This window comes from Cupressus sempervirens, chromosome 11 (assembly GCF_028749045.1).
Source record: "Cupressus sempervirens isolate cs-2001-9-10 chromosome 11, ASM2874904v1, whole genome shotgun sequence".
Taxonomy (NCBI): Eukaryota; Viridiplantae; Streptophyta; class Pinopsida; order Cupressales; family Cupressaceae; genus Cupressus; species Cupressus sempervirens.
This window is the reverse complement of record NC_143128.1, coordinates 74,119,854-74,408,211: the sequence shown is the minus strand read 5'-3', so window position 1 is coordinate 74,408,211 and position 288,358 is coordinate 74,119,854. Positions and strand designations below refer to the sequence as shown.

The following is a 288,358-nucleotide window of genomic DNA, read 5'->3' as shown; positions in this document are numbered from 1 at the left end:
TAATGATTATGATATTTATGTAACATCAAATACAACACACAATTAATCAGTTGTATCCAAAAATCTCCCTCTTTGGCATTGATGGCAACACAACATGTCATAGCACAATGAAATTTTGGATTTAGACTTGAGAACTCCCTCTATCAATATGAGCTCTTCCTTTCACTAGATTTTGTCTTCTACCACAACTACTGTCAAGTTGATTTAGAACATTCTTCCTCTTTCAGCAAACTTCATCTTTGGAAAACTACTCCCTCTGGTTCCTTACTTTATTTTGGTTCCAAAAATTTCTGAGAGATATGATAGTAAACTTCTCCTTCTTTGACAACACAAGCCAAAGACAATAATTCTATAAATACAATGTACCTTAAGTACTGATTCATTTGCAATATGCCCTTTCCTAATTTTGCATCAACTGATTGATCTTAAATAGGTTCTAGTTGATGCATTCACTAAATCTTCATTTAGTTAATTTTAGATAGGGGAATGACCCCTAGCTTACCTCTCAGATACATAAATGTATCCTTAGATAAGGGCTTGGTGAATATGTCTGCAATCTATTCCTTTGTATTCACATATTCCAATCTGACCTTTTTATCCTACGCTAATTCTATTAAGAAGTGATATTTTATTGCAATGTGCTTTGTTTTGGAATGCATTACTGGATTATTTGATATGTTGATTGCATTGGTGTTATCACAGTATTTGACTACTAAATCTTTGATCTCTACCTTCATTCCTTCCAAAAATTGTTTGAACCAAACCTTGTTAGAACAATTGACTGTTGCTGCTACATATTATGCCTCTATTGTGGATTGAGATGTACAACTTTGCTTCTTGCTTGTCTAAGACACTAGTCTTTTACCAAGAAAGAATGCTTCACCACTAGTGCTATTTCTATCAGCAACACTTCCTACCCAATCAGCATCAATAAATACTTTCAAGTATGAATTGCCTCCAAGTTTATACCATAAACCATAGTCTTTAGTACCTTTCAAATATCGCATGATTATCTTGATTGCCATCATGTGATTTTCCTTAGGATTTGTTGAGAATCTTGCCACTATTTGAATTGCTAGAGCAATATCACGCCTTGTGTGTACTACATACTATAATTTTCTAATCATTGATCTGTATGTGGTCTTATCTACTTCTTTGGAATCATAATTTTTGGAGAGCTTATGTCTAGTAGACATAGGGGTTCCAACTAGTCTTGAATCTTCCATTCCAAATTTCTTTAGTATCTCCTTGATATACTTAGATTGAGTGATGTAGATACCATTTTTGTTCTATTGTATCTGTAATCCAACAAAAAAAAATTATCTCACCAAACATGGACATCTCAAATTCTTTACTCATTTCTTCTAAAAATGCTTTGCACAAGTCATAATTTCCTATAAATAAGGTATCATCAAAAAATATTTTTGCCAACACAATATTCTTCTCTGGTCTTTACTTGATATACAGACTATTGTCATCATTTTTCCTTTGAAAGCTAATATGTATCAAGTATTTATGAAGTCTTTCATACGAAGCTTTGGGAGCTTGCTTGAGACCATATAATGCCTTGTGTAGTTTGCAAACCATATCCCTGTTGCTAGGATCTATAAAACCTTATGGTTGTTCAATGTAGACTTCTTCATCCAGAATTCCATTCAAGAATATAGATTTGACATTCATTTGATATACTTTAAATCCTCTATGTGTGGCATATGCTAGTAAGGTTCTAACACCTTCTAGTCTTGCCACAGGAGCAAAAGTCTCACCATAGTCAATACCTTCTTCTTGAGAATAAAAATTGCATACCAATCTTGCTTTGTTTCTTGAAACTTATCCATCTTCATTTAGCTTATTTCTAAATACCCACTTTGTACCAATTACATTTGTATCCTTGGGTCTAGGAACAAGAGTCCAAGTTTTGTTCTTTTCTATTTGTTCTATTTTTTCATTCATTACTTCAATCCAATTTTCATTTTCTAGAGCATCCTTAACACTTCTAGGTTCAAATTCAGCAATTAAACATGTACCTTTTAGTTTGCCTCTTATTATTGTTCCATCTGATTTGTCTCTAATGATCTAATCAGGTGCATGATGCTTTTTGACATATCTTTCTAACACAGGATCTTAGGTCTTTGAATGAGTTCCACCATCTTCATCTTGAATTTTAGTTCTAATCTTGGGTCCTTCTATCTATTACTCAGTTCCATTAGGCTCAATTTGAACTAGCTCGATAGCCTTTGATTGTGACTCGAGTCCTTCAGATTGTAGCTCGGGTTGCACTATCTGCAACTCAATAACTATTAGGGTTATAGTGGACTCAGGAGATGAAGCTTCTTTTCTCTTAGATATATTTGGTAGGGTATTAGGTTCATAGTAAACAAATCTTATGTAATCTTATGGCTCTTTGTTTCTTTCTTCTTCACTCTTGTCTACAAACTCATCAATTCTGACATGTGCACTTTCTATGATTTTGTGAGTAGACAAATTCAAGCATTTGTATGCTTTACTTTTGCAAGAGTATCCTAGAAATATGCCTTCATCACCTTTTACATCAAATTTTCCTTTTCTATATTCTTTCAATATATAACATTTGCTGCCAAATACTTTCAAGTAACTTACATTAGGTTTGTAGTCATACCATAGTTGATAAGGTGTTTTGCTTGAATCTTTCTTTAACTGTACTTGGTTCAAGGTATGAACTACAATGCTGATAGCTTCCTTCCAGTATTTGAGAGCAACCTTATTTTCAATCATCAGGGTTCTTGCACAATCCATGATCAGTATGTTTCTTCTTTCAGCTATACCATTCTGCTGTAGTGTACCAGGGGCTAATACTTGTCTTTTGATTTCACTTCCAATGCAAAAATAATTGAATTCATGGGAGATGAATTAACCACCTCTATCTAATCTTAAGCATTTCTACCTCTCTCTAATTTCCTTTTCTACTCTTTTTGGAATATTCAAATATGGAAAGAGTACTTATGAGAGGGGGGGGGTGAATCATAAGTACCAAACTTTAGCCAATAAAATTTTTAACTGAAAGTAAGTTGCATGCATGTAAATACATCAAATAAATATATAACAAAACTCACACACATAACACCAGAATTTGGTAACCCAAAAACCCTCCAGGAATAAGAAGGTAAAACTGGGGTGGGGATGATACCCACAAAAATTTACTGCAGCAATATTGTTCAACCACTTCTGATGGTTTGCCATGTTAAAGGCTTTACACTGTATTAATAGTGACCTGGTTAGAGGATTTTCAAACACTTAACATGAAGTGTCACCTGGTTAAAGGATTTTAATCACCTAATCAAAAGGTTCTTACAAAATAGCTATTATGCTAACCTATCACCATAGGATTTTCATTCTAACACAATTGCTAGAGAGTATTAGATACAATAAACCTGATAGATTACAATCCTTGATTGCTAAATACAGGCTCCTTTTTCGCCTTCTCCTGATCTTGATCCTTTGTGATCTGATAACTCTTGCTTTTGAAAATAGATTTGCTTATGCACCCTTGTATATCCTTCAATATATCTCATCACTCTCTTTTTTTGCAGTGAAATTTTGTCTTCCTTAAAAAGACTTTAAAGACTTAGGGTTTGTTTTGGATCTACGATCCATATTGAATCTCACTTTCCCGCTTAATACTAATCTTTTGTTGATTGGTTGCATGCCTTTAGCATTTTTCCTTATTGGCTGCATGCGAATTGCATAGGAAAAATAAAAGATTCGATCTTATCATTAAATCCTTCGAGATTTACCTTTTGTCGGTTGCAAAAACTGTTTATATCATAGTTTGTGCAATTCCAAACTTTTATGCTGTTCTACTGAGTTACTCAGCTCCTGAAGTATTTCTGATACTCGGCACATGGTGTTTCCTAGATAGCTTGGCACTTGAACAAAACTGTATCACTCGGCACATGTTGCACTCGGCACTTGTTATCACTCGGCACTTGTTGCACTCGGCACTTGTTATCACTCAGCACCTTATCTTACTCGGCACTTACTCTTGATCTTGGCTAAGTGTATTGACACTTAGTTGTCAAATTTATTCTTTAGGCTAACAACTCTTGCCAGATACCATTTGAATTTTTGAAAGGTTTCTGATTTTTCTTTTAGATACATTATTGTCATCATTCTAGAGTAGTCATCAACAAAAAGAATGAAATTTTTTTCTCTACTATAGCTTTCTATTCCAATAGGTCCACATAAATCTATATGAACAATTTCCAAGACTTCTTCTAACTAATATTTTTTGCTTTTGAAGCTAGTCTTTCCCATCTTACCAATTTGGCAATTCTTGCATAGACCCATGTTAAGCTTCTTCAAACTAGGAATACCTCTTACTCTTCTGTGTTTTCTTATCTTAACCAGATTATCAAAGTTCACATGACATAGCCTTTTGTTCCATAACCATATTTCTTCTACTTGAGCAATAAAACATGAACAATCATTGAGATCAAGATAAAATAGATTACCTTTAGTTTGCTTGCCAGATCCAACCAAGTTTCCTTTTCCATCCACTACTTTGGCCTGTCCATTCATGAATTCTACCTTGAATCCAATATTATTCAATTGTGGAACACTTAGTAGATTATTCTTTAGTCCTTCAACCCAATAAGCATTGTCACATATAAGTTCTTTAATCAATGAAATACATCATTTTCCTTTTATGTTACAAGGTTCATTGTTTCCAAATCTCACACTACCTCTATCATAATACACCATGTGCTCAAATTTTATTTTATCACCAGTCATATGATGTGAGTAGGCACTGTCAATAATCCATATATCATTTTTGCTAACATGAGAAATAAGTGTCATCTTATCTCCTTCATCATCAAATTCATCTTTCACAGCTATATATACCATTTCATCTTCACTATTATCAGAGTCTTTAGCTATAAAACAAGATTTCATACCTTTGTCCTTGAAATTCTTGGAGTCCTTCTTGCCTTTATACTTATTTTTTTCTTCTCATCCTTGATTTCCTTATTTGGACACCTAGTAGCAATGTGACCAACTTCTTCACAAGAAAAGTAGATCAGAGGAACTTTACCTTTGCACTTTCCTCTTGCTTTAGAATATTTTCTTGTAAGTAGGGCTTCAACAACTTCAAGATCACTGTCTAAACTTTCTTCTGATGTTCCATCTTCTTCACTTCTTGATTGATTGGACTTTGATTTCTTATCCTTCTCCTTGAGCGAGAGTTTAGCTTTAAATGTAGATTTAATATTCTTTGAAGTAGGAACATAGCTATCATAGTTATCTAATTCAAAAGTTGTTAATCTCCCAACTAGAGCATCCAAGCCTAATTTTTTATTTGGATCACATCTCATTTCTTGAATAGTAGACACTCTAATTACATAAATGGGAAGAAGATTTGTGAGTACTTTACTTACAATAGTTTCCTCCTTAATGTCTCCTCCAGATACTTTAATTTCTCTTACACTAGCCGTAATTCTTTCCACATATTTTGTAATGTTTTCATCTTCTCCCATTCTCATTTGGTCAAATTGTCCTCTAAGGCTTTCTACTTTGGCTCTTCTTACATTTTCATCTCCTCCATAGATATTTTTTATTTTATCCCACATTTTATGAGCAGTTTTGCAATCTTTTACCTCATCAAATTTATCATAATTGAGAGTAGATGCAATATCAATCATCATGATAGTATGATTCTTCTTTTGAACAATATCTTCAACTAATAATGTTTCAATAGGAGTTTTGTATTCAACATCAAGATATTTGTAACTTAAATCACTAATGGTAGCCAGATGTAATCTCATAAGTCCTTGCCATGCTGCAAAGTTGTCTCTGTTCATCTTAAGAATCTCTCTTTTGCAAGACATCCTGATCTTTAGCTTAGGTCCTTGAAACCTTCTCTGCAAGCACCAAAAGCTTTGATACCAATTGTTGGAAATATAAGAGGAGTAGCTGAGAAGGGAGGGGTGAATTAATTACTACTAAAATAAATATCAAATCCCTTATATGTTAGTACAAAAATACAAACTAAAAAACTGAATACTGGTGAAACTCGGTAAACACACATAGAATGTTGTAACTAGGTAATAATTGAATTAGCTCGGTAAATACTTAACATATAAAATTTTAGATGATTTATGTGATTACGATTACTATAACTAAGTTGAAAATATATAAAATAAAATAACATGAACACATATGATGCCAAGATTTAATGTGGAAACCCAATTTGGAATAAACCACCAATTGTAACTAGTTATTGTTTTCACTCTTTTGAAGTGACCCTTGTTAGGAGCCAACCCTGTTAAGGGTTACAAAACACACTATTAGGTGTGACCCTATTAGATAATTTAATCACCTTGTTAGGAGTGGCCTTGTTAGAGGTCTTGAGACAATTCAATAGAACTACCACCTTGTTAGAGGATTTGCAAATAGTTGTTAAGCCAACTCTGTTAAGAGATTTAGATCACTGCCACAATGGTTAAAGAGTAACAATGAGATGACCTGATTTGAATACAACTAAATTGCTAATTATAGATCTCTATTCTAGCTTGTACTCAATCCTTCATAATTGAATATAGCTTTGTTGTTCCACAAGGATATTATGCTTATCCTTCAAATTTACTTCCTCTTCTCATCACTAAATCTTCAATAACATCTTCTCAAATTACACACTTTGAAATCACAAATTGACCTTATACTTATATCTTTCACTTTTTCAAGTTAGCTCAAATACAACTTAGAATAATTAATATTCGTCACCTTATTTGGTTGGAATCAATAGATAAATCAATTAAGCTTAATAAGCCAAAATAAGAAAATCCTTCATTAGCTGACCCAGCTGAGTAGAAACTAACTCAGAAATGAGTTCCTTTGTTAACCAACAGAAGCTCGGTTAACATTGCAAACTTGTGAAAATCCTTTGGCAACCAAGTGAGCTCAGTTAGTATTGGTTCCATCCAACTTTCCTTTATTAACTAAGTGAGCTCAGTTAACACTCACTTACTGCAACTTTTCCTTGACGCCCGAGTGAACTCGGTAGACACTGCCTTCTAAACTAGGGAAACATAAGAATGCTCGATAGACATTGAAAGTTGTCTTCATTTCTTGAGTGAGCTCAGCATATACTGACTAATAATGATTATGACATTTTTGTAATATCAAAGACAACACATAATTTAATCAATTGTATCCAACACATATATCTAAACTAAGAGATGAGATAAGAGTTGAAATAACAACTCCTACCTCTAACAAGAACATGACAAAGAATCACCCAATAGAGTAGATAATTAGAATTCAAGAAAAAGGTGTGATGACAAGAAATAGAATTAGTGAGAAATTATATATGATTTCTCAAGTTGAACCTAAGAGTATAGATGAAGCTATTGGAAACAATTGATTAATTGTGTATTATCCTTGATGTTACACAAAATGTCATATCATTGCCAATGAGTGTATATTGATCTCACTCAGGAATTAAAGATAGTTTCCTATGTCTTTTGAGTATTCTAAAGTTTGCACAATGTCTACCCAGTTCACTTGGTCGTCTAAGGAAAGTTTGCAAAAATTGGGTGTTAACCGAGCTCACTCAGTTAATGAAGGAAATTTTGGATGGAACTAGTGTTAAACAAGTTCACTTAGTTATGATTGAAAGTTTGTGAATATGAAATGTCAACTATGTTCACTTGGTTAACATAGGAAAATTGTTTTTGTGTTAGTGTCTACCAATCAAGATTAGCTAATGAAGGATTTTCTTGTTTTGGCACATTGAGTTCATGTGATTGAGTTGTTGGTTCAAGCCAATTAAGGAGATGAATACTAATTATTCTAACTTGTATTCAAGCCAAATTGATAATGTGTAAGATATAAATATAAGGTCAAGTTGAGGATTGGATGTGTGGAACATAATAGAAGATTTAATGATGCTTAGAGGAAGCAAATTGGAAGGATAAGTAGAATATCCTTGTTGAGCTGCAAAGATACATTCAATCATAAAGGATCAAGTATACAAGCCAAAATTGATATCTATAATCAAAAATTTAGTTGCACCAGAAATCAGGTCATCTCATTGTTATTTTCCAACCATTGTATTAGTTATCTAAATCTCTTAACTGAGTTGGCTTAATAGCTATTTGTAAATCCTCTAACAAGGTGGCATTTCTATTTGAAGTGTATAAAGACCTCTAATAAGGCCACTCCTAACAGGGTGATTAAATCCTCTAATAGGATCGCACCTAACAATGTGTTCTGTAACCTTGAACAAGGTTGGCTCCTAACAAGACTTACTTCAGAATAGTGAATATCAGTAACTAGTTGCAACTAGTGGTTTTTCCCAAATTAGGTTTCCACATTAAATCTTGGTGTCAATTGTGTTCATGCTATTTCATTTACATGTATGCAACTAAGTTAAGTAAGATTAATCATAAATAATATCTTAAATATTTTCATGTTAAGTAGTTATCAAATTATTTCAATGTTTACTGAGTTACAACATTTGCTAGTATAAACTAAGTGCATGTGTGTTTGCCAAGTTATAGCATAATATAGTTTAATCAGAGTTTTGATTTGTATTGACATCTAAGAGATGTGGGATTTATTTTATTGGTAACTAATTCACCCCTCCCCTCTTAGTTACTCCTCTTATATTTCCATCAATTAGTATCAAAGCATCTTGGTACTGGTAAAAAAGGTTTCAAGAACTTAAGCTAAAGATCAAGATGTCTTACAAAAGGGAGATCCCAAAGCTGAATAGAGACAACTTTGTAGCATGGTGGGAAATTATGAAGTTACATTTAGCAACCATCAGTAATTTAGGTTTGAGATACTTAAACACTACTTATAAGGCTTCTACTAGTACAATGTCTGTAGAAGAAATTGTTCAAAAGAAAAATCATAATATCATGATGATTGACATAGTATTAGCTATTAACTATGATGAATTTGATGAAGTCAAAGGATATGCTATTGCTCATTAAATGTGGACCAAACTAAAGGATATCTATGGAGGTGATGATAATATAAAAAGAGCCAAGGTAGAAAGCTTGAGAGGCTAGTTTGATTAGATGAAAATGAAAGAGGATGAAAATCGTACAAAATATGTTAATAGAATCAAAGCTAGTGTCAATGCTATCAAAGCATCTCGAGGAATAATTGATGATGTAATAGTGGTCAGAAATACTCAAAACCCTTCTTCCTATCAATACAATCAAAGTGACTTATATTCAAGAAATGAGATGTGGTCCAAATAACAAGATAACTTTGGATGCTCTAGTTGGAAGGTTGATAACATTTCAACTAGATAATTATGATAATTATATTCCTAGTTCTAGCAATCTTGAGTTTACATTTGAAGACAATGTATCACACAAGAAGAAAGCCAAAAATTCTACAAGAAAATAATCTAAAAGTGAAGAGGAAGATAGTTCTAACATTGATCTTGAATTCATTGAATCATTACTTCCAAGAAAGTATCCCAAAGGCAAAGGAAAGTATAAAGGTAAAAAAAAATTAATTTATTTCTCTTGTCAAGAAGTTGGACATATTGTTGTTAGGTACCAAAATAGAGAAGACAAAGATGAAAAGAAACACAACAAGTTCAAAGGCAAGAAGGATTTTAAAAACTAAAAAGACTACAAGGACAAAGGTAAGAAATCTTGTTTCATAGCTAAAGATTCAAATAGTAGTGAAGATGGTGAAATGGTTTATATTGTTGTAAAAGATGAATCTGATGATGAAGGAGATAAAATGGCACTTACCTCTCATGTTAGAAAAAATGATACATGGATCATTGATAGTGATTGTTCATATCATATGAATAGTGATAAATCAAAATTTGAACACATGGAACATTATGATGGTGGTAGTGTGAGATTTCGAAACAATGAACCTTGTTGCATAAAGGGAAAAGTTTGTATATCCCTAACCAATGAACTTAGATGTGACAATGTTTACTGGGTTAAAGGACTAAAGCATAATCTATTGAGTGTAGCATAGCTAAATAATATTGGATTCAAGGTGGAATTCATGAATGGGAAAGCTGAACTACTGGATGGAAAAGGAAATTTGGTTGGGTTTGGCAAATAAATAAAAGGTAATCTATTCTACCTAGATCTTAGTGAAAGTTCATGTTTTATTGTTCAAGTAGAAGAAAGTAGGTTGTGGTATAAAAGGTTATGTTAACTTTGATAATATGGAAAAGATAAGGAAAAATAGAAGAGTAAGAGGTATTCCTAGTCTAAGGAAACCTGATATCGGTCTATGCAAAATTTGTCAAATTAGAAAGATGGGAAAGACTAGTTTCAAAAGCAAGAACTATCATTTAGAAGAAGTCTTGAAGTTGGTTCATAAAGACCTATGTGGACCTATTGGAATATAGAGTTATAGTGGAGATAAGTATTTTATTCTATTTGTTGATGATTATTCTAGAATGATGATTGTAATGTATCTAAAAGAAAAATCTAAAGCTTTCCAAAAGTTTAAGTGGTATTTGGTAAGAGTATAGAAAAAACTAAAATGTTGAGATCAAATAGAGGTGGTGAATTCATTTCCAATGAGTTCAATGAATTTTGCATTGAAAAAGGAATTGAGAGACAAGTATTAGTATAGCTGAAAGAAGGAACAAATCCATCATGGATTGTGCAAGAACCTTAATGATAGAAAAGAGTGTTGTAATTAAATACTAGAAAGAAGAAATTAGTACTGCAATGCATAACTTGAATAGAGTATAGTTGAAGAAAGACTCAAATCAAATTTCTTATGAAATATGGTATGGATACAAACCCAATGTTAGTTACTTGAAAGTATTGGGTAGCAAATGTTATATCTTGAAAGAATCTAGGAAAGGAAAATTTGATATCAAAGGTGGTGAAAGAATATTCTTAGGATACTCCTATAAAGTAAAGCATACAAGTGTTTGAATCTAACTACTCATAAGATCATAGAAAGTGTGCATGTGAGAATTGATGAATTTGTAGAAAACAGTAAAGAAGAAAGCAACAAAGAACTTGAGGATTATAGAAGATTTGGTTACTATGAACCTAATACATAGCCAAATCTATTTGGAAGTCAAGAGGCATCATCTCTTGAGTCCCAAAAATCTCCAAAAGCTATCGATTTGTAACCAGTGCAACTTGAGTCATAGTCTAAAGGACCTAAATCATAGTTAGAAGCTACCGAGCTAGTGGTAGAGAAAATCAAGTCTGATGGACCCTAGTCACAAATAGTGGGACCCAAGCATGATATAGAAGATCATGAAGAAGTTAGTGGAATGAATTATAAATCCAAAGTAACTGTGTTAGCAAGCTATGTCAAAAGGCACCATGCACTCGATTAGATCATTAGAGACAAGTCAAATGGAACAATAACAAGAAACAAATTGAAAGGTACATATTTGCTTTTTGAATTTGAACCTAGAAATGTTAAAGATGCTTTGGGTAATGAAAGTTGGATTGAAGCTATGAATGAATAAATAGATTAGATAAAGAAGAATAAGAATTGGACTCTTGTTCCAAGACCCAAGGATAAAAATGTAATTGGCAAAAAGTGGGTATTCAAAAATAAGCTAAATGAAGATGGAAAAGTTTCAAGAAACAAAGAAAGGTTAGTATGTAAAGGTTATTCTCAAGAAGAAGGTACTAATTATGGTGAAGCTTTTGCTCCTATTGCAATATTAGAAGGTGATAGAAATTTAATAGCATATGCAGCACATGGAAGATGTAAAGTATATCAAATGGATGTAAAATATGCATTCTTGAATGGAATTCTTGATGAGGAAGCCTACATAGAACAACCTAAAGGTTTTTTAGATCCTAGCAAAAGAGATATGGTCTGCAAATTACACAAAGCATTATATGGCCTCAAGAAAGTTTCGAGAGCATGGTATGAAAGATTCAATAACTACTTGATAAAGATTGGTTTTTAAAGAACGGATGATAATAGCAGTTTGTATATCAAAGAAGGACCAGACAAGAAGATTGTGTTGCCAAAAATATTTGTGGATGACACTTTATTTATAGGAAATGATGACTTATGTAAGGCATTTTTAGTAAAGATGGGTAACAAATTTGAGATGTCTATGTTTGGAGAGATAAAATTCTTTGTTGCATTATAGATCCAGTAGAAGAAAGATGGTATCTACATTACTCAATCCAAATATATCAAGGAGATACTAAAGAAGTTTGGAATGGAAGATTCAAAATCTATTGGAAAACCTATGTCTACTAGACATAAGCTTTCCAAAAATGAGGATTCCAAAGAAGTATATCAAACCACATACAAATCAATGATTGGAAAATTGCAATATGTAGTGCATACAAGGCCTAATATTGCATTAGCAGTTGGTATAGAGATAGTTCATTAGTCTAGTGGTATAGACCACTATTATTAGACTGGACTAAATGTTGATGCTTCCCATATGCAAGAGTATAATTGATGATGTTAGTCATTGAGGACTCTTGGTATTTGGTATTGAATAGTGTCTTTGAACACTAGAGCTAGTTGTAAATTGAAGCAGTAAATTGACATATTGAGGCCTTTTTCATTGATGTCAATGGGGGAGAAAATGCATGAAAAGTATGAACAGAGGAGATATGTACATGAATGGGTGAGAGATGGTTATTAGGGAGATTTAGAAATATTCATGTAAGAAATAAGGAGAAATATCTCTATGGGGGAGATATGCAACATGAAGATTTTGATGTATGGGGAGAAGCTAAGATTTTTTTAATGAGAAAAAATGTTTCCAATCCTAAAGAACATGCAGAGCAAAGAATTGTTCCAAAGGCTTTTTAGATTTGATTAATGAAGAGGATCTCAAAAAATGAGATCAGCAATAGCAACAACAATAGAGTACTATTTGGTATTCTTGGAACTTAGATCTTTTTCATCTATGTTGTGATCAATGCCAAAGGGGGATATTGTTAGCTTGAATTCTAATGATATTCCTTTGGGGTAGTATCCTAAGCATTAAAAAATATTGACATGTTGCATTCATGACTATGTTTTTTATTGATGTCAACATAGTAGTAAGTTTGTTGAAGACTAACAGTGTAGCAAACAAAGATCACAGTTGTACAAACAATGTTTTGATTGTCTAGTGCAGCACAAAAGAGGACATGTCCTATACTGTATCTTGATGTTATGTTTCAATGTGCAATAAGTCAAAGATGTACAAAAGTTATGCCTGATTTATAGAAAGCAAAGCAAAGAAAGAGAATCTGAGAAGTAGTTTTTGATGTTTGTATTATATCTTCTAATAGAGATATAATCTAGTGATGTGTGGCCATTCAGTGATAGAGGACAATCTATTGGTGACAGTAGTGAGTGTGCAAGCCCTAGTGTTGCACGTGTGATAATTTGTATAGACTATGAGCTAACAATGTTATTGTAATTTCAAATTAATTAATTATCTTATTATAATTAATTGGGAAAGCCTCAAGGCCAACTCAAAGAATTATTTTGAAGTTATGGTATTAAGGAAAGATGTTTTCCTTGATTGTAAAGTGTATGCATCAAAATATTAAGTGTATGTTCTATGAAAAGTGTGAAAAGGAGTAAAGTGTTTGGTGAATGTAAGTAAGCAATCCAAGGGATTTTTGGATGCAAGATTTGTGATCTCATTACAAGATTAGAAGGAGTAGAAGTTTGGTTGAAAGGATAGAGAAAGAGGAAGGAGTGTTACTATTTATTTTTATTATTTTGCAAGGAATAATATAGAGATCATTTGGACAATGGGTTCATCGGTGTTACCCCTGAAGTTGTTTGGATAGTGGTCCATCTTTCTTCTACAACTCCTAATAGGGTTGGCACAACTCCTAATAGGGTTGGAATCTCCTAACAAGGATTCAAAGTGTCCTAATAGGGACTGGTATGTACTAAATGTTGTTATAGACTCCTGACTGTGTCCATCCTCTAACAAGGAATATTTATATTAGTAAATCATCCTTTGGGTACCATCCTCACCAAGGTTTTCCCTCTAATTAAGGATTTCCCTAGTTAACATATCTGGTGTTATTGTGCATGAATATCTTGTGTTGGTTTCTAATTATATTTCTCATATGGTTAAAATCTATTAAGGTTGATAATTTTGATATTAGTTGGATAACTGATTCACCCCCAACCCCTACTTAGTTATACTATCAGATTATATATTCTAACACCTTTATCCTCTTCTACTACTCTTTTTAATCTATTAAATAACCTATTGTACAAGTATTGAGGAATGTTCTTTTGAATATTCTCAAATCTTTTATTTTCCAAAATCATGTATATAATAATTGTATCCTCTAATAGCATTTTATCCATGTTATTATACAAGTGATAATACATTTTCAACTGAACAAAGCTCTTATTATCAATAATCTGAACATTTAGATTATCTACCTTTGGTTTCCAAGGTTTCTTACCCAAGGTTGTCTTAGCTTCAGTCACAACCTTCTCAATAGGTTTATCCTTTGATTCTTTTGAATCTTCATCATCTGACTTAATCATTTACAAATTTTTCCTTTGCTTGCCTAGTCTGCTAGATAGTTTATTTTTCTTCTTCTTGGAAGAAGACTCTACCTCTTGTTTTACCTTGGTGAGTCTTTCTAATTTCCTTGTGCTTGGAGGAATGATTTATTGTTCACCAATTATCTTTACCTCCTCTTTGTCCTTCTTCTTTTGAATTGGTTATACAATAGTAGGATATAAATGTGTTATTGCAGCATAGAATACACTTGGTATTTGTGAGGAAGGTCTTTCTACAATAACTCCTTTTGTTGTTCTTGCTACTACTAGAGGTGTAGCTACCAAGACCTATGTTTTTCTTCTTTCTCTCATTTCCATAGAAATTCCCATTGCCTCTTTATTTACACTCTAGTCATACCAATCTCCTTAAGAATAATTTCAATATTCTTCTCAACTTTATTCTTGATATCTTTGCTATAGAGTTCATTATGAACTACCTTGAATTTTTCATCATATATCCCCCATCTAGGAAATTCCTTGTCTCTTTTTGACTCTAATATGGTCTTCACATTGTTGACCCTATGGCACAACATATTGTCAACTAGTGAAAAAACACTTAAGTCATCCAGGAAGGTCAGCTAATACTACAATCGAGCTTTCAATCATTCAATATGTTCCAGTGTAACCCAAGTAGATTAAGGATATCCAGTGTAAACCAAGCTCATAATATAAACCAAGTTATCAATGTTACCAGTGTGAACCAAGTTCATAGTATGTGTCAGTGTCACCTAAGTGTTTGACTGTTACCCAAGCATCGAGTGTTACCCAAGCTCACTATATTGGTCGAGTATCATTAAAGTACACAGTCTTTCTTAAGCATCACCAAAGTAGCTAGTGTGGCTCGAGCATCATCATTTGGCCAGTTTGAAGCTACAATTTGGTTATTGTAAAGACATCTCTTGTTTGAGTTGAATGGGAATGAATATATTGTTTGATGCATTTATAAGAAAGGAAATTTATTTTTCTAAGCATGTATGAAGTGAGTATGGAATACAAAAGGGATATAAACTAGATTGAGTAAGTAGGATGCAAAGTAGTATAAAGGGTAGAGCAGAGACTTATCTATTATAGTCAGGTGATCATATTATTCAAAGGATCTATTTTAGTAAACCAAGTTGCAATGCAAAGATCAACCAATTAATTCATCCTAATAGATGCATTAGTCAAATTTCTAATAAGGTGGACCTAACATTCCTTTGTAAAACTATTAATAGAGTACACACTTCAATTTATTCTGAAATCCTTTCACAAGGTGGACCTAATAGTCTTTCATAATCCTAACAATGTAGATCACACTAGAAGTGATCAATTGTAAGCCCTAATAGGCCAACTTTATTACTACAGAAGTGAAGCATTGTGGTTATCATCCCCACCTCATTTTTACCTTCTCTTTAGAGGGTTTCTAGGTCACCAAATATTGTGACAAAGCATTACAGTGTTGATTTATTTATTGCTTTATGTTCATGCATGATAGTAGATTAGATAATCTAATGAAGTAATGAAAAAGCATTCTGAATGAAAAATTTTAAGTGGATCCCAATTCCACCCCCACCCCCCCCCCCCCCCCAATTAGTCACTTGTTTCTCATTAAATTTCAAACACATTTCAAATATTTGGTATTAGAGCAAGGTTTTGTTGACATGAGATTGTTGGAGTGAAGAATATTGATGAAACTATCCTGGAACAATCACTATTTTGTCATTGATGTCAAACGTACTACTTGTTGGTGAGACAATTTCTTACTTTGGTTCGAATGTTATCATTTATTTCAGTGATGAAGAGGATTTGAAAAGAAAGGATAACAAGAGAATCTAAAGAAAGGTTGAGTTATTTGGTGTATAAAAGGAGTATTAAGACCAAGCAAGACATTGATGATATAGAGTATTTTTTATCTAATTAAGTCTATAATGAAAGTATACCTAAGAAAAGACTAGGAGGCTAAGTAAAGAAAAGTGTCTACCAAGTCTAACTAAGCAAATATTGGAAGCCAAGCAAAGTTAGTGTAGGCCAAGTAGAAAACAATTAAAATCAAGCAACAAAATTTATTATGTGTCAAGTGAAGAAAGTTAGTATGAGCTGAGCAATAGAAATCTAGTTGGTGTTGAGTGAATAAAATTAGTTTGAGTTGAGCAAGAGAAATTTAGTTGGTGTCGCGTGAAGAAAATTAGTATGTGTTGAGCACCAGTAAAAGACCCATTAGATGCCAAGCAACCCAGTGTTGGCCAAGCATCAAAATATAGTGTTTGCCAAGAAAATAAAGTGTTATTGCTGAGTGATAGTAAAATGTGTTAGATCAAAGATTTGATGAATTTGAGCCAACAAAGTTGATTTCTTGAATTATTTGAAGCATGTGGAAGATTTCTATGATGAGTTAGTGGCAAAGAATTCAAGATGAACCATTTTTAGGTGAATTCAAAGAATATTGTAGAAGAAGTTTCCAGAGGGGGCTAAAATGGAAAAGTGGGTAGATTCATTTAATCTTACCTAACCCTAGAATGGATGATTGTGATTAAGTGGAAAAGGACCTAAGCTTTCTATTTATAGAGATAGTGGGCTAGAAGAAACAATTGTCATGTGTAAACTTAAGGAAGACAAGAAGTCTAGGGTGTTGCTTCATATGGTGGCCGAATAGAAAAGTCTACAATTGGCATGCAAGGAAAGAAGATTTAAGAGGTTGAAGAATTGAAGGGTGAACAAGTAATCAGAGATGAAGGGTATGAATGCCAAGCATAATGGAGTATTGAACCAAAGATCTATAATATACAAGTGAGTTGTGTTTTATTATCAAACCAAGTCCTACTACAACTTTCTAATCATTGTATAAGTCTGAATAAATCCATTGGATTAAGGTTGACCTAACAATCATTTGTAATTCCTTTAATAGGATGACATTCTAATGAAATGTTCTAAAGTCCTTCAACAAGGCACACTCCTAATAAGGTGATTGAAATCCTTTAACCAGGCCACATTTAATAGTGTGCATTGTAACCTTTAATGAGGTTGGTTCCTCATAGAGCTCACTTCAAAAGAGTGAAAATTGGTAGCATGATACTAGTGGTTTTTCCCAAATTATGTTTTCACATAAAATCCTTGTGTAAAAATGTGTGATTGATTTTGAAATTTGTCATGTTTACATTTCTACAAAGTTATTTTGACATAGGACAACAATATGCATATGTTTAATATAGTGAATGGTCAATGCATGCCTAAGGATAAGTTGCAGTACTCAAAAGTTTTATTTGTAAATTTGGACCTTGGATAACTAATTCATCCCCCCCTCCCCCCTCAATTATTCTAAAGTATTCCAAAAATTGGTATCAAAGCACCAAGTGCTTGTGAAGAGAAAGTTTAAAGGTACTTAAAGCTAAAAATCAAGATGTACAAAAAGGAGGTGCCCAAATTAAACAAGGAAAACTTTCTTGCATGGAAAAGCTTGATGAAGCTATATTTAGGAGGTCTTCGAGATTATGCATAGTCAAATATCACCAGTAAGAATGTTGATCCAACTAGAGCCCCAACTATTGATCAATTGAAATAGAAGAAAAAACACAATCAAACAATGTTAGAGATTGCATATGCCCTACGCTACTCAGAGTTTGATGAAATCAAAAGATGTGATACTACTAAGATGTGGAATGCCCTATATGTGACCTATAGAGGAGACAAAAATGTGCTACGAGTCAAAGTTGAAAGCCTTAGAGGAAAATTTGATGAAATGAGAATGCAACAAGGTAAGACTATAGTCTAGTATTGTACAAGGATCAAAGATATTGTTAATGCTATTTGAGGCTCTATTGGAAAGATTGAAGATGAGACTATGATCAACAAAGTATTGAGAACCTTGTTGTCTATCTATGCTATTAAAGTCTCTTCTATACAAGAACTGAGGTGTACCCCAAGTAGCAATTTAAACCTTGAATGACTGTAGACTTACTACTTTTGAACTTTCAAATTTTGAAAATTTCAAATCTAAAAATGTTGAATCTTCTTTTAAAGCTAAGCTAAGACTAAAAAAGGCCAAACCTATTACTAGTGACAGTGATACAGATGATGAAGAGCTAGAAAAATTGGAAGCATTGTTGGCTAGGAAGTTTCACTGAGGGAAAGGAAAATACAAAGGTAAGTTACCTATCATAGGCTTTAATTGTCATGAGGTTGTCATATTACAGCAAGATGTCCTAATAGGTCAAATAGCAAGAATTAAGAAAAATTTAGAGCTAGAAAAGATGATAGTAACAAAGGCCACAAGGACAAGGGAAAGAAGACTTGTTACATTATTGAAGAAGAATTCAATGATGAATCTAAACATCATGATGATGAAGTTGTCTATGTTGCTATGAAGGATGATTCTAATGAAGATGAGGCAACTGTATTGATATCTTATGTGAAAAAAAGTGATAGATGGATCATTAATAGTGGATGCACATCACATGATTGGAGACAAATATAAGTTCATTACCCTTGAGTATTACAATGGAAATATTGTTAGATTTGGTAATGATGCACCCTATCTAATTAGAGGAAAAAGATTAATCAGATTGATAGATAAGATAATGTGTGGCAATGCTTACTATGTGCAAGGACTTAACTATAATCTATTAAGTGTGTCACAACTGAATAGTTCAAGTTGTAAAGTTGAATTTGATAATATAAAAGCTAAGATCTATGAAACTAAAGGAAAACTAATTGGAAGTGGAGATCAGACTAGAGGTAATCTATTTTATCTTCATATGAATGATGCTACTTGTCTTGTTGTATAATTGTCATGTAAATTTTGATAATTTGGTTAGTATCAGTAAGATGAAAAGAGTGAGAAGTTTGCCAAAACTAAAGAAACTTGATAATGTAATTTGCAAACAATGTCAATTAGGCAAGATGACAAATTCTAGTTTTAAAGTTAAGAGTCATACTTCAAAAGAAATTCTTGAATTAGTTCATATTGATTTATGTGGACCAATTGATGTGCAAAGCTATAAAGGTGACAAGTACATTATCCTATTTGTTGATGATTAATCAAGAATGATGATAGTAATGTTCTTAAAAGAAAGATTTGATGCCTTTTTTAAATGTTTAAGTGGTATCTAGCAAGATTTGAAAAGGAAACTAGAAATAACTTGATAAGTTTGAGATCTAACAGAGGTGGAGAGTTTACATCAAATGAGTTTGAAAACTTCTATAATGACAGAGGAATCAAGAGACAAACTTCTACACCTAGGACCCCTCCACAAAATAGGATTTATGAAAGGAGGAACATTTTTGTAATGAATTGTCCCAGAACACTAATGATGGAGAAGAATGTTGCTTTAAAATACTAGAGAGAAGTTGTTAATACACCTGTCTATACCTTGAACTAAGTACAAGTCAAGAAAGGTACAAATTCCACACCTTTTCAATTATGGCATGGATACTCACTCAGTTTCAAATATTTTAAGGTATTTGGAAGAAAGTTTTACATTCGTAAGGACAACAAAAATGGTAAACTAGATGCTAAAAGTGAAGAAGGTATATTCCTAGGCTATTCCACAAGAAGTAAAGCTTATAAGTGTTTAAATACTAATACTAACAAAGTTGTGGAAAGTGAAAAATGTTAAGGTTGATGAATATATAGAAGTGCATGAAGATGAACCAAAGAAGGAACATGAAAACTACTAAACCTTCATGTACTACTATGAAGACATGTATGTTAATGATGATAATTCTACAAACCATGTTGCTAATCAACAAGAATCAATCAATGTTGAGTCACATAAAATGGATGCCAAGTTGCATTTAGGAGATTAGTTGCACTCAAAAGCTAAGGTACATTCAAATACTAGGATCAGTTTACATGAAAGGAATGTTGAGTTACCTAATAGAGAAGTACACAGTGATTCTAAAATTAACAAACCCATTGTAAAAGAAGAGTAGAACCAAGATTTTCAAAATATGTCAAAAGACATCACCTTGTTGGAAAAATTATTAGAGATAAAGAAGACATACCAATGACAAGAAATATGTTGAGAAGTGATACATGTTTGTTAAGGATGCATTAGCCAAAGTTAGTGAAGAGTGCATAAGAGAATGAGACTAGAGTAAAACCATGATAGAATATATTGATTAGATTGAGAAGAACAAAACATAGAGTCTAGTACCCATACTAGATAAAAAGAATATGATTGGAACCAAGTGGGTGTGCATAAATAAACTAGATGAGAATGGCAAGATTAGTTTGCAAGGGATATGCATAAGAAGAAGGAATTGACTATGGAGAGACATTTTCCCCAGTTGCAAGATTGGAAGGAGTAAAAACTCTACTTTCTTACTCTACATATAAAGGTTCTAAAGTTTATCAAATAGATGTAAAGTTAGCATTTTTGAATGGTATACTAGAAGAGGAGGCTTACATAGAAAAACTAGAAGGATTTGTTGATCCAAACAACAAGAACATGGTATGTTGATTACACAAAGCTTTATATGGTTTGAAGCAAGTTCCAAGAGCATGGTATGAGAGGCTTCACAACTATCTTGTGAAGATTGGTTTTGAGAAGACTGATGATAATAACAATCTATACTTGAAGATAGAACAAGATAAAGGGATTTTACTAGCTAAAATATTTGTTGATGATATCATATTTGGAGGACAAAATGCATTGTGTAAGACATTTGCAAATGAAATGCAGAAAGAGCTTGAGATGTCTATGTTTGGAGAGATAAAGTTCTTAGTTGGATTGCAAGTATGTTAGATAAAATATGGTATTTACATCAATCAGTCCAAGTATGTAAAAGAAATATTGAAAATGTTTGGTATGGAGGATTCAAAACTTGTTTAGTACTCCTATGGTGATAGGACACAAAGTATCCAAAATTGATGATTTTGCTAAAGTGAATCAAATATTGTAAAGGTCTATGAATGGAAAATTGCAATATGTACTTCATAGCTAACCTAACATTGATTATATTTTGGGATTGTTACAAGGTTTTCTAAAAATCCTAAGGAAAATCATTTAATGGTTGTTAAAAGGATCGTGAGATACTTGAAAGGAGTAGAAGACTCTAGTCTATACTACAAGAAAAAATAACAGTTTTGAATTAAGAGCCTATACTTATGTTGATTGAGTTAGAAATATTGATGATAGAAAGTACAAGTAGAGGAGCATTTTTCTTAGGAAAGAGATTGGTCACCTGGATGTGTAAGAAATAAAATTGTATATCACAATCTATTGTTGAAGCTGAATATGTGGTTGTTGCAGTGAATTGCACAAATGTGGTATGGATCAAATAGATACTCAAAGGAATTAAGGAGGAAATTATTGAACCTATGGTACTTTATTGTGATAATAAAAGTGTTATAAATATATCAAAGAACCATGTGATGCATGCAAATATAAAGCACATTGTAATCAAGTATCATTACTTGAGAGAGTTGGTTCAAGACAAAGAAGTGAGAATGGAATATGTGAATACAAAAGAATAGATAGTTGATATATTCATAAAAGATTTACCTAAAGATGCACATGAATATCTTAGAGGTAAACTAGTGGTGGTACCCCAATCTAAAGCTACTTAAGAAGCAAGAGTAGTATCTTGAATCAACTAAGTTGAATGGCATATTTTACAACTTCATGCAGTGGATCTTACTTTAGGACCTTCCTAAAGTAAGGAAGGAGCTAAAAAAGAAGATTTATAGTCACATGCAAGGTGACAGAGGGAGACCCTAAATTGATTATATATGCATGTATAGATGGAAAGTCTTTGGCATTGTTGTGAAAGAGGGAGATATAAGATATAAAGCTAAGGGAGATATAAGAGAAAGAGGGAGAGCTTAATGAGAATATAATGAGGGAGAAATTAGAGGAAGAGATCAGAGATCATATAAAGGCACAAATATTGATAAAGGGAGAGATTTCAATATAAGGTATAAAGTTTATTTTTGGTATTGTTGTTGGTATTTGTTTTCCATAAATGCTAAAGAGGGAGATTGTTGAACTAGGATTGTTTTTTATTAGGTAAAACAGGTTTTATAGGGATCCTAAAACCCAAAGTTTTATAGCAAAAAGAGTGAGATGAAACAGACTAAACAAACAAAAAACTGCCACTAAAGGTCAGAGACAAAAGAAGGCCCGAAACCAAAGAACAAAGGCTAGAGACAAAAAAGAAAAGCCAAGCGAACAGGCTAGTGGTCATCCATGTCCATGGCCTGCAGGGTTTCTGCAGCATCATTGTCCTTCTGAATGGCCACGCCCTCCTGAATCTTGGTAGGAGTGTTCATCTGGTTCCCTTGATTCACCTAGTCACTGGCCTCTTTCTGAAATTCATCTCGGTTGAATCCTTGCTCTATGTTCTGCTCTGCATCCCTTTCAAGGCCAGTTGTAGTCAGATAGTCCCCCCGATTGACAATATTCTCATTTAAGGTGTGAAGGGTGTCCACTGTCTATTTGGTAATTATCTGATGGACAAAATCTAGCCTTTGGACCTTCTACTCAAGCTGGGCAAGTCTGTCATCCTGATGGTCTCTGGAGACCTGACCTCTGTCTTTCTCCTAGCTACCCAGCTGGTCATTGCTTCCTCTGGCTTCCTGGTCCTTGTAAGTATCTTGGTTGTTGGGCTGGTTGCTCCTTTCCTTCAGAGCCTCAATTTCCTGAAAGAGCCACTTGATGGAACAAAAGTTGTCAATCAGACTGTTCTTTGCATTGTTCAGGAAGTTGAAGCCAATTTCTCGCACATTGTTAAAGATAACCAAAAGAGCCAGGTCAATGAGCTCGTCATAGTGGGTACTTCTGTCAAGGTCCTCCAGCACCTGGATTTTAGCAATTTTTCTAAAAATACCCAAACTGACCTTGTCCCCATAGAAGTTCCTCCAGGCCCTCCTCTTGTTCTTTCTGATTACCTCCCCCCCTTTTTCAACCATGATTTCAATCATCTCCTCCAGGGGTGAAATGGGAACCTCCTAAGGTGAATTGGGTGGGGTGGGGTTGGGGGGCACATCAACATGGTTGCTGGGATGTTCCTAGGGTAGGGCCTAGTTCACTTTTCTTTTCTTGGGGTTAACCTTGGGGTCCATAGGGGTCACCACCTCCTCGTCATTTTCTCTCCCCTTATCTTCTTCCATCTCACTTTCCTTCCCTGTCTCTAAGTCCTCCTCCTCAGACTCCATATCAGACTCCACATCATCATCATTGACCTCTTTCACCTCCTTAGGATGAGGAGAGGGGGGGATAGGGGGGAGACATCTAGGGCTCTTCCTACTAGGGATGTGGGGATCATGGGTAACAACGATAGCTTTGCTTGGGGTGTCAATTTTCTTTGATTTCACTACAAGCTCATCCCCAGAATCAGAACTGGTAGTGTCCTCCAAGGCACTACCCGAATCCCCAATGGTTTTACCTCTAGTATGGGTTTTCAAGAACTCATCAATCAGAAGCAGGAGACCCTCATGGAGGGCAGGATTTTTGACAGAGCATTTCCTGAACCCCTCTATATTCTTGGCCATGGAAGTGAAAATGTAAAAAGAAAAAGAAACTTTCACTTTGTGTCTAAAATGATTTAACAGAACAAAATGATGAGTCCTGATTCTATCAAACCTGGGGTCAAGAGTGACATATTCATTGATAATCCTGAGAACATACCTCCAGAACTTTTTGATGGAATCAATGTTGTAGTAGGTGTCAATCTTGACCAATTTTCTTTTCTCCTTATCATCCTTGACAAAGTCGTTGACAGCATTGGCAGACATCTTCTTGTCCTTGTAGAAGTTCAAGCCATCCTGAGAAAAGCCAGTCAGCTCTGCAATAAGACCCTCAGTGATTTGGTGGGAAACACCATCAATTTTGACCCTGCCATTTTGCCAGGAATCAACCATAGCTTTAGTAACCCCTGCATCAAATCCATGAAGCTTCTCTATGAATTTTGTTATACCACCCTTCTGGAGCTTTCTCCAGACCTTCCTCTTCTCTTTTCATCTCTCCGCTTCGCCCCATGGCTCTCTTCTGATTCTTTCTCCCACCATTGCAGTTTTCGGGTCAACTAACCCTAAACCACTAGTAGTATTGCCGAGTTAAGAGTAGCAAAAGGTGCTAAGAGTGAAAATAATATTGTGCATGTTTATGGGTTTATTTCTGGCTTCCTTTAGCTTGTGTCTTTCATACACGTGATTATCGAGTAGAGGGGGTTCTGCATAACTCCAAATAATTCTTTTTTTGAAGTACGATTTTGCAAATCCTATCATCATTAAAAAGATGTTATGTTGGTGTCGTGGATTTGCTCCTTTCGGATTAGCTCAATTGTCGTCGCTGAAAAATCATTGTTGCTTCCCCACGTCATCACCGAGTTGTTAGCAACCGCTTCGTTGGCAAACTAGTCAGCGATCGTGTTTGCTTCACGATAAACGTGGCTAATGTAGTATTTTTTTTAATTTCCTTAAGTCTGATTTTAGGTCCTCAATAATGCTTTCGATGGTCTAGGAGGGTTTAGTGACTCCTAAAATGCAGTTTATTATATTTAAGGAGTCACCTTCAAGCCACAACTGCTCAATCCTTTAGGCCAGGGCCAACTTAATAGTGAAACTAGTAGCACTGGCTTCAGCTAGATGATTGGTTTGGTGGCCAATAGGGGAAGAGATAGCAACAATGCCACCTCCTGAACTATTTCTTATGATACCTCCACATCCAGCTTGACTTGGATTCCCCTTGGCCACCCCATCGAAATTGGCTTCATGCCAATTCTTAGGGGGAAAAGACCAAATAACCTCATGTCTTTTTTTGATCCTGTCTTCTTTCTTGGCTTTACTGTTCCCTCCAACCTTTATGTCTCCTTCTCTGGTTATGGCATAGTTCTCTATCATAAGGCTTTCAATTTTCTCAGCTATTATAACCTTAGGGGATTCTCTATTTTTGAATATCCTATTGTTACGCTCCTTCGAGATTCCTCAGCAGAAGTGTGGGAGGATCTAGGAGCTCAATAATTGAGATTTCAATCCTTGGCGATGGCTTCTCCACTGACTAAAGAAATCCTAGATGCAAGCTAGATGGCACCAGTTGAAGTCCAGGTTAGTAGTCAGATGGCTCCACATCCTGGAGGAGAAGGGGCAATGGATGAACATATGATTAACTATTTCCAGATCTTGTTTACAGAGGTAGCATCTATTAGGTAAGATTTGGCCTATCTTGGCTAAATTATCCTGGGTGAGGATTTTATCTTGTAAGAGGAGCCAGAAGAAAATGTTTATCTTAGGCATAAGCCCAGGGATCCAGGCTTTGGCCCAGATAGGTTTCTCCTCTTTACTCACAAGGGATAGATAGCTAGTGGCCACAGAGTAAAGGCCTCCTAAAGAATCTCCCCAAACTAAAGAGTCACCATTCTGGTTGATGAAGATGGCATTCAGAGAGGACATTAAAGGCTTGAGGTCCTGTGAAAGTTCAGCCAGATTGTGCCATTCATTACCATTTCTGTAGTTCCTTACCATCAAACCGTATCTGCCAATACACTGATCAGCCCACCTACCAAATATGGGGTGATTAATGAGGGGTTCCTGACACAGCCAGCTATCCTGCCAAAAAAGGATTTTGTCTCCCATTCCAACTTTTCATTTAGCCCTGGATTTAGCAAGGGGGGGGGGCCTTCAAGATCCCATTCCAAATATGGGATCTCATCGGCAGCTTAGCCCCTTGAAATATGGAGTTAAGAGATAGACTACCCAAATATTTCTCAACCAGAATATCCCTCCAAACACCTGTGCTTTGGAAGATGCACCAAGGATGTTGAGCTAAAAGGGATTGATTGAGGTGAGAAAATTTTCTAATACCAAGACCTCCCTAGCTTTTGGGCTAGCAGACTAGGTCCCAAGCAACTAGGTGGTATCTCTTGTGGTCATTAGTCCCTGTCTAGAGAAAATCCCTCTGAATCCTCTCCATTAAAGATTGAGGGCATAGGTAGGGAGATTCTGGAGAATAGAGTTAACCAGAGAGCATTTGCCAGCTTGACTGAGGGTGGCCCCTTTCCAACCTGCAAGTTTACTATTGAAATTGTCTATAATGCTGATCCAAAAGGAATCTGGAGGTTTCGTTCCAAGAGGTAGCCCAAGATAAGTTACTGGCAGGGACCTGATGCCACATCTCAAGAAGCGAGCAATTTTCCTCTGCCTCTCCAAAGGGGTATTGAGGAAGAAAATTGAACTCTTATCCAAATTGATAGCCTGTCCTTAGCCCCTAGTGTAGGAGTTCAGAATGCTTTTGAAAGTCCTGGCCTCCTGGACAAAGGCTTCACCCCTCAAGATAGTGTCATCCACAAATTGTTGGTGGGTGAAAGTAGAGGGTCCCGAAGAAGGCCTTAGACCTTTCAAGCTCCTGTCCTGGATCTTCTTCTAGATGATTCTGCCCAGGCATTCCACCAAGATGACAAAAAGGACAGGAGATATGGGGCCACCCTACCTTAAACCCCTTGAGGGGGAGAAGAAAAGAGTGGGGAGACCATTAACCAGAACAAACAAAGAGGGAGAAGACACGAGCTGAGAGATGAGCTTGCAAACCTAAGCATCGAGACCAAAGGCTTGTAGGACAGCAAAGAGGAAATTATAGTTGACCCTATCATAAGCTTTAGATAAGTCTAGTTTGAGAAGGAAACCTTCCTTATTGCCTGCCTCAAGAGAGTGGATGACTTCGTGAACCGATATGATGGAATCAAGGATCTGCCTGCCAGGGACAAAGCCAGTTTGCTGGGGTGAGATGATCAGGGGAAGAATGCTGAGGAGTCTGGAAGTGAGAACCTTGGAAATGATCTTGTAGAATGAACTGCAGAGGCTAATGGGTCTAAATTTTTCCAAAGATTCAGCTCCCAGAATCTTGGGGATGAGGACTAGAAAAGTAGTATTAAGTTCTTTGAGCAGATTCCTAGCCCTGAAGAATTCTTGAACCACCTTTACCACATCCTTCTTAACCACATTCCAATAATTCTGAAAGAAGAATGTAGGGAAACTATTTGGGCCGGGAGCTTTATCCGCTGAGAGGGAAAAGAGGACCTGGTGAATTTCCTCCAGGGTGGGGATAGCTTTCAGCAAGGAATTATGATGATCTTGCAGTAGAGGGGGGGGGGGATGGCTGCCAAGATATCCTCTTGATCAAATGTAGAGAGAGAGGGATCAGCTATGAGGAGAGAGGAGAAGTAGCAAACAACTTCCTTCGCTATCTCTTCTTCCTTAGAAACCAGAACTTGGCCCTTTTTTATATTAGATATCCTATTGTTAGCCTGATGCTTAAGGATGGTTAGGTGAAAAAATCTGGTGTTATGATCTCCTTCTTTCAACCAGCTGACTCTAGATCTTTGTTTCCAATAAAGCTCTTCCTTAGATATGATGTTATGCAAATATGAGAGGATAGCCTTTTCCTCCTGAAGAAGATTGATGAAACTATCTTGGAACAATCATTATTTTCTCACTGATGTCAAACCTACTACTTGTTGGTGAGACAATTTCTTACTTTGGTCTGAATGCTATCATTTGTTTGATTGATGAAGAGGATTTGAAAAGAAAGGATAACAAGAGAACCTAAAAAAAACTTGATTTATTTGGTGTATAAAAGGAGTACTAAAACCAAGCAAGACATTGAAGATATAGTGTATTGTTTATCTACTTAAGTCTATAATGAAAGTATATCTGATCAAAGACTAGAACGAGGCTAAGAAAAGAAAAGTGTATGTCAAGCCTGACTGAGCAAACAATGCAAGCCATGAAAAGTTAGTCTAGCCCAAGCAAAAAATAGTTGAAGCCAAGAAACAAAGGTCAATATGTATCGAGAGAAGAAAGTTTGTCTAAATCAAGCAAGAGAAATCTAGTTGGTGTCGAGTGAAGAAAGTTAGTTTGAGCTAAATAAGAGAAATCTAGTTGGTGTCAAGTGAAGATAGTTAGTATGTGTCAAGCACCAATGAAAGATCCAATGGATGTTGAGCAACCTAGTTTGTCAAGCATCAAAACAACAATGTTTGCCAAGAAAACATAGTGTTATTATCGAGTGACAGTAAAATGTGTTAGATCAAAGAATTGACAAATCTGAGTCAATAAAGTTTACTTCTTGAATTATGTAAAGTGTGTGGAAGATTTCTATGATGAGCTAGTGGCACAAAATTCAAGATAAATCATTTTGAGGCGAATTCAAAGAGGATTGTAGAACTTTCTAGAAGGGACTAAAATGGAAAAATGGGTAGATTTAGTAAATCTTACCTAACCCTAGAATGGATGGTTGTGGTTAAGTAGAAAAAGACCTAAATTCTCTACTTATAGAGATAGTAGCCCACAAGCAATAGTTGTCATGTGCAAAAACCTAAGGAAGACAAGAAGTCTAAGGTCTTGCTTCATATGCTAGTTGAATAGAAAAGTTTGCAATTGGCATGCAAAGCAAGAAGGCTTAAGAGGTTGAAGGCTTGAAGGATAAACAACTAATCAAAGATAAAGGATGTGAATGTCAAGAAAAATAGAGGACTAAACTAGAGATCTCAAATCTACAAGTGAGTTGTGTTTTATTATCAGAACAATTCCTACTACTACTTTATAATCTTGTATTAGTCTGGATAAATTCTTTGGATTAAGGTTGACCTAACCTTCATTTGTAAATCCTTTAATAGGGTGACATTGTAATGGAATGGCTCACTCATAATAGGGTGATTGAAATCCTTTAACTAGGTCACATTTAACAATGTGCATTATAACCTTTGATAGGATTGGCCCCTCACAGAGCTCACTTCAAAAGAATGAAAATTGGTAGCATGTTACTAGTGGTTTTACCCAAATTGGGTTTCCACATAAAATCCTTGTGTCAAAATGTGTGATTAATTTTGTGGTTTTGCATGTTTACATTTATGCAAAGCTATTTTGACATAAGACAACAATATGCATATTTTTAATATATTGAATGGTCAATGCACGCATAAGGATAAGTTGCATTCCTAAAAAGTTTTATTTGTACATTTGGACCTTGGATAATTGATTCACCCCACACCCCACCCCACCCCCCCCCCCCCCCCCCCCCAGAGTTATTCTAAAGTATTCCAATAGGTTCTCTTATTAGAGGCTTAATATCTTTAGAAAAAAAGATCTAATGAAATGAAACTATATAAGTTAGAGAAATCTATTGAGAAAGACAAACTTGATCTACATATGGCTATGGAAAAAGTCAAGAAAATCAAGGAGAAACACACTCACTCTTTGAAAAGAAGAAAAGAATTGGATACATAGATGAATGGAAACCTATACATAGAAGAAAGAATATAAGAACACTATAGAGAAATAAGTTCAAAAGAAGTGGATGCAACCATAGAAGATCTACTAGTAAGGAATGCTCTCTGCAAGAAGAAGTAAGAAAATTGAAAAGAGAATAGGAAAGTCACTCAGTTAGGATATTTGAAGTCATGGAACAAAAGAACAAAGAATTAAATGAAAAATAAATGGAAGATGAAGAAAAAAGATCACTTGCAACAAGATTAGAATAAAAGACCAACGAAGTCCACTAGCTATCTCAACATCAAGAAGACATATAAAATCAGCTAGATGATGCAAATCATGGAATCACCAATCTAAGAACAATGAATAACACACTCCAAAATGAACTAAGATTTGAAAGTGTGAATAAATTGTATGAAAAAACTATGAATAAACCCAAAGGAATTATTGAATTAGGATATACCAATCAAGGAGAATCGTCACAGCAAGTAGCATCGAAGAACAAAAGGCCTACATGTAATAATTACAAAAAAGTAGGTCATACATCAAACATTTGATGGAGTAATACTATGCAACCCAAGTTCAAAGGTCATTGTTATAATTGTATCAAGTATGGTCATAAGGCTAAAGAATGTATATTCAAATCAAAGTTTGAAGGCAAATGTTTCACATGTCACAAGCATGGTCACAAATCTTCAGAAAGTAGATCAAATCAATGGAATCCAAATAATCAGCACAATGGAACTAGATAAAGATCATTTATTGATCGGGACTACAACACATGGGGAAGATGTTATATATGTAGAGAATATGGCCACATTGGAATATATTGTGTAAGGACTCACTTCAAGAAAAGACATATTAATGTGAGATGTTATGTATATAAAAAGATAGGGCATTTGGCAAGAAATTGTATGAAAAGAGACACAATAAATTCAAGTAAAGAAAATAATGAGAAATCAAATATTGAAGAGTTCAAAATTCAGATGACTCTGAAATGGGTAAGGAAATTAGAAGAAAACTCAAAGAAAGATGATTAAGTTATTGTCATCCAAACCAATGAGTTGGGTGAAGCATCCACATCCAACTAAGTAGTCAAGGAGATGGTTGAAACTGAGAATTCAAGGAAGATACCACATTAGTACCAGATATGCTAGAATGAACAGTCCAAACCTACATATTCAAATGTACAAGATCAAGCAAGGGAACTATATTTTAACCAAGTTATAGCCCAATTGTAACTAAGCTTTCAATCATCTTCGAGTGAAGTCAAATTGGAAAATAGTTCAAACCAAGCTTTTTGATGAATAGTTCATGTCAAGCTTAAATCATGTCTACCATTGTACAATGCATTTATGAGGCCCTCATTGAAATTTCTCATAAAAGGTGAAATTAAGGGTTTATTTTTTCACCTGACATTCAAAATTCATATTGTGTAGAGTAACTTCAAGCCCTTGAGTGATCAAGAGTGAATTGTCATTAGAATCAAAGTTGCATGAAAGGTTTTCTATTATTGAGGATTCTCCACTTATTGAGGAAAATGGCATTGAGCTCTAGTGTGAAGGAAAAGAAGGGTTATGAGATGTTGTTGAAGAATAAAGTATGCAAAGCACCAACATTCAAGCTTTTTTCTATGATTATTGAGTAGAAAGACCCAATGGGATCCTAGTTAGCTATTCCTCCAAAGGTACTGTTGATAAATGATATTAGATAATTTTATCATTGCATGGAACTAGGTTTTTTTAAGCTAAATGAAGCTTACAATGAATTATGTCAAAATGAAGTGTTAAAGCTAGAGCACAAATGTTTAGAAGTCAAGGTTTTGACTCATGCATTGTACATGACACAGAATTTCCAAGTGAAATGGATCATATATGTTCTAAGTAGGGTTCATGATATGTTCTTCTAGCTTGAGCAACTTGTGAAGATCACTAAGAAGATGATTCACCAAGTTACGGGTTACCCAATGCTGGATAGACCTAAAACAACTAAAACACTAGCTCTTGGAAAGCTTGCAAAGAAAACCCTAGTAGAGTAGGATGGCAAGGGCATGAAAATGAACAACATAATAGGCATGGAGATCAATTTTAGGATTCATGTGATAGCCCACAAGACATACAACTCTAGCAAGACAAAAAGTGTACGTTGTGAGATAATTGACTTGGCATTTAAAGTAGTGAAGAAAAAATTATCCTTTGACCTTATCAAGTTGCAGCTAAGCCAACTAAACAAGAACATGGAAAGTATCTAGGCATCAAAGAAGAATGTGTGTAAGTTTGGCTCTATTCCTGTATGTTTGTTTTTCTATGTACAAAAGTTCTTTCCATCTAAGGAAAATGTAGTATGGAGTAAGGATAGACTAATTATATACCAAATTAATGATTTCATCAATGAGTTAGGAGAAATTTTTATGGTATTATTGATGTATGCTCTAAAAAGTTTAAAGAAAAGATGCAGAACAGGTTCAAAATTCCTCTACAACTGGTTGAGCAGTATGCACAAGACATTTGCTTCCTATTTGACTATGATAACACTCATATTCAAGCAGTCATACCTAGGATATCATGGGTAAAACCCTGGGGGTATGATGTAAACATTGATGACAGTAAGTATGATCCAGTTGAACCCAAGACTACATATTTTGGTACTTATGAGGAGGCTAAGACAAGGATATCTCTAGAAATAGAGAATCTTCAAGTTTAGAAGAGAGGAAAGAAGATAATGGAAAAAAGAAAGAAGAAATTAGACAAGAAAGATGACCCTCTTATACTTATAGAGGAAAAGTGATAGGATGAAGGAGAAGAGGGGGAAGAATAGGAAGAAGAAGAGGAATCTCCAAAGAAGAAGGGGAAGTAATCAAGTCTACACATAAGAAAGCTACATCTAAAAGGGTAGCTACCCCTATGATCACCCTATAAGGAAGTTAGGGAGAAAATTAAAACTCCAGGGTGATGATGATGAGGAAGAAGAAAACATTCCTAACATCCAATTGAAGAAGCCCACACTAACCTTCAAGTAATAGTTGAAGAGATTAAAAGAAGGATGCGGCATGGTTGGATTCAAATATATCAAATATGAATCTAGAATCAAGGAGGAGAAGCAACAGATAGAGGATGCGTTGGTTGAGAAGATGGCTAGATGGAAGTATGATCCAAATGAGCTGAAAAACCAAGCTCCAAAAGTCCTACTTAAGGCAATGACCAATGTTGTGAAAATAGAGAGGGACATCAAAGAACAAACACTTAAGAGTGTCATGCCACACTCCACCAAAGAATAAATCAAGGAGGTCATGACAAAGCATAGAAATAGGCAAAGTCCTAGATTTAAAGAATTTCAAATTTTGTCCAATAATATACAAGAGGTTGTTTAGTCCACAACAAAGTTGTGGAAAACCATTTTTGAGGAAGAGAATAAGGTAGATAAAGATGAAGATCCAAATATTCAAACTATAGAAGAATCTAATACAAAAATGATGGCAGCTACAATGATTTCCTCTCTACTCACTACTCCGAGCCAAGCCATTGCTTCATCAAGTGTAGAAAAGATAGAGAATGAAGAGAAGGGGAAATAAATCCTACATCAACCCAATTAGCAATTGAGAGGCAGACTCTCACTACCTCTAAGCTAGACTTAACTGAGGAAAATCAAAAAAGGATGAGGACATAGTTAACAAAGGAAGAAAAGAAGAAACTAAGAGTCTACCGAGTGGAGAAGAGAAGAAGGATGAAGATAAAGGAAAAGGAATCAGAATTTCATTAAATGCCAAGGAAAAGGAAAGGGAAAATATTTTTGAAGAGATTGACCTTGATATAAAGATTTTGATTCCAAATTTAGATCAATCCAATCTCTCTATTGAATAGATGGAAATATTGAGTGAGTTATGGAGAAAAAGGGCTCAATAGAGGAAACTAGAGGAAGAAAGGGACATAGGAAAGATTCTTGAAGCCATCAAGGACATATTTTTGGAAATAATGCAAGTTGAGGTAAATGATAAGGCCCCTATCATTGAGAAATTAATTAATATTGTACATAAATTCAATAAAGATTTGAATGGTCAAGAAAACTTCTGCAAAGGGTTGAAAGAAAATTTAAAAATAAAGTTTTGGAGAATATAGCCAAGAAGATTAACATTGATCAAGTGGAATTGTTGACTCTCATTGGTACATAAGAGGTAGTTGTAAATAATGTTGTATCTTTATTTACAAAATCGTGTGATGCCACAATTTTCACCAAGGAAATAAAGGACAAACTAACTAAGATTGATTAAAACTTAAAGAATAGTGCTAATCAGTTAGAGCTTGACCCGAATTCCAACTCCAATAATTTTGTGAAGGTTAGATTTTTTATAGGTTTACAGGCTTGAGGGAGGAAGCCATAATTAGGGATACAATATCATATATTCAAAGTATGATACTTCCTCACATGGATGTGATGTAAAAACATCTTCGACATGCAAAGGCACTAGTCCATGACACAAATTTCTCAGTTGTAGATCTCATGATAGAGTTATTAGCTAAACTTCAGATTGAACTGCACATTTTGAACGTACTTAAAGAAAATTGGGATAAACTATGTCTTTAGTTTTGATGGTGCACCATGATTTCCTCACTCATTTTGGTATAACCCTATAAAATATGGCATTTGCAACAAAAACAAGGGGGCTATATGTATAAAGGAGAGAATTGTATAGATTAGAGGAAAATGTATAAGAGAATTTGTATTAAGAAAATAAACTAAAATAATTTTGAAAAAACCCAAAAATTCATTTAGCTATGACCAAGCCACAATTTTCAATTTAAAATAAGGTGTACATCCAAACATGTGGAAAGGGGGAGTTTTGACAAGAAAATTTTGCTTAAGACATTTTGGATTGCTGATAGAACTACACATCGTAAGTGTCTTTGTCGCTAATACCAAAGGGGGAGATTGTTGACCCTATAGCAAGACATATTGTCATTTAGTGACAAAACACTTAAGCCATTCAAGAAGTTGGGTTAATACTTAAGCTGAGCTTTCCTTCATCCAGCATGTTTCTGTGTAGCCTGAGTAGATTGAGGATATCCAGTGTAAACCGACATTAGATTATAAATCAATTTATCAGTGTTACTAGCATGAACTGAATTTATAGTATTCATTAAGTTCTTACTATGAATGGAGCATCCAGTTCAAGTCAAATATGTGTCAGTGTCACTTGAGTGCCAGAGTGTTACCTGAGAATCCAATGTTACCCAATATCAATTTATTTCCTAAAAATCATCAAAAGTGCACAATGTTTCCTAAGAATTAGTAAAGTGGATGGTGTGGACCAAGCATTAACATTTGACCAACTTGAAGGTATAATTTGGTTATTGTAATGACATCTCTTGTTTGAGCCAACTAGGAATGAAGATATCATTTGATGGATATATAATGAAAGAAAAATATTTTTCTAAGCATGTATAAAGAAAATATGGAATACAAAAGGGAGATAGAGCAGATTAAGTAGAAGGCTACAAAGCAGTATAAAGTGCAGAGCAAAGACTTGTCTATCACAATCATGTGATCATACTATTCAAAGGATCTATTTCAACAAATAGAGTTACAAAGAAAAGATCCACCAATTGATTCATTCTAACAGGTGCATCAGTGAAATTCTCTAACAAGGTGGACCTGACAGTCCTTTGTAAAACTCTTAACAAAGTGCATACTTCATTGTATTATAAAATCCTTTTGCAAGGTGGACCTAAGACTCTTTCATACTCCTAACAAAGTAGATCACTAGAAGTGATCAATTGTAAGCCTTAATAGGCCAACTTTATCACTATAGTAGTGAAGCATTGTGGGTGTCATCCCCACCCCAATTTTACCTTCTCCTTAGAGGGTTTCTGAGTTACCAAATATTGTGTCAAAGTGTTATGGTTTTGATTTCTTTATTTCTTTATGTTCATGCATGACAATAGATTAGATAATCTAATCAAATAAAGAAAAAGTATTCTAAGTGAAAAGTTTTAACTATTTCCTAATTCACCCCCCCCCTCAATCACTCATTTGTCATTAGATTTCCAACATGCATAGCCTTCTATTATGTCTTCACTCATCTCATAGCCCATGGGGTATATGAACTTCACTCTAAGCTCTATTGCCTCCATATTTTTCATATCTATTTGAACCATGAAACATATGTCATTCTTATATTTCTCCATTAAGGTAGGTGGAATCTTGAATCTCTCCTTCATTAAAGATTGGAAAATTTTCATTATCTTTAATTAATATGAAGTTATTCTCTCTTCTAACTACTTCATATAATACTAAGTTACTAACCTCATGTTGAGATCTAATTGAAAAGATCATAATTGAAGAGAGATTATTGAAAGAAGGAGATTGTTGAAGAAGACTATGTGTTTCAATCATTGTTTTGTCACTGATGTCAAACTTGCTATTTTTTGGTAAGATAACTATTTATAAGATTCAAGTACTATCACTTAGTTGATTCATGAAGAGGATTTGATCAATAATATGTAACAAAAGCACCTAGAGGAAAGGTTGAGTTATGATTATGTAATGAAGTACAAGGATCAGTTAAGATAGTGATGACATGATGTATTGATAATCTACTTAAGGTTACAAATGTTGGCTACACTAAGAAAGTTTGGAAGAATAAGTTACACAAAGTTTGTCTGCCAAGCTTGATCGACTGGATAGTTGCTGCCGAGCAAAGATAGTGCAAGCCAAGTAGAAAGTCAGTTGGAGCCGAGTGAAAGAAAATTCTAGTAGATGCCAAGCAAGAAAGTTGATGTCGAGCAAATTTTAGTTGATGCGAAACATTAGTAAACTTTAGTTGATGCCAAGTGATTTTATAGAAGATGTTGAGAAATGCAGTATATGTCGAGCATTAGAAGGTTGATAATGCTAAGCTACTACATTATTCTAAAGATCAAAGATTTTTTGAATCTGAGTCGACAAGTTTATTTTCTTGAATTTTGTGAATCAAGTGGAAGATAAGATTGATGAGTTCATGGCACAGAATTCAAATGGATTCTAGGAGAAATTTTTAGAAGAAATATGAGATATGGGATAGATACATTGTATCCTACCTAATCCATCCAAACCCTAAATTTTGATGATGGAAAATGCGTGGGAAAAATATCACAATTTCCTATCTATAGGAATCTTTGGTCATGAAGCAAAGGTTGTCATGTGCGAGAACCTAAGGAAGAGAAGGAGTTAAGGGTTTTGCTTCATCAAATGACCTAAGAGAAGAATCCACAATGGCATGTTAACCAAGAAGGTTTAAGGAGATGAATGCTTGAAGGGTGAAAAAGCTATCAAAGCTACAAAGTATGAAGGCCAATTAGAATTGAGGATTGAATAGAGATCTATAGTATATAAGAGAAGTTGTAAGTTGCATCAAAACATAGCTCTACTATTACTCTCTAACAATTGTATCAGTCTATGGTAAATCCTTTAGAGTAAGGTTGACCTAAAATTCATTTGTAAATCCTTTAACCAAGTGGCATTCCAAGTGAATGGCCTAAAGTCCTCTAACAAGGTTCACTTCTAACAAGGTGATTGAAATCTTTTAACTGGGTCACATTTAACAGTGTGTATTGTAACCTTTAATAGGGTTGGCCTTTCACAGGGCATCACTTCAAAAGAGTGAAAAGGAGTAGCACATTACTGGTGGTTTTTCCCAAATTGGGTTTCCACATAAATCACTATGTCAAGTGTGTTGATGAATTTGTTATGTTTCATGCTTTACATTTCTGCAAGTTGATTTGATAGTAACCTACAAGTTTTAGTGATCGCATAATCTTATGGATGCATGCATGGATATGAATGTTTTATGGGTTCACTAAGCTGTGAAATTTTTTATTTATACATATGGACCTTGAATAACTGAGTCACCCACCCCCCCGTAGTTATTCTAAAGTATTCCAACAATTGGTATCAGAGTCATTTGCTTAAGAGGACTAGTTTGAAGGCACTAGAAGCACAAAGATTGAGATGTCTAAAAGAGAAGTACCCAAGCTCAATAGAGATAACTTTCCTACATCACAAAGTTTGATGAAGCTAGACCTTGGAGGACTTGGAGATCATGCACAATCTACCATTTCTATGGAACATGTTGATCCAGTTGGAGTTTTAACTACTGAAGATATGAAGAAGAAGAAAGAACACAATCAGGCAATGTTGGAGATTGCCCCTACCCTAAGCTATGCCAAATTTGACGATATCAAAGGTTTTGATAGTGCAAAGAAAATGTGGGATGCCCTAGCCACCATCTAGGGAGGAGATAAAAATGTTTAAAGAGCCAAATCTGAGAATTTCAGAGGTAAGTTTGATGATATGAGAATGGAAGAAGGTGAAAATATTGCTCAATATATTGCTAGAATAAAAGAAGTTGTTAGTGCAATAAAAGGAGCTACTGGTCAGATAGATGATGATATTGTGCTAAGAAAAGTCTTGAGAACATTACTGCATGTTTATGCTATTATAGTTTCTACAATTCAAGAATTGAGATGTATTCGAGGAAATAATCTAACTCTTGAAGGTCTGGTAGGTAGACTCACTACTTTCAAGCTATCTAACTTTGATAATTACAAACCTAAGAGTCTTGAATCTACTTTCAAAGCTAAATTTTTATTGAAAGATTTTAATGAAGTGAAGCAAAAGAAGAAGAGAAAGATAAAATATGTATATAGTGACAATGATACAAATGAGGAAGATGTTAAACAACTGGAAGCACTACTACCAAAAAGATTCCATAGAGGTAAAGGCAAGTTCAAAGGTAAGTTACCCATCATTTGTTTCAAATGCAATGAGTTTGGTCATATTACTACAAGATGTACACAGAAGGAGAACTACAGAGGTGGTGACAAGTACAAGATCAAAAGAGAAGATGATAGCAAAGATTACAAAGATAAAGGCAAAAAGTAATGCTAAATTGCTAAAGAGGAAACAAGGGATGATTATGATGAACATGACGATGAAGTGGTGTATGTTGCAATGAAGGACAAATCTGATGAAGATAAGGCTACTACACTTGTGACTTGTGTGAACAAAAATGACATATGGATCATTGAAAGTGGATGCTCACATCATATGACTGGAGACAAAAGTAAGTTCATTATCTTAAATTGTTAAGATGGAAATAGTGTAAGATTTGGTAATGATGCACCATGTTTGATAAAAAGAAAAGGTTCTATCAAACTCATAGATAAGATTTCATGTGACAATGCTTACTATGTTGAAGGACTAAACTGTTTACCGTACAGGTAAAGTAAAGTAAACGAACGCATACAGAAAGTAGCAGAACAGTCGCATAATATTCGCAATAGTAAGTGAATGATGATTTACAATGATCCCAGACGGGATATAAATACTATTGCCGAACCTTCCCAAAGGAGTCGTCGGCCACAATTATTTTATCCGTTACAAACTATTTATCGCCGGACCGTCGGCTACAGAAATACCGCCGGACCGTCGGCTAGAAACACCGCCGGAACCATCTAGTCGGCTAACACCATCCCCCCTAAAAAGAAAAGTCGTCTCCTGACGACTGACAAAACTAGGAGACAACTTACATACTACAGAAAGAACTAGAGAGAGGGAGGCGTCCCAGAAGTGTGTTGCTGGCGACGTAACTTATACACCTGCTCTGTCCTGATATGGAGATCTGTCTGAATCTGAGAGTTCACTTCGACGGCCTCCTTTAGAAGAAGTGCCGCATCCATGGCCTATGTTCTGGCTAACTGCATCTCATACTCAGCCGCATCCTTATCACGAACCGCTGCCTCCATACTTTGCTTAGCCAAGTCTTTCTCCTGCACCACGGCTGCCAAATCTGCCAAAAGTGAGTGTGTCACAATTGAACAATTTGGGATGCAAGGTTGAATTTGAAAACAAGATTTCTAAGATATATGACACAAATGGGAAACTGATTGGAATTGGTGATCAAACTAGAAGTAATCTATTTTACCTTGACATAGAGGATGCTACTTGTCTTGTTGCAAAATTTGATGATGTATGGCTTTGGCACAAAATGTTATGTCATTTAATTTTTGATAACTTGATTAGTATGAGTAACATGAAGAAAGTTAGAGGTTTGCCTAAGTTGAAGAAGCATGATAATGTAGTATTCAAACAATGTCAGCTAGGAAAAATGACAAAGTCAAGTTTTAAGAGTAAAACATATACCTCTAAAGGAACTAGAGATTGTTTATATTGACTTGTGTGGACCAATTGAAGTACAAACATACAAGGGAGGTAAGTACATAATGCTATTTGTTAATGATTATTCTAGGATGATGATAGTTATGTTTTTGAAATAGAAATTTGATGCTTTTCAAATGTTTAAGTGGTACTTGGCAAGAGTTAAAAAGGAAACAGGTAAAAGTCTGAAATGTTTGAGATCTGATATAAGAGGAGAATTACATCAAATAAATTTGAGATGTTCTATAATGACAAAGGAATCAAAAGATAGACATCTACCCCTAGATATTCCACAAGAAGTAAAGCTTATAAGTGTTTGAATACTAACACTGACAAAATTGTGGAAAGTGCAAATGTGAATTTTGATGAATATAAAGAAGTAGATGAGGATGAACCTATAAAAAATTGAGAAGAGTACAAATCATTTATATACTTTTATGGTGGTATGCCTACTAAAGAAGATGCTACAAATCAAGTTACACATCAACAGCAAGTTCCTATGAATGCCAAGTTGCATTCAAGAACTGAGTTGCATTTAGATGTTGAGTTATAGAATGAAGTAGATGCACATTCTGATTCTGAGATTAGTACACATGAAAGTGATGTTGAGATACTTGATAGAGATATACATAGTGATTTTGAAGTTGAAAGACAAAATGAAGAAACAAGAGCTAAGCTAAGATTGTCCAAATATGTCAAAAGACATCATCCTGTTACTCAAATCATTGGAGATAAAGATGCTAGACCAATGAAAAGAAACAAATTGAGAAGTGAATCATGTTTTTTGAGCATGAAGGAGCCCAAATTAGTAAGAGATGCACTAGAAGATGTTGACTGGTACAAAGCCATGGAAGAGGAGATTGAACAAATAGAAAAAAACAAAACATGGAGTCTAGTTCCTAGACCAGAAGACAAGAATGTGATTGGTACCAAGTGGGTATTCAGAAACAAGCTAGATGAGAATGGTGAAGTCACAAGAAAAAAAAAAGATTAGTTTGCAAGGGATATGCACAAGGAGGAATTGACTATGGGGAGACATTTGCCCCTATTGCTAGAATGGAAGGAGTTAGAACTTTACTTGCTTATGCTACATACAAAATTTTCAAAGTTGATCAGATGAATGTTAAATCTACATTTCTAAATGGCATATTAGAAGAAGAAGTTTACATAGAATAGCCATAAGATTTTTTTGATAATAATAAGAAGAACATGGTATGTAGGTTGCACAAAGCTCTATATGGTTTGAAACAAGCACCTAGAGCATGGTATGAGAGACTTCATAATTATTGTATAAAGATTGGATTTGAAAGGACTGATGATAACATCAATCTATTCATAAACACTAAGAAAGGAAAAGGTATTTTGATATCTAAAATATTTGTTGATGATATCATATTTGGAGGACAAGATGCTTTATGTAAGGATTTTGCAAATCAGATAAAGCAAGAATTTAAAATGTCTATGTCTGGAGAAATCAAATTTTTTGTGGGTTTGCAAGTATATCAAATGAAGTATGGTATATACATCACTCAGTCAAAGTATGTCAAGGAGATATTGAAAACTTTTGGATTAGAGGATTCCAAACTAGTAAGTATACCTATAGTGACAAGACATAAGTTGTCAAAGACTGATAATTTTGCTGAGGTGAACCAAACCATGTCTAGGTCTATGATTCACAAATTGTAATATGTAATACATAGCAGACCTGATATTACATTATCTGCAGGGATAGTTGCAAGATTCTCTGCTAATCCCAAGGAAAATCATTTAATGGCTGTGAAGAGAATAATGAAATATCTGAAAGGAATAGAAGAATTTGGTCTATACTACAAGAAGAATGAAAAGTTTGAATTGAGAGCCTACACTAATCCAGATTGAGCTAGAAACATTGATGAAAAAAAGAGCACCAATGGAGGAGCATTTTTCTTATGCAAGAGACTAGTTACATGGACTAGCAAGAAATAGAATTGTACTTCACAATCTACTGTTGAAGTTGAATATGTTGTTGTTGCTGCAAATTGCACAAAAATTGTATGGATCAAACAACTACTTAAAGGAATGAAGGAAGAAATCACATAACTAGTGATACTTTATTGTGATAATACAAGTGCTATCAATATATCAAAGAATCCAGTGATGGACACAAAGACACAATATTACTTGAGAGAGTTAGTTCAAGATAAAGAGGTGAAGATGGAATATGTTAACACAAAGGAACAAATTGTTGATATCTTCACAAAACCATTACCTATGGATGCTCATCAGTATCTAAGAGGTAAATCAGGGTGATACTCCTATCAAAGGCTATCTAAGTAACAAGATGTTAGTATCCAATATGGATGCAATTTGAAATTTGAAATTTATGTTTTTGAACCACTTTGAACTAAAGTTCAAAGCAGTTCGAGGTAGATCAAGGTGGTTCAGAACAGTTCAACAGTTTGACTTGGTTCAACTTGTTGGAATAGGTTCGAATGATTCTACAAGCTCATTGTTTCAATGTGGCATAATAGATGTGTTCAAAGAATAGTTATCAAAAGTGCAAGGTTATGGTTGAAATATTCAATGCAAAATTTTCAAGAAATTTAAATAGTTTGAAGACGTTCAATGGTTCATACGGGCATCTTGTAGGTTCAGTTCAAGCAAAGTTCAGAATTTATTGTTTGAAATGTAGATTCATTGATTCGATGAAATTCATAATCCATGTTTGATTCAACATCAATATTTGGTTTTGACTCAATATATGTCAAATCTCACATCATCATAAGCATGGCTAGATGAAGAGGCATTTTTTTGGAGACAAAATAGCATGTTCAATAATTACATGTAATGTGGCTTACAAACTAAGTGATATCATTTCTGCCATATGTCAGGTGGAAACATTGAGGTCACCAAGAAAGGTGTAAACACTCTAGATGCAAAAACTCACATAGAATCTAAGATATTGGTCAAGAAGCATTAGATATAGACATGATGGCAAGGGAGAGGTCGTGTCCGGTTAATATCATAAACATCATCATCGTTAAGTAACAATAGATGGAAATATAATTGCATAGTGCATCAGGGTCATCAAGTATTTGACATTCCTCAAAAGTTTTAGATTATAATCTTTGAAGTGTCATTACTCAATAATGAAATATTTAATATATACAAAGGGTGCTTGCAAGTGTGGTGACTCTGTGGAGATCTTAAACTTAAAGACCAAAGCTCAAGTCTGTATGGTATTTCCATCAAACACCAATCAATGAGTAATATGAGTAGTCATGTCTTAAAAGACACTTGGGATAAATGCATTGAATCTCAAATATGATTCCACAATGGTGCCATCAATGGAAAAGAAGCCTATGACAACTTGAGGAGAATATATGTAGCACAATGGTGGTGATTTTGCATCAGACAGGGAAGTGCATGCAGGAACCTTGGGGCTTAACATGATTCATTTCAGTTCAAAGGCATAGTGAACAAATTCAAAGCTCAAAAATGTTATGTTTTCCTATTTGATATTCTTTTTATAAGAATGGTTAAGTGCCTTAATTACCAAGTGCAAAAGATGTGAAAGATTGGTGATAACATTAAATAAGCTTGGCTATTCTAGTAGTTTTATATACCTCCACTCAGTCCTCAATAACTTTTGACTCAGACATAATTTTCTCGATCGCTCTAATCAAGTTGTGCAAAATTAGGATCTCTCCAACATATCCAAAAATAAAGGAAATCCAACGGTGCAATAATTAGGTATGGCCCCCGCACCGAGACCCAATTTGATTGTCAGAAAAAAAATCCACCCAGCAACAAATTATTATTATTATTATGGACTAATTTATTCATTTCCCACTTGTCCAAATATGCTAAAATGACATTTAATTTAGTGAAAAAACCTTTAAAATCTGAATGTCATAAAATTCAAAGAAAAGCTATCAAAAAAAGAGGAAAGGAAAGAGTCAAATAGTTAAGTTTCAAGAATCAATTTTTTTAAAAGTTGAAAAAGATCACCAATAGTAGAGGAGGTAAATAGGCTACATAAACATTGGAAAAAGGTTCCATTTTTGTTTTTCTTTGTTGTAGACTAGGTGCTACAACATAGCTTTGGATTCAAATTGTAATGCAGGAAGAGAAGGGGAATATTTTTCTAGATAGTGATTTTTATGTCTATCAATCAGCAAGTCTATGTTGTTTTGTTGTGTTTAGGGGAGGAGAATTTAGTGTATCAATACTTTGTGTTTGCATGTCGGTTTTCTAATCAATGTTAATCTTTGAGTTATCTTGATTATCTCTGAATACAGATTTGATACATGTAAATTGTTGCTACAATTACCTATAGACTTTGGGCTTAGTTATTCGTACATCTAGAAAGAACCATTCATCTTTATTTATTCTTTTCTTCTATAACATAATGATTGGGAAAATGAACTTGGTGTCATTTGCTATTTATTTCCATTCAATTAGTGAATTTATTTGCATCTATATCATGCTTACATAGAGATGTTTGTAAACCTTTCGTGCTTTCTGGTTAAAAGCGTCCATATTTAATTCATTGTATATCATATATGGGGAGTTGTACCTAATAGAATTCAGACGAAGGTTATTAATTCAATAATAATCTATCCAACTATTAGTGTTGATTAGTCTTTTTACTTGGGCATTTAGAGTTAATTTGCATGTATTTTCTTAGAGGACAATTTGTTCACTAACACAAGAGAAGTGCCTTGCATCAAACAAGCTGATATTCATACAATACAAATTGATGTAGAGGATCTTACTTTAGGACCTTCCTAAAGTAATCATAGAACTGAAACTTCAAAATAGTCACAAACAAGGTCATAGAGGGAGAAATTGACAAAATTGCAAAAGCTTATATATGCATGTTTAAGATGAAAAGATGATACGTCTTTGGCATTATTGTTAAGAGGGAGATACTCTACTGATCAAGAGTTAGATTATTGATCAAGAGCTAGAAAAGATAGATTTACTAATCAAAAGGGAGATAGACCAAAGCCAAAATGTCCTTACAAACACTAAGGGAGATATTCCTGATTAACCATGTCAATAGATTGTTGTCAAAAAGATGAAGAGTGTTACTAATCAGCAATATCAGAAGAAAACACATGTATGATGATAAAGATAGAAAACAATTTAAGAAAGAGGGAGAAATCCTAGTCACCCAGTAAGAGGGAGATACAAGAAGTAACTTAGAGGAAAATAATTTCAATACAAGGAATTATTTTCCTTTTGGTGTTGTCTTACTATTCTAACCTAGTTAGTTTGATTGAGAAAAGTTGTTCATGATTTTATTGACTTAGTTGATCAGTTGGTTTGCCATCAATGCCAAAGAGGGAGATTGTTGAGATCTAATTGAAAAGATCATTATTGAAGAGTGATTATTGAAAGAAGGAGATTGTTGAAGAAGACTATGTGTTTCAATCATTGTTTTTTCACTCGTGTCAAACCTACTATTTGTTGGTAAGACAACTACTTATGAGATTCAAGTACTATCACTTAGTTGATTGATGAAGAGGATTTGATCAATAAGATGTAACAAAAGTGCCTAGAGGAAAGGTTGAGTTATAATTATGTAATGAAGTACAAGGATCAGTTAAGACAGTGATGACATGATGTATTGATAATCTACTTAAGGTTACAAATGTTGGCCACATTGCGAGAGTTTAGAAGAACAAATTGCACAAAGTTTGTCTTCCAAGCTTGACCAAGTGGATAGTAGGTACTGAGCAAAGATAGTGCAAGCCGAGTAGAAAGTCAATTTGGAACCGAGTGGAAGAAAATTCTAGTGGATGCCGAGCAAGATAGTTGATGCTGAGAAAATTTTAGTTGATGGCGATGCTGAGAAAATTTTAGTTGATGTCAAGCATCAGCAAACTTTAGTTAATGCAAAGTGATTTTATAGAAGATTTTGAGCAACACAGTATGTGTCGAGCATCAGAAGGCTGATAATGCTAAGTTGCTGCATTATTTTAAAGATAAAAGATTTGCTAAATCTAAGCTGAAAAGTTTATTTTCTTGAATTTTGTGAATCAGGTGGAAGATAAGGTTGATGAGCTCGTGGCATAGAATTTAAGGTAAACCATTTTTAGGAAAATTCAAATGGATTCTAGGAGAAATTTTTAGAAGAAATATGAGATATGGAGTAGATACATTGTATCCTGCCTAATCCATCCAAACCCTAAATTTTGACAATGTAAAATGAGCAAGAAAAATATCCTAATTTCCTATTTATAGGAATGTTTGGTATGAAGCAAAAGTTTCTATGTGTGAGAACCTAAGGAAGAGAAGGAGTTAAGGGTTTTGCTTCATCAAATGACCTAAGAGAAGAATCTGCAATGGCATGTTAAGCAAGAAGGCTTAAGAAGATGAATGGTTGAAGGGTGAACAAGCTATCAAAGCTACAAAGTATGAAGGCCAAGTAAAATCAAGGGCTGAATAGAGATATGTAATCTACAAGAGAATTTGTAAGTTGTATCAAATCAAAGCTCTATTGTTACTCTTTAACAATTGTATCAATCTAGGGTAAATCCTTTGGAGTAAGGTTGACCTAACAATCATTGTATTCCAAGTGAATGGCCTAAAGTCCTCTAAAAAGGCTCACTTCTAACAGGGTGATTGAAATCCCTTAACTGAGTCACATTAACAGTGTGTATTGTAACCTTTAGCAGGGTTGGCCTTTCACAAGGCATCACTTTAGAAGAGTGAAACTAAGTAGCATGTTACTGGTGGTTTTTTCCAAATTGGTTTTCCATGTAAATCATTATGTCAAATACATTAATGAATCTGTTATGTTTCATGCTTTACATTTCTACAAGTTGATTTGACAGTAACCTACAAGTTTTTAGTGATTGCATAATCTTATGGATGCATGCATGGATATGAATGTTTTATGGGTTCACTAAGCTGTAAAAAGTTTTATTTATACATCTGGACCTTGAATAATTGATTCACACCTCCCCCCCCTCCCCACTCTTAGTTATTCTAAAGTATTCCAACACCTCATAGTATACTAATCACCATCCCATTCCCAATCTGGCATACTAGGGAACTATCTGATCACTTGGAAGAATATGTGTGCTAGGAGGGATTTAAACCTAAACACCATATTCTTTATTCTTTTTCAGCTTATCAATGTTATCCAATAGTTTTTGCTTCACAATTTTACACATATTCACCTTTTCCTTCTTTATTGTCATCAAATAAGTTGCATGGATGAATCTAGTTAGTACTGAATTCACTCTATAGAGGTGGTTCATCTTATATCTAATAATCTTGTTGATAACCCTAACATCTACTCATGTTATCAGATGAATCCAATGTTCCTTCCATCTAATTTTATCTTAAGGTATTTTTCAACCAGTTTCTTCACATTTTTCTCATTAACTAGTTTGTTGCCTTCATTGATCAAACTAGTGAGCTTATGGATCATATTTGTGTCAATCATCATAGGGATGTCTCCTACCCAAAAAATTGCTTCATGAACTCTTCTTAAGATGATTCTTCTCCACTCATGATTGTCAAAGTTTGTAAAGAAAATATGCTTGACAATTTTCAAATCCTTCAGGTGTGCAAACTCTTGATTTAGTGATAAATCACCATTACATACTAGTTCTAAGTCTTTATGGATGTCATTATTCCCAATACTATAAAATTTGCAATGTATGTATGTCCCGACGTCTTCTACATGTAGTACATTGTGTGGAACTTGTGAAAATGCTCCTAAGGGATCATCTTCTATTGGCACATAAGGATGTTTCTTGAACTTATACTTTGGCCTTTCACTTACATCACATACAATAGGGCTCTCCATTTTACTAATTCAAAAAGCTTTGTAACACAATTGTAAATTTAGAAAATACCTCAATTTTGTATAACTGGGGTTGCTTTTAATTTGCACACAAAATCACTTCAATTGTCCTTCAATTCACTATCAAATCACTCTTGATTTCTCCTTAACTCTTCACATGGTTGAATGATACACACATATCTCTTGCATGGCTTAAATATCATTAAAACAAACTTCACACTAGTTGTGCAACTACTCAATCCATAAAAAGTTGTTTCTAATAACTAGCAAACTTGTTTTCCTTCATATACCTTTATGTGATCTCCAAATGACATGCACTCTTAACTAGAGCATGTACTCATCATCTTCTACCTCATATTAACTTCACAACTCTTAACTTGATCTCTTTCCTTAGTTTTCCTCTTTCTGATACTCAATCTTCAATAAAAATGTGCTTGATTCAAATAGGATGAATCACATAAAATAGTTGACCTTAATCTTTCATCTGGTGCATCAAAATATTACTCTTCTAATACTAATGTGAACTTGATGGATCTTTTCCTTTGACAAATACCTCTTTGAATTCTTCCACATGTTCTTTTAGTTGATCCTTATGACTGTTGTTGTTGCTATAATTCCTTCTATCATTTTTGTTATTGTTTCTTCTAAAATTTGGATTCCTATTGATGTTCATCATGTCCATTCTGCAAAATATTGCTATGTGACCAAAATTGTTGCATAATTGATATGTTCGTGTACTTCTCTAATTAATTAGTGCTTGACAATTTATGTCAATATATCCAAGGTTGTTACACTTGCAACGCACAATATTACTTCTTGTTGCATTAGATTTTTATCCTTAATTAGATCTTCTAGAGGGTCTTCTTCTTTCATTACCTATAGGGTTAGTATCTCTAAACTTTCTACTATTCCTATTATTACTATCAAATCTAGGTTTCTTACAATCAACTACTTTATGACCAACACCATGACAACTATTAAAAAAAATAGTAATAGGATTAAAATACTTACCTATACAAACTCTCTTCATATGACCAACTTCATTACATAGAAAGCATCTAGCTTTGGATTCATACCTTACCTCTTTAGGGGATTCAACTTTCTTTGTCTACTTAGGTTCATCATTCTTCTCAGGTTAACTTGCTTGTTCAACTTCTTTGAGTACATCTTTAGTTTGACTTGGTTCAATCTCATTGTAATCATTCTTCTTAGATCCATGGGTTTCAATAAATGGATCTAGTTCCTTTCTTGCTTATGATTTCTTTTCAGATTTTTCTCCAATGAAATATCCAAGACTAGTCTTATCATAGGAAGGTCTCTAATAATATAGTTGCTCATCAATTTTCTCACTACTAGAATATAACTGTTCTAATTGTTTCTTAGTATGGTTAACTCTCCTTTAATAATAGTATTGTACTTCTCAATTTTTTCATGCTCTATCTTGATGGAATCAAGTTCATATATCACTTTTGTAAGATGGGATCTTAGATCTACATTTTTAGATTTTAGATCTGACTCAACCTTGCTATCATCTTTCTTTAGACTTCCCTTTAGTTCAACAATCTTCAACTTATGTTTCAGAATCTCATTTTCCTTCTTTAATGTGGATACCTTATCACTATCTTTTATTTTCTCTCTAGGTTCCTTTCTATATTTGAGATGATCAATCTTATCTTTCAATTTCCCAATTTAGTCTTATGCATCTTTGTATCTTTCTTCAGTAAGAAGATCAATCTACTCAATAGCTTCTTCAAGATTCCTCTATAACTCTTCCATATTCATAGGGGTCTTACTCAAGTTGTTAAGTCTCTTTAGAGTAATCTTCTCTGATACCAATTGTTAGAAATAGGGACTATTAAGAGGGGAGTGAATGAGTATTTTAAAAACTTTAGCCCAAAATTGAATATTGTTAATTACCTTATAACTTGCATACAAAAGTAAACTAACAATGTTGAATAGTAAACTACACATAAAGAACTCATAATGTACCATATCTTGTTAACTAGGAAAACCTTGACCAAGGGAAAACCTCGGTGGTACCTACAAAATGATCCATTAAACAAAAGTATCATGTTAAGGATGTTGACCATATTAGGAGTCTATTAAGTACATATAGTGTCTCAGTCATTGTTAGAGGACTAGGTCCTGTCAAAAGCCTCAACCTTGTTAGGAGTTGCTTCAACCCTGTTAGGAGTTGGTATATACAATTACATAATGTATGAAAGATGAGCCCACTACCCAAACATGAAATTATATAATATAGTTCCTTGATACAAAAGAGATAGATACAAAAACCTCTTTACTACTGCTATCTTCAATATCTAATATTTCCTTTATTTCTTTTCACATGCCTCTAATCATACATCAGAATTCACATCAATATAGTTTGCATACCACATATAACTTGAACTTTACTTTGCATAATACAATCTTTCATTTATACATGTACATTTTACAAAATCTGCCTAGTCGGCCTTTAACCTTTCATACACTTGGAAAAATATGAAATTAGTTCTTGCTAACTTAGGATTAACATCTAGGATTTTTTCCCTAATTAGTTAAATAATTATTTCATAAATAAAATAATTCTTTAACCCATAATTATCCAATTACTGGTATGTTATGCTCTTCTCTATACACTTCCTTTACTAGTGTTTATTGCATAACTCCTTTTGTACCATCTATACAAACTTGCACACTTACATATGTCATCCTAACATACTGTACTAAATGCTCTTAATTGTACACATGCCAATAATATCTCTATCATCCGTACACATCAAAATTAACTCTACTCTACTAGATAACTATCTGACACTTAGACAATTTTCCATGTCTAACTATGGAATCTTCAACTCTACATAGTGCCTTCTTCACACAAGGTATATGTTGCCATAAATGACAACTCCAACAATCTACAAACTTACCTTAACCATATTGCCAACAGGAAGCTCCTAATAGGGATTCAAACTCTCCAAATAGGGACTAATATGTATTGAGTGTATTTCATTGGCTCCTAACAGAGTCTATCATCTTACAAGGAATTTTTATATTAGTACATCATTTTGTGACTACCATCCTCGCTGGGGTTTTCCCTAGTTATCATATCTAGTGTTATTGTGTATGTGTATCTTCTTATGCTCATTGGTTATACTGTTCACATGGAGAAGGATTAATAAGGTTGATAATATTTTAATACTTGGATAACTGATTCACACCCTCCCCCCATGCCTGTGGTACTAAACCTTTCCTACCTGTAATTAATATTTTTTGTAGTTGGATTCTCTAATTAGATTTGATTTATTTTAATTAGGAAAAAATTAAAATTAATTGTTTAATTATTTAAAAACTTATTTTGAAAGTCACTTTTGGAGAAGTACTTATAATGCCCAAAAGTAAGTTTTATTCTCACTTCTACATTTAATATTTTGAGAGTTTCAAGATTTTCCTCCATCCCCTCTTGGGGAAAATCCTTCATTTCCTCATCGTGTTTTATCTAGTTGTCAAATACTTGTGAGGAGTGGCTCGTTGGACTCGTGCTAAAATTTTACCTCTTTACTAAAGGTTTTATTCAAATGCGATATTTATTTATTTCATTCATTTTTCTATTTTGACCATTCATGTTAGGTAGAGCTTTCTTGTTTTTACTACTTTACACCATTTAATTTATTTCTTTTTATTTCTCTATGCTTGGGGGTTGAGAACTAGTGTTCCCCTCCTTTTATGCAATTCCATGACCTAGTTGGACAAGCATGGTTATTATGTGATTTCATATTTTGAAAATGAAAGTTTTTACCTATTAATGGTACAAAATTTTGCATGTGTGTTTAAAATGTAAATTTTATTAGATTTTTGGGAGTTTGAATGGATTTTAGAAGTGGGTTTTCAATTTTGTCAAATTGTATAATGTTTGAATTTTGGGTATTTTTGGTATTGCCTCATTTTATGTGCCACTCAATATTTGTTTCACCTTGTTTGGCTTGAATTGAATTATGTATTAGTACCTTCTACTACATAGAGAAGGATCATGGAGAAGAAATGACTAGATTATATTTTGAGTGATTTTATACCTTGATCTGGAAGTGCTTTATCAACTTTAAAATGCGAATTTTGGCTCCTTATCAAATTTTGCCAGATTTTAAGTTTTGGTTTCTTTTGGGTATTGTATGTCATCCTCATATGTCAATGAGAATAATTAAGGATTCAATGGGAATATGTGCTCTTGGTGATATGGTCAATTGAGCTATGTGTTATAGTGCTTCCTTAAGGTTTCCACTCGGTTGCTTTCCCGAGTGTGTTTATGCTTTTATCTTCTTGTTGAATTTCCTAAATATAGCCCCTTACATATTGTTATATCATTGATTTACATGGTGTTGGTTGTTCCCACCCACGTGCACATGAGTGCACCTATGGGAGATCTTGTGAGACTCAAACTCCTGGATATAGGCCAGTTAAGCATTTATCTGTTTGGAGTTTGGGTTGGGAACTTGTATTTCCTTACGACACTAATTGTAGGGTGAAAAGGGTATGTAGGGTATGTCACTTATTATTGCTTCCTGATAATAGTAATTTAATTGCATTTCACATGTCACTGATGTTTTCAAGATTTTTTAAAAATGTTTTTCCACTATTTTTTCCTGACCACAACTTTGTGAGCACTTAATGAAATCCAAAATTTAAGTTAATAAAAGATTCTTTACGACAACTAATTTTATTAAGTTAAATAAAAGCTAGAGTTACATGAAAAAGAAATTGATGGAGGGTCTAGACCTACGAGGCAACCCAGTGAGGGACGAGGCCTGCGAGCTACCAACCAGTGAAGGCCACCACTTGAAGATTTAGGAACACAATACGGGCCCACACATGCCTAAAACCTCTTCAACTTAGATCAAAATCACCCCAAGCACGATCCCGACCTCATCTCTTATGGCATTAGAGCCTTGGACTTAGCAAGACTTGATCCTTGGTGGGCTCCTTGTGAGCCATTCAACTTCACTAGTAGACCAAGGGCAAATTGACATTAAATGAATTTATGAATTATAATAGTAATGATAATATTTTGTAATAAATTTTTCTAAATAAAATATTTTAATTTATTCAAACATATAACAAATATATTCAAATTAAAATTATTCAAGATTAATATAATATTTTTATTTATTTTTGCAATATCGCATAAGATTTTTAAGTCGAAAGATTTTGAATAAATTTATTATGAATAAAAATATATTAAATTATTCGTAAAAATAAATATCCTCCCACATAAAATAAGTTAGTTAAAGAAGAGATATTAAATAAATATTAAACTTAAATGCACTCATCTTTATATTCTGTTTTCTCTTTTATATTATATTTTTGTTATAAAGTAATTTATCTTACTCATAACTTTTGTTTTCTTTATATTATTTGATGTGATTTTCTATTTTTCTTTGGAGAATTTTCAAACAAATATATTACTAGTCGTATATATGCATACAAAAATTATATGTATTTATCTACATACATACCTATGTATGATTAAGTAAAAATTGTATTATCTTTTCTACCAATCAAAAAGTGATTATTATGCTTTGCATTTTTGTTTATCTACATTAGAATTAATTTTAAAAATTGTGTTATTATTATATATATTTCCTCACCTCTCATTTTAAACTGAACTTAACAACATTACATTTCTTATTTATTATTTATATTTATAGGATAAGAAAAATTATGAATTTTTTTTTAAATAGTCAAAAATGAATTGAAAATATAATAATATTAATGAGACTTACTTTATAATCATCTTATTGACATCTTCATCAATAAAACATTTTTTTCTCAATAAACCTTCAAACAAAAAAGATAGATTTCACATTATAGCTTGTTCCAATCTCACAAATTAATTGAGTCAAAAGAGCTTAACCAATACATTACACATTTAAAGAGTGGACAACCTAACCAACTAAATTGACCAATTATGCCATTTACTACATTAAAGTTTGTCATCACAATCATACTACACATATGTTGGCTTTTGGCATTTTGAGCACCTACCATGCCTTTTCGTATGAACATTTTGTCTTTTTATCTAAAGGGCAAAGGGAAAGACTAAAAAGAGGTTTTTGGTCTATATTAAGATGGACAACCATTTCACCTTTATGGGACCAAATGTTTTTTGGGAGGTTGGAGCACTATAATTTTAGGAGAAAAAAGGAGAAAGTATCAAAAATATTATTAGAGAATCTTATGCTAAAAAAATTAGAGACCCAATAAAATTATATATCATGTGTAAAGAACACCATAAGGACAAAAGCTTCACATGAGTCTCCTCCAGCCTCTTGTCTTTTCCATGACTTGTATGATTTCTTCACATTTACTATACACCCGTGCTTTTTATCCCTTTCTTGTTCGACTGGTTACACTCTCTTGTCCTGCAACGTGTATCCTTGTCTTTTTATAATTATTATTTTAAAGTAAATTCTTGACTTTTATATCTAGAATTAGTTCTTGTTTGAGATGGGCCATACTCATTATTGGATCCACAAAGGTGTAACGTGTTTTTGTTGTTGTTGAGGTGGTTAAACATTTAGTAGAATAAGAAGTCAACAAAAATAATAATAAATTTAGTTTTACTTTATTTATAGTATTAGTTAGAAATGTAAAATAATAAATTTAGTTTTACTTTATAGTATTAGTTAGAAATGTAAAGTAAGATTGTTTGCTTGAGAGTTGTATTCCAACAAAGTTCTTGTTTAATGTTTAAATTTTTATTTTTTTTGGATTTGTATATAACTTGAGAGCAATATTGGCTCAATCGAACTAGTGTCATAAATAAAATTGTTAATTATTTTTTAAATTTCTATTTATTTTGTTAGTAATGATTTTGTAAATTGTTATCATGACACCAATGTCCAGGGAACGCTTCAATAGATTATCAAACAAGAAGGCGTGCATTTACTAAAATTTAAAGTATTGAGAAATTAAAACAGAATTTAACTTGTAAAACAATTTAAAATAATAACTATTTTTGACATAAATATTTAAAACAAAATTCTTGATATGTTGCCCTGGTTTGAAATTCAAATTCATGCAACTTGTGGTGGAAGATGATGATGAGGCCCACATCCCCTGGTTTGGGGAACCTCCACTACAAGTGTTATGCCAATGGGGTACACAGAGAAGACATAAGAACATGTGACCCCCTTTTGGAGCATTTTGGATGTATGGGCAATCTAACATCACCCAAAAAAATATTTCTTATTTGTCTTTCAATAAGGATTATCTTAGTGTAAAGTTACTATTTCCAGAGGCTTATTGTTTTTAGCAAGTTGGTCATTTGAGCTTAGAATATTTTAATTTCATCCTTGAAGGTTAATTGTAGATATACCAGTCTATTTGTAAAGTTTGATTGCAATATCAAGTGTATTTGTGAAGTTATCAATTTTTTTTAGTATTGGGAATAGGGTACAAAAACTTTGAACTCAGTTTTGAAAGCTTTGAAGTCTCCAAAGGGGGGTCAAAACTTGACTAAATCGAGTTTACACAAGTGAGGTGTAGTAGATCAAGTTGTGTCATTTTGAAAACTGGTGATATTAGTCAAATAGTGTGATTAATGATGAGTTGTGGTCTTCAGAAGTTGTGCTAACTAAAATCAAAGAAAATGAAATTCCTTTGAAATTTCTTTTGAGTTCTAAAAGTTATTGGGGCCTACTCTAATCTAATAAACTATGAATAATAATAATTTAGGTTGGTCAACGTTAAGGTCTAGGATTAAATTTCTAGAACCTTCTTCGATGATGGAAAATTCCTTATATAAAGAAGGCTCATAGAGTTGTCTAGGATAGTTCTAGGACATTGCTGGTGGTATACATACTATTAAAATAGTGTACAAATAACATTAAGACTAAGCTAACATTCACACATCTAAATGAAATAAAAAGAACTTAGGATGAGACAAAGGAAACACCATTGAGGAAAGCAAAACAAGAATGGTGAGCTCCCCAAGAGTAACCTTGATGTTTTCAATGTGTCTGAGTAAGGATGGATCTGTGCTCAAATGTACTTCAAGCCTTCAATGGATATGAGTTTTCAAATGGATGAAACATGGTGTAATGGGGTGAGTGAGGATTCTTGCATGGCAAGGGTTATGATTCAACAATTTGTTCTCTAGAGGGGCATTATAAATTTGCATGAAAGTTGGATGATTTGTGAGAGGAGAGGGGTCCAATTTATAGGCCAAAGGGTAGTGAGATGGAGGGTCAAGATGCAAAGATGAAGGTTTGATGAGGAAGGGCAAGGATGCAAGGAAGGGAAATCACATGGATTGTGCTTCTTCAAAGTCATAGCCTTCTGACAAGTGTCACAAGGGGATTAGATAGGGGAAGAGGGTCAAGATCAAGGGTCAAAGGGAGTTATGAGGGAGGACTGTGGAAGAGGAATGTAAGAGGCATTTAAGAGCTATTAATGTCTTGTAAGATCAATTAATGCTCTTAGATAGGAATGTAAGAGGACGGAGGGAGACTTTTGACTTTGGTTTAAGTTAGAATGTCTTAACCCATGCTTAAAGTTGTGCACATGTTTAGGAGGGGGATTAGGCTTAGCTTAGGAGGGGATTAGGATGCAAGTGACTTAGCATTAGTGGGATGGGTTAATTAGCTAGCTAAGTGAGGTTAGTATGGGTGAATGAGTTGGTTTTGGGTAATGATAGGGTTTTAGGTTTAGTTAGGAACATGGGATTGATTTATTAAATATTTTATTTAATAAATGGGGATACGGGATTAAATTAAATAGATTTATGTATTTATTTAATTTATTAGAGAAATAGAGATTTAATTGATAATTTGACTATAGGTTGTCATTTGATTTTATCAATTAGATTATAGTTAATTAAATGAATTAATTAACTAGGGGATGATGATTAATTAATTAAATATAAAATATTTAATCAATAATATCCTATAATATGACTAAATAAGATTACTTGATGATGTAATAAGATTAGGTGATTAGGTGACTCTATCTTATAAATTATTGTAAGGAAAATGCCCATGTAGATTTACATGTTTTATTTTTGAAATTTGTAATTCCATACTTTTGGAGATAATAAGAAGCCAACTTCTTGTTCTTGCAACTAGTTGTTTTTTCTCTATTTCTATTATGAGATTGTTTATTAAGGAAAGTACCCTTCATTAAGTGGTATCAAAGCATGAGTTCCATAGAGTGTAGACAAATTATCAAATATGAGGTAATTTGCACTAGGATCGTGGTTGTGGGTATGATTGATATGTGCAAAATGCCTCCACAAAGGAATTGTAGCAGAAGAGTTGGAGGAGTGACATATGAGGGTTTTAGAGCCCTCTAAAGACAAGTACAAGAATTGTAAGAGGAGATTCATAGAAGAAAAATAGTGGTAAGAGATGAAAGCGAGGATGAATTCAAAGAAGAAGGGCATGCATAACAAGAAGGAGAAGAAGCAACTAGAGATTTTGAGGAGGATAGGTTTTTTAGAGAGATTTCTAGGATTGGAAGAAGACCCAAGATTAAAGTGCCCACATTTTTGGGAAATCTTAACTTGGAGGTTTTGATCGATTGGATAAATGATCTAGAAGGATATATTGAGTATAAAGAAATCAAAGATCCTAAGAGGGTCAAGTTTGCAAAGGCCAAACTAAAAGGGCATGCAAATATTTGGTGACAGGAGATTTAGTTATAACAAAATAAAAGAGGAAAGGAGAAAATCAAAAGGTGGGATTGAGCAGTGGAGAAATTGAAGAGACAATTCATTCTTATCACTTATTAGCTCAATCTACTAAAGAAAATGCAAGGGTTGAAGCAAGAAGGGAGATCAATTCATGAGTATACAAAAGAGTTCTATCAAGTTCATATCAAGACAAGTCATGCCAAAGTTGACAAGGATAAAATTGCATGTTACCTTAAAGGACAAGTATTCATGATGAGTTGAGTCTAGTTAGAATGACTAGTATTGAATAGTTATACCAATTTTCCTTAAGGGTGATAGAAAAGTTGAACAAGAAGTTTGAAAACAAGCAAGGTGGAAGAGGTCATGAGGGAAGATCTTATGGAGGTTGAAATGCAGATTGGAAAAAGAATGACGAGGCAAGCATTAATCGCAATGAAAGGGAAAATAATTTCAATAATTTTTGTGAGTAGAACATTAGGGACCAGAAAGGAAGAGGAAGAGGGCAACAACCAAGAAGAGGGGGTTTTATGGAATTTGTTTCTATTGTGGCAAAGAAGGGCATCATGCCTATGAATGTCCCTAACACAAAGGAAATATAATAATACAAAGTGCAAAAGGGTAGTTGGAATCAAGGAACTACCCATTATATTTCAAGGTTGGAAGTTGGAAATAGTCACAAGGATAATCTTACACAACCTATGTCTACAACCCTTTCAATATTCCATCAATGAGACTAATTAAAATTTGTGCAATTGTGTGAAAATTCTCATTTGTCCACACATACTAACTCTTCAAACATGGAAAATTGACTAATTTGGTTGTTTAGGACATAGGAGTGGATCAAAACATCATCAAAGAGCCCAATAGAACAAGACTCAACCATTGAACCAAACCTCACAAACTAGTTGATAAGCTATCACAATTTGGTCTAGTTAAGGAGACTTGAAACAATTAGGTCAACCTATTCAGTATTTTGGGCTTAACTTGAAAAACCCTAGATTGACCCTTAGAACAATTTACATAGTCAAATATCCATTTGGAATCTTTATAGGATTACAAAGTTTTAGGATCCAATTTGGTCTTTGAATAGACAAACCCTAAATTAACCTTATTTGAGCAATTATGCCTAATACATATTTATATATAATACATATACTATCAAATATCAACACAAAAGTCTATAGTACAATGGTAAATTGTGAGCCTCTTATCTGGAAACTTCAAGTCTATTTGAACTTAATAAATGATAATAATAATAATATAATTACAATACAATTTTTTAAATATATCCACTACAGTAAATAGTATTTAGTAAAGTCCCTCGACTGAAATTCAATTAAAAGAGAAGCAACTTCAACTAGAGAAACAAGTGCCACGTAGTGGCTAGTACTTGCCTTGTTATGGTAGGTATAGTAATCATTTTTAATAATTTATTTTATTAGTGTTGACGTGATGAAAATAAAAGGTAGAATTAAATTTTAAGAACATCATTTTAATCTACAATGACAAAAACCTCACAAACAAGAAGTGAAGGAACTTAATTATCAATTAAGTAGTTTAGGAAAGGGTTAAAATATTTGTAATGGAAGAGAATTTATATTACTAATATAAATTTTAGATTAATATTAAGAATTAAATTTTAAAATAAAATAGTTCACATAGAATATTGAAGTGATTTAAAAATATCTATATTAATTAGAAAAGGTAATTAGATTTTTATAATTTTTTTAATGATAATAAAACAAATTCTTGATATTAATTTATTTTATATATACTTTGAAGAAAAATAAACAAATATTTGTAAGAACAAATTTATATAATTTTTATATAGATTTATATTATTTTACTAGACAAAACTATGTTCATGGATAGATAAACATTTTATTAATAGTGGAAAGGCAGATTTATAGTAGTATAGAGTAGAGGGCCTTATGCTACTTTATCAATTGAAAGTTTTTCCACATTTAAGAATTTAGGTATGAAAAGAAAATTGTGAAATTAATTTAAGCAATCAAAATAATTAAATTATATAATTTCATTATTATATGTCTTACTTTGCATAAATGTTGGAAAATATGTCCTTAAAAGTTGGCTAAAATTTTGAAGAGAAATAGTGGTTGCGAAAAATCTGTGTATAAGACCCCAATTGTTTTAGCCAATTAGATAACTCAAAATTAGCTTTCTTAATTTATAAATGTAAGAAATGGGCATCTTTGTTAGGATTAACCATGGATAAAAATAATAGTTACATGCAAATATAACCAGTATCAGAAAGTAATAGATTGCACAAAAAAGAACACAAGACACAAAAAATTAACATGGTTAATCCAATCCTTGGGCTACATCCACCAACAACAAGACCAATATTATAAATATCCAGTGATTACAATCCATAATCCCTTATAAAGTTATAATATCATCAGTACATATGAAATCCCTAATTCTAAGTCTTTTTATACAAGCTTTTTATCACTTATAAAATTAGGGCTAGAATAAGTCATCCAATAGAAAAATAGCAGTTGATGCCTTTTACAATATAAAGTCATTTTTGGCTTTGGGGGTGCTGCCCTCGAACACCCCTGTAGGAGTGTTGCCCATCAACTCCACCCTATACTGTGACAGAGAGCGCAACAGAAGTGTTGCACCCAAACCCCCGTAGATTATTTCTGGAGGAAAGTGCACTGAATAAACTTTTGTGTCTAATTAGACTCCTCATCACAACAATCTTAGAAAATATTAATCATATAATAATATTTGAGACTACTTAATTTTGATTCGTAGTTATAGGATTACAATAGTACTAATAATAAAAATCCATCTATATAGGTATTTATACAACATTTGTCAAATAATCCAAAATAAATTGTCTCTGACATTTCTGAAAGCAAATAATACGTAATTTTACGACCTTAACTGCTTCTAGGACCTGAGCAACTGAAAGAAATGGATCAGTCGATGATGGCATGGATGAACATGCAAAACCAGCAACAGAGCACATTACAAAATCATCCTCAGAACCAGCAGAATAGTCAGCCATGGACATCTCAATTCCACTTTTTTAAGGCAAGTTTCTTCATCTTTACCATTTCTGTTGTAGAACATCTCAGTGATATATGATTGAAAAATTTCCTTTTATAGTCAAAGATGTACAAGAATGTAGGACACAATGTTGGGTATTTGCGTGTTTGGATATTTATAAACACAATTGTACCAGCGAAAAAGGATTGCTTATATTGTTGGCATTGTCGAAAGTCCACAGTAATGTAAGAGACCATTTTCGGGTTTTATGAAAGGTAGCTCTCGTGGAGGAACATCCATATTTACGGGTATTGTAAAATTTTACAAGAACAGGAGCAAGTATATTTGGGGTATTGGATAAATTTCACAAGAACGCGCATGTTCTCGGTATTGTAGAAAATCTACCGCAATAGGGATTTTATCTGTAGTGCAGGAACTGTTTCTTATTGAGCTCTCTCTCGCGTGCATATTTTAGGATTTGTAGAAAATCTACTGCGATAGGGATAGTTGGTGTATTGCAAAAATTCTACTGGAACAAGTATATTTGGGGCACAAACATGTTCCTGATTGAGTGATACAATTATGTTTCTATATAGAGGTAGAGTTCTATGTTACAGCATATACTTACGGGGGATCGGACAAAAATTATGAAATGGAAAAATATTTGTTTTTATGCCTGCAAGCAGTTTCATTATTCAAACTTCAACCTTCCTAACTTTGCATAGTTGTTTGGCCTGTTGGCCTTAAAGGCTTTTGTGTTTACGGTGTTTGTTTTGTTGTAATGCTTGTGTTTACGTTGTTTCTTGATTCTATTAATATTCAGGTCTAGGTCCTTGTTACAGAAGGCCCATGTTTTGACCATCCATATCTATAATATAACTAAAGCATGCACTTTTTATTTATTGGTAATCATCGTGACAATTCAGAGTCTTTATATTATTAAATATTACATTGTTAATATAGTGATGCAAGAGCACGAAATAAAAGGGGGTGTGGAGAAAAAAAAATTGGAGAGAGAAAGTGACAAAAATTAGAGAAAAAATAATAAAAAAAATAATAAAAAAGAAAAAAGAGGGGAAAGAGGAATTTCTATTTTCAAGGTGCATAAGTGGCGAAATAGAAAAATAGTTGTCATTCCATTTATCGAGGTGTGTAGGTGGAATTCTATAAATTAGTGGAAAGTTCCTTAAATCATGCATTTAATATTTGTTGGGCCACATGGTGATGCTTTGTTGTACTTGGCCAGGAATTTAATATTTGTTATAAGGTAGTTACATTTACCTTTTATCCTACATTGGTTGTGTTTGTAACATCTTGGGTGGTAAGTGCCTATTTAAGCAAGGCATATGAGCATTTGTAATCAAACTCTCAAGGTGTGATCTTTTCTTTGTAGAAGCATTGAAGATGGAGTAGTTGAGTGAGTGAAGTTTTCTTAAGTGTCTGGACAGAGCGCTGAATGTGAGGTAGTTTACACGTGGATCTTGGGTAAAGTTTGAGAAGAGCTAGTAGCTGCAGCTTGGGAAACAAGGAGATTGCTTGGCAGGTTTGCGAGCACAAGTTTAGATCTTCCTTGTAGGTTTATACCAGAGTGTGGATTTGAACTAGCTAAGGTTTGGGTTGGATCTTGAGGAATCTTGCAGAACTATTACTTGCTTTGTATTTGGCCGTAACCGGGAAGGCCTTACAGCCCAACACATTCCATGTAATCAGTTATTTTATGAATAAAGAGTTGTGATTTGGTATTAGATCTTGCTTTGTTGTTGTGTTTCCATTGTGTGGTTATTTGCTGGGGGCTAGGACATCTCCATTGGGGATTGTCTTGCCTTGCACTTCATCAGATGGTATTAAAGAACAGTCGTTCTTGAGCGTGTAGACAAATCATTGAAGCTAAGGCAATTTGCATTAGGACCTTGGGTCGAGAGGAGTTGATCTGAAAAGATTTTGATTTGGTTAATATGGTGGTGGATTGTTCTTTCTGGAGTCCTAGATAACTTAGTTGTGAGGTGATAGATCGTGGTTCTGAGTTACAATTGCAGAGGACTTACAGATGTTTTGATGGTTGCAAAGATGGAAGGTTGATCTTGTTGAAGCATGATCATAGAGAGTTTGTGTGATGTGTATTACAGATCTATGTTCTTGGACTTGTGATTTGTTCCTGGTTGTTTGTGCGAGGTGGCAGGTTGCGATCTGACTTGTAGAACTGTTTGGGTTTTTCACAAGGAGTGTGGGAAGGATTTGTTGCAGAGGGTTTGCGAAGATCTTGGAAGATGGCTTTGAGATGATTGGACCTTGGGATGATTGCAAATCTCCGTGATGTGGTGGAGAAGGGGCTTTCAAAGATGTCATCTTGGTTGGAAGCTAGATTAATTGATCGAGTTAAGGAAGGAATGGTTGAGTTTTGTAGATGTTTATGGAGCTGGAGTCTACCAATCCGAAAGAGAGTTGTCTGGCTGGTTAGAAGACTTGTTCAAGAGAGAAGAGGGCATGGCAAGGTCAAGGTGAAGGTTGGTTTTGTTGATCAGTTTGTGGAGTCTGATGTGAAACCTGCAGAGCAACTTGAGGCTATTGCTGAGGATATTCCTAACCTTGTTGATGCTGGGATGGAGATTGGTTTTCATGATCAGTTGGTTGAGTCTGACATGGAAATTGTAGAGCACTTGGTCGTGGATGATCTAGTTGTTGTTGGTGATGAGTTATGCGTTGTAGAGCATCTTGTTGCGAGTAATGAGATTGCTGGTATTGAGAGTTTGGCATATGTTTCTAAGGAGTTACCTATTGTTGGTAATATGGTTGATATGGATGTTGCTACTGATGTGGATTTGGATGTTGCTAATGTGTTTGAGGATCTATATGATACTATGGATCTCTGTGCTCCTGATTTGCCTGAGTTACATGGATTGTTGGCGAAGTATTATCTTTAGTTTGTTCTTGGGAGTGAGCATGTTGATTGGGTTGCTGAAATTCATTTGATTTAGATGTTCGCACGGATGAAGCCGAGATGGTTGGTGTACAAATTTGTTCTTTTGTCTGGGATGGATTGGAAGCCTTTGGTGAAGATGAAGGTGGTTGCGGATCTTTCTTTTGACATCGAAGTATGGGACATACTTTTCTATCTACCTGGGGAGTCTGATGTAGGAGCATCTTGCATCACGAAATAAAAGAGGGTGTGAAAAAAAAAAGTGGAGGAGAGAGAGAGTAACGAAAATTAGAGGAAAAATAATACAAAATTAAAAAAAAGAAAAAGAGGGGAAAAAGGAATTTCTATTTTCAAGGTGCATAAGTGGCATGAATAGAAAAATAGTTGTCATTCCATTTATTAAGGTGTGTAGGTGGAATTCTAGAAGTTTGTGGAAAGTTCCTTAAATCATGCATTTAATATTTGTTGGGCCACATGGTGGTGCTTAGTTGTACTTGGATGGGAATTTAATATTTGTTATAAGGTAGTTACTTTTACCTTTTATCCTACATTTGTCGTGTTTGTAACATCTTGGGTGTTAAGTGCCTATTTAAGCAAGGCATATGAGCATGTAATCAAGCTCTCAAGGTGTGATCTCTTCTTAGTAGAAGCATGGAAGATGGAGTAGCTGAGTGAGCAAAGTTTTCCTAAGTGTGTGGATAGAGCACTGAATGTGAGGCAACTTACATGTGGATCTTTGGTAAAGTTTGAGAAGGGCTAATAGCTACGGTTTGGGAAACAAGGAGATTGCTTGGTGGGCTTGCGAGCACAAGTTTAGATCTTACTTGGAGGTTTCTACTAGAGTGTGGATTTGGACTAGCTAGAGTTTGGGTTGGATCTTGAGGGATCTTGCAGAACTATTACTTGCTTTGTATTTGGTTGTAATTGGGAAGGCCTTACAGCCCGACACATTGCATTTAGTTAGTTATTTAATGAATAAAGAGTTTTGATTTGGTATTAGATCTTGCATTCTTGTTGTGTTTCTGCTATGTGGTTATTTGCGGGGGGCTAGGACATCTCCTTTGGGGATTCTCCTACCTTGCACTGCGTCATATAGATAGTTTTGTTAGATAAAATATAATTGCTGGTTAAAGCAGCCACTTCAAAAGTTTTAGAAGTTGTTGCCTTTGGGAAGAGTGTGCTAACTTGGCAAGCTTTGACTTTGAAAGTGTGTTTTGTTTAGGTCTGTGGATTTCTATGAAGTGTGCATGGGCTTTTTTGGGGGGGCTGGAATTGGCGTTTGTGCAAGAATGGTCATGAGGTCAAGTCTTATAAATCACTCTTGGCATGTAATGGAGCTTCCATTTAGGTACAAGTATGAAGGATTCTGGTTCTCTAGGAGAATGTATTTTTCTAATTACTTTGGCAAAAATGTAGTCAGGGTCCTAATGATTTCATTTTCTTTTTCGTTAGTTGGATCTAGACTAAATCAAATTTGTTCACTTGGCAAATCTAGTAGAAGGCATATAGAGGCAAATTTAGATAACTCTATACAAAGTGGGTAGTTTGATTTATATGCATTGATTAAAAACTTCTGTCAAAAGGAAAGGTTGTGCCTTCTTGTGGATTTATTTACTTATGGAGACATTTTTTAGCATCTCAACTTTGAATTTAGGCACCTTAGTAAGCATGGGTTAGCGTTTGAGTCCTAAACCCCATTGACTCAAAATAAAAAGTGATAGATATTGGTACTAGAGTGATTACAAAATCTTTTAATTTTTTTATTTTCTTAAATGAAGTAGGGCAGAAGGGTGGGAGGAGAAAAGGGTCTTCATATTGAATGAATGAATGAAAGATTTTAATAATGTCTGTGAGGCCGAAGTAGCCTATGAGTAGCACACTCCCAAAATAGGGTGTCAAAACCTTAAACATTTTGTGACATCCTCTTTAAATCAGCTCTTCTGCAATGAATTTTGATCACTAGGTTTATTGTTCTGTCTAGTTATGTTTCTTCAAATAGAGTACTTAAGTCATGCTCGACATTGATTTTTGTGTACTGTTGATGTGAGTTTTATTTCACTACAATATGCATAATCAAATATCCAACGTTTCGAGGAGAAACATCAAACACTCAATCCTCTCTTGAATAAGGTCACTTTTTATTCTAAGCTTGCAAAGTAAGATCATGAAATGACTTCAAGGTTCCATTAATTGTGGATACTCACTCGGTGAGATAATGTGATTTGTTGGGAATCACCTAGAGGACTTGTGCTATTTATTCAATGGATATCAATCATTTGCACTTTTGAAGACTATCTTTGCAATGTGCAAAGAAAATATAATATTGATATTTCAACTTCCACTTCAACTAATGCTTAAACTTGCTAACTTCAACTACTTCTACTCCTAACTGTGAATGCAAAGAATCATGGATGTGTTAGAAATAGGGAACGATGAGAGGAGGGGTTGAATCAGTGTTCCACAAACTTTTGCCCAACTATGGATATTATTAATAATCTTTAAACTTGCATAGATGATCAAACTAAAAAGTAAACATAAGCATAATACAATGAAACTCATAACACCATAATTTGTTAACTAGGGAAACCTAGGCCAAGGGAAAACTCTGGTGGGAATGGTACCCACAAAATGATCCACTAATCAAAACTATCTTGTGAAAGATACTGACCCTGTTAGGAGTCTATTACATTTGTGGAGGCCTTGTTAGAAGTCTCAACCCTGTTAGGAGTTGGTACAATACAAAAAAGTGCAAGAAGAGCCCATTGCTCAAACATGCATATGTAATTGTACAATGTTTATCTATGAGACAGAGACAAAAACCTTTTTCTGTGCTGATATCTTCAATATCTGATCAGTCTTTGTAGTTCCTGTTCAAAATTGTACATACAATTGCTCTTCTTTGTTCTGATATATAATTCACATCTATTACAATCATATAGAGTGTTAAATCTTGAGCTTAGAAAATAAAGACGATAAATAGCGATAAGGAAAAACCGAAATAGAAAACACCAACTCCAGGAATACCTTGGGAAAACCCTTTTGGAATGAAGGGAAAAACCCAACCACAACAAAATATCATTTAATTGATCATAAAATTTAACTATACAATGTCTATCGCTTAATGCAATATATATAACTTAAAGAGAGACTCTTCACATTTCAACTAAAGGTCTCTTCAATTTCCTAAAACGTAGCTCTTTATTACAATTCTTTGTATTTCCATGCCTTAACGCATGTTGAATTGACTCATGTCATTATGTTTAATATTACAATTTAAGCATAAGTGTCCTTTTCAGCTGAAGGTGACTATAACAGTAATAATGTCCATATTTCCAGAGATAAAGATCTCTATTGCAACAACAATCTCCAACATCCCCTCTTAGCGAGTGAGAGATCTTTAGCTGATTAATCACACAAGGTTGCAATCAAAATGTCCATGGTAAAATCTAATCTTATGGATCTTGTAAAATTCATGGAATCACTCAATATGATAGACCTTTAACAATTACGCATAATCATGGAATCACTCAACATGATAGACCTAAACTAATTACTCATAATCATGGAATTACACAACATGATAGATTTGTAAGAATCCCAGTTAAGCCTTTAATCATGGATTCTCTCTGCGTGAATTGTCATGGAATTACTCAACATGACATAAAATTCCCATCACAAATTCTCTCCACGTGATGTCATCATGGATTCTCTCCACATGATGATCACTTCTAGAGTGAAAGAGTTATCATAGCTGATTCTTACAATCTTATTTATTCACTCGAGAATATAAATAAGCATAAAGCAATAAGACTTAGCTCCATTTAAGTCTCAAATTTTGCAAATACCACAAATATTAAAAGCATAAATGAGAATGATGGTGATTCCATAAGCACTCCTTAATTATTAAGCCTTTTTTTGAAGCTAAAACATCTCCCTTTTAATCATTGCTTTTCTTGTTGCATCTTACAATGAAGAGAGATTAGTAAACCGATCTATCATATAAGGAGATGAATACTGAAAGAAAAACACTATTGCTAGCTATATAAAATATAGAGTTCATCTCTATTCTGGTGCCGGTCCATCCTCTTGCAACTTCATAAAATTTATCTTCTTTTAATACTAGTTAAACACAAAGTATTTAAAGAATTCTGGTTTCACCTTGAAACACGCAAAAATTATTTCCAGTTACTGGTCCAATGAGCTAAGATATTTTAGCTTCTCATGATTTACCAACCCTTAGTGTTGCTTGAATGATCAATTGATCAAGCATTAATCACTTGGTGAGGCAGATTACAAACACCAACTCTTGACCTTGTCTCAACAACTACGACAAAAAATCTGACAGAGAATGATTGCAATCTTCTACAAATTGTCGAACAAATGGAAATGAGATTTTTGAACCAAGCACGATATAGAATAGCTGATGGCTAGAAGAGTGATTCTCAAATTGACAAACACCCAGACGATCAATATGCCACCAACAAAAGATTGTTGTGGTTTTGAAAGCGCATATTTACCACACCCTTCCTCACACAAACTGATGCCAAGAGTATATCTTCGACACACATCAAGGGTATCTTCTATGATGCTCATGTGGCATCCGACCTGGTATAACTGGCATAATTTCCTTCATGACCAAATTCCACAAACTCTTGTGCTATACAGTCCTCCTCAAAACACATAATTTTGACAAAGTTGGAGCATGATAACATTATCCAAACGCTTGAACAGGAGGCATTTTGCCAGTATGACCGCACCTGTGATGAAAAGAAGCTTTCACGTACCTATTGAACTCCCACGAGTTACACAAACGATTCACACTCTCTTGACTCTCTATTCTTGTGCATGAAACAACAACTTGCGAAGGAAGCGTAAACAAAGGCGATAAAATAAATGAAGCTTCAAACACAACTTGATTCATCACTTGACCCATACAATCCATGCTTGATGGAAACAAGGAACAACCTACACATAAGACTTTAGATGGAAAATAATGAACCATATTTCTCTGCATAACAACAAAGAACACACCCAACGACATGGAATATTAAAGGATAGAACCAACGCAAACCTAGACTGCCAACACACACATCAAGAATTGTAAAAGAAAGAATCCCATGACACAGAGGCAGAGGTGAGCAAATAAAACTTAATCACATGTTGAAAAGAAATTGCATAAAGCGATTAAAATCTAAAACTGATAGCACAAGAAAACAACTACACATAGATGGGTGCCAAATAAAAAACTTGCAATAACAAATAATACGATACTATCTAACAATACGACACCACAAAAAGGCAATACTACACTACAAAAAGGAGGAAATCACCCCAAAAAGACGAACTCAAACACACAGATAAAGATCCAAGGAAGAGTATCAAATTGTGACTTCATATGATCAAAAGAAGATATCTGATCAAATTATCATTTCTGTGGCACTTTAGATCTACGATTAGCTCATGATTAAAAAATATGCTCGATGAATGAAGAAAATAGTGCACAAATGCTTAAAGTGAATAGACAATTACAAAAGTCTTGAACTATCTCTACAATCACAAGCACTAAACTGCATCGAGGGTCATAGAGAATGATGAAGACACATCTCATATCCTCTCTTGCAGTTCTGAACTTTTTTTTTCCTTAGAGACTTGATATACACTAATAATCAAAGTAAACCTCTTTTTCTATTATCCAACCTAGTTTTGATACCATGTTAAATCTTGAGCCCAGAAAATAAAGATAATAAATAGCAATAAGGAAAAATCAAAACAAAAAACATCAACACTAGATATACCATGGGAAAATCCCTCTAGAATGAAGGGAAAAACCCACCCACACAATGAAATATCATTTCATTGATCATAAAATTCAAGTGTACAATGCCTATCGCTTGATGCGATATATATAACTTAAAGAGAGACTCTTCACATTCCAACCGAAGGTCTCTTCAATTTCCTAAAATGTAACTCTTTATTACAACTCTTCGTATTTTCATGCCTTAACGCATGTTGAATGACACAAAAGTGTCCTTTTCAGCGGAAGGTGACTATAACGGTAATATCGTCCATATTTCCAGAGATAAATATATCTGTCGTAGCTACAATCTCCAACATCATATCTATAATTCACTCTGTTCTATATATATTTTGCATCTATTACAGTCATAGAGAGTGCCAAAATAAGCAGCATATCATTACAATACAATGCCATACTTCGCATAACAAAATTCCTTTCCTTTAAACCAAAAAGTTTGTCCTTTCAGCCTTGTGCTGCTTGATACTTTGCTAAATCTTTAAATTATATTCTTTCATGTCTGGGTTAACATCTAGGATGTCCTCTGAACCTCATTAAGTTATTATTTTGGCAAACCAAAATAATCCCTTAATCAAAATGCCATTATACTACTGTTTGCATTGTTCTGTCCAGGCAACCCGAAACTGATAAATCTGCCATAACTCTTGCAAAACCTAATATTATCCTTAGTGCTCTTACACGTGCTGTATACTGACAGTACTACCCTCCCTTAAGTGTGCAAGTCTCCAAGAGCTTCCAATGAAGTGCGCCAAACCAAAACTAATTGACTGTCACTATTTACCTTTTTCACACTTAGACAATTTTATACTTTATCTTTCACAAAAAGTTCTGCCATCTCAAAATAAACTATATGTTGCCATAAATGACAACCTTGGCACTTTACATTAGCCAAATTGCTAACAATTTCCCCCTTTGGCATTGATGGAAACATATGTGAAAAATTGGCTAAGTAACAAAATTTTAAAATTGCAAAACTGTGGCCTTGTCAAAATTTCAAAAGAATGTGGATCATTTGTATTGGCAATACCATACCATCTTCTACATACTATACTCCCCCTTAGATTATGCTCTAACTTATATCTCCTTTATACAATCTTTACAATGCATAATACCTAAATTTTTAAATTTTTTTAACCATTACTCTCTCCCTTTGACAATGACAAAGGCGTGCGAAAATTTTCTATACAAGTCAAAACTTTGTTATCTTCACCTAAAGTTCTTCAATGTCATGTCCCCTTTCTAGCGACATGACTTCTACCATAGATTTGCCTATCATTGACTCTCGTAGGCAAATAATTTTGGAGAGAGAGTCATTCTGTTGCCGGAATATTACATTTTTGCTCTCGGAGAATTATAATTCAGTAAGTGGGGCCTATTTGTTCTAATATCAAATTGAGATTGCACTTTTAATTTTATAAAGTTATTTATTTAATTTTATAAAGTTAATTAATAATAAAGTGCATTATAATAAGAAATGTTCTAGAAGCTTCTAGTGACTTCTTAAAAAAGTAAATAAATAGAGAGCAGGGGGCACCCATTGGAGGCAAGCGGTTTTGTGGATTCGACTTCTATTTCAATTGGAGCAATTTGTAGTCATTTGGTCTGCAAATTCTCTCAAATTATCCTTGGAAACGAAAAACTTCCATGGGTAAGCAATTTTGAGGATGTGGAATATCATCCGAATTATTGCAATCTGGAAGTGATATTGCAGTCACTTCAACAAGGCGGAAATCTGTGGCCTAAGGCCAAGTGGGAGATTCTTGCATTATCGATTGATTGAGGAGAATGAATTGACATCCATCAAATTATTGCAGAATTATAAGAATTCGAAAGGAAGCCAGGGAGAGGGATTAATTGGTATCAGACAAAAATTCGATTCAGGTCACAGGTTTGAGGGTTTAATTTGGAGGTGATTACAAGCAACGATTTATTTCCTAATAAGCAAAATCTGCGTCTCCCGAGCCAGGCAATATTTTTGCTGGAAGCCTAGTAAATATCACAGGGTCGAAGATCGGCGGGTGTTTGTATTGTTTCCTTGCGAAGGATTATTGGCGAGTTTCAGGCCAGACAGGAAATAATCTGCCACGCGATTTGAGTAAAGACTCAAGCGATTATAATGTTCAAGACGGCAACCATGCCAAACGCTCGTTCTGACCACAGTCTGGGTCATTATCGACGGGTAATCGAGGGCATTTCTTGCGAGTCTGGACAGTCCCAACGACGAGCTTACGCATTATGAAATGCGTTTGTTAATTTCCGCGGTAGAAACTGGGCGTTGTTTGATCCGATATCTACTGTCAACTCCAGCAAGTTTGGCGTCTCATGATTATCCAGGTTTTAATATGTCTCTTTCAAATTAAAAGAGGAAAAGGACTATAGTTTGGTATATTGAGAGTTGAAGAAACTATTACACTGCTTGTTGTTTGAACATTGCAAAAAAATTGCTATTTCCATTAGAGTTGTACAAGTCAATCTCTGAATGCTGATAATAATCAATTTTTCCAAAATATTGTTAGTATTTACTGCACTAGTTTAATTCATTTATTTGGTGGATTGTTTCAAACAACATATTTCCCACATTTTTGGTTGCATGCTAAGTGATTAACGAATTGTCCAAAAAATTCAATTTGGATAACCCTTAGAGTAAGGATCATCACATTCAAGCTGATTGATTCTCCAATAGACTCATGTAATTTGAAAAGTTCTTCGTGAGATTGGCAAAATCAGTCTCCCAAGAACTCCGTACTGCATGTGCTATGCTGGTGACTCCACATAAGGCATAAGATACTACCTCTGCTGCATTTAGATCTGAATAGGCAAATTTGTCATATGGCTCCTTTGCTTCTAATAAAGTGTCCAATTGTTTCTTGCCTTATCATCCTGAAGTAGAACAACTCATCGCTAATTGTGTGCTCAAATGTAATGATCTTTTCATCTGATTTCTTTAACTCTTCACTCATCTTTTCCAATTCATTATCATTCTCTGATGGCCTTTGAAATATTTTGAGTATGTTTATGTGCTTAGCCACATTTTGCATAAAAGTCTTTTCCCTAAGAATTACATGTTGTTAACTATTTTATGCAAACATCTAGAACTGTTTTGTCATTCCTTATGTTCTCATAGTTCTCATAGACACTGCTGAATAATTTGGCTTCATGTTCTGTCTGCACTTTGGTATTTCTACTTCTACTAGAGTAGAGAAATGATTATCAAATTCTTCAATTATTTTCTTTGCCCTATTTTCAATGTTCTGCTCAGCAATTCTAGAGGAAAAGATAATGTGCTTTTTAGTTTTTCAATGGTTACCTCAAGCAATCTCTATGCATTTTTACTCATCTTTCCCGATTCCTCTGCAATCTTCCCAATAGAAAATGCAGATAGCTGAATGTATTTCTGAATTCCCATGTTCCCAGAAAACATGTTTGTGACATCTTCTGGCAAGTCTAAAAGTAATGCTTCAAAGGGTGACTTTTAAGTACTGGCTGGAGTTGTATCAGTTGCCTTTGTAGGTGTCTGCAATACTGTGATATGTGATTCCTTCCTGATTCCATTTCCTTTCTGAATTTGAGCCTCAGATGTGGTTTGCTGCACATTCATTATCTCTTTCTTTTCTTGCTCCTTTTCTTTCTGCCTTTACTCTTTCTTGTCCTCCTTTTCTTTTTCTCCTTCTTTCTTCTCCTCTTGAGATCCTTGTATTAGAGAATTGGTGTCTGCTCTCTCAATTGTGGGTGCTGATACTGTCAAGCTTTGATAGCGTCAAGTCAAAAGTAATCCCTTAAAAGTTTCCTCTCTACGTTGAACACTTAGGTTCTGATGACCTATAATTTCTTTTACTTCAGTATGATCTTTCCCATCATCTTTTTCTTCACTGCTAGAGTAATCTACAACATTGTCACTGACCAAATTGCCAACTGAAAACTCCGAGTAATCTATAAAGGTGTAACGCCTTGCTATGGAACCCAAAATAAATTAACCTAAAGTTTCACTAAGTTTGCCAAACTTTTTTTTTGAAAGATAATAACTTAACAACAACAAATATAATATAGTGGAAGCAATAACATACACATAAACACATACCATAAAACAAATTACAATTCTTAAGAGTCCCATGATGTTGAATCACATTTAAGTTTAATAAATGCTAAAACCTATATATAACACATCCATATTAAAGAATAACTACAATTACTAATCCATTTAAATAATATACAATTATCTCGAATTCCACTTGGCAATAATCAGAATGCACAATCATCCACTATACAAGTCACAGGGTATGAAAGGCTCAAAGAATATACATCATAAAATAGATTAAACCATCTCTTAAGATCCATGAATTAAAATACAATACAACAGGTATAACCATCCATCATAGTACACAAGAATAGAATGAAAGGAAATACGGAACAAGGAACTCCAACCACGACATCAAACTATCGAATCTCAATGGTAAAAGTAAAAAACATTACCACCCGACCTTGTGGTAACCGAAAAAGGGTCCGCTTCCACCGCGCTGAGGAGATAGTCTCAAGTCCCAAACATGATAACAATCCCAAAAATCAAAAGTAACATCCAGGTCAAGGAAAACTTGAAAGTAATCTAACTCAAGGTACCAAGACACAGATGACATCTAAACCCAAAGGCAACAATGACACATAAAAAATCTACCATATAAGTGGGCAAGTGTCATCCCATGAGCCAACTCTAAGGTTACCCTGGTAGCCTGATTGGACTCTGGTCCCCCTAGTGACTATGCGGCACTAGTATCTTTTTGTATTGACAAGGCATACTAACGAAGCAAGGTCGCAGCCAAGCATCCTCTCTACCCCCATCCTAGCCTGTACTAGCACTAGAGGCATGGGCGAGGAAAACAATGACTCTTATTAATTCATTTTACTCTCTTTTAATGAAATGTTATCACTTATTAAAATAGCCTACAATGGGTTACCCATGCAGCCTCTTTAGGGCTTCAACGTCCATTGCAAGCCACTTCCCGACATCACATACAGATAACCTACCCTAAGCTCAGTAAAAGAAAAAAGTCTCATACGACCATAAACCACACATCAATTCTTAAACAAGCAACTGGAAATTATTGAAATATCACTGATGAAAATTATAGCTTTCATCAATACAATTGTCTTAACAGAATTGATCCAAAATCAAGTACACATATACAAAATCATAACATCACATGACATCACCAAAACAAATCGCATAATCACCTTAGTCATATACAAGCAATTGGGAAGCAATCCAAAAATAACTGATTGAAGACTCAAATATTATAACAGAAAAGTCATATCATTCACTTCAATTCTACACAAGAGAAACTGGAAAGCAATAACCACCAACAACTCAAACTCATCATAGAACACACATGACACATCGCCATGGTTGGGTATAAAAGATCATAACCAAAATAAGCCATATCATCATCACAAAAGAAAACTCCCAAGCCTCTGGTAAACATCCTGATTTGGTCAAACACTAAGTCAAACCCAAAACCCACAACAGTAAACCACACGTCACATAAAGCATATGCAAAAGTAACTTTCAAAATTCATTCGGTTTTGGAAACACACAAGTTCATTTTATTACTATAGGTTTCCAAGTTCTCATTTTCATTTTCAAACACAAAGATTCAATAACAATCAAGGTTTCAATTTCACTTATTCAAGTATTAGAATCACTAGGGTTTTCAAGACCAAAACAACCTCAAACACTCAACAAATTCTAACCTGAAACATTTCTCTAAAAATATAATTTTGAAAAAAAAATATTAATCCAATTTAAAAAATTAAAAAAATACTTTTACAACAACCTCACAATTAAATATTATTATTAAAATTTTATTAACTATTATTAAATTATTAATACTAATAATTATTTAATTAATAATATAATAATATATTATTTATTAATAATAATAATTATTAAATTAACTAATATAATAATATTAATAAAAATAATAAAAATATTATTATTAATTTATAATTACTATTTACTATATATATATAAACTTTTAAAAAATAAAACAAATCGCAATTTATGAAATGCGATAAGAATCGCATAGTCCCACATATAGAAAGCTGCTTGCATCTTGGTTGCCAATGATAGTTGCTGCTACGACATCTGGTAAAGGGGAAGGAAGAAAGATGGGGGTGTTGGTAGGAATGTCATTGCCTTGTTTCCCTTTATATATATATATATATGTATGTATGTATTCTTAAAATAAAACAATACCAGTGAAAACAACGACCCCCGTTATCGCAGTATACAATCGTAGAGTTCAAAAATTGTTTAATATTAAAACAAAAAAAAAAATCCTTTCACAATAAAGTTTACAATTTCAATTACAAATATATATATTTTAAATCAAATTACATAATATATATGATAGGAAGATATGAACCACCAACGAATTTACATAGTAAATTCTGATTTCTTTACTAAACCATTCCTGTATTGAAATTTATCAAATTGCGAAACTATAAAATCTACCAAACAAGGGTTTTCAATCCTTCCATTTAATTATAGATGCTTTTGAGCATGAAGAGCGATAAAACACAAACGAGGGTTTCTAATTTTCAATTCGTATACAGATGTTTCTGAAAACGATGAACAACCAAATTCACACGCAATGTTTTCAAATCATCAAATTGCTTATATAGGTTTCTGAAAACAAAGAAAAATAAATATGCAAAAAAGGGTTTCAATCTAGAGGAATTCTGAAAATAGAAACACAATAGACATGGAGAAGATAGGAATTCAAAGAATGGAAAATCACTGTACAAATAAACCCACAAGATTGTACCTGAATCTAATGCTAATATGACAAATGCACAGAGCATGCAAACAATTCCCTTTTTCTGAAACCGTTCTCCGAAATCGCTCCTCCAAAACCCCTCTTTTTTGAGAAATGAACTCGAAATTGCTAATAAAGATTTTTTCCCCAAATTTAGAACTTTGATTGTGCAATCACGCGAAAAACCCTTTACTTTTATTATTTAATTATACTTAAATTTTCATGCACAACCTTTTGCCATTTAAAAATATCTTTATTAAATAATTTTCTCTCTCTTTAATTAATTCTCGAGACATTTTTGATAAAAATATTTATTAACTTTTTTTATTTTTTACAAAAAGAGGGGTAAACATTTATTCAATCAAAATCAAGTTACAAAGCAAAAGCCCAAAGCCCAAGACAACACTACATACTCCTGTCTTCCACTAACAATTGCTCAAAGTTCTCAAAATACTTAGAAGGTAACTCATCCCTACCTCTAATATCCCATCTACCGACATTTTCTGAAGCCCACTTTGCCAAACAATCTGCCACTGTGTTCCATTTGCTAAAAAGTCCAAGGAGCTACAAAGACTAAGAATTTGTCTGGCCAAAGAGGCAAGTTGCCAACTAACATCCTCCAAGTTCTGCTTATTCAACATATCCACAACAATCTGGGAGTCAGACTCACAGATGATCTTCTTCCACCCTAAAGAGCATCCATGCTCAACAACGATCTTAATAGCAAGGGCCTCCATCAGATTATTAGAATGTTGACCCTTGTAAATACAGAAGAGAAAAACAACATCACCATCATTACCTCTACCTATTGCCCCAATACTAGCATGACAAGGGTTCCCCCGAGAAGAGCCATCCGTATTTATCTTGAAGATCCTAGCTGGAGGGGGTGTCCACCTCCTAACCTGACAAACTCGTTGCTTAACAGGGCGAGATCTTTTTCCAAGAGTGCATCCTTGACTGTTATCCCCCAAATTCAGATTCCTCACAATAACTTGATCACTAGGATCTATGGTTATAGACATATCACACTTTGCAAAAATAGTCTCCTGAAGCCTATTAAGAATCACCTTCCAGAGTTGAAAGCTTCCTGATTTGGAATCACAAAAAATTCTATGATTCCGTTCTAGCCAAAGATTCCAGAGAATGAAAATTGGCCCAACCATCCAGGCAACCTGCAAGAAAGGAGTCTTCATTGGAGGTCTACCCAAACTGTCCCAAAAATCAATTAGAGAAGTAGCATGAATACAACCCTGACACTAAGCTTCCCACCATCTATGCCATATCTCCCTCGAAAAGGGGTAGAGAAAAAACAAGTGGGAGGCAATTTCCTCGTTGTGCGAACAAAGAAAGCAAACAGAGGGACCCTGAAAACCTCGTTTGCGAAGGTTCTCCCAAGTGAGACTTTTCTTCTGAGCGAACAACCATAAGAAAAAATTACATTTGGGCCAAGAAAAGTTTCTCCAAACCTTCTTCCACCACTGCACTTCATCTGGACCATGTAAGTTCCTATCAAGTGTAGCATATCCTTGAGCCACAATAAATTTACCTTTTGGGCTAGGACTCCAAGCCAGAATGTCTCTCTCATTGAGGGAACTACAAAACCTACTCTCCAAAGCTTTAGAAAGGAGGGCCCGATCCTCATCAGAGCCACCAACAGGCCACTCTTGAGAATCCTTCCAACAAGTCACCTCCACCTGACCCAAATGCTTGACAGTCTTAAAATGTTCGACCTTAAACCATCCAGCATTAGTAAAAGTATGACAAAGAGGCCGAAGATGGGGATAGCTAGAGAGAATGGGAGGATGGCCGTCCCAAGAGTCCTGCCAAAATAGAGCCTCCGAACCTCTGTTGCAAATCTAGAAGAGACCCGCCTTAACTAGTTGGGCTCCTTTCTTAAGAGTGTCCCAAATACAAGAGCCTTTACCCACCAAAGGAAGCCGTAGCACATCAGAGCAATCAGCTCCAAGGAAGTACTTATGGGTAAGAATCTTGGCCTAGTCTTGATCCTGATTGTTGCACCATCTCCAGTATAGCTTTGCAGCCAAAGTTGTGGCAACAAGAGCCATCGATTTGAGACCAAGGCCACCCGCATGCTTTGGCCTATATACAGACTCCCACTTGACCAGACACCGCTTCGAGGATAGAAGGCTACTATACCAAAGGAATTGCCGAGATAAAGCATCAAAGTCCCTCACAAAGTTAGAGGGGGGGACCTGAACACAACACCTGTAAATGGGGATGAGATGTTCCTTACTCGAAAGGCCACTAAAAGAACCAATATTGTATTGTGATAACTTGTCAAAACTTGGTATGCAACTGACAATTGGGTGAGGATGTGATGTCTTAACAATTTCACTGAATTAAGTAGCTATTCAAAAAAAGTAATAACAGTAGCTTCAACCATATTCGGAAAAGGAAATCTCTTTGCAATTCTTATTAGAAATTGAACAAATAATAATAGTGTCTGATTCAATTCTGAACTTAGTTTTTCAAACAATGAGAACAATGACATTAAGAACCTGGAATTTCCTTGCTTCCATGGATTTTGCCTGACTGTAATGCTGCTGTTGAGATTTACTATCGATCCGGTTTGTATCAATCTGTCCTTCGCAACCTGGTGAATAATGCCGTTGCTGTTAGATTAATCCCAAGCTGCCGCACTGTTTTTTATTTGCTCCAATTATTATGTCGAACTGTCCTGGGCATGAGTTACCACTGCGTTCTGCAATTAGAACCCACGATTAGGGTTGTAACATCGTCCTTGGCCTGATTTCTGTTTCGCTGTATTTTGTGCGATTTTTATTAATATTCTCACCCTTCCAAATGGCGCCCAAACTGATGAGAACTGAGTTCACCTGGTGTCAAGATAGTTAGTGCTCTAGATCGCATGCAATTTAGAACCGTTATGTTAGACTAAAATTTACTGTCCGCCCTCTTCAATGTGGATTCCGGAATTACGACTGAGCCCGCGATTTTTTCTTGGGTCAAGTAAATAATCTAAGACACTTTCAATCACTAATTTCACTAATTCCTCCGACCAGACTCCATTGATGTTGCGTCTCAATCTTCAGAGTAAATCGACGCTCATGAATGCTCCATCAACAAAAAACAAAAGGTGCCTCTGCTGTTACGGGTTGGTATGAGGGATTTCCTCTGTAAGCCTTGGTTTCCTTTCTTAAATTCAACTGTTGCCTCCAATCAAATCCTTCACTGCTAACAGACTTCAATGTAACGGACCTCAAAATTGGCCTTAGGCCACAGATTTCTGCCCTGGTGAAGTGACTGTAATATCACCTCCAATTTGCAATAATTCAGGTGATATTCCACACCCTCAAAATTGCTTACCAATGGGAGTTTTCATTCCCAAAGATAATTTGAGAATTTGCAGACCAATGACTACAAATTGCTCCAACTGGAATAGAAGTCAAATCCACAAAACCGCTTGTGCCAATGGGTGCCTCATGTCCTCTATTTATTCACTTTTTGAGAAGTAACTGGAAACTTCCAGAATTGTCTTTTATTATTAATTAACTTTATAAAATTAAATGAATAACTTTATAAAGTTAAAAGTACAATCTCAATTTGACATTAGAACAAGTAGGCCCCACTTACTGAATCCGAGAGCAAGAATGTAATCATCTAGAAATAGAATGACTCTCTCTCCAAAATCATTTGCCTATGAGAGTCAATAATAGGCAAATCTCCGATAGAAGTTATGTCGCTAGAAAGGGGACATGACAGTCCGCCCTTGCTGAAATTGCTTGTCCTCAAGCAATCTCAAAGCTGGATGCTGCAAAATTGTTTCATTTTCCCAAGTGGCATCTTCAACTGGTTGATCTTTCCATTTAACCAAATATTCTCTGATTACCCTTCTGCGGAGCTATTTTTCCCTGCTTTCCAAAATGAATTCCGGCACTGAGATCAATTTCCCTTCATTATCCAAGGGAGGTAATACTGCAGAAGGTATCACATTCTGTCCCAACGCCTTTTTGAGGCGCGATACATGGAACACATTATACACTTTGCTATTTGCTGGAAGCTCAAGCTCAGAAGCCAATTCCCCTATTCGCCTGGTGATTCTGAAAGGCCCATAATACCTAGGCTTAAGCTTCTCTGTCCCACTCTTTTTGAGAGTTGATTGTCGAAATGGCTGAAGCATGAGGTAAACCATGTCACCCACCTCAAAGCTTCTCTCAGTTCTCTTCTGATCTGCATATTGCTTATATTGATTCTGTGCCTGAGCGATATTATCCCGAAGAGTGCTAATAATGTCTTTACTCTCTTGAATAAAATTCCCGGCACGTGGAACCCGAACATCCCCCATCAACAAGTCAATGAAGCTCGGTGCATCATACCCATATAATGCTTGAAAAGGTGTCATCTGGATTGACATGTGGAAAGTGGTATTGTAACAATATTCACACAAATAAATCCATCTTACCCATGCCTTCTGCTGATCAGCCACGTAATTCCTCAAGTAGCCTTCCACCCACTTGTTTACTATCTCCGTTTGTCCATCAGTCTGCGGGTGATAACTAGTACTGGGTGTGAGCTCAGTGCCACATAATCGAAACACTTCCTTCCAGAAATGACTCAAGAATCTACTATCCCTGTCACCGACAATACTATGGGGTATCCCATGTAACCTGAAAACCTCTCTGAAGAAAACTTCAGCTACTTGTACTGCTGTATAAGTAGTGGTGATGGGAAAGAAGTGAGCATATTTCGTTAGTCTTTCCACCACCACATAAAGGCAATCACGTCCCTGAGCCTTGGGCAACCCTGTGATGAAATCCATGGATATGCATTCCCACTTTTGATTTGGGATGGGAAGTGGCTGTAGGAGTCCTGCTGGGAAGGTGTGTTCTTGTTTATTCTGCTGGCAAACAGGACACACGAACATACTGCAATATATCCGTCTTGAGTCCTTTCCATGTAAACCGTTCTCGCACCTGTCTATATGTTTTAAAGTACCCAGGATGACCAGCTATGGGTGAATCATGAAGAGCCCGCATAATAGACCGTTTCACCTTCGATCCTAGGACTAAAAAGATCCTGCTCTTATAAATGATCAAGTCATCCACAAGTGAATACCTGGTATCAACAATTGTTCCATCAACTATTCCAGATGCCCAAGAGTCTCTAGCATACTCTGCAACAATCAAATGCTTCCAATCCTCAGAGATCTCAACCATCGCATTAAGATGCGGCCTGCGTGACAAGGCGTCTGCTACCACATTCTGAGTTCCCCTAACATATGATATATCGAAGTCGTATGCCTGCAGCTTACTCACCCATTTCTGCTGTCTATCATTGAGATCTCTCTGCCCAAGGAAATGTCTCAGACTGTTGTGGTCAGTTTTTATACAAAACTTACCACCTACTAAATACTGCCTGAACTTAGCTAATGCATGCATGATAGCTAACATCTCCTTGTCGTAAATGCTGAATGATTTCTCTGGTCCACGGAGTTTCCTGCTCTCATATGCAATAGGGTGTTTGTTCTGCATCAAAACAGCCCCAATACCATCTCCTGAGGCATCACACTGAAGTTCAAATGGCTTCGAGAAATCGGGCAATGCTAGTATCGGGCATGAAGTGATCTCCTTAAATCTGTCAAAACAAGCCCGTGCTTTTGTTGTCCAAACAAAAGCTCCCATGTTTAGCAAATCTGTCATAGGAGCTGCATGTCGTGAATATCCGCAAACAAATCTGCGATAGAAGCCACATAAACCAAGGAATCCTCTCAGCTGGGTCAGGTTCTCAGGAATAGGCCACTCCACAATAGCACGAATCTTATCAGGATCCATCCGTACTCCTTCTCTATTGATAATATGACCTAAGTATAATAACTCAGTCATGCCCAAACCACATTTGGACTCTTTAGCATACAAGGACTCTGCTTGCAAGGTACTCAGTACTGTCTCTAAATGCTCCATATGCTCATGCCATGTTCGACTATAGACCAAGATATCATCAAAGAAAACTAACACAAACTTCCTTAGCTGATGATGGAAGACCTTATTCATGGTGGACTGGAAGGTAGCTGGTGCATTGGTCAACCTGAATGGCATCACTACAAATTCAAAGTGCCCACAATGACATCTGAAAGTAGTTTTCTCTATGTCCTGTTCTCTGACTCTAATCTGGTGGTAACCGGATCTCAAATCAATCTTACTAAAGTAGCATGCCCCATGTAGTTCATCTATTAGCTCATCAATCCGTGGAATAGGATATCTATTCTTAATGGTTTTCTTATTCAGCATCCTGTAATCTATGCACATCCGTAATGAACCATCTTTCTTCTTTACCAAAACTACTGAAGAAGCAAAAGGAGACTTACTAGGTCGGATGTGTCCCATCGCGAGAAGCTCCTTGATGGTTTTCTCTATTTCATCTTTGAGCCTCTTGGGATGCCTGTATGGAGTGATCATAACTGGTTTAGCCCCCTCTTCTAATTCGATGATGTGCTCAATCCCTCTATCAGGTGGTGTACCAGGTGGAATATCGTTGAATACCTTACTATACTTTTCCCTCAAAATCTGGATATCTGGATGATATTCTGTCTTCTGTTGTTCCTCTTTTGTTGGCATGAGAGCACACATGGCTGCCCATTCAATGTCATTATGTCTCACCAATCTTTCCAATCGTCTGAGAGAGATAGTTCGGATGTCACTATTCCGGATAGCTCTCAACACATGCTGCTTCCCATCTACCTCAAATTTGATCTCCATGTCCTTGAGTCAGAAAGTGACCTCACCCAATAAACGTAACCATGTCATACCCAAAACGATATCCAAGTCGCCCATACTGACTACATGGTAATCTGCTTTAAACTCATAATTATTCAGGCGTAAAGGCATGTCTGTAACCATCCTGTTACACTTAAGAGTGTAACCATCAGCAACCTGTACTCGGAGACCCTCAAACTCTTTTGTCTTGATACCACGGCGCTTAACCAGACGGGCATCAATGAAATTGTGCGTAGCACCTGTATCGACCAATGTAATCACCTTCTGTCCTGCTAGAACACCTCGTAACCTAAAAGATCCCTCCTGTTGGATACTTGACAGACACCCTTGCTGTAAATGTAACTCAGTTTCCTCCTTTTGCTCTGAATTTCTTGTTTCTCCTTCAGGTTCTGAACTACTGTGATCATCCTCATTTTCCGTACTGTCAGAATCTAATCCTTCGTAATATGCCCACATAACTCTGTTGGCTTTTCCTTTAGATCTCAAAGGACAATCATGATCTTTGTCATATGGACCTTTGCAATAGAAGCATAGTTTCTTTCTGCGCAAATCGTTTAATGCTTCTGCATCCAGGGGTGTAGTAGATTTTCCTTTGGTATCAATACTCTTCCTTTTATTCTTATCAAACTTCTTATTGTCTTTGAAAGAAGTAGTATTTCTGGAAGTGAACCTACTAGCTGGTGCTGTAAGCTCCATACTTCATGCCTTCCTCATAGCCTCCTGGAGTGTTGGTGGATCAAATGCCTTAATCCACCCCTTGAGGGGTTCAGACAATCCTTCTGTGAATAGAATAACCAGCCGTCTCTCAGACACATCCTGTACCATAACTGACAACCTCTGAAATTCACTAATATAGACCTCCAAGTTGCCAGACTGTCTCAACTGTGCAAGGTCGCGAAAATAAATCTCTGGATCCTTCTTATCAAAACGCTCAACCAATCTATCCACAAAGTCCTGGTAGGATGTCACCTGATTGTGCTGCAAAGTAACCATCCCTTGTGACCACCAGTCATGAGCTGTGCCTTCCAAATGCAAGGTGGCGTACCTGATGGCATCGATCTCAGACATAGGCCTTAATGCTAGGAAGGTATCCAACTTATGAACCCAAGTTTGCGCTGTCATCTGACCACTACCATCGAAAGATGGTAAAGTGAGTTTGCTAACAGCTCGCTGCAACTCACTATCATGACTTCCTCTAGACCTCCTATTCTGACGGCTGCTCCTCATATGCTCTCTCCTTTGGTTCAGATAGCGGTCAAAGTTCAATAGTTCTCGTGCATGCAGGGTAATGCTTGCCATTCAGCAGTAGCAGCTCTGAGATCATCCTGAAAATCATCCGGCAATTCGTCCTCTCCTATCTCCTGAGCTTCCTCCCTTAGGAAAGTGGGACGAGTAGGCCTGTTTGCTGTCCATGATCTGCGCCTAGGAGCACCCTGTGAGCCTGCCACACTTCTATTATCATGATCAGGTGTACCTCTTCCTTGTTCCTGAAACCTGGGCTGAACAACTCTCTCCATTATGGTGGTCAAAGCTTGTAGTGACTGAGCTATTTCTTGCTGTCCGGTAGTCATGATTCTGTAAAACTCTCTGGTTTCATCGTCATCAACTCTGTGAAATCTAGGTGGACTCTGTGACTATCTCTCACCCATATTTCTGCGCTTAAATATTGTTCTCCTGCGAATATAATATCTGGAATAGGGTTGCATAAAATATTCTACCCAACAGGATGGCAGGAATACTGCTCTGATACCAGTGAGATGTTCCTTACTCGAAAGGCCACTAAAAGAACCAATATTGTATTGTGATAACTTGTCAAAACTTGGTATGCAACTGACAATTGGGTGAGGATGTGATGTCTTAACAATTTCACTGAATTAAGTAGCTATTCAAAAAAAGTAATAACAGTAGCTTCAACCATATTCGGAAAAGGAAATCTCTTTGCAATTCTTATTAGAAATTGAACAAATAATAACAGTGTCTGATTCAATTCTGAACTTAGTTTTTCAAACAATGAGAACAATGACATTAAGAACCTGGAATTTCCTTGCTTCCATGGATTTTGCGTGACTGTAATGCTGCTGTTGAGATTTACTATCGATCCGGTTTGTATCAATCTGTCCTTCGCAACTTGGTGAATAATGCCGTTGCCGTTAGATTAATCCCAAGCTGCCGCACTGTTTTTTATTTGCTCCAATTATTATGTCGAACTGTCCTGGGCATGAGTTACCACTGCGTTCTGCAATTAGAACCCATGATTAGGGTTGTAACATCGTCCTTGGCCTGATTTCTGTTTCGCTGTATTTTGTGCGATTTTTATTAATATTCTCACCCTTCCAAATGACGCCCAAATTGATGAGAACTGAGTTCACCCAGCGTGAAGATAGTGCTCTAGATCGCATGCAATTTAGAACCGTTATGTGAGCCTAAAATTTACTGTCCGCCCTCTTCAATGTGGATTCCGGAATTACGACTGAGCCCGCTTTTTTTTCTTGGGTCAAGTAAATAATCTAAGACACTTTCAATCACTGATTTCACTAATTCCTCCGGCTAGACTCCATTGATGTTGCGTCTCAATCTTCAGAGTAAATCGACGCTTATGAATGCTCCATCAACAAAAAACAAAAGGTGCCTCTGCTGTTACGGGTTGGTATGAGGGATTTCCTCTGTAAGCCTTGGTTTCCTTTCTTAAATTCAACTGTTGCCTCCAATCAAATCCTTCACTGCTAACAGACTTCAATGTAACAGACCTCAAAATTGGCCTTAGGCCACAGATTTCTGCCCTGGTGAAGTGACTGTAATATCACCTCCAATTTGCAATAATTTAGGTGATATTCCACACCCTCAAAATTGCTTACCAATGGGAGTTTTCGTTCCCAAAGATAATTTGAGAATTTGCAGACCAGTGACTACAAATTGCTCCAACTGGAATAGAAGTCGAATCCACAAAACCGCTTGTGCCAATGGGTGCCTCATGTCCTCTATTTATTCACTTTTTGAGAAGTCACTGGAAACTTCCAGAATTGTCTTTTATTATTAATTAACTTTATAAAATTAAATGAATAACTTTATAAAGTTAAAAGTACAATCTCAATTCGACATTAGAACAGGTAGGCCCCACTTACTGAATCCGAGAGCAAGAATGTAATCATCTGGAAATAGAATGACTCTCTCTCCAAAATCATTTGCCTACGAGAGTCAATAATAGGCAAATCTCCGATAGAAGTTGTCGCTAGAAAGGGGACACGACACTGATACCACTGAGGTGACCCTAACTAACAAAGACACTTAAAGAACCAATGCTCAGCCTGTCTTGTAATCTAAAACAGCCTTATGAATAGATAGTATACTATAAAGTTTATCAGACTGGGCATACAACTGTTAAATAATTAAGAGAATGATGTCGAAATCAATTCACCAAATGGACAATAGCAGTATCAACAGTTTCAGTAAAATTTATTTGAGTACAGATCTGCGGCAACTGAGAGTAAAAACAAGTCCCTACGAATTAAGTAACAGTGACTAAATTTCCTTGGTTTTTTTCTAACAATTAAAAACAACATTAGGAACCTGAGATGCCGCTGATGAATCCGGTCTGCCCTTTACTTCCGCATGGGCTTTTGTCAAGATGAACTCGTATTACCTGAACGGAATTGCCACGAATCAGGGTTATATTCTTGATCTTGTCCTGGCTACCGCTGTATCATATGCGATTTGTTAAATATATTTCGACTCCTTTCAAGAGGCCCCCGAAATTACCTCATTCGAAATTCACAATGTGTGTACTCGCTGAGAAATATGTTATTACTGATGTGCGTGGCCGTGACTGCGAAGATGTATAACCCGTGTGCAATGCCAGTAGAGATAACTTCAGAATTCGTGAGTCTTAACTCCTCTGCCGTCTACACCTTGAATATCCGCCACGGGTTGATCCTCAGTCAGAGTTGGAAAGGGTCCCTGCCAGCTCGACCAAACAAATCGCCCGACTTTTTGATGAAATCGTGTGACAGTCCATCCTAGACCTGGCCCGAATTTTCACATGCTAAATCTCTGAACCAGATAACTCGAATTTGCTTGCTTGTGAAAAAGTCGTTGCTTGGAGTCACCCTTCCAATGGCAAAAATTTAAACTGACTGTTTTGAGGTTTGAATCCAATTCGTGACTGATACTGAACGATTTCCCTCTTGATGTAAGAAACTCCAACTTGGCCTTAGGCCACAGATTTCTGCCCTGGTGAAGTGACTGTAATATCACCTCCAATTTGCAATAATTCAGGTGATATTCCACACCCTCAAAATTGCTTACCAATGGGAGTTTTCGTTCCCAAAGATAATTTGAGAATTTGCAGACCAATGACTACAAATTGCTCCAATTGGAATAGAAGTCGAATCCACAAAACCGCTTGTGCCAATGGGTGCCTCATGTCCTCTATTTATTCACTTTTTGAGAAGTCACTGAAAACTTCCAGAATTGTCTTTTATTATTAATTAACTTTATAAAATTAAATGAATAACTTTATAAAGTTAAAAGTACAATCTCAATTCGACATTAGAACAAGTAGGCCCCACTTATTGAATCCGAGAGCAAGAATGTAATCATCTGGAAATAGAATGACTCTCTCTCCAAAATCATTTGCCTACAAGAGTCAATAATAGGCAAATCTCCGATAGAAGTTATGTCGCTAGAAAGGGGACATGACAGGGGAGAGATTGCACCACAGTCTTTAACAGAACCACTCTCCTAGCAGAAGATAGCCACCTGTAAGTCCAGTGAGTAACCTTACTTTGGAATTTATCCAAAATCCCCTTCTAGAAGCCCTCCGCTGATCACCCAAGGACAAAGGGACCCCAAGGTACATCAAAGGAAGGGATCCGATTTGGAATCTAAGAATTCTAGCAATCTTGCTCTGTATAAGCCAAGGGGTATTAAAGAAATAAATAGAAGATTTATCATCATTAATCCTTTGACCTGAAGCTTTCAAATAGGTGTCCAAAGCTTTCTTGATATTCACTGCCTCACTGATTCTAGCCATGCCCATCAACCTGGTGTCATCCACAAACTGAAGATGAGAGTAGGAAGGACTATCATTATTCTAACTCCAACCTTGGATAAGACCCTGCCGCACCTGAGATCTCAGAAATCTGCCAAGACCCTCCGCCATGATGATGAACAAGTAGGGAGATAGAGGGTCTCCTTGCCGAAGACCTCGAGAAGCACCAAACAGATTTGAAGGTTCCCCATTAATAAGAACAGAGGAGGATGAAGTCACACAACTAAGAACCCAATCCACACACTCATCAAACCCAAAAGTCAAAAGAATTTTTTGTAAGAATTCCCAACTCACCCGATCATAGGCTTTAGACATGTCCAGTTTAATGAACATAGCTTTCTCTTTAGAAGTAGCCATAGAGTGGACCGCCTCCATTGCTATCACAACCCCATCCAGACTTTGTCTACCTTAAACAAAGCCACCCTGTTCAGCAGATATCAATGAACTGAGTAATGGCTTGAGTCTCTCAGCAATCAATTTGGTGATGATCTTATAGACAACGTTGCATAATGCTATAGGCCTGAATTGGTCCAACCAATTAGCCCCTTCTTTCTTGGGTATGACAGCCAAGAAGGTAGAATTCAAAGACTTCAGCATCTGTTTGTTCCTATGTGATTCTTGGACCATATTCAGGAGATCATACTTCACTATCTCCCAGAATACTTGAAAAAACTCAATCGAAAATCCATCTAGGCTAGGGGCCTTACCTTTCTTCATATTAAACACAACTTTCTCCAATTCAGGTAACAAGATAGGTCTTAAGAGGGCCTCATTCATCTTAGCAGAGACAAGGTGGGGAATACAATCCAGGATGGCCCGCTCCTCAGCCCCAGTAGAAAGGTCCTCCCTAGTGAATAGATTAGAAAAGTAATTGACAGCTTCCCTAGAAATTTCTTCACAAGAAAAGATCTGAGTGCCATCAGATGTGACAAGAGAGGAGAGAGAGTTTCCCTATCTCCAGGCCTTGACTGAGTTATGAAAGAAAGCAATGTTCCTATCCCCCTCCTGAAGCCAATCAATACGAGATTTCTGCTTCCAAAAAATCTCCTCCTGAAGCTCCCATTCTTCCAGTCCCATAAGAGCCGAGGACTCAACTTTACTTAGATCGGAGGTCAACCCCTGGTCACGAATCTGACGGGTAATATTATTCAGCTTGGTCTGAGCAGCAAGCTTCTGAGCATGTAAATTCCCAAAATGCTGTTTATTCCATCTCTTAAGCCTGTATTTCACATGTTGGAGCCTCTTACTGAAAGTAAACATAGCCATTCCATGGGCATGCTTTCCTTCATACCACCAATCCAACATATAGTCTGGAAGGGACAAGTCTCTTAACCACATCAATTGAAATTTGAAAGAGGGATTTTTGGAGGCACTGTAAGAGGTGGTGGAGAGTTTAATAGGCTAGTGGTCAGAGCCCCTCCAGTCAAGAATTTCAGAACTGGTGGCCCACTTGTTCAGCCAATAGAAGGAAACTAAAAATTTGTCAAGCCTTTCTGAGATAGCCTCGCCACCGCATCTCTAATTATTCCATGTAAAGACACCATTAGTTGGCTTCACATCGATGAGATTCAAGAAGCCAATCATATCCTTGAGCAAATTTGAAGACGTATCCAACCTAGCTAATCCACCTCGTTTTTCATCCAGACTAGTAACAACATTAAAATCTCCAGCCACAATCCATGGAAGAAGCAGGTCTAGGGACCAGATGAATCTAATATGAGACCATAAATGAGACTTACCTGAAAAATCAGTAGGAGCATAAATATTGGATAAAAGACACCTTTCTCCAGTCTCAAAACTAGAGGCAACCAAAGAAATGGAGGACCGGCTGAAAATCCACCATAAGGGGGAAACTTCCCTCGGGTTCCAAAAGTAGGCCACCCCCCTGAACTGTTCAAAGCACCCACCTCCTACCAAGAGCCCTGGGGCTAGATCCGCGGGGCATAGATAGTGAAACCATCCATTGTAAGCTTAGTTTCCTGAATAAAGACCACGTTCGGAGACTGAGACTCAATTAAATTGTGAACAACCTTTTGTCTGGGGATGGTGTTCAACCCCCTTACATTCCATGACAAAACACTCATTTATGGAGTTGAGAGAAATGAGAATCAATGGGTTTTATAGACCCAGACTCAACTAAATTTTCACCCATTATCTTCACCTTCTCTCGATTAGTCTTTCTACCACTTTTTGATGGTTTGTCTAAAGGCCCCTTTTTGAAGGGTTTCTATTGTATGCCTAAGACAGGAGGAGCCTTATTGCACTTGACAGAATCTGAGTGTAGTGTTCCGACCTAGGAGTGTGATAGTCGTACAATCCGCCTGGAGCAATTTCTCTGTTCGTAATCACAAAATTGGATCCGTATGGTTGGTAGAGGGAGTCTCAAGTGGCCGTATGGTGGGAGTTACATGCAGAAGAGGTACGGAAGGGTCCATATGGAGTTGTGAGGGCCGTACAGTGGACAATTGGAGTCCGTACAGTGAATATAGAAGAGTCACAAGGGCCGTACACTTGCAATTTGGAGGGGTGAGCTATATGGAGGTGAAGGGAAGTGAGGCGGCCGTACGGTGAAGACACCTGGAGGGCCGTACAATGTCTTTAGTGTGACCGTACGGGGTTGGGAAGGATGTACGATGACAGGACTGAGTTCGTACCGTGAAGTGGAGTGGGAAAAATTGCAGTGGTTGTACGGTGGAGACAGTGGGAACAACCATGGGGGTGGTTGGCTGTATAGTTAGGTATGTAGCCGTACGGTATTTGATGCAACTGTACGATGATAATTGGAAGTCAATGTGCCGGTACAGGAATGTGTGTGGAGGTAGGGCGATGCAAGAGATTCGACAATACCACTAAGAATGCAAAATATTCAATATTAAACACAAATAGTTTGCAGAAACTAGAAAATCAAGATACACATTTGTTACCAAATAGTATTCCCATATACAAATAATGCCTCGATTTGCTAGATCCAAGCCAAGCAGTACCAAGACGGAATAGGGTGAGGGATGAATCCCCACTGAAACTGCACGAGCCAAATAGGGAAGATCTTTCACTTCTGAAATGACAAATTACAAAGAACTCTAACAGGAATTCGCAACATAGAAAAATATAATCCAAAAAGCATGCCTACAGACTACCTACAAGCCGTGCTTAAATACCCGTTAGGAAACTTTCCGAGGGTGTGCAAAGAGAGCCGACAGCGACACACACTATGGAAACAAAATAAAAAATGGGTCCGAGATACATGAAGTCAATCGACCCGTTACAAAAGTTCGATTTATTATTTATTTTATAACGGGAACATTACGTTGAGGTCCCCTTAGGTGTAATGGGATCAGGAGTCACCAAGACTGAGCCCTTCGAACCCTATGACTCTCGGAGGTCTCCAATATCCTAAATAAGAGGCGGCAAATCAATATCCACTTGTCCAGCCTGTTGGTCCTCTGCAGATAGAATCGGGTCCTCCTTTTGCATATCTTCAACTAGAATTTCATGTTGACCTATAACCCCAGGAGAGAGTTCAATTGGATTACCTTCCTCTTGGACCATATCCCCAAGAACATCAAAATTGTTAAAGGTGTTATTAGTCCGTCTGTCCATCCACGTTCTCTTCTTACCCTTGCCTTTGTTACAAGACTTGACCTGAATAAATCCCTCACTATCAACAGGTCCATTAGATAAAGGGGCCTTCCCCACGTCCTCCTTAGGGGGACCGGGGGCAGCCAAGGAGGGGGACTTATTCTTGGGACATCTGTGATCTGAATGACCATATTCATGGCAAATTTTGCATATGAATGGAAGGGTCTTGTAGTCCAGCTGTTGGATCCAGGAAGATGATCCCATGCAAATCTCCATAGAATCTGGCAATGGATTATTTAAATCAACTTCAACACAAATGCGGGAAAAATAAATTACCTTATGATCTTGCGTCTAAGTAGCCAAACCCACAGGTTTTCCAAGTAGCAAAGAGATTGAGTGAAGAATGTCTTCCCTCTAGAATTCCAAAGGAAGCCTCGACAAGCGAACCCACACCGGAACTCACGTGGGGATCTCCTCAGCAAAGTTGAATCCCATGTGCTAAGGTTTGATGAAGAGCCCCACTTGGTTAAAGAAATAGGCCCCCCCTTCAAAAGTCTTATTCCTATCCGTCATGCTTGAAAAGATAACCATAAAATAGTTATTGGTTGCTAACAAAATCTCCAAATCTCCTTCCGGTTCCACACCCGATGAGCCCAGGATTCCAACATAGGCAAAGAAAGGCGAAGGCCCAAAAATTTACAAATAAGGTCATGATTACTCCAGTATTCGACATCCTCTGAGACTTGTTTTGGTTGAATAACCAAAATAGGCCGGTCCTCAGATCTCTGCAAGCAACTGTTAACTTTCTTTAATCATATCATCCCTTTTGGAGAGGAATCACCTTCCCCCGCTTGGGGTTTACCATTCAGAGTCTTATTATTGGCACGCAACAAAGAAGATGGCTCACCCATCTCCATATCTCCAACAAAAATCTGCGAAGAGGCTATCCCTTGGTCCCTCATTCACCAAAGAATCGGGACGCAGCAAGCATGAAAGGAAGACGGGGCAAAAGCCCCACACTCGCCGAATGCCGCAGGTCTCCTCCAAAAACACACACTGGGCATTGCACACTTCAAAAAAATGGCCCCCACGGGCTCAATGCCGGCTAGGCTAGTCCCAAACCAGTGACCACCTGCGGTTGAAGATCCCTAGCCCCTGAAACAGAAGGAATCTTGCTCAAACACTCGATTTCCAGTCACAGGTTGGCTAGGGCACATAGGCCCTAACGCAGACTTGAAATTTGTTTATCATCCGCTAGATCTAAAGAGACAAAATATTTATTAAGTAATAATAATATTTAGCATTTATTTAAAAATGAACTCCTAAATATATTATTATTAAATTAAATAAATATTATTACACCCAAAATTAGTCTTTAACTAAATCTTTAAATTTAATGCTTTTATTTAATTAGTTTCTCAATTAATTAAATATATGTAAATATTGAATTTCCTTCTTAAAATTTCCATTTAATTAAATCATTAATCATTCTTTTAATTTGATTTAATTATAACATAAAATAATCATAGACCCATAAGACTGAAATGAAAATCCATAATAAAGTACAAAAAACTAGAGCAAACTCAAGGGTTATAATCACGAATTTACGTCACTTGATGAATTTGAAAGATAAACAACTTAGGTACTTGGCCTACTTTCTAGGACAATTGGCTTAAGGATAGGATTCAGACTCAAGAGTTATCTCCGCTCTTTTATCATTGAGATATTGTGATAGGGTACGCTCATCCTGACAATTCAGAGAAGTCGATACCCGGTACCTGTAATTTGCATAAAATCCACACATGTACATACACATTCTAAACTGAACAGGCAATGTCAAGAAGTGGTGCATCGTGTAGATCCCGACTAGCAGGTGACTATGACTCCCTCCCTCAACCATATCAGAAACATCATACATAAAGTAAACACATAGATACACCATACACATGCAAGTATCAGGTAAGTATCTATAGAAAACACATACAAATAATATATCTAACTATCATTATGAAATAACTGGAATCACTGTATACAATCATCATCAAAGCATAATCATGCATAAAAAATGAAATAACTAGTTCCAAAGTATCTAATCATATAATCAACTGAGAATGAAATAATATCCAACAATTTGGAAAATAATGTCACTAATCATCAAGCATAAACATAAAGCTGGCCTAAAAGAGTTCAGCAATAATAACTGAAAAACAAACTAGGGGTAGGCACTACAAAAGGGGTCCACTATTGTGGCAACATTATTTGTACTCCATCTATATACAGTGAAGTGTTGTCTAGCTGATCTGTAGAAATTGTATTGTCCTTTGTGTCCATGACACTAATGTTTTGGTGTGGTTCTTCTTCTGCTGCTGTTGCTGGTTGCAAAATACTAGGCTCACTTAGTACTTGATAAACCGCTTTCTCTATTTCTTCCCTTACTACTTCATACATTCCACCCATTAGTCTGATTGCTCTCATTTTGTCTCTCAAAAGTGGATTCAACTTTTGCTTAATTCTTTCTAGCCGCTCATCATTCTTGATAACACAACATTTATGGATAGAAAGTTCTCTTAATTTGTTATCTTCTTCTACTGCCCTAAGCCTTGACCTATTCAATCTCTCATAAATTTCTTCAGGCAATGTTCCATGTAGGTCGATAAGGGATGTTCTGAATTTGATCATATACTTAAGAACTGGTATATCTAAGTGTTACATCCCAATTTTTGGCCTAATTTGAAATATAGTTGTTGAGGTTCACATGAAGTTAGTTGGCAATTTGATTTGTTATAATTTGGCGAAATGGTAAGATATTTAGTCGTTATGATTTCAAGTGAAGATAACATGCTAGTGGATTGTTAATCATGAATTCATGGAATTGAGATGAAGGTTAACCGTTATGATTATTTATGATTAAATAAGTTATAATTTAATTATGGAGAAATTCCTTAAAGGAAGCATGTCGAAGGGGTGGAAGCATTGTCAGAAAAGAATTAGGCAGGTGCATCACGGTCACTAGGCAGATGGATAGAGGACTTAGCGACTTGGAACAGGATACATCTGTGGACCGCATGAGTTATTTAAATAAATTAATAAAATAGTTGGGTTAAAATATAAAACTTATCTCAAAGGATTTTAATTATCTTTCATCATATTATTAAATTCGTGCATTTAAATATAAAAATGATTTGGCATCATTATAATGTAATAATTTAAATAAGTGATTATAATAATGTTCAAAATATAATAATATTTGAATTATAATATTCGAACTATAATTTCTTACTTTTAACCGATTAACACTTGGCATGGAAATCGATTTGATTTTTGACAATTTGAATTGTATAATTTTTCAACTTTATTTTCTTTTAAAAGTTCGATTTGATTGGCATTTGAATGGCTTCTTGTAACTGATGGTAGCCGAAGAGCCAAGCTGCTTCTTTTATTGCAAAGTCTCATGATCGTATCGGACAATCCATTTTCTTCCTTCTTTATCATCTGTGGCTCACCATTCTCTACGTTTTATTCAGAGTAGAGAAACTAGAAATAATTTCGACCTCATTCATTGTTCCTCCATTTTTCCCCATATCACTATCACGTCTCTATAATCCAAGGGTTCTTAGCAAGGAGCAGAGTCTATTCTTCCTATCGTGGGGTTTAGAAGCAGACAAAGGAGTCACGGAAGATAACCCATGACCATGTTTCATTTCTTTATTTTCCTCTCATATTGCTATGTCTGACGTGAGTCGGGTTTATCATAAGAATCGAGCTCAGATACAGTTAGCCATGATAGTATAACTTTCCATAATGCTGTGAGAGTCGAGTATCTTGTTGTGTAAAATCCAAATACTAAAACCAATATAATCACTGATTGATTTGTGGTGGATAGTAATAGAATTCTAGTTTTTGGAACCTGCAATTATATCATAGATGTTTCTTCATTCACAAGTGTGTATCAATCATGTATATAAGAGATGGGAATGCAATGATAATTGTGAGCAATTAAATTCAGCTCAGAATGTAATCCATTCATTCATACCATACAAGTATAGAAACAATATCATGAAATCCAAATACCAAGGAATTCACCAGGCAATTTAGGTGAAGAGGTGTTAAGCAATATGGTGGATATAAACTCGTGAGCACCTGGGAATCACCGACACGGTAGCCTGAAATGGTGAGGAGGTGTAGAGAGTCTGCACAAACAATTCATGTGATTCTTGCTAAGTCCAATCTGATGCTTGTTTAATCTTTCTTTACTCTCTTTTCTCATTGTTATATCAAAAGTTAGTGCTCTGCTTTGTATGTTTGCCTTTAATGATAGTTCATGATAGTACAATGCTAATTTTATTGTCCCATGTCTTTTACATATGAGTGCATCAGTTTTTGTTAATGTCATGCTATGTAGGGTTGTCTAGACGATTTCCAACAAAAGGTAAAGTATTGTAATTCTTGATTTGTTTTTCACTGAGTATAATATCTATTTTCAGTCAGTACATAATGATAGGTCAGAGAATGAATCAAATATGTTCTAACTCTTTTCTTTTTTGATTGGATATCCATCCTTAGCTGGCTAGGAATAATAGTTGAGAACTATATATATACTAGTTGTTGGTTTCTTGAAGTGCATAAGAGATCAATCTTCGAGTATACTTGAATACATCATTTATGAATTCAAATAGTAGTGTTCAAAAACCTGATTGTTTAAGTGAAGCAACATCAATGCACATGCTATCACAATTTTTCGAACAAATCCAGAATACTTTTAACACCGAGGAATTCAATGACAGTGAAGCCATGAAATGGTGAAGAGGTGGAGTTAATCTACAAGAACACGGAAGATAAATTAGTTATGATAAAATTAATTAATTAAACATTTAATTTTGAAATCTTTAAAGAACATAATTATGTAATCACAGAGAGTGAAATGTTGGATTTATGTAATCTTCTTGAATAATTGACAGAGGCGTCTGCTTTGAGGATTCCAAATACTTGAGACTCACCTGGTTGTGTAGCCAAGGGGATGGGTGATGAGGTGAGAGAAAGGAATCATCATTAATATGAATCAGTATCAGATATGACATAACAGCGTTTATCATTTTTAATATGAATTAATTAATAGCTCATGCATATTCTTGTTATTGTGATCTCCTGTTGCCAAGTCGTATAGTGTGTTACATAACAGAATGCCCAGTGGATGGCAAGATGATCTTTGCCAATTTCGGGTAGGGAGGGCCTTTCTCATTAGAGATCGTGTGGGGATAAGTTGTGGTTCGAGGTTGGGTGGTTAAGCCCCTGACAATGTTTCACCTTTCCATAAGTTACCAGACGTGCATCAGACTAAGATAAGTCATATGCTCAATTGGTTGTCAGAAACAGGTACGATCACTTTTATGATTAATATGCAAGAAGGTAAGAATAATTGAGTTATTTCATCATTACACCTAGATGCAAGAGATAGATATATGGATTGTTTTTCATTTATATGAATATCGAATATAAGTATATTTTCCAATTTTGAGTTACTGTCACAGTTAAGTAATTGGAAGGAAAGAAAACTGAAGCCTAATTGATTGAGTGATGACTGGAACCCTAAGTGATACATTGGTATCGGGAGCCCTAATTGAATTCGTGATATTAGAAGCCCTAATTGAATCTGTGGTATCGAAAGCTCTAAAAGATTTCAATGGTAATCAATGCCCTAATGATTTCAGTGGTAAGTGATGCCCTAATTTCATATAGTGGTATTTCATGATAATCGTCCTTTGATTGTAATTTAACAATTTTGGATGGAAGTTGTTTCGTGATATTGTTATAGAGGTATTTGTGGACCAACTCGGGTGGTTGTAGAAGCATTCCTAGTTTTGATTTCGATCTCAGTTTCCATGGTATGTGAACTTCAATTTCTATAGTAATTTCATTTTATGGTGTTTCAAGTTTTGTTCAACTGATTTTAACTGTCAATCCCTTTCATATGAATGAAACTGATTTAACTGTTTCCCATGAAGATGAAGTGATAACAGTATTTCTTTGAGTATGTTATTTGTTAATTACGACCTGGGAAAACAGGATGTTACACTAAGTTCTTCTTTTGATTAGGATCATAGTTGTCATAAAATTTCTTCAACTTCTCTAGATTACCATCATTCATAATCATTTCATTCATCTTACCAATTTCTGGCCTCCATTTTCTCTTCTTGCTGCCACTGCTTTGCTCTGGCTAATCTTCCTTTGGTTTGTTTTGAGGCAATGAAATTTGCCTTCTCATCTTTTTGACTTGTGCTTCCTCCTGATCCTTCCTCTTTCCTTGGTAGGTAACCACTATCTTGTGTTTCTTCTTGGATACAGGTTCTGCTGCCATCTCTTTAACACTCTTTGATCTTTTAGGCATTTCTTCTTCTCTCTCTTGCTTGATTTCTGCTTATAAAACAGTTGTCTGAACAGTTGGTGGGGTAGTTCTTGTGACTCTCCTTGTAGGTGCTGCAGGTGAATATTGGACATGAGAAATCTTCACATCATTCTCTAATTGTGTCTGACTTGCTGCCAAGGGTGCAGTATGTGTAGGTGCAATACGGGTGCTAGGTGAATCATCAATAGCCAATGGTTTAACCATCATGATGTCTTCCTGTCCACTGGCCTTCATATCAACAGTTGTCTTTTTTTATAGTTTTTCTTTCTTGCTTGCTCATCTTAGAATCCTTCAATATTTGGTTCATTACATTATCAACCTTTCTCTTTGCTGTTTTACTTATCAACTGCTGCTGAACATCACTTGTTTTCTCCTCTATATATGTTCCTCATATATCACTTTTTTCATCCAAATCAGATTCAAGAATCTCTTTTACACATCCATCTATCACTTCTTTAGTAACCTCATAACCAAGTGGCTCAACATACACAACTCTAGGTTCAACTGCCTCAATGCATGTTTTGTTAGTCTCAACCATAAAACAAATGTCATCTTTGTACTCTTCTACCACAGATTTAGGAATTCTCTTTCTTTTCTTCATCTTTGTTTGGAATGATTTAATCATTAAAATAATTCTGTCATTCATCTTCTCACTAGGAATTTTTTCTGAAACAATGTGTTATCAATTCCATGGTGCATTTTTTTGAATTCCATTTTGAAGTAGGCATCTCTGGAAATCTCTTTATTAAATGAAAGAAAAGATATATGATCAAATACTCAAATCTAGAATTTCTATAGTTGTCCTTAATTCTTACAATGTTATGAAGTAGTTGTTGCTTTAGAATCTCACATAAGTCAACTTTCACTCTGTCAACACATATTTGTATGCAAAATGGGTGAATCCAGCTGATACCTCATCTTCCCTTGAATTGTAATTCATCTTGTAACCCATAATTTTGCTTATGAATCTAACATCAGTTTGTTTTACCTTGCTCAACATCATACCTCTCCCATTCCAACTTATTTTAGTGTTCTGCTGAACCATCTTTGTCACCTTCTCACTGATAGGAATTATACCCTTATTACACAATCCTGTCACTTCATGAATTAGGTCACTTGTAATTTTCACTAGTATGTCTCCTACCCAAAACATATTGTCATGAATCTTGGTCAAGATTATCCTAGACCATTCCTCATTTCCAAAGTCTTCATAAAGATGTATTGCAAAATGTTTTGATGCCTTGGGTCTTCAAAACCTCCCTTAATTTTTTTGTCACTATTGTAGATATTGTCAAACTCCCTTAATATGTCCATATTGTAATGTTCCCATTTTTAGTAGGTTCCTGCAGTTGACTAGATCAGTTCACCATCACGACCCTCATGAGCCGACAGTGAGAATTTGAGGGTCTCAGTTGTGTGGTTATAGGTTTCCAGCAGCCTATGGTGTGTTTTGGCTCCGTTTGAGGGACTTACTATTTATAGTAAGTCAATTTGTTAGTTTTGATGAGCTTAGTTGAGTTAGAGGAGTTGGGTGATGCTCTTAGTTTTTATTTAGGTCTTCTGGTTTGGGCTCCAAGAATCTTGGAGGGAGCATCGATTTATAATAAGTCACCCTGTTAGGTTCATTCATTGTCTTTCATCATCGGGATCACTTTGGTGTTGTTCCGATTTCGATTCTGATGCTTCTTCAGTTGTTTTTGCAAGACGGGTGAATTATTATTATTATTCATCTAAATATGCTGAGGTTGCTATTTTCGTTGGTGTTGTTGTTGGTCACCTTAGTATCATAGCTCGTTGGAACCGGGACGAAAAGTTTTAAATTGTGGGAACAAGAAACATGTAGTTGACCAAATCAGTTCACCATCGCGACCCTCATGAACCGATAGTGGGAATTTGAGGGTCTCAGTTGTGTAGTTATAGGCTTTCTAGCAGCCTATGGTGTGTTTTGGCTCTGTTTGAGAGACTTACTATTTATAGTAAGTCAATCTGTTGGTTCTGATGAGCTCAATTGAGTTAGAGGAGTTGGGTGATGCTCTCAGTTTTTATTTCGGACTTTCGGTTTGGGCTCCAAGAATCTTGGAGGGAGCATCGATTTATAAGAAGTCACCTTGTCAGATTCATTCATTGTCTTTCATCATCAGGATCACTTTGGTGTTGTCAAATTTCAATTCTGATGCTTCTTCAGTTGTTTTCGCAAGACGAGTGAGTTATTATTATCATAGTTCCAAAAATCACTATGAAATCGCCGAAATCGCGATAAGATTCATGGCTCCCGATTTTTTTGGAATCGGAAATCGCTGGTGGCAATTTTTTCCTGTGAATCGCCTGAATCGCCAAAATCGGCGATTCATGGCAAAAATCGCCAAAATCGCCATCGTGAATCTCCAGAAATCGGCCGCGGCAGCAAGGATAGAAAGTTCAATTTAAAAAAAAAAAACACATGTTTTATTTGCTTTCTAAGTTGACTTTCCTCTTTGTTATAACCCTAAAGAGCCTTCTATTTGCTTAGTATGAGTAGAAGAGAGGAAGAGTGAGAGAGAAGAAGAGAAAAGAGAATCCATAGGTTTCCAACCGGCAAGAAGGAAGAGCACCAAAGAGATCAGAAGTCCATCTGGGGAGGCCATAAATTGCATTGGGAGCATTAAGGAGCCAATAACAACACTCCTCAACTCATTTGCAAGAGGTAAGTGTTGGTTTTTTTTTTGCATGTTAGTGTAGTATGCATTTTTTGTTAAATTTTTTTAGTGTTCATTTGCAAATCTTGAATGTTTTTTATTTTTACTAAATTGCAAACTAGGGTTTGTTGTTTTGTAGTTTTTGTTTATTAGTTGCAAACTTTGATTTTTTACATGAATTTTTTTATTGCAGCAGCCCTTTGCTTTCATTTTCCAATTTCCACAATGGGTAAAAAAGATGAATGCTGGAAATATAATGAAGAGTTTCCTGGGAGAACCAAATATCAAACAAAATGTATATTTTGCAAAGAAAAAATAAATTCGAGAGGTATCTATAGATTGAAATACCACATTGCTGGCATACCTGGCCATGATGTCACAGTTTGCACTCATCAAACCGCTGAGGCAAAACGTACTTGTTTAGTGGCATTAGAAAAAATTGAACAAGACAAGTTGACTAAGAAAATGCAACTTGAAAGGTTAAGAGGTATTGGCTCCCGTGCTCCCACATCTGCAACTGCATCTACATCTGCAAGTGCATTTGCATCAGCTTCCGCATCCGTAGGTTGTGTTGGAGAGGGTTCTTCTAGGCCTCCTTTTCATCCTAGTGCTAGTGCTCATGTGAGTGTTAGTGGTAGTCGGTCTCATACTGAGACAGAGTCCAACACCAACCTATTGCGGCCTAGAGTGCGGAAAAACAGAATGGATAATTACTTTGTGCCCCGCACTACTCCTGGCTCCCAACCCACGCTTGAGGGCATGGGTTTGAACAAGGAGATTCATGATGCTGTCAGAAAAGAGATTTGCAAATTCTGGTACTTTTGCAACATTCCATTTATTGCAGCCAGGTAATTGATTCTTTTTTCTTTGTTATCTTCAAAGTTAAAGTTAAAAGTAAAAGTAAAACTTTAATTATATCTACTTGTTTTATGATTTTAGTTTTTGACATCTAAATTTCTAATCAATATCATTATCTATTTGTGACAGGACTCCTTATTGGCAGAACATGATAGATGCAGTTACCATTTGTGGTCCGGGGTTTAAAGCCCCAACTGAGGCTGAGTTGAGTGGATACCTCCTGGAGAAAATGGTTGAAGATATGAGGCATGAGCTTGAGGACAACCGAAAGGAGTGGATCGAAAAAGGTTGCACCATCATGACTGATGGTTGGACAGATAGGAGGGGAAGAACACTCCTCAATTTTCTTGTATCCTGTGGAGGTGATTGATCATTCTACTTTCCTACATACATAATTTTGAATCGTGATTGACTATTTCAAATTTTGATTTGTTGATTCCTAATAGTAATTATAATTCGCTATTTTGTTACTTGTAGGATATACCATGTTCCTCAAATCCATTGATGCTTCTGCTCATGTAAAAAACGCCACATACTTATGTGAGGTTATTGAGGAAGTTATAGCAGAGGTGGGGGAACAACATGTGGTGCAAGTGGTGACGGATAATGCAGCAAGTTATGTTGCTGCAGGTAAACTTTTAACTTTTTAAGTTTTGAAAATAAATTTATTTGAATTTTGAACTTTTTCTAATTCTAACTTAGAATTTCTAAGTTTCCTAAGTTCTAACATGTTTGAAATTTGAATTTCTAATTATCTTAAAATTGTTGTAGGCAAACTTTTGATGGAGAGGCACCCCACCATATTTTGGTTCCCTTGTGCAGCACACTGCCTTGACCTTATGTTGGAGGAAATTGGCAAACTTGAGTGGGTCAAGTCATGTGTGGAAAGGGCAAAAAACATATGCAAGTTTATTTATAATCATTCATTTGTCCTTAGCACAATGAGGAAGTACACAGGAGACAAAGAGTTAGCTCGTCCAGGGATCACGAGGTTTGCCTCAAATTTCATCACCTTGCAGTCCTTGTTGACATCAAGGGATGATTTGAGGAGCATGTTTGTTGGGCGGGAGTGGATTTCATCTTCCTATGCTACGACCACTGCAGGGATAGATGTGGTGGATTGCATATTTGATGATGATGGTTTTTGGAAACCTGCTAGAGAAATCCTTAAGGTAATTTTATTGCAATTTAACATTTAATATTTTACAATTTACTATGCTAATTGTTTAATGATTTAGTTTTACCTTAAGTTATATTATTGAATTATTCTATGTTTAAGTTTTGACTCAAATTTTTGTTTTACTTTATATGTAGGCCACTGAGCCCCTTGTATCTCTCCTACGAACTGCTGATGGGGAGAAGCCCTCTATGGGCTACATATATGAGGGCATGGATAGGGCCAAGGAGGCCATTAGAGCTCAGTATGCAGGAGTGTAGGAGAAGTATGCCCCTATTTGGGACATCATTGATAGGAGATGGCAGAATCAGCTCCACAGACCCATCCATGCAGCAACTTACTTTTTGAATTCGGCATTTCGTTTCCGTCCTGACTTCAAGGCGGATGAGGAGGTTCTCATCGGATTATATACAGTGATCCAGAGGTTGAGTACTGATGAGGATAACAGTGCTGCAATTATTGAGCTTGATAAGTTCAATAATAAAGAAGGGCCACTTTTCTCTAGCAGGGTAGCCATAGATGCTCGGGAAACAATACAGCTAGGTAAAAATTAAATAATATATTCAATGTTCATGAATCTAGATTCTAAACTTAAAGTTGATTATGTAATTTTAGAGTTAACTTGTAATTTGTAATTTGTAAATGAGACTAATTATTTTTATTTTCCCTTATTTCAGATAGATGGTGGCAAATGTTTGGGGCCACAACCCCAAAACTTCAAAAAATTGCCATTCGTATTCTGAGTCAGCCAAGCAGCGATTCTGGATGTGAGCGCAGTTGGTCCATGTTCGAGCATATCCACTCGAAGAGGAGAAACAGGTTGACAGTGCAGAGGTTGAATGATCTTGTCTTCGTTCATTACAACCTCCGCCTTAGGATCAGACAGATTTTGGGCAATGACTCCTCTCCGATCATTCTGGAGGAGATTGATCCAGAATCAGAGTGGCTCACAGAGGTTGTAGATCCAGTCTTCACTGAGGAAGACCGTGCGTGGATTGACTAGGTGGATATAGAGGCTGAGGCAGCTAGAGCACGTTCTTCAGGCATTGGTAGACGCACACGTGCACGCTTAGACACAGGCCCTAGCGACGTTCGTGAGCCCATTTTATATGCGGGAGATATGGCTCGACAGTCCTCTAGGACGTACATTAGACGCCTTGCTACTAGGCAGACTGGATACTCAGAGGCTGAGGCTGAGGCTGAGGCTGTAGCCGAGCTTGAGGATGATGTTGAGGATGATGATGACTATGAGCCTGAGGCTTGAGTTGGAGCCTTGCTTTTATATTTTGTTTACAGATATTGATATTGAATCATTGATAGACATATGTTTCAAACTTTCATGGATCTTCATCTTAGATTCTTACATACATTTATGATTTGATGTCTTATGGATCATCTTACATACATTCTATGATTTAAATCATTATGATCATTTGATTTCTATTTACTTCAGCTAGCTTACAATTTACATTTTAGATAACATAGTTACGTATGTGATGGATTTTATGTTGCATGTTTATGTATGTTAAGTTTTAACTTCTATTTGATGATGTTATAGTGTGCTTAAGTTATATTCAATAAAGGGTGCATGAAATAAGTTTTAAATTGTTAAAATCTTTAAATTTAAAGGATTTTTTCAAATTTGCCGATTCATCACCGATTCATTGCTGATTCACGATTCGATTCGGCCTTGCCGATTCCGATCCGATTCCGATTCACGTTTCTTTGATTATTATTATTCATCTAAATATGCTAAGGTTGCTATTTTCGTTGGTGTTGTTAGTTGGTCACCTCAGTATCATAGCTTGTTGGAACCGAGACGAAAAGTTTTCAATTGCGGGAACAAGAAACAATGGCCTTGCATGTCAAAATATTAAGTTATGGTGGAAAAGGTCATTTTTGGAGCCAAAAGCAATTAATAAATTATATTAATGACACTTACATTATATTTTAATGTTGCGTAGAGAAAGCTTCTTAAGTGGAGTTCTTTTAGGAAACTGGTGCCATTTGATTATTATAAATATAAGGACATTTGATGAGAAAAACATTTGATTATTTGCTTATCTCTTTGCTACTTGTTTTTGTGACAATTCTAAGTATGAGGTTTTGTGCCCTTGTTGAAGTATAAGGGTTAGATTATGAGTTTATCTTGCAATTTGCTGCTAAAGTAAAGCAAATTGTAATTGCTTCTCTACTGTATCTACTGTTATTGAGAAGTTGATTGAATAAGTGCTGAAGAATGGATTCTGGAGAATGAATTGAAGGCAGAATAATTAATTTTATGCTTCTACTTCTCGGCTGGGAGTTCAATCTGAGTGTTACAGTGCTGCCGTTTCACTATAGGGCAGTAGTTTATCAATTGCAAGGTCATGTTCACCTAAAGAGGGTTTGTGTGACATTTTTGAGGGGTCGTGTTACAATTTAAAGAGCTACGTTCAACTTATATGGCCTGCGATATATATTATTGGAGCTGCTGTAGATTCACATTGGATTGCAAATTAAAGTCAAAGTCAATCTATATTTCTAGGTTCTTGGCATTTTAAATATTATTGTTGCTACTATTTGTTTGAAACATTGTTGGTAATGAATTAAAGTTGTAGCAAATTGTTTGTCTTTAATAATTATATAATTGCATAGTTCGTAGGGCAGAATTATGAATTAATGTTGGCATTCATACAAACTTCTTAGTATTAAATTAATCTGAAATTGTAAGTGCCTAATTGCAATCTCTAGTGTAATTTCAAAAATCAGATTATCAAATTTGCAACAATAATAGTAAAGACTGCCAAATGTTTGACGAAATGTTAGACTATTGATTAGCAAAGGAAAATTGATGATTGTTACGGATATAGCGAGTTGGGGTTATTACAGTGGTATCAAAGCTTGCTTGCAAAGTGTTTGATGAAATGCCAAACAACTGAATTCTAAAAGAATTTGGTGTTTGACGAAGTTATAACTAGTTGGGGTTATTACACATATCTCCTATGGTTTCAAATTTGTAGTTAATATATGCCCTTACATCTTCCATGAATAAAACTCCTTGAGGCACTTGCAAAAATGCCCCAACGAGATTATCCTCCAAGTGTAAAATTGGGTTTCTCTCAAACTTGTATCTAGGCCTTTCTAAAATATCATAGATTGGAGAGTCCATTTCACAACTTAACTTCAAATTTGCTTTAAAAGACAACCTCAAAGACTGGATAAATACCTTTAAATCATAATAAAGTATCTTATCAATATTTTACCATACAAACAAAATGTTGCTACTACATTATTTAATGTATAAACACTATGTATGCAACCCTTGCATCCTTCAAAGATGCAAGTGCTAATTAGATATCATTTTAAATTGAAAATTTAAAACTTTACGAGATAAGTTTTGTTGACTGTATAGAAAATCGGTGAACAATTGTTTCATATTTTAGGAAACATTTGGCGACTTTAGCTTCACCATTTCTCTTTCCACTTTTAGAATATATTTGAATGACAATCGGCCTTAAATTCTAGAACACAGGAGTGTGGGGGCATTGAAAAACCTCCTATAATTAGGGCTTTGATGAAAATTCGCTTAAATCACTTTTGAAAACTTTTAAATCGCCTTAGATCTCCTTTAACTTAGCTCTTCTAAGCTGCTACAAACTCTAATCGTTCAAATGGTGACCAATTCATTGGATTTCAACCCTTAAATCCTTACAAAATCACATCTTCATCAATTGCGGAAGTATGCACAATCAGAAGCTGATATTAAATCCAGTAGACCTTCAATTCATCTGCGACCTCACATATCATCACAACTTTTTCTATACTCTTAACCATAGCATCCTCTTACTAATGCCAAGTTACTACTAATTGCGCATGACTCAACTCTTCCAATAAGGGGTTTAATGAATATTTGGTGAAGTATCCCTTGTTTTAATCTTATAAAGTGATTGTTCAAGCTGATGCAGGGGGTTTAGTACTTGGTAGTGTTCCCATCTTTCTCATATGTGTCTTTTGTCTTTGCAAGTGTTCCTTCTCTTACGAATGTTTTATCAAGACTTTCTACTTTTTTTTTTTCATTTCACCCTTTCATTCCTTCTAGCATCGTTGTTCACATTTCTTCTAGGATAAGATGTTCTAATGTTGTTCATTCTACAAAATCTTGCAGTATGTACCAAATAGCTGCAAATTTGACATGCTATAATTCTATTTCCATATCTAGGTCCAAATTAATTGATCTATAATCTGCAATCTCTAGCTATATGTCCAAAGTTGTTGCACTTATAATGCATGACTCCATTTTTGATAACATTTGTTGCTCCCAATGGTTTACTAGATGTAGGGTTAGTTTTTTCATGCATACCATTATCAAACCTAGGTTTCCTACATTCATTAGATCTATGACCTTAAATAAAGCAATTATGACAATAACTAGAAAAAGGTTTAGAATACTTGTGCAGTCCTTCATGTGTCCAAGCTGATTGCATGCAAAACTTCTTCTATTGAATTGTTGTTTTACATCTTTAGGTTCTTCAGGTTGATTAGGTACTTCTTTACCCAGATCGGTTAATTCCATATAACTCTGATAATCATGACTGGTCTGAACTACAGATCATCAGATCTTGTAAAGCTTGTAGATCCTTAGAGAGGATCGACCTCTTAAATACCTTCTATGTAAGACCTGATTGGCGTCTTCAATAGGAGCATTTATTAATATTATATTTGCATAGTATAGTTAGTTTACTAACTAATTCTAATATCCTTAAAGATGCTGATCTTGGGGATATATTGTTTAGTTTATAAGTAGGGTCGACTTGAGTCATGTCCTTTCTAAGGACATGCCTCTTGGTTACCATATGAATAAAGAGGTAAGGATGTGGATAAAGGACACACCGAAATACAAGTCTGCTCCTTTAGCATTTACAACCTTATACGATTTGTAGCAGGTATAAGATATTTGCAGAATAATTATCATACTCCAAATAACACTTCATATACAGGTTTGATATATTCAAGAACATCTTCAGCAAGCTAGAAAGACATTATATCAATTTGGCTGTTCATAATTTGTAGAATCTTTACATGGTATTAGAGCTTTGGTAGTCGAACCTAGGCTTTGCAAGTTGACAATCAGATTTAAATATCTAGCAAGCTTCTTCTACCTTCAATGGCTAGCAAAATCAAACCCAAAGATAGGTTTGATGGAAAAGAACACTCCGTTGCTTGGAAATTCAGAATTATGATGATTCTTGAAGACAATGATGTAATATAGTTTGTTCATAAGGAATCCAAGCAACCTAATGCTGATCCTTATAAAACTATATGGAGAAAAGGAAATAGGAAAGCCATGCAAATCATATTAGATGGAGTTAAAAATGAAATATTACTTATGCTAATGAAACATCAGACATCATTTAATATGATGAATGCATTATTAAATGCATATGAGGCTAACAATGCAACTAGAACCCCTGCACTAAAAAGGCAACTAAATCATATATAGATAAGAAGGGAGAATCTATGAATTCTTACTTCCTAAGGGTGGCTAGTCTAAGAGATGAACTTGCAAGTATAGGGACCATTATTGAAGACAAAGAGCTAACACTTATGGCTGTAGATGGGTTACCGGATTCATGGGAAACATTCTTACAAGGGGTAAGTGCCAGAGACAATCTTCTAGACTTCAATAGACTTAAAGGAGATTGCCTTCAAGAAGAATCTAGGAAACTTAGAGAGGAAAATTGAAAACTGAAGATGAATAAATTCAAGAATATCTTCAGCAAGCTAGAAAGGCATTATATCAGTTTGGTTGTTCAGAATTTGTAGAATCTTTACATGGTATCAGAGCTTTGCTATACGAACTTAGGCTCTACAAATCGGCAATTAGACTTAAATATCTCACAATCTTCTTCTACCTTCAATGGCTAGCACAATCTGACCCGGAGATAGGTTTGATGGAAAAGAACACTTTGTTGTTGGGAATTTCAGAATTATCATGATTCTTGAAGACAATGATGTAATACAGTTTGTTGATAAGGAATCCAAGCAACTTGATGCTGATCCTCATAAAACTATATGGAGAAAAGGAAACAGGAAAGCCATGCAAATCATATTAGATGGAGTTAAAAATGAAATAGTACTTATGCTAATGAAACATCAGACAACATTTAGTATGATGAATGCATTATTAAATGCATATGAGGTTAACAATGCAACTAGAACCCTTGCACTAAAAAGGCAACTAAATCATATATAGATAAAGAAGTGAGAATCTATGAATTCTTACTTCCTAAGGGTGGCTAGTCTAAGAAATGAACTTGCAAGTATAGGGACTATAATCAAAGACAAAGAGCTAACACGTATGGCTATAGATGGGTTACCGGATTCATGGAAAACATTCTCTCAAGGGGTAAGTGCTAGAGACAATCTTCCAGACTTCAATAGGCTTAAAGGAGATTGCCTTCAAGAAGAATCTAGGAAACTTAAGAAAGGAGGAAAATTGAAAACTAAAGATTGAAAAACTTCATGTTCTCAACACAAATTCCTATAAAGGTAAAAAGAAGCACTTCAAGAAAAAGAAGGGTGATAAAAAAAAAGGACAAACTTAAGAAAGATTTATCCAAAATAAAATGCTTCAAATGTGAAAAATTTGGACACAATAGATCTAATTGCCCTGAGAATACAAAGCAACAAGTAAACTGTACAAACGTTACTAGGAAAGAAGAAAACTATGATATTGAGAAGCGTGTATAGTATTTTGCAGTATCAAATGAAGTATCAAGCAAAGCTTGGGTAATTGATATTGGATCATCTCGACACATTACTGGATACAAAGAAGTACTAGATTCAATATCAGAAGTTAATGGCAAAGTTACCATAGGTGATAATTCCAATTCTTTAGTCAAAGGAATTGGGAACTGCACCTTGAAACCGATGTTACATCCCAATTTTTGACCTAATTTGAAATATAGCCATTGAGGTTCGCATGAAGTCAGTTGGCAGTTTAATTTGTTATAATCTGGTGAAATGGTAAGATAGTCGTTATGATTTCAAGTGAAGATGACATGTTAGTTGATCGTTAATCACAAATTCATGGAATTAAGAAGATGGTTAACCGTTGTGATTATTTAAAATGATAATATAATTTAACAATGGAGAATTTCCTTGTAGGGAGCATGTCAGTGGAGTGGACGCATTGTCAAAAAAGAATTAGGCAGGAGTGTCACCATCACTGAGCAAATGGGTTGAGGACTTGACGATTTGAAACAGGATACATCTGCGGGACTTGCATGAGTTATTTAAATAAATAAATTTAATTAAAATAATTGAGTTAAAATATAAATGTATCTCAAAGGGATTTTAATATTCTTTCATCTTATTATTTTAATAAATATTAATAAATGTGCATATAATATAAAATGATTTGACACCATTATAATTTAATAATTTAATAAGTGATGTTACATGTACATATAAGATTTTAATAAGATTCTAATTATAATAATATTTGAATTATTATAATTTTCGAGTTATAATCTTTCAACTCTCCTTCCATGCTTTTTATTTTATATTCTCGCTTTTAATCGATTTGATTAACTTTCATATTTTGGCAATTCGATTTGAATGGCATTCGAATGGCTTCTTGTAACTGAAGGTAGCCGAAGAGCCAAGGCCGGCCATTTAATAGAATACCATTGATTGTATTTGAGACAACTCTCTTCTTCATATTGCAATTTACCTCTACCTTACATTGGCCTGAAGCTTTGCAAGCCAAGTTAATCTCAGAATAATTTCAGAATTCATAACTTGCCATTTTCAAACTGAATCCTTCTTCCTTCTTCACTGTCAACAAGAACTTAGCAAATGAGGCCGTGGGAGTTCTTTTATTTAGGCTACGAGAGGAAGAAACACCTTGCTACGGGTCACACTTTTTGCACCTTGAATCCCTACAGCATAGCAAATACAATTACTTTGCTGTTTATCATAGCTATCAGGTAGAAGCCGGATTCAAGTGTCATATTTGCGGGAGGGCAAGATACAAATGAATCCTAGGTCATGAGTTCTGATAATGATATATTCTTATTTTATTTTCCCATGATGAGCTGACTGAAAAAAAAAGAATCTTCCTATTTTCAAAAATGATTACCATAGAAGCAATATAAATCATGAATCGATTTTACTGAGTTTAATAGCTATCTTCAGCCGATACATAATGATAGGGTTGAGAATGATTTTTATTTTGAGCTATTGAATTTTCCTATGATTATGTTTTGTGCATCATTGTATTTTATGCAGATTGAGTGTTTGGGTTTTCTCATAAATTTATTCTATGCATGACTTGATTTATGTAGAATGGGAGTTTCTGAGTTGTCCCATGTTGTCTTGCGAATGCCCGTACTTTACCATTTAGACGTTTTGTACGACTAACCAGTTTTTCCTAAGTATTTGTTCTGCGCAATCCAATATTTATGTGGATGAATGTCAATCTTAGAGACTTGCTGGGGATGCTTGAATGTAGTCCATCTTCGTGTCTTCTAGGTGCAGAGGGAGAATGAGTTATTAATTTAGAGTCTGTTTATTTCTTTTTCCATAGCAGTTGGCTAGGTTCTAGAATTTCTTTCTGATCCATGATCACTATGTAATTCCATGGCATTATTTTGAATTCCTTCTTTCTGTGTTTATGTCCATCTGCAGCCGGCTACATATTTGCTAGGATTGAGAGTAATACAGTGTATGCATTCATGATCATAAGTTTACCTTTTTCTGAATGGAAAGTTCGACTGTAGTTAGCTATGAGAAATAAGACACGTGTTGTGATTCTTAGTTCTTCTTTATTTGATTACTATCAGGTGCATATTGATAGAGATGGAAAAAAACAAAGGGTTTTCAAATTCATAACCTTTTCTTTCCTGGTCTAAATGTTAAAACCATAGTCGGCTATACATTAATAGATTGAGGCTAGATTATAGCACCTTGCTGTTGGTTTCCGGCTTAATATAGAATTCATTGAAGATCTTCATTAAATAACTTTATGATAACTGTAAAACTAGAATGTAGGAATGAACCGATATCAATGCTTATGTTTTTATAATCAGAATACTTATTTGATCCACTAACACCTTGGATTCACTGGCAAGAAGCCATGAAAGGTGAAGAGGTGGAGTTAAACCGCAAGAACCAATTATGAAATCATATATGAATATCTAAGTAATGGGTAATTAATAACACATGCATATTCCTATTATTGTGATCTCCTACTGCCAAGTCCTATGGTGAGTTCAATACCAGGATGCCCAGTGGATGGCAAGATGACCCCTGTCTATTTTGGGTAGGGAGGGCCTTTCTCATTAGAGAACGTGTGGGGATAAGTTGTGATCCGAGGTTGAGTGGTTAAGCCCCTGACAATGTTTCACCTCTCCATAAGTTATCAGACATGCATCGGACAAAGATAAGTCATACATTCAATTGGTTGTCGGAAATAGGTATTATCACTTTTATGGTTAATATGCAAGAAGGTAAGATTAATTAAGTTATTTCATTGTTACATCTAGATGCAAGAGATAGATTTATGGATTGTTTTTCATTTATATGAATATCGAATATAAGTATATTTTCTAGTCTTGAGTTACTGTCACAGTTAAGTAATCGGAAGGAAAGGAATCTGAAGCCCTAATTGATTGAGTGATTGTTGGAACCCTAAATGATATAGTGGTATTAGAAGCCCTAAATGATACAACGGTATTGGAAGCCCTAATTGAATCCATGGTATCGGTAGCCCTATTTGAATCAGTGGTATCAGAAGCCCTAATTGAATCCAATGGTAATTGATGCCCTAATTGACAGTGGTATGTGATGTCCTAATTTTAAATATAGTGGTATTTAATTGTAATCATCATTTTGATTTTGAGATAGCAGTTTTTAGATGATAGTCGTCATGTGAAGTTGTTATAGTGTATTTGTGAACCAACCCGGGTGGTTGCAGAAACATCCCTAGTTTGATTTCTAGCTCAGTTTTCTGAGGTATGTCATTTTCAATTTCTATAGTAATCTCATTTGATGGTATTTCAAGTTTTTAGTTAAGAAATTTTCTCTAACTGATTTTAATAGTAAATCTTATTCACATGAACATGAATGATATAACTGTTTTCCTATGATACGAAGTAATAACTGTATTCTTTGGGTTGTTAGATGTTAATTTACACCCCGGGAAAACTGGATGTTACAACCGAAGTCGAGTATTTTTCTCCATCTCAAAAGAGTACTCTATGTACTAGGAACAAAGAGGAATCTAATCTCCGTTACAACACTTGAAGATGATGGACATAATGTTGCATTCATGGACGGTAAAGTAATGACTTGGTCTAAGAACTCTTCATTTAAGAAATCAAAGTTGATTGGTCAAAGAAAGGGATACTTGTATGAATTAAATATAGAACCTATTCAAGCCTTAATTCTTGAAGATGTTGATATAAACAAAATATGGCATAGAAGGTTAGGACATCTAAACGTCGAAGTCTTATCAACTATGGAGAAGATGGTTACTGGTTTAGCTAAGTTGAATAAAGATCATTCAAGCATATGCAAAGGATGTGCTCTGGGTAAGAATACCAAAAGTCCATTTCATGATAGCACTAGAAAAACTAACAATGTTTTGGAATTAGTGCACTCAAATTTATGTGGACCTATGTCTGTTCCTTCTCTTGGAGGATTCTGGTACTATATACTTTTTATAGATGATTTCTCTGGGAAAACATGGATTTACCTCTTAAAATGTAAAGAATAAGAAGACATTTTTAAGAGATTTAAAGAATTCAAAACCTTAACTGAAAACTTATTAGGACACAAAATTAAAACTCTTGGGACTGATAATGGAGGGGTATATACATTAGATTTGTTTAAAGATTTTGGTAAAGAACTAGGAATTAAAATGAAGTATACTATTCCTTATAGCCCACAACAAAATGAGGTAGCAGAAAGGAAGAATAGAACAATTATAAAAGCAACAAGAGCTATGATATTTGATCAGAATTTAGAATATTATCTTTGGGTAGAAGCCTCATGTACTGTTGTCTATATTCAAAATAGAAGTCTTCACTCCCGCCTTAGAGATAAAACTCTTGAAGAAGTCTTTTCTCAGAGAAAACCAAATATAAGCCATCTTAGGATATTTGGGTGCCTAGTATACATACATGTTCCAAAAGAAAAGAGAACTAACTTAAAACCCTCCGGGAGGAAAGGTATTTTTGTCAGGTATAGTGAAATATCTAAAGCATATAGAATTTTTATACCGGGTCAAAAAAACATTGAACTTAGTAAGGATGTAATATTTGAAGAAGATTTAACATTCAAAAGAGCCCTTAGTTCTGAAGATCTCAAACATTTACTTAGTTTCGAAGAAAATCATGAATCTGAGTTTCAGAGGGAGAACATTGAAGAAATTGAAGATGAAATTCAAAATCTTAATCTTGAGGAAACTCAAAATCCTAAGAAAAGACTACTTTGGGCTATTAAGACTATGGAGGAAGCACAAGACTTTGCTGCACCATCTGGAACATTCAGAGAAAGCAAAAGACCCAAAAGATTTTCTTGTTATGCAGCAAACATGAGTGGTTTATCTAAATCAGAACCAACCAATGTCTCAAATGCTATTAAACATACAACTTGGAAGGATGCTATGATGGAAGAATATCAATCCATTATTAAGAATGATGTTTGGGAAAGTGTTCTAAAACCTGAAGGAAAATCTGCTGTTTCTTTTGAGTGGATGTTTAAAATCAAGCATGTTGTTGATAGTGGCATTGAAAAATATAAAGCCAGATTCGTAGCAAGAGGATTCTTGTCAGAAGGAGGGAATTGATTACGAAGAAACCTTTGCTCTAGTAGCCAAATACACCTCTGTATGGGCAGTCCTAGCTATTGCAGCATCGAAGGGATGGAAAGTACATTAGATAGATGTGAAAACAACATTTCTGAATGGGAAGATTACAGAAGAGGTATATTTGGAACAACCTGAAGGATTTGAAACTCATAACCCTAAAGTCTTTGTTTGCAGACTCAAGAAAGCTCTCTATGGGCTTAAATAGGCTCTAAGGGCATGATATGAAAGAAATAATAAGTATCTCTCCAGTTTAGGATTCTCCAAGAATGAAGCTGATCCAAATCTCTATTATAAAAAAGATAAAGATGATATGATAATTTTGATACTATATGTTGATGATTTACTAATTACAAGTTATGATCATCTTATAGATCAATGCAAGAAAGATCTAGTCAAAGAATTTGAAATGAAAGATTTAGGACTCCTTCATTACTTCCTAAGATTGGAAGTATGGCAGAACTTTGATAGTTTCTTACTTAATCGAGGAAAGTATACATTAGACATCTTAAAGAGATTTGGAATGTGGAACTGCAGACCTATGTCTTCTCCTATGGTGACTAATCTACACAAATTTAAGGAAGCAACAACAGAATCACCCTCTATAGACTCTACGAGTCTACCCTTTCCAGACAAATGATTGGGTCTCTTATGTACTTGGTAAATACAAGACTTGATATTTGCTATATTGTTAATGCTTTAAGTTAGTTTATGTGTGAGCCAAATGAGATTCACCTAGTTGTAGTCAAACACATCATGAGATACTTACAAGACACACTTAACCTTGGGCTCAAGTATGAGAAAGTTGATGTGGACTTTGGACTTACATGGGTACACAAAATTAGATTGGATTGGAAGTGTTACTAATAGGAAAAACATTTCAGGATGCTGTTTCAGTTTAGGCTCAGCAATGATATCATGGATATGCAGAAAGCAGGCATCAGTAACATAGAGTTTCATAGAAGTTGAATACATTGTAGCAACAATGGCCTTTCGGGAAGTAGTGTGGCTTAGAAAGTTACTTGTGGGATTATTTGGTTAACCCATGAATCCGACTATTATTCACTGTAATAATCAGAGTTCCATCAAGCTTTCTATGAATCCAGTTTTTCATGACAGTTCCAAGCATATTGAAGTTTCTTACCATTATGTAAGAGATATGGTAGACAGGAATACTATAAAGTTAGAATACATTTGTACTGCAGATTAGACAACATATTCTTACTGAACCTCTCTCTCTCTCTCTCCCTCTCTCTCGTGAAGATAGATCACATCAGAAAAAAGACGGTATGGTTGAATTATAATACATTTGTATTCTTTAATTTTTAATGAAATAATTTTGAGTTAAAATTATTATTGTCAGGCAATTGACTATTATGGGCTTCACCATTTGCATTCATTATCTAAGAGGTGACGATCTCTGAGATAATGAACACTTGTATAAAAGACATTCTGAGAGATGATCTCTCAGATAATGTACTAAACAATAGAGAATTACTGTCAGATCTGGATGAGTTCAAGATCATATTGTGATGTAGACATTTCTATGCATGAGTCATAACTTGGATAAAGGAAGAATTTAATCATTTTCCAGATTTTATCCTGTGCACTAGTAGATCTTAACTCAAGATACATATTGTGATATAGGCTTGCCAGTACCTATGAGTCACAACTTGGACAAAGGAAGAATTTAATCATTCTCTAGATTTTATCTTGTATGTTGCATTCCATGCAATACTATCATCACTACTATAAGTGACAAGTCATATCACAGGGATTGTAATATGACATAGTATCATGTGTTCAATGATACCACATGCTTAGAAGATTTAGATAGATAGAGAGTATCAATCTATGCTTATTCATCTTGATTGATAGGGTTAGATATGTTATCTTTCAGAATGATTATCAAGTTAAGAGGTAGTGTTAATTCCATATAACTAAGATAATCATGATTGGTCTGAACTACAGATCATCAGATCTTGTAAAGTTTGTAGTTTCTTAAAGAGGATCGGCCTCTTAAATACCTTCTATGTATGACCTAATCGACGTCTTCAATAGGAGCATTTATTAATATTATATTTCCATAGTATAATTAGTTTACTAACTAATTCTAATATCCTTAAAGACATTGATCTTGGGAATATATTGTCTAGTTTATAAGTAGGGCCGACTTAAGTCACGTCCTTTCTAAGGACATGCCTCTTGGTTGCCATATAAATAAAGGGGTAAGGATGTGGATAAAGGATACGCAGAAAATAAAAGTTTGCTCCTTTAGCATCTACAACCTTACAAGATTTGTAGTAGGTATAAGATATTTGTAGAATAATTATCATACTCCAAATAACACTTCATATACAGGTCTGATATATTCAAGACCATCTTCAGCAAGCTAGAAAGGCATTATATCAGTTTGGTTGTTCAGAATTTGCAAAATCTTTACAAGATCTTCTTGATGATTAGGTTCTTGGTTCACTAGATCTTGTTCCTCAAGTACTTCAGATTCTTTAGATGATTCTCTTTCAACATATCGAATCCCTATTTTATCTGCAACAGGTCTTTGTGCCATAATATGCTCATCAAGCTTTTTAGTGCTTTAATATAACTTCTCAAGATGTTGCTTAGATTGTGTAAGTTCTCTTTTAACAATAATGTTGTACTTCTCAAGTTTTGCTTATTGTAAATTTGTAGTCTCAAGTTCAGATGTCACTTTAATAAGTTTGGATTTTAGATTTGCATTCTCAAATCTCAAATCAGATTGAATTTTCTTTTCATCTTCCATTACACTCATCTTCAAATTTGTAATTTCAAGCTCACGTTTCATAATTTCATTCTCCTTCTTAACTTTTGAAACTGATTCACAATCCTTGATCTGATCACATGACTTTCTTTTTCACTCTAGTGCTTTCAATTAAATGAAATCTTTTGCATCTTTGAGTTTGATCTTGAGTTTATTTCTCTCTTCTGTGATTGTATTAAGTTCCTCAAGAGCTTCTTCACAATTCTTCTGTAATTGTTCCATATCCATAGTGTTCTTACTCAAGCTGCTAGGCCTTCCTTGAGTAATTGTGCTTTGATACTAATTGTTAGAATTAGAGAATACTGAGAGAGGGGGAAGGGGGTGAATTAGTGTTCCACAGACTTATGCCCAACTATGGAATGACAACCCTAACACTTTACATTAGCCAAATTGCCAACAGGGCGAACTTGAACTCTAGTAGATGGAGCTTAGTCATTGACTCTATCCATCTAGTGCAAGCTTCTAAGGAGTACTCAAATGGTTTTCATATCAATATCTCCTTTTCAATCCCATGAAATGAATATAAACTAAAGATGAATATCAATTGAAGTTAAGTGCTTTCATTAGCTTGCCACACAAGGCACACTTACAATCAACAAGAGGCTAGTGGCTTGGATTTGCCCAGTTAATCAAGTAAATTTGTACAATTACTTTCATTCAACTAAACTATTTAACATGAAATGAAATCTACTCGAAGTGAAAGATTGAGGAAATCATGCAACACTTCAAAGAAACATAAATTAATTCACCATGAAGAACCGACAATGAATTATCGTCCACTTTGATAACATTATAGAAACAATTTGATCAGATCTCTCCCTTAGCTAGCCTACTTTAATTTCAAAAAACTGTTACTAGCTCTCTAGCTTCTAACTCCACTACTATCTAACTATTACCAATGAAAAGGCCTTGGCCTTTTATTGTTGTTCAATTACAATGAAGGGCTAGGATTGATTCAAGATGAAGTGCCAAGATTTATCCCTACAAACTCTAATTAGGTTGCCAAATTATCAACCAATTACATGGGGGTGCCAATTCAAGGGCCAATAAGAAAATTACAAAGCCTTTGATAGCCAAGGAGAAAATAGGACACTGGGCATGATTTGATTGATTGTGCTTGAATATGGAAATCTCTGATTGGAGAAGGCAACTAGGTGACATCTCATCACCCTTACCCTGTGAATCTATTTAATCTTTTGACGAAGAGAAAATATCTCTTGATACTCAACATTTCTAACTTTGATTAACTCTTTTGAAATAACAATCTCTTGAGGATGAAGGTGATGGCTCGTAGTCCCAAATTGCTTCATCTTTTGAGTCTTCTCCTTTTGGAATTTTTTTCATGGGATTGACTTGACTTTGTATCTTGCAATTTTGAACTTGATGTAGTTCTTGATTCTTCTTTAAGATGCCCTCATGTGGCTAGATCTTCTTTGCTTTCTTACAATTTCCTCTTGATTTCAATCTGAATTTGTGTGTTGATAGCTTGAACATGAATCTTTCCTTCTCACTTCAAGTCCTCTAGTTTGAAGTCTTGTTTGAAATCTTGACCTTGAGCAAACTTCATTTGAAGTTTTGAAATTTTAAGGTTGAGCAAACTTCAAAACCCTGCAAACTTTCCCCTTTCACCACATTGATTCTTGATTCATACTTAGGCACTCTAATTGCCATCAAAATTAAGTCTTTTTTTGTTGGGTGTAAGTTCCTGAGTTGAGGAATTTCCCCTCTGGAATCCCTGGTGCTTAAAACTTTTCCAAACCCCTCAAGTCAATTAAACTTGGCTCGTATCTCTTAAGTTTGAACCTTTCCGAAACCCAATGACACATTTTACCAAGTTTTTAGACCTTTGTGATGGTGAAGATTCCTGAATCGGAGGAATGCCCATGCTGGAGATTCTTGAATCAAAGAAATTTCCATGATGGAGTTTCTTGAGTTTGGGGAATTCCTCACCATAATTCAACATTCACACTCATACTCCCCTTCACTTAGTTATATTTTTGGTTTCAAGTTTTGCCTAATGCCTTAGTTGGAAACAAGAGCATAGAATGGGTTTGAGTGGATCTTTTTTTCATGCTTAAGATGAAGTCTGATTTGGCTTTGGCTATTCTCCTCTCTCAATCTGATTGACTAACTCCTTCCTCATGGCTTCAAGACTTCCTCACTTAAACTCCAAGACTCAATTGACTTCAAACTTTACTTCTCTAACTCCCTTTTACTCCTACCAAGGCTCGAAGACTTGAAATTGTTGCTATCTAAGACCCTAGAGGATGACTACTCCTATAGGCAAAGCGAAAAGAGAGGGTCCCATTTGCAATGGGGCGATGGTGTGAAAATATCACATGGACAATTGTAACGTTTATGATATGCTACACCAGCAATTGTGCTTTATTCGTTTTGATGATGGAAACTTCAGAGGCATATGTTGGGTTGGGAAAATGACAAAGTTGTAAATTTGAAGAATTTCAATAGTTTTAGTTCTGAGTTTAGGTCTAGGTATTTTATTTGGACAATCATCTCATTGAATGTCAAATAGTTTATACAATATTTTTACACAAGAATGTCAAGGTGATCCAATTTATCTTTCAAGGCACTAGTAAGTTACCCACTGTAATTTTTTAAAATACTACAACTATGGGTGAAGGAGATACACTTGCGTTAAGCATCGGTATCTAAAATCTTTATATAGCTAGGCGTTATAGTTATGCAACTTTTGTTGGGGAATTTCTCAGTTACATAAAGAATAATTTAAGAAAGAATGATTTAATTATGTAGGAATGCCAGTTATGTGTTGTATCTCTCCTCAATTGTCATTTCTCACTCAGCTAGTTACACATTTGTCTGCAATCTGCTTCAGTTCCTTATGACTTAGACAATCAACATGAAGAATAAGTACTTATAGGAAGCTAATCCCACAGGTGGTAATATTCGTTGCATTGTGCTTGAGTCTTTACATTAAGCCTACACAATTCATGACAAAGCTTTGTGCGTCAAGGGCTAAGTTTCTTTTGAACTGGAAATACTCGATAGAAACATAGAGGTTGGTTTGATTCCAATTATGACATCTATATTGCCCTTGTAATGGGCTTTATATATACCCATGCTTGCATCCTTTCTATATTATTTATTGTTCACTTTTCTATACAAGCAATATAAAATTCATTTTGCTTGCAATATTACAATGTTAATGCCGACGTGAGTCACAATGAGTGCAAAATTTCTTTGAGCTGGAAAGTATGTTGGATAATTGAGAGGGGGGTGGGGGTGGGAAGGTGGGAGGTGAATTGGTTACCTCAGGTCCCTTCAAAATAATTTTCACCTCTTAAACTTAGCAAAAAATAATCCTTCCTAATCAAATTCAACATTTAATCGACCAACAACAGTTTATAACATTATGCATATAAAAACATGAAATAATATGCAACACATCCAATCACACATTAACACCAGTATTTAATGTGGAAACCCAATTTGGGTAAAAACTGTTGCGGAAATTGTCACCCACAAAAAAATTCTCTCTTCTGAAGCGAGCTTGGTTTAGAGGCAACTCTATTAAAGGTTACAAACAAATTTTCTAAATGTGACCCTGTTAGGGGATTTTCATCAAAGATCAACTAGATCTATCACTCCTCAATGAGTGACCTTATTAAAGGACTTAGTACATTCATTAGAATACTACATTACAAAGGATTTACTAGTAGGACTGTTGAATCCACTCGGTTAAGAGATTTTCTGTTATTTATGGTTAGAAAGTAACAATGAAATGGTCTATAGAAATAGCAACTACTTTTGCTTGGTCAGATCTCCTTTCTGCTCCTTGATTTCTTCACACTCTTCCTTGTTGGCTAATCAATACACACACTTTGTGCTATTAACTTTCCGCTTCTTGATTTGTAGTTTCCTTCTGCTTTGTTATGCTCAATGTACCCTTTTGTACTCGTTCAGTTATCATCAACAACATTCTTGCTCATCCTTTATATAGGCATTGTTTTGCCGCTTAATCGTATTCATAAGGGTTTGCTTGATTTCCTCTCATCCGTTTGATCATATCTCAACTTACATTCAATGTATCTATTGCTTAGAAAAATGTTTTATGCATCGTGCCAGCTGTAATTCACCTTGGAACTTGAAGTTTTCTTGGATCACGAACCTTTCCTTGAATCTCCTCCATTTGATCTTACCTAACCAATTTTAACCGTAGATTTCGCTAATAAACTTCTAATCTTCCTTACAATTTTCTAGATTAATCTAGATTCTTACTCAATGTCATCCCTCAATGGATTTGATGAAAATTGTTTTCTTTTGCCGACTTGTGTTTTTACTTTGCTGAACACCTTCAATTCCTTGGTCAACACTGTTTACTCGGTTGCAATACTTGCTCTTTAACATTTGCTTGCTGAATACCACTTGCTTGCTTAGTAACACTATCACAAACTTGATTCTTTATCATATGTTTGGTAACCTTCACCGAACTATTCCTTTGCTTACTGAACACCATTTCTAGCTAGGTAGCACACACTTATTCCTTGTCTTTTCACTTCTCAACTTCAATCCTTTATTACCGATCAATTTAATTGACTTGTACATCATTTTAACACTTTAATATACTTGGGTAGACAGAATGTGTTTATTCTGTAATATGGGAGCAGTAGAGACGAAGCAGCACTTTGTCAAGTATTGCTTGGCATACAGTGACATCAGATTTGGTTATACAGAGATATTGCAGAACAAGGACTTCAACTACTTATTTGAGGAAGATCAAGTGAAGAGAACGGCTCTGATTATCAAACTTCAGAGAAGGAGAGACAAGTTAACCAAAACTTTGCAATTAGATTAGTTCCGCTCGTGCCTTGGGGGGTGATCGTGTAGGCCCCATAGGCTACTTTAGCCTTGTGGACGTCATTAAAATCTATCATATCATATCACTTAATGAAATCATGTAAAACAATTGAACCACTATTACCTTGTCAAATATTGACTCATCAATTGTCCATTTTAGCTTAAACACTTAACATCACTTCTTCATTTCATCTTCTATCTTACATCACTTCTTCATCTCATCTTCTAGCTTACATCACTTCTTCATTTCATCTTCTATCTTTTACCAACCACTTCTTATCTCAACACCACATCCTTCAGATGATTTGGCAACTTACATAAATTAGTAAGTCAATAGGCTTGAAATCAATGACAATATAACAACTGATCCAATTCTTCTACATTCCTTTTAGTGCTCGGTTAATGAACCTTGTTTATCATCAACATCAGTTTGGGTATCAAAATCAGTTGGAGTAAAAATCTTCCCCTTTAGCATTGACGGCAACACATCTGAAATATACCCTTAAATACTATGAAGTTTACTAGTCTTCACATGTACTCTCATACTTCTTTACATACTTCTCCCCTTCTTTTCTTCATTCTCTCCTTTTCGTCAATTCTCTCCCCTTAGTCATCTATATTCTCTTCTCCTTTACATTGTTCTCTTCTCCTTTCTATGCTTTTCTTCTCCTTTGATATTTCCATTTCTCTCCCTTATTTATGTCTCTCCATGCTTCTTTTCACAATTCTCTCCCTCTTTGACAAAAATGCCAAAGGTATCTATAAAAAACTAATTTTCTTTGGAGTTGTACCTTGTACCTTCCTTGTACTGATTATTTCTATTTCCTCACTTCTTTCACCTTCTTCACAACTTAGGCTGCTCCTAAAGAGTGAACATCAACATCAATTCATAGAAAGATAATTAGATAAAGCATGAATTGATGCAGCACCCATCTTCCTCCAATGAACATTAGATAGGGGAATGACCCCTAGTTTACCTCTTAGGCACTCAAAAGTATCCTTAGGTAATGGCTTGGTGAAGATATCAACAATCTGCTCTTTGCATTTCAGATATTCCAACTTTACTCGTTTCTCTTGTACTTGTTCTCTCAAATAGTGATACTTTATTGATATATGCTTTGTCTTGGAATGCATCACAGGGTTCTTTGGAATTTTTATAGCACTAGTAACAATAGATTGTCATAGGACCATTTACTTCCTCTTGTATCCCTTCAAGTAACTGTTTGATCCACACCATGTTTGAACAGCTGATTGTAGCTGCTACATATTCAGCCTCAACAGTAGACTGTGAAATGCAACTTTTCTTTTTGCTTATCCATGTCAGTAAACGGTCTCCTAAGAAGAAAGCACCTCATCTTGTGCTTTTTCTGTCATCCACATTACCTGCCCAATCAGCATCAATATACACTTCCAATTGAATATCTCCATTCTTTTTGTACTATAGGCCATAGGCCTCGATTCCTTTCAGATATCTAAAGATTCTCTTCACAACAGTCAAATGTGTCTCTTTAGGATTAGAAGAAAATCTTGCCACAATACCAACAACATGAGCAATATCAGGTCTAGTATGTACCACATGTTGTAGCTTACCAATCATTAATCTATATAGGGTCTTAGTTACCTCAGTAGAGTCATCTTCCTTTGATAATTTGTATCCAGTTATCATCGGTGTACCAACTGGTCTTGAGTCCTACATCCCAAAAAAAATTTTCAAGGATCTTCTTAGTAAATTTTGACTGTGTTTTGTATATCCCATCCTTGGTTTGCCAAATGATCTTCACATTAACTCATTTTCTCCAAATATGATATCATTAACAAATATTTCGGCTATTAACACTTTAACCCCATATTCACTTTTCAAGTACAAGTTACTCTTCTCACTAGTTCTAATGAATCCTATTCTCATAGGATATGAGTGGAGTCTTTCATACCATGCTCGGGGTGCCTATTTCAAACCATACAATGCCTTCTGCAATTTACATATCATGTTTTTCTTGTCTTTGTCAGCAAATCCTTTTGGTTGCTCTGTACACTTTTTCTAGTATTCCATTTAGAAACGCAGACTTCACATCTATTTAATATACTTTGAATCTTTTATAAGCTGCATATGCAAGTAGAATTCTCACATCTTCTAGTCTAGCAACAGGGGCAAATGCCTCACCATAATCAGTACTTTCTTCTTGTTCATATTCTTTTTACACTAGTCTTGCTTTGTTCTTTGTCACATCTCCATTCTCATTCAGCTTATTCTTGGAAATCCATTTGGTACCAATAACATTTTTATCCTTAGGCCTCGATACCAATGACCAAGTGTTGTTCTTTTCAATCCGATCAATCTCTTCCTTCATTGCATTAATCCAATCTTCATTATCTAGTAAATCCTTGATTGATCCAAGTTCAAATTCAGAAATCAAACATGCATTGTCTCTTAACTTACTTCTTTTCATGACTCTTGCATCTTTATTTCCAATTATTTGATTCGGTAAATGGTTCCTTCTAACATACTTTGCTAAGATATGCTCGTTTCTCTGTTGTTCAACATTTTCTTCACTCAGTGAGGGTCCAATTGGTTTCTCGATTTCTGCTTATTGTAGCTCAGGTAAAGTGTCAAGAACTCCTTACTGGACATATACAAATCTTTGATAATATTTAGGTTCCTTTTTGCTAACTCCTTCATTCTTATCTGCAATTTCATCAACCCTTACATTTGCACTTTCCACAATCTTGTCAGTAGCCTTATCCAAACATCTATAAGTTTTTCTCTTTGTGGAGTATCCTAGAAATATTCCTTCATCTCCTTTTGAATCAAACTTTCCATTCCTAGCATCTTTAAGTATGTAACATCTACTTCCAAAGGTTTTAAAGTAGCTAAAATTAGGTGTATGCACATACCAAAGTTCATAAGGAGTCTTGTTTGTACCTTTCATGAGTTGTACTCCATTGAGGGCGTAAACAACAATACTAATGGCTTCTCTCCAGAATGTTTGTGCTCCTTCTCAATTAGCAATGTTCTAACACAGTCAACTATTGATTTGTTCCTTCTTTTAGCTATGCCATTCTATAATGGAGTTCTAGGTGCAGAGAGTTGTCTTTTGATTCTATTCTCATTGCAAAAGACAATAATTCATCAGAGATAAACTCACCTCCTCTATCAAATCTTAAACACTTCGGCTGCTTACCTGTTTCCTTCTCAACTCTTGCCTTATACCGTTTAAACATTTGAAATGCATCATATTTTTCTTTAAAAAACATTGCATACATCATCCTAGTATAGTCATCAAAAAACAAAATGAAATAACGATCACCATAATTGCTTTGCACTCTCATAGGACCATAGAGATTAGTATGAACCAACTTTGGTATATCATTAGATGAGCAAGACTTGCTTGAACAACTTAATTTTGTCATCTTAGCGATCTGACATTCCTTACACATAACTTTGTTTGACTTTCTTAATCTCGGTAAACCTCTCGCTCTTTGCTTCTTGCTAATCTTGATCAAGTTATCAAAGTTTACATGCCAGACCCTTTTATGCTATAACCAAGCATCTTCACTTCTTGTGTTACTTCTTGCAATAAGACATGTATTTGCAGTAGAGTTAAGATAGAATAAGCTACCTTTAGGTTGTTCGCTAGTACCACTCAATTCTCCAGCAGCATCATAGATTCTCACCTTTTGGTCTTGAAATTCCCAGTCGGTGGCCTATATTGTTTAGTTATGCCATACTAAACAAATTATATTTTATTCCTTGAATGTAATGAGCATTATTACACAATCTTTTCATTCAACACAATGGATCCTTTTCCTTTGACAAGACATGGAGCATCATTACCAAGTCTAAAACATCCTCCATTATATTCTTCTATGTTTTCAAACTTCTCAACATTACCAATCATATGATGTGAACCACCACTATCAATAATTTATGTATCAACCTTATCAACTTGAGAAATATGAGCTTTTACATCTTCATATCTTTCTTCTTCTGAATTATCGTTCATTGCAACATAAACAACTTCCTTACCTTCTAAGTCATCAAATTCATTATTAGTTTGGCCTTCTTCAGCTAGGTAACATAATTTCTTTACTTTGTCCTTGTTGTCTTTGAACTTTCGGAATTGGCACTCCTTCTCTATCTTATCATTCTTGTCATTGTCAAGACATCTAGATGCAATATGACCCATTTTGTTGCCATTGAAACGTTTCAAAGGCATTTTATCGTTGTACTTTCCTTTTCCTTCTCGATAACCTCTTTGCCAACAGTGCTTCTAGTTCTTTTTTCTCCTTAGATGGTATGTTGTCATAGCCACTTCCACTTGGATTATAGTGAATTTCTCTCTCTTCTTGGGCTAGCAATGGTCAGAGATGTCTTAGAGCAGTTTCTTTGGTACACTATTATCAACATTGTTAAGCTCAAATGGAGTCAGCCTACCAATCAAAGCATTAAGGGTAACAACATTATTAGGTATAGATCTCAATTCTTGAATTGTAGAGACTCTAATAGCATATATTGGTAGGAGAGTTCTAAGAATTTTTCTTACCACATCTTTGTCACTTATGATTCCACCAGCTCCATTGATAGTACTAATTATCTCCTAGATTATGTTACTATATTGTACAATGTTCTCACCTTCTTGCATTCTCATCTCATCAAATTTTCCAGTACCGTTTCCAAATCTCTCAAGCGGTATTTCCTTCTCTTAGAGTATATAGTCAAGTCATCAAGATATATTACAATTATCTTGTCCCTCAAATCTTTAAAGGAAGAATTCATTGCTCTCTGGAAAGTTGCTCTTGCGTTGATCAACCCAAATGGCATTCGATTGTAAGCAAAAGTGCCCCAGGGAGTAATGAAGGCCATCTTGTGTTGATCCTCAAGCGCAATGCTAATCTGATTGTATCTTGAATACCCGTCGAGCATTGACATAACTTCAGACCTAGCAACCGTCTACAAAATATGATCCATAGTGGGAAGTGCATAATTGTCCTTGAGGCTGACTTGATTTAAATTCCTAAAATCCATACAAATTCTTATTTCACCATTTTTTTTCTCACGGGGACAATATTTGCTACCCAAGTTGAGTGATGAATCAGATAGATTATGCAGGCTCTCAACATCTTCTCCACTTCTTTAAAAATAGCCTCGGATACGTTAGGATTATAGTTTTTGAGCTTTTGTCTAAAGGTAGTAACTTTTGGCTTTAAAGGTCTACGATGTACAAACTCTCCATATCTGAAGTTCTTCAAGTCTTCACATCCCCAGGAAAAGACATCATGATACTAGGCAAGGAGCTTAGACAACTTATCCTTCTCTTTCTCGAAGCAAGTTCAGCCAATGGAAATCCATTTGGGGTTTTCCTCATTTTCGATATTTATTTTGTCATGTTCCATTGCAACTTTATCAAGTTAAATCTCTTATTTTTGGCACTATCGTCTATTCTTCCAAAGAGATGTTCTAGAGACACCAACCCCTTTGGGATGTGATTACCTTTCAATTGAACAATTTTTCCTGATTCGATTGATCCTTCTCCGATAGGTTTACCCTCATGGTTTGATCCTTCAAAGAAAGTTTCAGCAAAATTCCCAACACATTCGATGAAATCTTTCAATTGTGCATCACTATCAAAAACTTGCCAATGATTCACATTATCTGAGACTCTAGGTCTATAAATCATTTCAATTCTGTAGGTATCACTTTTGAACTCTGGGTGTGGGAACAACAAGGAAGCTGAAACAACTAAGGAGTTTGCTTTAGTATTTTGAGAACGAGGCACAAATTCAATAGAAAAGGCTTCAAAAGATTCAATTTCATCCCAAACCAGATTTCTATAGTGTTTCAGCATATCATTTTTTATAGAAAATTGTTTACTTACCTGTTTGACAATGAGTTCAACATCACCTCTCACCTTCAGTTGCTTCACCCCCTTTGCTTTGGCTTCTTGCAAACCTAGGAGCAATGCTTCGTACTCCGCGGTGTTGTTTGTATTATGAAAATCTAATTTAAAAGAAAATGGAAATATGTCTCCTAAAGGTGAAATTATAACAACACCCGCACCTGACCCATAATTTGAGCAGCTTTCGTCAAACTCCGGAGTCCACAGGGCTTCATCACCATTTGCTTTCTCAATTTCCTCACATTGTTTCTCAGGTAATATAATATAGTTTTCAAACTGACATTCTTCATATAGTATCTGAGCTTTAGGATTGTTTGAAGGTACAACTGTGTATTTATTCTTCGGTTCTGGCTCCAGTTTTATCTTTTTCTTCCCTACTGGAATGTAAGCTTCAAACTAGTCCATCTTGATTTCCCCACCCATATCTTTACAAAAAGTCTTGCTGAGCAACATTCCATAACTGGCTGGTATGTCAGCTACCATGATAGTAAGTTCTAGCCTTTTATCTAGGCAGGCATGAAGAACAACTTGCACATCTTTTACTTGGCCAACTAGGGGTACTTGTTTCCCGTCCATAGAATAACAACATCCAAAAGTTTTCATAAGATCTAAGCCGAGAGCTTTTGCAACAAGCATTGGCATAATATTATTCGATGCTTTAGAGTTAATGATATAGTTGCTGAGCTTCTGTTCGTTTAATAATAATGATACATAGAAAGGATTGGGCTTCTTCTCTTCTGTTTCTACATCAATAGTATTAACAACCGATTCCCTATAAGGAGTATTTTTTTTTGTATCCTTTAGATATAAAAACAGGTTCACTTGTAGCCTTTGGGTTTTCAATCATATTATTAGTAAACTGAGCATTAGCAGCAGAACCTCCCTTTACATATTGGACTAACTTGTCTAATTCCTTCGGATTCAATCTTAAATATTCGGCTGGAGAAATGGATATAGAAGAAGACTTACAGAATTCTACGATATCAAAGGCCAACGTACCAGCTGCTGATTCTGCTCTGGACAATATTCTAGGCGCTGCGTTTTTTGTAGAATCAGCTTGTATGTGTTCTTTCCCTTTAGCATTCAATAGGTTTGGATCGGTTCCTACATAGGTTTTTTGATTTCTTTGACCCCTGGTCATTACTGTACAAGCAGGGTCTTGAAGTGTCATGAAAACATCACTTCCCCATTCTGTGTCCGGTTCATATTCAAGAAAGTAAGCACCTGCACTTTCATTTTCTACTTTTTCACTTTTAGGTGATTGTTCTGCTGCAAGAGCATCTTTCGCTAATTGAACACAATTTAACCAATTGGTACAAGTTCGTCCATCATGATCCGCGGTCATATGAAAAGAACACATCGCCTCTTTAGGGGCCTCTTCAATTTGCAATGTTGTTTGGGGGGCGATTAATATGGGGGTTTGCCATAATTTGGGGGCTGTTGTCGCCTATGAATGTCCTGGTAAGGAGCTTGGTAAGGGCCATGAGGTTTATTTTGCTATCTTTTCATCATTGCCACATCATTCATCAACTTCTGCATGACAGGATCTATAGGAGCAGAGGATGAAGCGGTCCTAGAAGTTTGAACTTCTCTTCTCCATTTACCAGTAGTAATAAACGCATCCTCCAATTGAATAGCTAGCCTTTGGGCAGCAGGTAAATCGGCAACTGCGTCTTTAATGAGATGAAAACTTGCATCTGGAGGGACAGCATTGACAAAGAATATCTTTTGGTTTTCTGCATTAGGTTTAGATGCTACAGGAATTCTTTGAATTAACCTATTGAATTTTGCCACAAATTCTCTCATAGGTTCGTGTTTCCTTTCTCATTTGACTAAGTTAAAGTAACAAGGAGTACTCATTTTTAGGAGCTTTGAATCTATTTTCGAACGCATTTTTCTTATCATTCCAACTAGTAATGGAATGCTGGGGTAGGTGATTAAACCAATCAGCGACAGCATCAGTTAGTGTTCGGACAAATAGTCTAACAACAATTTCTTGGGTAGGGACGCTTATAATGCCACAAGCTGTATGAAAAGCACTCAAGTGATCATTTGTTGAAACTATACCATCTCCACTAAATTTAGGTAGGATTTCTGTGGCACCTTTAGGCAATGCTGTGAGATTGACACCAAGGTTTAATGGACCTATATTCTGCCCCCATGGTTGATTGACAACCATGTTTGGTAATATGACTTGTAGAGGTTGGATATTCAAATGAGAAGGAACAAGATCTTTCAATGGAAGTAAAGACTTCACTAAAGGTGAGAAAGGGGACTATTTTGGTGGGGAACTGGGTCTACTACAAGACTTACTTTTCTTCTTTTGGGATTATTAAAATCAGGCAGGAAAGTCAAATTCTGTAAAGGTTCAAAGTTTTCGTCTAGGATCCCCTTTTCTCTTTCTCCTCTTGTATATCTTCTAGCAGCCAGCTCTACCTCTCACTTCTTGTTTAGGGTCTTGCAGGTGCTTAAGCAAGCCTATTGACCACTACTTCTTCTTGAACTTCAGGCACACCCCTTAATAGTTCAGCATGTTCTTCTTCTCTTTCTAGGACACCCAACACTTGTTGAAATTGTTGGCTATTTCAACGCAACGTCTAGGCAGTTGCAGTTAAATCTGAGACTATATCCTCCTGTGTATCTTCGAATCTAAGATTTGGTTGTAACATAGGGAACACATCATCATGTGGGAGAACTATTGTAATTCATAGCCTTTTTAAAAGTTTGGTTCTATTTAACTGGGACTCTCCCCAGCAGAGTCGCCAAAAATCTGTTAGTGAACAGATTGTCTTTCTAATTACACAATGATAATTTGCTCTGTGCCTGAGACTTGGAAAGTAAAAAAATGTTCACAACAATTGAGAAAACTTTATGTTATTTGTTCTCTCTGTATTTATAGGTACAACGTCCTTTATGAGATCTGTCAATGAATTAAAAACCAATTTCGCACTTTTTCCAAAAAGCGCATAAGGACTCTCACATACTCCTAGGTAGTGAGGTGATAATTCATTCATACAATAAAGATAAAAAAAGACTCGAAGTCTTTTCACTGTAACCACTTATTCAAAGAAAAGAATGCTACAACGACTTCATAATAACCATTCAAGAAATTTGATCAATGTGAATTGCAAAAGAAACAACAATAGATATCTCAAATGATAAATCAAATGTTCGTAAAGTAACAATGATTTAAGCACTTCAAACACCAAGTTTTAAAGCGGGATCAAAGATTTTATATATATATATATATATACTAAGTTACTGATTCTGGTTTTGATGCTCACGTGGGTGTGGAGTGTTGATGCGTGGATGCATGGATTTTTTTTTTTGGGATTTTGGATGCTTCCGTACATAAGTGTATATATATATATATATATATATGTTTAAAATATATATATATATATATATATATACATAAATATTTATGTAAAGTTGTCAACTATAATTTATGACAATGTATGCAAAGAAATAGAAGAAATATCAAATATACAACAATACAAAAATAAACCATTTGTTGAATCATTATAATTTATCATAATCAAATTGAAATACGTTATAATAGTAATCAAAACATCAAGATTCCAATGCAGTTTGAATTACAAAATCAAAACATAGTTCATGGTTCAAACTTCAAAACTTCAATGTTGATCAAGCAAGAGTCAATGCTCAAGATTCACAAATCACATTCAGTCATTCCGAATCATAAGGATTCTCAAAAAAATCTACATTCTCATCATCTCCTCTTGCTGCAACACTTGCAAATTCATTTGAACCATGCATGGTTCCAATTGTGCTAGATGCACGTGCTATGATGTTATCAACATTATCATTCGTCTTACATCCCAAAGCTTTGTTGACCCTTCCTTGTATCCATCCTCCTTACGTGACAAAAGATGCAAGTTGGTATGTATATAAACCAAGTCCTTAGCTTTCTTTGAGCCCAACCGGTTGCGCTTCACTGAATGGATATAGGAGTATGTACTCCAATTCCGTTCAGCAACAAAAGAACTTGCAACCTGAATAGTGTTCATAAAATTTTAAAAACAAATTAGAGAATGTTAAACATTATAGTGTAAAATACAATTGCTAGAAATAAATAAATAAATAAATAAATGAAAACTCACTTGTGAGAGGATCTTGATTGCAAGAGGTTGTAGATGCTTGAATGGTTGACCATACATGTACCACCATGTGGTACCTCCCATGTCATTTTGGTCTTTTATTGCATATGGAGTAAGTTTTGATCCTGAAGCAGATAAGCCAAATTCTTGCCTCACCTTTCTGTGCATTTCCTCATTTGGGAAGAGTCTTGCAAATGTAGTATAGCACCCAGTAGCAACTTCTTCATCCGCATATGGTGCAATTCTATCTGGCATAGCAAGTATTTCGTGGCTATAGTACCTTGGAGATAAGGCATATGCAAGGAGGTGCAATGGGGTAGTCATCCTCTCCCAACGATGATGAATGATATCCTCCACCTTTTTGCACAAGGCTTTACATTCTGGGGGGTTAGTATCAAGTGCTTGTATGGAAAGCTTTACCTTTTCTACCATGGTGTCCATGCCATTGTACACATCCCCCAAGCAAGGTGCATCTGTGTCGGCAATGCATAGCATAGTCATGATAGGCTCGGTGAAATCCAACACAAATTGCACACAAGCCCACAAGTGCTCATCTAAGATCATACCCTTGACCTTCAAGGCTCTCTCTGAATTTGAAGCCTTCCATATAGCCCATTGGTTACAAATAACCATTTGGCTCAATGCTGATTTCACCTTGACGAGTCATTTCAGAACAGTAGTATGAGATGCAAATCTAGTCTCAGCTACCTATAAGCAAGTTGACAATATGAAATCAAATATAAAACGAAGTTATAAACAAGAAACATTTCTTGATACTGAACATGAATATAAAACATATTCAAAATAAATAAATAAATGAAACTAAATAATTACAATTTTAAATCTACCTTCAACAACTCCAACTTGGAGAATGATCTGAATATAGATTGTGACATGTGGTGGTTTGTCACAAACATTTGTATCTCCTCTCCCTCTTGGTATATTTGCTTCACCCAATCTATTTGGGTGCCAATTTGTTGCATGACCAAGTTGAGAGAGTGTACGGTGCATGGTGTCCAAAAAATATGGTCGTATCAAGACTCAACCAAAGCACCTGCACCCCTACAATTTGTGGCATTATCTGTGACCACCTAGACCACTTTCTCACTACCCACCATCTCTATTGCCTCAATGAGAATTCTAGAAATGAATTGTGAATCCTTAACTTTTCCTTCACAATCAATAGCCCTCTAAAACATTGTCCCTTTGGGGGACATTGCAATCACATTTATCAATGGTCGGTTTCTTGTGTCTTTCCATCCATCAAATGCTATTGTTATGCCAGAAGTTTTCCAAGATGTCCTAATTGGTTGAAGAGCTTTGTCTATAGAAATCTTTTCTTTTTGCAAAAGAGTAGTACGCACCTTTTCATACCCGGGGCTAATGTAATCAGCTGGTGCTTTAAGGATGGCTGCAACCATTTCCCTCCAATATGGCGATCTTACCAAATTGAAAGGAAGACCATTGGCATAAAGGCAACGTGCAATTGCTTCATCAGCAAACTCTCTTGCCTCCATTTTGAATGCTTGATCCAACGGACCTCTTTTGCGGGTAATAACTTCTACTTCATCATCATCCTTTGCCACTTCCAAGAATGGATGTTTGGAGGATGCAACATGATCAGGGGGCACGTTCACTTTGCTCTTTGTAGATGTAGATTTGTAAAAACTTGTTTTTGATTTGCTCACTAAATGATCAGCAGCCTCTTGTTCTTTTATGAATCCGGCTAATTGTGCATCGCTCAACTTTTTTCCATCTTTACTTCCCTTGCACAATGCTATTCCTTTACCAGTAGGGCTCATAAAATGAGCTTTGACCCGAGAATATGAGCTGTTGAATGGTCTACTATGACATATATTGCATCTCCAAATGTATGACCCACCTCCGGAAACCTGTGATAATCTTGTGGTGTGTCTCCATAATGGAGATGCCACATCAATATTGAAGTTATCACTTCGTTCTAAACTTTGACTATCAGTAGTGACCATTCTTGCACGATAGCAACTATAAATCTAATAAGAAAATAGAAAAAAATAATGTAGAAATGTTTAAAAAAACTTACTCCTTCATTTCTTTAAAAACAAAAAAAACAAAATTTCTTGAAAAATTTCTCATAAAACTTGAAAAATTCATGACCTAAAAAAAAAATCACTAAAAAAACTCATGAAATGGATTGGATGCTTACGTTAGATGCTTATTTGTCCTTTGTGGAAGCTCAATAGACACCCTAGGAATGATCCTCTTCAAAACAATGACCTTGCTTTCAGAATTTCACAATGGAGACCAAATGATAAGAGAGCCTAGCTGAAACAAAATGGGAAGAATGGGCAATGAATGGCCTCTTTAAGGGTCGTTTTAGGGTTTTAAGGCAAATAGAAGGAAAAAAACAATAAAAAACTATTTATAGCACATGTTTTTTGAGTCACTTAAGTGACTGGGCGGTGGAAAGGCTGGACGCTCACAGGATGTGTTCGGATGCTCTCCGGAGCACCCCGCACACATTTGCAAGCCAGGATGTCGCTCTCTGGAAGCATCTGCTGTGCATCCATACGCATCCGCACATCCTCGCGCATCAGCATCTGCACCAGCCTAAAATCTAGACGCATCGGTATCTTAGTATATATATTTAAAAACTTCTTTCCTGCACATAGTCATTCAAAAAGAAAATATATATATGCTATCTGTCTATTGCTGTGCAAAAAGTACCTATTTTATCAAAGTATTTTCTAGCTTTCTATTCTAACCCTTAATTAGTTCCATGCCCCAGCATTTATAGTCTCATTACATATCCGAAAGGCCTCCATTAAAGCCCAACCATTTCGGTTTAAATAGTTACGATAAGAATAAAAACAGTTGCCCAAAATATGACTGGAAGTAACTATCTTGATCAAACTCCATTGCCGGCCTTTTCCCCCTCGCCCACAGTTTGTCTTACCAGTTTCTAGCTTCTAAAGGTGTTCATAAATTCTTGCATCGCATGAGAATGGGGGTTCTTCAAACTTAGTAGCTTAGTCCTACAAGCATCTTTTTACCATTTGAATTCTTTGATCTTCAGGCTCTGTCGCAGCATGAGGTTCCTGTTTAAACATAACATGGATTCAATATTTGCTAGTGTGGTGAAATCACTAGCGGTAGGTGATTCATTGTCCTTAATCTTTGCAATAGCATCATTGAAGCTTTTTGTTAATACTTCAGAATCCATGTTGCCATCATCAAACTGTAGAGTTCCTGTAGGATTCACTATGTTCATATCTTTAAGAAGCTCCTCATGTATCCTAGCAATCTTGTTTTCAATGGATTGCATTTCTTTAATAGCTTCATTGTAGATTGATTCTTTCTAGCTCATATTGTTGTTCATAATGAACAACATACAAGAATCTACAATTTTCATAGGGTTCTCACTTAGGAATTTAAGCACTCCATATTTTTCAACTTTAGTCACCTGGAACACAATAGCTTGACATCGACTCCTTTCAGTTTCCCACCTTGGAATAAGGGTTTGAATTTCTCCCAAGAGCATTTCCCCTTCGGCATACACAGTGGTAAAATCTATGATAAACTTATTACCTTCTTTGATGATGGAATTCACCCAATCCTGCATTGCATCCGAAAGAAGCTTCCCCTTTTGCATTTGTTTAACCAGTTGTTGGCTGTCTGCAAAATTAGGATCGAAAGATTGAGGAGTTTGAACAACTAGTAGGGCACCGAAATTCATCAGTGAATCTATATAAGTGGCCATGGTCACCACTAAGGCTTTGAGTTCCTTCTTCTCCCTACTATCTTTTTCCAATTGGGTTAACATATGATCAGCATAAAACTTGAAGAAGTTATTACCTGTATTTCTATTGATGGTCCCAAGTTCAACTGAAGTAACATTGAAGCCTTTGCTGTCAATTTCGCCAGATTCAGTTTTCTGTTTATACGTGGCCAATTCTGTTGTGATTTTCCTAATTACTGGATCTTTAACTAAATGAGCATCAGTTTTTAGCTTTTTAACCTTGGAACCACGTAATGCATACTTCGTTACAATATCTTTCACAGCTGTACATACTGGCTGCAAATTTCTTTTCTTACTGGCTGAATTAGATAACCAGGATGGGACAATGGGATTAGCAAATATTGCTTGAGTATCTCGGGTAGGGGTTATGAATTTAGGTTGGTCCGCCCTAGGAGCTTCAATAAATTGCACATCACCATCAGGATTGTTTGAGAAACCAAGACCATCGCCTGAATCCTGTCCTTGGGTCAGCATCTTTTCCTTCTGAACTTCCTACTGTATGAGAGCTTCAGACTTGGTTTTAGATCTGGTTCAAGGAGCCGTGTTCTGTGTATGAGTTGGCGTCCTTTTTTGGTTACTAGGAGTCAACACACTACGTGCTACAGGAGATGAAACTTGGATGTCAGAGGTCAGTGGTTCAGAAAAAGAAACCATCTTTGCAGACGGTTCATTGACTACTTTCATGCTCTGCCTCCTTAGCCAATTGTCTGTATGGGTGAGAATGGATCTAGTTCTTAGATTTATGTCATCTTCTTCTTCCTGATTCCAATCCACTTCTAGTTGTCTCGACTCACTAGCCTTCTCCCACTCTAGTTCAACAATGTCTGAACCATCTTCAACTACTCCTAGTTGAAATTTCAGTTTGAGGGAATTAATTTGTTGAAGTCTTAATCTTGAGTGGTCTCTTTTTAGCACTTCTTTATCTTTACAATCTTGTCATAAGTCTTCCAAGTGTGGAATTGTGGATGACTGACCTTTCAGACCAAGAACTTGAGCAGCAAATCTTTTACTATTAAAATCCCTTCTTCCTTGGTAAGACCCAAAACCAAAACCAAGAAAATTACTTCCTATGACTGAGGCGTTGATCATGCTACTACAAGTCAAAGAACCAAGTTTGATAGGAAACACTGACTCCCAATTCTCTTGAGGTAGATTATCTTTAATGATAGAGAATAACTACCTGTAAACTTCAGCTAAAACAAAACAATCAAGTGCATAACGTGGTAACCTCATTGGCTCATCCTCAAACCCACCTACTCTCAAATAGGTGAACTTAGGGAACTGTATGTAATAGCTTCCATAGTTTTGAATCAGTTCTTGGGCTTCTGAGGACAATCTGGGCATGGGTGCCTTTTTCAGAGATAAATGCACACTTTCTGCCAATACATCATGTACTTTTCTAAAATTTTCTAACACTTTATCTCTTTGAAGTAGAGGACAATATTGATAGACTATTATTTCCTCACTCCAAATTTCATGAGTTAGGGGAGTAAGATTACTAACACAAGCAATGTAGTGTGTGAGATAAGAGGCCATATAGAAATTTTCTTTAGATTCCTTAGCATGTTTAAGCTGTGTTCTCAATGAACTAGCAATTATTTCAGCCCAATCCATCCATTGTTCCCCCTCTAAAATGATCTCTACATAACGAAACATCCATTCTTCAAAAAGGAGGACATCGACTGAACCCTTAACTCGGTGTAACAACGCTACAAGATCATGAATATGGGGTTTTAGATGATCTTTTGTGACTATTTTAGGTAGCCTTGAACCTCCGCCATAATTATTTGCAACCTCCGCCATAATTATTTGCTGTCCACTTCCTGGCTAGGATGTTATGGTATTCTCTTGGTGTTTCTTGGTACTCAACTAGGGATTGGATGGGAGAAAATGCAGTGAATGTGCTTCTGGTAGATGTAACACTGAGGAAATAGTTTCCCTAGAGATTGACAGCACAGTTCTCCATCTTTGTTTAAGATACTTTTACTCCTCACATCATAATGATCAATACAGAGTTGGAGCAATTCAGGGCTTAATAGGGCAGGAGGGAAAGCTGCGGCTTCAATCAGACCACTAGTCAAAATTTCCATACAACCATTCAATTCATCGGCTCGCTCAAGGAAATTCGACTACAACTTTTCCAATCTAACACCTTCTAAATTGGTATCACAAATAATAGGTCTCTTGCATTCCAAAATCGAAACATTCCCAAAGAAATGTAACATAGATTTCATCTTAAACAAAGAAAGCAAGGCTCAAACTGATTCTATCTTGAAATGCACAGACGGTAGAACAAAAAGAAGGTTTTCCTGTGTTCTCACCTGCGACTTGCCGAGAAAAATGACCTCTGTTCTTGTCCCTTTGTAGCTCCTTCAAATCCCCTTTTCGAATGATAAACAAAAGGAAAAACTATGCTCTTTTTAAGGGAAAGAGAACATACATGCGAAAGTGCAGCCTCATAATGAGGCATTCATGACAAATCAACTGGGGCTAGGCTCACACATTCGAAATCTCTCGATGTGACCTTTTATTAAATACTTCCCCTTTGCGGCTGTACTGGCAATGATTAACTTTGTCTGACACCCAATCCTTCTTTTTTGGCGAAAGATCTTCCACTTTAAATCATGATGACGATTTCCCATGCTTGAAATTAAGGCACTCTTTTAAATTATTACCTCCTGACGTGGTAATTAATGCCATGGGAAAACGGCGGCTTCAACAACCCACAATCAATTTCCGCTAATGAGCTTTAGTGATAGAACCGCTTTGAACTGCTTCGAATCGAGATTCAAAGGGGTTCGAAGTAGCTCAAAAGAACGCTTCGTAGTCTTGTGCGAATTACCTACAGAAGAAAACAATCAGCATAGAACCCTTTGATTGAACTGCTTTAAACCACTTTGAACCAAGGTTCAAAGTGGTTCGAAGAGGTTCAGACAAACATAGGGGTTACAAGAAACTTTGGAAGGCTTTGTACAATGTTTTTGATGATCGGGAGAACACGAAGTGACGATAGGAAGCTTCAATAAATGGATGGGCAATTTAGGAAAAGTTCAAAATAGGGCGATTCACAATATGGCTAACAAAACCCAATTGGGTAAAAACCATTGCAGGGATTGTCACCCGCAAAGAAATTCACTCTTTTAAAGTGAGCTCCGTTAAGAGCCAACCCTGTTAAAGTTTACAAACACATTTGCTAAATGTGACCTTGTTAGGGTATCTTCACCAAAGATCAACTAGATCTATGTCACTCCTCATCGAGTGGCCTTATTAATGGACTTTGTACATTCATTAGAATGCCACCTTACAAAGGATTTTCAAATAGGACTGTAAAATCCACTTGGTTAAGAGATTTTCTACTATGATGGTTAGAAAGTAACAATGAAATGAACTGTAAAAATAACAACTACCTTTGCCTGTTTAGATCTCCTTTCTGCTCCTTGACTTCTTCACACTCTTCCTTGTTGGCTGATCAATACACACACTTCATCCAATTCAGTTTCTTTTACTTGCTTCACACTTTCCCACTGCTCTGTTTCACTTAGTGTACCCTTCTACACTTGTTCAATTATCAACAACAACAACATTTTTGCTTATCCTTGATATAGGCAATGGTTTGCCGCTTAATCATATTCATTAGGGTTTCCTTGATTTCCTCTCATTCGTTCGATCACATCTCAGCTTACTTTCAATATATCCATTGCTTGGAAAAACGTTTTATGCATCGTGCTAGCTGTAATTCACTTTGGAACTTGAACTTTTCTTGGATCATAGACCTTTCCTTCAATCTTCTCCATTTGATCTTACCTAACCAATTTTAACCGTAGATTTCACTAACGAACTTCTTATTTTCCTTAGAATCTTCTAGATTAATCCAGATTCTTACTTGATTTCGTCCCTCAATTGATTTTATCAAAACAGTTTTCTTTCTCTATCGTGTGTTCTTACTTTGTCGAACACCTTCATTTCCTCAGTTAACATTGTTCACTGGGTTGCAATACTTGTTGGGTAACACTTGCTTTCTTGGTAACACTATCACAAACTTGATTATTTATCATTTGTTCGGTAACCTTCTTCGAACTGTTCCTTTGCTTACCAAACACCATTTCTAGCTCAGTAGCACACACTTATTCCTTGTCTTTTCACTTCTCAACTTCAATCCTTTATTAGCTACCAATATAGTTGACTTGTACATCATTCTAACACTTGATCAAATCATGTAAAACAATCAAACCAATATTACCTTGTCAAATATTGATTCATCAATTACCCATTTAAGCTCAAACACTTAACATCATTGCTTCATTTCATCTTCTAGATTTTACCAACTATTTCTTATCTCAATACCACATCCTTCAGATGATTTGGTAACTTACATAAATCGTCAATAGGCTTGACATCAATGACAATATAACAGCTGATCCAATTCTTCTACATTCCTTTCAGTGCTTGATTAACTAACCCTGTTTATCATCGAAATCAGTTGTAGTAACAAAGTATTGGGCAGGAAATTACTGGGTTATCTGTGGCCAATTGTGGCACCTATATTGTTCCCTAAATGGGCATGAGGTAGTATTCATACATGGGCCCGTCTTTGTATTTTTTTGTCAATCTCTTTTTTGTACAAGAAATGTATAATTTATTTTGCTTGAAATTTTAAATTGCAGGCAAAAACAAAAAAATTGCAGTTTTCTTCTCCATTCTTTTTGTGTATCTGTTTATGCTTTTATCAGATCAAGATCTGGTTCACAACATATTGGAATGGACTAATGAGAGCTAGGTAGCTGTACATGATTCTATAATTGCAATGAAACACGAGCTATGGGAATGGGGACACCATATTTTAATCAGGCAACTGAGCTAGATGAATGCACACAGGTCTATATATTCACATTGTAATGTCTCTTTTAGAATTACCCTATATTTTTCCTTAAAATCAAGAGTTCAATAAAATTTATAAAAACAAGGAACACAATAGAGTTAGAGATATAACTTGACCCAAAGAATGTGAAAGCAAGGTAGATTCTGGTTGAGATCTTCCAATCATGTTAGACAGATTTTGAATATACAATTCATGAAATCAATTATTACTGCTAGGATTAAAGAACATATATTCACAATCATCTTAATCATATAACACATATAATTCAGTTTTTGAGATCAACCAAAGTAGGGCTTGGATAAGGAGACAAGAACTGGCCCCCAAGTGGTCCTCATACTAGGTCTAAGAGCAAATATATAATCACTCTTGGGCTCATGTGGCCTTCCGCCATCCATCCTTCATGTGTTGGTCCACCTAGTGAGGAAGCTTGTACCTGCCCTCCCTATTGATGTCACCTTATTTGCCTTTCTATGATTGATTGGGACTCCATTGAATCTGTTGCAACAATCAACCATTGCAGAGGTTGGATGGGAAACTACAATAGGGTGCTTCTAGTATCCTTCCCATTAAGCCCAAGGGCAGGATACAACTTGGCCTCATTTGGTAGGCCGCCATCGATCCCCTATGAGGTGGTGGACTTAGAAGATAACCTAATATCAGTCTGGCCCTCCTCCTTCACCTCACCATGGTTAATTGCTGCAATTTGTTGAATCTACTAGAAATCTGTATATTCCACATTATTGCTTATATCCAATATATAGGATTTTATGTATCAAATATATAATATATAGGATGTTGTATCAAATGTATTATTTAGTTGTATACATATTATCATAGATGAACTACTGGTAGAGTACTCCGAGTTGCAAAAACTGGTTGAGTTTTCTGGCCTGGTGAGTTTTTATGACTTTTACTGGGGCCCAAAACTTGCCAAATTTTTGGGAAAAACTCATCGAGTACTTGCCAGGTTTTTGCCAAAAACTAAGCAATTTTTTGTCAAGAACTCGGTCGTAATTTTATAACAGTACTTGAAGGCAAAGAATGACACAAGTTAATTCCATTTCTTAACCCTTCACTAGTATTTTGCTGAGAGGGAATATATAGTCTTCCAAACACTTGCAAACTCATTTATATTAAAGTGGATTTAAGGCAGATTTGAAGCAGATTCACGCTGGATGCCATTGAGTTGAAAGATAGTCATTGCTAGTGCCAAGAGAAGCTAGAGTCACAGCTACATCTAGGATGTAGGACAAGCCATAGATTTAGTCAGACATACTGAGCGAGGAGGCACAGTCATGCCCAGTGCAGACTTCTAGGAGTACTCTCTATAGTTCTACCTCTACCTTAGTTTTTAGTAGATCTAAGAAGGTGAATATCTAATTGGAATGATGTATTTACTTATAGTTTTACATAAATTATTTATTATTTTGCTTCCAGCCATCAATATTCCTCAAGAAAATGTGATTTTGTACCCACTTTGTGTTTAAACATATCTAGACTAAGCTTGTTTCTTGTGTTCTCATTTATTGACTCATTCAATGCATCTTCTCATTGAATGTTGTAAAAGATATACTTTATAATTAAATATAAGCAATTTTTAGTTCCTGAGTTTTTGCCGAAAACTGGCCGAGATTTCCCCGAATTTAGTTTTCAGGCCTTGGCGAGTTTTGGCTTTGGCGAGTTTTCCAACTATGCATATTATTGCCTGTATTAGTATGTAAGGAATTATGCATTAAAAACTTATTACATTAAATACATCAAGCATACATATTAAACATATATCACTTCTCACTGTAGTGTATGCTAGATTAAGGATGGCTATGTTCTGAATTTGCAGACTTCCTTAATTTACCAGTCTATTATTATCTTCTTTGTTATTCGCTTTTCCCGTTCGATTGCTGAATAAACCTTATTTCTGTCCTGTTCAATGCCTTCATCATATGGATAGCTGTTTAGTACCTATTTTTTGCATTATTTAATTTGCTGCCCCCTATTTAGGATGATAGCTGCTTTTAATATATTATTGGTAATGCTCATTGCTTACTTTTTGTAAAGGTTTACTTCTCCTTATATCTGCTATTGTATCCTAGAATATTTTATTCCATTTCTTGCCTTTGCAAACTCTCATTCTATTCTTCTTATATATCTTCTCTCATGCCTTTTCACTCTGAAGAAGGTGACTTATCACAAGGGGTCGGCACTTCTCTACTTTAATTAAACACAAATTATAGTGCTACCCCTTATACTGATCAGCCTTCATACAAATGCAAATAAGTAAACATTGGCCTCTCCTTAATCAGGTTTGCCATGTATTTAGGGATCGCTACTATTTATTATTTGAATCTCTTAGTTGACCCTAAAGAAAATAAAGTTTAATTTAGTTTGAACTCTAAACAGGTCTAAATAAACTCAGTTTTGGCATCCTTATTGTGTGGCAATGTGGGGTATAATACTATAAAGCTCCCATCTCAGGCAGGGCATGACCCACATTTTTTCATAAAGAGATGTAGGTGTCATCTTTGTGCCTGACTTTCATGGTGATTAGTTAACATACTATAGCTGCAGGGGGACATGGGTTATGTGGATGGGAATATCATATTCAAATCAAGGTACTGAGGTACATTAAGGGGCATGACTCTATCATATTCACAATAAGTCATCAGGAGACAAGCATCCCATTTTATAGTTCATGTATTCAATCTGACAGACACCAGGTCCTTTAGAGAATGTTATGCATTACAGATATTAGATTTGTCTGGTATATATAAACATAATTGCTACCTAGAGTTTATTTTAATTAAAATGCCTAGGTAGAATTCCTTTCTGTTTTGTTTTAAAAAGTTCAAACCCTTTTTAGTCTTCATGATAACCTTTTGATCCTTTTGCAGTTAATTGAGAACTTGGCAGATGCAGTGGAAGGAGGAGTTCGAGATCAACATTCAGATATGCTGGTTAGTGTTCAATACAGAGTTTTGTTACCAAATAACAATTTAAAAAATGAATTGATTTGTTATTGGTTGTAGGCCAACTGTGACCAAATAAACATACCACAACTACAGATAGGTTATTGTAGTGCCAGATTAAAATTAGAATTTTCAATCATTAAAATTAATCGAACCTCTTATAAATGATATTTCTACTGGATGAGAATACTCCTATTTCCAAATCGTAATTTTAAATGTCAATGGCTGTGTTGGTGTCACGACGATGGAGGGTGTGTCTTGAAATAACTTCTACTTTTGATGATTCTTCTTTTAATTCAATCCAATGTTCGCATTCAGCTCTCCTAGCGCCAATTTCTGTTGATGACGCGATGATGGAGGGTTTGTATACCACTAACACTCTGATTTTATAAGCCATTTCAAGAATAAATTTCAAGTCAGCCCGCCAGTTTCTGGTGATGTGTGTTTATTACCTACCAATAGTAGAACAAAATATTGTGATATCTTATCCTCTCTTGATCAAAATTGTGTGTATGCTAAGATTGCGGAAGAACATGCAATTGATTCTAAGGTTCCTTTTTTTCAGTTCTTGACTGGGAATAAGCTCAGTGGTTGATGTGACATGGTATCATGAGGGGCCTTATGTAATGTATACAGAAGTCAACCTCAAACAATACTGGCTATGAGAGCTTTCAAATGATATTGCAATAAGGTACTCTTTTTTCTGTTTTTTCCAGGAATATGCAAAAAATAAATGAGAGAGTAGGGTTAAGGAATTCTATTCCGCGTCTAAGAATTTGATAGATGAACAACTTTGGTGTACAACTTTGTTGCTGTATCTTGCTACTTTGGCAGTGAGCCTCTGGTTGCAAGTCTGGAGCCCCCCCCCCCTCTTAGCATTTGAAGAATGTTCAACAAAAGTAATGAACAAATCCAACAACACATGAACAGTTAGATTTTTATACTTGGATAACCCAATCTGGGAACAACCACAGTAACACTTGCCCACAAAGATAATTCACTGATATATATAGTCTAATTACAAAAGATGGTAGGAGCTCACTGCTCGAGACTTGCAACCAGAGACTCGCTGCTAATACAACAATGAATATGAATAAGAGCTTACTGCTCTGAACTTGCAAACAGAGGCTCACTGCCGAAGTATCAAGATACAACAACAAACTTGTAGACCAAGACCCACTACTTCAGGGACAAAGCATATACAACTCTTTACAATAGATAAAGAGAGCCTCTTGATAATGCAGCTGATTTGCACAACTCTATCAACCTCAGTAGCATGCTGTTATTGCCTTTTCTTCTCTACCACAATCATTGAACTTTGCTCTTCGGATTGTAAATCTTCACTAGTTCATTCACCATCCACTTGCTTCACACCTTGCATTTTTCAAAGCACAAATTGTACTTATATGCAAGATAGATCATTGGAGATTACAACAAGGTTGGCCATGCCAAAAGGATATTACAATTTAAGTTACAAGTTGGACAAGGCAACAACAATATACGATAAGGTCCCATGCCAAAACCATGCAGACTAAAACATAGAATGGACCCAACCAGATAAGAGATAAATATTAAATGCATAGGTCATATATAACACAAACCCATCTAGCTAAGGGATAAACATTAAATATATAACCCAAACCTAAACCAAGAAGCATGATCCATTCTGCGAGAAAGAGGGACCACAAACACACGACACATAGCCTAATGCTAGATCCACAATTATTGGAACAACTTCGCTTGTCAACTCAAAGGTATAGACACAACCTGAAGATCCATTTAACTTGGCAACTAAATCCAGTCCTCCACATGCTATGGTGAGATCCACATGCCACGTTAGGAACAATATCCCTTGCCAACAATCCTATCAACATGTTTTCGCCTTTCGGACTAGAACAAAATTTGATGATAACAACACTTGAAAAAATTAGTTCTGGAACGCTACAAACTAATTTTGGAACACCAGAAAACACCACAACCAAGACTAAAACTTGAATACCATACAAAACACATTTGCATATCTTCAACTTTGAATTCTGGAGCAAAAACCTTTCAAAAAACATAACTAAATAACTGTTATCTTCAAATTGCATAACACTGTGTAATGTCCCTTCTTTGGGGACATTAGAATTATTAAGAAGAACCGAATTTGCAATATTAAATAAGCTGGAGATTTATCATTAAAGGACAAATTAATATTCCATGTGGTCACATGAGGACAAGGAGGAATAAGACGATGGCCAGAGGGAAGTCAAAGGGTGTTAAAAAGGGGAAAGAGTTATTGAGGAGTATGCTTGATTTACTATTCAGATTTCCAGTTCTCTCATGTGAGAGTTTTCAGAAAGCTTCAGCTTTCAGCCAATGTGAGGATGTAGCCCCTTGTGCAAGTAGGCAGTGGACAAAAACCCATTGTCAGGGGAGATATCATTTCAAGTATCTTCGTTGTGCTTACAGGTTCTTCTCTTGTTTTCCAATCTAACTGTAACATTTGTGTATAAGATTGTATTTGTGGTTGGATGGTTATTGTATTGCTGTTGTGTAGTACAATAATGTTTTAGGAGTTATCTAGAAGTTGCTGATTATAGTATTGTTGATGTCTAATGCAATATCGAACTTCCAAATTGTGGAAAGTTACTAGTTTAGCTCTTTGATTCGTACTGCATTCTTCATATGCTCGCACCTTTAATGCCAATTTGAAGAAGACAGAGCGATTGGAGTTAATTTTGGCCTTTATTTGTTGTTCGTGTTTCTTCTTCATGAGTATGTATTTTTGAATATTATATTTAAGAGTTTTAGAAATATCTTTTCGGGTTTCATCTGTGGTTCACCTTTGTTGGCTATTTGATTAGAGGGTTTATATTCGGGGGTTAGCAATAAGGAGAAAAACGGAAAAAATCTGGTTCAAACATTATAGTGTGGGTTCGGGTCATTACAGTGGTATTAGAGTTGGTCTTCCTTCCAGCCTGTGAAGTTTTATCCAGACACGTACACAATTTTTGCATGAATTAAGGGCATCATCATCATTACTAGTCAACAAGAGGCTTGATTATCACTCACAAAGACGATTGTAATCAGGTTAGGGAAATTCCTCTATTGAAGAACAAAGTTTTTTTCAAAAAAATACATACAGAGGAACAATTTTCTCTACTTGTTGAAGACTTTGTTGCAAATCTTAAAGGACCAAGAGCTGTATTTGAGGCAGAGAAAGTGGCTAGTCATTTCGAAGAGTGCTCATCAGTCTTATTACAGTTTATTGAGTCAAAGGATAGTGCATCACAATAAAATATTGATTCTTTGAAAAGGAGTATTGGAAATGAGAATACATGTCTTTTGCCTTGTTCAACCTTGTGTTCACCTGATAAGCATGTTTTGTTAGCATCTGGGATAGACTTTCCAGAACCAATTAAGATAACAGTTTTTAATCTATCAAGTTACAATCTCAAAGCTTGTGCACCTGGGGTTGATTATATTCCAGTCAAGGAAGATGTAAGTGTTATAACATTAATAGTAAAGTTGGACATAGCATATATTGCGTCAAGGGAACTTTCAATATTAGATGCAGTTTTAAAGTTGATTATACTAGGATTGATTGAGCAGCTAAAAGCAATGCAGAAAGCGGCAGATACCAAAACTAGAAAATTGAAACTGTGCATATCGTTCTTTACAAACTATAATATCATGGTTTAAGCTTCAACAATACACCTCAGCTGATGTGCCATCTCACAAAAAAATACAAGAAACTCTTGTAAAAATTGGTGATAAGGAGCCTTTATTTATTGGATCACATGAAAGGAATCGTTCCATGACTGAAATAAATGGGGAATATTATTCTAGAAGACATTGAAAGCTTGTGAAACATTGAAGCAATAGTGCCAGGAAAACTATTAAAGCCGTATTTTGGAAAATAGTGGAAGTCTAACCTAATGCGCATACCAGGAGCAGTCAAAGACAGACGTATTGTCCCACAACGGAAGGAAATATAACGTCTGTGTGCATTACTGGCAGAATTGTTGGATAATGAATAGGATTCGATAGGTGTATAGGGAATTGCAGCTGTATAGAAAGTAATGCCATCTACAGGAGGAATTGACCTCCAGCTGTCGGGTTCCAAATTTTGTCCGTGGCAATAGAAGACAAATCCAAAATAGACGCTAGTGACAGGTGTTATTTTTTTGAAGAGCCGCGGTTGAAGCACGAGTCAAGGTAATGGACATATAGACTGCCGTTATTCAATAATCAATTCGAATTAAGTTGAATGTTGCACTCTGGAAATTATGGTGAGCTGGAGTAGAGTGGTTACTTGAGAAGAACTGACGCGTTGAGTTGGAAAATTATATTCTAAAAATTACTTGTAACGCGTTCTCGTCTGTTGGCAACGTAGCAGCATTGGGATTTCTTATTGGGACGTTAAGCAACGATGGTTTTAATTTTTGGGGCCGCTGAACAAGCAATTGATTATCTAAACTTGGAGTGCTGTGAAGTTTAGCAGGGACCCAAGAAAGTAGAGATTTAAAAGGGGTAATGGAAGCATTTTCTACCGCATGATATTCCACGTCAGTAATATAATGCCAAGGTTTGAATGCAAAATTTGGGCAAGAGAATAATAGTGGATATTTTCGGCTAGGAAACTATATCGTTGTGAACTGGTGTCAGGCTGTCGTGTCTCTTTTGGTAAGGTTGTAATTGCAGTCATGAACGTGGCAGGAACATGTCAGCGTTTGACAAGTAGATACAGATGGACACATTTCCGTGTGGCATTTCTGGAGAGCCCTATGCAAGGTGTTGAATGAAAGTAGAAGGGGTATGCGTTGGCGTGACTAGCAGCATCTTAGACCTCATTACGACTAATCCAAATTCCAATTTCCCAACAATGGTTTAGGGTATTATATTGGTTGAATTGCTCATTGGATATCAAATGATATACCAGCTCGTCCTGATAAAGAAACTCACGGTAATGGTTCAAAGTCACACTAAGGCGGGAATAGACAGCCATAGAGGAATCAAAGGCAAAATAATTCTTCATGCGTTGAACTAAATTCGGTAAGGTCCAGCCTGGTGTAACCATAGGTGCAATGATTATGAGAAGGGAGTTATGTAATTATTACAGTATGCAGTAATAGTTGTGAATGAGTAGAAATCTCAAAGGAAACTATGTACGAGCACTGTGATACATCAAACTTTTGCGCAGGGGATATGAACAGAACTGCAACAAATAAAAAGAATTGGTTAGTGATGATTATAGGTATCCGGAATTTGTCAGCCGGAACGAGTTTAGACTCGTCGATTTGTTATTTGAAGTTTTGAGCTCGATCAAGAAGCTGCCTTCTAAGGGATATTTGATGCATAGAGAAGGGTTGAGTTTTGAGTTGATTGAGTCTTAGTGTGGTTTAGAGAATAGTTAACAGAAGCTTCATCTATTCTAGAAGTGGGGAAGTTCAAAGGGTTGATACATCTCTCTTAGATCTTAGACCAATTCTTGAATAGTTATCCCGCAATCGGCCAGCTAATATAGGACCTGTGTTACCATTATACCAAGGAACACCAAAGGCTGAATGCAGGAACAAAAGCAACAAGGTCGGTTTTGGCGTCGTGCAAATTGATTGATATTGTTGATAGCAATTGCTATACGAAAGGAACAGCATGAGAATGTGATCTGGGTTCCAAGAAGCTTTAAGTTTCCCTTGGTTGCACAGAAGGTGGCAAAGGTAGAGAAATATCATGCAATGATGTGCATTGGTGCCACAGTATGAGGTGTTGCTACATATTATAAAGCTGTGGCAAATTCTGCATTATTAGGGGCATTTTTAGCTGCTCTTAATTTAGGCGCAAGGAAGAAATTCTGTAACAAAGGTGCAATTTCACAAGCAATTTGCTTCTCCTTTTACAGACATCAAAGAGTTGGCACAAGAAGAATTTCATTAAGTCCAAAACGACGAGTTCTTGGAAAACGAGTCTTGGTTGAAGTAGCGGTATTGCAGGAGTATTAATCTACCAAGATAATTTATTTCTTGGTATACCGATTGGTCTTCTGGGATTGCTTTTATTTTTTTCAGACTACAAGAGTGAGATTTGTCTTTGATAATGAGGCGCTGGAAGTAAAGGTGGGGAATCAACTTAAAAAGTCAGGTGAGAATGTATTTGTCAGTGGGAAGTTAAGCCTTCATACCCAGGACAAATGCAAATTGTTTATCAAAATTCCATTTAGCATATTCTGATTTCCTATTAAAAGAATTTACCGGTTGTTAGCCTTGTAGTAACGGGATAACAACTTTCAGCAAGGGGAAAGGATTTTGGTAATACCAAGAAATCTACTATGAAGCCACGAGAATAGTTAGTGGGGAATTCAGATTCCGTTATAAAAACAAAAATACTCGACATTTATGGAGAGTATAATGAATTTCCTATCCAAATTCAACATGACTTATCATTCAGTGACTACTTAGAATTTTATCTCGATTAGCTAAATATGACTGATATGGCGAAATGAAAGTATTTGGAATTGGCCTAGGATCTTTTTGCAAACGAACAACACACAGGGGTGTACAAAGAAGTTCAGATAGACCAGAATTATCTTTTGGATGATCTTGTAAAAGAAGAATAGACGACTACCAAAGATGAGCAGCCTACTCGCAATTACGTAGAAGATTTTACACGAGGTGCAAGTTTCTTCGTTGGTGATTTAGAAGTGAGCCTTGATAGGAAGGTTGAGGAGATAGATTGCCCACAAGGTAATAGTAGTTTGGAGCATTTTTATGATGAACCTTATATTCCTAACATACACGGCTTGAAATTGGAAGAACCCCCTAAGATAACACTGCAAGATAATAAATAGTTCCAGCAGGGTAGTAAAGAAATGCATACCTTAAGGAATCAATTGAGAGTTAGTGAAGATATGGTTGTGACATCTTTAGTACATTATGACAGGACCCATGAGTTGGTTGAGGAGCTCTACAGGAGGATTCCAAGAGAAGCGGGAAGAGATTGGAATGTTGATGACTTGCAGGAGATCAAGTCAGCCCTCGAAACTATGAAATCAGATTACTTGTATTTGCTGACCGACATGGATTATATCCTTAAGATTGCTGAGATATATGCTGAACAGTCAAGTAGAGGGATGGATGAGATTGACGAACTTAACAGAGAGCTGAAGCATGCTCGTGAGGCATTGGATGAGGCTCGATTCTCTCTTCAAGGAGCAGAAAATCAGATCAAGGTCATGAATCAATCTCGGGAACATGAGGATAGAATGAGATAGGAATTTTTCCTAGAAGTCATCGATGAACTTGAGAACATTCAGCAAACTTATGACTTGGATAGCTGCCCCAAATGATTACGTAGCAAAACTTCAGATCACTTTCAGCTGATAGATAATCCCTTGTTTGAAGTGGCTGCTGATTGGACGGCCGATAAACCACTTTTTATGATAGATGAGGGAGTCTCTCTTGTTTGCCTTGAGGATGAAGAAATTGATTTCAGACCCTGGAATATTGATTCAAATCCTAACAGTGATTTGAGAACTTAGCTTGGGAATGATGAATCAACTTCTGTTGCTTATCAGTTGATCAACCCCAACATATTTTCCGATTTCAAACCTCTCAGGAGTTGGGTGATTTTCCTTCATCAACTGCTAAGTAATTCTTGGTAGAGTAGCTATGTGAGGAATGTGGTTATATTTCCAGCATCTTTCATATTCATAGCCCCTATGTGCTTGAGAGTTCTCCAGGTTGATGACGATGGTGTTGGTTTTGATGTCCTTGAGATAGTGGTTTTAGCTTATGAGCAACTCATTTCCTACATCACCCATTTGTTTACCGTATGGATTAATTAAGCAACGCACACAGAAAATCGATACGAACACCGAACAACAAATAGCAGAACTTCTATTATTATTCGCATATGCCAACAGTACATTATGCTTTTCTCATATCATATGATATCCTTACAATGCTTCCCTAAGGGGTTATAAATACTTTCCGACGAACCTTCCCGAAGGTATCCGTCGGCCAAGTACATTATACCCGTTACAAACTGTTTTACCCGTCGGCTACATAACAATACTTCTACTGAAGGGACCCGTCGGCCGATGCACAACTTCTGCCGACGACATTATCCCCCCCAAAAAGAAAAGTCGTCCCCTGACGACTAGCAAAATTAGGAGACAACCCACCACCAAGAAGAAAGAAAAACTAGAGAGGAGGGTTCCCAAAAGGGTGCTGATGACGACGCAACTCATACACCTGGTCAGTCCGGATGCGCAGATCTGTCTGAATCTGCGAATTAACTTCTACGGCCTCCTTCAGTAGAAGTGCAACATCCATAGCCTGTCTCCTGGCCAACTGTAACTCATGCTCTGCTGCATCTTTATCGCGGATAGCTGCGTCCTTCTCCTGTACCACTGCTACCATATCCTGCAAGAGTTTGGCCCGTTCTGCTGCCCATGCTGCCTGCTTGTCGGCCAAATTAGTGGCTATCTTTTCTGTTGCCTCTTTTTCAACTGCTAGAGATCTCTGAGCTGCAATACTGTTTGCTGCCCTATCCGCCTCCGCGCGCTGCCGCGCATAGCAAACTTCTTTGTACAGTCCCACGATCTCATGTGCCAACTTCATCATTGGAGTGTCACTCGGTCCCAACTCCGGCTCAGCGGCCCAATCTGCCAACATTTCTGGTGTCTCAACTGCCGGCCACCCTCTATCAACAAAGCAAGTCTGAAATCGCTTAGGACAAATCCCACGAATATATGTACGAATCAAATGCCACTCCCTTCGCCGAGTGAGAGCCTGAATCGCCACATCATGCCCTTTCTTTAATGCAGACTTCATAGTCCTGAGGTAGTCCCTGCACCGGTCCTCATCTGACCCGTAATCTTCCTTGGCGAAGTCCTCGACTGACCATTCGGGATCACTATTGTCCTCCTCATCAGCGGGAGCCATGCCCACATCCGGTGCCTCCTCCTCTGCTGTCGGCGCACTCACGGCATGTGGCATTCCCTCCTCCTGAGACTGAGGCTCTGGTGCAGGTGCTACTCCTGAATAGCTGGGGGACTGAATGGACAGCCCACGCTTGTCAGGGACGAGTCGGAACTGCTGCCTCAGAAAAACACTGGCTCTATCCATGACCTCCGGTTGCGTTGGGTCTGTACACTCTTGTACTCCTTCGTCTGGTACGTTGTCTACTAGAAGTGCCTGAGCTTCCGCTGATTGTGCTGCTGTAACCACTGCTGTTGGCTGACTTATGGCAGACTCCACGGGTGCTGCTACCGGAAGTGCTTCAGGAGCTGCAGAAGTCTCTCGGTCAACGGGTGTGGCCAAGTGGGAAAAACCGATTGTAAATCCTACCCCCGGCCGGACAGGAGAAGGTTGTACCCCATGTTGCCATGGTGCGGCTAGTGTGACTGCCTGGTGGGATCCTCCAGTCATCAATATCGGTTGCCGAGTCTGCCCAAATCCTAGAATGTGAGCCATGTGTAAGCCTCGGGGTAACAACTCGGAAGTCATAGGCACCGTAGTACGCGGAAATAGCAAGGGGGTAGCCGTGACAATCTGAACCGCCTCATTATCCTCGCCCTCGCCCTCTTCTTCCTCTACACTATCCTGCTTAGAAGATGTCTCCTGTCGGCCGCTGTCAGTATCATCTGCCACGTCCAACCGGGGCCTCTTTTGACCTGCTGAACCCTTCTGCCCAGAGATTGTGTCCAAGTGCTTCCACTGCATGATAGGAGGTTCTCCTAGAGCCAGTGGTCTAGGCTGTGCCTCAATCTCCTCTGTTGGAATCACCCGTGCTACAGCATCCAAGAATAGACCAATGGCGTAATGAGACATATAGAAAGTCTTGTGCTGGAGAGTCATGAATTCATGCATCCGTTCAGCCAGCACAGACGCCCAATCATACACTTTGCTAGTCATTATGCCGTTCATCATGGACACCTGCGGAAATGTGATATCCGATGCCCTAGAGGATCCCGTGAGCCTGCTTTTGACTAAGTCCATCAGACACCGCCATGGCCCTTCCGAAATGTTGGTTTTCTTTAAACCCCTCCCCTTTGATGTCTCGGCTAATGCCACCTGTTCGGCTTCAGTCAAATCTCCACACACTAATTTGACTAAAAATAGTTTTCCATCCTTTCGAATTTTCTTCGGCTGAATTTTCCTGCCCTGCTGCCCTGGAATGCCAAAAACCTGTGTGAAATCTGCTACTTTGAATGATACCACTAAGTTCCGTCCCAGATACTGAAATGTGCTTCTGCGAGAGGCTCTGCCATATGTTTCAATCATGGTACGCAGATACCCTTCATACTCTCTAATGCAAAAAACCGGCATCTGAATGGCCCATTCAACCTGTGCTCTTCTGATGCTTGCTTTGACTGGATGGTCATTAGGGGTTTCATGCCACCATTTCCGGCAATCCATTCCATTTAATCCCTCAAATTGTATACTCTGTGGTGTGACTTCAGCTGTTGCAGGTGCTATGGTCTTGCGCTTCTCCTTGCCACTGCTTGAGCCTTCATTCAAATTATCTGTACCTGCCATGCTTCTGCCTTCCACAAGTTTGGACTGTGCTAATTGTTTTTTCCATTGCCGTTTACCTGCAGACTCCATTAATTATTTTTATCTTTTTCTAACGGTCTCCCAAATCCAGTGCAGAATTCTTCCAAGTCCGTACGGTGAAGAGTTCTTTCAAAAATATGTATGGTAAATGACCACTCTTGATCTAACAAAGCCGTACCTTTTTATTAAAAAGACCTGAAGTCCGTACCAAAATTTCCCTCCTCAAATCTGTACAGTGTTTGCATTCATTGCCCGCAAAATCCATACAGTATGTTGCAAAAACCCGTACATCGCCTATTCAAATCTGTATTGCTCAAGGCTCTAAGAAAATCAGTACATTGCGTTCAGTTCCCCTCTTCTTGAAATCCGTACACCACAGAAATGCATTCCTGGTGGAATCCATACTGCAGTTTTTAAACAACCCGTACTGTAATGCCCCTTCAAGTAGAAAACTCGTATGACGATTACCACGAACCCATACAACGCTTTATGGAACCGTACTCCACTTAAAGAAATCCGTACGGTGCATCCTATAAAAATTGTACTCCTTAAGAAAATCCGTACGGCTTGGAAAGAACCATACGGTGCATTACTTAAAACCGTACGGTGGCATTACCGTACTTCACCTCAAGAAAATCCGTACGGCTTGGAAAGAACCGTACGGTGGCATTACTAAAAACCGTACGGTGCTGGCATTACTAGAAACCATACGGTGCCTCCATAAAACCGTACGGTGCTTACTTTTTTCTCTTTTTTTTTTTTTTTTTGTTTGTTTATTAATTTTTTCCCTTCAACTGCCATTACCGTCAGTCTGCAATGACGGAGGGGTCTCCCGAAGGCTATTTCCTGATGCAAAAGTCTTCCGGTCGTGATATATCTTCAACTTCGACCCATTGACTGCCTGCAGCACTTCATGTCCATCCAAAGTCCATAATTTGATTGCTCCGTTGTCCCCTACTTCCCGAATTTGGTACGGCCCGACCCACTTAACCATGAACTTACCCGGTTTGATCTCATTCCGACCATCGTACTTTAATACCCACTGGCCGGGCTGGAACCTGTTTAGCTTCAGGTGCTTATCGTGCCATGCCTTCCGCCTATTCTGTGTTACTTCAGTTGCCCACTGTGCTAATAATCGCTTCTCCTCTAACTTGTTCAGTTTATATAACCGTTCTCTTAAGCTTTCCATGTCGCCCAACTTGTTTTCTAGCGCTATCCGCAAGCTTGGTATCATAAATTCCGCTGGTACTACGGCCTCCTGTCCATACATCAGTTGGAACGACATGTGTCCCGTTGTGACTTTGTATGCCGTGCGGTAAGCCCACAGAGCAGAAGGTAATTTCTCTTCCCAATCCTCCCCTTCGACGGCGCAGGATTTGTATATAATTGATACCAGGATTTTGTTGGTAGCTTCGGCCTGTCCATTTGCCCTTGGGTAGTATGGACCTGACAGCGAATGGTAAATCTTGAATTCCGTGGTGAGCAGTCGGATTACATGGTTGACAAAATGGCCTCCTCTATCGCTTGTTAATTGTAAGGGAATGCCGTACCTAGTGATAATTTGCTCGTAAATAAACTATGCCGTACTTACCGCTGAGTTGTCCGGTAGTGCACGCGCCTCCACCCATTTAGTTAAATACTCCGTAGCAACCACAATGTATCGACATCTTTTGGTTCGGCTCGTCTTCAGGGGTCCTATGAAATCCAACCCCCATCGTTCAAAAAGCTCCTGAGCATGAGAAGGATTTAGAGGCATGAAATCTCTTTTCAAGGGTTTTCCAGCTCGCTGACATGTATCGCATGTAACAACCCATTTCCTGACGTCATTGTATACTGTTGGCCACCATAACCCTGCTAGAAGTATTTTTCGTGCCGTTGTGTCCGGCCCCATGTGTCGTCCTGCCGGTCCTTCATGTGCTTCCTTCAGTACCCGTGGAATTTCTTCCTTCAGGATACAACGCCGCAGGATCTGATCGGGTCCCATTTTATACAACAATCCATTAATCAGTTGGAATGTTGCACTCCATATCACCAACTTTCGTTTTTCATTCGGTGGCATGGTATTTGGAAACTGTCCCGTTGACAAGTATTCGCCAATGCTTGTATACCATTCTGGTAGTGCAGCAATCTGAAACAGCTGTGCATTAGGAAAGTCATCATTTACACCGTCGACCGGTTCTCCTGTTTTAATATGTGATAAATGATCCGCGCTTACATGTTTCTTTCCTGGCCGTACGATAATCTTGAAAGTAAACTCCTGTAACAGGAGTAACCATCGGCTGATTCTTCCTTGGATGATTGGTTTGTTGATCACATACAACAGGGCCTAATGATCAACATAGAACACAAATGGAGTTGCCAACAAGTAATGTCGAAATTTCTGCACAGCATAGACCATCCCCAATGCTTCCCGTTCAGTTGTACTATAATTTTGTTCAGCTTTTGATAACAAACGGCTGGCGAAGTAGATCGGATGATCCAACCCGTGGCTTTTTGTCTGTGTGAGAGTTGCTCCAATCGCATAGTTTGATGCATCCACATGGACGTGAAACTCCTTCTGCCAATCAGGGTATGCTAAAATAGGTGCTGTAGCCAGATGTACCTTGAGTTCTTTGAATGCTTCATCCTGTGCAGTGTCCCATCGGAACGATTCTATTTTGGAAGTTAACCTATCCAACGGATAGGCTATCTTTGCAAAATTCTTGATAAAACACCTGTAATACCCTATATGACCAAGGAAAGATTTTACCTCTGTCACATTGGTGGACGACTGCATCTCCAATATGACTCGCACTTTGTCCGGATCTATCTTCAGTCCTTCCTTGCAAACTATGTGTTCGAGCAACCTTCCGTGTGGAACCATAAACCTGCATTTCTTCGGGTTGAGGGCCAAACGTGCATGGCGGCACCGTTCCATACACTCACCTAAGGCCGCCAGGTGTTTGTCCTCCATACTGAATACTGACCAATCATCCAAAAATGCATTGAAGTTGCCGACGGACATCTTGTCAAAGATGTGTAGTATAATCCGCTGAAATGTTGCAGGCGCATTGCACAGGCCGAACGACATCCGATTATAAGCATAGACCCCATCTTCCACGACGAAGGTCGTCTTCAGTTTATCCTCTTCTGCAATTGAGATCTGATTGTAGCCGGAAAAACCATCCATAAATGAGTAGATCTCATGTCCCGCCACCTCCTCGAGAATGCTATCCATGAATGGGATCGGGAACGGATCCTTGATGGTGACTGCATTCAAGCATCGGAAATCAACGCATATTCGGATTTGAATGGAGTCCTTTTTCAGAGAGATCACGATCGGGGATACCCATTCACTGGTCTGTACCTTGAAAATAATTCCAGCTTCTAGCATCCGATTGATTTCTTCCGTAACTCGGGCTGCATAATTTCTGTTCATTCTGTAGGGCCTTTTCCTTACGGGTATTGCTCCTTCGATCAATGGAATGCGGTGCACACATAATTCAGGTGGTACGCCCTTCAGGTCCTTGTATGTCCATGCAAAGACATCCTTATATTCTAAAAATATCTTGAAGGCTGCTGCCTTTAATACTGGGTCCCAATTGTCCCCTACCAGTATGTTTCGTGGTTCTGCTTCATCTCCCAAATTCATGGTCTGCAACGCAACTTCATTATATTTGATGAGTTCTCCTTTGGTGAACTGATGTGCCGGGGTTACATTGAGTGCCGCATCCCCTTCCTTTATTTCAATGAATTCCTTCGGAAATGCATCGGTATTGTTTTCTTCTATGGTCAGTACGTTGCAGGTTGGAAACAATTCATAGTTCTCTATCTCCCAATGGTATAGACCATTTACTGAATCCAAATCGCCGTCTCCTTCCAGTCGTGGAACTCCCTCCTGATCCGGTTCCATAATTTGCCCCTTTTCATCCTCTTCTCCCTCAGAATCTGACGAGATGGCTTCGTCCCCGACCATCTGAGTGTGTAGATCAATGACATACTTCCGGCCTTTGCTTTCGAGTGATAAGGTATTTTTCTTCCAATCGTGCTTTGCTTTTGCTTGTATCAGCCACCCTCGACCCAAAATAGCATCGTACCCCTTCCGCTTGAGCGGAATCACAACAAAGTCCAACAGGAATGGTTGTGTTCCGATTGTCACTGGTTGTGCTGTGAGTATTCCCAATGGCTTGATTCCATGTTGATCGGCCGTGAGCAATTGGAAGGTAGGTGGCCATAATGTCGGCCGTCCCAATTTTTTCCAAGTATCCTCTGGTAGTACATTGACACCGGATTCTCCGTCGACGATTGTCTCTGTTAGCACAGTCCCGAGTATGCCCATTTCAACAACCGCCGGATAGCGTCCAGAGGAAAGAGCTAACAACATCGGATCTTCTGCACTTGTACCCCCCTGTTTGTTGTTGTCTTGTTCTACTGGTTGTTTAGCACTTGGGACTATATTTGTGAGGGCCGTACGGAGTTGAGGCATCGTGAGCAACAGATCATTTATTCTGACGGGTATCTCAGCTTGCAATATTTGCCGGATAATGTTCTGTTCTGCGCAGTTCCTGACGGAGGTACTCGGTATGTCCTTCAGGTGTGCTGTTTCTGCCCGTGTTACTTTCTGGATCTCTGCCCTTGCTTCCTCCAGTCTCTTCTCTTCTTCCGCTGGGTCAGGGTATAGCTTCGCCTGTTTCCGAGTGATTGCCAAAACTTCTTCGTCGTCTGTTCCTACAGTAATCAAGTTTACGCCGAACTTCGGACACTTAGTATCATCATGATCTCCAGGTCCACACCATCGGCACAACAACTTTGGTGGGTTCGTCGTTATGCACTCTCGGGCGAAGTGACCCCACAGATTGCATGCGCGGCATTGAACAATTGGCCGACCATTCGCATCGTACTGAATTCGACTTCTTCCCCCATTGTTGTTGTTGCCACCATTGTTGTTATTGCTGCTGTTGTTGTTTGGACCGCGCCAGTTATTTCTATATCCGCCTGATGTGGCACCTTCCCCACTGGTGTTCCCGTTCCCTCCTGACGGGGATGCCTCCTGTGACAAGAACACTTGCTGCGGTGTCCTTGTTTTTAAATTGAAAGGGCACTCCTTTACCGAGTGTCCCAGGATCTGACAGATTTCACAAAATTGATCTTTCGGGCAGGATCCCTTCGTATGGCCTTCTTTCTTACATTCTGTGCACCATAGGTCACTGCCCTTAGTTTCCTTGTTCATGTTTTTGAATTCTTTCATCATCCGCATCATGTCCTTCTGGAGAGCACGGACTTTCTTGCTGCTTCCCTCGTCATCGTCGCTGCTATCTTCTCCTGAAGGCTCATCGTCATCTGAATCCGACGAGCTGGTCTTCTTCTTCTTTGTCTTCTGGTCACTTTCGAGGTTCATTGCTCGGTTGTAAGCTTCAATGTATGTCGATGGTGGCACGATCTTCATCTTCTTCCGCAGCTTCGGGTGAAGGCCTTCAATGAACCATCGTTTCTGTAACCCGTTAGCTGGCTTATTCTCCATCTTACTGATTAAGTCCTTCAACCTCCTGGCAAAGACCCGTACAGTTTCATTCTTCTTTTGCTTGGTATTGAATATCTCTGCGACAATTTCATTGTCATCACGCAAAAGTTGAAATTCTGCGATGAACTCCTTCTTAATGTTATCCCAACTAGTCAATTTCTGTGGATCAGCATCAGTAAACCAATCAATGGCAACACCCTGTAGGGTTGCGGGAAATTGTCGGATCCATTCGTTTGTATCTGTTATGCCATTCGCCCTCCAAATCGTTTCACATGTTTTACAATGTCGAATGGGATCAACTGCTTCATCACCATCAAATTTAGGCAATTTTTCCTTCGGACTTGCCATTATTACTGTATGTCGAGGGTTTTGTTGTGTACCTGCGCTGTTTTGCACTCCCGCGCTGTTTTGAGCACCCGCACTGTTCTGAACACCTGCGCTGTTCTGGACACCCACGTTGTTCTGGACACCCGCGCAGTTTTCTGCTTCCGCGCTGTTTGGTGAAGAAGAGGGTTTGTCAACCGTAGCTGTCCGTTCCGGAAGTATATCTCGGACGAAGAGGTCACTCCACGCTCGTGCTCCTTCTGCACTCCGAGCCGTGCGAGTCGATCTGCTTCCGTTAGGATTCTCTTCCCGTGGCGTATGCAGGTTCAGAAACTCCTCCCTCGCTTCTTCCACCAAATCAAGCCGTTGTCGAGTCTCCTTCAACAATCCTTCCGCACTCTTGCTTCCGTCGGAAATCTTCTGAAACCTCCTTCGACGCTCTATCTGCTGAGCCAAAATTAAATTTTCCTGCGCAACGCGTATGTCATCTTTTTCCTTTAGCTTACTCTTGTCTTTGTTCAACTGATTCGGCATTTAATTCATCTCCGCCTGCCTGTGTGCCAGATCCATCCGGCAACGGCGCCAAATGTTTACCGTATGGATTAATTAAGCAACGCACACAAAAAATCGATACGAACACCGAACAGCAAATAACAGAACTTCTATTATTATTCGCATATGCCAACAGTACATTATGCTTTTCTCATATCATATGATATCCTTACAATGCTTCCCTAAGGGGTTATAAATACTTTCCGACGAACCTTCCTGAAGGTATCCGTCGGCCAAGTACATTATACCTGTTACAAACTGTTTTACCCGTCGGCTACATAACAATACTTCTACCGAAGGGACCCGTCGGCCGATGCACAACTTCTGCCGACGACACCATTTAGGGCAAGTCTTCACACTCTACTGGGTTACACATGGACCTTTGATATGCTTCTACCTCATCATGGCAGCGGAACGACATAACAGAGTTTGGGACCTAGGAATGGGTAGATTACATCTATGGTTGGATGAGGATTTTATTGTAGTCCGGATGTTGGCCAGTGTTGAATAGTTTACAGGTGCAGGTGCTGAGTTCTTTCAGAGAGTTATATGGGATCCAGGGATCCGGTTGAAAGTCTTATTGCAGAGAGACATTTGGCTTTGCAGTATGGCTGAAATTGTTTTCAGTTTGGAATTCAGGGCTGCCTGCAGACTTGTTTGGGATCTTCGTACTGATTGCTTGGGGGCAAGCAATCTCAAGGAGGGGAGATTTGTAATGTCCCTTCTTTGGGGACAGTAGAATTGTAAAAAAGAACCGAATTTGCAATATTAAATAAGTTGGAGATTTATCATTAAAGGACAAATTAATATTCCATGTGGTTGCATGAGGACAAGGAGGAATAAGACGATGGCCAGAGGGAAGTCAAAGGGGTCTCAATTTTGTGTTAAAAAGGGGAAAGACTTATTGAGGAGTATGCTTGATTTACTATTCAGATTTCCAGTTCTCTCTTGTGAGAGTTTTCAGAAAGCTTCAGCTTTCAACCAGTGTGAGGATGTAGCCCCTCGTGCAAGTAGGCAGTGGACAAAAGGCTATTGTTAGGGGAGATATCATTTCAGGTATCTTGGTTGTGCTTACAGGTTCTTCTCTTGTTTTCCAATTTGATTGTAACATCTGTGTATAAGATTGGATTTGTGGTTGGATGGTTATTGTATTGCTGTTGTATAGTACAATAACGTTTTGAGGAGTTATCTAGAAGTTGCTGATTATAGTATTGTTGATGTCTAATGCAATATCGAACTTCCAAATTTTGGAAAGTTGCTCTTTGATTTGTACTGCATTCTTAATATGCTCGCACCTTTAATGCCAATTTGAAGAAGACAGAGTGATTGGAGTTAATTCTGGCTTTTATTTGTTGTTCATGTTTCTTGTTCATGAGTATGTATTTCTGAATATTATATTTAAGAGTTGTAGACATATCTTTTCGGGTTTCATCTGTGGTTCACCTTTGTTGGCTAGATGATTAGAGGGTTTATATTTGGGGGTTAGTAATAAGGGGAAAAACGGAAAAAATCTGGTTCAAACGTTATAGTGTGGGTTCGGGTCATTACACACTGTTACTAAACCAAAGAGATCTAGACAGATCAATGACTTCTGGACCTAAGAGAATAACTCTGTAGCATTGAAAACAATCTCTAGAATACATCCTTGTTTTCTACTGTTCTATACCTGTCTTCCACTAATCTGTAGCACTGAATACATACCTGTCATGCCTGGTTCTGTACCACTAGAAAACATACTTGTCTTGCACTGTTCTATAGTTTCAGTAGCACCAACATGCCCAACACAATCTTACTTCTTCAAATAGTAGACTTTTGAACCCCAGTGTTTGAGCAAACACAAGCACCTTCAAAACACAACGATTGACATCAATGAACATTGAAAACAAACAACCAAATATATATTTCCAACAATCTCCCCTTTGTCATTGATGGAAAACTATTTTCATGTCCCTGACATATGAGCATCCAAAAATCATCTTGTAAGGCTTCGTGATTTTCTACATATATCAAATCAAAGAAGTGAATTATAAAGAATCTCCATTGTATTAAGCAATGCTTTTAATGAAGAATACCTTTCTTTGATTGACAAATAAATGATCATTGTTGTTAAGTCTATCATGGTGTGTGAAAATAGTTTAATGGACAACAATGATAAAATTGTCATCCTTATGGATGAAGGGAAGATGCATGGGAGCTAAATGAATCCAATAAAAGAATTTTATTTTATTTTAAATACTATGAAGTTTAGATAATGCACGACCTTGTGTATTTGCTGAAAAACTATCAAGTGAAATCATATTTCATAAAAAGTAGAGTTTTCATTCCTAATTAGGCAGAAGAGCATCATAGGGGGAAGTGACTTTATGACTTTGCAATTATCTACACCACTAATTTATTGATCAACTAAAACAATAAATTTTGATAATTGTCAGCTGCACCAGCATAACCATAAGATTACTGTATCTCATACTACATGAAAAATATTCAGTGATTCCATGTCATCATCAATGATAATTGTATATGCCATGATATCTTCAATCAGCAATACATATATACTGTACAAGACCATAACCAATACTATTCACTTTCAGCAATTGACATAATGCCATCAATAGATCACTGGCATGGAAGGATTATTTTTTATAACTAATCATAGACTAATTTATATTTCGGGTGCAATTATCTTAGAGAAGCCAATATTATAAGATATGTTTTCTATTAAGAAATTAGTTACTAATGGATGCAGCCCCTTGAGTAGGTGCCTCCCTCCATGAAGTCGCCACTCCCCAAACATATGAGAAGATATAAAAGGATATTAAGGGGGTGTAGTTGAAAGGATCACGTGATCATCAGAGAAAAGAAGAAGAGAGTGAAATAAATGTAAAAGAAAAAATAATTCTTAAGCTACCAGTATATTGGTATGTATATCATTTGATACAAACATTTGAGATGAAGTGTTGAGCCAATTATTATTTTGATTCTATGTACTAGATTATATATATATGATGTGCATTTTATAATCATTTTATTAAGTAATGAAAGTATATTGTTGGTGTAAAGATGTTTATATAAAAATATGTATATAATATTATCCATATTTTCTAAACTATTGTAATTAATAATGGCAAGGAAAGTGTAGTAATCATGATTGGGAGAATGACGATGAGGCCACCTTCTAAGCATGCCACCTCATGGTTGTGACCAAGGAATCCCCATGGGGCCAAAGGGGGACAAAGTGGACTGCCTTTGGGTTTGTGAGGGATAGGTGTTCTAGGCACCTTGTTATGAATACTCCTCACAGTTGTCAGCTGACTTGGTTGTCGTCAGAGATTTTGTACTTTGTAGCCGACATCATCGGTAAATAGCTTGTAGTGGACATATTGTATGTAGTCGACGAACTCCTTTGGGAAGGTTCCTCGGATAGTATTTATACCCCCTTTAGGAGATCATTGTAATAATCAATCATCATAAGCATAATGTAATGTTTTGGCATATGCAAATAATATACGAAGTTCTGTTGTTCGTGTTTCCATTGTTTGTATGTGTTGATCTAATTTACTTGTACGGTAAACATTTGGCACCGTTGCCCTATGAACATGGAAGGAGGCAGGAGTGAAGCTTAATGCCAAATCAGCTTAGCAAGGATCGAAATAAGATAAGGGGAAAAGATGGAATACGTACTGGGCAAGAAAATTTAATTTTGGCACAACAAGCCAAACGCAGAAGGAGGTTCCAGAAGATTGCCGACGGACACAAAAGTGCGCAAGAATTGTTGGAGAAGACTCGACAGTAGGTGGAGTTGGTGGAAGAAGCAAGGGAGGAGTTTTTGAATTTGTGTTTGCTGAGGGAAGAGAATCCAAACGGAAGAGAATCGACTCGCACGGCTCGGAGTGCCGAGGGGGCAAGAGTGTGGAGTGAACTCTTCGTCAGGGATACACTTCCGGAAGGGACAACTTCAGAAAATCCTTCTTCACCAATGTTCGTAGCTGTTGAGACCGCCGGTGTGGGAGAATAGTCTGCCAGTGTGGGAGTGCAGACGCCGGTGCGAGAGAACAGTCCGCCAGTGTGGGAGTGCAGATTGCCGATGTGAGAGTGCAAACTGCCGGTGTGGGAGTGTAGACCGCTGATGTGGGAGTAAACAGCGCCAGTGTTGTAGGACTGAACAATGCCGGTGCACAAAATCCAGTAGTGATGGAAGGACCAAAGGAAAAGTTGCTGAAATTTGATGGTGATGGTACGACCGATCCGATCCGACACTATAAAACATGCGAAACAATTTGGAGGGCAAATGGCATAACAGATACAAACGAATGGGTCCTGCAGTTTCCAGCAACCCTACGGGGTGTTGCAATTGATTAGTTCGCTGATGCAGATTCCCAGAACTTAACCACTTGGGATAACCATAAGGAGTTTGCGGTGGAATTTCAACTACTCCGCGATGACAACGAAATTGTAGCAGAGATATACAATACAAGACAAGGGAAAAATGAAACAGTCCGAGTCTATGCTAGGAAGTTGAAGGACTTGATCAACAAAATGGAGAATAAGCTAGCTGATGGATTATAGAAAAGGTGGTTCATTGAAGGCCTACACCCAAAATTGCGAAAGAAAATGAAGATCGTGCCGCCATCGTCATACACTAAAGTGTACAACCGGGCACTAAACTTGGAAAGTGAGCAAAAGATGAAAAAGAAGAAGGGTAGCTCCTCTGAGTCAGACGACGATGCATCCTCGGAAGAAGAAAGTAGCGATGAGGAAAACAACAGCAAAAAGATCCGAGCCCTCTAGAAGGACATGATCCGGATGATGAAGGAATTCAAGAACATGTAGAAAGAAACAAAGGGAAGTGAATTATGGTGCACGAAATGTAAGGCAAAAGGTCACACAAAGGGCTCCTCTCCAAAAAATCAGTTCTGCGACATTGTTTAGATCATGGGACATTCCACAAAAGAATGCCCCTTCAACATGAAAACTAGAGGCCCTCAACAGGTGTTCTTGGCACAGGAGGCTTCTATGTTTGGAGGGAGTGGAAATACAAGCACAGAGGGTGCCACGTCAAGAGGATACATGAATAATAGACGTGGGCAAAACAACAACAATGCGAACAATAACAATAATAATAGCGGGAGGAGTTGAATTCAGTATGATGTGAACGAACGACCGATTGTTGAATGCTGAGCCTGTAATTTGTGGGGTCACTTTGCCGAGGAGTGCACAACAACAACCACACCAAAATTGTTATGCAGATGGTGCGGACCAGGCGATCAAGAAGATGCAAAGTGCCCAAAATCCGGAGTAAACTTGATCACTATCGGGATGGATGAAGAGCAGGTTCTCGCAATTACGTGGAGGCAAGCAAAAGTGTACCCGGACCCAATAGAAGAAAAGAAAAAATTGGGGGAAGTAGGGGCAGAGATTGAAAAGGCATTGCAGGTGGAGACCTCTTAGTTGAAAGACTCCACCGACACCTCGGCAAGGAACACCACGGAACAAAACATCGTAGGACAGATTTTACAAACGGAGGTACGGGTCAAGATAAATGATTTGCTTCTTACAATGCCTCAGCTCAGATCGACAGTCACAAATATTGCGCTAGCGACAGGAGAACTAAGAAGAGGGAAGGAAATTACCATCGGTCGAGAAGACCCAATGTTGCTGGCACTTGCATCCGGACAGCTTCCAACAGTCGTCGAGATGGGGATTCTTGGAAGTGTGTTGACGGACACAATTGTTAACGAGTCCTGCGTGAACGTCTTACTCGAGGATACCTGGAGGAAGTTGGGACAATTGACGCTGTGGCCACCTACATTTCAGTTGTTGACAGTAGACCAACATGGCATAAAACCTCTCGGTGTTCTGATGGCGCAACCGGTAACAATTGGCACACAGCCGTTCCTGCTTGACTTTGTCATCATCCCGCTGAAGAGAAAAGGATACGACGCAATTTTGGGCCGCGGATGGCTTATTCAAGCCCGAGTTAAACACGACTGGAAGAGAAACACTTTATTACTGGAAAGCAAAGGGAGAAAGTTCGTCATTGATTTGTACACTCAGATGGTGGGAGAAGAAGCTTTGTCATCAGATTTCGAAGAGGAAGATCAAGGGAGGCAGCGTATGGAACCGGATCAGGAGGGAGTCCTGCGGTTGGAAGGAGGATCAACAGATGATGATTTGGATTCAGTCAACGGTCTCTACCACAGGCAAATAGAGGACTACGAACTGTTCCAGAGCTGCAATGTACTGACAATTGAGGAAGGTCCGAGGGGAGATGAATTTCCAAGAGAATTCACCGAGATAGAGGGGGATGCCCCGTTGGATGTCACACCTGCCCATACATTTAGTGAGGGGGAAACAATCAAGTATAATGAAGCCAGATTGCAAACTATGAATTTGGGAGACGATGTTTTTCCAAGAGAATTCACCAAGATAAAGGAGGGGGATGCCTCGTTGGATGTCACACCCGCCCATACATTCAGTGAGGGGGAAACAATCAAGTATAATGAAGCCAGACTGCAAACTATGAATTTGGGAGACGAAGTTGAACCAAGAAACATATTGGTGGGAGATAACTGGGATCCAATATTGAAAGCAGCAACATTCAAGATATTCTTGGAATATAAGGATGTATTTGCATGGACATATAAGGATCTGAAGGGAATACCTCCAGAGTTGTGTGTGCACTGCATCCCACTGGTCGAAGGAGCAGTGTGGGTACGGAAGCGACCCTACAGAATGAATAAGAACTATGTGGCACGAGTTACAGAGGAAATCAATTGGATGCTGGAAGCCGAAATTATTTTCAAGGTGCAGACAAGTGAATGGGTGTCACCTATAGTTATCTCACTGAAGGACACCACCTAGATCCGGATTTGTGTAGACTTTAGATGTCTTAATGCAGTTATGATCAAGGATCCCTTTCCGATTCCATTTACAGACAGCATCCTGGAGGAGGTTGCCGAACATGAAATTTACTCCTTTATGGATGGGTTCTTCGGATACAATCAGATCTTTATAGCAGAGGAGGACAAGTTGAAGACAACGTTTTTCGTCGAAGATGGGGTGTATGCATACAATCGGATGCCATTTGGCTTGTGCAACGTGCTTGCCACCTTCCAACAGATCATATTGCACATCTTTGACAAGATGTCCGTCGGCAACTTCAAAGTGTTCCTCGACGATTGGTCTGTATTCAGCACGGAGGATAGACATCTGGTAGCACTTGGCGAATGTATGGAGTGATGTCAAAGGGCGCAGCTAGCTTTGAACCCCAAGAAGTGCAGATTCATGGTTCCGTAGGGAAGACTGCTTGGACACATTGTCTATAAAGAAGGATTGAAGACCGATCCGGACAAAGTCAGAGTCATCTTGGAAATGCAGCCATCCACTAATTTGATAGAGGTAAAGTCCTTCCTCGGACATATAGCCTATTACAGAAGGTTTATCAAAAATTTTGCCAAGATGTCATATCTGCTAGATAGGTTAAACTGCAAGGGAGAATCATTCAGATGGGAGAAGGAACATGATGACGCATTTGAAGCGCTGAAGGTACGATTAGCTATGGCACCCATCTTGGCATATCCGGATTGTAATAAGGAATTCCATATTTATATCGATGCATCCAATTATGCAATCGAAGCAACCTTGGCACAGGCGGGTAGCCACGGGTTGGATCACCCGATATACTTTGCTAGCCAATTGTTATCAAAAGCGTAGTAGAACTATAGTATGATCGAACGGGAAGCATTGGGAATGGTCTACGCCGTGCAGAAATTCCGTCATTACTTGCTGGCCACACCATTCGTGTTCTATGTAGATCATCAAGCTTTGTTGTACATAATCAATAAACCTGTCATTCAAGGAAGGATCAACAGATGGCTACTTCTGTTGCAGGAGTTTACCTTCAAAATCATTGTAAGGCTGGGGAAGAAACATGTCAGCATTGACCACCTGTCGAGGATCAAAATAGGGGAACCAGAGGATGGTGTGAATGACGGCTTTCTTGACGCGCAGTTGTTTCAGATCGTAGTACTGCCGGAATGGTACAAGAGCATTGAGAAATACCTGTCGACAGGACAGTTTCCAAGTGGAATGCCACCAAATGAAAGGCCCAAGTTGATAATCAGGAGCTGTACCTTCCAGTTGATCAACGGATTGCTCTACAAGATGGGACTAGATCACATCTTGCGACTGTGTGTTAGAGGAAGAGATACCACGGGTGTTAAAAGAAGCACATGAGGGTTCAGCGGGAGGACACATGGGACCTGACACCACTGCGCGGAAGGTATTGCTTCCAGGACTCTAGTGGCCAACAGTGTACAACGATGTGCAGGAATGGGTCGTCGGCTGTGACACTTGCCAACGGGCTGGGAAGCTGCTGAAGAGAGACTTCATGCCACTTAACCCCTCCCATGCGTAGGAACTCTTTGAACGGTGGGGATTGGATTTCATTGGACCCTTGAATGTGAGTAGGACTAGATGGTGCCGGTACATTATTGTCGCAACGGAGTACCTGACCAAGTGGGCGGAGGCATGCGCACTACCAAACAACTCGGCCGTCAGCATAGCCAGGTTTATTTATGAGCAAATCATTACCAGTTATGGAATTCCATTATGGTGAACAAGTGATAGGGGTGGACATTTTGTTAATCATGTCATCCGATTGCTCACCACCGAATTCAAGATTTGTCATTCATTATCGAGTCCGTATTACCCAAGAGCGAACAGATAGGCTGAGGCTACAAATAAAGTTCTGGTATCAATTATTTACAAATCTTGCGCGGTTGAGGAGATTGGGAGGACAAATTACCCTCTGCCCTTTGGGCTTACCGCACGACGTAGTAACGACAGGGCACATGCCATTCTAATTAATGTTCGGACAAGAAGCAGTGGTACCAGCGGAGTTCAAGAATAGCATTGGAAAATAAGCTAGGTGACATGGAAAGCTTAAGGGAGCGGTTGCATAATTTGAATATGCTCAAGGAGAAGCAATTGTTGGCGCAGTGGGCAACAGAGGTGACACAAAACATATGTAAGGTGTGGCATGACAAGCATCTCAAACTCCATAAGTTTTAGTCGGGGCAGTTGGTATTGAAGTACGACGGTCGGAATGAAATCAAATTGGGAAAGTTTAAGGTTAGATGGGTCAGACCATACCAGATTAGGGAGGTCGGCGACAATGGAGCGATGAAATTGTGGACCTTGGACTCTGTCGTCATCGCAGAATGGCCAGATGACTCCCTTGTCGTCACAGAATGGCGGCGCGTGGAGGCAAAATTGAGGTGCTGTATATTTGGAAAAAAAACAAAAAACAAAAAACAAAAAGAAAAGGTCAAAAAAAATAAAAATAAACGAAGTGTGCCCACGGGCACACCCCATGGACTGTTGCTCCGTGGGCAAGCTGTCCCACGGCCAATTTTCCATGGGGTGTCTCTAGCCCACAAGCATTATATTTCCGTGGACTTACTTTCATTTTCTGCGCCTGAGCCTTCACCTTCCACGGAGTTTTCTTTTGTTCATCCGCAGACTCTTGTCTTCCCCATGGAGGTTTATTTGCGGACCTCTCTTCTTTTCCGCGCATGCTCTTCTTCCTTTTTTTCGCTGTCATTGTTCATTCGCGCGAGCGCTCATCCGTGGAGGTTGTTTACCTCTTCGCAGACTGCCTTAATCCCCTGCGGGTTTATTCCTTTTGCGGATGTTGTCTTCCCACGTTCAACACTTATTTTCCTCGGACAATCTTTTCTCACCTTCGCGCGAACTCTTCTCTTCCCACGACTGTCTTTCTGCATCCTGCTTTGACCTGGTATCTGTATCAGACAACATCTCTAATCCATTTCCATCCATATATTCCATGGTTAGGCCCTGATGTACCCAGATCAAAATCTCTAAATCTTTAGATCCTAGGCTGAATACAATGATTAAGAGGTTGTGGATATGTTAGAGCAACATCCAGTGAACGAAAGATGTCCTGTGATCTTTTCATGGTTGTGGAGCTGTCTATTTGTGTAGAAGGTTACAACATTCAGCATCGTGCGAACGAAAGGACCTCTGGAAGACGCGTTAATCTCTTTCCCTCGGGAGACCTCTCCTCCATGCACTCACTCTTCTCTGCGGGGGTACAAGTTTTGTTGCCGTGTGTACGGGAAGATTACTAGACTGAAATCAATGCAAGGAAAGAAACAGACAACCGAAAAATATCTATTCAAGCATATCCTCCGGCAGGTACCCTACATTATAAAGGCATGAAAGAAGTCGTTATTATATGGAATCGGCAGGGAAAAGGAAGCAGTGGAAGAACCAGTTGAAGAGTAGGATGGAGAAGAATGCAAGGGTTTTAGCCTCTAGAATCCGAGTTGCAGGGTCATCTACCTCTAGCAGTAAGAAACAAAAAGTTAGGGAAGAACTCACTCATCTCACTGTCCAGTTTGAGGGACTCAATGGCAGGGAATAGCGGAAGTGGTGGTAGGAAACTCTGGACTCCGACTTGGTTAAGCAAATTTTGATACGAGCACAGGTGCATTGGGCCATCTAGCTTCCATTTTTTTTTTACCCGATTATTTGAATTAGTTTTGTGGACCATGATAGAAGCATATAATTGGCACAATAGAACAAGCACATTTTTGTACAAAAAGCATTGGATGACAGTTTCTTTTAAGCCTAAGGATTTCATGAGGGTTTTTGGCATTCCTGGTCCTGGAGGTGAAAAGGTGGAAATCAAGAATCACAAGCTCTCTCAAGAACGGAAGGAACATTGGATTCGGTCAGTGGGCTGCGATCTTACACCTGACGAGATGGAGTCAGTGATCAAGGGATCTAAATGCAGAGGGCTTCAGTGAGACCTTATTTGGGAAGGCCACTGGAGGTGCATTACGGACGTTATCAAGAGCAAGCTGACAGGGGCAACTCGGGCTTTAGATATAGCGTTGCTGCAGATAGTATTCATGAATGGCATCATGAACGGTATGGTGTACAATTGGGCTACAGTTCTTGCTGACAGGATGGAGGAGTTCATGACACTCCCGCACCGCACATTCTTTATGCCACATCATGCAATTGGCTTATTTCTGGAGGCAGCGGTTAATCAGATACACATGGATGATTTTGAGGCACCACCTCGGGGAAAGTTGGCACAAGGAGAGCCTCTGATATTTTATTAGAGACATTTGGACACGGGTGGGACAACAACAGGACAGAAGAAGGTATTTCGGGGATTGCAGGTGGCTCACGGGGACACTGACAGCCGACGGGAGGAGACTTCGGAGAGTAGCGGGGCGGAGTATGAGGAAGAGAGTACTTTCGTGGAAGTTAGCAGCGAACTAGTAGATAGTGAGCCCACATTTTTCACCCCGCCACAATCGTCATCTTCGGCGCACTTGTCTGCTTCCACGTCACACATTCTTTTTGGTCAGCGTCATGCATCGGTCGTAATGACCCCACCGGCGGTAGTAGATGTTCCATGGGCAGTGGCTGAGGGTCTCCCACCGGCGACAGATGTTGCACCAACGACCACTCCAGGTGTTACTTTCTCCATAGCACTGGCGGATGTTGTTCCAGTTGCACTAGCCAAGCTAGTCCTGTAGAGGGTAGAGTTGCCAATGCCGGAGCCTGAGCCCCAGGTTCGCTTGGATGTGATTGATTGTGATGCAGTCGTCACCATTTCGTCTTCCTTGTTAGTAGTCGCTGAGCTAGTACAGACAGTCTAGTCAGCCTAGCTAGCATAGCAGGAGGAGAGCATGGAGCCCGCATAGTTAGAGAAGCCGAAGGTGATGGATAGAGCCAATGCTTTCTTGAGACAGCAATTTCGACTCATCCCTGCCAAGGTTGGTTTGTCCATCCAGTCCCTAGGGCAGCTAGGAGTATCGGCTATAGTACCAGAGCCTGAGGAGGTGGGGGTGCCACAGGCCGAGGTTGCGCCAAGAGGAGAGGAGGCCACATCGGATGTGGGGATGGTTCCTGCAGATGAGGAAGAGAATAGTGATGCGGAATGAACGATGGAGGGTTTTGCAAAGGAGGATTATGGGTCGAATGAGGACAGGTGCAGGGACTATCGCAAGACTATGAAGGCTGCGATTCAGAAGGGACACAATGTGGCATTGTAAGCTATGACTTGGCGGAGAGAGTGGCATTTGGTTCGAGCTTACATCAGGGGGATTTGTTTGCAGCGGTTCCGTTCATGTTTTGAGGAGAGGGGTTGGCCAGCGGTTGAGACACCAGAGGTGTTGGTAGATTGGGCCACCGAGCCAGAGTTGGGGCCTCGTGACACTCCGCTGGAGAAGTTGGTGCATTAGATTGTGGGCCTGTATAAGGAGGTTTATTATGCTCGCAGTTGCGCGGAGGCAGACAGGGCAGCGGACAAGATTGTAGTTGAGAGATCTTTGGCAATTGAGAGGGAGGTTTGAGAGAAGTTAGCGGTGGACTTGACCAGCCAGCAGGCAGCATGGGTAGTTGAGCGGGCAGCTTTGTTGAGGGATAAGGAAGCGGTTGTACGGGATAAGGATGCGGTTGAGCACGAGTTACAGTTAGCTAGGACATAGGCTATGGATGTTGCACTTCTTCTGAAGGAGGCCGTAGAGGTTAATTCACAGATTCAGAAGGATCTACGCATCCGGACAGATCAGGTGTATGAGTTTCGTCGCCAACAACACTCTTCTGGGGCACCACCTCCTCTCTAGTATTTCTTTTGTTTTGTTGTATGTGAGTTGTCTCCTATTTTGTTAGTCGTTAGGAGACGACTTTTCTTTTTGGGGGGGATGATGTCAACCGACTTGGTTGTCGTCGAAGATTTTGTACTTTGTAGCCGACGTCGGTAAATAGCTTGTAGCGGACATATTGTATGTAGCCAACGAACTCCTTTGGGAAGGTTCCTCGGATAGTATTTATACCCCCTTCGGGAGATCATTGTAATAATCAATCATCATAAGCAGAATGTAATGTTTTGGCATATGCGAATAATATACGGAGTTCTACTGTTCGTGTTTCCATTGTCTGTATGCGTTGATCTAATTTACCCGTATGGTAAACAATAGTCCTTACCATAATGAATGGGTGTTCAGTCAATAGAAGCAAGCTAGGAATGGTAAGATGAAGGAGAGCAACGATAGGCCCTACCTCATATGTATGCCAAGGGCCACATGAGGTCAAGGGGGATTATGTATCCACTCTTGGGCTTAGGGTAGCAGGTTTGTGGGGCACCTTATCAAGCCGACCCAACTTAACACTTCTTTAGCGGGGTTGCCTTAATATTAATTTTAGCAAACTAATGACTTGATCATATTTGTTGTTGAAGAAGTTCAACTATGAGTTATGATTATAAATATTAAACCTTAAATGTGTTACAAGGCTTCAACTAGAGAAAAAGGTATCTCTTCAACCTTGATTGTTTGACATAATTTGTGATTTAGGGTAAAATTCAGATAGTCATAATCTGGGGGCATTACAACAACTACCCAAATTTTTTTACTAGGATATTAATTATTATCAGCTCCCCCTTACTGAAAGTTGAAACAATCAAAACAATCTTGAAGAAATAAACATTTTTCTTATCTTTCTCCCCCTTTTCCCATCAAGGACAAAGGCCAACAAAATACCACTGCACAACTCTGATAACATCTACTAGCATCAGTACAGAATAAGAGTAAGTTAGAAAGCATTCCCTAGACAAATGCACCACTCTGACACACTTAGCTAGAAGGAGGAGCAAAAACCTTAGGCCTCTCCCGGAGAATTAAAATGTCTTGATCATATGATGGGACTCATCTTCAGTAGCCTTACTAAGCATAGTAGGAAACTTTTCAACTGACAGATTATCTTCAGCAAATGAGATAGAAGTGGCATGCTCCTCACTAACATCAGCAGTGTGAACATCAACATTTTCTTGATCATCCTCTTCACTATTACTTGGAACAATCACCAAAGTAAAGTGGCTCTCCAGACACATCCGACACTCTTCGCATGATTACTAGAGAACAAAACATTAGCATACATCTTTTTCAAACTTTTGCCCTTATCTTTTCTTCACTAGTAGCAATGGACAAATCTGCCACACCTTCAAACTATGCAGCATCAGTATATTGTAGAGTTTCAATAATGCTCATATAAGACAACACAATTGCCTAAACAATTTTAGACTTTACCTCTTCTATGTAACAAAAATCAACATATAAAACTATATTCTTAAGCCAGTTCCACGGTGTTGATGTAAGTTTATTCCACTACAACATGCAAAATCGAATACTAGTATCCTAGAATGAACTACCAAATTTCCAACTCTCTCTTGAATAAGGGTACTCATATGCTAAACTGTTGTTAGTAGAAATTGTGTATCAGCCGACGGGTCCCTTCGGGAAGGAAATTGTGTATCAGCCGATGGGTCCCTTTGGAAAGGAAATTGTGTATCAGCTGATGGGTCCCTTCTGAAAGATTCTTGTTATGTAGCCGACGGGTCCCTTCGGAAAGGTTTTTGTTATGTAGTGACATGTTGCATGTGGCCGGCGGACTCCTTCGGGAAAGTTATTCGGAAAGTATTTATAACCCCTTCGGGAAGCATTGTATTCATCAGATCATATCATTCAAGCATAATGTAATGTTCTGGCATATGTGAATAATAATAAGAAGAGTTATGCTTTTCGTGTTCGTGTTCATTATCTGTGTGCAATTCTTAATTAACGTATGCGGTAAACATTTGGCATCATTGCTTGATGGACCTGGTATGTAGGCAGGCGAATATGAATTAAATGCTGAATCAGTTGAACAAGAATAAGAATAAGTTGAAGGAAAAGGATGACATACGCATTGTGCAGGAAAATTTAATTTTGGCTCAGCAGACAGAGCGTCGAAGGAGATTTCAGAAATTGCCGATGGAAACAAGAGTGCGGAAGGATTGTTGAAGGAGACTCGACAGCGGCTTGTTTTGGTGGAAGAAGCGAGGGAGGAGATTCTGAACCTGCATACGCCACGGGAAGAGAATCCTGACGGAAGGAGATCGACTCGCATGGCTTGAAGTGCCGAAGGAGCATGAGCGTGGAGTGACCTCTTCGTCCGAGATATACTTCCGGAACAGACAGCTACGGTTGACGAAACCTCTTCTTCACCAAACAACGCGGAAGTCGAAAACAGTGCGGAAGTCGAAAATAGCGCGGGTATAGAAGAATAGCGTAGGTGTGCAAAACAGCGTGGGTGTCCAGAATAGCGCGGGTGTTGGAAATAGTGTGGGTGTGTAGAACAGGTGTGCAGAACAGCGCAGGAGCTCAGAATAGCGCGGGTGTTGGAAACAGCGCGGGAGTGCAGAACAACGCAGGAGCTCAGAACAGTGCATGTGCTCAAAATAGCGCGGGAGTGCAAAACAGCACAGGTACACAACAAAACCCCCAACATACAGTGATAATGGCAGGTTTGAAGGCAAAGTTGCCTAAATTTGATGGTGATGAAGCAGCTGATCCCATTCGACATTGTAAAACATGTGAAATCATCTGGAGGGCAAATGGCATAACAGATACAAATGAATGAATTCGACAATTTCTCGCTACCCTACGGGGTGTTGCGATTGATTGGTTTACTGATACTGATCCACAAAAGTTAAATAGTTGGGATAACATTAAGGAGTTCATCACAGAATTTCAACTTCTGCACGACGATAATGAAATTGTAGCGGAGATATTCAATACCAAACAAAAGAAGAATGAAACAGTACGGGTCTTCGCCAGGAGGTTGAAGGACTTAATCAGTAAAATGGAGAATAAACCGGTAGATGGGCTCTAGAAAAGATGGTTCATTGAAGGTCTTCACTCGAAGCTGCGGAAAAAGATGAAGATCGTGCCACCATTGACATACATTGAAGCATACAATTGGGCAATGAACCTCGAAAGTGACCAGAAGACAAAGAAGAAGAAGAAGACCAACTCATCGGATTCAGATGACGACGAGCCTTCAGGAGAAGATAGCAGTGACGATGAAGGCAGCAGCAAGAAAGTCCGTGCTCTCTAGAAGTACATGATTCAGATGATGGAGTTCAAGAACATGAATAAGGAGACTAAAGGCAACGACCTATGGTGCACGGAGTGCAAGAAAGAAGACCATACGAAGGAATCCTGCCCGTAAGATCAATTTTGTGAGATTTGCTAGATTCTGGGACACTCGGTAAAGGAATGCCCTTTCAATTTGAAAACAAGAACACCGCAACAAGTGTTCTTGACACAGGAGGCATCCCCGTCAAGAGGGAATGGGAACACCAGTACGGAAGGTACCACATCGGGTGGATATAGAAACAACCGACACGGTCAAAACAACAACAATATCGGCAACAACAATAATGGCAAAAGGAGTCGAATTCAGTATGATGCAAATGGTTGGCCGATAGTTCACTGCCTTGCATGCAATCTGTGGGGTCACTTCGCCTGAGACTGTACCACGGCGAACACACCGAAGTTGTTATGTAGATGGTGTGGACCTGGTGATCATGAAGATGCTAGGTGCCCGAAGTCCGGAGTAAACTTGATTACTGTTGGGATAGATGAGGAAGAAGTTCTGGCAATCACTTGGAAGCAAGCAAAGTGTACCCCGACCCAGCGGAAGAAAAGAAGAGACTGGAGGAAGCACGGGCAGAGATCTAAAAAGCAACACAGGCAGAAACGGTACACCTGAAGGACACGCCGAGTACCTCCGTACGGAACTGCGCAGAACAGAACATTGTACGGCAAATATTGCAAGCCCAGATACCCGTCAGGATAAGTGATCTGTTGCTCACTATGCCTTAGCTCCGATTGGCACTCACAAACATCGTTCCCACTGCTCAACTACCAGGAGAACATGGAAGGAAGCAGGAAAGTGGAGCAAGTGTAGCGGACAAAAAGGAGAAGGAAAGTGGCGCAAGTGTAGAAGATCCGATGTTGTTAGCTCTTTCATTCGGACGCTATCCGACGGTTGTTGAAATGGGCATTCTCGGGACTGTGCTAACAGACACGATTGTGGACGGAGGGTTTGGTGTCAATGTGCTGCCAGAGGATAACTGGAAAAAGTTGGGACAGCCAAAGTTGTGGCCACCTACCTTTCAGTTGTTAACAGCCGATCAACATAGAATCAAGCCATTGGGAGTACTCACAATACAACCAGTGACGATTGGAACACAATCGTTCCTGTTGGACTTTGTCGTGATCCCACTGAAGCGGAGAGGATATGATGCCATTTTGGGCTAGGGGTGGCTGATACAAGCCAAGGCAAAACACGATTGGAAGAAAAATACTTTATCACTTGAAAGCAAAGGCTGGAAGTATGTCATCGATCTACACACTTAGATGGTTGGAGAAGAAGCTCTATCGTTGGATTCCGAAGGAGAAGATGATGAGAGGAGGCAGAGTATGGAACCCGATCAGGTTGGAGTGTTACGATTGGAAGGAGATGACGATCTGGATTCAATAAATGGTCTTTACCACTGGCAGATAGAGGATTACGAGCGCTTTCCAAGTTGTAATATGCTAATGATCGAAGAAGGTAAGAAAGAAGAAGGAAATGAATGCCCAAAGGAACACAGAGAAGGCGAAGGAGGAAATGAATGTCCGAAGGAACACAGAAAAGCCGAAGGAGAAAATGAATGTCCGAAGGAACACAGAGAAGCCGACGGAGGAAATGAATGTTTGAAGGAACATGGAGAAGCCGAAGGAGGAAATGAATGTCCAAAGTAATCCAGACAAGCCAAAGAAGGAAAGACGGGTATGACTGAAGTTGAAGGAAAGAACATACAGTACGAACTCGAAAGGAGGAGAGATTCCACTATACGACCGCGCAAGAAGAAAGTATTACGTCGAACCACAGATATAGTAGAAAGGTGCCAACAGCAAGGAAGACACATCATACGGTCCGCACAGGAAACAAAGCGGAAGGGTTTAATAAAAGTTTCAGCAGTACAGAGTGGACGTGTTATTCACAACCAAAAGGGGCAGCTGACGGAGTCCATGGTATAGAGCTTTGGGAACAAACTGGACGATATGGAGATGACACAGAACAGGCGTAGCAGGTTTCAACTCGGATAGTGGGTGTTGAAGTACGACGACCGAAATGAGATCAAACCAGGCAAGTTCAAAGTTAAGTGGGTTAGGCCGTATCAGATCCGGGAAGTAGGGGACAATGGAGTAATAGAATTATGGACTTTGGATGGACAGGAAGTGCCTCAGGGGGTGAATGGCTCGAAGTTGAAAGTATACCATCGCCGGAAGACTTTTGCATTAGAGAATGGCCTTCGGGCGACCCCTTTGTTGTTGCAGACCGATGATGCCGACGGGCGAAGGGAAAATTAACTTTGCTATTGAAAAAACTAAAACAAAAGAAAAAAAGAAAAGAAAAGAAAAGAAAAGTGAGAACCAAAAAAAAAAAAAAAAAAAGGTGTGAAAAGTCACCGTACGGATGTCTTAGGTAATCGTACGGCTTTTCTAAAGTCATTGTACGGCTTGTAATTGCTCAGCGTATGGATTTTCTAATGAAGATGCAGTGTACGGGTTTTAAAAAGCTGCCGTATGGTGTTTAGCAGGCAGGCTATGTACGGGTTTTATGCAGTCACCGTACGGATTTGGAATTTTTTTACAAGGCTGCGCATGGATTTGGAAGCCAGTCATTGTACGGATTTCGGGAGCCAGTCACCGTACGAATTTTGGAGGTTGAGTTACCGTATGGCTTTGTTAAAAAGCTTGCCGTACAGATTTTCTCATAATATGTTATTTGTTGTACGAAATTCGGAGTCTCATTGCGGCTTTCAAAAAAAAAAGTCATCGTACAGATTTTCCAATATGGTCACCGTATGGATTTTCTGAAGCAGCCAATGTACGAATTTTCAGTATAATATGGTATACGGGTTTTGCATAAATGATAAATATGGCGTATGGCTTCTACCAGTTATTGCATTTAGATTTTGAATGGCATTCTAGGTTATTGCATAAGGAATTGGCGTAACATGGCAGAGGGTGGTAGGAGGTTTTCTAAAAAAAATAAAAATAAAAATAAAAAATGTCGATAAATCAAGCGTGCTCAGAATGAGTAACGAAGGATACCAAAGGGAAGGGGAAGCATCAACGATTGCCAGAAAGAGTGTAGAATCGGTAGAAAATGATAGAAATGGTGTGTTCCATGCAGTTTTCTATGGGTTTTGTGTGGCATTGCCCTCTGGACCCCCAGGTGTTGCGGATATCAGTCGTGGGAGTTTGACCAGTTGAGAAGACTTGAAGCTGCTGCAGGCATAGTGTCTGTGTACTAGAGGCACTGAGAGTAGGTGTTGGCCGTGAGGCTGTCTTGGTGGATGCGTAGAGAGCTCGGGAGGAGCTAATCATCCAGTTGAAGCCAATACAACGACACTTGGTTTAGTATACTCGGAATTGGAAGGCAGAAAGCGACACAGGTGGCTATCAGGGTCAGATGTCAGATTGGCTAAGGTGATAGTGTTGAAGACCAGTTAGTCAGTCAATGTATTTTGGTTGTTGATTTGTCTCAGAGATTTTGTAATAGTCGTCAGGAGACGATTTTTCTTTTTGGGGGGGATGATGTCGTCAGTAGAAATTGTGTATCAGCCGACGGGTCCCTTCGGGAAGGAAATTGTGTATCAGCCGATGGGTCCCGTCGGAAAGGAAATTGTGTATCAGCCGACGGGTCCCTTCAGAAAGATTCTTGTTATGTAGCCGACGGGTCCCTTCAGAAAGGTTTTTGTTATGTAGCGACATGTTGTATGTGGCCGACGGACTCCTTCGGGAAAATTATTCGGAAACTATTTATAACCCCTTTGGGAAGCATTGTATTCATCAGATCATATCATTCAAGCATAATGTAATGTTTTGGCATATGTGAATAATAATAAGAAGAGTTCTGCTGTTCGTGTTCGTGTTCATTATCTGTGTGCAATTCTTAATTAACCTATGCGGTAAACATAAACAATGTAAAGATTGTGTGATCAAATGAGACACCCCCAAGGTTCCTTACAATTGTGAACTTCCACTCAGTTTTAATAATGTGATATGCTGGCTATCACAAAGGGTCTACACTTCTATTGATGGGTATCAATTACTTCAACCACTTCCAACCAAACAAACTACAAAGAGATAAGGTTTTAGAAAGGTATTCTACTCCTAGAATGTAAGAAACTATGGACGTCTTTGTGAAACTATGGACGTCTTTGTGACTCTACTAGACTTAGTTTAGCTATCAACATTAACCGAGCTGATGCGATCTCCTAAGGTAAATGTAAGATGTTCAAACTATCACCATTCCATTGATATCATCCATATATGCATATCAACGTGCAAACAAAAATCAATAAAATCATAAATATGCCATTCGACCATGCAAGGCGTACTTACTATCAACAATCAGTTAGTGGTTTAGTCTAAGCAAGCTCACCAAAGATGAATTTAAAATATCTTTCATTCAACTCAAAACTTTCTCACCAACATGAAAAGAAATCCTACTCTAAGCGAGGAGGCGTAGAAACCACATAACACTCCAAATCAAAACAAATAATCCTCCATGAAGACCAACAATGAATTAGCAATTACTTTGATAGCACTATGGCAACATATTCTCCAAGTCTCTCTCTTAGCTAATCTAATCTGATTCTGATCTCATCTTTAATGAATTACAAATGAGAAGACCTTGGCCTATTATAATTATTCAGTTACAATGAAGGGCAAAGATTGACTTAAGATCAAGGACCAAGATTATGCAAACATTGCCCAAATCCACCTAATTGCTGTAAGCATTCATTGCTTTCCCAATTACAATCAAATACCACCTCGTGGGCCAAATAAAAAATTTCATTGCTTTCATGGGCCAATTGTAACAACCAGATTTCCCGGGTCTAATTTATCATTCAACATACTCAAGGATTACAGTTACTATTTTGTTTCATGGGAAGACAGTTATATCATTCATGTTCATGTGAATAAGATTTACCGTTAAAATCAGTTAAACAATATTTCTTAACTAAATACTTGAAGTATCATTAAATTAAATTACTACAGAAATTTAAAACCACATACCTCAGAAAATTGAGTTCGAATCAAACTAGGGATGCTTCTGCAACCACTCGAGTTATTCCACAAATACACTATAACAATTTCATATGATGACTATCATCTACAAACCGCTATCTTAAATTCAAATGATAATTACAATTAATTACTACTATAATTAAAATTTAGGGCATCACAAACCACTGTAACAATTCGAGCATCAATTACTATCGATTCATTTAGGGCTTCTGATACCGCTTCACGACTTAGGGCTTCCGCTACCATGGATTCAATTTAGGGATTCTGCGATGACGGATTTAATTTAGGGCTTCAGATTCCTTTTCCTCTGAATTGCTTAACTGTGACAGTTTCTCAAGATTAGATAAATACTTATATTCGATATTCATATAAACAAATCATAAATTTATCCATGTGTATAATAATGATAACAATGATTATAACTCAATTCAATCTTACCTCATAAATAGAAATGATAACCTATTTTTTGATAAACAATTGAATGCATATCTTATCTCTATCTGTCTCATATCCGACATCTTGAGTGAGGTGAAAACATTGTCAGGGGCTTAACCACCCAACCTCAGACCACAACAAATCCCCACACGATCTCCAATGAGCAAGGCTCTCCCTACCTGGAATTGACGGAAACATCTTACCAACCATTGGGCATCATGATATATATTACGCTATGATTTGGCATCAGGAGATCACCATAACAGGAATATGCATGAGCTATTAATTAACTCATTAAATGATAAATATTGAATTGCCAAAAATTGATACTGATTCATACTATTGAGAATTCCTTTTTCTTACCTCATAACCCATTATCTTGGCTTCACAGCCGGGCGAGTCCCAGGTATTCAGGATTCTCTGATCAGACGGCTCTTTCATTTACTCAAGAAGATTACATACAACTATAATTTCATATTCTATGATTATGTTCTTAAGAGATCTCAAAATGTCAACATTCCTGTATTTCTTTTTAACAGGTCCATCTACGCCTCCTCACCATAATCAGGCCATCAGGCCGGTGACTCCTTGGTGCCTGAACAATTAACCTTTATTGATTTGTATTGTACCTTATTCACCTTATTCTGGTTCTCAGCCTGGTGAAATTCCTTGTTACTCTATTTTATGAACTCATCTCTTTTTTCAAACATTATTTCCAAATTACATAGTAAATGCTATCAAAGAAATTAACCCCTCTTTAAGATAATTTCAGAGAGATTGCCTATTCGGATGTCACTTCCAGCTAACTGATTTTAATAGAAAAATAAGGCTAAGGTGATCAACTGATCTTCAACAGGTTATAATGATTTGATAGAATTTAATATGGACATCCTCTTTCTGGTCTTATGTCACAGCAAGAAACAAAGACAATGTGGAAATGAAAAGACAACTGAATTTGAAAAGACAACTAGAAATGAAACACGATGGGTTACATGTACAGTATGATGATACAAAGAACAAAGTAATTGCCAAGACATATGAGAAATCCTGCACGTCTTCCTATAGGGATGACTGCAAATTTTAAATCAAGAAAGAAAATGAGGTAAAACGTATCTTTCATGGAATTCTAAAGCTATCTTACGTGACTTTATTCTGTATTGAATGTGACTCGGGTTCTTGAGAGAACTCTCCAACCGGCAGCAATATTCCAGCCATAAGCTCCTTATTTACTTGCTGCTTCCTCTGTGACTGATTCTATATGCTTTGTTGAAGGTTCAAAAACGAAAATATGGTTTGCAGGCTGAAAGTAATAATGAACGCCAAGACAAAGAACAAAGTGCCAAGTTACGTTTGAATTTCTTATAATATAGACGTGAGCTTGTCTATACAACTTCCATCGGTTACAAGATTATATTTGGATTCTTTAAACAAATCAAATGAAAAGAAAGGAGACGGAAAGAAAGAAAGAAGATAAAAGATTTTAAAAGTTATTTTAATTATTAAAAATCTAATAAGCATCATCACTAAATTAATTATTAAATTATAATGGTGCTTAATCATTTTGTACGTTTATAAATAATTATTAAAACAACATAACAAAAGATAGATTAAAATCTTATAAGGTACGTTTTATAAATAATTTAATAATTTAAATTAAATTATTTATTAAATAACTCAATTATTTTAATTAAACTATTTATTAAAATAACTCATGCGATTCCACAGATTTATTCTGTTCCAAGTCGCTAGGTCCTCTATCTGTCTGCCCAGTGATGGCGATGCCCTGCCTAATTCTTTTTTGACAATGCTTCCACCCCTTCGGCATGCTCCCTGCAAGGAATTTCTCTGTAATTAAATTATAAATTATATAATCATAAATAATCATAATAGTTAACCTTTCATCCTAATTCCATGAATTCGCGATTAACGATCAACTAACATGTCATCTTCACTTGAAATCATAATGACCAACTATCTTACTATTTCGCTAGATCATATCAAATTAAACTGTCAACTGACTTCATGCAAACCTCAACGGCTATATTCCAGGCTAGGTCAAAAATTGGGATGTAACACCAATAAGAAAATAGATAATATAGAACCATGGAAAGCGACATGGATTTAAGCAAGTGCATGTGGTGTGCAGTGTAAATCACCATGAACTTCGACGAAGTTGAAGCACATGGTGGAAATTTACTCCAACTTAGGCAAGATCTTTTTCCATTCAACATAGCTTTCTCACAAAAGTGTTTTATATCCATTTGTTAATCGCTGCCAATTCTTTATATTAACACAAATAGAAAATCCTCATGATCAAAATACTACCATGTCTCATTGGACTACACTAAGTCTGGTTTTCATTGATGCCTTGAATGTTGCTTCTCTTCCTTGCCCATCACGACTAACACCTCATCTCGCTCTCACATTCAGCTAATTTTTTTGCTATTTCTCAAATATTTAATACTTGAATTTCAAGAGGCTTTTAACTGTTGCCTACTCCAGCACCTAAACCTATCAAAGAGAGTAAAAAGAGGGGATCCCCATTTGTAATGGGGCGATGGTGTGAAATCATCACAACACACAAATTCATCCTATTCTCTAACTTATCAAAAGATCTTTTATAGTCTACTACACTTTTATTCAAAGTATCCAAATTTGTACACACCTTAGTATGATCAATTTTTGACACAACCAAACAATTAATACACTATTTACATGATCATCCAATCACCTTTCCGGACCACAAAGCACTGATCTTACCTCTGGAAAAATCATCATGCCTTGTTGCCATGCTGAGAAGATGCCCGACATCCATTCTGAGGGTTAAACAGATTTATATGAAAACTACCCTTGAGACCCTGTAGTCTGTGGCATTTAACAGAGGAGGAAACAAAACAACATCTAGATTGGATATTGGACCACCATCAGAAGCTCCTTCTGTGTTTGACATCAAATATATCTTGTTCCTTTCTTTCGAATCTTCTATAATCATTGAACAATTATCCTATTTTTCCATATCTTTCTAGAACTTTGCGGTACGTCTTGTAATGTTCCATTTATAGCAAATGAGACCATCACTGCCAAAAGTTTACATGATCAATGTACGATACCTACCAGCAAATGAAATGTGAATCTCTTTCGATAATCAGCAAATTTGTTCATCTACTTTATCCTCTTCATTATATAGACCATGATATCCTCATTAATACAAAATGAACAATACACTTACATCTGCATTCTATAATATTTAATTTTTTTCAATGGTAAACATCCTATTTTGAATGGGGCTTTGCATTGTTATTATTGGAAAGGATTATTTTCTTAGATGGTAGGTAATGGTGCTTCATAGAGTATTTCTCACTACAAAATTAGCATGTTTTTATGAAGGCATCATTGGGACTTATGAATGCTTCTCTTGTCGATTTTATTTGCAGTTATATTTGTTTTAATTCAATTGAATTGTTGCTTTCTAAATCTTAATATGCTTTCTTTAATTGCAAATGACAGGTAAATGAGTTGACAATGCAGCTTGAGAAATGTCAACAATTGCTAAATTCTGTAGCAGGATCCAATGATGCTACGGTTTGAGTTTTGGCCCTATGAACTGGATTCTTATGTGGTTCAAATAAGGAAGGGGAAAATGCAGTTTATTTTCTCTGGCACTATACACATAGTTTTTGTCATTTAATGTACCATATATATATTTGCAACTTTTATTTATTTATTTCCAAAAAGAATAGGAGCAAATATTGAATCTACTATCAGATAGAAATAAGTTATAACCGCTTCCCTAAAAAAATTTCAGTTTCTAAAAGATATCGATAGAAATAAGTTATAACCGCTTCCCTAAAAAAAATTCAGTTTCTAAAAGATATCGAATCTAATCATTTTGTAAAATTAATAGGCAAAGAAGAGATGTCATTTACTGTAGTAGGAGTACAAGTGGAAATGTTAATTTAATTTTTAATATTTTTATAAATTGTTTACTTAATCCATGAATTCTATTTTTTTGAAGCATCTAATTGTTCATTAGGTCTTGATATTCAAGATGCAAACTACATCCAGCCTATGAAGAAACTGAGTTAATGTTATTCCTTCCTTAAAGTACATTTTTAGTTATCTTTTTCCAGTTCCTATGGCCAACTCAAGGAATTAGATGCTGGCTTGTGGGGATGTTTACAATTAAGATAAAGATAATCTGCCTATTAATCGTGGTCAGATTTCTGCACTTGTATGCATTATCACCATATTTGGTAGTTATATCAAAATTAAGATCTAGGCATACCTACTAAAAATAGATAGATTAGCTCTTCTTTCACCGATAAGAAGTGATTTGGCAGTACAGTATTGACAGTGTTATTGAAGACTGTGGACCACATGCCACAATGTTATAGATATGCAGGGTCTAAAGGTATTGAGTGAGCGATTCCCTTTCAGCTATCAAAACTGTTGACTGTTTCTTTGACATGCTTCTAACGAATCTGACTGCTAAGAGAATAGGGGTGCAAAACTTCTAATTGTTAACATTAGTGTGGTTTCAGTTGGATAATATTGTAGTGAAGATATTTGTACATATATATTAAATACTATGTATATATATGAGATATATACTTAATTTAATTTATACATATATTAGATATTTGATATATATATAAGTTATTATCTTATTCTTAATTATGACAATAAGCAAAATGTTATTGATAACTAATGAGAGTCAAAGAGACATGTCTCTACCGAGACATGCCTCTTAAAATCATATACTAATGCTTTGAGAAGGTAACTTGAAATACACATAAAAATCTACAAGTGCTATTACAAGTTACAACATATCTAAATCCTGAGACTATTAGCATGGTATTAGAGCAAGTTCGAACCACTAGAAATCTAAATACTTGTTTTTGTTCTTAGATGAATATTATATCAAAGCAGTGAGATTTCACAAATAACAAAAGTGTCGATCAGAATTATGTAAGTAAGATCGTGATAATGTTGTAGAGCTAACGTGTACTTACTCCACTGTGTTTTCCTGTGAAATTAATATTGGCTGAGCACTTGTAGTTGCAAATGAGGACCACTGGTAGAAATGTGTCAGGAGACAAAGGATTAATATGGAGCGATAAATTTATAGGCTTCTGAAGGGCAATTTAATAAGCTCCATAATGTAATTCTCTTGTATCAATGCATCTCTTCTTGATTTGGCGAATATCTCACTGGACAAGGAATCAATAATTTCCATTGACCTAAATAATTTTCAGGTGTGCAATTTAAGCATTCACGCTACTGAAGAATTTGAAGTTTATGGGAGTAAAAATTCTATTAATTCATTTCTAGTGGCTATCTTCTACGAACTCATAAATTAATTCTTCAAACTATAGCAACCAACTTAAACTGTGAGATTGTTAGTATAAATGATGATAGATGACTGCATGTTAGGCACCAAGATGTTTAAGGAAAGATTAGATTGGCTTTTTGAAAGTAAAAACAGTAGCGATTGTTTGTTTCCAGAGAAAAATATGAGATGTGTCAGGGCTTTCATGGATTCTTCTTACATCTCAGCAAAGATGTTGATGTGAAGATGCATCCTTTGAGTAGGTGGCATGGTTTTCAAATCATTGAAGCTAACCTAATTCGACCTGTTGTGAAGAGGGTTGAGCAAATCTCTGACAGGGATGGGCGAAAGTCCTAGAAATTCCCTCTTTGAAATTAGTGTCATATATAACTTCAGCACCCAATGTATTTAATGAAAGCAGCAAGGCGTTTACCAAGACTAAAAAGGTAGTATGAACCAGTGACAGAGGATGCTGAAGATAGGTGTTGTTCTGAATAGTAAAATATTCCAAAATCATTGTGCATAGGATTCTCGAGTAAACTATTGGAGATTTCAAACCAGTTTTATTCTACAGATTTGTTGATTGAATGATTCAGTAGTCAAGGTCTGGGAATGTCAGAAGTTATTGAAAAAAAAAACCATCAATGAAGGCGCGAGTCTTTGATGCAAGTGAAGATAGCAATATATTTAGCCTGTTCATTGTCTTTATGTGAGGCCTTTGAATCTTCAATACAGTCTGCATCGTCTTATCAAAGTATGCGAACTCAATCTGAATGGTGTAGTTGTGCACTATTATTATAGCTTGATCAAGTACAATACCAGAGTTCCCATGTCAATAAATAATCACCGCCACAATTTATGTATCACAAACCCAACAATGTTACTCACAATTATGTAAATTGGGATGACTTTTTTATTGCTTTGTTTGAATTGAAGATGCTACCTATGTCAGACATATATTTCAAAAAGAATTGTTCAGAGATCTGAATTCATTGATTCAAGCAAGAAGATAATTATTCTTAAACAAAATTGTTACAAAGTATTTTATTGACTGGAGCTAGTGTTTAGCGACCATTCTTGTGGTATAAATATTATTGAGTTGAGTTTTCAGTTGTGCTAGAAAAATATTTCAGATGCATTATATTATCACCATGATATATGCAATGAGAGTATTGACTTACATTACCATGAGATTTAGTCTACAGACAATATTGCAAATCATAGAAGAAAAAAATAATTATATGGGTATCTGTTTATTATTCTGCAGACCCATTCTATCATAGTATTGGCTAGAATTATTCTTTATACAATGAATATTGATGAGAGTGTGATTGGAGGCAAGAGCTAATCTATAAGAGAACTACTTTGTTGTTAATTGATTACCTATAGTCAATATTTTGTGCGAGAGAAATGTATGTTGCATTCCCTCAAGAGAAAGTGTTAGTACTTTCATACATCAAAAGATCTGTTGGTAGAGGGTGAGTGAAGTTATGTTCACTCCACCCATCTTCTTCCAATTAGAACATCTCAAAGAAGAAAAGGAGAACAAAAAGAAATTTGCCACATTGGTGTAATGCAGAATTGTTCAAAGATTGGAAAATTTTACATTGTGATGGTGAATAATAACCAATGTTCCATTCCCAATGTTTGACAAATACTTATATCAAGATGTTTTTTAATTTGTTGCATATGGACCCCCATTGGAGCAACTTGAAATAAGGATACACAGATAAGTATTCATTATCTTTGAGTATTACATTTATCTTCTTGTATTTCTATACAATTTATAAAGAGATATTTGCGTTGATCCTTTCCTTTGTCTTCAAGGGTGTTCTTGCAGGAAAAGAAGATTGATAAATTAGGCATGCTAGCAAATATTGTGCATGAATTAATCTTACGACAGTAGTTCCAAAGTGGTTTTGAATCTAGGATTCATTAATCATTTGAAGATCATGCCAGATAAAGTGAAGCTCTCAAAGAGAATGTCTTTGATGATTGAGATTATGAGTATTTTTCTATATCAAGAGGGAGCCTCACATTTCATTAGAGGGAACCATGGACAAAGAGGAGTAGATAGAGGATATTTCTTAGTTGGATTTTGAGAATCTTGATCATATCATATTTAGAGGGAGTTTGACACTTAATTAGAAATAACCTTGATGAGGAGGTCAAAAAATTGGGGTTTCTTTGTGGAGGAGAAGTTTCAAGTGAAATCCCTTCTAATACATTATTGTCTATGAGAGATAAGTTTGAGGTGAAAACCTTATTCTTTGATATGGTTTATGGTGGATGCCATGAATCACCACATGATAGTATCCATGGTGACTTCATGTAAACTTTTGATGTGATATGTGTATGATCCTACTCCCTGTGTACATCATGAGGAAGTGACGACTTCTAAATATTTATCACTTGTATTTGCAGAAGTTATTGGAAGGTGATGATCTTACAATAACTTAAATCATGATTTATATTTTATATAAATATTGAAGTAGATTGTGAAAGGCTTTCTCTTGTAAATCAACAACTAAGTGTTAGATGTCATTAAATTGACTGTCTATAAGTTTTTTGTATAGATATATGTTAGGTATTTGGTGAATATCTTGCCTTGGTATTCTAATAGGCCATTACAACATTGAGTACTTGGCAAATATCATTTAGTTGATGTTTTGATAGGCCATTACTCAGAGTACTTGGTGAATATCATTTGATTGATGTTCTAATAGGCCAATACTCATGTTACCTAATATGATATCAAAATAGTATTGGGTGAATATCATGTGTTGATATTCTAATAAGCCAATACCCATATGATATTATATAATGAAAGTCTTCTGATCAAATATTTCCTTGATGTGATTTCTAAATATCACCAATAGTGTAATATTTATCTATATGTTTATCCTCCCTAACTAAGAGGGAGTGTTAATGTTAGTGTAGGTTTAGTCAGATAATATTGTACTAAAGATATTTGTATATATATTAAATACTGTTGAATAATATTTTTGTATATATATTAAATTTTGCAAATGTACTAACAATTGCCATTCTATTGATTGTTTTCCAAATGCAATTTGAGGGCATATTAAATATGAGAGGAAGAGACATGTCTCGACAGTTAATCATCACTAGTTAAGATATTAATATAATAGTAACATAACCATATATGTAATATATTTTTATATTATTATATAATAATATATAGTAATATATATATATATATATATATATATATATATATATATATATATATATATATATATATATATATATCTTAAAGATGATTTACCATCAACAAGGTATCTCATGTTTAAATCAATTCGATAGAAGCTATAACAATATAACCTTAACACTCCCTCTTAGCTAGGGAGGATTTATAGAACGCATTATGCTCTCAAGAGTATGAAGAGATATCATCTCAGTCTGATATTCAATTCACTATGAGGCTAAATTTCTCACCTTTCATAACAAACAATTGAAGCAATTTTCATAACTTTAAAACATGATGCAGGAGCATCCAGAGGTATAAGGGCAATCTTGTGTCACCCAAAAAAATATACTTAGACTTAGTTTCTGTTTCATGTATTTTCATTTTTGGATACCCATTTGGGTCAAATAAAGGTTCCAACTCTCACAGTTCCACTATCAGTATGTTTGAAAATCCCGAAAAAATGGGAGCATGTAATTGGGCCATCATTTTGGTAAACTAGAAGGTGTGAATTGGCTAGATGAATGTAATCGTGATTTAGAGCATTCCAAAAAAAGAATCAAGTCAATAGGCCCCACAGTTTGAAAGTTATTGCAGTTTTTCGAATTTTGGAGACCTCCTAAGAATGCTTCAAAGTCAGGTTAGGGGCATTAAATGACCTCGAAAAGGGTCGAAAAATGGGGGACGAGCGAAGCTTTTCCATAGGGCTATAGAGCACTTCGAGAGCTTTCCGAAAATGTAAACGGTTCGTCAATCGGAGCTACGGTTCAAAAGTTATGCCTCCCGGAAGTTCGGTTACCATTTCTGGATTCTTCTAGATTTGCACCGATTTCTAACGCAGCTTTTGGAACCTTCTATTTGGTCAGTGGATGCCTACTAGCACTTTCTAGAATGTACTCCTAGTCCTTAACCCTTCGAGATCTATTTAAGGAGATTTATGGCATTGTAAAAGGCAGTTCGGAGTGGAGTTTGAGAGGAGGTACTGAAAGGAGAAATTATCTCCAGATTTATGCTATTGTAAGCCCTTAGGGCATGTTTTGAAGTTTATTTTCTCTGTACTGTTTGTACTAGCTTATTTTCTCAGTTAATACAATTTCCCTTTTCTGTTGTATCCATTCTGTTCTTGGGTTGTGTCACCATCAAGTGGTATCAAAGCTGGTTTTCCTGAGTGTGTAGACATAACGTCGACTGTGAGGCAGTTTGCACCAGGACTGTGTGGTTGTGGGTTCGAGTTAGAAGATGCCTCCACGAAGAGAGCGTGGCGGAAGGGCCAGAGCTATTAATCCTGAGGAGGTTAGAGCCCTCCAAAGGCAGGTACAAGCATTGCAAGAGGAGCTCCGTAGAGGAGCAAATGTTGCCGCTGGTGACGACAGTGAGGATGACAATGAAGAAGAAGTTATGGGACCAGAAGGGGAATTTGACGGGGAAGTTCTGAATCATGCAGAGGAAAGGCTTTTTAGGGCCATTACTAAGTTTGGGAAAAGACCCACAATTGAAGTGGGTATATTTTTCAGGAAATCTAAAACCAGATGAGTTGATCGATTGGATCAATGAACTGGAAGAATACTTTGAGTATGAGGATATCAGGGACCTAGATAGGGTTAAGTTTGCAAAGGCCAAACTGAAGGGCCATGCCAAAATCTGGTGGCAAGAGGTTCAATTGGAAAGAAACAGAAGAGGAAAGGAGAAGATCACAAGATGGGATCGCATGGTGGACAAATTGAAGAAGCAGTTCATTCCCGTGGACTATGAGCTTGATTTGTTTAAGAAGATGCATGGGTTAAAGCAAGTAGGAAGATCAGTCCAAGAATATACAGAGGAATTTTACCGACTCTTGATTAGAGCGGGGCATGCAGAAGCAAATAAGGAGAAGGTTGCTCGTTATATCAGTGGGTTGCGACCTAGCATACAGGAGGAATTAAGTCTGGTAAGAATGACCAGCGTTGAAGAGGCATACCAATTTGCCCTACGAGTTGAAGAGAAGCTGAATAAAAGGTTTGAAGGAAGACAAAGAGGGTGCGGTCAAGGAGGAAGGGGAAGTGGTAGATCATCTGGAGGCCGCAATGAAACCCAAAAGAAAAATGAAGATGTGGGTACTAGCAGGAACCAGAGGAATGAGGGTTTCAACCGCTCCCATGATCAAGACTTTGGAAATCAGAGAGGAAGAGGTAGAGGACATGGACAAGGAAGAGGAGGCTTCCGTGGTACCAGTTTCCATTGCAATGAAGAAGGTCATCGTGCCTTTGAATGCCCTCAACGACAAGGAAGGACAGATAGGAGAGCTGAGGGCCAAGCTAGGGTTGCTCATGTAGATGAAGATGCACAATCATCACATTCAGAGGATGCAGAAAGAGGAAAGACCTTGGTAAATGAAAGAGTCCTACTAAGTGGTGAGATTGAACCAGGACAACGGAGGAGTTTGTTCCGTACCGGATGCAAGTGTGAGGATAAATGTTGTGACGTGATCATTGATGGTGGTAGCACGGATAACTTGGTATCAGAAGAGATGGTCTCTAAGCTGAAGCTTAAGAGGGAGAAACATCCCCAGCCTTATCGGATTGCTTTGGTAAAAGATGATCATAAGGTCTTGGTAAGTGAACAATGTTTAGTAAAATTCAAAATTGGGAGTTACCATGATGAAGTTCTCTGTGATGTTATTTCGATGGATGTTTGCCATCTATTGTTGAGTAGACCATGGCAGTTTGATAGACATGCAGTACATGATGGACATGCAAACACATACTCTCTGACAAAGGATGGAGTTCGCCATAAATTGAAGCCCATGAAAAAGGAAGGTGAAAAGGTATGTAGCAGTGCTAGGATTTGTCTTGTTGATGAAAGGAAGTTTTTAGATGGCATGAAACATCAGCATATGTGCTATGCTTTGATTCCTAGGAAAGATAAAGAAGGTAGTAGTGAAATACCATTTGAAGTTTCAGATTTACTAGGGGAATTTGGAGATATTATCTCTGATAATGTTCCAGATGGATTGTCACCAGTAAGGCAAATCAGTCATCAGATAGATCTGATTCCAGGAGCTAGTTTGCCTAACAAGGCTGCCCACAGGATGACTCCTACTGAAACAGAGGAGCTAAATAGACAGGTTCAGGAGTTGTTGAGGAAGGGCTTGATTCGAGAGAGCTTGAGTCCATGTGCAGTACCTGCAGTACTCGCACCAAAGAAGGATGGAGAGTGGAGGATGTGTACAGATTCTCGAGCTATAAATAGGATCACCATCAAGTACCGGTTCCCTTTGCCAAGGATGGATGATATTATGGATTGCTTGAGTGGAGCTCAGTACTTCACAAAGATAGATCTGAAGAGTGGTTATCACCAGATACGGATTCGAGAAGGGGATGAGTGGAAAACAGCCTTCAAGACCAAGGAGGGTCTTTATGAGTGGTTAGTCATGCCCCTTGGATTGATGAACGCCCCAAGCACCTTCATGCGGCTCATGAATGAGGTACTTAAGAAGTTCTTGGAAAAAATTGTTATTGTCTATTTGGATGATATTTTAATTTTCTGCAAGACTTTGGAAGAACATTTATTGCATATTCGTAGTGTCCTTGAAAGGCTAAGGGAAGAGAAACTGTTAATTAATCTGAAGAAGTGTGACTTTGCAAAAAGGGAATTAGTCTATTTGGGGTTTGTTATATCACCCAAAGGTCTCAAAATGGATCCAGAGAAGGTAAAAGCCATCTTGGAATGGCCTACTCCAAGGTCTGCTACTGAGGTAAGATAATTTCATGGTCTGGTTAGTTTTTACAGGAAGTTTATTAAGAATTTCAATGGCATATGTGCACCCCTAACTGATACAATAAGAAGGGATAGAAAAGAGTTCAAATGGATTGCAACAGCTGCGAGAAGTTTTGAATTGCTGAAGAAGAAGGTAACAGAACAACCTGTGTTGGCACTTCCAGATTTTAGAAAAGTGTTCCAGGTGGATTGTGATGCTAGTGGCAGCGCTATTGGGGCTGTATTAAGCCAAGAAGGTAAGCCTATTGCATATTTTAGTGAAAAATTGAATGATGCAAAGAAGAAGTATTCTGTTTATGATCAAGAGTTCTATGCAATAGTTCAGTCCTTAAAGAAATGGAGGCATTATTTATTGCCAAAGGAATTTGTTTTGTATACTGATCATCAGGCATTACAGTACCTAAATAGTCAAGGTAAATTGAATCAGAGGCATATGAAGTGGGTAGAGTTCTTGCAGAGCTATACATTTGTGTTGAAGCATAAAAGTGGAAAATCTAACAGGGTTGCAGATGCATTAAGTAGGAGACAGTTGTTGCTTACAACAATGCAGGTTGAAGTAGTTGGGTTTGATGAACTCAAAAATTTGTACCTCGAGGATCCTGATTTTGCTGAAGCATGGAAAGCTTGTAAAGAACCTGTTGTTGTAGATAGAAGCAAGTGGTTAGACTATTTGATTCAGGATGGCATGTTGTTCAAAGGTAGTCAATTGTGCATTCCAAGGAGTTCCATGAGGGAAAATCTGATTAAGGAGAAACATAGTGGAGGGATGGCAGGACATTTTGGTCGAGATAAGACCATTGCCATTCTTAGAGAACATTATTTTTGGCCTCAAATTTCATAGGATGTGAAGAAGTTTGTACAGAGTTGCCAGGTTTGTCAAGTTGCCAAGGGGTTTAGTCACAATACTGGCCTATATCAGCCATTGCCTGTTCCATCAAGGCCATGGGAGGACATAAGTATGGATTTTGTTCTTGGATTGCCAAGGACACAAAGGGGTAATGACTCAGTATTTGTGGTGGTTGATAGGTTCTCCAAAATGACACATTTCATTCCATGCCACAAAACTCACGATGCTGTCCATATTGCAGACTTGTTTTTCAAAGAGGTGGTAAGACTACATGGTCTTCCAAGGAGTATAGTTTCTGACAGAGATACTAAATTTGTGGGGTATTTCTAGAGGACATTGTGGAAAAAGTTGAGAACAGACTTGAAATTTAGTTCCACGCATCACCCACAAATTGATGGCTAAACAGAAGTGGTAAATAGAAGTCTGGGCAATTTGCTGAGATGTTTAGTTGGGGATAAGCCCAAGGGATGGGATTTGATTCTACCACAAGCAGAGTTTGCTTATAATAATTCTGTAAATAGGAGTACTGGAAAATCACCATTCCAAATTGTATATGGGAATAGCCCACGGACTGCACCAGAATTGAGGAAGATAGAGCAAGGGGAGAGGACAAGTGTTGAAGCGGAAGAATTTGCTGAACATATCAAGCATCTACATGAGGAGGTTCAAGCACACATTACCAAGATGAATCAAGAGTATAAAGCTAGAGCTGATCAAAGGAGAAGACATAAGGAATTCCAAGTAGGAGATTTAGTCATGGTGCACTTACGAAAAGAAAGATTTCCAGCCGGTACTTACAACAAGCTGAAAATGAAGAAATTTGGCCCTTGCAAAATTTTGAAGAAACATGACTCAGGAAATGCATATGAAGTAGAGCTGCCAGATGGTATTCACATTTCTCCTATTTTCAACATTGCAGATTTAATAGAGTATCATGATGATGGTGCAGATGAGGAGCTGGTGTTAGAGCCATGTCCAATTCCTGCTTCTAAGAAGGAGGAGATAGAAGACATTCTAGATCATCGTGTGGGTAGGAGTACCAGAAACAGGCAGTATGAAGAGTATTTGGTCAAATGGAAAGGACGACCGATCGAGGACTCAACTTGGATTTCAGCAGCTGAGGTTTCCCATTTGGGATTTCCTCTACCATTCATAAAGTGACAGGGTCACTTTTCAATCTGCCCTGGGTGTCTGATGTAGGAGCATCCAGAGGTATAAGGGCAATCCTGTGTCACCCAAAAAAATATACTTAGACTTAGTTTCTGTTTCATGTATTTTCATTTTTGGATACCCATTTGGGTCAAATAAAGGTTCCAACTCTCACAGTTCCACTATCAGTATGTTTGAAAATCCCGAAAAAATAGGAGCATGTAATTGGGCCATCATTTTGGTAAACTAGGTGTGAGTTGGCCAGATGAATGTAATCGTGATTTAGAGCATTCCAAAAAAAGAATCAAGTCAATAGGCCCCATGGTTTGAAAGTTATTACAGTTTTTCGGGTTTTGGAGACCTCCTAAGAATGCTTCAAAGTCAGGTTAGGGGCATTAAATGACCTCGAAAAGGGTCAAAAAATGGGGGACGAGCGAAGCTGGTCCATAGGGCTATAGAGCGCTTTGAGAGCTTTCCGAAAATGTAAACGGTTCGTCAATCGGAGCAATGGTTCAAAAGTTATGCCTCCTGGAAGTTCAGTTACCATTTCTGGATTCTTCTAGATTTGCACCAACTTCTAACGCAGCTTCTGGAACCTTCTATTTGGTCGGTGGATGCCTACTAGCACTTTCTAGAATGTACTCCTAGTCCTTAACCCTCTGGGGTCTATTTAAGGAGATTTATGGCATTGTAAAAGGCAGTTCGGAGTGGAGTTTGAGAGGAGGTACTGAAAGGAGAAATTATCTCCAGATTTATGCTATTGTAAGCCCTTAGGGCATGTTTTGAAGTTTATTTTCTCTGTACTATTTGTACTAGCTTATTTTCTCAGTTAATACAATTTCCCTTTTCTGTTGTATCCATTCTGTTCTTGGGTTGTGTCCCCATCAAAACGCCACCTTAAGTGTGGTCTATAGTTATAGCTATGTCATGGTGTTCGGCAAGATCCGACCCAAAGAACCGTAGTTTTCTTTTATCATGGTGTTTGGCAAAATCTGGCCCAAGGAAATGATAATAGGTCTACCATTTGTAAGATTGCTACCTGACAATGGTTACCTTCTGTCTATTCGTTATCATGATTTTCAGCACTCTGGGACAACAATTTAATGAAGGCTGCCATGATAACAGGTCTACCATTTATAAGATCGTCATCTTATAATGGTTACCTTCTGTTTATATATGTCAATGAAAGATCGTCACCTTTCATTATATATCATATGTGAAATAGTAACCACCATGAACCCAGTCAGAGGGTGGTACAATGGTTTTCACCTTAATTTTCTCTCACAAAGAAGAATGTATTACAAGAAGTTTCACTTAGAACTTCTCCTCATAGAGAAGATATCATTCACAAAATATTGCACCTCAAAAAATTCTCCCTTTGAACAATGATCCTGAGAAGTCAGGTCTAGTAGTTACTCCCTTAGAGGCTCTCTTCCCAGAAGGATTCTTGTCACGCTCACTTTAAGTTTGATATCAATCTTCTGATTTTCTAGTGATAAGTCAATACTTCCTCATGATGCACTCAAGAGTAGGCCCATCAAAATCATGCAGTCACACACTTGTATTTCTAGACTCCCTCTGAGTATTAATCTTCTAAGCTTCTACATTGCCTTTGAAGAAGTGTCATACTCCCTCTTAATGTAGAAGGATACTCATAACCTCAATCATCATTGGCTTCAAAGAAGTGTCATACTCCTTAATGTAGAAGGATACTCATAATCTCAATCATCAAAGATGTTTGCTTCAAGAGCCTCACTTTATCCATCTTGATGATCAGGGTCTTCGGAGCTACTATCATTAGATTGTGTCTGTACAATATTTGGTAGCATATGTAAAGTACCAACCTTCTTTTCCTATAAGAATATCGTCAAACATAAAGGAAAATATCAAAGCAAATAACCCTTATAGTATGTATAGAATTACAAATAAGAGAGAGATTACAAAGAGTAGATAAATGTAAAAGATAAAAATACTTATCTACACATGAAGATTCAGATTATTTGAGAATGGAACATCTCTCCTCTAAATAAGGTTCAAGTGGGACCGAAACATTGACTATTATTCCCCCCCACAATGTAAAATTTCTACTCATTCTTATATTGTTTGAACAATTTTGTATCAAATATGACAACTCCTGTCTAAGTTCGAACTTGCTCTTTTCGTCCAAACATTTATTTAGTTTACCAGTAGAAGCGAACATGTCCTTCCATTTTATCAAACTCGTCCACAATATGCCAATATCTTGATTAAGTATGATTGTGCCATGTGAATGACCCTATAACTCATATGTCAAGTTTCATTCATCAAAGTGAAACTCGTAGATGGTTCAAATAAATTCTTAAAAACTTCATTAATGTCTCACAACAACTCAAATTTCCTTTGGAGAAAGTTACACATATCTCATCATTCCATATAGTCCTTTGATATGATCAAGATCTTCAAAGAATCAACTAAAACATCCTCTATCCGCTCTTTTAGATAGATGTGTTAGACTCCATCTGAATTTGATATCAATCCTCCTCCTTCCTTACGTGCCTCTTGCTCAATATCCATAGAATGTACCCTTGGACCATTATCTAAAATAACCCATCATATTTATAAGCATTTATTCTCAACCCGAAGAGACATCTTGGTAAATGATCATATGGTCAATTACGAAGGAATGAGAACATATAACATTATGGATTTTCTAAGAATTTATTGTCCTTCATGAAATATATTCCTCGTGAATATATCCCATATCCTTTAGTCCCCTAATATGTATTTATTCAATCATTCTTCTGGTCACGACTTTATAAATATTCATTAAAAAGTTCACCATGTATATGTAGGGTGGGAATATCACTCAAGTTTACAAATACAAAATAACGCAATTGAGATACACATACGTAAAACATACGATGTACCAACAATACCACAATACATGTAGGCGAGGAAATGGTTTCTTTATTAATACCAAAAAGCTTGAGTAAATTGACAGTGTTCTAAGTACTTATAGAAGGGTTGGTTGGTTAGAAACCAACCAACACATTCCCTCACCTTCTAACTATCCCGCCCAACTAACTACAACAAGTACTAAACACAATAGTTACTTTATTTTGACTACATCTATCCCGCCCAAAAAAGAAGTCATCTGCTGAACATGAAAACAACAAAAACAAACTTTGACTTCAAGAAGAAGGATGGGAAGACATCCTTGTGCTTGGTGCTCCCCGTAGTCGTTGCAAGTCCTGTTCAGCTGTCTTTTGTTTTGTCCGAACACCTTGCAACACCCTTAAAGCTTCCATCTTTTTGGTTTCTGTTGTGGCAAGCTTGCTTTCCAATTCAGCTTTCTCTATTTTCCAAGCTTCCTGCATGGTAACTTTTTCTGCTTCCCATTTGTCTTGAAGATTCTGCCTTTCCAGTCCCCATGCCTTAGCCAGGTTTTTTTCTCGTTGAAGTTTCAAGAAAGTTCCTTGAAAGGTAACTTCTATAGCCGCAAGGGCTTCCATTTGAGGTGACAATTGTTCCAACTCACGGGAAATGATAGAATTGCTTGTCCACATAGTGGCCATGTCTTCCTCTGAATATCCACCTTGTGCTAAGAGTCCCCAATCTGCATGGCAATCATTCTGCATAAATGTGGCCAATGCTTCTTTTACTGTTAGGACAACCTCCAAATTTTGAGACCTAGCCTACTGTATGAGCTCCTTGGTAGAAGGCTCCATGGCATGCAACTCAGATAGAAGCAACTCTGCCTTGGTTGCAAAAGAAGCTATGTCCGGAGGTTCCCCGTGTTCGCTTTGTATCTCTGCCTGTTCCTCAACAACTCCCTGTAGAGGGGAAGATACCATGCCTTCTTCCTCAAGTAACTTGTCAGCCTCCTCCAGGACTATGTCTGCCATGGTCACAAGTGTCATAATTTCCTGAGTGTGGATTTCCTTTTGCTGTTGATCCACTACTCCTATTGGTTGTACGACGAAAGCAATTGGATGTACTACTTTTGGCCCTAGAGGTGTTTGCAGTGTTACTTTATGTGCACACTTTGTTTAGCATCTCAAATCTATTACTTTAGTATGGGAGTGTTGTTCTGGAAAGATAAGTGGCGCCATCCTCGAGAGCGATATTCTGGAAGCCCCCCATGTCGGAATTTGTTGCCTGCCACCTGTTCCTTCCTTGACTCCTACCTGATTTGGATTGGAATAATTTGCTGCATCAATTCTGTTGGGATCACCAGGCATGTTATGGTAAATCTCAAGAGATTCTGATATTCCAGTTGGACGTGGCTCCTCCATAGGTGGTAAAAAAGTAACCACCTATGGAGTCCCCTGTAGATGACTTAGGTGGATCTTTGCCTCCTGTGAGTCTGATGAAGATGAATTCATATGGCTGCCCTCCTTTTCTGAACTTTCTTAATCCTCTTCCTCTTCTTTGATCGCCACTGTTTGTTTTGTGTTTTTTCTTTGGTTCGACATCATTGTGAGAGCCTACACCCATGGTATCCATATGGGGCTAGTATGTCATAGCTGGCTTGTAGGGTACTACTCTATTAGTAGGTACCAGTGTCCCTCGGTGCTCACTACTCACTTGAGTATGTACTGCTTCTAAGAATAAGGCCACGGTATGATGAGGCATGTAAAAGGTTTTGTGTTTCAACTCCATGAATTCCTGATGTCTATAAAAAAAAAATTAATACGCCTGTCCATTATAGAGACCATCCACTACAGGCAACATCCAAAGGGTAGTGTCGGAAGTGCGGTTGCCCGTTGCGAGCTTGCTTTTTACCAAATCTACAATACATCCCCATTCATCGTTTACAATGAAAAATTTCTTGAGACCCCTACTGTTCTTCAAAATTCCTTCCTATTCTAGACTTGTAAGATCTTTTCGCCACATTAGTTTTAAACACTTCTTCTTGTCTTTTATTGTCATAGGGGTTTTTTCCAATACTTGTCCTCAATTGGGAATTCCAAAAACCCTACTTATTTCTTTGCTGAATAAGAAACTGTCATCTGTTGCTGAAAATATTGTATTGTAGATTTATGACATAATTTTTCATAACCTATGATTAAATTCCGTAGTATAGGTTCAAACTCTTTTAATTCAAAAATCGGCATGAAAATGATTTTATCTACCTCTGTTGTGCATAAGGCCTTCTTCAGAGGATGATCAGCTTTTTCTTTTTCCCACCAAGTCCTGCACTCGCTTCCCATCACACTTTCAAATGTAATATTCTCAACCATGATTGTGATTTTCTAGCACCACTTTCCCTTTGCTTTTTGTCATCTTCCTTACCTCCTTTGCTTTTAATGCTGTAGGTTTCTTCTTTTTGGAGTTGATAATGTTTCCTCTGCTCGGATTTCCTATGCTTAATTTCATCATTGTGTGTTGATGAGTCAATTCCAATATCTCTTTAATTGTTTGTATATGCCACCTGTATTAACTCTTCCTTTGATGCGATTGCTTGTAACAAACTTCCACGTGTAATATTGTAGTACGTTTATATAAATTGCCACGGTACGGCCTTGAGTTTCCTCCTATCTGGCAGATGAGAAGTGCGGCAGTGGTTTTTTCTCCTACAGGCTGTACGGAATTCCGTATAGATGCTTCTCTTCTTACCTTTGTAGCCCCTCATATTGACTCCTGTATTTGTACGGCTACCTTATGTCCTTCCTCTTCTGCCCTTCGTACGGATTTCTCACATACTCGGAGGAATGCTTGTATTTGTCGTAAGGAGTCACCTCATGTGGACACATGTTGCCATACAGATGTCTGTGTCTTCCATACGGAGTCGCCTCCTATGCACCCCTACTGTCATATGGTTGCATGTACGGTTGCTTTTATGGATGTGGATACTTGTTCTTGTACGGATGAGGATTGCTGCTGTACGGAGGTGGATAATTGTTGCTATACGGATGCCTTCCTCCGTATGCTGTTCTTCCGTACGGCTGTGGTCCCAACAGCTGCTTGCACCCTTCCTTCTTGTTGTATGGATATTCGTACGACTATTCTCTCAACTGATTCTTCCTCTACTTCTCTGTCAAATACGGTGATATTTTGTGACTCCATCTCTTTATAAAGACTAGGTTTAAGTTTTTCTCCTTCATTACTCTTACTTATTGTTTTGTGTACTTGTTCTTTTTCTGCACTTATAAAATAGGTGCTTGCTAATTTATTTCTCTCCTCATATGCTTTTAACTTAGACCCATTTACTAAGTCTCTAATAGGTTTATTATCTAAAGTAGATAACTTTATTGCTCTATTCACCTTTATCTTTGATATTTTAAATGGTCCTAGCCATCGGACTTTAAATTTTTCTAGCTTTATTTCATTTTTCTCATTATACCTTAGTACCAATTGTCCTTGTTTAAAATTCATTTTCCTCAAATGCTTGTCATGCCAAAATTTTCGCCTTTTTTGGGCCACCTCTGTACTCCATTGAGCAAATGTCCTCCTTTCATCCAGTTTGAGTAAAGTACATAGTCTTTCCTTTAGGCTCTCATCACTCAATCTATTTTGAATTGCCACCGGTAAACTTGGTACTATATGTTTCATTGGCACCGCAGCCTCCTGCCCGTACATAAGATAAAAGGGAGTGTGTCTAGTAGTGGCCTTGTACGTAGTCTTGTATGCCCAAACCATCGTCGAGATTCGTTCTTCCCAGTCCTGCCCTTTTACTCCACAAATTTTATATAGGATTGCCACTATTACTTTGTTAGTGGCCTTTACTTGGCCATTTGCCCTTGGATAATAAGGATTCGAGGAGGAATGAATTTTTTTATACTCGTGTCATCATGCTAATGGTATGATTCACAAAATGTACTCCTCTGTCACTTGTTAGTTGGACTGGAATCCTGAATCTCGTGACTATTTGCTCATACAAAAATCTGGCGGTGCTGAGAGTAGGGTTGTCTGGAAGGGCCCGTACTTCAGTCCATTTGGTTAAGTATTCTGTTGCCACCACTATGTACTTACACCGATGACTTTCACTTACCGATAAGGGTCCTACAAAGTCTAGTCCCCACTGTTCAAATAATTCTTGTGGTTGGAATGGAAATAGTGGCATGAAGTCTCTTTTAAGTGGTTTGCTTGCTCTTTGACAAGTGTCACAGCTCAATACCCATTCCCTTGCATCTGCATACAATGTCGGCCACCAGAGTCCTGCCAAGAGTACCTTCCTCATTGTAGTATCTGGTTCCATGTGACCTCCCGCCAGTCCTTCATGGGATTCTTTTAGAACACCGAAAATGATTTGATACCTATTGCATCAGAGGGAAAAATTATTTGAAATGATTTGAACACCTGAAATAATTTGATATCTGGTACATGGCCCATAAATGATTTGATACCTGTTGCATCAGAGGGAGCTTCCATTTCCAAGATCACCTTGATCTTATCAGGATCTATCTTTAATCCTTCTTTGCACACAATATGCCCAAGAAGCCTGCTATGTGAAACCGTAAACTTGCATTTTTTCGGATTGAGGGTCAGTCTCGCTTTTTGACATTTCTCCTTGCATTCTCCAAGGATTCTGAGGTGTTGCTCTTGCCCATTGTAAACTGGCCAATCATCCAAGAAGGCTTTGAAATTCCACATTGACATGCCATCGAAGATATGCAGTATAATTCTCTGGAATGTGGCCAGTGCATTGCGTAGCCGAAGGGCATCCTATTATAGGCTTATACCTTGTCCTCAACCACAAATGTTGTTTTTAGCTTATGTTCCTCTGCAATGCTAATCTGATTATACCCTGAAAATCTGTCCATGAAAGAATACATCTCATGGCCAACTACCTCCTCTAGAATGCTATCAATAAATTGAATGGGGAATGGGACTTTTATTCATTGCATTCAAACATTTAAAATCAACACATCTAAATTTGAGCACCATCCTTCTTAAGTGATATGACTATAGGAGATACCCATTCACTTGTTTGCACTTTAAATATTATCCCTGCTTCTAACATCTTTGTGATTTCTTCCCTGACCCTTTCTGAATAGTTTTTATTCATTCTATAGGGTCTTTTTCATACTAGTTTTGCTTCGGGTACCAATAGAATCTGATGGGTCCACACTTTCAACGGTACTCCCTTAAAGTCCTTGTACATCCAAGCAAAGACATCCTTATACTCTAGGAAGATCCTAAGGGTTGCCGCCTTCAACACTAGGTCCCAATCATCCACTATCTAGATTTCTTTAGGTTGATCCATTTCTCCCAGGTTTAAGGTCTAGAGTTTAGCTTTCTTGTATTCAACCTTGTTTCCAAAAATGTGTGCCAGTGTCTTGTTGAGAGTTGCTCCCTCTTCCTTATACTCTATGTACCCTTCCGGGTATTGTTCTTCCGACTCAGAATCTTGCACTTCCAGCATGTTGCATTCCGCATGGAAGACTTCATAGTCTCCCATCTGTCAGTGAAATAATCCACTAAGGGAACTCGTGTCATCTTCTGAGCATTCCCCTAATCTGGGCACCGCTTCCTCATTTGGTTCCATCCCTCCATAGTATTCTCCTTTGGAGTCTGATGCCAAGTCCTGACTAACTGACTGGTTCTTGAGATCTATGATGTACTTTCTACCTTCAGACTTAATAGATATTGTTCTGTTTCCAGTGGTGGGTAGCTTTTGCTGCAACCAACCACCCTCTTCCTAATAAAGCATCGTACCCTTTCTTCTCTAAAGTGATAACCACAAAATCTAGAAAAAATTGTTGCGTACTGACTATGACTTTCTGTCTCATGAGTGTTCCTATACTCTTGATTCCATGTTGGTCGGCTCCCACTAGTTGAAATGTTGGTGGCCAAAGTGTGGGTTTCCCTATTTCCTTCCATGCTTCTTCTGATAAAACATATACACTGGAACTTCCATCAACAATAGTGTTTGAGAGTTTGCACTGTAGTATCTCCATCTCTACTACTATAGGCATTCTCTCCATTCCTATGGTGAATAGGGTATTGTCTTTTGTGTGTACTTCTCTTTCCTTCTCTTTTTTTGAGGTTGTCCCTTTCGGGTTTGCCCCCTATGTTAGTGCTACCTGTAATTGGGGTAATGTTTCTAATAAATCACCTATTTTCACTGGGATAGTAGTTTCAAGTACTTGCCTCACAATATTCGTTACACCTCTATTGGAAGTAGGCTTTCTGGACCTTGTCTTTCCTTCCTCCCCCATGCTATCTTGGATGTCTTTCTTTGCTTCCTGAAGTCTCTCCGTCTCTGTACTAGCATCTGGGTAGGTTAATTTTCTAGCTTGCATCCTAGTGACCGCCAAAATTTTGTCTTTGACATCTTCAATGTCTAATATATTTACCCCCTTCTGTCTCGGGCAATTTGCATCTTCATGGTTGCCTGGCCCACACCATTTACAGAGCATCCCTCCATTTTGTCCTCCTCCGCTTTGGCAATCTCATGCAAAGTGTCCCCATTCATTGCATCTCCTACACTGGATCATTGGTCTCCCTTTGGAATCACACTGAAGTGGACGCTAGGGTGTGTTGTTATTGGTATTATTGTTACTTCACCTCCTGCTATTTCTGTATCTTCCTGGTGAGTCTTCCGTATTTGTATTCTTTTGAGGAGTGGAGGGTGGTGTAGATTGTTCCCCTTGGATCAAGAATACTTGAGTGCTCTGTGTTTTTAAATTGTAGGGACAATCTTTAATTGCGTGCCCCAGTACTTGACAAATCTCGTAGAATGCTTTCTTCGGGCATGCTCCTTTTGTGTGGCCTTCTTTTTTACACTTAGTGCACCAAAGTTCTCTCCCTTCTTTCTTTTCTTCTTTACTCCCTACAACTTCCTTCATCAATCGTCTTAGGTCTTTTCTTAAGGCTTGAATGGTTTTGGATTCTTCTTCGCTCTCTTTCGAACTTTCACTGGAGCTTCCATGTCTTCTCGCCCTGGAGGTTTTACTCTCGCTTTCTATTCCATGGCGCGAGTACACACATTCTCAAAGGTTGATGGTGGGACTATCTTCATTTTTTTCGAAGTGATGGTGTTAGTCCTTCAATAAACCATCGTTTCTTCAGTCCATCTGCCGGCTTGTTGTCCAGTTTCCCTATGAACTCTTTTAGTCTTCCAGTATAGGCTTTGATAGATTCACTCTTCCCTTGTCTTGTGTTATAAATCTCCATTACTATTTCATCATCATCTCGCAGTAATCTGAATTCCTCTTCAAAAGCTGTGCGGATATTACTCCATGTGTTTTTCTTTGCTGCCTCCAAATCGGTATACCAATCAATGGCAATGCCCCTTAGTGTAGCAGGGAAATCTTTTAACCATTCTGCTGGATAATTTTCTCCATTCACTTGCCATATTGTTATGCATGTTTTATAGTGTTGAGCGGGATCCTCTGAGCCATCCCTGTGAACCTTGGCAATTTTTGTTTGTCTATAGCCATTATGTGGGGCTTTCTCACTCCTGTGGGAACACTTCTTCCCGATGACACTCCTCTAGATGTAACTCTCGATGACACACTTCTTCCTAATGGGATACTTCCTCCTAACTTGAAGTTTGCTCTCGACAAGGAACTTGGTTCTTGATTACGAGAAGTATCTTCTTCTTCTGAACTTTGCTCTTGTCAGATATCCTCCCGCGCAAGTGTCTCCAGATTTCTATAGCCTAACTTCCTTGTTGGTGCCTTTGAGATGACCAGTTTTGCAATACCCTCAATTGTATGCTCGATCAACCCTTCTTGGATTTTGGTGAGATCCCCTTGTCCTCCCCTTAGGTTACGACGTCTCTCCTCCTGCTGTTTGAGACGCAGAGTCCTCAAGGCAACTTCTTCCTCAGTTTCTTCTCCTTATACCTGCTTGGGATATATGTTTGGAATGAGGGGCATGAATCAACATTATTATCTGTTTCTCTTTTTGGAATTTCCATGTTCCTCCTGCTCCTTGGTCCTCCTTTCAGCAAATTGCTGCAGTACTTGTTGTCTTCTCCGTTCCCTCTATGTCTTGGCTCTCTTCTCTTCTACTCGTAACAAATTGCACGGTAAGAGGTGAGGAATCTTTCCTAGGAGATTGTACACGGCTGGTGGCACCGAAAGTTCATTGCATACTGTACCTTCAGGGACTGTTCTCTCACGGGCCTCCCTTTGTACATACTGATCAACCGCAACTTCCTAGGCCGTCACCAAATCACGTGTCAACTGATCTTCCCTGGTTATTTCTTCCTCCTCTCTGTCACTATTTGTTACTTGGATGAGCCTTACAAAGGGTCTTCCCATTACTTCATCCTTCCAATCCTACGGACCTTTAGGTTCGGACTTAGGCAACGACGCCAAAATGTAGAGTGGGAATATCACTCAAGTTCACAGATATAGAATAACACAATTGAGATACACATACGTAAAACATAGGATGTACCAACAATACCACAATACCAGTAGGCAAGGAAATGGTTTTTTTATTAATACTAGAAAACATGAGTACGTTGACAATGTTCCAAGTACTTATAGAAGGGTCGGTTGGTTGGAAACCAACCGACACATTCCCTCACCTTCTAACTATCCCGCCCAACTAACTACAACAAGTACTAAACACATTAGTTACTTTATTCCGACTAGAGTATAAATTATGATCTCTCCCTTATAATATTTCCTTAGAACATTTGTCACCCTTCTCTGCTCGATCCATAATCTCTTATCTTCTATTCATTGCTCCTCTAACATTCCATCTTAGGCCATATTATATTTATATTTTCACATTTCATAAAGAGACGCCTCATCATATGAGAGATTGCACCTCTTTGTTAATTTCTCACACTATTTTATTAGCAAACATTAATGTCTTTAACTGCATCTATTATAAGTTAGGCAAGTTGATATTTGCGGGTATTGATCAATGTTTATTGTAACCGATCTTTGTATTTGATCTCTTCATTAAATATATCAAGGGGTTAGAGCTATTTGATTTATAAATTTATGTCTTTCTTTTAATGGATCTCATTAATTATAATAATGTGGTTTCTGTGTATATCATTGGCGGCATCTTTGTTATCCCAATCATTGGCTGACACTTGTCAACTTTTTATGATAATATATTTTTATGGACTGCCACCTTGCATGCTCTATCTTGATAATGCTTAATTGACAGCCCTTTCAAATATTTATTTGTCAATAATTGATTGATCATTGATATAGAGCTTTCTGATATATTTATTCTCTTATGGCATTTTTCTGAATCAGGCTGTTTTCTCGTTTGGAGGGAACTGAGATTATCATAGAGCTTAGCAATGATATTGTAAGGAAAACTAGCATGTAGTATTTTGCAGACACTGCTAGGGTGTGTGATTTTGTTGGAAACTAGTTATCTTCTCTTATGTCATTGGCTGAATAAATGTCTTCCCGAGTTTGATCATTATCATCACAATGCATGTTCCATGTTCTCTGATTGTTTCTAATTGTTGTGTGTTATTCGATTGTACCAAATCAACACTTCAGACTAAGTTTGTAAACTTCCTTATGTTGACTGAATGATAATAAAATGTGAGATTTTGTCATTGGTAATACATTGATTTGAGCTACTGTTTACCGTTTAATTTCTCGTTATTCTTTTTGTCCCAATCTCTTTTCCTCTCAATGCTTTTGTTGCTGATTGGTGCTCCATATCTCGTTTTCCTTTTAACGCTATAATTGTTTGATTGACTTAGGGTTCAATACCCATTATTGTGTTGGCACCACAAGTCCGAGATGCATGAGGAGTATACGAGTCTTCATTTTTCTTTGTCTTCGTGGATTGAAATAAATATTTACGGCTCCTGAAGATCATCCGTGGATGTGTTCCCCATTGAGAATTTTGAAGTTCAAGTATGATATGCTCAACTGCTAAGTACTCGGTAATGTTGGTGTACTGCCTGATAATGTTATCTATCTCCTTCTTATTCACCAATACTTGCTCTAACTCTACATCTACTGCTAACAAGTCCTTGTCCGTAAAACTCCTCCAATTAAATGCTGACTATATTATTAATTGGCTGTTTGAATCTTGACGTGGGTTCCAGTTGTCTGAATTGAACATTACGTCTAGACAATGTGTGTATTTCCTCTTTCAAAACAATCTAATCTCTAGTAAGCTTGAGTATTTTGAATCAAATGGACCAAGCATGATCCTAATAAGAACAATTTTGGAGAAAAGAAGCTTTTTGTGCTTTCAATTATTTTCTTACATTTGCAGCCTGCTCTAATACCACGTTGAATAACATGGATCATTTTTTGCAAATGTACTAACAATTGCCATTCTATTGATTGTTTTCCAAATGCAATTTGAAGGCATATTATATTTGAGAGGAAGAGACATGTCTTTACGGTTAATCATCATTAGTTAACATATTAATATAATAGTAATATAAATAACCATATATATATATATATCTTAAAGATGATTTACCATCAACAAGGTATCTCATGTTAAAATCAATCTGACAGAAGCTATAACCTTAACAAATACTATGAATATATATGAGATATATACTTAATTCATTTAAGGTATACATATATTAGATATCAGATATTTGATATATATAAGTTATTATCTTACTCTTAATTATGACAATAAGCAAAATGTTATTGATAATTAATGAGAGTTAAAGAGACATGTCTCTATAGAGACATGCTTCTTAAAATCATATACATATGCTTTTAGAAGGTAACTTGAAATTTGAAACACATAAAAATCTACAAGTGCTTTTACAAGTTACAGCATATCTAAATCCTGAAATTATTAACTCTAATAGATCAGATTGTGTTCTTATAGAAAATTAAGGCTTATGTATTACTTTTCAAAGGCTTCCAATAATATTTTTCAGATTAGAGTTGGTAGACCACCTTTGGATATGAGAGATGAAATCAGATTAGAGTTGGTAGACCACCTTTGGATATGAGAGATGAAATAAGATAAACAGTTAACTAGTCTTGAATTAATTCACTCCTTGTGCTAAGGCAAGGTTTTTACAGATTCTCAAACTGTGCAAATGCTTGGAGCCACAAAAGATGTAATATGCAGTCACTGATTTTTCATTGAAGTTTTTGAAAGCTTTGAAACAAGGTTACCAGGAGACTGGAGTACTTGGAGACCTTGGAGACTGGTACTGGTACTGGTACGGCTAATTTTCAAAAATAGGAGACAGGCGTACTTGAAGACATTAATTGTTGTTTAATAAAGAAATAATTATACATCATTGACAAGTCTTTCTAGAGGCAATTAAGAAAATTGATTGGAAAACTATAGTGGCTATCATTATAATTACTAACATATATGATATAAGTAATAACAATTTTTTAAGGGGTGATGATACAGGATAAGATTTAGGAGTTTTATGATGCCTTATGCTCAATATTTTTGGTGGGAGACATCAATTGTTGGTTGGGGGACTTTGGAGATGGCAACCAAAAACTTTTGCATCCAAACATTTTTGGGGACGTCTCCGGTACCTAGAGATGTGTCTCTGGTACTAGGGGTCTTGGAGACGCGTCTCCAAGTGTAGGAGACGGGTCTCCTGGTAACCATGCTTTGAAACCAAAGTAATACTGTTTTTCTTTGCTGATTGTTTTTCCAGATTTTATTTACCAATTGAATAATTGGACACATTTGCATGGAAAGGACTGAATGCCAATATATTTAAATAGTAAGTTCACCATGAATCCCTTAACACAATCTTAAAATCTGAAAATGATGCATTCAATACTCAGAGCTAGAAATATGACACTTATGAAGACTTCAAAGCATGCACAGCAGTTTGACCATCTTCATATGACTGTCCCAAAGCTCAAGAAGCTGAAAATATCCTTCAAACTTACTGCAAAATGCCTTGCAAAACCTTTTGACTTCTCCCACCCAAACCCCTTAAGCAAAGTGATCTTTAAACATAAAAAATGCAGATTTAAATCCTCTAACAGCTCCTATCTGCCAAGAAGAGTTAGGCAATCCTTCCTAGAAGGGCAGTTTCATGCTGAAAATTATGACTTCACCAAACACTGCATATTTTGAAGATTGTAGTTGCAATAGAGATCTTAAATTTCCGATTTTGCTATATGTTGAAATAGAGATAAATTATGTTTACAGCTGAAGAGGATATTTATGATAATATTTGAAATAATAGTATATGTAAAAAACATGTGTCATGGCATCATGTGAAGAGGCATGCATTTTAAAATATGAAAAGACTTGTTTTGAAAAATTGAAGAAACTTTCAATTGAGAGATGAAGAGTCTCTCAATTCTTTATTTATATTATATTCCGTGGAAAGCATTGTATCTTTGAACATTTTATTATCAATAAAAGGTGATTTGCTTTGTTTGGCAGTGTTTTTCCCTTCAAGTGGAAGGGGTTACCCAGAATAATCATGTTGTGTCTTTAGTGCCTATTTTGTCCTTTTATTGCTGTTTATCTTTATGACTGGGCGAAACTTTAACATGGTTTTAGAGCCTAGTTAGATATCAGCAATATAGAAGTGCTGGAGTTATTGTCCTGTTGTATGGTTCTTAGAGATTGTTTGAGTTCAAGCTCAAGAAGTTTTTTTTACTTTTCCGATTAAGCAACTTTTGTATTGATATGAGCATTTTGCTTCTATCCTGGTTCATGCTATCCTTGTTGAAGAAAAAAAAATCCAATCGTTTCAACCTCTCAGTGAAAACCTTTGTCTGTGGGTTGGTAGAGCAATTAGAAGAAGGCCGGCCTGGATAAATGCAGGCAAGGCAGAGAAGGAAATAAGAAATAATGGCTCAAAGATTGAAAGTTTCTACAAATTCTGCTGCTTAATCAAACTGATATAAAACCTTTGAAGTGCTGGAGATGGTCTTGACCAATTACAGATGGAATATTAGTCCTCCTTGCTGAGATAATAGTTCTGCAATAATATATATATTATGCTACTATTTGTATGAGGCAATGTATGCATGGGGTATCATTGAACACATGATACTATGTCATATTACTATACCTGTGATATGACTTATCACTTATATTAGTGATAACTATATTGCATGGAATGCAATATACAGGATAATATCTGGAGAACGATTAAATTCTTCCTTTGTCCAAATTGTGACTCATAGGTACTGGCAGACCTATATCACAATATGATCCTGAGTTAAGATCTACTAGTTCACAGAATAAACCCTAGAAGATGATTAAATTCTTCCTTTATTCAAGTTGTAACCCATAGGCATAAAATGTCTACATCACAATGTGATCTTGAACTCCTCTAGATCTGATAGTAGATCTCTACCATTCAACACATTCTCTAAGAGATTGTCATCTCTCATAATGTCTTTTATACAAGTGTTCATTATCTCAGAGATCGTCACCTCTTAGATAATGAATACAAATGGTGAAGCCCATAACAGTCAATAGCCTGAAAATAATAATTTTAATTCAAAATTATTAATAATTAAAGAATAAAAATGTATTACAATTCAACCATACCAAGTCTTTTCCTGAAGTGATCTATCTTCACGCAAGACAGATATTTGGTAAGAATATCTGCTGTTTGATCTGCAGTGCAAATGTATTCTAATTTTACAGTATTCTTGTCTACCATATCTCTTACATAATGGTAAGGAATTTCAATATGCTTGGACTTGTCATGAAAAATTGGATTCATAGAAAGCTTGATGGAACTCTGATTATCACAATGAATAATAGTAGGATTCATGGATTGACCAAATAATCCCACAAGTAACTTTCTGAGCCAAATTGCCTCCTGAGAGGCCATTGCTGCAGCAATGTATTCAGCTTCTATGGAACTCTGTGCTACTGATGCCTGCTTTTTACATAGCCAATATATTGTCGTTGAGCCTAAACTGAAACAACATCCTGAAGTGCTTTTCCTATCAGCAACACTTCCAACCCAATCTGAGTTTGTGTTCCCATGTAGGTCCAAGCCAACTTTCTCATATTAAAGCCCAAGGTTAAGAGTGCCTTGTAAGTATCTCATGATGTGTTTGACTGCAACTAGGTGAATCTCCTTTGGCTCACACATAAACTAACTTAAAGCATTAATAGCATAGCAAATATCAAGTCTTGTATTTACCAAGTACATAAGAGACCCAATCATCTATCTGTAAAGAGTAGAATCTATGGAGGATGATTCTGCTGCTGCTTCCTCAAGTTTATGTAGATTAGTCTCCATTGGAGAAGACATAGGCCTACAATTCCACATTCCAGATTTCTTCAAGATGTCTAATGCATACTTTCCTTGATTAAGTATGATGTTGTGAGAATTCTACCATACTTCTAGTCTTAGGAAGTAATGAAGGAGTCCTAAATCTTTCATATCAAATTCTCTGATTAGATCTTTTTTGCATTGATCTATAAGATGATCATCAACTATAATTAGTAAATCATCAACATATAGTATCAAAATTATCGTATCATCTTTATCCTTTTTATAATAGAGATTTGGATAAGCTTCACTCTTGGAGAATCCTAAACTAGAGAGATGCTTATCAATTTTTTCATACCATGCCCTTGGAGATTGTTTAAGCCCATAGAGAGCTTTCTTAAGTCTGCAAACAAAAACTTTAGAGTTATGAATTTCAAATCCTTTAGGTTGCTCCAAATATACCTCTTTTGCAATCTTTCCATTCAGAAATGCTATTTATACATCTATCTAATGTACTTTCCATCCCTTCGATGCTACAATAGCTAGGACTACTCTTATAGAGGTGTATTTGGCAATTGGAGAAAAGGTTTCTTCATAATCAATTCCCTCCATCTGAGAGAAACCTCTAGCTATGAATCTGGTTTTATATTTTTCAATTCTACCATTAGCAACATGCTTGATTTTAAATATCCACATAGAAGAAACAATAGATTTTCCTTTAGGCCTTGGAACAATTTCCAAAACATTATTCTTAATAATGGATTGGTATTCTTCTATCACAGTATCATTCCAAGCTGTATGTTTAATAATATCTGAAACATGGGTTGGTTTTGATTTAGATAAATCACCCATATTTGCTGCATAGCTAGAAAATCTTTTGGGTCTTTTTCTTTCTTTGAAGGTTCCAGATGGTGCAGTAAAGTCTTGTGTTTTTTCTATAGTCTTAATAACCCAAAGTGGTCTTTTCTTAGAATTTTGAATTCCCTTAATATTAAGATTTTGAATTTCATCTTCAATTTCTTCAGTGTTCTCCCTTTGAGACTCAGATTCCTAATTTTCTTTAGAAGTAGGTAAATGTGTAGGATCTTTAGAACTAAGGGCTCTTTTGAATGCTAAATCTTCTTCAAATATTACATCCCTACTAAGTTCAATATTTTTCTAACTAGTATGAAAATTCTATATGCTTTAGATGTTTCACTATACTCGACAAAAATACCTTTCCTCCCAGAGGGTTCTAACTTAGTTCTCTTTTCTTTTGGAACATGTATGTATACTGGGCACCCAGATATCCTAAGATGACTTATATTAGGTTTAACTAAAGACTTCTTCAGGAGTTTTATCTCTAAGGTGGGAGTGAGGACTTCCATTTTGAATATAGATAGTAGTAAAAAAGGCTTTTGCCCAAAGATAATATTCTAATTTTTGATCAAATATCATAGCTCTTACTACTTGTTCTATTCTTCCTTTCTACTACCCCGTTTTGTTGTGTTGTATAAGGAACAATATACTCCCTCTTAATTCCTACTTCTTTACAAAACTCTTTAAACAAATCTGAAGTATATTCCTCTCCATTATCAGTCCTAAGAGTTTTAATTTTGTGGCTGATAAATTTTCAGTTAAGGTTTCAAATTCTTTAAATCTCTTAAGGACTTCTTCTAATTCTTTACATTTTAAGAAGTAAATCCAAGTTTTCCTAGAGAAGTCATCTATAAAAAGTATATAGTACCAGAATCCTCCAAGAGAAGGAACAGACATAGGTCCACATAAATTTGAGTGGACTAATTCCAAAACATTGTTAGTTTTTCTAGTGTTATCATGAAATGGACTTTTGGTGTTCTTACCCAGAGCGCATCCTTTGCATATGCTTGAATGATCTTTATTCAACTTAGGTAAACCAGTAACCATCTTTTCCATAGTCGATAAGGTTTTGAAATTTAGATGTCCTAACTTTTTGTGCCATATTTCGTTTATATCATCAGCTTCATGAATTAAAGCTCGAATAGGTTGACTAGGTTCTATAATTAATTCATACAAGTATCTCTTTCTTTGACTAGTCAACTTTGATTTCTTAAATGAAGAGTTCTTAGACCAGGTTATTACTTTACTGTCCATAAATACAACATTATGTCCATCATCTTCAAGTGCTGCAACAAAGATTAGATTCCTTTTTAGTCCTGGTACATAGAGTACTCCTTTGAGATGTAGAGAACTACCCGACTTCAGTTTCAAGGTGCAATTCCCAATCCCTTTGATTGAATGAGAGGATTTATCACCAATTGTAACTTTGCCATCAACTTCTTCTGATATGGAGTCTAGTGCTTCTTTGTATCCTATTATGTGTCGAGATGATCCACTATCAATTATCCATGCTTTGCTTGATACTTTATTTGATAGTGCAAAATAGAATACACGATTCTTAGGATCATAGTTTTCTTCTTTCCTAGTAATATTTGTACAGTTTACTTGCTGCTTTGTATTCTCAGGGCAATTAGATCTATAGTGTTCAAATCGTTCACATTTGTAGCATTTTTTTTTGGATAGATCTTTCTTAGGTTTGTCATTTCTTTGATTACCCTTCTTCTTCTTTAAGTGCTTCTTTTTACCTTTATAGGAGTTTGTGTTGAGAACATGAAGTTCTTCATCTTCGATTTTCAATTTTTCTCTTTTCTTAAGTTTCCTTGATTCTTCTTGCAGGCAATCTTCTTTATGTCTATTAAAGTCTGGAAGATTGTCTCTAGCACTTACTCCTTGTGAGAATGTTTCCCATGAATTTGGTAACCCATCTATAGCCAAAAGTGTTAGTTCCTTGTCTTTAATTATGGTCCTTATACTTGCAAGTTTTTCTCTTAGACTAGCCAGCCTTAGAAATTAAGAGTTTTGAGATTCTCCCTTCTTTATTTGTGTATGATTTAGTTGCCTTTTTAGTTCAAGGGTTCTAGTCACATTGTTAACCTCATATGTATTTAATAATGCATTCATCATATGAAATGTTGTTTGATGTCTTATTAGCATAGGTACTATTTCATTTTTCACTCCATCTAATATGATCTGCATGGCTTTCCTGTTTCCTTTACAACAGATAGTTTATTAAGTTCAACATCAGGTTGCTTGGATGCTTTATCAACAAACTGTTTCACATCATTGTCTTCAAGAATCATCATAATTCCAAATTTCCAAGCAACATAGTGTTCTTTCCCATCAAACCTGTCCTTGTGTCTGATTGTGCTCGCCATTGAAGATAAAAGGATCTTGCTAGATATTTAAAGTCTGATCGTTTAATTTGCAGAGCCTAGGTTCGACTACCAGAGCTTTGATACCATGTAAAGTTTCTGCAACTTTTGTTGCTTAATCAAACTGATATAAAACCTTTGAAGTGTTGGAGATGGTCTTGACCAATTACAGATGGAATATTAGTCCTTCATGCTGAGATAAATGTTCTGCAATAATATATATATATTCTGCTACCATTTGTATGAGGCAATGTATGCTAAAGGTGCAGACTTAGATTTTGTTGCATGTCCTTTATCCACAAACATAACTGTTGTGAGGTTTTCACACCATCGCCCCAAAATTTTGGGGACCCCCCTTTTTTTTTTATTGCCTTAGCAATTTTTGGTCCAGAGGTTTCAAATTTGAAGATTTCATGTCTTGGACACCTTCAGGGCCAGTGGGGAGAGGGTTAGATTTATTTTCACCCGGTTTCAACTTGATTTTCCAGAGCCACCAATTTCATCCTTAGGCCGAACAAATTTTAAAAGAGCAACACTTGGCAGGATAAAATTGTAAATTTTGTACTTAGACATTTTCTTTTGAAAATTTGGATATAATTGTATAAAACTGGATAATTTTCAAAAAATGAAAATTTTGTTAAACCTGGTCTTTTGGAAAATCTTGATTATTTTTGGTGAAAAGGATTAATTTTTGTGATGGTGAAATAAAATTGCAAAATTGATTTTAGGCTCTAGAAGAAATTTTATTTTATTTTTGTCACATTTTTTTTTATTGGCATAGCTAAATCAATTTGGAGCGAAATTGCAAAAAAATTGATTTTAATAGATTAAAGTTGCCTTGAAAACTTTTTGCCTTTAATGAAATTGGTAATTTAATATTGAAAAAAGGCTTTTGGTTAGCCAAAATCCAAATTTAATGACGTATTAATTGCTAAATCCTCATTAAATGAAAATATTTAACACCCTCAAGGCATTATTTAATTTCTTTTTGCAATTTAGAACTAATTGGCAATTTAGAAAATTAATTTTCATCATGGCAAAATTAATTTTGGTTAAGTATTTAATTTTGGGCCATAATTTTGTATTAATTATTTGTTTTTCTTTCTCCCAGGGTCCAAGAAGAAAGTTGGGTATAAGAGGAAGCCTCTCTCCCATTTCTTCCTTACTTCTCACTTCTCCTTCTCAAGCTGTTGGTGATTTTGCAAGAGTAGATATGCACTCTTCTTGCTTGGCGAAATTTGTGGAAGGTGAAATTTGTGGGAGCCGAAATTTATGGAGGGCGAAATTTGTGGGAGCCGAAATTTGTGGAAGATAAAATTCTGATTTTTGCAAGAGGCTGCGATTTTGGCCCTAGGTTGGGTAATTTTATTTGGAGGTGAATTGCATGATAATTTTCTGATTTGCAAGGGATTTGAAATTCTTGAAGTCATATCCTAGGTTCCGAAAAGTCGCTGTAAGATTATTGGTTAAGGTGAATTTTCATCATCTAGAGTTGCAAGGGGTCCTTAAGCTGACATCCATCTTTTGTTCTAGTCTAAGGATTGCTCCTCTTGGTTCTTCTTGCCTTCTGGTCCACCACTCTACCATCCCGTAATAGGGCGACGAGCATGGAGGATGGTAGTGCAAGTAAGAATCCCAAGCGGGGAATACTAAGAAAGACAGAGGATATGATGCCCAAAACTTCCTTCTTCTCGAAAATGAAAAGAATAATCAACACCAATATCGCTACAGTGGACATGATACGGATGAAGGACAGACTAAAGGAAGGACAATCCCCCTTGGCTATAGGTAGAAGTAATTTCAAATCATTTAGAGTTGCAAGGGGTCCTTAAGCTGACATCCATCTTTCGCTTTAGTCTAAGGATTGTTCCTCTTGGTTCTTCTTGCTTTCTGGTCCACCACTCTACCATCCCGTAATAGGGCGATGAGCATGGAGGATGGTAGTGCAAGTAAGAATCCCAAGCGGGCAAACACTGAGAAAGACAAAGAGGATATGATGCCCAAAACACCCTTCTTGAAAATGAGGCGAATAACCGATACCAATGGTGGTACAATAAAATGATATACAAAAGGCAGTTGCACATCACAACTCAAGCGTCGACATTTTCATTTCAACCATGATGAGCAACGTTGAGGTGGCACTTGATTTTGAAGACATCAGAGAAGAGGATGTCAATGAAACAAATTTTGGATCGAGGTTGGATGAGTTGTGGAAGGTTGCTATTAAGAAGAAGCATTTGGGCACCCTTTTCTCTCTCAATGTTTTTATTGGATTTGAGAAAGAATATGAGAACGATCATGAAAAGATACTACAAAAAGCAAGCAGCATGGCAAAGTCAGCGGAACTCAGGGCGAAGCACACACCTTGTCCTCTTATGGAAGAAGTTAATGAAGGGCTAGCTAAGTTCATTGTCTTAGCTAAGAAAATGAAAGAAAAGAGAAGATTTATATTAGAAGATCATTTGATGTAAGCCCAAGTGGCAATTTCCCTTTCTTCTAGAATAGGACAAGTGTCTATTTCTGATTGGCCACCATTTTGGTGCCTTCTCATTGGTTGCCACTTTTTGCACTTTTTTCATTGGTCCATTGATGAGGTGGCGGCTTCTCATTGGCCAATGGGGTGGCAACCCTAATTAGGGTTTGGAGGATCCAATCTGGATCGTTGATCTTGTTTTGATCTCCACCGTCCGTTGTATTTCTGGCCCCTATAAAAGGCCATTTTCTCTCATTTGTAAAGGGGTCGGAGAAATTGTTGCGAAGATAATACCAAAATTGCTCTCTTTTTCATTGTTGCGATTTGCATGTTGATTAAGAACATTGGGTGTTATTGCATGTTTTCTACTTCCACTTAGTTAGATTTCTTTCAAGTTGTTTTAAGTTGGTTTCATTTCAAGTTGCTAAGTAGGAGTGAAGTAGATGGATAGTTGTATAGTAGCATTGGTAAATGTTTGATAGGGATCAATACTAGACCACTAGCATCCTAGTGGTTGGTTGGGAAGCTTTGTGGGGTAAGCTAGTTTATTATTCCTTTGAATCATTGCACCTGTGGAAGTGAGGCCGCTGGTCAGCTCTCATTAGGTTCGATCCCCGTCCATTTGCTAACCTTCCATTCATAGGAGTAGGAGTAGAATAGTAAGTAGCTGGGTAGTCAAAGCTTAGAGAAGCAAGTTAGAGGAGTAAGTTAAGCATTAGAGCACATCCATTCACTTCCCGTAACCATCGCTTTCCCATCAACATCATCCCTGGCAGACACATCCTTCATCACCACCACCATCAACATTATCTGCCACTTGCATATTTCACAAACCCATCATCATCTCCATCATTCCACCAAAGTCCAAGTCATCCTCGAATTAATAGCGTAAAGCCGCCTACGTGATTACTAGAAAATCACATCGATAAAACTGAGCGAGTATCCAACGGTGTAAGGAACATTGGAGCTATTGCTTATGTCTTCATGAGTAATAACTTTTCAAGAGAGGAGTTGCATGTTTGATATCCCATATTGAATATTCAAGTCCTAATATGTTATGTAAGTGATACAAAACTCGCATCAACAATAACCTACATAAATAACGCACCCAAGGGGCATGTCTCTAGAAGGGACATATCCCTCTCTAGGTCGGCCAACATTGTTCTCTCCAAATCTGCACCTATAAAGGAATAGGTTTAGTTAGTGATTAAACTAACTATTTTGTTCAAGATTAAACTTAAACAACATTACTCCAAGGGAGACACCGATCATGATTGAAGACTAAACAATTATATTTATATGCCTTCATTACAAAGGCATTATTTATGCATAATCAGATCTGTACGATCTGTTCCATCAGACCAATATGATTTTGAAGTTGCAGAATTAACAAAAGAGGTGCATGATGATGAAGCCATTGTCTTGTTGCAGGACAACTTTGCTAAGAATTTCCATTCCATCACAATAGAGCGTCCTAAAGGAAGCTGTGCTGGCATCCTAGACACATTCAGCTTAATCAGAAGTTGTCGTCAAACATTTCCTGGAAATATTTTTTCAAGCTTGAGAGGTTAGTCTACTGTCAAATGTTAGGTCTTCTTCGGGTGAATTCATTCAGTCTAGATGAATAAACCAGAGATTGCGTGCCAAAAGTAATTCTTGTTCCGTTGAAAAAGATGACTATAGACTATTCAGAGTATTAGATATACTTGTATGTTGTATCCATTTTTGACTTTAAGGGGCCGTCGATACATGGACAGATATCATTCGTTCAATGAGGAGACATGTTGGGCCATGTAACAAAAGTTTTTCACATGATGTGATCGGGAGCTGCCTGTGTGTATGGGTTTCTAGCCTTTTTGTAGCATTGATATGAATGATTATTGAGCTGTGCATATATTGGATATATCGTCATGTAACAAAAGTTTTTTACATGATGTGATTGGGAGCTGCCCGTGTGTATGGGTGTCTAGCCTTTTTGCATGGTTACCGGGAGACCCGTCTCCCCCCTAAAAGTCGTGTCTCGGAGACCGAGACGCGTCTCGGAGACTTTTCGTGTCTCCGGAGACCTCAAAAAAGGTTGAAGACTTCATGACGAAGTCTCCTGAAGTCTCCCCGTCTCCTAATCCAAAAAGTGAAGTCTCCTCGAAGTCTCCTGGTAAAATATAAATGTAAAATATAATATTAAATAATTTTATATATTTTAGCCCTCATTTTAATGTTTTTAATACAAAAATTAAGACCACCGATAATTTAAATGATTAAATCATTTAAAATATTTTATTTAATAAATTAATAACTTTAAAAACATTAGAAAACTTTAAAAAAATTATTTTTATTCAACAATTTAAATGATTAAATCATTTAAAATATTTTTGGAGAGATGATTTTTTGGAGAGCATGATAGCTGAAGACCTTGAGATGGATGATCACAACCTTGTGGAGTAGATGATAGTACCATCGACATACTAATACTAGATATATTTCTGTTTTTTGTTTATTGTACAAAGTGTTCATTTTTGTTTGCATATCGGCAATTCAGCTTCAAACTATACTTTTTTGAATTTAAAATTTGAATATGTAATGATAATCTCAGCGATTATCAATCTAATATGATGGTGATCATATGCAATATTCGAAAAACAAATATGTCTATGAGATACAATATTGTGATCATATGAGTTTTGAAATCTTTGACTCCGAGTCTATTTTAATTTTTAATGTGACATTACTATTATTATTTACTTTAGTCTTACAGTATTACTATTTTCAAATTTTGTATTTACTTTTAGTATTAGACTCTTTAAACTATTAAATTTTTTTTTAAAAACAAAATTGCTGTCTCCAAGTACCCCCGTCTCCTATTTGAAAAATTGCCGTACCGGTACTAGTACCAGTACCGGAGACCTCGAAGTCTCCCTATCTCCCAGTGACTTTTCCTTTTTGTAGCATTGATACAAATGATTATCGAGCTGCTCATATATTCGATATATTGTCACTAGTTAAAGAAAGTCATTTTTATATTTTTCAATTTGATAGGCTATGGTGGCAATTCTTATAATTATCTATGGACTCACACATTATGTTGTGCATATGTTTCTGTGGAGAGACTTTTTTTTTCCCTCACAAATCAAGGCTGTTGCAAGTTCGAATGCAGTCAAATAATACCGCTGGGAGAAAATGAATGGGAAGAGACATTCATCTCTCATAGATTTTCGATTACAATAACAATAAAAGACTTTTTGATTGTCGATTTGGTTATGTAGAGATTAATTGAAGACCTTTTGTAGTTCTCTGTGTATAAACTTTGACTGCGATACCTGGAGTATAAGATTCATCTATTGTATAAGTGCATCAATGTCTTAGCATTAGTTAATATATGATTGATGTATGACACTGGAGATGGGAAAGAGAGGCATTGGTCGATTCATTCCAGCTTTTCGCCCTTCCATGTTTGCGATATCAATAGAGGCATCATTCCAATTCTCTATCATCATATCGCAAGAGATGCAACTTTTAGTATAATACTGGTTTCTTCAATCAGTATCATTGCAGATGTGGATCTTGGAATAATACCTGATTAATTTTGGGTTGAAGAAGAAGCTAATATGGATTACTTTTCTCAGAATTAACTGCAATGCAAAATCCCAAAAGCCATGATTATGGGTTCACTGCCATCAGATTTGTTCTTAGGCTGTCTGGATATCATCTTGCTGTGTTTCAGGCTGCCTCACTATCATAGAAAGCTGTTGTCAGATTGGTGGCAAGTTGATGATTCAAAACATGTCTGTATAAATCTGGAGAGATTTAGGGTGTTTGATCTGTCTGTGTCTCCTATCTGTCTGTGCCTTAGGCTTAGAGGGAGATATATAATTTCACAAGCAGAGACAAGCTCACGAACATTGTGAAAACTAGATGGAGTGTCCCGCAGATCTTCTTCCCACAAGTCTACTTTGAGGTGCTGACACACCATCATTTGCAAGACCCCCCTTACATCCTGGCAGACTATAGTAAGCAGGCATGGAAAACCGTCTTGGATCAGTTATAGTAGCAATAGTGATGCAATGGTTGCATGGAACGGTGTATTTCAGCCATTCTGCTCGGATGCACATTTGGGGTATCTCACTAGAATGAGTCTATGTGAAAGGCATAAGTATCCTTTGATTTGAATATTGAATTTCTGTTACAATACTGGGAATAGCATTTTCTCTGTTCATTAATCTCTATATATCTCTTAATGATAAATTGATTTTATAACTTATAGTTATTTTTAATCTCTCTTCATTGCAGGACACATTAATAAAATGATGAGAGATTTATGAACATAAGGATGTTGCACGTAGTCATGTGACTGAATTGATGATATAGAACATTCAAAGGAAGTATATTCAGCTTCAAAGGGAGGTTAAGAGACAGAGGGAGATATCTAACCCTTGACAAGCTTATGTGACAGTAAACATTTGGAATCGACTATCTTATTTTGGTAATCAAAGCTGTCCCTAATGAGATGGAGTCTCTGTTGAGAGAGAAACTCAACCATTCTTACACAATCTGAAAACACATTCTTCTCTAGAAGTTTGAGGTGAAAGCCCTCGTTCCACCCTTTGTGAGTAGGTATGGTGGACCACCTTCTACGAGTAGGCATGGTAGAAATGCATTATTCTTTGGAGAAGACTGAGGTGAAAGTCCTCGTTTCACCCTCTGTGATTAGGTATGGTGGACCAACCTCTGCAGGTAGGCATGGTGGAAGTCGTGTGCGACTCCATGACTTTAATTTTATGACTTATGAAGTAACTTTGGTAAATTATGTTGTGCTGAGAGAACATGTTTTTTATGTGATGCAAATTTATCATTAACATCTTTGGTTGCATGTAACGCCCCGCTAGGGAACCCAAAAATAATTAACCTAAATTTTCACTAAGTTTGCCAAACATTTATTTTAAGATAATAAAAAAACACAGATAATACAGCGGAAGCAATAATTCACATACAAACAACTATCATAAATAGATTACATCTCTTAAGGGTCCCATGATGTTGAATCACATATATAAGTTTAATTAATATTAAATGTAACACATAACCAAAATCCACATCATGGAGTAATCACAAGTACGATTCCATTTAGACAGTGTACAATTACAAAAGATGCCACATGGCATAATCATCCGCTGTACATGTCATAGAGTATGAAAAACTCAAAGAATATACATCATCTCAAAAGATCTTTGATAAAACAAGTTCAATATTTTAGGGTATAACCCTCCCACAGAAGTACAATATCAGATAGAAAGGAAAGATTGCACAAGCACATCCAACAACGACATTTAACTTGTTGGCAAACACATTGTTCTTTCATTCTATTCTTTGAAAGCCCAATATTCATAAACAATATTTGGTTACAACAGTTGGGAAATCACAGCTAAGTGATTTACTTCCCTCTGAATTCTTAGGTACAACTCCCTTGGATTTGTGATTTGCAATGAATCTTGTTTATTCCTAATTCTAAATGGGGTTTGTTCTTGACTAGAGAACAAGAGAGGTAAACCAAGTTAGGCCTAAATAGGAACTAACTCAGGCGAAAGATTTGGTTCTTAAAATTAATCAAATCTGTGAACTCACACATCTTATGAACTCGTAGAATTTGATTAAACGTTAATGGACTCTATCTATGAATTAGCTGTTTAACTGAAAGCTTCTAATTTTGGCAAAGAAGAGACTAACTCAAGGAGAACACGAAACAAAATCTCTTTTAACTTTCAATAACACTACTTATTGTCTTCAGCTTGTCGTATTGAACAGGGGAATAAAACTTTGTTCATTCCTTAATTCAATTCAATTGAAAGGGATATTTAAAACTATCACAAAACAATGGAAGAAAAAATGATTGACACAAAATACATTCAACTTGTCTCTGCAACTTGAAGTATTTCACACCAAAAATTAGCCGATCTTTTATTAATCTTTCAATTAGGTACATATAGGATTTTGAGATGATCATTACAAAATGACAATCAAATCGGATCATCTCCTCAAAATTGACATACGGCAAGGAGCCAATTGTTAGTTACAAACTTTACATCAAAAATATGAAAGGGCAGGATAAGAATCACTTTGCCTTCTTTCCTTTTTCCAACTTCACCTTATAGGCTTTGGCGGAAACAATGATTGGGATCAACTTCTCATGTCTATGAACATGAACGTTAGTGTATCTTAAGAGCCACTTGGAATGCTCTCTGGCTAGATCCTTGATGACACTCAACCACTCTTGCATTTCCTCCATAGCCATGTGTACACACCCACCAAGCCTTTGGAGCTCCGACACTTTGTTCTGATGATTAGAAGATTTCTCTGTTAACCTATCTAGATAATTAGAGAAATTCTTTTGCATGACAAGAACTCCAACTATCCCTTTCCCTTGTCCACTAGCTTCGGAGTCCGTATGTAGACCTCTTAACAATTCATAGTCTCTGTCTTGCTCCTTTTTAACTTTGTTTTTTGATTCGTTTAATCCTTCTTCCGCCACTAGAATCATTTCAGATTTGAATTGCATACTCTATTGCCATTCAAATAAGGGCTCATTTCCTTTTTTTGCCTCTACTGTTTCCTTAGCTTTCATTTAAATGACCATTTTCAACAAGTGCGTGCAATCCTCACTCTTGGCCTTTTCCATTGACAAGGTAGCCTGGTTAGCCGAGATGTTATCTTTTTCTATCTCAAGCCTTATTACTGCATTCCCAAGCTGCTCTATGCTTGCAAGTCCTTCAGACTTGAGTTTTCTACTCCATTCCCTACCAATTTCCCTGAAATGTTTGTCCTCTTGCAGCTGGGAAATTATAGCTTGGATATCTGTGATTGTAGGATCACTGGTAGGAGGAACTCCCAAAATACTTGCTAGTGGAGCAATTAGTTGTCTGATGAAATGATTAAGCTCACGAATCTCTGCTTTCATCCTGACTTTGGCGAGCTTGAGGCTTTGTAGTTCCTCCTCTATCACTTCATTAGTTGACTTCCACAAGCCCACCTTAGTGTCATGCCTAATTTCCCCTAGATCTAGAGACTGCAAGGTGAAGTCATTGGTAGTTAGGTCTTCAATTCTCCCCTCCTTGGTAGGTTTAGCAATTTCCATAGTCAGGTGCCCTAAGTCAGGGTCTTGAGTGAGAATTGATAGAGTTTTTTGTTTCTTAACCTTACTCAATGTTGATCCAGAGCGTATGGCTAGAGATAGAGTTCTATATTTGGAACTCCCTCTTCTATCCTTCTCTTCTTCCTATCTAAGGTATTCTCAAGCCATGATTCAGTGCCAATCACCTTAGATGCTGTCCCGAGCGTATCTACATTGAACATCTTCCTCTTAACTGGAGTTAATGTCTTTATAGTTGAAGAGAAAGGATTCTTTGGAGCCTAGGAAATAAGTTTTGAAGCTTCGAGACCTTTCTCTGTTTCTATAGTCTTCCTTGTAGCTTTGTGAGACTTAGTAGATTCACTCTTGCTACTTCCACCATCTCCAAGATCCACCACTTTTATTTGGGGGCTACTTGGTAGGAGCAATGCAACATTTATAGATGAAATCAGACTGTTTTGGGCAAGAGAGCCACCGTGATTGCACTATCATTCAATTCTTCCACCTTCTTTGCCTTCGTTTCAGTTTTGATCATCGGTAGTCAACCATCCTGACAAGTTTTATCAAGAGGGATATTCTTGTCAAGATGTTGGTCAAGCCCACCGGTTGGTTGAGCAAGCCCTTGAGTGATGGGCAAGATTGTGCCTGAGGCACCACTTTGAGAAGATGGGGCCACTGCTACATTCGGGGATAATTGGGCAGGGGTACCTTTGCTCCTGCTTCGTCGCGTCATGGTCCACTCAACCCATTTTCTAGTTCTCTTGTAAATTCTGGCCATCATCACATCTATGTCTTCCACAACATCTTCATAAGGCTCCGAACTTATGGGAGTACTCCTTAGCTTGGTCAAGTAAGTGTTGCTATACATGTTTTGACCATCGTCTTTAACTCCTACATTGATAGTAATCTTATACATCTTCACTTGGTCCACTGCCAATCTGACAAAGGTTTGATCATAACTCTCAAACTCATCTTTGTAATCAGCCCAATAGTCCTCAATGGTAGTGATATGCTGTATCATGCTCCCTATCTGCAAGACATCTCTAGTATATCCATTTGGGTCGAACATGGGCCTCAGGACCTCATACATATCTAGCTTATTTTTTTTTCGAACACTTTCATCATGTTTTTGGCATCAGACTGAGTGCCGCAGCTGAAGGCTCCAACTTTCATGGGGAATTTGTATACTTTCTTCTTTAGGCTCCTGCTCAATAGATTCCCTTGTAGGGCTTGCTGTTTGATCTCGATCAACACAATCATGTTGCTGGTATACCTTGGTAGCTTTAAGGGAAATCCATCAAATGCTACAAGACGCAAATAAGAAAATGATGAGAACTGAGTGAAATAACATCCAAACTAACTAATAGCGGCCATGGCTTCTGCATTGTATCTCTTTTCCGGTCATCCCTATAGCTCCTTGCAAATCCTCATGGTAAACACATCATTCACCTTAACATAATCTGCATAACTATTCTGTAATTGTAAACATGGATAAAATTCATAAGATTTAACATCATCAGGGAAATTCTCTAATCTTGGGAGGCCTGACCATAATTGCAATGAGGCCGACATGTAAATCAAGAAGGAAGACATGTAGAATATATTATAGAACTTCGCTGCCTGGAGAGCATTGGACAAAATTTCGCTCACCTCTTGCGCCCAATCAATGTATTGGGTATCTGAGCAAATTACTTGAACTAATTAGAAATATTGCGCGACGAAATCTAAAGCTTCTACTTCACCTTTCAACCCATGGAGGAGAACCAAAATATCAATGATTTCTGGCTTAAGATTGGTCCCAAACAATGTTTTGGGAACTTTACTCTTAACGCTTTGTGGTTTCTGGAACCATGTCCTGATGATTTCTTTCCTCTAGATCATCTTCTTTGTAGAGAATTTTGAGACGGTTCCACCAATGCCTAAATCAGAGAACTCTTCCCGCTTTGGCATACGAAGGCAATTCACTACTGTTTGCTTATCAATTGAGATTAATACTGTATCATCAGGTAGCACAATTTGTCTGGTTTCTAGGTTGTAGTGATGGATGCATTTGTAAATCAACTTAGGAGCTTGGACTACAATTGGGAAACCAATGGCTTCGACCAAACCACATCCTTAGAGCTTTTCAGTAATGGGATGAATTTGTTCAGATCTCACCCTTTTCTTGAAGTTTTCCATGTCGAAGAAGCGAAGAGAAGTATCTGTGAAGTTTTGCAATTGGGACTTGATCCCAATTAACCCATCAAAACCCGCAAACTTGGTTGCCATGAGTTCATGAACAAGATTTTGAATCGAGAAAGTTGATGGGACAATGAATGCAATAGTCACAAGTTTTTCAAAATCTTTGCATATTGATGGAATGAGAAATCAAAGAAAAAGCAGTAACTTATTCAACTGCTTGTACATCTTTATATGAGAACTTCAATTCATCCGTTGATCTTTAGAATTCGTGCCACATGGATGGAATTTAAGGCAATACCCATTGGATAGTAAATGCAAGAGTTCAACGGACATCTAGAGATCTTTTCACTGTTTCATTGAATTCAACGGTAACTTTCTATATGTCCACTACTTTTCCATTTTCCTTTAAGCTTTGGAAAGTTACCATTGGGGTACCCTATTGAGGAAAATTCGCTAAATGAGTTCTTGATATATTTCTTCTTCCTTAAAGGTTCGATCCATTCCAATATCATTCTAACATGCTCTGAATCAAGTACGGGGGTCGAACTTAATCATTAACTCGATTTTCTTGAAAAATCGAAAAACTGTCTTAATGGGTTGGAAACCTGCCAAGGAGAAGACATTTTCCATTTTTTCGCCAATGCCTCCTAGGTCGAATCTTCAACAATTGCGTTTTTGGAAGTTGGGAATGCTTGGTTAAGGTGTGAGAAGCTATTTGAGAATCATCAGACATCTTATTTTTCTCCCCAAGCCATTTTGCGGAAAATTGTCTTCATAGGTTGGAAACCCACCGAGGAGAAGACAATTTCAGGTTTTCCATTAGGGCTGAATATTTGAGCAACAATGAATCTGAATGATACTTGTAAGTCTTAATTTAGGTTCAAACATTAATTTATTGTAGAATCCTTCACCCTTTGCATGTTTTTAATCTATATGCGTCTTCAAGTGATTATTATAGGAAATCACCTTCATGGGTTAGAAACCCGCCAAGGAGAAGACGATTTCCAAATTTATGCCAACGTGTAATGACCCTCCTCAAATCTGCTCTCAAAAAAATGCTGATGAAAGCTCAAGGAATTTCATCAAACAATTCACATGCAAGGGACGTATGACTGATATAGTATTTCAGCTGGCTTTAAATGACTCTTTTTCAATTTGCATCAATGAAAATCTTGTGCTAGAAGACTCCAAATGGACTACACAATGGCCTAACATGAGTGTGCTACTAATTTTGACAATATTCAGTGCATATATATGATCTAAGTATGAGAAAAGTACACCTACAGCCAACTGGCATGTTTATAAACAGTTGGTGTGCAAACTAACTAGCTGATAAATAATGATATTGAATTGCTTAAATGACACCAGCAACTATTATCTTCTTAATTTGCAATGAAATTTCTAATACAATGCTCATGAAATATGGCCAAGACTTTTGGCATTTACATGGATTACAAAAATGATAATGCTGGTATAATGCACACTTACAGCTGAAACTTATAACACCCTAAAAAAACAATACTAATAAAGGAACTTGGTTGTAGATGGCTGTAATAATTTTCTTCAATGCTGCCCCTTCTGCTTTGCTTTTCCAATTTGCTTTTTCGAACTGCTTTTTCGGACTGCTTTTTTAGCCTGCTTTTTCGCTTTCGCTTTTTCGGTTCAGCTTTTTCGGATTTCTTTTTCGTATCTGCTTTTTCAGACTGCTACCCTTTTGAATCTCAAGACCATATCTTTCAATGGCGTAAAGATTTCCAGCTTGAAGGGATTTCGTCCTTCAAACTATTGAGAAATAATCTCTAGAAAATTTTCCAATTTCTTTGATATTTCCAAGCATAAATAAATGAGAGCTATTCTCTTCCTTTTAATCCCTTCCTCACTTGCTCCACGCTTCCGTCTTGCTAATGTGGGACAATACATGAGTTCTAATATTAATTCCTTTTTTTCCTTTTACAAAGTCCATGTATGTACTCAAAAGGGGGACTCTTGATTTTTTATAAAGTGACCTTATGGAACATTATAATATTTAATGTAAATAGTCACTTTACCGTTGTAACTTCGAATATTAAAATAATATACCAAATAAACTCGAAATCCCACATATAATAACTCATCAGAAAGAGCCCAACAAAACGCATCTCATCCTGTCATTGAAAATTGAAGGCACTGCATTCCCCTATTGGCTTACTAAAAATAGTAAGTCTTTCCGAAAACCCAACAAACGAACTCTGTTTGGCCTGTAATTAAACTTGACTAAGCCAAATAACCTCAAGATCCCTTTTGAAGTCCTGGTTAGCCCTCGGGATCATACAAGAATGGGCTAACAACAACATACCTCCAAACTGGCTAAGTGGGGGACATTACAGTCCGCCCCTCTTGAAATTGCTTGTCCCCAAGCAATCTCAACTTAGGATGCTGAATAATCTCCTCTGCCTCCCATGTCGCATCCTCAACTGGTAGGTTCCTCCACTTTACTAGGTACTCCCTGATAGTCCGCCTGCGAAGCACCCTCTCCCTGGAGTCAAGTATAGCCTCAGGAACCAAGATAAGCTTTCCCTTATCATCAAGAGGTGGCAATACTACTGAAGGCACCACATTGTGGCCCAATGCCTTCTTAAGGCATGACACATGGAACACATTATGTACTTTACTGTCTGCAGGCAGCTCCAACTCATAAGCTACTTCGCCCACTCTCCTGATAACTTTGAATGGTCCATAGTAGCGTGGTTTCAATTTCTCTGCACCACTCTTCTTGAGAGAGGACTGTCTATACGGCTGTAACATGAGGTACACCATGTCTCCTACCTCAAAAGACCTTTAAACCCTGTGCTGATCAGCATATTGCTTCTGCTGATTTTGTGCCTTTTGCAAATTTTCCTTCAAGGATCGCATAATGTCCTGACACTCTTGCACCCTACTGTCCCCAAATAACAAATCCAAAAAATTAGGAGCATCATACCCGTACAGTGCCATGAAAGGGGACATTTGAATAGACATATGGAAAGAGGTATTATAGCAGTACTCCCCTAGATGTAGCACTTCACCCAAGCCCTCTGCTGCTCTGCAATGTAGTTTCGGAGATATCCCTCAACCCACTTGTTCACTATCTCTGTTTGCCCATCAGTTTGGGGGTGGTAACTGGTACTCGGAGTGAGCTCTGTTCCACATAACTTGAACAACTCCTGCCAAAAGTGGCTCATAAATCTACTGTTTGTGTCATTGAATATGCTTCGTGGTATCCCATGTAGTTTGAACACCTCTCGAAAAAATAGTTCTGCTGTTTGTGCTGTCGAATACGTAGACGAAATTGCAAAGAAATGTGCAAATTTCGTTAATCTGTCTACCACAACAAAAATACAATCCTGACCCTGTGCCTTGGGGAGGCCTGTGATGAAATCCATGGAAATGCTATCCCACTTCTTCTCTGGTATGGGTAGGGGCTGTAGTAAACCACCTGGAAAGGAATGTTCCTATTTGTTTTGCTGACATACTTGGCACTCCCTAACAAACTGAAGCACTTCTGTTTTGAGTCCTTTCCAAGTGAAGCGCTCTCTCAGTTGCCGATATGTCTTAAAGAATCCAGGATTTTCTGCCAATGGTGAATCATGAAATGCCTTCAAAATCTTCTGCTTCATAGCAGACTCGGGTACTAAATAAATCCTTTCCTTGTAGATGATCAGATCATTTACAACAGTGTATCGACTATCCTGAATAGTTCCTTCAATAACACTAGATGCCCAACTATCCTTGGCATACTCTGCCAAGATCAACTCTGTTCAATCATCCATGACTATCCCAACAGCAAGCAAATGAGGCCTTCTAGATAAAGCATCTGCGACAATATTTTTCTTCCCTTTGACATAGACTATGTCAAAATCATAAGCCTGTAACCTACTCACCCATTTCTGTTGCCTGTCATTAAGATCCTTCTGTCCAAGGAAATATTTCAAGCTGTTATGATCTGTTTTTACTGTGAATCGGCTCCCTGCTAAGTATTGCCTGAACTTAGCTAGCGTGTGCATGATTGCTAGCATTTCCTTGTCATAGATGCTATAAGTTCTCTCAACACCTCGTAATTTCCTGCTCTCATATGCGATAGGATGTTTGTCTTGCATGAGGACAGCTCCTACGCCCTCTCCTAAGCCATCACACAGTAGCTCAAAAGGCGTGGTGAAATCTGGAATGGCTAAAACAGGACATGTACTCATCAGCTCCTTGGACCTGTCAAACAATCCTGAGCCCTCTCTGACCACTTGAAACTGTCTCTCCGTGTCAAATCTGTAAGTGGTGCTGCTATTTGTGAAAATCCCTTCACAAATCTGCAGTAGAACCCGCAAAGCCCAAGAAATCCCTAGAGTTGTGAAGTGTTCCTCGGCGGTGGCCAATCCAGAATGGCCCTGATCTTGTCTGGGTCAACCTGAACACTTCCTGCACTAATAATATGCCCTAGATAAAGCAATTCTGTCATCCCGAACTCGCATTTACTAATCTTGGCATATAATGACTCCCTCTCTAGAATGTTGAGCACTACATCAATATGCTTCAAATGTTCCTCCCAAGTACGGCTGTATATCAGTATATCATCAAAAAAGATCAACACAAACTTCCTCAACTAATCTCTGAATACTCTATTCATACAGGACTGGAAAGTGGCGGGGGCATTAGTCAACCCAAAGGGCATGACTAAGAACTCAAAATGTCCGTAGTGGCATCTAAAAGCTGTCTTCTCCACATCCACCTCTCTAACCCGTATCTAGTGGTAGCCAGATCTCAAATCAATCTTAGAGAAGTAGCATGCACCGTGCAATTCATCAATAAGCTCATCGATGTGCGGAATAGGGTATTGGTTTTCGATTGTCTTCTTGTTTAGCTCCATATAATCAATGCACATCCTCATTGTACCATCCTTCTTCTTTACCAATACTACTGAAGAAGTGAAAGGACTCTTGCTTGGCCGTATGTGCCCCATGTCAATCAACTCCTTGATTGCCTTTTCTATTTCATCCTTATATCTCTTTGGATGGCGGTAGGGTGTGATGATGACTGGCTTAGCCCCTTCATCTAACTCAATAACATGCTCGATTCCCCTATCCGGGGGTCTCCCTGGAGGTATCTCACCAAACACCTTAGTATGTTTGGTTATTATTTTTTGTACATTAGGTGGATACTCCTGTTTATGCTGCTCTGTCACCTCAGGCATTACTCTGAACTCTGCTGTCCACTGCACCTGGTCGTGTCTGAAGAAACTCTGCATCCGCTTGAGTGACACCACTCGAAGTCTCCCATCTGACAGACCTCTGAGCACTATCTTCTTACCATTTGCCTCAAACCTCATTTCCATTTTCTGGAGGTTAAATGTAAACTCTTCCAGAGATTTCATCCAATTCATCGCAAGCACCATATCCTGATCACCAATGTTGACAACAAAGAAATCTCCCATCATGTCAAAATCTCCCAAACAAAGTTGCAAGTTGGAAATTTTCTTGGTACAGTCGATTTTGAAGCCATCGACAACCATCACCTTAAATCCCTTATGCTCTTCTGTATGTAGCCCTCTACGTGACACAAACTTTTCATCAATGAAGTTATGTGTTGCCCCTGTATCAATGAGTGCTACAAATCTTTGTCCATCCAAAGTTCCCCTAACTCTGAAAGTGACGGCCTCCTGTATACTGGACAACTGAGCTATCGTGCTATCACTGTGTGCTTCCTCATGTGAAGAATTATCATCTCCATCTGATTCTGATGACTGCTCTGAATCTCCATCCACTGACTCTTCGGCTGAAAAGTACTCCATCTGCTTAGCTTTTGCTTTCAATGGACACCTATGTGACAAATCCCAAGGCTCCCTGCAATGAAAACAAAGCTTCTTCTTCCTAAGATCATTAAGTGTCTCATTGTCCAACCTCTTGCTTTCCTCCTTAGGTGGCTGAGCTTCTCTATGAAAAGGTTTACTGTCCTTATCTTTCCTTGAAAGGAAACTCTTTGCTTGGAATTTATTTTTAGAAGCTGAAGAGGAATCCATGTCACGAGCTTTCTTAATGGCCTCCTGCAAAGTGGGAGGGATGAGAGCTTTAATCCACCCTCTCAACGGACCAGCTAACCCATCCATAAATAGAACCAGTATCCTCCGTTTAGGTACATCTGTTACTAACACTGCAAGTTTCTGAAATGTATGTTTCCAATGATCCCCTTTGTTTAAGCTGAGCTAACTCCTTGAAATGGAGTTTTGGATCCTTCCTGTCAAAACGTTCAATCAGTCTCTCCGTAAACTCCACATATGAGGTAATGTGTGCATGACCCATAGTGACCATACCATGATGCCACCACTCGTGTGGTAACCCATCCAGATGTATTGCTGCATACTTAATAGCTTCTTCCTCGGGCATAGGGTTCAATTGAAAGTATGTGTCAAGCTTTTGAACGCAAGCTCTTGCTGTAGACTTCCCCAAGCCATCATAATATGGTAACTGAAGTTTCCCTACTTTCTTCCGTAGCTCATAGCTCTAGTTCTTGTCATGTCCACGTGGCATATGTTTCATCCGCACATCCATATACTCCCTAAAGGTAATTGCAGCAGTAAAATCTAGACCTCCGGCTTCCCAATCTCTCCTCAACTGGTCCTGTATATCAGTGATCTGGGGCTCTGGTACGGGCTGCTCTGGAGCTCTAAGAGGAAATGTGGGAATCATGGGCCTCGAACTCACTGTCCTAGCTTGCTGGGGTGCATGATCGAAATTGTTCCCAACTTGTTCACTTCCACTATGTGTCCCATCCTCATTATTCCCATTCTGATTGTTACCATTCTGATTATTACCATTCTGATTATTTCCTCCACCTATGTTAGCGTTCAACCCCATTTGACTAGCCATCATTTGCATCATAAGCTCCATTCTCTGATTTTGTTCCTGTGCCCTCTGTTCTGCTAATTGCTGTCCCTGTGCCAACATCTCTAATAACTGTAAGAATCTTTCCTCTCCAGGATCCCGAGCATTCTTGTCATCTCGGTCACCCATATTGATGTCTTGATGAAAGAATACCTCCTCTGTGTCTGTATGATTGTATTCTATGTCCACCTGCACGGATGAACTAGACTGTTCGCTCTGCAGGTCTGAAATCCTATTTTGTCTTGCTCTGGTATTGCGGAAATTATATGACCCCTGTCGCATGCTCAAACATAAATGCTTTGATTTTAGTGTTTTGACATTTTGTCAAACACTTTCCCTTCTATCCGGCTGTTCCAAATTCCCTATAAGACCTCCACAGGATGGCAAGACTTATAGCTCTGATACCATTGTAATGACCCTCCTCAAATCTGCTCTCAAAAAAATGCTGATGAAAGCTCAAGGAATTTCATCAAACAATTCACATGCAAGGGACGTATGACTGATATAGTATTTCAGTTGGCTTTAAATGACTCTTTTTCAATTTGCATCAATGAAAATCTTGTGCTAGAAGACTCCAAATGGACTACACAATGGCCTAACATGAGTGTGCTACTAATTTTGACAATATTTAGTGCATATATATGATCTAAGCATGAGAAAAGTACACCTACAGCCATCTGGCATTTTTACAAACAGTTGGTGTGCAAACTAACTAGCTGATAAATAATGATATTGAATTGCTTAAATGACACCAGCAACTATTATCTTCTTAATTTGCAATGAAATTTCTATACAATGCTCATGAAATATGGCCAAGACTTTTGGCATTTACATGGATTACAAAATGATAATGCTGGTATAATGCACACTTAGAGCTGAAACTTATAACACCCTAAAAAAACAATACTAATAAAGGAACTTGGTTGTAGATGGTTGAAATAATTTTCTTCAATGCTGTCCCTTCTGCTTTGCTTTTCCGATTTGCTTTTTCGAACTGCTTTTTCAGACCGCTTTTTTGGCCTGCTTTTTCGGTTCCGCTTTTTCGGACTGCTTTTTTGGATTGCTTTTTCGTATCTGTTTTTTTAGACTACTACCCTTTTGAATCTCAAAACCATATCTTTCAATGGCATCAAGATTTTCAGCTTGAAGGGATTTCGTCTTTCAAACTATTGAGACATAATTTTTAGAAATTTTTCCAATTTCTTTGATATTTCCAAGCATGAATAAATGAGAGCTATCCTCTTCCTTTTAATCCCTTCCTCACTTGCTCCACGCTTCCGTCTTGCCAATGTGGGACAATACATGAGTTCTAATATTACTTCCTTTTTTTCCTTTTACAAAGTCCATGTATGTACTCAAAAGAGGGACTCTTGATTTTTTATAAAGTGACCTTATGAAACATTATAATATTTAATGTAAATAGTCACTTTACCGTTGTAACTTCGAACATTAAAATATTATACCAAATAAACTCGAAATCCCACATATAATAGCTCATCAGAAAGAGCCCAACAAAACGCATCTCATCCTGTCATTGAAAATTGAAGGCACTGCATTCCCTTATTGGCTTACTAAAAATAGTAAGTCTTTCCGAAAACCCAACAAACAAACTTCGTTTGGCCTGTTATTAAATTTGACTAGGCCAAATAACCTCAGGATCCCTTTTGAAGTCCTGGTTAGCCCTCGCGACCATACAAGAATGGGCTAACAACAACATACCTCCAAACTGGCTAAGTGGGGGACATTACACAATGACTGTTTATCAATGAGTGGTACACCATGAGTGAATATGGAATGTGATTGATCATTAAATGAGCAAATTCAATCTCTATCGGACTAGGTACTAACTTACCCGACCCATCACAAGGTAAAACGAATGCTTCCCCGAAAATAGGGAAAGAGAAGGTGAAAGGGGAAAATCCGATAGAGATCACTTAACCTTAGGAACTTAGACCTAGACTCAAACACAATTGAGGATAAGACTCGCTTCGTCTACTTCACAAAACTCACTTTTGCCAATCGGTTAGAAACAAAAAGTGGGACAAAACAGCTGTTGGATCTCAATGGTATAAGTAAAAAACACTACCACCCAACCTCGTGGTAACCTAAATGGCCCACTCCCACCATGTTGAGGAGATAGTCTCAAGTCCCAAACGGATATCAATCCACAAGTCATAACCAACCTCTAGGTCAAGGAAATGTTAACTTTGTAGCACTGATATATCATACTGGTTTGATTACAAATCGTACAGATTTGTTCTAGCATGAAATCCCTTAGTAAGTTAGTCTTATAAATAATTGTCTTCTCCTTAATAGATATTGGTGTGTTCTTTGGGTAACATAGTTAAAGACTAACTGATCATCTTGATTAGTTTGTATATTAACAATATGTCTCCTTGTAAAGTTGTCGATTTTAAGAGAGCAATTAAGGCCAACTTTGGAAGGGATATGTCCTTTCTAAGGACATGCCCCTTGGTTACTATATTTAGTAGGGTGTGAATGTGGATAAAGGACACACAAGAAATATTAAGTCTGCTCCTTTAGCATTCATTGCCTCTTACGAATTATAGCAAATATAAATATATAGTTGCAAAATTATACATCAGTCAAAGGATACTACATATATCAGTTGGTGTTGATAAAGATCATCTACAACAAAGTCCAAAGGCTTCATATCAGATTTGGTTGTTCAGAATTTGTAGAAACTTTACAAGAAACACCTGAAAGAAAACCATCTCAAAGGGCACCAAGACACAAGTATCTCTAATCCTAGAGGCAACAAAAACACGTAGGAAATTTACTATGTAAGTCGGCAAGTGTCATCACATGAGTCAACTCTAAGGTTACGTTGACAACCTCTCTGGACTCCACCCCCCTAGTGTCTCTATGTGGCACTGGTGTCCTTTCGTACAGATAAGGCATACTAACGAAGCAAGATCACATCCACTCTACTCCCATCTTAGCCTATACTAGCACTCAAGGCATCGGCGAGGAACAAACATTGACACTTTTTAATTCATTTTAAACCCATTTAATGAAATGTTATCACTTATTAAAATAATTTACAATGGTTTACTCAGGCAAGCACTTTGGGCTTCAGCCTCCATTGCAAGCCACTTCCCAACATACACAGATTACCTACCCTAGGCTCATAAAAGTACAAATAAAAAAATCACAGTTTTCACCTCAATCCTTTACAAGCAACTAGAAAGCATCAAAAGACAAATCATAATATCACCTCGGTCCTATGCAAGCAACTGGAAAGCACCAAAAGACAAATCACAATAATCACCTCAATCCTATACAAGCAATTGGAAAGCACCAGAAAATAACCGATCAAAAAATCAAAGGTTACGGAAAGAAAGTCACAATTATCACCTCAGTTCTATACAAACAACTGGAAAGCACAAACAAACACTGATCATAACTCATCATAGAAACATGTGACACTTTACCAGAGTCAAGTATAAAAGATCGTATACACAACATCATCACATAACAAAACCCCCAAGCCTCTGGTAAACATCTTGACTGGTCAATGTACTAAGTCAAACTCAAAACCAACATGATAAAAATCATACATCTCATCTGAGTTTTAACAATTGTTTTTATAGTTAAAATTCGTTTTTCAAACATAAGAGTTCAATATACAAATAGGGTTTTCCATTTGTCCCTAGTGTTGATTTGCTAATGTTTTTGAGTTCACAAGAATAATAGATTCAAAAATCTTATTAAAAGTCAATTAAATATGACATTGGACTATCAACCAAAATCCGAGTTAGCCAATTTTTTTCCCAATCCACAATTCACAATACTGTACAAATACTTTTAATAATAAATTAATTAAAGACTTCAATTAAATATTATTAAAATTCAATCAAGAATCATTAAATTATTAATGATTATAATTATCTATTAATAAAATAACTTATTTTGAATTATTAATTAAAAAATTACTAATCCATTAATGAAATAATAATTAACAATAATAATAATATGTTATTTCATTTAATATTTAATAATAATTAATATTTTAAAAATTTACTAAAAACTTTATTAAAAATATTTATTAAATTAAAAAATTAACTAATTAATAATATTAAACCTTTTAACTTAATTAAAATTGAATTATTTTAATAACCATTAAAAAAACTATATTTAAAAATGGAATAATTATAATTTTTTTAATATTTTAAAATACAAAAAGAAAACATTAAACAAAATATATTAAACAGGAAAAGCATTTTTAAAGGCCCACGGGTCTGCGCATGGGTTGCCGCAGCACTGCACAGCCGGGAGTTTGGGAAAATGGGAGGAGGAAAGTGGGGGTGGGGGGTGGTGGCTCTCGTCCAACCAAAAACAATTTTAATTTTTTTTCCTCCAGTGCCATTAAAAACCAAAACAAAAGCCTTTGCACAAAATTGTTTTTCTTTTATTATTTAATAATGTAATTACCATAGTAATTACCAATTACTGTGGTAATTATATTATTTTATATAATCTTTTTTTATAAAGTTTCCATATGAACTTGGTATAGCAACGCGGATAAAACAATCAAACTTATAAACAAATCGGGTCTTTTTTTCTCTTCCAAACGCACATCTTGATTTTAATCAGACAAATTACGAATACAAGATTTCCAAACAAGGGTTTCAATTAATTAAATCGTTCATAGACATTTTCAAGAATGGATAACAGTGAATTTTAACATGAGGGTTTTAATCCGAATAAATTTTGAAAACAGATCCATTCAAACAGGGAGAAGACAGAGAAATCAAAGAACGAAAAACTACTATGCAAAATCCACAAGATCCTACCTAGATTTGATGTTAAAACAATGAACGCACGAAGCTCGCAAGCGATTTCCCCTTCATTTGAAAACCTTCTTGGAAATTGGATCCTCCAAATCTCAGTATCGAGAAATGAACTTTAATTGCCTAATAAAGAGTTTTTCCCTAAATTAGGGTTTTAATTATGCAATCACATGAAACCTTTTTTCCTTTATTATTTTATTATATTTTAATTTTCATGCACAAACTTTATGCAATTTAATTGAAATAAACTTTATTGAATCAATTCCTTTTTCTCTTTTATTAAATCATAAGATGTTTTTAATAAAATATTTATTAATTTAACTAATAATAATATTTAGAGTTTATTTAAAAAAATGAAACTCCTAAATATTTTATTATTAAATTGAATAAATATGATTACTCCAAAATTAGAATTTTAACTATATCTTTAAATTTAATTCTCTTATTTAATTAACTTCTCAATTAGTTAAATATAATCAAATATTGAATTTTCTTTATAAAAAATTTCATTAAATTAAAACATCAAATTATCTTTTAATTTAAGTTAATTATAACTGAAAATTATAACAAACCCACAAATCCAAATATGAAAACCCTTTATAAAGAACAAAACACAGATTCAAACTCTAGGGTCAAAATCACGAATTCATATCACTTGATGAATATGGAAGGGTAAACAACTCAGATACTTGTCCTACTTCCTAGGACAATTGGCTTAGAATTAGGATTTAGACTCAAGAATTATCTTCCCTCTTTTACCATTGAGATACTACGATAGGGTACACTCATCCTGGCGTTTTAGGGAAGTCAATGCCCCGTACTTGCAATCTGCATAAAATTCACACATGTACATACTCATATACTCTAAACTAAATAGACAATGGTGAGGAGTGGTGCATTGTGTAGATCCTGACTAGCAGGTGACTACGACTCCCTCCCTCAACCACATCAGAAACGTCACACATAAAGTAAAACATATAGGTACACAATACACATGCAAGTATAGGATAAGTATCCATAGAAACTGCATATAAATCATTCATCTAACCAACATCATGAAATAACTGAAAGTCACTAAATGAACATATATATCATCATCGAAATAATCATGAACACATGAAATAACTAACTCAACACATATATCAACTGAATATGAAATACATCTAATCAAATCTGGTCATCAAGTACCACTAATCATAAAACTGGCCTAAAAGAATCCAACAATGCAATCTAAAAAGTCAACTAGGGGTAGGCATTCCATTGCAACTATGTGTGCTTGCCATGCTAAAGATCTCTCTCTTGGTAAGAGGGAGTGTTGAAGATTGTAACTGCAATGAGAAATTGTCTTTACAGTTTGAGAAGATGTTTATGATAATATTTGAAATAATATTATATGTAGAAAACATGTGTCATGGCACCATGCAAAGAGCCATGCATTTGGAAATATGAAAAGACTAGTTTTTAGAGATTGAAGAGCCTTTCAATTGAGAGATGAAAATTCTCCCAGTTCTTTATTTATATTATATTTAGTGGAAAGCATCGTATCTTTAAACATTTTATTATCAATAAAAGGTGATATTTGCATTTTGTGGCTATGTATTTTTCTTCAAGTGGAAGAGTTTTCCCAAAATAATCTTGTCGTGTCTTTTGTGCCTATTTTGTCCCTCTTTTATTGCTGTTTATATTTATTTTTGGGCAATATTTAACAGCATATGACACATGGAACTGGCTTTCTTAGCTGCAAAAAATCCTATGGTTCAATACCCAGAACGATATAAAATTCACCCAAAGAGATATAAGCAAAAATATAGTTACCTATATCTCTGACAATAGTATGACCAGCATTGAGACATTGCTCAAGACACGGCAAACTTGAACAACACTATAAAAAATAGCTAAATGCCAAAAACCAAATTCTCACATCAAAATACTTAATAAATCTTCATCATCTTCAAACCCATATCACCAAACTACAAGCCAAAATCACTGAAAAATCAACCAGCTAGGTAGGTCTTTCATCACTAAAAACATAATAAATGTAGAAGTTTTTCGTCCTCAACTCTCCAAGTTCATTCCAGCAGCATTTCATTACTTGTGCAGAAGCAAAATCAATGAATGTTAGCCAAAACTCTAGTTTATACAGTTTGAGGGAAAAGTTAGGGCAATACAAATTTGGAATATATCAATTTCCCTCAAAATTTTTTAATAAAACTTTTTAATTTTGTTAAGTTTTCCCCTATCTAGGTGTTCACTTTTGAGACCACTTTTATAAAAGCATTCATCTATTAAGTTTTAAAGTTAGAGTCACTTTTTTGGTGACTTAGTGGAATTTATAAACAATGTTCCCATCAGCTTAGAAACTTCACCAAGGCATTGAAATCAAGAACACTTAACACAAAAGCAAAGAGGGAACTAAAAGTGAGACACCAAAATATCACTTAGATAGCATATTTAAAAAGCAGAAATGCTGTCAAAACACACTGCAATCATAGTGTAATGTCCCCAATTTAGCAGGGTCCTAGAGTTTGGATTTGTCAGCTCATCAACGCGACCCCCGTGAGTTGACGTTTGGTTTTGAGGGTCTTTGATTCAGATGTGCTATTTTTAGACTTACTATTTTTAGTAAGTCACTTTTGGCCAGTTTCTATTTTTGGTCAAGGCAGTTATGGCAATGTTGGTCACTTTTCATTTTGCTTGTGGGTTTTGGATGATTTGTTTGGTGAAGTTAGATTTATTGCAAAAATATTGAGACTTAATGATTATTTAATGCATTGGTGATTAATTATGGTGCTTATATTATAAAGTAATTGGACTTTATATTATAAAGCAGTGTTTAAGTGAGAAGTGTCAAGATGAAGCCACGTTGCATAAAATCTTATAAATATGACTTCATTTTGAAAAGAAAAGCAACTGGAATTATATATTTAATTTGCTCACATTGTCTGACTAAGGGTTTGAAGAAATTCTGCGTTCTTGGTTCACAATTGTTCTGAGGTAAACAATTGTTGGAATCTCCTACTGTAATCACTGTGGCTAAGGAGACAGATATTCTGAAGGGAAATCAATTGTTATTGGATTACATTGATTGGCATTTGTAGTGAATTCAACTGGCAATAATGTCAATTGGGGGTGTAATACTGGAAGCACGTGAGGTCTCTAGTTTCGGCTTGGACACCGGTTAAGCCTCTCATGTGATTTTGACAATAGCTGCGGCTAGCAAAGTGCTGTGACCATTGCTTGCAAAAATGTGAGCAACCTGTGGGGAAGGATTGACATCAATCTCATTGGCTACCTTTCTGATTTGGGGCCGATTCTGGTAGATAGGGTGTTTGACGTTGAAGCTTGTGTTTGCATCTAATGTTAAAGGAGGCAGCCATTGTATGTGGAAGTTACAACTGATATACTTTGTACATCCCTCCAAACTGGTGACACCTGCGGCTATGTACAACAATCAGGTTTCTTAAATAAAAGTATTACAAATTTGGATAGTAGAATTGATCAAACTTGTTTTAACTTTCTAATAATTTTCAAAGTAATTCTGAAATTGTTTTTGGTCATAGTAAATTCCTTGTATTTCATATATTTTGAAAAAATAAAAAAAAGAATATATTGCAATGATATAAAAAAAGAGAAACTTGTTCATTGGTTGACCAAGTTTTGCAGAAGAGAACTTGGAGTTTTTATAGTGGTATCAGAGCGGTTTCATGCCAATGTGTAGGGATTGGGCTCAAATTTTTCAATGGGATATTGTGTTGTTCTTCTTTTTGAGACAAGGACATAATTCACCTCCTAAAGAAGGAGAGCCAGAGATTCAGTTTAGATCGATAGGAAGCCCGAGTGGTTTTGGTGGCATTGGACGACGTGTTCGAGATGCTGAGGTTGATAGAGATGCCCTGCAGGCATTTAGGAATATCGCAGCCAGGTAGGTGTTCTCCAACAGTTGTCTAATACCTTGCAGCAGTTAGCTTTGCCTTAGGATCGGGGTAGCGAGAGAGATCGAGATGTTTTTGTGAGTTCCCATAGGTCACGTGTGGATGTGGGGCCCAGGGTTGATGACAGGCACATGATCAAGGATCATGTCAAGATGTGAGATGGATGATAGGGTGAACAGAACGGGCTATACTGGTGCCCAGGATAGGCCATAGAGACACACTTTCCTGAGACTTGAATTAGATGTAGTTAGCATTACTTTTGATGCCGCTCCATTTGTTGATGATTTACTTACTCATTTTCATGAGTGGGATGCCCTTCCTTAGGCATTAAAGGATAACTTAAGTTTTGACAGATATCTGACACAGAAGCGTGAGCTTTCTAGCGGTAGGCCTGCTACTGATTGACATCGGCTTAGGTATACAGAGCTCCAGTAGGCAACTGGTAAGATGACATTGGCTCATTTTGATGGGAGCAGTAGAGTGATTGCAAGAGCTTGGGTTCACAAGCTCGACACCTACCTCGCTTTGCGTCCTATGAATGAGGAGGACACCATCAGGTTTGTTGTGCTACACCTTGATGGAGTTGCACACAATTGGTGGTATCATGGTTTAGTATCTCTCCATCATGATAAGATCATATCATACTAGGAGTTTGTTGACATGTTGATAGAACGTTTTGACAAGAAGGATCCTGAGGTATATTTTGGGGAGCTGGCTCAGTTACGATAGATAACTGGTTTGGAGGCATTCATCAGTGAGTTTTAGAGGTTGTCAGTGATGGTGTATGATATATCTAAGCGGAGGAGGGTTATGCTTTTCATTGAGAGTCTTGTTGAGCCACTCAGAGGGTGGGTTAAGTCATTAGATCCCCCTTCATTGCAGGAGGCAATGAAAAAGGCCCGTAACTTAGAGGCCTCTGCACCTGGAGACAAGTTTGTCTCAAAGCCTGCTACGTCCTCCTATGATAGGACACCTCCCCAGAGAGAGGAGAAGACGAAGGGTAAGCATCCTGCTGCAACACCTTTGGACCAGGAAACCATTAATGATTTGAGGAGGAAGTTGTGTTTCTACTATAGGGGTCCTTATGATGTTGACCATGACTGTCCTATGAAGCCTAAGGGTAAAAATAGGATGATGGAGTGGTTTTACGATGATGATGGCAATGCTGATTTTTAGGAGTAGTTTGGGGATTATGATCAGGATCAGCATAGGAGTGATGATGTTGATGATGAGGTGGATGACTCCAACCTCAAGGTAGCTTACTTATCTAGTATGTGGAAGGAGGGAGCTGTTAGGATGCGTGGGCTCATTGTTGGATAGGGTATTGTTGCTTTATTTGATACTGGAGCTACTCATAATTTTATTGATACACGTTTGGTTATTAGGAGAGGTATGTAGATTGAGGATTTTGAGGGCCTACGAGTACATGTAGCTGATGGTTACACTTTAAAGTGTAACAAGATGATTACAAATCTTCCTGTGAAACTTAATACATATACTTACTTTGCTGATTTTTATGTGGTAGACATGGGGGGAACAAATATAGTCCTTGGTATGGCTTGGTTACACACACTAAAGGATATTTACTTAAGTGTGAAGAAGATGGAGATGAGATTTATTAATGATGGGCAGCTTCAGGTTCTTAAAGTAATCCGCAATGATGAGTTGAAGTAGATCTCCCTTAGGCGCATGAAGCATTTGGTTCGTCATGAGGATATTATTGATTGGGCAGTGGAGTGTAGGATTATGCCTACTCAAAAGAATATTGAGGAAAAATATCATCTAGATATCCAGCAGTTGAGAATTAAACACTCTAAAGTGTTTAATAATTTACCCCTTGGTAGGCCACTGGATCGTGGGATTGAGCATGTTATTAAGTTGGAGGAGGGCACTAAGCCTATTATGATTACACCTTACCATCCAAAGAGACTCGAAGATGAGATTGAAAAAACCATACAAGAGCTACTTGATCAGGGGCATATTAGGCCGAGTAAGTCCCCATTTGCTTCTTTAGTTGTTCTGGTAAAGAAGGATGGCACCCTCTACACGTGCATTGATTGCGGGATGCTGAATAATAGAACTATTAAAAATTGGTATCCTATTCCTTGAATTGATGAGCTCATTGATGAATTACATGGTGCAAAGTATTTTTTGAAGACTAATTTGAGTTCCGGCTATCATCAAATCCGGGTTAGAGAGTAGGATATAGAGAAGACAACATTTAGGTGTCATTGTGGGCATTTTGAGTTTTTGGTCATGCCTTTTGGTCTTACCAATGCTCCTGCCACCTTTCAGTCTAGTATGAACAGGGTGTTCCATAGTCAGCTTCGCAAGTTTGTGCTAGTCTTCTTTGATAACATTCTAATTTGTAGCAAGACTTGGGATGATCATGTTGTTCATTTGGATACAGTCTTATGTATTTTGGATAGGGCTTCCTTGTATGCCAAGGAGTCCAAATGTGCTCTCGGTATGACAGAGTTGCTTTACTTGGGGCATATCATTAGTACTAATGGAGTTCGCATGGACCCAAATAAGATCCGTGCTATTGTAGAATGCCCTACACTTGAGACCTTGACATAGTTGAGGGGGCTTATTGGACTTTGTGCTTTTTATCAGAGTTGTGTCCGGTTTCTCACAACGCACTACTCCCCTTATAGATTTGACTCGTAAGGGTGCTTTCCAATGGTCGGTTCATGCTCAGGAATGTTTTGAGAAGTTTAAAATTATCATGACTTCATATCCGATGTTGGCTTTACTTGATTTTTCTAGGCCCTTTGATTTGCACTGTGATGCTTCTAGAGAGGGTATTGGTGCAGTTTTCTTTCAGGATCAACATCCCATAGTCTTTGGAAGTAGGAAATTGCGGGGTCCTGAGAGATCTTTTAGTGTTTATTATAAGGACATGTTGGCTATTATGCACGCTTTGGCCAAGTTCAGGTAGTATTAAGTGGGCAGCAAGTTTTGCATTAAGATTGATAATAATAGCTTGAGACATTTCCTAGGGTAGAGCGATTTAAATGAGAGGCAGCAGAAGTGGGTCAGCAAACTACAGTCTTACGATTTTGATATCTCTTATATCAAGGGAACTTAGCTTTTAGCTTAGTTCTATAACATAAATTCACTTGATACAGTCTATATTTAGAATAGATGTCCTCACTCACATTTGGACAATAAGACTCCTGCAGAAGCATTCTCTGGAAAGAAACCTGACATCAGTCACCTAAAGATATTTGGATGTCTTGTATATGTGCATGTACCTAAGGAGAAAAGGACTAAGGTAGAACCTTCTGGAAGAAAGGGTATTCTCATTGGTTTTAGTGAAACAATAAAAGGATACAAAATCTACATTCTTGGACAGAAACAAATAGAACCAAGCAGAGATGTCATCTTTGAGGAAGACATTGCTTTCAAAAGAGCCAAATCCATTGATGAACTAGATACATTTGATGTATCTCTAGAAGAGACTCCTGCTCCTGAGATTCAGAGGGAGTTTCCTGAAGAGACTAAAATTGAAACTGAAATCCTTCTAGAGACTCAAGAAGAGAGTCTTGATCACTCTAAAAGGACACTTTGGGCAAGGAAAATAATACAGGAAGGAGATGGATTTGCAACCCCTTCAAGAACCTTCCGAGAAAGCAAGAGACCTAGAAGATTGACATATAACGCTTTTGTATGTGAGAGCTTGAATCTTGAACCTTCTAGCACTTCTGAAGCACTTAAACATCAAGCTTGGAAAGACGCCATGGTGGAAGAATACCGGTCTATACTGAAAAATGATGTTTGGGACATAGTTCCGAGACCTAAGGAAAAATCTGTTGTGTCTTCAAAACGGCTTTTCAAAGTCAAGTATGCTGCAGATGGCAGCATTGAAAAACATAAAGCTTGCTTTGTGGCTAAAGGTTTTTCTCAAAAGGAAGGAATTGATTTTGAAGAGACTTTTGCACAAGTTGCTAGGTACACTTCTGTTAGAGCTGTAATAGCCACTGCAGTAGCCAAAGGTTGGAAAATCCATCAAATGGATGTAAACACTGCTTTTCTTAATGGAAAGATAGAGGAAGAAGTATACCTAGAACAATCAGAAGGATTTGTAACTCATGATGCTGCTTCTTATGTGTGTAAATTGAAGAAGGTTCTATATGGACTTAAATAGGCTCCCTGAGCCTAGTATCTGTAATAACCCTCCTCCAATCTGCCCTCAAAAAATGCTGATGAAAGCTCAAGGAATTTCATCAAACAATTCACATGCAAGGGACTTATGACTGATATAGTATTTCAGCTAGCTTCAAATGATCTTTTTACAATTTGCATCAATGAAAATCTTGTGCTAGAAGACTACTATGGACTACACACATGACCTAACACGAGTGTGCTACTGATTTTGACAATATTCAATGCATATATATGATCTAAGCATGAGAAATGAACACTTACAGCCAACTGGCATTTTTACAAATAGTTGGTATGCAAACTAACTAGCTGATAAATAATGATATTAAGTTGCTTAAATGACACCAACAACTATTATCTTCTTAATTGCAATGAAAATTACAATGCTCATGAAATATGGCCGAGACTTTGGCATTTACATGGATTACAAAATGATAATGCTGGTATAATGCACACTTACAGCTGAAAGCTTATAACACCCTAAAACCAATACTAACAAAAGAACTTGGTTGTAGATGGCTGAAATAATTTCTTTCTATGTTGCCCCTTCTGCTTTGCTTTTTTCGAACTGCTTTTTCGGCCTGCTTTTTTGTACCTGCTTTTTTAGCCTACTTTTTCGGTTCCGTTTTTTGAACTGCTTTTACGGATTGCTTTTTCCGCCTGCTTTTTCGGTTCCGCTTTTTTCGGGCTGCTTTTTCGTATCTACTTTTTTAAGACTGCTACCATATTGAATCTCAAGACCATATCTTTCAATGGCGTCAAGATTTCCAGCTTGAAGGGATTTCGTCCTTCAAACTATTGAGATATAATCTCCAGAAAATTCTCCAATTTCTTTGTTATTTCCAAGCCTGAATAAATAAGAGCTATCCTCTTCCTTTTAATCCCTTCCTCACTTGCTCCACACTTCCGTCTTGCTAATGTGGGATAATACATGACTTTTAATGTTACTTCTTTTTTCTTTTTACAAAGTCCATGTATGTACTCAAAAGGGGGACTCTTGATTTTTATAAAGTGACCTTATGAAACATTATAATATTTAATTTAAAGTCACTTTACCGTTGTAACTTCAAACATTAAAATAATATACCAAATAAACTCGAAATCCCACATATAATAGCTCATTAGAAAGAGCCCAACAAAACACATCCCATCCTGTCACTGAAAATTGAAGGCACTGCATCCCCCTATTGGCTTACTAAAAATAGTAAGTCTTCCTGACAACCCAACAAACGAACTCGTTTGGCCTGTAATTAAATTTGACTAGGCCAAATAACCTCAGGATCCCTTTTGAAGTCCTGGTTAGCCCTCGGGATCATACAAGAATGGGCTAATGACAACATACCTCCAAATTGGCTAAGTGGGGGACATTACAGTCCGCCCCTCTTGAAATTGCTTGTCCCCAAGCAATCTCAACTCAGGATGCTGAATAATCTCCTCTGCCTCCCATGTCGCATCCTCAACTGGTAGGTTCCTCCACTTTACTAGGTACTCCCTGATAGTCCGCCTGCGAAGCACCCTCTCCCTGGAGTCAAGTATAGCCTCAGGAATCAAGATATGTTTTCCCTCATCATCGAGAGGTGGCAATACTACTGAAGGTACCACATTATGCCCCAATGCCTTCTTAAGGCGTGACACATGGAACACATTATGTACTTTACTGTTTGCAGGCAGCTCCAACTCATAAGCTACCTCACCCACTCTCTTGATTACTTTGAATGGTCCATAGTAGCGTGGTTTCAATTTCTCTGCTCCACTCCTCTTGAGAGAGGACTGTCTATATGGCTGTAACATGAGGTACACCATGTCTCCTACCTCGAAAGATCTCTCAACCCTGTGCTGATCAGCATATTGCTTCTGCTGATTTTGTGCCCTTTGCAAATTTTCCTTCAAGGATCGCATAATGTCCTGACACTCCTGCAATATATCCTTGGCCTTAGGCACCCTACTGTCCCCAAATAACAAATCCAGAAAATTAGGAGCATCATACCCGTACAATGCCATGAAAGGGGACATTTGAATAGACATATGGAAAGAGGTATTATAGCAGTACTCCCCTAGATGCACCCACTTCACCCAAGCCTTCTGCTCTCCTGCAATGTAGTTTCGAAGGTACCCCTCAACCCATTTATTCACTATCTCTGTCTGCCCATCAGTTTGGAGGTGGTAACTGGTACTCGGAGTTAGCTCTGTTCCACACAACCTGAACAACTCCTGCCAAAAGTGGCTCATAAACCTACTATCCTTGTCGCTGACTATGTTCCGTGGCATCCCATGTAATCTAAATACCTCTCGAAGGAATAGCTCTGCTGTCTGTACTGCTGAATATGTGGATGAAATTGCAAAGAAATGTGCAAATTTCGTCAATCTGTCTACCACAACAAGAATACAATCCCGACCCTGTACCTTGGGGAGGCCTGTAATGAAATCCATGGAAATGCTATCCCACTTCTTCTCTGGTATGGGTAGGGGCTGTAGTAAACCACCTGGAAAGGAATGTTCCTGTTTGTTCTGCTGACATACTGGGCACTCCCTAACAAACTGAAGCACCTCTGTTTTGAGTCCTTTCCAAGTGAAGCGCTCTCTCACCTGCCGATATGTCTTAAAGAATTCGGGATGTCCTGCCAATGGTGAATCATGAAATGCCCTCAGAATCTTCTGCTTCATAGCAGACCCGAGTACTAAATAAATCCTTTCCTTGTAGGTGATCAAATCATTTACAACAGTGTATCGACTATCCTGAATAGTTCCTTCAATAACACTAGATGCCCAACTATCCTTGGCATACTCTGCCAAGATCAACTCTCTCCAATCGTCCATGACTATCCCAACAGCAAGCAAATGAGGCCTTCTAGATAAAGCATCTGCGACGATATTTTTCTTCCCTTTGACATAGACTATGTCAAAATCATAAGCCTGTAACTTACTCACCCATTTCTGTTGCCTGTCATTGAGATCCTTCTGTCCAAGGAAATGCTTCAAGCTGTTATGATCTATTTTTACTGTGAATCGGCTCCCTGCTAAGTATTGCCTGAACTTAGCTAGCGCGTGCATGATTGCTAGCATTTCTTTGTCATAGATGCTGCAAGTTCTCTCAACACCTCGTAATTTCCTGCTCTCATATGCGATGGGATGTTTGTCCTGCATGAGGACAACTCCTACGCCCTCTCCTGAGGCATCACACTGCAGCTCAAAAGGCTTGGTGAAATCTGGAATGGCTAAAACAGGGCATGTACTCATCAGCTCCTTGAACGTGTCAAAACAATCCTGAGCCCTCTCTGACCACTTGAAACTGTCTCTCCGTGTCAAATCTGTAAGTGGTGCTGCTATCTGTGAAAATCCTTTCACAAATCTGCAGTAGAACCCGCAAAGCCCAAGAAATCCCTTGAGTTGCGAAATGTTCCTCGGCGTTGGCCAATCCAGAATGGCCCTGATCTTGTCTGGGTCAGCCCGAACACTTCCTGCACTAATAATATGCCCTAGATAGAGCAACTCTGTCATCCCGAACTCGCATTTACTCATCTTGGCATATAATGAATCCCTCTCTAGAATGTTGAGCACTGCATCAATATGCTTCAAATGTTCCTCCCAAGTACGGCTGTATATCAGTATATCATAAAAAAAAATCAACACAAACTTCCTCAACTGATCTCTGAATACTCTATTCATACAGAACTGGAAAGTGGCGAGGGCATTAGTCAACCCAAAGGGCATGACTAAGAACTCAAAATGTCCATAGTGGCATCTAAAAGCTGTCTTCTCCACATCCACCTCTCTAACCCGTATTTGGTGGTAGCCGGATCTCAAATCAATCTTAGAGAAGTAGCAGGCACCGTGCAATTCATCAATAAGCTCATCAATGCGTGGAATAGGATATCGATTCTTGATTGTCTTCTTGTTTAGTTCCCTATAATCAATGCACATCCTCATTGTACCATCCTTATTCTTCACCAATACTACTGAAGAAGCGAAAGGACTCTTGCTGGGTCGTATGTGCCCCATGTCAATCAACTCCTTGATTGCCTTTTCTATTTCATCTTTATATCTCTTTCGATGGCGGTAGGGTGTGATGATGACTGGCTTAGCCCCTTCCTCTAACTCAATAACATGCTCAATTCCCCTATCCGGGGGTCTGCCTGGAGGTATCTCACCAAACACCTTAGTATGTTTGGTTATTACTTTTTGTACATCAAGGGGATACTCCTGTTTATGTTGCTCTGTCACCTCATGCATTACTCTGAACTCTGCTGTCCACTGCACCTGGTCGTGTCTGAAGAAACTCTGCATCCGCTTGAGTGACACCACTCGTAGTCTCCCATCTAACAAACCTCTGAGTACTATCTTCTTACCATTTGCCTCAAACCTCATTTCCATTTTCTGGAGGTTAAATGTAAACTCTTCCAGAGATTTCATCCAATTCATCCCAAGCACCATATCCTGATCACCAATGTTGACAACAAAGAAATCTCCCACCATGTCATAATCTCCCAAACGAAGCTGCAAGTTGGAGATTTTCTTGGTACAGTCGATTTTGAAGCCGTCGGCAACCATCACCTTAAATCCCCTATGCTCTTTTGTATGTAACCCTCTACGTGTCACAAACTTTTCATCAATGAAGTTATGTGTTGCCCCTGTATCAATGAGTGCCACAAATCTTTTTCCATCCAAAGTTCCCCTAACTCTAAAAGCGACGGCCTCCTGTATACTGGACAACTGAGCTATCGTGCTATCACTGTGTGCTTCCTCATGTGAAGATTTATCATCTCCATCTGATTCTGATGACTACTCTGAATCTCCATCCACTGACTCTTCGGTTGAAAAGTACTCCATCTGCTTGGCTTTTGCTGTCAATGGACACTTATGTGACAAATCCCAAGGCTCCCTGCAATGAAAACAAAGCTTCTTCTTCCTGAGATCATTAAGTGTCTCATTGTCCAACCTCTTACTTTCCTCCTTAGGTGGCTGACCCTCTCTACGAAAAGGTTTACTATCCTTATCTTTCCTCGAAGGGAAACTCTTTGCCTGCAATTTATTTTTAGAAGCTGAAGAGGAATCCATGTCACGAGCTTTCTTAATGGCTTCCTGCAAAGTGGGAGGGTTGAGAGCTTTAATCCACCCTCTCAATGGATCAGCTAACCCATCCATAAATAGAACCAGTATCCTCCATTCAGATACATCTGTTACTAACACTGCAAGTTTCTGAAATTCTGAAATGTATGTTTCCAATGATCCCCATTGTTTAAGCTAAGCTAACTCCTTGAAATGTAGTTCTGGATCCTTCCTATCAAAACGTTCAATCAGTCTCTCCGTAAACTCCACATATGAGGTAATGTGTGCATGACCCATAGTGACCATACCATGATGCCACCACTCGTGTGCTAACCCATCCAGATGAATTGCTGCATACTTAATAGCTTCTTCCTCAGGCATAGGGTTCAATTGAAAGTATGTATCAAGCTTTTGAACTCAAGCTCTTGCTGTAGACTTCCCCGAGCCATCATAATATGGTAACTGAAGTTTCCCTACTTTCTTCTGTAGCTCATAGCTCTGGTTCTTGTCATGTCCACGTGGCATATGTTTCATCCGCACATCCATATACTCCCTAAAGGTAATTGCAGCAGTAAAATCTGGACCTTCGGCTTCCCAATCTCTTCTCAACTAGTCCTGTATATCAGTGATCTAGGTCTCTAGTACGGGCTGCTTTGGGGCTCTAGGAGGAAATGTGGAAATCATGGGCCTTGAACTCACGGTCCTAGCTTGCTGAGGTGCATGATCGAAATTGTTCCCAACTTGTTCACCTCCATTATGTGTCCCATCCTGATTGTTCCCATTCTGATTGTTACCATTTTGATTATTACCATTCTGATTATTTCCTCCACCCACGTTAGCATTCAACCCCATTTGACGAGCCATCATCTGCATCATAAGCTCCATTCTCTGATTTTGTTCCTATGCCCTCTGTTCTGCTAATCGCTGTCCCTGTGCCAAGGTCTCTAATAACTGTAAGAATCTTTCCTCTCCAGGATCCCGAGCATTCATGTCTCCCATATTTCCGCCTTGATCAAAGAATATCTCCTCTGTGTCTGTATGACTGGATTCTATGTCCACCTGCACGGATGAACTAGACTGTTTGCTCTGCAGGTCTAAAGTCTTATTTTGTCTTGCTCTGGTATTGCGGAAATTATAAAGCCCCTGTCGCATGCTCAAACAAAAAAAATGCTCTGATTTTAGTGTTTTGACATTTTGTCAAACACTTTTCCCTCTATCTGGCTGTTCCAAATTCCCTATAAGACCTCCACAGGATGGCAAGACTTATAGCTCTGATACCACTGTAATAACCCTCCTCCAATCTGCCCTCAAAAAATGCTGATGAAAGCTCAAGGAATTTCATCAAACAATTCACATGCAAGGGACGTATGACTGATATAGTATTTCAGCTAGCTTCAAATGATCTTTTTACAATTTGCACCAATGAAAATCTTGTGCTAGAAGACTACTATGGACTACACAAATGACCTAACACGAGTGTGCTACTAATTTTGACAATATTCAGTGCATATATATGATCTAAGCATGAGAAATGAACACCTGTAGCCAACTGACATTTTTACAAACAGTTGGTATGCAAACTAACTAGCTGATAAGTAATGATATTAAATTGCTTAAATGACACCAGCAACTATTATCTTCTTAATTGCAATGAAAATTACAATGCTCATGAAATATGGCCGAGACTTTGGCATTTACATGGATTACAAAATGATAATGCTGGTATAATGCACACTTACAGCTGAAAGCTTATAACACCCTAAAAACAATACTAACAAAAGAACTTGGTTGTAGATGGCTGAAATAATTTCCTTCTATGCTGCCCCTTATGCTTTGCTTTTTTCGAACTGCTTTTTCGGCCTGCTTTTTCGTACCCGCTTTTTCAGCCTGCTTTTTCGGTTCCATTTTTTTGAACTGCTTTTACGGATTGCTTTTTCCGCCTGCTTTTTCGGTTCCACTTTTTTCGGGCTGCTTTTTCGTATCTGCTTTTTTCAGACTGCTACCCTATTGAATCTCAAGACCATATCTTTCAATGGCGTCAAGATTTCCAGCTTGAAGGGATTTCGTCCTTCAAACTATTGAGATATAATCTTCGGAAAATTCTCCAATTTCTTTGTTATTTCCAAGCCTAAATAAATGAGAGCTATCCTCTTCCTTTTAATCCCTTCCTCGCTTGCTCCACACTTCCGTCTTGCCAATGTGGGATAATACATGACTTTTATTATTACTTCTTTTTTCTTTTTACAAAGTCCATGTATGTACTCAAAAGGGGGATTCTTGATTTTTATAAAGTGACTTTATGAAACATTATAATATTTAATTTAAATAGTCACTTTACCGTTGTAACTTCAAACATTAAAATAATATACCAAATAAACTCGAAATCCCACATATAATAGCTCATTAGAAAGAGCCCAACAAACGCATCTCATCCTGTCACTGAAAATTGAAGGCATTGCATCCCCATATTGGCTTACTAAAAATAGTAAGTCTTCCTGACAACCCAACAAACGAACTCCGTTTGGCCTGTAATTAAATTTGACTAGGCCAAATAACCTCAGGATCCCTTTTGAAGTCCTGGTTAGCCCTCGGGATCATACAAGAATGGGCTAACGACAACATACCTCCAAACTGGCTAAGTGGGGGACATTACAGTATCAAAGGATTGACAAATACCTCTTAAGTCTTGAATTCACCAAGAACATGGCTGATCCAAATCTTTACTTCAAAGTAACTAAAGGTGATATGTTAATTCTAATTCTTTATGTTGATGATTTTCTGATTATAGGGGAAGAACACCTTACTGATCAATGTAAGAAAGATTTGGCTTCTGAATTCGAAATGAAGGATTTAGGAATTCTCCATTACTTTCTTGGTTTGGAAGTACGTCAGAAGTCTGGTAATATTTTTCTACATCAAAAGAAGTATACTATTGACATTTTGAAAAGATTTGGAATGTGGGACTGTCGACCCATGTCTACACCTATGGAAACCATCTTCACAAGCTAAAGGAAGCAAGTGCTGAATCTAGACTAGTTGATCCCAACTTATACAAATAGACAAATGGGTCTTTGATGTATCTTGGAAATACTTGACCTGATATCTGCTATGCAGTGAATGCATTAAGGCAGTTCATGTGTGAACCTCGTGAGATTCATCTTGTAGCTTTGAAGCACATATTGAGGTATCTTCAAGGTACTATTGGATATGAACTTAAATATGAGAATACCAGCTTGTAATTACATGGATATACTGATTTTGATTGGGCTGGAAGTGTAAAAGACCCGAAAAGCACATCAGGATGTTGCTTTAGTTTAGGATCAGCCATGATCTCCTGGATATGCAGAAAGCAAGCTTCTATTGCTCAAAGTTCTATTGAGGCAGAGTATATTACAGCAGCGATGGGAGCTTGAAAAGTAGTGTGGCTTCGGAAGTTGCTTTCAAACTTGTTTGGTGAACCTTTGGAACCTACCACAATTCATTGTGATAATCAAAGATGTATTAAGTTATCTGTGAATTCGATATTTCATGATAGATCCAAGCATATAGAGATTCCTTACCACTTCGTGACAGACATGGTGGAAAGAAGAGCTATTCAATTAGAATATATTAATACAAGTGATCAAATTGCTGGCATTCTCACCAAGGCTCTCCCTAAAGTGAAAGTTGATCATTTCAAAAAGAAACTTGATTTGATTGAAATGTAAGTTTATGAGATTGAGTCTCAACCTTGTATAATTTGTTTAATTAATTAAAGATGTTTATACTCTTTCGTCATATGTGTGACTTTATGACTCATGGGCCTACCCTATGTTCATTATTTAAGGAGATAATCTTTTATAATGAAATATTGATTCTGATAATATAAGGTGACGACTTTATTATTATTAGATTACTATCATGATGAATATCATGCGACTTGATATTGAAGGAAAGATCATGTTAGTTAAAAGAGCATATTGATGGATATTATGTGACTTAATATCTATGGATATGCTATGAACTGGTATGGTGTATATCATGTGACTTGATATATTTATACTCACCATAACTGAAAAGAATATCATGAGACTTGATTTTCTTATATATATCTTGAGGAAAATGCTTCTTATAATAAGAATATTCATATGCACTTTGTCTTCCCTAGCTGAGAGGGAGTGTTGAGGCAAATAGCTTTGGTTCAGAAAATTGAACTGATCTCATGAGACCATACTCATGTATATATATATATGTCAATATGTAGAATATCGATATGTATATGTACATGTATATCGTTTGAATATTTTAATGAAGATTGCAACATTCAAAACTGTCGATGCATATTATTATTGAAGTAATATCTCAGATTTGAATTCTAGAAACAATCGTATTTATACTGATTGTTATCAATTGCAAATAAACTTAGTTAAGTCTTAAATGGAATTAGTTCTTGTTATGACTAATCATCGGGTGTGACCATTCCACCGATCAGGCACATCGGTGAATGGACATGTCTCCAAATGGAGACATGCACATTCACCCATGTACCCATCCACATCATATGTAATGTATATGCCGCTCGATATTGCAACATAGTAATTGATTAATGTGTGCAGATCGAAGGCATCCCAGACGCCGATCTTGAATAATATTTATCATCATTTGCATTGAGTTTTATATATACTGTACAACACTTGTATACTTCATTGGCATTGATTGTATCTATAGGAAATATACATAATTCAGTAGCGAAAAGGAAATCTGTAAGTAAACTTTTGTCATGTCCCCATTTTTGGTGACAGTTCGATTTAATTAATTTAATTAATCTGGGTGTCCAAAATAATGAATATTTTGTAAGGACGACTAATTAATTATTTTAATTAAATAAATAAGTGATATTAAGTTAATTATTTATAAAGTTATCAAATAAATAAATATTAAAAGATAACTTTATATTTAATTAATTTAATAAAGTGACTTGGATTATAAAAATATTTAATAAAGTCACTTAATAGATAAAATCAAAAATGTTCTAGAAGGTGGAGAGAAAAGAATAAATAGGCACCCCGGGGCTCCATTCGAGGCAGGCAGTTGTTATCTCTCTTTTGATTTTAGATTGTGATTCAATCACAGGTGCATTGTAGAACCTAGGGTTTCTGCAATCGTCACAACGGGCCATTGAGAACGAAAACTCTCAATCGGTACGCAATTTTGAGGGTGTGAAATATCATCTGAATTATTGCAGATTGGAGGTGACATTCAGTCATTTCATCAGGGCAAAATCTGTGGCTTAAGGCCAAAATTTTGGAAGACCATTCTGAGGCTTGAGAATCGAAGATTAAGCTATTTTGCAAATTGGAGTTTATTATTTTTACGGGATCAGTTAGCAGCGTTTCAGTATATCAACGAGTTCATTTCGCTGAGCATGAGAATTAATTAAAAAAAATTCCAGGACACGAATTCTTGAATCAGGCGGATTAAACTATAATCATCGAGAAATTTGGATTCGCGGATTCTGAAGACTGGGTTGGAAACAGTAGCCGGCACGAGCTGTGGATTAAGGCATTTGCTGAGGCATATTTCAACTGTTTCCAAACCGCTTACGGGTCGGGCCAAAGGTGTCACCAAAGGACGCAAGAGATTTCGATCATTCATAGCGTCGAAGGTTGGAATCAGAGGTGGAAGATTTGCAACCAAATGAGTGTGTGAATCCATTGTTAGCACTCACGATCCAGTAGCTAGGCAATACGACCAGAAATTGATAAGCCCGTGGATGATGCATCTGAAGAACAAACAAGGCACGGGAAGTTATTTCGTCCCATACTTGAGACAGCTGGATGAAGTGTCAACCCAGACTGAGGATGAAGTGAATTTGGCTAGACGTCTTGCTTCATGTACTTGCGATCTCCATACTGATTAATGCATGTGCAATTACTGTCTAGCGTAAATAGTACTGATTAATAAGGCACCTCTGCGGGTGTGGTTTTCTCTTTACAGTAAGCTACGCATTACCTCTGGCACCGTATTGGTTTTCTCTACAACTTGTGATGCTTGAAAGACCTTGTGGAAGGCAAGGAATAAACCGTTTTGAATTTTCAACTGAACTTCATCATTCACAATCGGCAGGATCTGCAGTTGGGCTCAGAAAGGTGCGGTCTTGGTGTGCATGCACATGACAACGACAATTTCCAGGTTTTTTGATATTGCTTTAATTGTACAGTTCTGACGCTGTTATTCTCAATTGGATTACTATTAAAGGACATGCTATTATCATTAGAAATTATAATAGAACCGTCCTTAATTACAAATTACAATAAGATTTACTGATAATTATTGGAGCTACAATTATTCGTTGCAAATATTACTTCCATCTTGTTTGGTGAATCTGCTTAAGACAGTACATCCTCACCATTTAACGGTTGCATACCAAGTAATTAAGAATTGATGCGGTTCAGTTTTTGGGTGTAAATTAATATCTTTGTCAGAGCCTGCTTGCAAAGTATTTGACGAAATGTCAATTCACTAAAGTTTAAGATTTTTTGGTTTTAAAAGAAGCAATAACCTGTCAGGGTTATTTCAACTTTACAGGGTTGTTTTTGAGTTTTAATGCATGCTATTGCCTTTGGAGACCATGTATTTGGTATTTTCATGTCAAATTCAACCCTTCATTGCTCATTAATATTTGTTAAATGCAAGTATGGAAGAAGTCAAAAAGTTGTTTGAAAATCTAGATTTGAGAGAGAATTGGTCTTCAAAATCTATAAATCTTGCTATTTTGGCTCATAACCTCCAAGTAAGTGGATAGTTTCAAACTTGCTCATCAATTCATATTATCTTGCTGTTTCCATGCATATTATGACTTGTTATTGCACATTTGTCCATATATATCCCATGAATAGTGCATTTTTCCTTTAAAAATGATGAAAAATCTCATTTTAATACTTTTGGATTTTTCCCAAATTCCAAATTTGAATTTGCACATGAAAGTAACTTGCCTCTTGGCATATTTGAGTCTAAAACCAAAGGTATGTGTTTGTTTTCGTTGTTTGTTTGTTTGCTTTCTGTTTTTTCTTCTTTTGGAGGAAATTGCAATTTCTTTCCCAAGAATTTGAACACGTTTCACTTCACTCCACCTTTCACCTCTTCGCCTCAAGGCACATTGCATTCATTCCTTCCACATGCACTTACACTTCACAAGCAAATTACACGTAATTCCATCATTCCATGTCATAAAACATTTTATCTCATTCCTCACATGCACTTACATGTAAGCTCACCCTCCATCGGCATTCGCATGTCATTTCACTTCTTGTTTCTCATTACATGTTGCATAAACATGTAATCCACTTTCCGTGCAATGACATCTTGAAAGCCCAAGTCACTTTTTAAAAGTAAAAAAGTTTTCATTTACATACATTCCCATGCGTTTCACTTTCATGTCCCAAAGCATATTCATCACCCACTTCATGTTTTCTCTGTCTCTCCACCTACCCTTTTCCATCCTCTACATATGCTTTCCGGTTCATTTACAGCCATCATATGTGTTTCATAAGTGTCTAATCCATACTTTGGATACCCACCCCTCATGGATTTTTTATTATAACTCAAATCTCAAAGCTTTCATGAATTCAGTCCCATTGAAACTTTCATGATGTAGCAAGTCAAGATATGTTAGGATTCCTATAAAGAATGAAGATATCCAGTAAAGAAGGCGTGCTGCAAATCAAAGAAGTGGTAATTCTTCTGGTCTCCATTTTCCCAATGGTTGTTTGAGACCCGGAGTTCGTGATGGAACACACCAAGCACTTTACTTTAAAAAAATGAAAAAAAATGAAAGGTGTTGGTGGAAAGTTGTTCCGAGTTAGATTCGGACACCGTCGAGAAGGTCTTCTAAGTGTCAGAAAATCCAGAATATGCAAGTGTGATAAGATAATTCACAACTTGGAATACGGAAAAGATTGATCACATTGAGTTTTCAAATCACAATTGAAAACTTGTCAAAGATAATGCAGTGACATGAAATATAGAAAGTCCCGATCCTATTATCATCCTGGATTGCATCACCAAGTACAAGATCCTTCAAAACAATCCCTAGGATTGTTTCAATTCTCTTCCGTCTTTCTTCTTCGTCTTCTTCTTCTTCTTCACCTTCTTTCATATTTGTAATTGAAGAGGATGTATTACATGAAAATGTATAATTACATGTAATGCGAATTACATGTTAAGTTGCATGTAACCCAATAATTTCTCTTGTTTGTTAGACCGGGTCAAAGTTGGTTGAGTTGCTCCCACTTTTTCTTTCTTTTTCTCAACTCCTTTGCCTATATAAAGGAGTGCCCCCTCATTGTAAAAATAATCTTTTGTTGTATGCAAAAAAGCTTTGCCAGACTTGTGCAAGCATAACTTTGATTGTGTAATATGAATTTGGGAGAAAAGTGAATAAATAGAAGCAATTGGATTCAAAATTTTGACTGGAAGCAATTGTGATAGAGAAAATTATAAGCTTTGACTGTAATTTGTGTCTATTGTCTTTGATTCATGTTATTATTGTGTGTTCAACAACAGAGCGTAGTGAGTTAACAAGCAATCGGAGCCGAAGCTTTGACTAGGAGCGATTGTGGTAATACATAGACTAGAAGCTTTGACTATAGCTTGTGTTACCATCTTACATTCATGAAAAATAGTTAGAATTCTCTACTTCTAGAAGTCTTTGTGCTCCAATGGTAGAGGTTATTCTTATAGAATAGGTTAAAACAAGACTTAGAAGCAAACTAATACGTTTTTCGCTAGTTTTTGAGTTAGTGTTAGTTTATCAATATCACTGTTTACAACTTTAGATAGAAGTTTAGTTTGAGGTTTCATCTTGCTTGTTACTCCGTGGGTAAGTGGATTCTTTTCTAAAAGATAAGAAGAAAGAATATTGGTAACGCCCCTTACAAAACCTCTCAACTTCTTGCTTACCTTGAGTTGATCCAAGGAACGGTGAGAAGAGAGAGCCTTCCCTTTAAGGTAGGGGAGACTCTGTCTCACACGCTGTGGCTGGTCATCCTATTTTGCGATTGGATTTCACCCAAAACTATTGGTTGCAAAATATCCGACCAACATATAGGAAATTGTTTCCATCTCAATTAAGGATCTCATTGGACATTAAACTACGTCATGATTCCCAAGGGATATGGTAGACACATTCCAACAATTTTATCCTCAGCATTACCTGAAGGAATTTGAACTTTCAAACTCTTTCTGATACCACTTGAAAGGAGTTGAATTGGCTGTTTCTCTTTACAGATGTACTTAGGAAACCACTAGCATCCTAGTGAAGGATCTGTATGCCATGATTCCTAAAGGAAGAGTTGGACACATTCCAACATATTGCATATTTCTTAACTATTCATGAACCTTTAATTAATCTTTTTCTAGCATTTAAAGTGGAAGATAGCATATTTTCATTTTCTCAGTCAACAACCTCTTCACTGTGCTTGAACATTCAAATATTCTTTTCTAATATTCAGATTGGAGAGTACATGATGCATGGGGCAATTATACTGTCTTTTCTGTTTTCTGTATATGGGATGTCTCCATCCCCTATTCTTGAATGAGACTGAATAACATGCTTGTACACGGGAGGTCTCTACCCCCAATTTCAAAATATAGACTATAACTTGTTTGTTCCCTTGAAAGCTCTTTTTTCCTTTGGCCTGCTAAGTTCAAGTTCAGGTTCAAAGAACCAGTTCGCTAGAAGACAAATTTTGAAATGGGGTTTGGGCTCATTAGTGTGTGTGTGTGTGTGTGTGTGTAAACTTGTAATCATAGCCATCATATCCATTATCAACATAATAAATATTAAAATAATATTGAGTTAAGTTTAACAATTAGAACTTTATGCTAAGTTTTAATCGTCTAATGGATTATCTAAATCTTCGTCTTCTTCATCAAAGGCATTAGTTGATTCACATATAGTGCTAGTGCCCAATGGGATCAGCTGCACTAATAACATTCTCACTTTCCAAGTCCTCAAATGCTTATTACTTTTTCATTGTGCAGAGAGCTTATTTGTTTGTAATTAACATCTGACTTGAAAAATGTTATAAAAGTAGCTTGCGACTCCCTTCACCTATTGAAGATACTGTTTAATGTTTAAAACATGATTTATATAGGGAGCATCCAACTAATCAGATGGTCATTATTAGCAATTGGATATAAAAATTTTCACTAAGAGAAATCTTGAGGGCTAATTTAATTTGATGTAATAAATATTTGAACATCAGCAAATTTTGCTTTGTTACATTTAAGATCTTTATTCAAATTCTGTAATAATTGTTTTTCACACTAAATTATAGAATGTTTCACAGTGAAACTGTACCTGGTTCGCACTTGCCTGGGTTGGCCTTGGTTCAACCATGGTTCGACCTATGTTCAGCCTGGAGGAACCAACCTGCCTGGGTTCAAACCTTGGCAAAACCCATAGGTGAACCAGGACCAGGACCAAGGACTGGTTCAAAATTTGGCTGGTTAGGAGCGCCAGGTGGAGAACTGGCTAACACTTTGTATTCCAAGTTATGAAAAATAGGCGTTGATAACATCGTCTTATAAAAACTCCCTTTTGATTAGAATCAGATCTATGGTGTTTAAACTGCAAGATTTTGAGTTTTTAATTTAATTTCTTTTTTAAATGTTTCTAGCTCTGTATAATTTACCACTGTCAAGGGTTTTGTCATAAAGCTTTCAAACCTCCTGAATGTTTAAATAAGAATATTAAAATACTAGCATTAATGTGTTGGTCTGTTAAGGTTCTAACATTGTTCTTCAATTTTAATTTTCTCCTGAGATAATCTTCAGAAGATTTGAGAAAGGATCTTTAACAGGATAGAGAATATGCTTTTTATTCTTTTTGAACAACATAGATATCTAGAAGCCTTGATAAACAAACCTTGACTCAATGAAGGATTTTGTGGAAGAATTTATCTACAAGGATGATGAAGAATGGAGTCAATGGACTACCAAGTTTTTATGTAAAGCCATCAAGTGGGCAGGGAAGCACAAGCTCATGTGATCTTCTGTTGGATCATTTGTTTGGAAGCTTAATATCATCAAATTAGAAGGTTCAATTCATAGGGAAGGAGATCAAATCTGTGAACTTAAATGTTTTTTCAGCTGTTTGGACTTCCTCTTTTGAGTAGGACATATGTTCAAGGCACTTTGGCATTTCTTTTGAACTTTAACTCACCTCCACTTATATTCTAATATTTACCATCATTTGTTTCCATACACAAATGAAACCTCTTATCTCAGTGGCAATCTGAATGATTTGAGTGCATTTAAGAGCTTACAAAATGATGCTATACACATATTTGCTCAAGGGGATTAGTCAAAACTTAAGACAACATCCTTTGTATAAGAAAATATGTGAAGAAAAACCTCTTCAAAGCATCTAGTGCTGTGCATGCTTGCAAGAGAAAAGAGTCAGATAAATCTATGTATTCTGAAAATTCCTTTTTCCTTTGATGGTAAACTCGGGAAGTTTTAGTCTGGCCCAAGTAAGGGAGGCCGAAAAGGGGGACCTCTTCCCAAGGCCTTAATGCATGAATGGCATTAATACAGGCAAAAATATATCCAACTGGATAACACAAATACAACACCAGAACAGAGGAATCCAATCTCCATTCCTATGACAGACTAACAACAAAGATGGTCTTCTGCACGTCAGATGAATACTGCTCTCCACCCCTTTGTTATTCTTCCTCTTAACCTTAGTCTCCTTGTGATCATTTGGTTCCCTCAGCACCATCACTGACTCGGAAGAAGTAATTAGATCTGAAACGTAGTATTAAAAGGTCTCCAAATCTCTTCTTGAAAATTGATTTTATCTGAATGCATTCTTTCAGTTATTTAGTTTTAATACTCTTTAATGTTTTAGTTGCTAATCATTGGGGGTGCAACAAAAACATCTCCTAAATTTTGTGAGGCTGAAGTCTCCTTGGGATGTCTTCGGGATATTTGTCAGTTTATCAACTTTCAATTAATTTTTTTTGGAGTTGTAGGAATAATAGCACGTTATCTGGGTGAAGGTCCTTTCGGGATTGATGTTGTAGGCCATGCTTGTTTATAAAGCTTCAATGGCGCACAATTTTTGATCTACAGATTTATTTATTGTAGTTAATTTCAATTTTTTTTGAAAAATTTGGTATGATCTCATTATAAAGCATGGGAGTGTTTTGTTTGATATTTAGAGATCGCATTGCAATTTTACAGACTGTTGCTGGTCAAAAGCAGAAGTTGGAAGAATATGAAAAGCAACTAAACCATCGGAGGTCTGTCGTTCTATTATTTATTACTATCAGTGAGAGTCACAGTGTTCAAAAGTTAAATTCTCCTGTTGAGTTCTGTAATTTTTATTGTTTCACTCCCTAATTTTAGTTTTTTCACATTCTTATGAGCAATGTTCTTCTACACTTGCAGGGATTTGATCATGAAGTACTCGGGTATGGTGGAAAACTACATTGGATCATCTTGATCTCAAACAAATACATCGGAATGACAAACATGAGTAATTATCAGGATCTAAGTCCCATGTTAGGGATATGACACTTTTAGATCTATAGCATGCAACTTTGGATGGTTTCAAATGATGAAGACATATTAAGGACTGTAAAAATGACAATATAACGAATTACTGAATTTCTGGTAAACCCATTACTGAATTTCTGGTACACTCCATCTTTTAACCGAAGCCATCATTGACGAGTTAGTTATTGAAATGTAAAGAAATCTTGACAATCGGAATGTGAATTTATGATGAACAAGCTTGTAATTTCTAGAGCAACATCTGCGTTGCCAATGCTACAATCCCAAGACAAGTGGACCCACAAAGCACACGAGCATTTTTAAGTAAGATTTTAGTATTGGAAGGAGGATGCTAACACATCAGCTTGGAAATTAAATAGGTGCCGTCAGTTCTACATACCGGATAGGAGGCCAAGAAAGCATTTAAAAAGTTTAAATAGGGATTTATTCTTACACCCTTTGGTGGGAACTGTTTCTTCTTATCTAAAATAAGGAACAAACATGCTCAGGTGTTAGTATAGTCTATTTTATAGGTTAGAACTCATTGACTTGTAAGATATGAAATATCATTTCTTTTTTCCTTTAAAATATACAGATACGATGGTTACTTCGGAATTTTGCGAGTACAGTCAAATATGTACAGTTTACATCAGAAAATGGGTAACAATACAGAAAGATTACCGATTGGTGGATTTTATTGTTAAATTGTCATACAACTGGCAAGCAAACTGCATGTCATGTTATCTATAATGTGACTTCTTCACATTTTTGATTTGAACTGTGTTATAACATGTATGTTAAGTTTTGTTATGACTAACTTATATGGCATCTTCACGCTAGTTTCTAGGTTTAGCTTTTAATGGAGTCACATAAATGTAAAACGATAAAAGCAAAACAATAGTATTAATATACTAAGAAAATTTCTGGGCGACATACGTTAGCAATTTGTAAGCTGGAAACTTGCTTGTGGAGCATATGAAAACAACAAATTATAGGTTTGACTTGGGCATTCCTCTAAAACCATCTCTCTTTTGGTTTTCGCTGTAGGCTTTAGAAGAAGCTTACCCCATAGAACCTCTTGCAACTTCTTCAGCCTTTGGATGAATTTGAGGAAGATACTTAGTATTGGCAATAGTTAACTTTGCATGTTAAATTGAGGTACTAAACGGTGTTGAAATTGCTTAAACTTTTTTGGTTGTTTTCGTATGAGTTAATATAACAATGTACATTATAGAATCTATTAAGTGTGTATAGGTAAAAAAGTAGCAAAAAAAGTGTCACCCAATACTAGACACTAGGAACCCCAATAGTGATTCATTTGGAAATTGTCTATGAGTAATAAAAAAATCTTATTTCGAAATGACTAAATTACATAAAATGAAGCGACCAAGTTCATATTTGAATTCAACAAGAAATTGAAGTCATTAGGAATGGAGGGCCATAAAATAAAACATGGCCCCATTGTAGTCCATTGCTCGCCATGTAAACGATCGCTCTAGTTGAAATGCCAATTTATTTGGGAGCCTTAAAAACAACATTTTCTTTGCCTTAACCATTTTGGTCATGTGACTCCTTCCACCATTCGGGTCTACAAGTTGGTTCCCCATCTTAGCTCTTTATCTATTCTTGCTCTGCTTCGCAACCTCTAGGTAATGTTGTGTCCATCAACCATTCCATTTCTGATAAAAATGTTTATTAGTTTGCCAATGTAATTGACATTTTTCACATTTCTCTAAAATGATAATCTGTATACATTAAGGGTTACAATTAAAATGATGATTTTTTCTACCCGGCTTACTCATTTTGGTTTCTTTTACAATCATTTATTTGAATGCACATTCGATATCTTCAAAAAAAGTTTATTATATTGAAAATGTCATTGGGGGTTTATAGATTTCTCTAAAATAATTTTTTGCTTGCACAAAGGGTTTCCATAAAATGATGGATTTCCCTTTCTCATTCACGCATTTTGGATTTTTTGGACTAATTTATTGAAAGGCATTCCATTTCCCTATAAAAGTTTATTATTTTGCAAATGCCACTAGGGGTTTTCGAAATTCTCTAAAATGATTATCTGTTTGCATAAGATTTACCATAAAATGATAGATTTTCCTTCTTTGTTCATGCATTTTCGTATTTTCTACAATCAATTATTAAAATTCATTCCAATTCTCAAAAAGTGTTTATTATTTTGCAAATGACATTTTCAGATTTCTCTAAGACTATTATCTGTTTGCATAAAGGGCTACCATAAAATGATGAATCTTCCTTCCCTGTTAATATTTTGGTTTCTGCAATCATTTGTACGATTGTGTTCCATTTCCTCAAAAATATTTATTATTTTACAAATGTCATTAAGAGTTCTAGATTTCTCTAAAATTATTATCTATCCACATAAATGGTTATAGTAAAATGATAGATTTTCCTTCTTGGTTCCTAAAATTTTGGGTTTTTTTGCAATCATTTATTCAAATATATTCTATTTCCTTAATAACGCTTATTAATTTGCAAATGTTTGAGGGTTTTCAGGTTTATCTAATTATTACTTGTAAGCATAAAGGGTTATAATAAAATTGGGCTTTCCTTCCGTGTTCACACATTTTGATTTTTTTTGCTATCATTTGATCGAGTGCATTCCATTTCCTCAAAAATATTTATTATTTTACAAATATCATTGGATTTTTTTAGATTTTAAAAAAATTATTGTTGGTATGCATTAAGAGTTACAATAAAATGACGGATTTTCCTTCCATGATCATGCATTTTCTTGTGTGCAATCATTTATTCGAATTCACTGCATTTCCTCAAAAATGTTTATTATTTTCTAAATGTCATTTGGGGTTTTTAGAGACCTCTAAAATGATTATTTGTATGTTATTAAGGATTACAAATACATGGTCAATATTATTTTGGGGGTTATAATCATGTTTGCACACAAATAAATGTATCTAAAAGCATTGTCATGTGTGCGTGCATGCACGCGTGTGCACACACACAATTAGTACAATTAATTAAACTATTTCCTATAGTCATAGTTATTGCATTTAATTCAAATGGATTCCAATGCATTAAATTTTTTGCCATCACACACACAAACTATGTTAGTACAATTAATTGAACTATTTCCTATAGTCACAAGTATTGCATTTAATTCAAATGGATTCCAATGCATCAAATTTTTTGCAATCCTTTATTTGAATGCAATCCATTTCCTCAAAGACTAAATTAGTTTGCAAATGTTATTGAGGGTTTTCAAATTTCTTTAAATTGATCATTTAAATGCATTAATGTTTATGATAAAATGATGGATTTCCTTCTTTGGTTATGTATTTTGGTTTTTTCTTCCATTATTTATATACATTGTTACACATAGAAATGTGTGTGTACACACACACATACACGCATTATTAGTATAATTAATTGAAATATTACTTCTTGTTAGAAATATTGCATTTAACTAAAATGAATTTCAATGTATTTAATTGTGTCTTCCTTTATTCAAATGCATTTCATTCACTCAATATGTTTCTTATGTATGCATATAGATATGTAGGTATAAATGTGTGTATGTGTACATGTATGTATGTATGTATATGCATATCCTATATCTACCAAAACATAGTAACAATGAGGGTTAGTGTAATGTTCTCATGTCACTATCATCCTTATAAAATTGCATGTTATCTCATTTTAAATAGTCACCCAAATAATCAGCTTGCTCATTAACATGAAAATCAATAAAAGGATTCTCCATATGCATAAAAAGGTTACAATAAAAATGCTTCAAGTGCTACAATCGTAATGTTTGTATGTTGCTATCTTACACACACACACACACACATACACACACACACATGTATATACATACATGCATATGTATGTATGTATGTATGTATGTATGTATATGTATATGTATATAGACATCTATGTAGATATACCCATATGTACATATACGTATATGTACATATGTACATATATGGATACATATGTATATATGTATCTATATATTTTTATGCATAATGGCATATACATTATTATGCATATGTATATAAATATGTATGTGTACATACACACACAAACATAATTAATTGAAATGTTTTCTATAGTCACAATTATTGAATTTAATTTAAATGAACCTAAATGCATTAATTTTTATTCCTTCATCTATTCAAATGCATTCCATTTCCATAAAATGTTAATTAGTTTACAAATGTCATTGAGAGTTTTCAATTTTCTCTAAATTGATCATGTATATGCATAAATGGTTATAGTAATATGATAAATTTTGCTTTCTTGGGTATGCATTTTACTTCACGCACACACACAAACTATTAATACAGGTAAATGGAATATTTCCTATTTTGACAATGATTGCATTCAACTGAAATTAATTTCAACGCATTTAATTTTGTCATCTTTTATTCAAATACATTTCATTTACTCAAAATGTTTATTTTGTATGTATAAATGTATATGCACACATGTGCATGTGTACACACACATATGTATATACATATCCTATACCTACCAAAACAAAGTAACACAAAGGGGTAGTGTAACATTCTAACATCTCTACCACTCTTACAAAATTGCATGTTATCTCATTTTAATTTGTATACATTATTAATATAGTAAATTGCTGAAATACTTCTTATTCTCATAATTGTTGCATTTAATAAAAACAATTTCAATGCATTTCATTTTATTTGAATACATTTCATTTAGTCAAAATGTATATTAGGTATGCATGTGAGTGTGTGTGTGTGTGTGTATTTTATTATGTTATGCATATATATACATATAATTTTTATTAAATGCAACAATTATGAGAATAAGAAATATTTCAGCTATTTACTGTATTAATAATGTATGCAAATACATTTCTATGCATAAAAATGTATATAAATGATGAAAGGAAAAACTAAAACTTGCAATCAAAGAAGGAAAGTCCATTTTATCATAACTATGTATGTATACAAATGACCAATTTAGAGAAATTTAAAAAATTAATGCACTAAAATTCATTTGAATTAAATGTAATAAATACAACAATAGGATAACTGTACTAATAATGTGTGTGTATATAGATAATTGTAACAATATGGAATATTTTAGTTAAGTGTACTAATAATATTTCTATTACTATGCACACACACATATTGTTGAGATCAGATTGTTAAGAAGGAGATTGTTGAGGAAAGAGACTGATGGAACCCATCATGGAACAATCTTTATTTTGTCACTGATGTCAAACCTACTGCTTGTCGGTGAGACAATTGCTAATTTGGTCTAAATACTATCATTTGAGTTGGTTGATAAAGAGGATTTGAAAAGAAAGGATAACAAGAAAACCTAGAGAAAGGTGGAGTTATTTGGTATATAAAAGGAGCACTAAGACCAAATAAGACATTGATGATATAGTGTATTGTTTATCAACTTAAGGTTGAAATGAAAGGATACTCAAGCAAAGACTGGAAGAAGACTACATGAAGAGAAGTGTCTGCCAAGCCTAACTGAGTGAACAATGTAAGCCAAGAAAATTCAGTTTTGGCTGAGAAAAATTCAATAGGTGCCGAGCAAAGTGAAATATTAGTTACGATCGAGTGAATTTTAGTGTATGCCGAGTAAAGTTTACAGTGTGTCGAGCACTAGTAAACTTTAGTATGTGCTGAGCAATCTAGTATTTGACCGAGTATCAAAAAATAGTGATTGTCGAGCAACATGTAATTGTCGAGTGAAAGTAAAATGAGTTTGATTGAAGATCTAACGAATTTGAGCCAACACAGTTGATTCCTTGAATTGTGTGAAAAATAAGCTTGATGAGCTGTGGCACATAATTCAAGGTAAACCATTTTGAGGTGAATTCAAAGAGGATTGTAAGAGAAGTTTCTAGAGGGATAAAATGGAAAATAGCTAGATTCAATGAATCCGACCTAACCCTAAGATGGAAGATTGCGATGAAGTGACAAAAGATCTAAAACTATTAATTTAAGGAGATAATAGGAGAGAAGCAATAGGTTGAGTAGAGGAGAAGAGTACGAGTCTGAGAAATACATAAAGTCTAGGGTATTGCTTCATATGGTGGCTAAGTGAATGGATTGCAATTGGAAAACTAAGCAAGGAGGCTTAAGGAATTGAGAGCTTGAAGGGTGAACAAGCTATCAAGACGATGAAGAAGAATGCCAAGCATAATGGTGGACTAAATATGAGATCTGTAACTTGCAAGTAAGTTGTTTTATTATTAGATCAAAGTCCTACTATTACTTTCTAACAACAATATTAGTTAGGATAAATCCTTTGGATTAAAGTTGACCTAACAATCATTTGTAAATCCTTTAACAATCATTTTAAATTATTAAATTACATAATATAATGTGACCAAGTTCATATTTGAACTCATTATGAAATTAAAGTCATTAGGGAGGCCACAAAATAAAACATGGCCCCATCATAGTCCATTGCATGTTACGAAAGTGGTTGCCCTAGTTGAAATGCCAATTCATCTAGGAGCCTTAAGAATGATATTTTCATTTCATTTTCTGCCATTTTGGCCACGTGACTTCTTCCACCTGCGAGTCAATTCTTCATCTTAGTTCCTTATTTGTTCTTGCTCTGCTTTGCAACCTCCAGGTAACATTGTGTCCATTAACCATTCCATTTCCTTAAAAATGTTTATTAATTTACTAATGTCATTGACAGTTTTCATATTTTTCTAAAATGACTATCCATATACATTAAGAGTTACAATAAAATGATAAAAACATTTATTTGAATGCATCCCATATCCTCAAAAAAGTTTATTATCTTGCAATGTCATTTAGAGTTTTCAGATTTCTCTAAAATGATTATTTGTCTACATAAAGGGTTAGCATAAAATGATTGATTTCCCTTCTTCATTCATGCTTTTGGTTTTTCTGCAATAATTTATTCAAATGCATTCTATTTCCTTAAAAAAATTTATTATTTTTCAAATGCCATTTAGAGTTTTCAAATTTCTCTAAAATGATTATTTGTATGTATAAGTGTTACCATAAAATGATAAAGTTTCCTTCCCTGTTCATGCATTTTGATATTTTTTGTAACCATTTTTCCAAATGCATTCCATTTCTCAAAAAGTGTTTATCATTTTACAAATTTCATTGGGGTTTTCTAGATTTCTCTAAGATTATTATTTGTCTTCATAAAGGGTTACCATAAAATGATAGATTTTCCTTCCCCATTCATTCATTTTGGTTTTTGTAATCATTTATTTGATTACATTCCATCTCCTAAAAAATATTTATTATATTACAAATTTCATTAAGAGTTTTTCATATTTCTCTAAGATTATTATCTGTCTGCATAAAGGGTCAAAATAAATGATGGATTTTCCTTATTGGTTCATAAAATTTTGGTTATTTCTGTATTCAAATGTATTCTATTTTCTAATTATGTTTATTATTTTTCAATGTCATTGAGGGTTTTAGATTTCTCTAAAATTATTATTTGTATGTATAAAGGGTTACTATAAAATGAAGGATTTTCCTTCCCTTGATGCATTTTGATTTTTTCTGCAATCATTTATTTGAATGCATTCCATTTTGTTAAAAAGAGTTTATTATTTTGCATGTCATTGGATTTTTCAAGATTTGTAAAAAATTATTGTTGGTATGCATTAAGGGTTACAATAAAATGATGGGCTATCCTTCCATGTTCATGCATTTCTTTTTTGCAATCATTTATTTGAATTCATTGCATTTCCTCAAAAATATTTTATTTTATTTTTTGAATGTCATTTGAGGTTTTTAGATAAAATGATTATATATATATATATATATATATATATATATATATATATATATATATATATAAAGGATTACAATTAAATGGTCAATCTTGCTTTGGGGGTTATAATCATGTTTGTATATAAAGAAATGTATACAAATGCATTGTTAGGTATGTGCACTCGCACACACACATTATTAGTATAGTTAATTGAAATATTTCCCATTGTTACAATTATTGCATTTAATTCAAATGGATTCCAATGCATTAGTTTTTTTTCCATCCTTTATTCGAATGCATTCTATTTCCTCAAAAAGTTAAGTAGTTAGTAAATGTTGGCAGTTAAGTTTATTGAAACATTTTCTCAGAAGTTATATATATAGATAAAATTGTTGTCACTATAATATTGCAATGTTTCTAGTCTTAAATGCATTATCATTATAATCTTAAGCATTCAGATATGAAGATATCAATTACATTAGATAAATGACCCACTATTGATAAACCATAAACTTATGGTGATGATAGGCAATAAACCAATTGCTATCAAATATCCATAATGGGCTCTAACTCATTCACACCGATTGTATTATTGGGTGATATCCCATGCATTATGTTAAATATTGCAGTTATTATTGGGTCTAACTAATACTCATGGCATATATTGAAATTGTTATCTTTTAACTAAATCATTATGAATCAGTGCTAGTGTATGTGCATAGTGAGGCATGACTACGAAGGGTCTTTCCCCTACTCGGTTGTCCTTTAATATGTATATATGTTAGTTCTAATTTTATATCTGTAGATCATATCAATAAAAGCGACATACAAAGCTTAGATCATAATAGGATAGTACTGCAATAAGAACATATAGAATAAAGAGTCTAGCATTATATAAGGAAGACACTGGTCTGCTATATCATAGAAATCAAACTGAAACTAATTGATAAGTCTCCACCAACTAAGATCTATTAAACTTTACATGCTATTAGAGCCTAATTGGTAGAGAGACTATTAAATCAAACATGTCAAATAATGTAAGAGTAGAAGATAGACTCGAAGGTGTTGTAAACATCTTCTCATGGAAAATTTGGATTACTACAATTCTTGAAGAATTAGAACTAGAATATTTTATTGAATTAGATATTATGATTCCTAAAGATGAAATAGAAAAAGTCACTTAAAAAAGGAAAAACAATAAAGCCAAGAAAATTATAGTAGACTCTATAACGGATCACATAATTCCATCCATATCAAATCTAAAGAAAGCCTTTGAAGTATTCACACCAAAAAAAATGCATTTGAAAAATTAACAACTCAAGCATATTGATTACTCTAAATAATCAAATAATGAATACTAAATGAATAAGGGAGAAATGATCTCATCTTATTTTGGAAGTATCTCTGAAATTAAAATCATCTAAATTCTATTGGAAACAAAGTAGAAGATCAAGAACTCTCTATATTAGCACTTAGAGGATTACCACTATCATGGGAAGCATTCATTCAAGTTGTCTTCAATCCCATCGTTTGATAAACTAAAGACCGATTGTACATTAGAAGAGTCAAGATTGATATCCAAAGGTATTGTATCAAATCAAGAGGGAGAAAATCAAGCTCTTTTCTTAGCTCCAAATCATCAAGGGAAAAAGAGCAAATTTAAAGGAAAGGAACATGACTATAAGAAAAAGAATAATAAGTCCAACATAACTGATTTCTCCAAAGTTAAATGTTATAAGTGTGAGAAATTCAGACATATCTTCAGTAAATGTCCTCAAAAGGAAATAATCTTAGCCTCATTAGCTGAAAGTAAGAAAGATGAAAATTTATTATTCTACACTTCTTTATCAAGTGAGATTAATGAAAGTGTGTGGATAATAGATAATGGTGCTTCTCAACATATAACAGGATTCAAAGAAAAATTTGAAATGCTTGAAAATTAAAGATTTGAATGAGTTACTATTAGAGACAACTCCACTCATCCAGCCAAAGGTATTGGGACCCGTTCTATTCAACTAAGGGCAAGATTCACATTAAAGTTGAAATATGTTCTATTTGTACCTGGCATAAGAACAAATCTAATTTCAATCTCTAGATTAAACTGATGAAGGATTTCAATTTACATTCAATGAAGACAAAGTTTTGTACTGGCCTAAAAACTCAAATCTAAAAATTTCCATCACTATAGGGACTAGAGATGGGACCTTATATAATCTATGCAACATTCAAAACCAAGCTCTTAATCATGAAACAATAAATTCTAATGAAATTTGGCACAGGAGACTTGGACATATTGGTTTCGGTTCACTACCAAAGATAGAAAAAATCACCTCTAGAATACCAAACCTAAATTCTAAACATATAAGTATATGTAAATGATATGCTCTAGGAAAGAACATGAAAAAACCTTTCCCTCATAGTGAACACAAGTCCAAATCAATCCTGGAACTAATTCATCCTCATTTATGTGGGCCCATGTTAACTCTCTCTCTAGGAGGTTACTCCTATTACATAACATTCATTGATGATTACTCTAGGAAGACTTGGATTTTCTTTCTAAAAGTAAAAGAATCAAATGATGTGTTGTCAAAATTCAAAGAATTGGTGGAAAATCAAGTGTCAAAGAAAATTAAAAATCTAAGATCAGACAATGCAGGAGAATATACTTTTGAAAATTTCAAAGCCTTTTGTACATCTTTTGGGATTAAGAGGGAGTATATAGTACCTTATAATCCTCAATAGAATGGGGTAGCAGAAAGAAAAAAATTAGAACTATTGTTGAAGTAACAAAAGTTATGCTCCATGATCAAAACCTACACTTCTCATTCTGGGTGGAAGCCACAAATAATGTTGTATACATACAAAATAGATGTCCACACTCCACTCTAGAAAATATAACACTTGAAGAAGTCTTTATAGGAAATAGACTTGACTTAAGTCACCTTAGGATTTTTGGTTGTCCTATGTATATACATATACCTAAAGAAAGCATAACTAATTTAGAACCATTCAAAAAGAAAGGAATATTTGTTGGGTATAGTGAAAACTCGAAAGGATACAAAGTTTATGTTCTTGGGCAAAGATTGGTGGAAGTGAGTAGAGATGTCATATTCAAGGAGAACACTACCTTAAAACTATCTACAAGCACAAATGATGATCCCATTATAGACTTAAATGGAAGTCCACAATCTGAAATTTAGAGGGATAATATATCAGAAGAAAAGTAGATCAATAGAAGATGTAGAAAATAGAAATATCTCAAATATCAAGAAGAGACTTTTGTGGGCAAGAAAAATGCTTGAATAAAATGGTATTGAACTAGATGAAATTATTGAGGAAGTCAAGAAAACCATAAATAAATCATGTTATATCACACTAGTAACTAAGTTTACTAAATATGAACCTACATCTGTTGAAGAAGCTCTAACTTGTCAAGAGTGGAAAGATGCTATGGTTGAAGAATATCAATCAATACTACAAAATGATGTCTGGGATATTGTACCTAGACCTAAAGTCAAATATTTTGTCTCTTCAAAGTGGCTATATAAAATCAAATATGAAACAAATGGGAGCATTGAGAAACATAAAGCAAGGTTTGTTGCTCGAGGTTTTTCACAGAAGATAGGTATTGATTATGAAGAAACTTTTTCCCTAGTTGCTCATTTCACTTCAATCAGGACAATTCTTGCAATAGCAACAACAAAAGAATGGAAGGTGCATCAAATGGATGTGAAAACTACATTCTTAAATGGGGTCATAAATGAAGAAGTTTATATTGAATAATCTAAAGGTTTTGTGATAAAAAATGAAAACTTATATGTATGTAAACTAAAGAAAGCTTTCTATGGCCTTAAAAAAGAACCTCGAGCTTAGTATGAAAGAATTGAAAACTATCTTACCAATTTAGGATACTCTAAAAATGAAGTTGATCCTAACATCTATTTTAAAATTTCTAATGGAGATATGATCATATTGGTCCTTTATGTTGATGATCTATTGACAATAGGTGAAGATCATCTTATTGCTAAATGAAAACAAGATATTGATGCTAAAGTTGATATGAAAGACCTAGGTTTACTACATTACTTTTTGGGTGTAGAAGTAAGTCAAAAGGAAGATTGCATATTCGTAAATCAAGGAAAATATACTGAAGATATTCTAAATAGATTTGGGATGATGGACAACAAGCCACTTGTAATTCCAATGGAAACTAATCTATACAAGCTAAAAGAGGAAGCAACACATTCAAAATCTATTGATCCTACCCTTTACATACAAATCGTTGGATCTCTCATATTTTTGGTAAACATTAGGCTTGATATCTGCTATTCCACAAATGTACTAAGTCACTTTATGTGTGAGCCTAAGAAAATACACCTAATGGCTACAAAACATGTTTTGAGATATCTATGTGGCACTATTGGTCTTGGACTAAAGTACATAAATTTTGAAATCAAACTTGAAGGCTATAATAATTTTGATTGGGCTAGTTGTTCCATTAACCATAAGAGTACCACCAAATGTTGCTTCAGTCTTGGATCAACAATGATATCATGGTTCAGTAAAAAAAAACCTACATTTGCCTTGAGTTCTACTGAAGTAAATTATATGGTAGCCTTCATGGGAGCATGTGAAGTGGTTTGGTTAAGGAAGCTACCATTTGGATTATTTGGAAAGAAGTTAGATTCCACTGTGATCCATTGTGACAATCAGAGCTGCACCAAACTTTCTACAAATCTAGTATTCCACAATCAGTCAAAGCACATTGAGACCCCTTACCACTATATCAGAGAGATGGTTGAAAAGAATGTAATCAAGCTAATCAATGTTAACACAAATGATCAAAATACTAATATTTTTAATAAACCTCTTGCAAGAGTGAAAATAGAGTATTTTAGAGCTAAAGTTGGTATGAAAAATGTAATTACATTTTTTGTATATTTATTCACGAATATTATATTAAATTAAATTGTTTGCAAACTTGCTAAATGAAAGGTGATGATCTTTCATATGTGTTTAAAGATCTCTATTGTAAGGTGGTGATCTCATCAATAGATGACCAACCTTCTAACACCAAAAGTGTTGAAGGTTATTAGTGTTATTGTTATTAGGCTAGATTTTTCTGGACACATTGATATCCAACATGGTTATTAGGCCACATCTTGCCAGACATCATGACAATTATTGATGTCTTGAAGCCAAATTTTGTCAGACGCATTGATATCCATCATGGTTATTAAGACGAATTTTGCTAGACACCATGAAAATCATTTGCTATGGTTCTTTAGGCTAGATTTTGCTGGACACCATATTCTAAGAAACATAATTGAGTCATATTTAATTGTATGAATAAGTTTCAATCCCTCATTGCTAAAGAGGGAGAGTTTAGAATGTTAGCAATTAAGTGTATTGAAACATCTACTCATAAGTTATATATATATATATATATATATATATATACACACACATATACATATATATACATATACATATATATATATATATATACATATACATATATATATACATATATATATACATATACATATATACATACATATATACATACATATACATATATACATACATATATATATATACATACATATATATATATATATATATACATACATACATATATATACATACATATATATATATATATATACATACATATATATACATACATATATATATATATATATATGTATGTATATATATGTATGTATATATATATATATATGTATATATATATGTATGTATATATATATATATGTATGTATATATATGTATGTATATATATATGTATATATATATATATATATATATATATATATATATATATATATATATATATATATATATATATATAATTGTTGTCATTATAATATTGTAGTGTTTCTAATCTTAAATGCATTATCATTATAATCTTATACATTTGGATATGAAGATATCAATTACATCAGATAAATGACCCATTGTTGATAAATCATAATCTTATAGTGATGATAGACAATAAATTGATTTCTATCAAATATCCATAATGGGCTCTAACTCATTCACACCGATTATATTATCGGGTGACATCCCATGCATTATGTTAAGTATTACAATTTTTATTGGGTCTAACTAATACCTGTGGCATATATTAAAATTTTATCATTCAACTAAATCATTATGAATCGGTGCTAGTGTATGTGCATATTGAGGCATGACCATGTAGGGTCATGCCCCTACTCGATTGTGCTTCAATATGTATATATATTAGTTCCAATTTTATATCTTCAGATCATATCAATAAAAGTGGCATATAGATCTCAGATCAGAATAGGATATGACTGCAATAAGAACATATAGAATAAAGAGTCTAGCATTACATAAGGAAGACACCAGTCTTCTATATCATAGAAATCAAATTGAAACTAATGGATAAGTCTCCACCAATGAAGATCTATTAAACTTTACAAATATCATTTAGTGTTTTCAAATGTCTCTAAATTAGTCATTTGAATGCATAAATGGTTACAATAAAATTATAGATTTTCCTTGTTTGGTTATGTATTTGATTTTTCTTCCATCATTTATATAAACTGTTACATAGAATAAATAAATAAATAAATATTATTAGCACACTTAACTAAAATATTTCTTATTCTAAAAGATAATAAATTTAACTAAAATGAATCTCAATGTATTTCATCTTTTATTCAAATACATATTATTTACTCAAAACATTTCTGTCTTATACACATGCACATGCACACACACACACATGCCCGCACGCGCACACACACACACATATGTATGTGTACATGCACACATATAGATATCATATACTTTCCAAAACATACTAACAATGAGGGGTGGCGTAACATTCTAATTTCGATATCATCCTTACAAAATTTTATGTTAACTAATCTTAAACAATTATCCAAATAATCAGCTTACTCATTAACATGAAAATCAATAAAATGATTATTCACATGCATAAAAGGTTACATTAAAATGACAGGTGATTAGTCAAGAGCTATAATCATAATGTTTGTATTTAGCTAATTTCATGATGCATAAGAATGTTTATATACATTTTTATGCATAATGGTGTACACATTATTATGCATATATGTCTATATGTGTATACATGTACACAAAGACACACACACACACACACACATTGATGCAGGAGCATCTTGGGTGTAAGACCCAAAAATATTTTTTTATTTTTAGCTTTTTCTATTTTAATAAAGACTAGTAGACAGGGTGGTTACTATTTATGGGAGCTTACTATTTTTAGTAAGGTTGTTATACAACCTCAGAATGTTCTCATTTTCTACATGAAGGTTCATTTCAGAATTATAAGCCTACCATAAAAATCTCATTGTTCCAACTTAAGTATCAAAGAAGTTATCATGGATTTTGAGTAGAAAAAAATGTAGAAAAATCTTCAAGCTCACCATTGGAGGCCTTAGAGTGCCCAGTTGAGGTCTGAAAACTTGACAAAAGGGTGCTTGCATGGTTTTTAGGCCTATAGATCAAGAGCTAGCATTTTTGAAAAGTGGTTATAATAGCCAATCATAGCAACAATTCAAGATTTATAGCCTTTTGAAGTTGTCCTACTCGAAATTTCCAAAATAAATGTCAAAGATGTATTTGGCCGACTCTGTAATGCTCTACCTGGAGATCCTTGGAACAAGGATTCAATACAAGCCAAGATTTTTTTTTTTACAAGTAGGAATACACATGACAACATCATACAGGGATTACAAAGATCACAACAGAAGACTTTACCAACAATCCCATCAACAAATGGATCTCTAGATGCCATAACTAAACTGACACACTCAAACTGATGAAGAAGAAGCTAAGACGACAAAAAAACCTAAAAACTATGATCTATTGAAGCATGGAACCACTAACATTCCTAAAGGCTACTCAGAAGACCAAATTGCTTTCTTCAAAAATCAGTGGAGATGCCCCCTAGTTTTCTCATGAGAAAACATAATTGCCAGTCTCGTGCGAGGAAGTACCTCTTCACATGAGAAAGTACATCATGCAATGTGACGAAATACCCTCTCACGTGAGGAAATGTTAGTCTAGTAGCCAAAAGGCACTATAGTGGTGCTAGGGATCACACGAGAAAGTGAAATAAGCCACATGAAGAAACTCAACACACCATGTAAACTTTTATGTTCTTGCATGAGAAAGTACAATCTCGCACAAGGATTCACAACAACATGCCAGAAAAGAACAAGGTAAAAAGATAGAAAAGATAGTTCCTCCACACCAGGGAGTTCCAGATCCACATGTTGAGGCATAGACACTTAAACAATATAAATGAAAGACAAAATTTGAATCTAACCATCTAACATAGTAGAGAAGGGAAATAACCAAAAGCAACATCATAGTGTATAGAAGCAACATCACAATGTACTAAAATAACAAACTTAGTGCATGGTTCCTCCCAACCATAATAGCATCATGAGACCTTGAAGGTCCTAGCCATACCCCATGCCTAACATCCCAAACTGCCAACTAGATAGTCAAAGTTGTCTTAGAAGGACGTCACTACTAAAGCGTAATAACATCATAAGAATAGGAAATCTATCATGCTAATCTAATAAGCAATATATAATCCAACTAAGAAATTAACATCATCTAATCATATGCTAAACTTCATACAAATAGGAAATCTAACATGCTAACAAGTAAAGCACTAGATATTCCAACAAATCAAATCACTTCATCTAATCATATGGTAAACATCATAATTTAGGAATGTGTCAAATAAATTAACATAATCTAAACATGATATCAAAGCATTCCAATGAAAACATAAATCACAAGAAAACATACTCCAGAACCCAAAGTACCAAGTGAAAACATCTAGCAATGGTTGCACTAGGACAATGGATTGTCTCTGTACACTGGTCCCCAGTAGTGGTATGGGTAGCTACACCTTCCAACCATGTGAAACTGGTAGGTCCACTCCATCGTACTAATGGAGATAATGATCCAATCAAAAACACACAAAAAAAACAATGTCCATGGCTAACACTCATGCCAAACAAAAATGATGATTGAAACCAAGATCATGAGACAATGCAAGTACTACAGGTCTTGGTTAGGCACTCAATGGGCTACTAAGAAGGGGTTGACATCATGGAGAGTCGCTTGGCATCCAAAAGCCCAAGTTAGTATTGGCAGCTAGTCTCCCCAACGAGAGGTGCACAATTCAAGCAACAACTCATCCCAAAGGAAGGCACAAAACCCACTTTTAATTATTTTTAATTTTATTACCACTCACACATTTTATTTAGTTATCACTTTTATTAAACTTCCTCTGCCAACCAATGGGAAATAATCACCAAGTTGCGAGATAGAAGCCCCTCCATGTGCTACCCTCCCCTACCCATGCTCATCCAATGATGAGCGCCCATAGGCATGCATATTCCCATCCCAACCCCAATGATCATAACTCCTAAAAGTACCACGAAAGATCGGGCCTTGCAAGTCAACCCACAGATGCACACGCATGTGCTCGCGTGTGGTACACCACCATCATGAAGATCATGACACAAGGACTAGATGAGAACATAAACAAAATATTACTCAACTGAAAATAGATTTGGGAGGATAGATTCTACACAAATCCCAAGGAACAATAAAACCATACATCATGAACTCACTCAACTAGCCTCAATATGGGAGTATGGATTCTACACAAATCCCAATGATGCAACAAGACCAAAATCATGAACCCACTCAACCAACCTCAATCTGGGAGTATAGATTCTACACAAATCCTAGCGTCCACAAAATAATAATAAGGGTAAAAAAGAAAACATAACACGAGGTATAATAATCACTAAACTAAATACAATGCCAGGAGTATGCATGTGACACACATCCCAATGCAAACATAAAAGTGAAATAATGGTCTAGCTGGCATCTTATGGATATTCTAAGTCCACGACCAACATCATGCCAAGAAAATATGAGAAAATTGGGTGGCACACAAATCGAGGTAAAAATCCTAAAAATAGGAAAACGTTAAAATTAAAATCTATTTGGTCTTTGGGCATAAAAGTCATAAAAATCCAATAAAATTTGGGTTTGAACACTGTATGCAAAAATGACCAACATAATGGTGTGAAATCCTAAACCCTCAACCTGAAAATAGGGAAAACATTCATACTCGACCAACTAGGTAGAACCAACAAACAGAAATAGAGAGAAACACTAGTTCTTAGCCTCCTAACAAATGGCTACCAAAAAAAGAAGCAAAAATGGAGCTGAAACCATAAAATAGGAGAGCCCCACCTCACAGCAAAAAGGGGCAAAACAAAAATTTGTACCATAAAATAAAACCCCTGCAGAGGTAGCCAAAAATTATGGCAATCCAAGGTCTCCATGAGCTAGATCCAATGAGATTAACCTTGTGATGATCACACACCCATAGCTTTGATGAAGGGCCACACCACCCTTACCAATTCACTGTCAAAAATACAATAATATGGAGATAAAGAGATGACAAAATGCTTCACCAAGCATGCTTTTATTACATTTGAAAATTCTTAGAACATCAACAAGATGATATCATAGATATGACTTCTTCCAAAAGAAGTTTACAAATGCTTCAACATAAGAGAATTCCCAAATAAGAGCTTTGATAAGAAGAGTCTTCACACCAAGAGCTTCACTAAGAGCTTCCACCAAAAGAACTTCCACAAAGAAGAGCTTCACCAAGATCAAATTTCATAACTAAGATCTTACACACTAACACGCTTCACTTCCAAAGTTTCTATACAAGAAGAGATCACATGTTAAGAGCTTGTTTACAAATTTTCATAAGCCTTTCTTATATAGGCACTTACCACCTAAAATATTATAAAACACAACTAATGTGGGATAAAAGGTAAATACGTCCACCTTAAAAAAAATATTAAATTCCCACCCATATACAACTAAGCACCACCATGTGGCCGATTAGAAATTTAAATTTTCTTTGTGGATCACAACAAATATTAAATTCATGATCTAAAGAACTTTCCACAAACTTCTAAAATGCCACCTACACACCTTGATAAATGGAATGACAACTATTTTTTCTTATTTTTCTATTTACACCATCTATGCACCTTGAAAATAGAAATTCCTCTTTCCCCTCTTTTTCCCTTTTTTTATTTTTTAAATTTATTTTCCTCTAATTTTCATCTCTTTCTCTCTCTTCCACAATTTTTTTTTTAAATATTATAATTTTGATCACACTACCTTTTCATGATGGAAGATGCCCCTGCATCAAGCTCCCACAACGAACAAAACAAAAAATTCTCATGAAGAGGATTTTGGGTTCTACTCTCAAACTTTCTAATTCACAAGTGACAAGTATGGAATTAAATTATTTTTTAGATACTTATTCACTTTTTGCATGAATAATCGATTAGGGAAAGTAACCAACCAACCTAGTTAAACCTCGAAATGACCAAAACGAAAACATGTTATTCCTAGTAATAGGAATTCATCTTTGACAAAGCTGCTAGAAATTAAATTCAATAAAATTTAAAGCCCGAAAACCCAAAGTCATAGAAATTTCCTTAACAACATTTGCAATAATGCGAATCTCTAAATGCATAGACACACTCACAAGTCTAGTCACATAATGCAAATGATTCCAGATTTAATCAAATCATTGGAAGGTTTGATTTAAATATTTAAATAAGATACATCGACCATACAAGGATGACATTGGTAAATATGAATAACTAAATCACTAAATCCATATGCCACTGCTGAGGATATAAATCATGTACACTAAAATACACAATCAAGTGCAACTGCATGCAATAACTTAGCTGAATCAATAAATGCATTAAATCACCTAATTTAACCATTTATTCAATTATGCTAAAATAATCTATTTACATTACTCACATTTGCATATAGCATAATGAAGCAAGAATGAAGTAAATAACCATAGCATTAAATCCATTACATAACATAACCAAAGGTATGTCCAAATAATGGATAACCAGATATCATCATAAAACACACTATCATCTCAAAATGGCATCATCATGAAATTATGATCAATTGAACAACATAGTAGTCTAACATCTATGATACGAAAATCAAAGTATAACATCTGACCCTCAGGTCATCTCAAACATAAAACATAACATGAGTAATAAGTGTCTCTCAGATAAAAATATAACAAGGTAAATATTCGTAGCTCATAACCAAAGAATCCAACATGGACAATCTATTTCTAATTATTTAAGCAGTTAATAATAGTTGTTTAAACAATATGAAAAGGCATTTAAAAATCATAAGCAACAGAGTCATATACACGACTAATCACTGCTATAGGTACCTAGTCCATTGTAGAAGGATAATAGTACATAGTGCAATCTCTACACACATCTCAGGATAATCATGAAGCAACATCATGATACCACATCAATCCTGGTAACCATTGGCACAAACCTTAGTGAACCATAAATCATATCATAAACTCATAAATCAGCCATAAGCATAATTAAAGCAATTGATACAGTAACATAAATCCAATCACCTCAAGGGTGTAGACCGCTCATGGTCCCAAACATGATCACTTCACACTGAAAGATCAACAAGGTTGCATCCATCAAGATGACTTAAAAAAATCAAATGGGAGAGGCACTATAGACTCTATATGTTTTTTTAGGGTCTGTCGGCCCTAGGTATTAAGTTTGAGCATCTAGAACCTTCCTGGGTAGTATAAAATTGCCTATTCAAGAAAGGCCTGAATATTGTCTAGAACAAATCTGGGTGGTAGTTCATAGCTTAGTCTTGCAAATTACTGTAATAAAAGTGTCCATGTGGGTTAGCATATTGTACTTGTGAATTTTGTAATTCCGTATTTGCTACGATAATAAGAAGTCCATATTTTATTCTCTAATTTGCTGTTGTTTCTTTGTTTCTATGTGTTTATGGTATTAAGGAGAGCACCCTTCATCATACATACATAAATAGTAGTACAATTAATTGAAATATTTCCTATTGTCATGGTTATTGCATTCAATTTAAATGGATCCTAGTGCATTAATTTTTTTTTCTATCCTTTATTCAAATGCATTCCATTTCATCAAAATGTTAAATAGTTTGCAAATGTCATTGAGGGTTTTCAAATTTTACTAAATTGATAATTTATATGCATAAATGGTTATAATAAAATGATGTATTTTCCTTTCTTGGGTATGCATTTTATTTTTTTCTTCCATCACAAAAACACACACATTCATTATTAGTACATCTTTCCGTGATAATAAAATGATGAATGATCCATCAAGGACTACAATCATAGTATTTGTACAACTAACTTCATTACACACACACACGTGTATGTGTGTGTACATATATACACATACACACACACACACACATATGTATGTATGTATGTATACACACACATACACATATATACACTTCTATACATACATACATAATAAACATTTTGAGTAAATGAAATGTATTTGAATAAAATATGACATAAAATTAAATGCATTAAAATTTTAGTTAAATGCAATAATTGTGATAATAAGAAATATTTTACTTAATTTTACTAATAATGTATACATATATAGTTCTTTGCATAATAATGTATATAAAAGATTAAAAAATTAACTAAACTACACAATTAGGGAAGGAAAATACATCATTTTATTGTAACTATTTGATGCAGGAGCATCTTGGGTCATGAGAAATCTTGCATCAACCAAAAATATTTTTTTATTCTTTGTAGTAGTCTATTGTTCATGAAGTAGCTATTAGTAGTTTTGATTTTGAGTTGAGCACAATTGACATTATGTTGAGGACCTTTTTTGGATCCTTACTCTAAGAGTGCATAAGCTTTTATGCCCTGTACCTTGAGTTTTGTGTCATTCTTTATAGTTTCTATTTCCTATGATTTTCATCTAGTGTGGAGTGCTATTTCATTTAGTGTAGTTTTTGGTGATAACTTGGCATATTACACGGTTGGGAGCCACCTCCTTGCTTGTGTTTGGACCTACCCTCAAGTGCATGTGAGCAATTGATGCCCATTTCATGGGTTATAGTTTACTCTTCTAAGGTAGGACCTATATTATAATTAAATTCTTGATTTACTGACTTGTGGTCTAGCTAGCTATATAAGAACTTGGATTAGATGTAGGAAGAGAGGAAGGATAGATAAAGGAAATGGGGTAAGATAATAGAAGCACCTAGATGACAATTTTTGGACTTTGATATTGTAATTCATTGGTTGTAACCTAGAAGACCTCACAACTAGACATGTTGGATGTTGCTACATATATCTTATCATGTGAACTATCTAATCAATCATTACATCTATGAACTCTACTATCTCCTTGTTGCAATTTTGTGTTTTTTTTCTGTGTGTACTCTTGGAAAATTGTTTGGTGATTGGGTCTAATATGTAATTGGCTCCCCTTTTACATCTAGCCTTGTGTTAGATGGTATCAGAGTTAGGTTTTTTTTCCTTGTGAGTTTGGAGTTGTAGAGAATCTTGACTAGATTGGTCATAGGGTGGTAGATTTGGATATTGACCTATAACTTGTAGAAGGTTACCATCTTGTGAGAACTATTATCAAAATGGTTTGAGGTAGAGAAAATATAGATAATGTTATAATTGATATGTTGAGGCATGTTTTGACAAGACTTGAAGCTTTTGAGATAGTATATAGAAGAGGTGCACATCTTGAAGATGTTAGTGATGATGAAGAAGCAATACCTAATCCTAATCTTGAATCTAAGGTAGAACAAGATGAGGAAAGGCTTCTGAGAGTTTTATCTAGGAAAATCTCTAGAACTTTTGTTGAAGTTTCTTGCTATGATGGAAGACTTGAGACTAATGATATATTGGATTGGATATCTGAGATGGCTAAGTGCTTT

General features: G+C 36.6%; 2 protein-coding genes across 2 annotated transcripts; both read left to right on the top strand.

Moving 5' to 3' along the window:
* The first annotated feature begins 60,202 nt into the window (after positions 1–60,202).
* On the top strand, positions 60,203–266,444 carry LOC149528301 (mediator of RNA polymerase II transcription subunit 9-like). Its single transcript, XM_089810587.1, has 5 exons — positions 60,203–60,429; positions 143,467–143,529; positions 185,421–185,495; positions 265,355–265,413; positions 265,562–266,444. Exons 1-5 carry the CDS (start codon positions 60,310–60,312, stop codon positions 265,614–265,616), a joined length of 372 nt encoding a protein of 123 aa, XP_089666713.1. The 5' UTR covers positions 60,203–60,309; the 3' UTR covers positions 265,617–266,444.
* Positions 96,878–103,868, top strand: LOC149528302 (uncharacterized). Its single transcript, XM_089811119.1, has 6 exons — positions 96,878–97,013; positions 100,932–101,229; positions 101,369–101,601; positions 101,717–102,411; positions 102,554–102,959; positions 103,094–103,868. The coding sequence occupies exons 1-4, from the start codon at positions 96,878–96,880 to the stop codon at positions 101,887–101,889; spliced, it is 840 nt and encodes a 279-aa protein (XP_089667245.1). The 3' UTR covers positions 101,890–102,411; positions 102,554–102,959; positions 103,094–103,868.
* Positions 266,445–288,358: the final 21,914 nt, after the last annotated feature.

Bases quoted from the DNA above. Each gene is read 5' to 3' on its own strand.
- LOC149528302 (XM_089811119.1), top strand. From the start codon at position 96,878: ATGACTGGAACCCTAAGTGATACATTGGTATCGGGAGCCCTAATTGAA. The intron at 97,014-100,931 runs GTAAGTGATGCC...CATTTGCATCAG, and splicing joins ATGCCCTAATGATTTCAGTG to CTTCCGCATCCGTAGGTTGT. The intron at 101,602-101,716 runs GTGATTGATCAT...TGTTACTTGTAG, and splicing joins TTTTCTTGTATCCTGTGGAG to GATATACCATGTTCCTCAAA.
- LOC149528301 (XM_089810587.1), top strand. From the start codon at position 60,310: ATGGATCAGTCGATGATGGCATGGATGAACATGCAAAACCAGCAACAG. The intron at 143,530-185,420 runs GTTAGTGTTCAA...TGCAAATGACAG, and splicing joins ATCAACATTCAGATATGCTG to GTAAATGAGTTGACAATGCA. The intron at 265,414-265,561 runs GTCTGTCGTTCT...CTACACTTGCAG, and splicing joins AAGCAACTAAACCATCGGAG to GGATTTGATCATGAAGTACT.